The sequence below is a fragment of the Heptranchias perlo genome, chromosome 13, assembly GCF_035084215.1.
Source record: "Heptranchias perlo isolate sHepPer1 chromosome 13, sHepPer1.hap1, whole genome shotgun sequence".
NCBI lineage: Eukaryota > Metazoa > Chordata > Chondrichthyes > Hexanchiformes > Hexanchidae > Heptranchias > Heptranchias perlo.
Window position 1 is genome coordinate 39,356,879 of NC_090337.1, and position 219,320 is coordinate 39,576,198.

The following is a 219,320-nucleotide window of genomic DNA, read 5'->3' on the forward strand; positions in this document are numbered from 1 at the left end:
CCCAATTAAAAAGGTATATTATGGAGTTTGAAAAATTAGCAAGTTTTCTTTCTGCCTGATAATTGATGCTTCTGATTGTAATATGATTACAATGTAATTAAAATTTATACATGAAGCATGAAAAAAGGACATTCAAAACATCAGATAAATATGGTTGGGGTAAGCCATTCAGCTGATCATAGATCACCTGTGTAGAAAATAAAGCCTGCAGACCCCCTAACAGCTTCAATCTGTCTCTTAATGATTCTAAAGTTTTTGCTTCCACTGCCACATCCATTCCAATTGTCCACCACTCTTTGCAAGAAGAACGTCTTGATATTAGTCTTAAATTTGCATTTCAACAGTTGGAACTGGTGCCTTCCTATCCTATTGTCATGGTTTAACTTGTTGTAGCGCTCCAAATTTAGCTTCTGACTTTTGAGCTCATCGAGGTCAGGAATGGTCGTGCTGGGGAATGAAATAATTTTCATTTGAGAAATCCAGCGGCACCATCAAGCACTTTCAGGCCAGATATAGCACAGCTAGATGCAGAGTAAAGCTTGGCAACATGCTTCAAACCCAACCATTAGAATAGCATTCTCCAATGCACCAGTGCAGCACTTTTTCCATTTCCCACACCAACCATCCTTAGATCTGTCTGAATGACATAACTAAATAGTGCTAAATTAGGGGCATTTTGTTCTGTAATCCCATGGTAAGTAGCAGCTGAATTGAGACTACCCAAAATTATCACATAAGAACCTTCTAGCAAGGAGACTTTCATCCCATCAGTCTGGGCTAGATTTCACCCAGGTCCCAGGGGTGAAAAATCAGTGTGTAATTTACTAAACCATCCAGTTCCACCAGATTTAGCTTTTTTATACCAATTACCATCTTATATACCTCTGAGGCGCCTCTCAGTCAACTCCTTTCAATGCTGAACAACCCAGTTTACTCCAGTCTGTCCTTAGAACTCAGTTCCTTGATCTGAGGGATCAACCTCACGGCTCTTCTCTGTATTGCCTTCAACCAACCTGGCCATGTTAATTCTGCAAAGCATATACAATCTTACATCTATAATGGACTCCAGTAGTAGTCTTTGTAGCCCCTCCCCTCACCAACCCCACCAAAAAAAACTTAATCAGTAAAACTCAATCATTCATCCAGCCTCACATTCCAAACTGTTCATTCCTGACTGCCTACCTTCTTGGATATGTGAGGGCTGATATTCCTGCCCCCACCCAGGGCATTCTTGGTGCTCTGTTCCTGTCCAGATACAGGAGCATCGTGATTTCCTGTCCAAGGCTAATACTGTGATATTACATAGAATGTACAACACAGAAACAGGCCATTCAGCCCATCAGGTCCATGCCAGTGTTTATGCTCCAGCCAAGCCTCCTCTCATCCTTCTTCATCTCACCCCATCAACATAAGCTTGATGGGGTCCTCGGCCCAGCCATCTTCAGTTGCTTCAATGGCCTTCTGTCCATTATAAGGTCAGAAATGGGGATGTTCGCTGATGACTGCACAGTGTTCAGTTCCATTCGCAACCCCTCAAATAATGAAGCAGTCCGAGCCCACATGCAGCAAGACCTGGACAATATCCAGGCTTGGGCTGATAAGTGGCAAGTAACATTTGCGCCAGACAAGTGCCAGGCAATGACCATCTCCAACAAGAGAGAGTCTAACCACCTCCCCTTGAAATTTAACGGCATTACCATCGCCGAATCCCCCACCATCAACATCCTGGGGGTCACCATTGACAAGAAACTTAACTGGACCAGCCATATAAATACTGTGGCTACAAGAGCAGGTCAGAGGCTGGGTATTCTGCAGCGAGTGACTCCCTTCCTGACTCCCCAAAGCCTTTCCACCATCTACAAGGCACAAGTCAGGAGTGTGATGGAATACTCTCCACTTGCCTGGATGAGTGCAGCTCCAACAACACTCAAGAAGCTCAACACCATCCAGGACAAAGCAGCCCGCTTGAATGGCACCCCATCCACCACTCTAAACATTCACTCCCTTCACCACTGGCGCACAGTGGCTGCAGTGTGTACCATCCACAGGATGCACTGCAGCAACTCGCCAAGGCTTCTTCGATAGCACCTCCCAAACCTGCGACCTCTACCACCTAGAAAGACAAGAGCAGCAGGTACATGGTAACAATACCACCTGCACGTTCCCCTCCAAATCACACACCATCCCGACTTGTAAATATATCGCTGTTCCTTCATCATCGCTGGGTCAAAATCCTGGAACACCCTTCCTGACAGCACTGTGGGAGAACCTTCACCACACGGACTGCAGCAGTTCAAGAAGGCGGCTCACCACCACCTTCTCAAGGGCAATTAAGGATGGGCAATAAATGCCAGCCTCGCCAGCGCCGCCCATATCCCATGAACGAACAATTTTAAAAAAATTCCTTATTCCCTTGTGTTTATCCAGCTTCCCCTTAAACACATCTATGCTAATCGCCTCAACTACTCCTTGTGGTAGAGAGTTCCACATTCTAACCACCCTCTTTAGAGAAATTTCTCCTAAATTCCCTATTGGATTTATTAGTAATTATTATTATGACACCTAGTTCCAGTCACCCCTGCAAGTGGAAACATCTCTACGTCTACCCTATGAAACCTTTTTATAATCTTAAAGAGTTCTATTAGGTCACCCCTCAGTCTTTTTTCTAGAGAAAAGAGCCCCAGCCTATTCAATCTTTCCTGATAGGTATAACCTCTCAGTTCTGGTATCATCCTAGTAATTTTTTTTGCACCTTCTCCAGTGCCTCTATATTCTTTTATAATATGGAGACCAGAACTGTTCACAGTACTCTAAGTGTAGTCCAAACAAGGTTCTATACAAGTTTAACATAACTGCCCTGCTTTTCAATTCTATCCTTCTAGAAATGGATCCCAGTGCATTGTTTGCTTTTTTTATGGCCTTATTAACCTGTGTTACTACTTTTAGTGATTTGTACATCTGTACCCCCAGATCCCTCTGCACCTCTATCCTATTAAGACTCTTATTTTCCAAGGCATATGTGGCTTCTTTATTCTTCCTACCAAAATGTAATACCTCATATGTTTCTTATGTTCTTAAGAACATAACAGGAGCAGGAGTAGGTCACACGACCGCTCGAGCCTGCTCCGCCATTCAATCAGATCATGGCTGATCTTAGACCTCAATTCCACTTTCCTGCCCGATCCCCATATCCCTTGATTCCCCTAGAGTCCAAAAATCTATCTCAGCCTTGAATATATTCAATTACTCAGTATCCACAGCCCTTTGGGGTCGAGAATTCCAAAGATTCACAACCCTGAGTGAAGAAATTCCTCCTCATCTCAGTCTTAAATGGTTGACCCCCTTATCCTGCGACTATGCCCGCTAGTTCTAGACTCTCCAGCCATGGGAAACAATCTCTCAGTATCTACCCTGTCAAGGCCCCTCAGAATCTTATGTTTCACTGAGATCACCTCTCATTCTTCTAAATTCCAGAGAGTATAGGCCCATTCTACTCAACCTCTCTTTATAAGACAACCCTCTCATCCCAGGAATTAATCTAGTGAACCTTCGTTGCACTGCCTCTAAGGTGAGTATATCCTTCCTTAGATAAGGAGATCAAAACTATATGCAGTACTCCAGGTGAGGTCTCACCAAAGCCTTGTACAATTGTAGTAAGACTTCCTTACTCTTATACTCCAACCCCCTTGCAATAAAGGCCAACATGCCATTTGCTTTCCTAATTGCTTGCTGTACCTGCATGGTAACTTTTTGTGTTTGTCACACTTACCTATATTGCAATTCATTTGCCAATTACACACCCATTTTGCAAGTTTATTAATGTCTTCCAGTATTTTGTTGCTATCCTCCTCAGTATCCACAATGGGGGCACTCAGAACAGGCCTGCCTTCTGGCAGTGCCTTGGGGCAGCAGAAAGGGGAATAAGTTTAAGCACTGCTACAGGTTTGAGGGGGCTGTAGCTGTGCTTCAGGCCTCCAAGATCGGGGCCTTCTGGCTGCCACAAAGCATCCTGGGTGGGGGGTAAAAATGAAGAGTTAAAACTCACTTGACAAAGGCTGACCCCCTCCACTCATCAGGGGATCTGGGGGCAAGCCATAGCTCCACGAATGCCCCTGCCCTGGGGCACCCAATCCTGTACTCGTACAGGACAACGAGTTGGGAGGTTGCAAATGCCTTCTCCAACCTCATTTGCTAGGCTGCAATGGGTTTGCAGACACAGGCCCAGATCTGCCCCCCTCTCCCGAAGCCATAGAAATCCTAGAGTGATGTAAAAGAAGCAGAGCCCTAGTAAAATGGGTCTCCAACCCTTTTCCCTAACCTTTGCATCTGGGAACTCATTGTCTCAGCCAAGGAATCACTATGTTTTGCCGACCAATCATCTCTCTGTATTTGTATGTTTAGATTTTTGTCTCACTCTTTTCTGGGTATTCATCCAGTTTTTGTTAAACAGGATTAAACATTAACTGCGTTAGCTAGGAGTTTGTTCCACATTCTTCTGTTTCTGTGTAAGTTCTGATTTGCTTACCTGAATGTAGAAGAATTCATGCAATAGCAAGTTCACAGTGAATAAATAGTAGAAATTTTTAACAACTTAACTATCTGGCTATCAGATTGGCCAAATAGTCAAATGACAAATTATTTTGTACAATGTAATTAGCCAGAAGAGCAGATGTTACAAGTTTGCTACCACATGTGCAAAGAGTATGGAAGAAACAACCATATGTGAACCACTGCCCCATAAACCACCAGCTATCTAATACAAATCAAATAACTATCCATTTGCCTTCACGGTCAGCAGCACTAGCTGTATACATAGCAATTCACTTACCATGATTGTCCCTAAGCATTGGGATATATGTTTAACTGCTACGGTTTCAGCTGGTACAACCAATAGTGATGAGCATAATAGTCTGGAGACAAAAGCGTAACAAAACACTGGCAGGTGTTACGATGCTAATCAACACATAATTTAAACAAGCCACAACAATCACCAACTGAAGTGTAACACACAACCTCACCAAGGTCAAATGCTGGTACATACCATGCACGGAGACGTCTTCATTGCATCCCCTTTGACGATCATCCACCTGCTGACATCATCATCACAACATTTGTGACAATTGGCCATAAGCCTTTGAGTGTGCGACTTCACTGTTTCCACAAAGTGCAATAAGACCACAACAACAACTTGCATTTATATAGCGCCTTTAACATAGTAAAACATCCCAAGGCGCTTCACAGGAGCGATTATCAAACAAAATTTGACACCGAGCCACATAAGGCTATAGTAGGACAGATGACCAAAAGCTTTGTCAAAAGTCCACGTTCAAAACTCCACTTATTGAAAGCAAACTTAAATGAAAATTTCAGATCTACATCATAAAATACTGTAAGGTTTTGAACTCCACTCATTGAAGACTTATATAAACTGTTGTGATTTTATTACTCATAAGTTTATTTAGTTATCTTCATTTATGGAATACGATATTTAAAAACTCCCTATGCTGTATCTTTTAATTGGCAGATTGAATATTTTGAGCTGGAGTTCTTGTTTTAAAGTAGACAGCCAATCATTTAGAAGAGAGGTCAGGCAAATATATTTTTTCTGCGCTATGAATAAGAGTTTCACTGTGCATAGGTCATCTCCAGATATAAAAATCAACACTTTTGCATGTGTTACACAATTGGAGATATTGGGTACCATAGCGTGTAGAGGCATAGGTGTGATCCGCCAACTCTACTGAATTCCTCACTGGTTGACAGTGAGGCCACACATTTGTCCGCAAAGAGGGGGAAAAAAATGGAAAATTTTCTTCAAGGCACTGTCATGGAAAAGAATTGGTATAGGAGGGTAATTACCCTTTAAAAACAGTATAAAATGTGGTGTTAGGAACATAAAGGCACCATTTTTTGGCTTATATTTTAACATTATGAATACATATACAGTTCTATAGTAAATAACTATATGATCTTATTGAATGGCAGAGTAGGCTTGAGGGGCCACATGGCTCTTATTTCTCATGTTCTTATAACATTTGTTGAATGGGTAAAATGTAGTCACAACAATGCTAAGAGAGAATAATACTTTTCAAAGTATTGTACTACCATTTCTTCCAACAGGACTCTCAATTTTAACAAAAAAAAATGCATCATTTGCTTTGAAATGGTAATAATAGAATTGAAAGTTAAGCCTCATGGACATCACAAGCCCCAGAGCTATAAAAAAGAATCAAAACATTTAAAAAGGATTAGCACAGTTGGAAAGTGCTGTGTTTGTTGCTTGCCAGTTTCTCATTCAACAATGGGGAGCAAGTTATTTGTTGAATGGCTTGCCCATTGAACAGCTGAAATGCAATGATTTCCCCAAATACCTAACGTAACGCACCTAGCATTTTTTCCCATATGAAAATTGGTGATTATGTGACAGTCAATAAATAACAGTGAATTTTGCACTCCGTGGAACTCCACTTTTATTTTTGCAGCAACTTTCTATGATCAGCCAAATGGATGTTGTCCAACAGCTACAGAGTTGTTCCCTTTTAGTCCTGGCTGCTGGAAGCATTTCAGTTAGGATTGCTAACCCTCCTGGATTGCTTGGGAGTCTCCTGAAACTGAGGATCGATCTCCTGGGCACTGCTCCTAGCAGCCCAGAAGAAAAGTACTGTGTATTACCGGTTTGCATCTGCATGCCTCCATAGTCCATACTTGCAATTCCTGCCCCCACCATCCTACCGACCTCCCATTTCAAGATGCGGTCTGGAATTTCCTCGGAGCGGATACCACCCCGTCTTCATAGGTTCACCAGAAATGCGGCTTGCTGCGCTTCCGTTGAAGTTACGGCGTGGAGCAGGACCAGCCACGAAGAAAATCCCTGCCTGCTTTCTGAGAATTTCAAAGCTGTCTTTCCTACCAGCAGCCTGCGACTGGCAAGTGAAAATAAACAGTAAATTGCACAGTACGCAACGAGGTGACAGAACAAAAACAACTTGCATTTATATAACGCCTTTAACGTAGCAAAACGTGCCAAGGCACTTCACAGGTGTGTTATCAAACAAAATTTGACACCGAGCCACATAGGAGATATCAGGACATGTGACCAAAAGCTTGGTTTTAAGGAGGAGGTGGAGAGGTTTAGGGGGGGAATTCCAGAATTGAGGGCCTAGGCAGCTGAAGGCATAGCCGCCAGTGGTGGAGTGATAAAAATTGGGGATGCACAAGAAGCCAGAATTGGAAGAGTGCAGAGATCTCTGAGGGTTGTAGGAGGTTTACAGTGATAGGAAGGGGCAAGGCCTTGGAGGGATTTGAAAACAAGGATGAGAATTTTTAAAAATGAGGGATCCCGGACCAGGAGCCAGTGTAGGTCAGCGGACCCAAGGGTGATGGGTGAACGGGACTTGGTGCAAGTTAGGATACGGGCAGAGTTTTGGATGAGCTCACGTTTGTGGAGAGTTCAAGATCGGAGGCCAGCTAGGAGAGCATTGGAAGAGTCAAGTCTAGAGGTAACAAAACATGGATGAGGGTTTCAGCAGCAGATGAGGTGAGGCAGGGGTAGAGACGGGCGATGTTACGGAGGTGAAAGTAAGCGGTCTTGGTGATGGAGCAGATATGTGGTTGGAAGCTCATCGAGGTCAAATCGCCAACGTTGCGAACGACTGGTTCAGCCTCAGACAGTGGTCAGGGAGAGGGATGAAATCAATGGCTAGGGAACAGAATTTGTGGTGGGGATCGAAGACGATGGCTTCGGTCTTCCCAATGTTTAATTGGAGGAAATTCCTGCTCATCCAATACTGGATGTCAAACAAGCAATGTGACAAATCAGAGGCAGTGGTGGGGGGTGGGGGTGCAGAAACAGAAGCCAAAGGAATCCTCCTGGTATGTGTTTACTTGGTATTGCAACTTTCTGTAACTCTGAACTCAATATAGTTGGCAGATATTTTAAGTATAACGAAGTAATAAAAAACAGCCATCAGCAATGTAGGAGTATGGCTACTTTCATGGTCTCATTATATCATGATCACTGACATCAATTATTTAGGTCTTGTCAATTTTGTTTTTCAATTTCACTTTTGCTGCGAGTAGTATTGGCCTGAAATTGTTATAATTTTAGAACAGAGCAATTGTAATTTAATGGACAACCTGGGTTCACTATCAACATTATGAATAGAGTACATTTTTGGAGGGGAGGGGGTTAAATCTGTTGATGCAATGGTGATTTTCCACCTGGCATTAATAGTTAGGGTTTCCAACACACCTGGATTGTCTGGAAGTCTCCAGGAATTGAGGATTGATCTCCCAGATACTGTTTATGGTTTGCATTTGCGCCTCTGTACTTTCACTTCCTGCTGCCAATCATATCCGCCTCCCTAGCATTTGAAGCACTGCAGTTATTGCAGTCTGTCTTCTGTTGACAGGCTCCCAGCCAATCCCTGCCTCCCATTTCAAGAACTGGCCTGGAATTTCCTCATAGGTGATCCTGTCCCATCGCAGGACCGGCTGCAAGGAAATTCCCTGCCTACTTGGTGAGAATTCCAACTCTTTCCAACCAGCAAGCAAAAATAATTAAAACAACATACTGCAAATGCTGGAATTCTCAAACAAAATCAGAAAATGCTGGAAACAGCAAGTTAGGCTGCATCTGTAAAGAAAGGGAAATGTTAAAGTTGCAGGCATAGCCTGGCCTTCATCAGAACAAAGATATTACAAATAAACAGCTTATAAGGAACAGAGCAAGGGAAAGGGGGACCACATACACAAGAAAAAAAATGAGCTACTAAATTGATCGGGTGGAAAACAGGAGATGGTTGAACGTCAGAACTGATTGATTGTGTATGACAAAAGGTCATAAGAGAAATTAGAGAAATAAAAGGCATATAGGAATTCCAGAGAATGTGAACTGTTAAAGCAGGTTAGGAAAAATTTTTTTTATTCGTTCATGGGATGTGGGCGTCGCTGGCAAGGCCGGCATTTATTGCCCGTCCTTAATTGCCCTGGAGAAGGTGGTGGTGAGCTGCCTTCTTGAACTGCTACAGTCAGTGTGGTGAAGGTTCTCCCACAGTGCTGTTAGGAAGGGAGTTCCAGGATTTTGACCCAGCGACGATGAAGGAACAGCGATATATTTCCAAGTCGGGATGGTGTGTGACTTGGAGGGGAACGTGCAGGTGGTGTTGTTCCCATGTGCTTGCTGCTCTTGTCCTTTTAGGTGGTAGAGGTTGCGGGTTTGGGAGGTGCTAGCGAGTTGCTGCAGTGCATCCTGTGGATGGTGCACACTGCAGCCACTGTGCGCTGGTGGTGAAGGGAGTGAATGTTTAGGGTGGTGGATGGGGTGCGAATCAAGCGGGCTGCTTTGTCCTGGATGGTGTCGAGCTTCTTGAGTGTTGTTAGAGCTGCACTCATCCAGGCAAGTGGAGAGTATTCCATCACACTCCTGACTTGTGCCTTGTAGATGGTGGAAAGACTTTGGGGAGTCAAGAGGTGAGTCAGTCGCCGCAGAATACCCAGCCTCTGACCTGCTCTTGTAGCCAAAGTATTTATATGGCTGGTCCAGTTAAGTTTCTGGTCAATGGTGACCCCCAGGATGTTGATGGTGGGAGATTCGGCGATGGAAATGCCGTTGAATGTCAAGGGGAGGTGGTTAGACACTCTCTTGTTAGAGATGGTCATTGCCTGGCACTTGTCTGGCATGAATGTTACTTGCCACTTATCAGCCCAAGCCTGGATGTTGTCCAGGTCTTGCTGCATGCGGGCACGGTCTGCTTCATTATCTGAGGGGTTGTGAATGGAACTGAACACTGTGCAATCATTGGTGAACATCCCCATTTCTGACCATATGATGGAGGGAAGGTCATTGATGAAGCAACTGAAGATGGTTGGGCCGAGGACACTGCCCTGAGGAACTCCTGCAGCAATGTCCTGGGGCTGAGATGATTGGCCTCCAACAACCACTACCATCTTCCTTTGTGCTAGGTATGACTCCAGCCACTGGAGAGTTTGCCCCCTGATTCCCATTGACTTCAATTTTACTTGGGCTCCTTGGTGCCACACTCGGTCAAATGCTGCCTTGATGTCAAGGGCAGTCACTCTCACCTCACCTCAGGAATTCAGCTCTTTTGTCCATGTTTGGACCAAGGCTGTAATGAGGTCTGGAGCAGAGTGGTCCTGGTGGAACCCAAACTGAGTATCAGTGAGCAGGTTATTGGTGAGTAAGTGCTGCTTGATAGCACTGTCGACAACACCTTCAATCACTTTGCTGATGATTGAGAGTAGGCTGATGGTGCGGTAATTGGCCGGATTGGATTTGTCCTGCTTTTTGTGGACAGGACATACCTGGGAAATTTTCCACATTGTCGGGTAGGTGCCAGTGTTGTACTGGAACAGCTTGGCTAGAGGCGCAGCTAATTCTGGAGCACAAGTCTTCAGCACTAGAGCCGGGATGTTTTCGGGGCCCATAGACTTTGCTGTAACCAGTGCACTCAGCCGGTTCTTGATATCACGTGGAGTGAATAGAATTGGCTGAAGACTGACTTCTGTGATAGTGGGGATATCGGGAGAAGGCAAAATTGGAGGGGGGAGCATGATAACCTGGCAAAATGGAGCAGGCTCCAATGGCCCAGGAGTCTGGAGGAAGAAAAAAAAGTCAAGTCAACACCAGACTCCTGATGTTTAAACTGCAGTAAATGTCATGTGATCAAAATGTCATGTGACCAAACCTCCAGTAATACGTGCAACCAGAGTTGACAACCCTAATCCCAGTAGAAGTGGACTGTATTTTTATATCATACTTTTTGTGCAACAACATAGTTGCCTATATTAAAGCATGTAGTTAAACTCTGGTACACCTCTGCCCGCCTTATTCTGCTTTACTAGAGCGCCACTATAAAATGCATTGTACCATATATATACTTTGAACTGCTGAGTCAACATTCATCAGGCCAGTATCACAAGTTTCAGAAATGTTAGGAACATTATTCGCTCTTTTCTCCTTTCCAGCATCAGATCATTGGAGTCATATCATAGAAGGTCATGTATGACTAAACTGATTGAATTTTTTGAGGTCAACAAGGAGGGTCGATGAGGGTAGCACATTTAATGTAGTCTGTATGGATTTTTAGCAAGGCTTTTGACAAAGTCCCATGTGGCAGACTGGTCAAAAAAGTAAAAGTCCATGGGATCCAAGAGAAAGTGGCAAGTTGAATCCAAAACTGGCTCAGTGGAAGGATGATGTGGAGATGCCGGTGATGGACTGGGGTTGACAATTGTAAACAATTTTACAACACCAAGTTATAGTCCAACAAATTTATTTTAAATTTCACAAGCTTTCGGAGGCTTCCTCCTTCCTCAGGTGAACATTCACCTGAGGAAGGAGGAAGCCTCCGAAAGCTTGTGAAATTTAAAATAAATTTGTTGGACTATAACTTGGTGTTGTAAAATTGTCAGTGGAAGGAAGCAAAGGTAATGGTCGACAGGTGTTTTTGTGACTGGAAGGCTGTTTCCAGTGGGGTTCCGTAGGACTCAGTACTAGGTCCATTGCTTTTTGTAGTATATATCAATGATTTAGACTTAAACTTACAGGGCATAATTAATAAGTTTGCAGATAATACAGAAGTTGGCCATGTGGTTGATATTGAGGAAGAAAGCTGTCGACTGTAGGAGGATATCAATGGACTGGTCAGGTGGGCAGAAGAGTGGCAAATGGAATTCAATCCAGACAAATGTAAGGTAATGCATTTGGGGAGGGCAAAAAAGGCAAGGAAATAAACAATAAATGGTACGGTGCTGAGAAGTGTAGAGAAACAGAGGGACCTAGGAGTGCATGTCCACAGATCCCTGAAGGCAGCAGGGCCAGTCGATAAGGTGGTTAAAAAGGTATATGGGATACTTTCCTTTATTAGCCGAGGCATAGAATATAAGAGCAGGGAGGTTATGCTAGAACTGTATAAAACACTAGTTAGGCCACAGCTAGAGTACTGCATACCGTTCTGGTCACCACATTACAGGAAAGATGTGATTGCACCAGAGAGGGTACAAAGGAGATTTAGAAGGATGTTGCCAGGGCTGGAGAATTTTAGCTGTGAGAATTGATTGGATAGGCTGGGGTTGTTTTCTTCGGAACAGTGGAGGCTGAGGAGAGATTTAATTGAGGTGTATAAAATTATGAGGGGCCTAGATAGAGTGGACAGGAAGGACCTGTTTCCCTTAGCAGAGAGGTCAAAAACCAGGGCTCATCGATTTAATGTATTTGGTAGAAGGATTAGAGATGTTGAGAATTTTTTTCACCCAGAGGGTGGTAGGGGTCTGGAACTCACTGCCTGAAAGGGTGGTAGAGGCAGAAACCCTCAACTCATTTAAAAAATAACTGGATATGCACTTGAAGTACTGCAACCTACAAGGCTTCGGACCAAGAGCTGGAAAGTGGATTAGACTGGATGGCTCTTTTTCGGCTGGCACAGACACGATACACGATGGGCCGAATGGCCTCCTTCTGTGCCATAAATTTCTATGATTCTATGGAGTCATATCCTGAATCATCTGGGGCTAGAAATTCATTTGGGCTTGAAATTGAGCCTTGGGCCTCATTTTCATAATTTAGGTGAGCTGCCATGTCTGTCACGCCTCCGCAGGCAACTCTCCCATTTCAGATGATGATATTCGGGCTGCTTGCCTCACCAGCAGCGGCCCTCCGGTAAGTAAGGACTGGGGGCGGGGGGAGGTGGGGGTCAATGGCAGCTGTCAGGAGTGCTGTGGAGCTGGGATTTAAAAATTCCTCCTGAATTAAAAAAAAAATTACAACTTACCTTTTTGGTGGCGGCCAGTTCCTAGGCCGCATCCATGCCAGGAAAACCTGAGGAGAGCAGGCCAGGTACTGGCCTCGCTCAGGGCAGCTCACTTTCTCAGAGGGGTCCTAAAACAGACATTAGGCTCCCTCATGAACATATGCAAAGGGCCTGTGGCGGGCAGCCGCTCTGGATGGCTGAGGGCACTTTGGCTTCAGACATTTTTCAGGGGTCCTTGGGGCGTAGGAAATTGTCCAGCCAAATTGGTAATATTTGCCTCAGTGTTCTATCCGGAAAACAGTGCAACGATGATCTATTTGTACCCCCTGAAGTCTTAATCAGGAGTTGTAATAAAGATATCCACATCAATTTTATAATTCCCTTCCCCCAAGGTTCCTTAAGCATCACCCTAGCAAATACAAAATGACCACGAGCAGTTACAGATTATTACCACTACTAATATTACCATTACTACGAGCCATTAATATCCAGTAACACAAACAAAAAATGCTGAAAATGTTTAGTAGGTCCCTCAGCATCTGAAAAAGGCAGCAAGTTAACATTTCAACAGAACTGAAAAAGGTAACGAACCCTTTATAAAATTGATCGATACATGGAGGGGATGGAACGGCTACCTGCTAAATATTTGTACAAAAAGTGGCAGCTGCTGGGTTAATAGTTTGGAAATGGATTTTTTCTTAAAAAATTGTAAAAGGTGAAAAGTGCTAGATATTATACGAAGGCCATCATAGTGAATGTATTTAAGAAATAAAAGATGAGTAAAACAAATTCAAAACGGATGGGGACAAAGTAGACTATGAATAGGAGAGACAGGCAGTAAAACGGGAGACACAATGGGCCGGAATTTGCTGGAGCAGGGCATCTTGAGAGATTTTTTCCTGCACCCTTCAGCTGAAAAATTTTTTGCACCCTAACTTGCTGGATGTACGAGCTGATAATGGTGCGGTGAGGGCAACAGAGCATCTGGGACCTTAGTGAACAGTGGAACCTACAGTGTATCTCCTTAAGCAATGAAGTTTAAGGATTGAGAAATAAACAGAGGAAGGACTGAGAAGGAGGGTGAATTTGAGTCAACTCAGGTACAGAAAGAGAAGTAAAGAGAGGGAAAGAAAGATTGGATTAAGAGAAAAGAGACGTAAGGAAAAGTAAGAAAAAAAATTTACAATGACATTTTAAAAATCTCCAACAACAATTCACTACCTGAAGGAATGAGATGCCACAGTTTTAACTGTTTACTTTCTAGGCAAGAGAGGTTGAGTGGCACGGCTTTATCAATTATCATGTCATTAAAAAGGATACTTGCATTATTAATTACTAGACTTAACTTTCTGTGGTGAGTTTAATGGGTAATTAATGTGCAAATCCAGCGAGTTCTTAAAAATAACGGAGTGCAAAGGCGAGATGCTGTTTATGCGAAGCTGAAATCAAGCACTAATGCAGCGCCGCCAATAGGGGTAATAGCGATTGGGCTGCTGTCTTCTGCCGTGGCTACTCACTCTCAAAGCCCTTTGTCTCTGGAGCTCTTGTTCCTCTTCCATTATTATGCAGAACAGACTTGTACCCATTGGGAAGGCCCTTGCACTGCTTAGTCCTTCAGAACGCAGGGGCGGGCGGGGGTCCAAAAGATTTCAGGTACACCGAGACTTATAACATATTGGTTAAGTATAGTGCAGGTCTCAGTTATATAAAAAAAAAGAAACAAAAATTTGCAAGGAAATCACTATCAAATTCCAGAAATCTCAGTAAGCCAATATCAAGTGACTTCAGGCTATGCTGCACCTTAATTTTTGTGCATAAATCTATGGCAGTATAGATCTATTCATGTAAACTTGTGCAAGTTGGTCTTTTGAATGGAGGGTGGACCTACGTTAATGAGCGGCAGAGGGTTTTGGCAGACTGTTGACCTATCTAAATGAGCAGCAGAAACGATCAAGGAAATTAGCATGTAGCAATGTTTTGGGATAAAACTGGTGTAAATTGGTTACACGCAAATTATCTCTGGAAAAAAAAGGGTGCCATTCCATTCTTACAGTCGTTATGCTGAAACCTTTCAGGAAATTGTGGGCCAATGTTTAGATCAAAGAGCTTAAGAGCCTCCAGGAGGAAAATGAGATATTGGCCCAGAATTTGCTCTTAGCGGTGAATGAACTCATTAGATTTAAACTTGCCCACAAACGATCCACGGGCTCTAATATGGGAACTTCTGCTAATGGTGAGCTGCAAAAAGTGCAGCATCCTCTCCCGGGAATCTGTGAGCTGTGTGAACAGGGAAAGCATCTCTCTGTCCCCTCAACCATGATGTGGAGATGCCGGTGATGGACTGGGGTTGACAATTGTAAACAATTTTACAACACCAAGTTATAGTCCAGCAATTTTATTTTAAATTCACAAGCTTTCGGAGACTTCCTCCTTCCTCAGAGGAAGGAGGAAGTCCCCTCAACCAAGCAGCTTGAAGCATCCTTGACGAGCCACGCAGACAATGAACCAGGAAGTGCAAGGTACAACAGTTAATTCAATGTAAAATCAGTTAGAGAAAGCGAAATAGAGGGTAAGAAAGATTGAATTAAAAAACAGATAAAAGAGACAAAGTAAAAAAAGAGATTTTTAAAAAAAATTAATTAAAATTGGAAGGAATGAGAGTCCACATTTTTAGAAGTTAATTTTCAGTGTCAGAGAGGTTGTTTGGCAGTCATTAAGACTTTCCACACTTAAAAGTTAGTTTAGACTAAAAAGCCCAGCCTACCCTTTTCTGTGTAGATTAGTTTGTTTCCAGCTGGGCAGTGCAGCAACTTTGCACTGGTCCATTCATTTCACCTGCTTCCCATGCAGCTTTAAACGAGAAGGGAATCTTGTAGAGCAACTGCTGTATTTGCACGTTCGACTGCGCATGTGCGCTTACTGGAAGTTGCTCTTCCATTCGCCCTTATAACAGTGAGCGCTGTTCAGCTCTCCATTATTTTTGGAACTAATTCTGGGTAGTTATAGTTGACTTTCCAATCCTGGCACTAAAAATATGGGACCTGAGAGGAATGAGCTTCATGCTTGACAACTGTGGGGATTTCTTGAGGTCTGCCTTATATATACACTGTGAAATCCTAGCCTGAAGTGAACGTTCTGCTGGAAGTGGTCAGCAGGGAAGGGCAGAAAATAGCTTAAAGTTACAGCATAATGGCTGTAGCTGCTATTTAAAGGGAGTCCTTTACTGTTACTGGGCAGAAAATTGAAAATAGCTGAGCAACAGTGCCGAGCACTTCCATTTTCTGATTTACTTTGGAGGTGATTCTGCAAGAAATGCAGCAACAGAGGATTGTCCTGTTTGGGACCGCAGGGCACCCTCCTGACAATAGAACTTTATACTCTACTTGGCAAGAAGTAATGGACAGAGTAAATGCTGCAGCAAACATCTAAAGGACATGAGAGCAAAAAACACCTCAGGAAGTCTACCAAGGTAAGGCTAGCAGCATTTCACTACAAACAAGTGGGCAATTCTGCATGCCACAAAGAGGTTCCTCTCATCCAGTTAAACCTTGTCTGGGGGTGCATGCCAAGCCTTATGAGAACAATTCTTTCTAAGCTTCACATGTACCCAGAGCACTAGGGCATACTATTACTGCAACTTCATATTGAAACAATTGTCACATCACTATTTGGAAAGGTGAGGCCACAAACACAACCTCCCTGCATGATGTATATTCATTTACTCATATGCAAGGTGGACTTGGGTGTCACTATGTACTCTTAAAATTTCCAATTCCCAAACTTAACACTCAAAATTAAGGGGCTCCCCTGTTGAGTTTCGTCTTGCCCTGGAAGCAATTTCAACAGACTATACTTAACATCCCAGAGCCTAAAAATATAGAGCTGGAGATCTCCCCAAAGTTTAAGGGTAGTGCTTCTTCTTTCCTTCTCTATTTCTCTCCATCACACATACTATTAGCTATGGAAGCTCATATTGAAGGGGTGTCGTGCAACCAGCATTCTACCATAGGTTCCTCTTCTGTTTCCATAGGTTAACGCAAAAAAAAAACTTTACGTTCCATTGGTGTCCAAGAAGTCAGCACCTCACAGCACCCTGTCACTCACTCTGTCCATAGCAAGTACCAGCACAGATACATCAACCTTGGAAGGGATTTAGGTAGTTAGTTTGAGGACATTGCAGTGGATGATACATAGAGAATGAATTAGCAGGTTTTGGTGGCAGGGGGCGGGGAGGGGGAGAGCAGGAATCTCCTAGCTAGATTGCCAGCTCACATCCTCAGCTGCAGAATGTTGTGGACCTCATGGGAGTGTGTATGTGAAACAAAAGTTACAATCTGAGCATCAATCTTTTTTGCTGCCATTAGAGATTGTGCCAAGCACCCTGCAAGGTCTGGCAGTGACTGGAGGAGTTCATTATGTGCAGGTATGAAGTCTTGCATCAGCTGCTTAACAGAACTGCAATTCACCATGGAGCTCCAGAGGCAGCTGCAGAAGAACTCCTTGTGATACCAGATTTAAATCCAGAATATCCATCAAGAATGCATAAACTGATGACGTAGATGCCCTGGGCTCCAATCTACAACAAGGTTTCTTGTGCAGCTTCAACATGCTGAGCATTTGGATAGAGTGTGCCATTACACAGACCTTTATTGTTCTCATAGCTGCACAGAGGTTTGTACCCATGAAGATCAGTGGCCAACCTGAGCGAGTGCCCACCAGGCATAGCATAGCTGAAATGAGTGCTAATGAGACTGCTGTCACTCATGGAAGTGCAACATCCAGGCCAATCAGTGGTTCCTCAAATGACAGAATGTACAAAAAAGGAGGACCAGTCTGGCACAGCAGCATTGGACATCGTGTCACTAGTTCAAGGCTCATCTCATGAGCCAGCATAAGGAGGTACAGAGCCATCGCAATCCCAAGAAGCACCCACTAACACCAATCTATCTCATCTAATCCTGCCATAGGGGAAGCACCTAGCAGTATCATAGGATTTGAATATGGAGCACACAAAGGATACACTATCCCCAAAGTAAAAAACACTAGCTATATTCACTAATAACTTTTAGGGAATTAATTTTGAGTGCACTTTATGTCAGTTATGCGCAAGAGAGGTTTCTTCTGATGTTGCAGCATAATAGTGTTATTTGAAAGAATTGGCATCCATGGCAGCTAATTTAGATCAGAGGGAAATGTTGCTGGAGGTATATTAAGCTGCTGCATCATGCACATATAGGAAGTTAATGAATTGGATAGATGAGATACTTAGCTGGAAATCTTGTCAATGAAAGCCTGATGTGGGACTCTGGTTGCTTGCAATGATATTTCAACAGGGATAACTTCTGGCTGATTTCCACTGACTTGCTCTGCTTTTGGCTGTGGGTGCATCACCTCCGCCTGCCTCTCTGGATGACAATATTTTGTAGCATGCAGCAGACTAAGATAATCATGGAGACCCTGGTGGGACTGTGTTCAGACACACCCACCTTGTCTGGTTATATGAAGCGTGGTTCAAGATGCCTACATTGTGTTCAATAATTAACCTGATTATTTTATAGTCCATGTTGTATTTCCATGCTGCTGCTGTTAATGGTTGTCTCAATAATATCGTGAGCCAGGCTGAAGAGGGTATCCTTTGCTTCCAAGAAGGATCCTTGCTGTCTGTCTTTTGTTTCAAATAGCCTAAGCACAGAAGATTGTCTTTAAAAGTATCATGACTGCTGACTGGGAATATAATCCTGCGTTGTAGGTTACCAACATTCATGAATGGCCATGTGGATGCGATTACATGCTCGATTTTAGGGAATCCTTTGATTTGAAAAAAATCTCTTTGCCCCCTCATACTGCTATAGGATTTTCAGGGAGAAATTGATGACATTTGTCTTGCAAACAATGAATCAGTGATTTTCTTGATGTATGTTTGGATTGCAAATTGACAGATGATGCAGATGTCTCCAGTGGTAGCTTGAAATGAACTGAAGCCACAAAAGTTCAAGGGGGTGGTGATGTTCACTGCCACTGGCCATATCATCCTTGTGGTGAAGGTGCAAGTCAGATGCTACATCTTGATCAGTAGCTCCTTACTGACGAGAGCTCACAAAGGCTTCTTCAGACATTCCCAGGTAGGTGTGTTTTGGTCTACAGAGACAGCTGTATGGGTAAGGGTGGGTGTGGTCTTCTGGCTTTGATGCATACAAACCTGCTTCAACCCTTCCTTTCAACATTTTTTTCTCCTCCAAATTACAAATGACTATCCACTGGATTTCCCACATCCAGAATGTTGATTTTGGCAACAATAAATCCTTCCACAGCTCAGAAAAAAATTGGCCAAATCTAAAAATAAACTAAAACTTTCATCTTTTCCTTCCTAACCATTTTGTTTTTACTATTATGATACTGAAAAGAGTTTTATCAGTGTAATTAATATCCTTTCCTATATTCATGTTGAGGCCCAACAGTTAAAATCACAGTAGCCTCATTCTACCACAGGCTGATGGGCGGGAAATTAACTTGTGAGCATGGTTTCCCACTGGAAACCCGCAAATTAAATTCCACCCCCAGGCTTTAATTAACTTGGGATGAACTGAAAGAAAAGAAGCGGGCTGTCCTCGAGAGAAGACTTAAATCGAATACACAAAACAAGTATATACAGTCCCCATTGCTTAAAGCAAGTGCATTGGTGTTAATGTGATTAGCCTGCTATAAGCGTTGGATGGTTTTTCGTCTTTTCCAGCGACGAAGACCTTCCTCGCTAACGGATGACCGAGAGCAGTGAACGAGGCGCACACACTCGCTCTCGCACTATTCCATGCCCGTTTGTTTAAGCTTCTTCCCTTCACAGATGAGATTCTCTCCAAAGTGAACACACATTGCCCTGTGTTTAACCAAATCCCTCCGGAACTGATCACTCTGTTCATCTCCAACACTGCTGCCTCCTACATCTACTGGCTGATGAGTGAACTCTCCAACCCCGACAACGACCAAATCTAAGGCCCCGATATTTATGGGGAGGGAGTGGGGGGAAAGGAGGTGTAGCGGCCAGGATGCCCAGAAGTATGGGTTTCTTGGAGGTCCTGCCAAATTTAACGGCAGAACCTGATTTATATTTTTGGACACCATTTCCTGGCCAAAGCCAGCCAGAGAGGCTGGCTGGCTGGCTGTTGGGAAGGCCTGCAGTTGCAGACCGCAGCCAGGGAGCAGAGTGGAGGGAGGGAGGGGGGTGCTGGGGATAGATCATGGGGGTTTGATCGCGCAGAGTGGGGAATAGGTTCACTTGGCCGGGGGTTGGGTGGGGGGTGGGGGAAGAGAAGCACTCCTGCTCCTCCTGGCCTACATGCAATACTGGAAAGGAGCTTACCTGTTGGATCCGGCCGTTCTCGACTCCCTCTAGCTGCCAGGTTTCCCAAGCCCTGGGAAACCCTGCCCGCAGCCATTAAATTTAGAAGAGGTAAAATTTGAGGCAGCAGCCTCATTAAAATGTTTAAATTACAGACCCACCTCTGGAGAGCAGGTTAGTTGCCTGCCTGCCAACCCACCTCCATTAGAACCGGAAGTGGGCACACAATTGAGGCAGGATGTGGTCGGGTTTCCCGTTTTTTCATTTTAACCCCCCACCCATCCTGGGGGGTTAAAATTCCCACCTAACTTGATAAAACCCGCTGAGACTCGGAAAAAAAGACACAGAATGATCCATGGAGAGATTTACATACAAATACAGTATGGCAACGAGGTGAGAAAATCTTATTGAATTGCCCAAAATAGTCTGCGCGCATAATGTGTTATAAGTGGCGTCCTTATATTTGAATGCAGTAGAAATGGCAAATGGTTGCCCGACATAGGCAGCTTCCTGCAATGAGCGTGGAAGTGGTGGGGATTGTACTACAGAAAAATATGTGTAAGCTAAACAATCTCCTACCTGGATGAAGAAAAGTTCAAATGGAGATAAGGAAGAAAAACTTACTATAAAAGGCTACAGGTAAAGCTGGGAAGGGGTAGGGAGGAATTTAAAGCAAGTTGATACACAAAATGGGCACCAAAAATGAATAAAGGACATTAATCACACTTATAAAACTTTTCTAGAAGTGTTGACCAGGGAGGAAAAGACTGGTTCATTATCTAATTATTGTAGCACAACAAATCATCTTATGGAATATATTAAAATCTTTGAGTTAGTAAAGCAATTACCTCCACAGTCTATTGAAATCATTGGTCTGTAGAGATTCAACAGTTCCTTCCAGGTCTCCCTCAATGTTGAAATACAGCGCAGAAGTAATTTAAAAAGCACAAAATATTCCCTAGTCAGGACAGTAGAGTAGGATGTCCAAGATGCAGCCCATGAGCTCCTTTAAGCCAGTCGGATCTTTCCTTCTTTATGCACAATGCCAACTTCGACCTTTGCTCAGCTGAAGCTCTTTAAACTTCCCATGCCAAGAGAATTGAAAAAGGCTGCTCCTTAACTAGTAGATTCGTACCAATGAGGGAGAAGCCTTTCTCATCAACCAAGGAATGGTTATTATCACTCCTCCAGAACCAGTAAATATAATGGGATGCTTGAATGATCAGAAAGAATGGCCAAACTAATGGTAAATTCTGCTGAACCCCAGGAAATCATAGTGCATACTATTCTCCAAATGAAGAAAGAAATAAGATGTGAGGATTGAGCTGCTGTCAAACCCAATCATAAGCTCCCAGCCATAACTTACCAAAGGAATATGGCTTGGTCATGGCACAATGATGACCTGAATGCCAGGGCATAAGCCATGTTGGGCCAATTGAAAATTCTCTGGAGAGAAGCAGAGCCAGCCCCAGAATTTTCTCAGACTGTACAAAACCTATAACCATCCAAACCTGGAACATGGACATCCAACTTGGTGCATGGCAAGTCAACCAAAATTAGGAGGCTACAAACTATCCAGAATTGTACAACAAAGGCAGCAGATCAACTCCTATGCTTAATCTGATCAACTTATCTACTCATCGGTGGCTTACAAACAATAGAAAAAAAGACTTCCGACACTCAAGTAGAGGTACCTGCACAAGGCAAGGTTAATGTCACTGCTGACAGTGGAAGGAGGATAGAACCTGATTCAGTTGAACACTGCACCATATGTGGGCTTGTATTAGGCAGCCGACCTCAGCAACACACAAGCACAGAGAGCATTATAGCACAAAGTTAACCCCTGATATCCACACACTGTCAGCATCGACTACGAATTCTAGAATATCCGATAGAAAATGGATGTGAAAAGGTTAATATCATTAGCAAGCTCCAAGATGTTCAAACTTTGAGCAGTAGTGGCATACAGAGGCAACAGACACATGTAGTGGCTGCAGCGGAAGGAAAAAACGAATAACAGTGGAGAGTGAGCAACAGGAGGAAGTGGTGGACCATTATAGGCAGTAGAAGAGATCAGTGGACAGCAGGGAGCTGGCAGCAAAAACAGTAGAGCAAACCAGACCAGGCTGAAAAGTGAAGATAAGTGAAGAACAGACTAATTTTTGCAGAGATTTGAATTTGTATGTACATGAAGCTTGGATTTTTGCACATAGGGGGCTCCTATTTTTATGCAGTTATATGTGGCTCACTGATTATGACATGAATCTGGCCACCTACTCCAGAATGTTGGCCATCCCTGCGGTAGAGTATATGGATATGATTTTTACTTGAACTCGGGAAAAGAGCGGGACTAGATTTTCACACGGGAAACCTGGAAGTGAAGTGAGCGTGTTGAAATCTGCGATCACAACTCAATTGAAGGCAATAAATTTCACTTTCAGGTCTGACTGACAGACTGGCTGCCTGTCAGGTGGGAAAGCAGCCAGGGAGAGATCAGTGTTCTCAGGGGCTGAATGGGGGAGGTCGGGGCAAGATCAGTGTCCTCGGAGGCTGGATGGGGGGGGGGGGTGCATGGGTGATCTGGTGGGGGGGTGGGTGGGGGAAGAGGAGGTGGTGAGAACTCGGCAATCATGGGGGGGCGGGGAGGACATCGGGGGTGGGGGGGGTCCAATCGCAGCAGGTAAGCTCAATGGGCCTGGCGGAAATGCACCTCCTGGCCCACAAGCAGTGCAATAAAAGGCACTTACCCTCTCGCCTCCTTTCACCTGGCGAGATTTACAAGCCCCAGGAAAGCTGTCCTGGAGGCGTTAACTTTAAAATTAATCAGTTAAAAAAATGCTACTTAACGTCTCTTAAAAACCCTGCAATTTTGACTTCTCACCCACCCATTCATGGGGGTTAAAATTCCCCCTTATGTTTCCAGAGGATACCCTGAGGTGTTAGAATGCTGTGGTCAGGTATCACCTAGAATACTGGGTGCAATTCTTATCGTCACGCTTCAAAACACATTGGAAAGGATACATAGAGACAAATTGTAAAGGGCTGAGCTATGAGTAAAGGTTGGAGGAGCTTAAGCTTTATAGTTTAGCAACAAGGTTGTTAAGGAATCTTCAATGACAACCAACATTGCTTTTGGAAAAGGTTGGGTCTTACTGATTTGATTGAATTTTTTTTTGAAGAAGTCACCAGGTTAGGGGATGAGGGTAGCCCAGTAGACATTATCTACCTGGATTTTCAGAAAGCATTTGATAAAGCACTTCACAATAGGTAACTCCACAAGATAAAATCTTGAGCAATTAGTGGGAAACAGCTACAGTGGATTAAGAATTGGCTACATATCATTAGGCAGAAAGTTATTAATAGCTGTGGATCTGCTTGGAAAACAGTTAGCAGTGGTGTCTCACAAAGATCGGTGTTGGGGCCCTTTGCTCTTTACTATCTGTATTAATGAGCTAGATGACGATGTTGTGGAATGACCCGTAAGTTTGTGGATGATCCAAAGATTTGTGCACGTGTTAGGAGTGTAAAGGAGATTAAACAACTGCAAACAGATCTCGGATGTATTGGGGGAATGGGCTCGCATTTGGCAAATGGCACTGAACTTAGAGAAGTGCAGTATTATGCATATGGGCAAGGTCAACGCTAAGCACACTTACACCTTAAAAATGAACAGAACTGAAGCCTGCGTGGAAGAAAAAGATCTTGATATCATATTTCATAATTCTCTAAAGGTCGCCGACCAATGCCACAAAGCCATAGCTGAAGCAAATAGGGTACTGGGCTACATTCACAGTTTTATCCAGTACAAAATGAAACATACCATTTTGTCCTTGTACAAGATCTTGGTTAAGCCTCATTTAGAATACTGTGTCCAGTTTTGGTCCCCATAGTGGGTGATATTGAGGCTTTGGAAAAGATTCAGCAGAGGGCCACAAAAATGAATCAAGAGTAAAACACCTCAGCTACCCAGACAGGCTTAAGGAGCTGGGTTTGTGTACTTTAGAAAAGCATAGGCTCAGGGGCAATCTGATTGAGGTCTATAAAATAATTAAGGGACTACACGAACAAATTATTTCAGTTAGATAGGTTGGGGAAGACCAGGGGTCATGCGTATAAATTATGCAAGGGAAGAAATAGGTTAGATGTTATCTGGTTCATTTTGCAGAATAGTAGACTCATGGAAAAAGTTGCCGGCTTATGCGGTGAATGCTGATTCACTGTATAACTTCAAGAGAGCTGGACTGGTTCCTAGCTGGGGTGGAGATCGCATCATACAAGAGGTAGGTACCAAATAATACACCATGGTTAGTGCGCTCTCCTGAAATAGTTCCAATCGCCTAGGAAGATTGGAGAGGAATCTTCCAGTTTTTTTTTCCCTAATTGGTCGTTGGTTTTTGAACTAATTTTTTGCCTTTCCCAGGAGACTACATAGCACCTAGTGGGTAAGGAGTCACTTGATGTGATCCACACAGCTGTGATGCCTTATGTAACAGGCTAGATGGATCAGCTAGTCTTTTTCTGTCCTACGCTTTTGTAGGTTCCTATGTAAGGAAGTTCAAGATGGAGCTGGATGCTAGGCTGGGTGAGTGAAATACTAAAGACAAGCTTAATGGATTGAATCAAATGTTCTCGTCCTTGACTTGTTCTAATCTTTTAATTAAAAAGGCAAGCTACAGGGAGATCAGAATCATGCTTGCAGACAGAATGGAGATATTTGGCAAAGCAGGTAGCCAATCTGCCTTTGGTCTCCCGAAGACAGGTCACCATAATGTAAATAGTGCAAACAGTAATCTATATGGAGGAAGTACACATAAATCGCTGTCACTCAAAACAGGTTTGTGCCCATAGACAATGATATGGGAAGAAATGAATGGACAGACTGTATCTACTGCACGTGCAGGGGGAAACGGGTAGGCAGCATCAGCCAGAGGGAGTGATGGGAAAGCAAACAAAGGGTATCATAGTAGAAAGTGGTCCCTCGGGAAAGCAGAGAAGAAGGCAAGAACAAAAGTAACCCGGTCATTGTTGTCAGGGGAAGAGGGGGGGCGAGAGGGGAGGTGCAGGAAATGGGCTTTGATGGTCACAATCAAGTGATAAGCTTGGTATAGAAAGAAAAAGGATATTTCAAAGGCCCTGGTGTGGAAAGTGGAGCCATCAGAGCAAATGCAGTGGAGGCACAAAATCCGAAAGAGATGGAATCTTTGCAGGAAGAAACTTGGGATGAAAGATAATCCAATCAGTTGAAGAGTCCAGGAGGGGAAGACAAGAACAAAAATTTATTAGAGTTTTTTGAGCATGTAACTAGCAGAGTAGATAAAGGGGAACCAGTGGATGTAGTATATTTGGATTTTCAAAAGCCATTCAATAAGGAGCCACATAAAAGGTTGTTATGCAAGATAAGGGCTCATGGGGTTGGGGGTAATATATTAGCATGGATAGAGGATTGGCTAACGGACAGAAAGCAGAGAGTAGGGATAAATGGGTCATTTTCAGGTTGGCGGGCTGTAACTAGTGGGGTGTGCAAGGATCAGTGCTTGAGCCTCAGCTATTTACAATCTATATTAATGACTTGGATACATTACCCTCTGTCCCTTCATCTAAGTTTGCTGATGATACAAAACTGGGGGGGAAAAGTAAGCTGTGAGGAGGACACAGAGTCTGGAAAGGGATATGGACAGGTTAAGTGATTGGGCAAGAAGGTGGCAGATAGAGTATAATGTGGGGAAATGTGAAGTTATTCACTTTGGTAAGTAGAAAAACAGAATATTTTTTAAATGGTGAGAAACTATTAAATGTTGGTGTCCAGAGAGACTTGGGTGTCCTGTTACAAGAAACACGAAAAGTTAGCATGCAGGTACAGCAAGCATTTAGGAAGGCAAATGACATGTTGGCCTTTATTGCAAAGGGGTTGGAGTACAAGAGTAAGGAAGTCTTACTACAATTGTACTAGGCTTTGGTGAAATCTCACCTGGAGTACTATGTACAGTTTTGGTCTCCTTATCTAAGGAAGGATATACTTGCCTTAGAGGCAGTGCAATGAAGGTTCACTAGATTGATTCCTGGGATGAGAGGGTTGTCCTATGAGGAGAGGTTGAGTAGAATAGGCCTATACTCTCTGGAGTTATGAAGAATGAGAGGTGATCTCATTGAAACATAAAAGATTCTGAGGGGGCTTGACAGGGTAGATGCTGGGAGGTTGATTCCCTGGCTAGAGTCTAAAATTAGGGGGGGGGGGGGTCATAGTCTCAGGATAAGGGGTTTGCCATTTAAGACTGAGATGAGGAGGAATTTCTTCACTCAGGGGGCTGTGAACCTTTGGATTTCTCAACCCCAGAGGGCTGTGGATGCTGAGTCATTGAGTATATTCAAGGCCGAGATAGATAGATTTTTGGACTCTAGGGGAATCAAGGGATATGGGGATTGGGCGGGAAAGTGGAGTTGAGGTTGAAGATCAGCCATTATACTGAATGGCGGAGCAAGCTCAAGGGGCTGCATGGCCTACTGCTGCTCCTATTTCTTATGTTCTTATTTTCGTAAAGATGGTATTGTGTAAAGATGAGCAATGGGTGGAAATGGGAAGGACCATCAACACAGTCCTCCTAATTAAGGAAATAACACCAACAAAATGGCCCAGAAATTACTCACCTCTGGACGCCGTACTGCAATGGCTTCCTCTCTTTCCGCCGGCGAAGACAGGGAGCAAGTTAGTGAATGCACACATGCACACTAAAACCCGGAAATCGTGAACTTGCTCCCATTGGTTCGCTGGTGGTGTGACAGGTCTGAATTAAAGGGCCACGCCACACGACAATCAATAAAATCATTAAACATTCGTAAACTTACCCATCCGTCCAGCTGGAACGAAGATACTTTCACCACCAAAAGGTACGCTGGAAAATACCAGCTCTACACTACTTTTTAAAAGCACAATGACTGTTAATGGCTGCAAAACAACAAAAAATTAAATTTAAAAAATGCAGAATGTCATATTACTCTTTAATATTTTTTGATTTGAAAAATTAAAACCCAATTTTTTTTACTTTTAACTTCTGTAAGTTTCATTAAATTAAATCATTTGCTTGGTTTTTTAATAAGATGTTAAATTTTTATTTAAACTAACATACAGAAGTTAACTGTAAAGGAACAATTTCTACTCGTCTGCTTGTGGGCGTGACTTCTCTTCTTGACAGATTCTGTGGGTGTGGCTTCCATACCCACAGCCTCTATCGATATGAAAGGACAGGCGCTGATTTCACATCGCTGAACTTAAAAAAAAAATTGAAGAGGGAGCAGGTGGACGTCGGAGACCATGAGGTAAGTATTTTCATGGTGTTTGTCTGCAGGACGTGCAGACAGCCTTGCCATGCCAGTCGGAGCAATTTCCAGCCCATTTATATATTGGAGGAAGAGATGAGGGAGTGGGATTAAGTAGTAATGGAAGCAGCAACATTTTGCATATCCTACAAAAAGACCAGAATAGCTGGGACCTATAAGGATTTTCATAACAGACTTTCTCTAGATCAAAGATGTTGCTCAGTTGGAATAAACTGTCAATGACTAGAACAAGTTTAGCCAGACAGAGAAGGGGAAGAAGGGCTGCTTGAGGAAGAAACAGAGATTATCTTGGCAAGGAATAGAGATGTTGAAGAACTGGGCATCCATGGTGAAAGGGAAACAGTTTGGGCCAGAGAACTTGAAATTGCCAAAGCAGCAGAGTGTATGAGAAGAGTCAAAGATGTAGGTAAGTAAAGACTGGACATGGGGATGAGACACTGGAGTCAAGGCATGAGTTCAGTGGTACAGGAACAAGTTGGAATAATGGGTTTGCCAGTTCTGTTTGTGAATCTTTAAAGGAAGTTAGGAATACACAGTTCAGGGTTGAGGGACTGCAAAATTGGAGGCTATGGGGGCAGGGGAAGGTTTCTATAGATGAGGGGAGATCAGTAACAAGGGGCAGCATTTTAGCACCCGCCAACGGGTGCGTTCCTGGCAGGGGGGGCCCCGAAAATCGGGAAATCCCGGAGCGGGACCAGAGCCCACCTCGAACCCGCGCACTTCCGGGTTCCCCGCTGACGCGCCAGCGTGCGCGCGCAGCCCCCGCTGGTGGGAATCCCGCAGGCAATTAAAGCCAGCGGGGTTCCACTTGACGCTATTTATTTTGCTTGTTCAGGTCATTAACTGACCTGATCAAGGGATTATGTGTGGAGGGGTGGGATTTTAGAGCAAACTGGGACTGTTTCCCACACTGGGGGAAACACTCCTAGTTCAAATGGACCTGTTGCAGCTGTCAGCCTGTGGCAGCTGCAAAGGTCCATTTGACAGGTGGGGGGGGGGGGGGGAGGAAGAGACCCTCACCCATTGCAGGAGGCCACTCTGTCACTTGGGACAATGTTTGGCCTCCACCACCCTCCTCCTGACAATCAAAGTCACCAACTTGCACACTTACCCCGGGGTCCAGAGACATGTACCTACCTTGCGGACCCCCTCAGATGTACATCTTCCGGATGGGGGCCGCCGCAGCTGCAGTCATGACCTCCTCGGAGGGCGAACAGCATCACCAGCCTCGCCATCCACCTCTGACACGTGGAGCTCCTCAACAGAGTGCTGTGACACATCCACCTGTACAGCAGGAGGGAGGGCTACCGCAGAGAGAGATGGGTCGCAGAGGGTCCACAGACCGAGGCTCAGCTTCCTGGACCTCTCTGAGCAGCAGTGCACACGGAGGCTCAGAGTCACTCGACATGTAGTCGTGGACATCTGCAGCCTCCTTCATGCCAAGCTGCTCCTGGCTGGCCCGAGCACCATCTTCTTACCTGTCGCTGTCAAAGTTACCACTGCCCTCAACAGCTTCTCCTCCGCATCCTTCCAGGGTGCAACCGGGGACATCGCCGACGTCTCTCCGTCGTCTGCGCAAAAGAGCCCTGCAAATACACCTACACCCACTCTGCAGTGACACAATGGGTGGCATCAGTTGTGGGTCTTCATAGTGATCCTCAGGAGAGGGCATTATTGCACAAACCAGACAAGATTCGCGAAGGCATGGCAGTAGTGGTGCCAATATAATATGTAATGTGAGTTGATCAGAAATTCAATATAAGTAACAACCATGACAAACCCTCAAACACCCTTGTGCATCCCCTTCATGCTCACGACACGTTTGCCTTACGCTGCCTACTGCACATATTGTAAACAATTTTACAACACCAAGTTATAGTCCAGCAATTTTATTTTAAATTCACAAGCTTTCGGAGGCTTCCTCCTTCCTCAGGTGAACGATGTCGAAATGAAATCCTCGAAATGAAATCGCATTTATAATTCACAGAACAATGCTTGGTGATTACAGACAGTTTTTTCAACTGCCCGTTGCCAAGGCAATCAGTGTGCAGACAGACAGGTGTTACCTGCAAGTTCCCAGAATATACAAATCACCAAAAAAAACAACAAACAAAAAAAAAGAGATAGAGAGGTAGAAACATAGAAAAGACAGCAACTGACCCGTTATATTAAAAACAGATAACATTTGTTCGCTGGTGGGGTAACGTGTAGCGTGACATGAACCCAAGATCCCGGTTGAGGCCGTCCTCATGGGTGCGGAACTTGGCTATCAATTTCTGCACATATGTGATGCATGTCCTGTGGCTGCAGCACAGGTCGTGGCAGGTTGAGTGAGGCTGGCCGTGAAAGAGATGCACGAGAGGGTGAGTATGAGATAGAGCCATGAGAATGTATGAGGATTGGGTTGAGTGGTAGTGGCAGGATGAGTACTGGCGAGGTGAGTAGGTGCAGGGAAGATGAGGATGAGGTTTGAGTGGGTGTGAGGGGTGATATGACAGAGTAGTGTTGGCAGTGCTGAAGGAGATGTGGGGTGGGGGCAGTGATGTGGCAGACAGAATGTAGGGGAAAAAGTAAGTGTACTCACTTTGGCTGCCCTACTGAGGTCATTGGAGCACCTCCTGCACTGTATGCAGGTGGGCGATATGTTGGTGGTGCTGGTGACCTCCTCTGCCACCTCGAGCCAGGCCTTCCTGGTGGCAGAGGCAGGCCGCTTCCTCCCGCCCACCGGGGGGAAGATCTCTGTCCTCCCCCTCCTCCTCACCCCATGTATTGATACCTGGAGTGAGGCATCATTAGACTGGGAGCAGCCTTCCCCCTGGGCTGCTCCATGCTGTAATTTTTACTATTTGTTGCAGCATCTGTCAGTGGAGGACTGCCCCTTTAAATAGAGCTCCTCCAGCTGACAGATCTCACTGCGCATGCGCAGCCCGTCCGACGCGCAGATCAGCAGTGGGGAACCCGGAGGAGCAGGTAAGTGGATCCAATTGGGCTACGATCGCGCGGGTAGCTGACTCATTTCACCGGGCGCGTTACCCACACGCCCGATAGCCCGCCCGCCGAGAACCCGCAGCCCTGGTAACATCGGGCCCAAGGTTTGGTGTTAAGTAGTGGGGGGGGGGGGGGGGGGGGAGGGGGGAACATTCAATAGTGGGGTCACAATCCAGAGAAAGATTGGAAAAGAAGTCAGATAGCTGTCATTCAATCTAAGTAGAGGTCTATTTGCAACAGCATTAATCTTGTTAGCAGGTTTGACAATTATGCCAGGGTTGAATCTAAGAGAAGAGGTCAGAAAGTTTAGAACAAAACAGATTATGAATAAAAGGAGTAGAGTAACAGAGGACCAGTTCTCAATGAAAAGAGCAAGGCTTTTGATTAGCAGAACATATAGGAAAACATACCTCTCTTAACAGTTCAATCAATTCTCATGATGCTGAAATTTTGGATCTTATGAGAACAATTGAACTGCTTTGGAGCAAAAATTACCTTATATGAAATCAGTATATGAATACTCATTTGTATGACATTCCTTTGTCTTCTATTTTAATGGAGGTATCAATTTCATGTACCCCTGCAAGGGGTGAAATCATGCTACATCACAGCTCAAAGATCCAGGATAACCATAATTATCTGCCCAATGCCATGCTTAACCCATTATATACTTACCTCCAACACCTCCTAGCTCTGACAGGTGAGGCTGTTCTACATAGTGCCATCTGCCTCACAGCTGCGAGATGAGGCCTCTTGCCCTATGCTGTCTCTGTTCTTTCCCCTCATCCTAGTACTGCAACCTACCTCCCTACCTTCAACTTGAAACATCTTCCCTACCATATTCCTCTATATCCTGTGTTTTGAAAAGGATAAGAAATAAAACTGACTGCATAGTTAAATGAAAAGAATATATGATAATCACGGCCACTGATTTACAGTTTCCACGCAAACATGGACAATTATGGCATTTGAAGCCAAAAACTATATACTAACACTCCCACCATACTGTCTAACAAACACATAATTTGACTTATTCTGTGTTAATCAGTTGCCCTGATAATATATTGTACATTATATGGGATAAGACAACATAGTCTCCAACTTACCATGAACAAAACCGTGGAAGATCTGATAGCACATGCTATTATTCTCAGTATTGAATACACACACAAATCATCCGCCCACTTAAATTGTAGATCTTTCTGAATCATATCCTTGTTATCAGAACATCCTGTTCTCCCAAGTAACTTGGTGTATCTGCAAACATAGATATTTCATTCAAAATACATTTATCAAGGCCATTGATAAATAGTTCGAACAGCAAGGTTCCCATGAATTTTTGCTGGAACCAGTAACTGCTTGATAATTGCTGCCTAAACTGTTGCAATTTTCTACTTTTGCTAAAAGCTAGCCCCAATTTTAACCTGACCCACCTAGCAGAAACAGGGTGGGTTCGGGCAGCATGCCTGTTTTACACCCTGTCCGATTTTAGTCTCCATTGTAAGTCAATGGAGAGTAAAATGGGGGGGGGGGGGGGTCGAAAATGGGTGTCCACCTAAACCCACCGTTCCCGCCAGGCGGGTTAGGTTAAAATCAGGGCTGCTGTATAAAAGATTGGGGAATGTACGTGTTCCTACCGTATTCACTCATAAAATAGAAAGTTTGTGCCAAAAAATCCTAAAACTACTAGCACCTCGATCCAGATTAGGGTCAGACTTCAGTAAACTTTCAACTATAGACTAGCAGGAAGCATAACAATAAATTCACAAAAAAAGGTTGAAAAATGCATGGTACAATATATGACGCCTTCTGGTTCATGTGGACAAATAAGCCATATAGCAATTCCAATCTTCCAGCTAGAAAAGGCTTAAACAATAAAACTTAAAAGATCCAAAGTCTCACTCAGAAACCATAGGATAACTGGGTTCAAACAGTAAGAGGATTTCATTTGGAATCTATAGGTTCTGTGGAGATTTAGCATCCAAAGTAATAGTTTGAAGAATTCATTTACAGTCTAAAAATGCACATTTCTAAAGATGATATACTTTTTTGCAAAATGAAGTATGAAGTTTTGGAGGTAGATATTTGTACATATACACCAAGTATTGCATTGCCCTTGTCCTCCCTGGGCCTGGGCCTGACCCGCATCATCCTTGGTGCTTTTCCTCCACCCTGCCATCTCTGGAGTTTTGTCATCTGACAAGCAGTAGAGTCTCAGGTTGGAGGACATACGTGCAATGTTCTGTTTTTTGCATTTGCACCTTTGAGTCTAATTCAAAGTTGCTTCACAAAAAGATCCTTATAACCCCAGTGAGGGGAGCATTGTAAGAAAAGTGCCGCTTTTGTTAGTGTCAGATAACCTATAATTTACTGCTTTCATTGCCAAAATCAAATCCCAGAATTAAAATTATGACACTTTCCACTTGGGGGTACAATTCCTCACAAGAGAAATGAAAGACTTTGTTAAATGACAGTCCATCTTTCATTTCCACCATTTCTCCCTATTTTTTCCAATTGAAATTTTCAAATCAAATTAAGACTGTAATGAGGAAAATGCCATTCAGCTTAACAAGATATTTCCTTCCACAGACCAGGTACAGTCTGAGTTTTCATGTATTTTACTCAATCCAGTTAATCTCCTGAGGAAAGGTTTTGCAAAGTATCTCCCTATCTCCTAAAAGGTAAATTGATCAAATATCTGGCTTCTAAAAATAATTGACAATATAAGTTTAGTATGACACACAAGTGACTCCCAACTTTACTTAGCTCTTTCTTTACAGGAACAACTTCACGTGGCATTAAGCTGTCACCTTGTTCCCCAATATCTCATTGGAATTACTTGGCCTGTTTCAGGATTTTCTTCCCATGTCATTATCCCTTGGCCTATCTTAATGCAGAAATCAGCCATAATGAACTGTATTAACACTATATCATCAGGGGTGGAGAGTATGGTTATAAGAGATATGGAAGGAACAATAGCTGCATTCATCCAAGCACAGAACATAAGAAATAGGAGCAGGAGTAGGCCATACGGCCCATCAAGCTTGCTTCACCATTAGCTGATCTTCGACCTCAACTCCACTTTCCTGCCCAATCCCCATATCCCTTGATTCCCTTAAACAGTCAAAAAATCTATTGATCTCAGTTTTGAATTTACTCAACGAGTGAGCAGCCACAGCCATCTGGGTAGAGAATGCCAAAGATTCACCACTCTCAGTGAAGAAATTCCTCCTGATCTCAGTCCTAAATCGCCCACCCCTTATCCTGACGCTATGCCCCCTAGTTCTAGACTCTCCAGCCGGGGAAACAGCCTCTTCGCATCTATCCTGTCAAGCCCTCTAAGAATATTATACGTTTCAATGAGATCACCTCTCATTCTTATAAGCTCCAGAGAGTATAGGCCCATTCTTCTTAATCTCATCTCCTCTCACCCCAGGAATCATTCTAGTGAACTTCGTTGCACCGCCTCTAAGGCAAGTATATTCTCCCTTAGGTAAGGAGACCAAAACTATACACAGTACTCCAAGTGTGGTCTCACAAAAGTCCCGTACAATTGCAGTAAGACTTCCTTACTCTTGTATTCCAACCCCCTTGCAATAAAGGCCAACATACCATTTGCCTTCCTAATTACTTGCCGTTCCTGCATGTTAAATTTTGGCGTTTTGTGGACAATGACACCCAAATCCCTCTGAACACCAACATTTAATAGTTTCTCACCATTTAATAAAATATTCTATTTTTCTATTCTTCCTACCAAAGTGAATAACCTCACATTTCCCCACATTATACTCCATCTGCCACCTCTTGCCCACTCACTTAACCTGTCTATATCCCTTTGCAGACTTTGTGTCCTCCTCACAGCTTACTTTCCCACGTAGCTTTGTATCGTCAGCAAATTTGGATACATTACACTCGGTCCCTTAATCTAAGTCATTAATATAGATTGTAAATAGCGGAGGCCCAAGCACTGATCCTTGCAGCACCCCACTAGTTACAGACAGCCAACCTGAAAATAACCCGTTTATTTCTACACTCTCTTTTCTGTCCGTTAACCAGTCCTCAATCCTGATATATTACCCCCAACCCCATGAGCCGTTATCTTGTGTAACAACCTTTTATGTGGCATCTTATCGAATGCCTTTTGAAAATCCAAATACACAACATCCACTGGTTCCCCCTTATCTTCCCTGCTAGTTACGTCCTCAAAAAACCAATAGATTTGTCAAACACAATTTCCCTTTCATAAAACCATGTTGACTCTGCCTAATCATATTATAATGTTCTAAGTGCCCTGTTACCACTTCTTAATAATGGATTCCAGCATTTTCCCGACGACTGATGTCAGGCTAACTGGCCTGTAGTTCCCTGTTTTCTCCCTCCCTCCTTTCTTGAATAGCTGTGTTACATTTGCTATCTTCCAATCCACTGGGACGGTTCTAGAATCTAGGGAATTTTGGAAGATCACAACCAATGCATTCATTATCTCTGCAGCCATCTCTTTTAGAACCCTAGGATGTAGCCCATCAGGTCCAGGGGATTTATCAGCTTTTAGTCCCCTTAATTTCTCCAGTACTTTTTCTTTACTAATATTAATTACTTTAAATTCCTCACTCTCATTAGACCCTTGGTTCCTCACTATTTCTGGAATTTTTTTGTGTCTTCCACTGTGAAGACAGATACAAAATACTTGTTTAACGTCTCTGCCATTTCCTTATTCCCCATTATAATTTCTCCTGTCTCAGCCTCTAAGGGACCCACATTTACTTTCACTACTCTCTTCCTTTTTACATTCTTGTAGAAGCTCTTACAACCTGTTTTTATATTTCTTGCGCATTCTATTTTCTCCCCATCAGTTTTTTGGTCATCCTTTGTTGGTTTCTAAAACCCACCCAATGCTCAGGCTTACTACTCTTCTTGGCAACATTATAAGCCTCTTCTGTTAATCTAATACTATCCTTAACTTCTTTAGTTAGCCACGGATGGATCACGTTTCCCCTGGAGTTTTTATTTCTCAATGGAATGTATGTTTGTTGAGAAAAATGAAATATTCCTTTAAATGTTTGCCATTGCTTATCTACTGTCATACCTTTTAATCTAATTTCCCGATCTACCTTGGCTAACTCATCCCTCATACCTATGTAATTGGCTTTAAGTTTAAGACTCTAGTTTCGGACTTAAGTACGTCACTCTCAAACTCAATGTGAAATTCTATCATATTATGATCGCTCTTCTCCAGAGGATCCCTCACTATGAGATTACTAATTAACCCTGTCTCATTACACAAGACAAGATTTAAAATAGCCTGTTCCCTGGTTGGTTCCACGACTTATTGTTCTAGGAAACTGTCTCGAATGCATTCCATGAACTAGTCCGCCAAACTACCTTTGCCGATTTGATTTGTCCAGTCTATATGAAGATAAAAGTCCCCCATGATTATTGCATTACCTTTGTTACAAGCGCCTCTAATTTCTCTGTCCAACAGTATATCTACTGTTTGGGGGCCTATAGACTACTCCCACCAATATTTTCTGCCCCTTGATATTTTCTTATATCCATCCATACTGATTCTACTTCATGATCTTCCGAGACAAGATCCTTCCTCACTACAGTCCTTATGTCATCCTTTATTATCAGGGCTACACCATTTTGTCTGTCTTTTCGAAACGTCAAGTACCCTGGAATATTTAGTTCCCCAACCTTGGTCACCTTGCAACCACGCCTCTGTGATGGCTATTAGATCAAACCCATTTATCTCTGTGCCATTAATTTGTCTATCTTGTTACAAATGCTTCATGCATTCAGATAAAGTGCCTTTAATTTTAACTTTTTACCATTTTCCCCTGATTTTACCTTATTCACTGATGCACTATTATCGTTAAACTCTCTGTCCCTTCCTGTCGCACTGCTTATCTTTACTCGAATTGCTACACTGCTCTAATGCCTTGACTTTGCGCTTTAGATTTCCAAATTTCCCCTCATCTGAACCCTCAATTAGTTTATCTAGTTTAAGTTATTAATTTAATAAAGTAATAGCAAGTTAAAGTTTCCCAGCTCTTATTTTAAACCACTGCTCTTGCTTAGGGACCAAAAAAAACTAATACTCACCAACCAATCACCTACCTGCTGTCTGGTGAAATCACTCCTTCATTATTTTTGTTTTATCTCTCCGCTCTCCGACATACTCGGCCGTTGGGAGATTCCCGCACTTTCTCTCCGCCCTCTGATATACTCGGCCGCTGGGAGATCCCCGCACTCTCTCCGCTCTCCGATATACTCGGTTGCTGGGAGATTCCCAAGCTCTCTCTCCGCTCTCCGATATACTCGGCCGCTTGGGGGATTCCCGTGCTTAAAAGGTTAAAAGGGTAGAAGTGCCCAAAATTTTGAAAGGGTTTGATAAATATTGAAAGATTATTTCCACTGGTCAGTGAACTAGTAACAAAGGGGCAACAATATAGCATTCATACAAGAACAGTAAATAGGCAGGTTAGAAGAAACTGTCAGGGAAATAATTATTGGAATATGAAACTCATTATTACAAGTGTATATTGAAACAGAGCCAATCATGATATTTAAAGAATTAGATAAGTATTTGAAGAAATATATTCAAGGGTATGAAGACAGTACAGGGAAATAGGATTCGAGTAGGTATCTCTAATGTGGAGCTAGCACTGCCACAGACATGACTGACCCCATTCTTTGATTCTATTAAGCATGCACCAGTAGTGTTATACAGTCCCCACCACTTACACCGTCTACACTTAGCATAGGCAGCCGTCTGTATCGGACAAATGTCACTATCCATTACCATAAGAGTCAATTACAAAGGTGGCGCTTATAACGTGTTAAGCTCATCGACTATTTCCGGCAAATCAATAGTACTTACCAATGACTTGTCCTGCGACCTCTACCACCTTGAAGGACGAGGGCAGCGGACGCATGGGAACATGGGAATCCCCCTGCACGTTCCCCTCCAAGTCACACACCATCCTGACTTGGAACTATATCGCCTTTCCTTCATTGTCGCTGGGTCAAAATCCTGGAACTCCCTACCTAACAGCACTGTGGGAGTACCTTCATCACACAGACTGCAGCGGTTCAAGAAGGCGGCTCGCCACCATCTTCTCAAGGGCAATTAGGGATGGGCAATAAATGCTGATCTTGCCAGCGACACCTACATCCCACGAATGCATAAATTTTTTTTTTATTTAGAACACCTAAAACAACTATTATAAATAGAATAGTCATCCAAACCATACAAGTTGAACCAAACTAAATGTTGCATCCACCCAGTTAATCATGACTGAGCCAGTAGTGTTATGGCTAAAACCCAAGAAGTCTACCATGCCTGCACAATTTTTTTAAAAAACAAAACCAGAAAATTGAGAATGTGCAGCCCACTTCACTTGACCACAAATGTGGCAATCCAATTACTGGCATCTGCCCATTACCTTGGGGACTGAAATTTAAACTGGCAGTTAGTCAGAACAAAACTACAGGTTAACATGTTGACTACAGTTGTTACACTGGAGCCAGCAAAATGACATTGTACAGACAGGTCTCCAACTTTAAGGGTCAGACTACAAGTGCTTAAGGGAGCCAATTTAAAAGAAAAATGTTTCAGTGCAACATTATACCACCACTTCAGTGTTGAAAAATTCAGCACTAACCCGGCACGGTAATAAAATAGCACAGCAATCAGAAATTAATATTTTACAAAACACCAATGCATAATAACCAACGGCAAGTGAAAATGTAAAGTCAAAGAATTATGGGTCATCATTTTAGAAACACCATGAGCTAAAGTGAAATGTGAACACGTAAGAAAAGGCTTGGGACATAATTGCCACTTCATTTTTAAACTTCACATTGTCGCATTTTTAAGACTATTACCTCAGTGCTTTGGTATTAAATATTTTAGTGTTATAAATATGGAACAGTGTTTATATATTTTATTTAAAGGATGAAGGTGACATTACAGTAACAGTAATACAAAAATTAATTGTTTAATACATAAAGACTTTTTCTACAAATGTACTTTTTATTATATTCTTTTTACTTCAGCTAAAGTGACGACAAAAATTACCAGACTGCTAAAATGCAACGAGTACAAAACACACCACTTATGAAATGAAAAACTGTTAAACGAGGTGTTTCATCAGTGCAGAACTGGTGCATCTATAATGCTTCAAAATCATGTCCATTTGGATTAATATCTTCAGGATGCATGACTCTACCCATAAAAAGGATGGTACCTAGATTGGAGGGGGTAAAGGTCACTCTTAGGACATCTGGTAAATATAGTTATCCAGTTAAGTTTAAATAATTTACTCAGAATTTTTAAAATAATGCAGAGCTCTGAATTAATTCTACAGTAGTATTTTAATCCCTGGACTTTAAAAAAAAAATTATAGAAAGTCACAATTTACTTATTTTCACAATAATTTTCAGCATTTGACAGTTTAGCACTGTGCATAGTTTATAACATACAAATATTTTTCTTTAATCTGTACTACTTGACAGTGCAAAATGTGTTGTTAAGCTTTACCATATGATACATTGGTGTTAGCAGGAATTTCTTTCTCTTACCTGTCCTTCGGTTTCTGATCAGAAAGAAAAATGGATGATCAGCAATGACCTGGGGATTAAGGACCATCATTCTGCTAACTGCAATCATTTCTGCAACAGAACAAGTACAATTTAAGTAGTTCCATGCACAACTCGCTGGTCCTGCATTACTGTTTTGGCCTGGTCAGCCTGAAAAGGGGGCAACTGAGAGCTGATCTTATAGAAGTGTACAAGATAGTAAATGGCATGGAAAAGGTTAATCCAAAACATTACTTTAAATTAAACAACAGGTTCAAACTAGTAAAAGGTAACTTTAGGACCGATAGCAGGAGGTTCTTCTTCATGCGGAGAATAATCAACACTTGGATTGAACCTTAGACAGAGTCCTGGAGGTGAAAACTCTGGAATGATTTAAGAAACAACTAGATACAGCAAAGGGGAGGGAAGAATAGCATTGTTCTGGATGGGATGAATTAAGATCGGACAAATAGCCTTCCTCATCCGTAAGTATTTTGTGATCGTGAATGTATAAATGAGCAATGCTAACAATTGCAGTTATAAAGAAATATCACTAAGTTACTCTTTTCAAATATCGAGATCACTGTTTGATCATAATACACAAAGAAAGCTATTTATCTAAAACCCCATTCCAGACATCAAACAGCAACATAAAAAGTTTTTTAAAAAAGAAAATCACTAGATTATAAAAAAATAAACACACTAGTGTTCTAAGTCAGTAACATATCTTGGGTTGAGGAGATAATAAAACTATAAAAGAAAAGCTTACGCCATTTATAAGTTCATGTCGTGCCCCTGATGTGTATTGTAGCACACTACAAACTGTGTGTTATCCTATGTTTAACATTTACAAGTATATTAGCTTTTAACTTTAAGCAAAAGATTATGAACTAAGAATTTATTATATATAACCCATAGCAACTACTCAGCCAACATTAGGCCTTAGGGAGGCATTACACTTAGCATGCATTTACACAAGTGATGTCCTGCATCAAATGCTAAACTCACGTGGTGTAAATGCAAAGTTGAGGCCTGACCTGACTTCGGACCAGAGGATTGCACAGTGAGATTTCTTTTTCCAGGGAATCTCATTCTGGTTTGCTCTACTGTAAGGTGGATTCTGACTATAGATTTAAACTACATTTGCATTATAACTAGTGTCAATGAAAACCAAAACCGCTTTTCACAGATCGTGCATTATAGTGGCAAAAGGAGTAAAGCAAAATCTAAAAATCAATGAAGGTTGATGTTGCACCAAACAAGATCTCACAATCAGAGGTATAGGGTAACCTTCAAATGTTGGCATAATAATTTTGAGAATGCATGAATACTTGTCCACACTAATGTTTGATCTGGTTCTTTCAAAAATAAAAATAAATGAGTGTAAGTACACAAATAAACATCAGTATATTCTCGTCAGCTGCACAAACTCATGGCTTCAATTGGTTTAGAGGCTGCTGTAACTGGTTGTACTGGGATAAAATGGAAAGCCGGACATAAGACAGACAGCACAGGTTCTGACGCAAAACATCTTAACACACCTGGAATAACAAAATAACCTTCATACCATATGAAAATTGACCTGGCATATTCATCCTGCTTCTTCAAGTCTTGATATTTAATAAACAGTGACTAGAACAACTTGCATTTACAAAGCACTTTCAACATAGTTAATGTCCCAGGGTTCTTGAGAAAAGAAAGTGGATCCTGAGCAGTTGTAGAAGAGTTAGGGGAGGTGCCCAAAGGCACTGTCGAAGAGTTAGACTTTAAAGAGGCAAGACAGAAGGGTTTAGGGACAGAGCTCCAGTATATATGGCTAAGACAGCAGACGGCTCTGCCACTGATGGAGCAGAAGGCTCTGCCACTCTGCCACTCATTTTCACATCGTTCACCTGACGAAGGAGGAAGCCTCCGAAAGCTTGTGAATTTAAAATAAAATTGCTGGACTATAACTTGGTGTTGTAAAATTGTTTACAACTGATGGAGGAGGTGAAAGGAAGGGACTGGGGTGGCAAGGGTGGTTGCAGGAGGCTAGAGTGTTAGAAGAGCAAAGAGTACATACTAAGACATACAGCAGTGGAGTTTTGGATGAGTTGGAATGTATGCAGTGTAAGCCAAATTTTTAGTAGCAATTCACTAACTCAGCGAAATGCTGAAAACACTCCACAGTTCTGATGAAGGGTTATAACTGAAAGGAAAAAAGTTAACCTTTCTCCACAGAGCTGCCTTATCTGCTGAGTATTTGCAGCATTTTGCTGAATGAGTCAATTGCCACTATTCTATTGACCATCATCGATCCCTAGATCAATCTCGTTCAGGGGTCAGTTACCATCCTGCCATTGTCCCCATTTTGTTTAAATAGTTTACAATGTTCCTTGATAATCTCATGGCACCTGCTGTTAATGTGCAGCCCGTAATCCCTAAATTATTCCATTTCATCCTGAAAACAGTTCCAGTTACTTATGAAAATGATATTATTATTACATTAGTTTGCCAGCATGTATTTACATCCTCTATTTTCCTAATAAGCTCACCTTCATTACCAAACCCTAGAGAGGAGGCCACTCTGTCACTTTGGACAAAGTTTGGCCTGCACTGCCCTCCTCCTAACACTAAAATTCACCAACTTGGAACCTCACCTCTGGTGTACAGACACATTTACCTACCTTGCGGACCCCCTCAAACGTACATCTTCCAGATGGGGGCCGCCGTAGCTGCAGTCATGACCTCTTTAGAGGACGAACAGCATCACCGCCGTCCACCTCTGACACGTGGAGCTCCAAAACAGAGTGCTGTGACACATCCACCTGCACAGCAGGAGGGAGGGCAACCGCAGAGAGAGATGCATCGCAGAAGGCACTACCCTCGCCACAGGGTCTACAGAACGAGACCTCAGATTCCTGGACCTCTCTGAGGAACAGTGCACACAGAGGCACAGAGGCTCAGAGTCACTCGACATGTAGTCGTGGACATCTGCAGCCTCCTTGATGCCGAGCTGCTCCCGACTGGCCCGAGCACCATCTTCTTACCTGTCGCTGTCAAAGTCACCACTGCCCTCAACAACTTCTCCTCCGGATTCTTCAAGGGTGCCACCGGGGACATCGCCGGCATCTCTCAGTTGTCTGCACAAAAGAGCCCTGCAAATACACCTACACCCACTCTGCAGTGACCCAATGGGTGGCATCAGGTGTGGGTCTTCATGGTGATCCTCAGGAAAGGGAATTATTGCACAAACCAGAAAAGATTTGCTAAGACGTGGCAGTAGTGGTGATAACAAATTTTAATGTGGTTGGCAAAACAAACAAAACTAAATGAAAAACATGACATTCTGTCATACACCCTTGTGCATCCCCTTTGTGCTCACAAAACCTTCGCCTTACGTTTACAGGAACCCCTACGTGGTGCTACCCCTGTGGCTTCAGCAGAGGTAGTGGCAGGTTGCTCTTGTCCATGCCCTGACCGATGAGATGCTTTGCACGGACGCCCTCTGGGTTTCGGTGCCCGTGAGGGCCCCTCCAAAGACTGCTCCACCTGCACCTGTGCAGAGGCAGACTCGGCCACCTGGAGAGGAGGCAGCATTGCGGGTACTGGTTGAGAGGGTGGCAACGGGTGAGACGTGGAAGCGCTTTGAGTGGCATCCACACTTCCACATCCCCTTTCGCCATCATCCCTCTCCTGGGCCAGGCCCACATTACTCCTTCCACCCTGCTGGACGACAGTTTGGAGGACTTGTGTGAAGCCTTGGAAGGCCAGTTGTAAAGTATCTTTCAGCCTGTTTAAGGCGGCAGAATGTTGCTCACCCTGAATCCAAATGGCCGTTGTCAGGGCCTGAATCGACTCATTGTTGAGCCGTGCTTGAAGCTCGATGGAGGCTAGCCTTCCCTCCATCGCAGACATTCCCGCACCCACCCACGACACTATCTCAGAGATGCCTTCACGTCCGTGACAGTATTCCACTCATGCAGGAGTTGGACTCCTCCATCCTCTGCGCGATTGTGGAGAGTGCATGTGGCAACTGTTCCAGTACTTCGGCAATGTGCTGCTGGCCCTCGATGACTCTCCTTTTCGTGGCTGGCCCCCAGGGTTCAGCATCTGGGTCCGGCTGAGCAGAGCCTGGAGAAGAGTGCTCCCACCGATGCGGACTCTCCACGGCTGCCCCTGCCACCAGGGTATGCTCGTGCTCACATGTGCGTGGTGACTCACCATGTGCAACCCCAACTAACTGAGGACGGTGACCCACCGAGGTGTGTGTATCTGCGCTGGTGGATGGCTGGCTCAGATGTGACGATGCCCCCTCAGAGGCTGGCAGGTCCTCTGAGAAATGGCCCTCCGCAGTCACGGCGGTCGCAGATGGCCCTGCATGAGAGCAGAAAGCAATATTAAGCATGTGGACAGATGTTGAGGTGCTGCAGATGCCAAGTGATGTTAAGATCATTCGCTATCATGAGTGCTGAGTGTTAGATTTCTGTCACCAGTAGTTTGTGCACCCCTAGTCTCGGCGTCTGCCACGGACAGGCACTTCAGCATCTGGCTTAATTCTAATGCCTGATGCTCCGCGTCCGTTAAGGCCATCTGGTGTGGCGGGCCCCCTATGGTCCTTGCTCTCTCCCGAGCATTCTGGCATCTGTTCTCCTATCAAGGCAAAACACAGAGAGGCGTGATTGAGTGATAGTTGCATAGTGACCCACTGCATGCATTGGTGTGGGTGGGGGTGAGCCTGAGGGAGATGCATGGGAGGGTGCGTATGAGACATAGCCATGAGATTGAATGAGGATTGAGTTGTATGGTAGTGTTCGAATGGGAACTGGGGCGGTGAGTAACTGCAGGCAAGGTGAGGATGATGCTTGAGTGAATGTGAGGAGTGATGAGAGAGCGTCGTGGTGGTAGTGCAGTAGTTGTGTGGTGGTGGAGGTGATGTGGAAGATGGAATGTGGGAGAATGCGCAAGTGTGCTCACTTTGGCTGACCTGTTTAGGTCATTGAAGCGCTTCCTGCACTGGACCCAGGTTCAGGCGACAATGCTGCTGCTGCTGACCTCCTCTGCCACCTCAAGCCAGGCCTTCTTGGTGGCAGAGGCAGACCACTTCCTCCCGTCCGCTGGGAAAAACGTTTCCCTCTTCCTCCTCATCCCATCGAGCAGCACCTGGAGTAAGGAGTCTGAGAACCTTGGAGCAGCCTTGCCTCTGGCCTGCTCCATTCTATTATTTTGTTTCTTTGCTGCAGGAGGAGCATTGGAGAACTGCCCCTTTAAATAGGGCTCCTCCTGCTGACAGCCTGTGATGCGGGTGCGCAGTGCGCCCGCTGCGCAGGTCTGCAATGGGAAACCGGAAGCATGGGTAAACACCTTCAATTAGGCTGCGATCACTTGCGGAGCACCCCGATTTCGCTGGGCGCGTTACCCACGCGCCGAGTCACCCCCCCGCTGGCAACCCGCCTCCCTCCTAAGATCGGGCCCAGTGAGTTCTAGACAGCCTAGAATGACAAATTTAAGTCATAGTTTTAAGAAATATAATTTATATGGCTGCTGTCTTTGCCTCTCAATCCACATTTCCTCCTGGTGCTGGAGGGGCAGGACAATATGTACAATGGTATTAGTGGCATTAATAATGCCACTAATAGGTACACTACAAGTGAAGAAAGGGTTCAGATGGTATGAAAGTACAGAAAACTGGCAAAATGCATATTTGTAAGAATGTTTAATTTTAATCTGAGCTGAGTCTCTGATTTAAATTTGGGACCTGCGTTGGCATCTAATGTTCAGAAACTACTCAACTGCCATTATTTATAAGATTTAATGTCTATAAACATATGAATATAGAGATTCTACACTATAATATGGGACACAGAACTAATTAAAATGTGGTAAGAAACCAGAATTTTCAATATTCTTAGAACCTATGCCTTAAAATGCAAGATTTAAAATACTTATCAGCTTTACTGGAGAGCAATACCTGAGGTGGCAGCTGCTTCAGAACCTTCTTCATTCACCTCAATAAAAGATGTGTGGATAGCCTTGGAGATATACAAGTCCTTCTTTCCTGTAGTTTGGAAGAGAGAATGCAACATTTCACAAGCTAAGTAAATCACAAACACTGAGGTGCACGTGACATATTGTATTACTGGGTGCGGAAGTTGTTTTAATTAAATCTGCATATTGCTGAGGGCACATTATAGAAAATGCCAATTCAATTGAATATGGAGAAATTAAACTGTGCTATTCAACAGTGATTTGCAGAATTTACTCAGGAATGTGAAGTGGAATTACTGTTCTAGTCCACTCGCTCCCCAGAATTGACTCATTTAAATTCTCTGAAAATAGTACATTTTAAGATTTGTCACAATGCTAGTCTAAATTTCTATTTTTGAGACTCATTGGTACTGTAATATTCTTTAAAGTAGTATCAGATCTCCTGTGTCGTTGCTCACAGTGAGTCAGCAGAGTCACTGCTTTTGAACAATGCTTATGCCAGGTAGGGCGATCAGAGCCACTAATTTACAATGAGTGAATAAGTCAAATTCCATTTTTATTAAATAGTACGCTGGGCTTTTTACCAGTGTTTTAGGGATTGAATTCCATGACTGTCCATTATTCTCAGAAAACCTTAAAAAGGGATTATATAGATATCTCTATTTAGGTCTACCTACATTCTTGTGGCTCTGTGCTTTGGTTTCACTAGGAATGGTTCTTCACTTTGCCAGCACTCAGGACGATCCTGTACTAGGGCTACTAGGGTTTAATTTCATGTGGTGGAGAGCGAGGTGGGGGAAGAGAAAATTCTTCCAGCATTGGAGGGGGGAACCTGAGGTTTGGCAAAACTGAGGAGGGAGAAACCAGAAGCATGGCAGAATGCAGGGATGGAATATGGGACTTGGGTCAATGATGGATTCCTGGTGTGTGTCAGCAGGTGGGGGGGGGGGTCATGGGATGGACAGCACTGCACGAGGGTGTGGGTGTCCCTATTCTGACAGCACTGGTTTGTAACTTTCTAAGAACTAACTTTCCACAAACATTAAATTTGTTTTGTAACTGGTTCCCAGAAGTAGTTTCTGTCTTTGTCAATTTATAGCTGTTATTGTCTCTCTCTCTCTCTCTTTCTCATCTGTCAATAATTAGAATACTTACATTTTATAACAATCAAAACACTCAGGTGATAATCAGATAAAAAAGACAGGCTTTGTTTGTTTTCAAAGTCTGATTCATGTATTTTGTTTTTAAAACTCATTATGAGGAAAGCTGCAATAAGCTTGTAATCAATAGAGTTTGTAATTTCTCTCTCTCTCACACAGCCATTTTAAAAATAAATTTTACCTGAATAAAGCTTTTAAAATTTGTCCAGCTTTTCTTCAAATAATTTTGAAAAACAATGACATTTTGTTAAGAGTCTGAGAAAAAAAGCATTCTATTATTGGGGTAACTTAATGACTACTGATGCATCCTGAGAAACTATGAACACTAGACATGCTGAGACTGCAGAACCTGCTAACAGAGTCACTACTGTGGTCAAAGTTATTGGCCCAGATTTTGCTGCCAAAATAACAGTGAGTTTAATGGCACTCGCCATTATTGTGTAAATCATCCAGCAACTTGTGGCAAGGAAGAGATACCCTGTGAATTGCGAATCGCCAGAAGTTGCTGGACGAATTGCACTGCCCAGTCATTAGCTTTGCAAAAATGGCAGCTCACCCTCTACCTCCCCGTGAGTTTCAAGATTTGATGCATTTCCACATTAATTGCTAATTAAACTAGTCACAGAAAGTTAGAGCTAGTACTTAACAGCATAAGTACCTTTTTAATGACAAGATTTATGCTCCTGCAATGCCATTCAACCTCTTCGGCCCAGAAAAGGAACAATTGAAACTGTGGAGTCTCATATCTCCAGGTAGTAAATTCTTAATTTTTTTCTTACTGTCTTTTTCTCTCCATTAATTCTATCTTTCTTTCCCTCTCTTTATTTCTCTTTCTGTAGCTGATTTGACTCTAATTCGCCCTATTTCCTTCTCCGTCGTTCCTCTGTTTCTTTCTCAATCCTTAAATCTCATTGATTAAGGAGATACACTGTTGGTCCCGTCGTTCACCAAGGTCTAATATGCCCCGTTGCCCTCACCTCGCACTTCCAGCAACTTGCAGGGCATAAAATTTGAGCTGAAGGTTGAGGGAAAAAGTTTAACTAATGGGGCATGCCATGAAATGCCATGCTCCAGCAAAATCTGGCCCATCAAGTCTAAGTCTAGACTTTTAGGAGAGGGTAAGGCCTTCACATACAAACTTTAATAAAGACATTAAAGGACACAAAAGACAATTCAATTAATAAATTTTAGTGTTATTGCAAAATATGTAATTTACATTTTTTTTAAATTTAAAAACTTTTATTTTGTACATTAGAAATTTCAGTGATTCAGAAAAAGTAGCAGCCGAAAAGCTTTTTCCTATTATAAATGTTTACATGAAATGCTGACACAGGAAGATGTTTTGAGGACAGGAGTGCATGAAAATGCAAGATTTTTCATAACTAAACATATATATTTTCTGGCAGGGAATTAACAGAAAACACATCCCTGTTATCAGTGGCCGGTGGTAAAATTGTGCATCCAGTAGCATACTATTTATTTATATTAATTTTGCATGTAAAATGTCAAAATGCAAGAGGTGGAAATGTGTTGATAACACCAACTGAGGGCAATTTATCAATGAATTTTGTGAGAGCTCCTGTCTACAATTTTTAAATTTTTATGGCACATAAGAAATTGGAAGATTGTGGATTATGGTCAGATAAAACTATTTATGATAAACTAGACAAAAGTGCAATTGATGAGGCTATTTTCTTTTTTTAAAAAGTCTTCCGTATGAGATATATACACACACACACACACACACATATATATATATATATACATACAGACACACACACCTTCACACACACACATATCACATTTCACTTACGTTGCCATAGGAATGCGACAGCATTCCTCCCAAAGATTTATGCAAAAATTAGGTTATCTTCTGAACCCACAACAAATAAAAGCCAAATAACCGATTAATTCTTATGAAAGGTTACAATACAAAATCTAGCCATTCAGCCCATCAAATATATGTCAGTGTTTTTTTTCACGATCCATCGAGTCTAATCCCATTCTCCTGCTCACTCACCATATACTTTTAATATTCAACTTTTTCAAGCCACTAAATTCCCTTTCAAAAGTATTTATGGACTCTACTTTGGCAATGATATGGCAAAGAATTCCATTCTAACCACCCTCTGCATTAAGCAGTTTTTCTAACCTTTCCTTTAATTCTTTACATAAATTTGTAACCTCTTGTTACTGTCTTAATAACCAGTGGGGTGACAAAAAAATCTATCACTATTTACTTGATAATAACCCCATAATTTTGAAAAGTTTCATCAGGCCACCCTTTAACGTTCTCAGCTCTAAAAAAGGCATCAACTTCTTAAGTCTTGCTTCATAACTATAACCTCTCATTGCTGATAACATCCTAGTGAATCTATGCTGCACCTTTCCATTGCTTTTATATCCTTCTGAAAATGGACTTCTCAAAATTGTACACAATACTCCAACTATCTAACTAAGGTCTTGCACAAGTTCAACATTACATCCTTGCTTTTGTATTCTATGCCTCTAAATACAAAAGCAAGAATTTTGTTTGCCTTTTAAATGACCTTATCTAATTGCACTGGCACCTTTTATGTCCTACGTATCTGCATACCAAAGTCTCTTCCACTCCACTTAAAATCTTGCAATTTAAGGTGCATTTCTTTTCCCTATTCTTACTACAAAAATGTATTTCACACTTTTCTACACTGAGTTTCATTTATCACCTATCTTTCCATCCTGCTAGTCTTCCTGCAGTCCTTTAAAATCCTTCTCACAATTTGCCATACACCCCTCAATTAGTGTTATCAGCAGAGAGAGAGAGAGAGAGAGAGTGTGAGAGAGTAAGTGAATGTGTAAAAGGGGCGTTACTGAGTGAGAGAGAGGGAGTAAGTGAATGAATGGGTAACAGTGAGAATGAAAGTGAGGGAAAATGTGATTGAGTAAAAGACTGACTGTGAGAGATTGAGTGCGAGCTTAAATATATATGAGAGTAAAGGGCTGAGAGTGCGAGAGTGAGTGTTAAGTGGAAGAAACAGAATGAGTACGAGTCAGTATGAATGAACGTGAGGGTGTGTGTATCACAGAGAGCATGAGACAATGAGTGCGAGTCAGTGAGTGATAATAATAGTCATAATCCAAGGGTCACGTAGTAGACAGCAGCAGGCTCTGACCTCATGCTCGCCTTCTCACCCTCCCAAAGTCATGGCTGAGGTGGGAGGAGAAGACGAAATTCAGTTCTTCCGAACTACCAGTGCAATTCGATTACTCAGACATTATACAAGACTTCACTGCAGCTAAAGCACAGAAAGCTACTTTGAGTTGTCTTACTGTTCATATACTGAAATATTAGTGTTTCAAGACATCTATAATCGTTCGATGTCACTTACTCATGTTATTTATCACTTTTCATTTTGTCAACTATTTTTATATTACCTATTACAAACATGCCTTTTCACAATTGTACATGTGCAGATTTGACACCAGATTAAGTAGATAGTATTTAGTATCACTGTCTAGTAACACATAAGGGCCCCAAACCAAACCTTTGCATGGGCCTCCAGCAAGTAAAACTCCGCCCCTGCAAGAGACCAATCACTAAAATATCATGAAAAAATATTTTGCATGATAGGGTTGGTAGCCTAGTGCTTTGAATTGACCAACAGGTTTTGCTTTTGTTACTTCATATGTTCAAGCACTTTTTCAAAACTGTTCCTGGTAGAAGTGTTTTCCCTTGGGCTCCTCTAATGGCTCAGTGAATTTACATAGTGCATCACTTAGATAAAGAAACCAGTAAAGTCTCAGGTTTAATCAGTAGTCTGTGCTGAGTTAGGTAATCTCAGCCATGGCAAGGTAAGAGTGCTACAATTGGCCTTAGTGCCCATGGGGTGGGGAGAGGACATTGTTTAGATCTGTTCTATCGTACAAGACCTATTGCTATTAGACATACCAGCAACACCCAAATCTGACTAGTCAGACTTTACCTGAATGGACATGAATCTTAACTGGAACTGGAATGTTCTGTCTCACTCTCTCCCATTTTTACTTAATATTTTTCTAATTTTGATTGAGTTGTGTAATTAAGGATGCTTAATAAGATGAACAATTTTAAATATTTCTGAAGTCAATGATCATTATTGGAAACTATTCTTCCCCAAACTGAATTAACATCCCTACATCAAATATGGCGCATTTAGAGAAAACATCTACGTATACAGGTATGTTTACAAAATATTTTTAAAATGGCAGAGGATAATTTAAGATACTAGATGGACATAGGAGGCACTAAACCAGAATCCAAACAAGATATTTAGTAAAAAGTGCAAAATGCTTTAAAAGTCTCAGTTTTGCTTTATTAACTATTTTTCCGTGTGCTTGTGCGATGCAATATTATAGAGTCCAGACCAGGACAGACAAAAAAGATTTAGCGAATATGTAAGTATACATCACACTAATATAATCCCATTATTTTTGCCAGTTAAATTCACTGGGCTGAAATTTGGTGAAAGCTTGCACTTGCATGGCGCATCTATGGTGTATGCCATTATGATGGTGTAGAAATTCCAGGAAATTATGGAGTGACTTATACATTACTTATGCTACGCCATAATTTTCTGAAATTTTAGCGCCGCTCCGCTCCACAAGGATCCTTGCCGAAACAGTTAGAACAGCTCTGCTGCAATCAAAATCAATGGCGATTGCAAATTTACTTAATTAACCTTACTTTGATCGCTGCTGCCACTTAGACCGTTGCAGAATGATGCTGCTGGATTACAGGATGGTGCAAGAGGGCTCAGAATCAGTAAAGTAGCTAATCGCTCGGGTTGCCTATATCAAAAGATAACTATTTAACAGATCAGTATCTATCATAAATTTAAGCAGGCACATACGCACCAACTCTACCACGACACACTGTGGAAGGGCTTCATTTTGTATATTGAACTTAGGGGTAGAGTTTCAACTAGATTGCGCTGGCTTTTTCAGCACAATCCGGCCCAATCAGCGCAAAACATAGCGGAATTTCGATTTACACTGGGCGTAAATTACGTCCAGCGTAATTCGAGTTTCCGTGATCTTTTCCACTGGCTCAAAAATCCTTGCGCTGAAGCCGGTCCTGCTCACAAAACTGACCATGGCCCCCGATCAAAATAACGAGGAAGGGAGAATTTTTGCCAATTGCACCCGTCTGTGGCTGTTCAAGGAGGGTTTTAAAATTAAGCTTGTTTTCTTAGATGTACAGGCACTAGTAGACACGTTTTAATAGTTTTTAAATATTAAAAAATATTTAATTTACTGCGAAACTGACGAGTGTACACCAATGAAAGTAGTAAATGGTTCAGTATAGCTTTTTAAGTCATTTTCAGTGATTTAAAATTAGGTTACTCATAGGTAGCGGTCTAGACAGTTATTAAAAATGTTTATTTTTTGTGATAAACCCATTTTCAGCTGTATTAATAAAACAGCATCAGGTTACCACTCTTAAGAACATCTTAAATACATTAACGGGGATGGTGCCACAGGTCTGGAGGATTGCAAATGTTAGACCCCTGTTCAAAAAAGGGGAGAAGGATAAACCCGGCAATTACAGGCCAGTCAGCCTAACATTAGGGGTGGGGAAACTTAGAGACAATAATCTGGGACAAAATTAATTGGCACTTGGAAAAGTATGGGCTAATAAATGAAATCAGCACAGATTTGTTAAAGGGAAATAGTGTTTGACTAACTTGATTGAGTTCTTTGATGAAGTAACAGAGAGGGTTGATGAGGGTAGTGCAGTTGATGTGTATATGGACTTTCGAAAGGCATTTGATGAAGTACCACATAATAGACTTGTTAGCAAAATTGAAGCCCATGGGATTAAAGGGGCAGTGGCAGCGTGGATACAAAACTGGCTAAGGGACAGAAAGCAGAGAATAGTGGTGAACGATTGTTTTTCAGACTGGAGGGAAGTATACAATGGTGTTCCCCAGGGGTCAATATTAGGACCACTGATCTTTTTGCTATATACTAATGACCTGGATTTGGATTTAGAGGGTATAATTTCTAAGTTTGTAGACGACACAATATCCAATTAGAGAGTGAGAAGGTTGGTTCTCAAACAAGTGTACTGAGCTTGAATAAAGGAGACTATGATGGTATGAGAGCGGAATTGATCAAAGTGGACTGGGAAAATAGATTAAAGGGTAAGAGTACATGAGCAGTGGTGTTCATTTAAGGAGTTATTTTACAACTTTAAAAAAATATATATTCCACTGAGGAAAAAAGGGTGTAAAAGAAATGACAGCCATCCGTGGCTAAGTAAAGAAATTAAGGATAGTATCCGACTAAAAACAAGGACATACATGGTAGCCAAACTTAGTGGGAGGATAGAAGATTGGGAAGTCTTCAAAAGACAGCAAAAAGTAACTAAAGGATTGATTAAGAAAGGGAAGATAGATTATGAAAATAAATTAGCAAAAAATATAAAAACAGATAGCAAGAGTTTCTATAGTTATATAAAAAGAAAAAGGGTGGCTAAGGCAAACGTAGGTCCCTTAGAGGATGAAACCGGGAAATTAATGGTGGGAAACATGGAGATGGCAAAAATGCTGAACAAATATTTTGTTTCAGTCTTTACGGTAGAGGACACTAAGAATATCCCAACACTGGACAAACAGGGGGCTCTGGGGGGGGGGGGTGGGGAGGAGCTAAATACGATTAAAATCACTAAGGAATTGGTACTTAGTAAATTAATGGGACTCAAGACGGATAAATCCCCTGGACCTGATGGCTTACATCCTGGGGTCTTGAGGGAAGTGGCAGTGGAGATTGTGGATGCTTTGGTAATAATTTTCCAAAATTCTCTGGACTCGGCAAAGGTCCCGGCAGATTGGAAAACTGCTAATGTAACACCCTTATTTAAAAAGGGTAGTAGGCAGAAGGCTGGAAATTATAGACCAGTTAGCCTAACATCTGTGGTGGGTAAAATTTTGGAGTCTATTATTAAGGAGACAGTAGCGGAACATTTGGATAAACATAATTTAATAGGACAAAGTCAGCATGGCTTTACGAAGGGGAAGTCATGTCTGACAAATTTGCTTGAGTTCTTTGAGGACATAACGTACAGGGTGGATAAAGGGGAACCAGTGGACGTAGTGTATTTAGACTTCCAGAAGGCATTCGACAAGGTGCCACATAAAAGATTATTGCTCAAGATAAAGAATCACTGGATTGGGGGTAATATTCTGGCATGGGTGGAGGATTGGTTATCTAACAGGAAGCAGAGAGTTGGGATAAATGGTTCATTCTCGGACTGGCAACCAGTAGCCAGTGGTGTTCCGCAGGGGTCGGTGCTGGGTCCCCAACTCTTTACAATCTATATTAACGATTTGGAGGAGGGGACCGAGTGTAACATATCAAAGTTTGCAGATGATACAAAGATGGGAGGGAAAGTAGAGAGTGAGGAGGACATAAAAAACCTACAAGGGGATATAGACAGGCTGGGTGAGTGGGCAGAGATTTGGCAGATGCAATACAATATTGGAAAATGTGAGGTTATGCACTTTGGCAGGAAAAATCGGAGAGCAAGTTATTATCTTGATGGCAAGAGACTGGAAAGTACTGCAGTACAAAGGGATCCGGGGGTCCTAGTGCAAGAAAATCAAAAAGTTAGTATGCAGGTGATCAAGAAGGCCAACGGAATGTTGGCGTTTATTGCTAGGGGGATAGAATATAAAAACAGGGAGGTATTGCTGCAGTTATATAAGGTATTGGTGAGACCGCACCTGGAATACTGCATACAGTTTTGGTCTCCATACTTAAGAAAAGACATACTTGCTCTCAAGGCAGTACAAAGAAGGTTCACTCGGTTAATCCCAGGGATGAGGGGGCGGACATATGAGGAGAGGTTGAGTAGATTGGGACTCTACTCATTGGAGTTCAGAAGAATGAGAGGCGATCTTATTGAAACATATAAGATTGTGAAGGGGCTTGATCGGGTGGATGCTGTGAGGATGTTCCCAAGGATGGGTGAAACTAGAACTAGGGGGCATAATCTTAGAATCAGGGGCTGCTCCTTCAAAACTGAGATGAGGAGAAACTTCTTCACTCAGAGGGTGGTAGGTCTGTGGAATTTGCTGCCCCAGGAAGCTGTGGAAGCTACATCATTGAATAAATTTAAAACAGAAATAGACAGTTTCCTCGAAGTAAAGGGAATTAGGGGTTACGGGGAGCGGGCAGGAAATTGGACATGAATTTAGATTTGAGGTTAGGATCAGATCAGCCATGATCTTATTGAATGGCGGAGCAGGCTCGAGGGGCCGATTGGCCTACTCCTGCTCCTATTTCTTATGTTCTTAAAACTTGAAAATGTTATAAACAATGTGGAGTATAGTAACAGACTTCAGAAGGACATAGACTGGTGAAATGGGCAGACACATGGCAAGATGAAATTTAAACGTAGAGAAGTGTGAAGTGATGGGTAGGAAGAATGAGTGGCGGCAATATAAACAGAATGGTACAGTTTTAAAGGGGGTGCTGGAACAGAGACACCTGGGGTGCATATACACAAATCTTTGAAGGTGGCAGGACAAGTTAAGAAGGCTGTTAAACAAGCATATGGGATCCTGAGCTTTATTAATAGAGGCATAGAGTACAAAAGCAAGGAAGTTATGCTCAACCTTCATAAAACACTGGTTAAGCCTCAGCTGGAGTATTGTGTTCAATTCTGGGGCACCACACTTTAGGAAGGATGTCAAGGCCTTAGAGAGGGTGCAGAAGAGATTTACCAGAATGGTAACAGGGATGAGGGACTTCAGTTATGTGGAGAGATTGGAGAAGCTGGGGTTGTTCTCCTTAGAACAGAGAAGGTTAAGGGGAGATTTGATAGATGTGTTCAAAATCATGAATGTTTTGATAGAGTAAATAAGGAGAAACTGTTTCCAGTGGCAGAAGGGTCGGTAACCAGAGGACACAGATTTAAGGTGATTGGCAAAAGAGCCAGAGGCAATACGAGGAAACTTTTTTTTTTAAGCAGTGAGTTGTAATGATTGGGAATGCACTGCCTGAAAGAGTGGTGGAAGCAGATTCAATAGTAACTTTCAAAAGAGAAAGAGCAGGGGAATGGAACTAATTGGATAGCTCTTTCAAAAGAGCCGGCACTGGCACAATGGACTGAATGGCTTCCTCCTGCGCTACACCTACTATGATAATGAATATTTTTTATTGCAAAGAAAAAGAAAATAAATGATTACACTGTTAAGCTGCCGGATTGTGCAGATCCATGGAAGATTTTACATTTGTGATTATGTTAATGTATTTTAGTGGAAACTGGAACTAGAACACGACCGGCACAATTTGCGGCCAAATGCCGACTGCGCCCAAAGCGGAAACTCTCGGCCTTAATGTTTAATATTGACTTGACCGTAAAGGAATCCTAAAAACAAACACAGGGCTGCATTTTATAAATATATAAACTGGGACTCTTGCATAGAGTTGTGTCCCAAAGTATGTACAATCTCAAGCCACATTTCATTACCAGTTGCAATCCATGCTTAGTTCATGGTTTCACTAAATGTTAATGTAAAGATGCTAGCGGTTGGGGAGAATGCCTGGCTGTCAAAACACCTTACTAAATAACCAAGTCAAAAGGCAATAATCGTAAATAAATATTTGGAGTGAAAAACTGTTAGATAACAGATGTGACATATAGAAACTTTAAATAACCTCTTGTTGCTATTCGTGGCAGTTTGGATCTGTATTGGACATTGGCTGTGCCGTTTCTGACTCACCGCTATACTCGCTGCAGTGTAATCTAATCAGTTCTCTAGCAAACTGTGGCGTAAATTTACCACTGGAGGATTGGGTAGCACAATGGTGGGGTGGGTGGGTGGTGGGGCTTGGGAAGAAGTGTTCAGCCATGATGGTCTGGCCACCGTGGTGTGGGCAGGCTTGATGGTCCAGCTGGTCTTTTCCTGCCCATCAATTTTGTATGTTCGTAACTTATGGCGTTCATCACCAATATCGCCATTGCAGCAAATTCTGGGCCATTATTACACATACAAAAAAAAAATCAACTACCTCTTAGGAATAGCTGACTATTTGCATCTTTTAAAAAAAAATCTACAAAAATTACACTTCAATTTGGATCCATCGAGACTCACTCAAATAGATGGCTTGGTGCTGGACCAGTGCTGTGCTGACTCCAGTACAAAAGTGAAGCCAACAATGCCCAAGAAACGGCAGCCCTCTCCCTTTTCAGGTTAGTAGACTCAGAGTAAGTAGATTCCATGTGTGTATTTAGGTGAAACAAGTCTTTGATCACTGGGTGCTCCAGTTTCCTCAAACTCTGGAAGCGACTCACCGTGTGCATGAGTGAAGCATGACGCAGTGCATATTTCCCTGTAGAGCAGCAGTTGGAGCATACTGGGTGAATAGAGCAGTATAGTTTAATAATAATGTGTCACTCACAAGTGCAATGTGCATGTTAGTTGGCATTAAAAGTAAACTGCAGTGATCTGTAACTTGAATTTCTGTGTGCAAGTGCCAGATTTCCAGGTAATGACACCGTTTGCTGAACTCTTTCTTACCCAGGAGATACAACTTGACCTGATTATAAGCAGTTTTTGTACAACTCAACCATCTGAGGCTGTTCTGTTTTGCTCTTCCTAAATTCAGCCTCTTCTTGACCATGTTTCTACAGCTACCCTATTCCACGATACTGAAATAATTATGGTATATAAATCCCATGTTGTGGTGCAGGGCAAATTGCTGATAAACTTTGAAGCAAACAGATTTCCATGCAAATTTAAATTTTGTAGTATCGTACTCTAATTTATATAATCACATTCTAAATAGTTTACAGTGTAATTATATACAATGGGCAATGGATGCAATACTCAGTTTATTTCACAAATGGTAATTTATGAACAAGGCTGGTGATATAGGAATTTACCCAGGAATCATGGAGTGATTGGAGGTAAAATTGGGAAAAGCTGTACTGAATATAACAAAAAATGGTTGACTGCTGTTGAAATGCACAACTCCATCAGCAGCAAGCTCGCATAATGATTCATGGTTTTTTCTTTAAAATATGCCACCAATTTGGTTGTTCAGGTGCGCCTTTTAACATATCCTTACAAGGCCCGTTTTAAACAAGCATACTTATTGATGGAAATTTATTTTAAAAAATCTAACAAAAACTTCAAAATTTCATTGGATTACAAAAATCACAGGATGTCATGTTGTAACAAATCATGAGTGAAAAAGATGTTATTAAAAGTATTCCTCATAACTCTCCTTGGTTGTAGTTAGTTTTCCTTCACACTAAGAATTGTCTCAAGTATTAGGGTCTGTGCCGCTATGCGCTTCCCCAAGATGATTTTTGGGATCAAAAAATAATGCAGAATCACAAGGAACACTAGATGCTGGATCTGCTGTGTCCTATTTTTAGTGCTAAACAAGTGCAACATTTCTTGTAATGTTAATAATGTATTGACTTTCCACTGCTCAGTCTGGTAACACGTCACAAGAGGACTTCTAAATCATACCTGTGTTAGGAGCTCATTACTGACACCAAACAAGAGCTGGTTAGTGCCAAGTAGACTTGCAACAAGTAACAGTGAAGATTTGTTTAGTATTGAAGGAGCAAAATGTGTTGGCAGTACCTTGCAAACATATCTAATCCAAAAGGTGATTTATAATCCTACATCTTTGTATGTGATGTAGATTACTGCATTCCATAATGTCAACTGATTAATACTAATTTTGTGTCGAGAAAATACTTCTTTGCAAATTAAGCTATATGGGCTGAGAGAACAAATCCATTAGTAATGCAGTGCCTAGTCAGATTTGGGTATTGCTGGTATGACTAATAGAAACAGGTCTTGTACGATAGAACAGATCTCAACAATGTCCTCATTGCTCCAGTGCCGTCAATGACTCACTCATCCTTATAACCATGAACAAAAGGCCTACCAACATACCACATTAAAAGAAACTTTCAAATATTTGCTACCTCAGCTTGTTTTAAACTGAATTTTAGACACCAGCTAATTAACAAGACAGACTTAAAATGATGAGGCTCTTTACTTACCAGTCATCACTGAGAGGTCAGCATCAACACCAAACATTTCTGAGATCCCCAGGCCAGCCAGAGCTTCCCTCAAATCAATATTCTGCATTGCTTTAAATCTAGCAACATAATTTTACATATATGTGAAAGACTGAAACAAGAGTGAAAATAATACGGTTGGAGTTACATATAAGCATTCTTTTTTCTTGTATGTGAAATTTAAATGATACAATGTGTTGGCAGTAACTTGCAAACATATCTAATCCAGAGGGTGATTTCCAATCCTACATCTTTGTATGTGATGTAGATTACTGCATTCCATAATGTCAACTGATCAAGCTAATTGTGTGCTAAAAAAACACTTTTTTGCAAATTAAGCTATACAGCCTGAGAGAACAGATCCATTAGTAATACAGTGCCTAGTCAGATTTGGGTATTGCTGGTATGTCTAATAGCAATAGGTCTTGTATGATAGAACAGATCTAAACAATGTACTCATTGCTCCAGTGCCGTCAACTACTTACTCATCCTAATAACCATTGATGAACAAAAGGCCTACCAGCGTATTACATTAAAAGAATCGTTCAAATATTTGCTACCTCAGCTTGTTTTAAGCTGAATTTTAGACACCACTAAAAGTGGAAAGGTTCATTCTGAAGAGCTAAAAAGATTACTAATGTTTATTTTATATACAAAAGCATTTGTCAACGCTAGCGGTGCTGAAGATGCCCCCTTTATACTGCAATTTCAAAGCAATAAGCATATATCTTGTGCACACAGGGTTAGCACAAGTAGCTTTCACAACTCTGTTGTTCTGCTTCGGAACCTTCACAGATGCAAGAGCAAGGTCCACACTAGCCTGTGACGATGAAAACACAGCCAGAGTGAAGATAGCAGGTCTAATGCACTATTGGTAGCATTTTGCTGTCAGAGGCATTCTGGATACGCCCTATAGGGAAGTATTTTGGTGCCTTAATTGCTACATTTTCAAGTCAATGAGAGAAAGAAGCAGTCGTTGAACTTTTCAATTAGTTCAAAATCTTCAATTCCAGCATGGAGCTATTGCGACTACCATCATTGAATAACTCTGAATACATGTTACATTATTTTGAAATTTAACTTGCATTTTAAGAATCGGAGGTTCTTTCAGAGCTTAGTGCCTGAATGTTGTGTCTGATAATAATTTGCCAATGTATCAAAATATGCCAAAGACTTTGCCAATGTATCAAAATATGCATGTACTAAAATGTGCATTTTAAAAAATATCAATGTTATATAACATTGTGATACTGAAAATAACACTCCAATCAAAATTTCAATACAGCTATAATTTTTGCTTTTTTTTAATAACTCTAGAAGATGTCTCATAACTTCGCTCATAGTTAAGTCTGGGATCTGGAGTACAGTTTCTGATCTTTACCTACTGCAGCCCAAAAAAGGCAGTAGTTAATCTATTACCATAATACATCGCATATGCAGATAAGGTTAGATGAAGTAGGGTGGGAGGAGGCTCTTGTGGAGCATAAACACCGACACAGACTAGTTGGGCCGAATGGCCTGTTTCTGTCCTGTAAATTCTATATAACTGACATGGTGAAAATATTACATACCTTACTAATACTCAAAGATACAACATTATTTACCTACCACTTAACAAAACTTGCGTAAATTTCCCTCCAAAATCTCCTATTCTCATTTACATTGTTTATTCTTCCATTCTCAAAAGCGTCCATTTTTTTCTCAGTTATTTACATAATTAGAAAAGATTTCTTTCTCTTCCTCAATTTTCAAGGTGGAATTGCATTATAATTGTCCTCCATTTCTGAAATGAGTACTTCGGTCAGGCTGCAGACCAGAGGCCTTGCTTTGTTTGTGCAAAGTGAATTGAGAATCCAAGAAATAGAATATCTGCAGTTTAAGTTTGATGAAGAAATGTGTATAGTAATGTGCAATATATGGAGAGCTGACATAGCGTTTTAATATATATCCTATATATTAAAATTAAATCCAGAGAATTATTTCAGTGAGGAGGTCACCACATGCCAACTGAATGGATTACAACAGTCAATGCCAGCCACAACTACTACAGGGAGGCTGGAGTGGGAATGGTGCAGTGTAAAAAATGCCATCCACAGCTGCACATGGCAACAAACTATGTCATTTTCATCAGCAGAGTTTAAAGAAACAATGGTTAGATAAGAGAATTACAGAAAGAATTACATATAATAAACCACATGAGTTTTGCTTTCCTGGGTTATGATGGCATCTGAACCCCTTGGTCAGATTATTTTCTTATAATCATAGGACTTTAAATTAGTAAGACAGGGGGAGGATCTGGTGAAAATAACATAAGTCTGAAGATAAAAGAAATAGGAGAGGAGAGTAAAGGTCAGACCAAGGTAAGGAATAAGGGTAACAAAAATGGTCATAAGTTCAAAATGACTGTTAAAAATAAAGGGAGGGGAACAGTTATTAAAAACAAATTAAATTCCCTGCACAGCAATGTACACAGCATCCAAAACAAAACGGGAGAATTGGAAGCAATAATTCGTAGTGAGGAACCAGATGCAGTAGGAATAACAGAAACTTGGCGACAAAGAACAGGACTGGCAGTTAAATATTGCAGGATATAACTTATTTAGAAAAGATAGGGAAGGAAGAAGGGGGGTTGGAGTAGCTGTACTAATTAGAGACAACATAATGGCAATAGAAAAAAGGCACATAAGTAATATTAAGAAAAACAGAATCCATATGGATTGAGACAAAGGGTAAGAAGGGATCGATCACATTAATAGTTATATTCTACAGACCAACTAAAGCGGAAGGGAAGTGGAGGAAGTAATATGTAGACAAATCTATGAAATGAGTGAAAAACATTGAATAATAATCATGGGAAATATCAACTACCCCCAAATAAACTGGTAAGAAGAGGTAAGGAAAGGGGAATGGAATCATAGAATGGTTACAGCACAGAAGGCAGCCGTTCGGCCCGTCGAGCCCGTGCCGGCTCTCTGCAAGGGCAATCCAGCTAGTCCCACTCCCCCGCCCTTTCCCTGTAGCCCTGCAAATTTTTCCCTTCAAATACATATCCAATTCCCTTTTGAAAACCATGATTGAATCTGCCTCCATTTCCCTTTCAGGCAGTGCATTACCGATCATAACCACTCGCTGCATAAAAAGGTTTTACCTCATGTCGCCTTTGGTTCTTTTGCCAATTACCTTGAATCTGTGTCCTCTGGTTTTCGACCCTTCTGCCAATGGAAACAGTTTCTCTATATCTACTCTGTCTAGAACCCACATGATTTTGAACACTTCTATCAAATCTCCTCTGCTCTAAGAAGAACAATTCCAGCTTCTCCAGTCTATCCAAGTAACTGAAGTCCCTCATCCCTGGAACCATTCTAATAAATCTTTTCTGCACCTTCTCTAAGGCCTTCTCATCCATCCTAAAGTATGGTGCCCAGAATTTGCTGTGCCCTTCATTACCGGCGCACAGTGGCTTCAGTGTGTACCATCCACAGGATGCACTGCAGCAACTCGCAAAGGCTTCTTCGACAGCACCTCCCAAACCCGCGACCTCTACCACCTAGAAGGACAAGAGCAGCAGGCACATGGGAACACCACCACCTGCACGTTCCCCTCCAAGTCACACACCATCCCGACTTGGAAATATATTGCCGTTCCTTCATCGTCGCTGGGTCAAAATCCTGGAACTCTCTTCCTAACAGCACTGTGGGAGAACCTTCACCACACGGACTGCAGCAGTTCAAGAAGGCACCTCACCTCCACCTTCTCAAGGGCAATTAGGGATGGGCAATAAATACCGGCCTCGCCAGCGACGCCCACATCCCATGAATGAATAAAAAAAAATTGGACACAATACTCCAGTTGTGGCCAAACCAGTGTTTTATAAAGGTTCATCATGCCCTCCTTGCTTTTGTACTCTATGCCTCTGTTTATAAAGCTCAGAATCCCATATGCTTTTTTAAACCGCTTTCTCAACCTGCCCTGCCAGTTTTTAGTGTGCACAGGACTCCTTTCGTACGCAGTATGCGAGAAGCCCAACATGAGTGGAATCACTGCTGGATCTAGTAATGGGAAATAAACCAGAGCAGATAAGAGAAGTAAGCATAGGGGAACATCTAGGCAATAGCAATCATAACATAATAAGATTTAAAATAATGATTGAGAAATACATAAGTAAGACAAAGACCAAAGTAATAGATTGGAAAAAAGCTAATTGAGGGGATGAGAATGGAACTAAGGAAGGTAAACTGGAAGAAAAATTGACCGATAGAACAGCTGTGGGACATATTTAAAACGGTGATCAATAGAATTCAGGAGAAATATATTCCTCTTAAAAACAAGAATGAACTAGCCAATAATGAAACACCATGAATGAATAAAAAGATACGGGTAAACCTGAAACTAAAGAAAAAGGAATACTCTAAGTACACAGACAATAAAAGGAGAGGATGACAAAAGGGAATACGAAGAGGTTAAGAAAGAAGTCAAGAAAACAATTAGGAAAGCAAAGAGGAACTCCAAAATTAAATTATCAAGGAATATAAAAATAGTAAAGTATTTTACAGACACATAAATAACGAAGAAAAATCAGGATAGGGATAGGGCCACTAAGGGATGTACAAGATAAACTCTCAGGTAATTACAGAAATATTGAATTGTTACTTTGCCTCAGTATTTACCAGGGAGACTTACAAGGTGGGCATGACATTATATCTTTTTTGACCTTTTCCAATAAAGACATTTTAGATAGAAAGGGGGGAAATAATTGATAAACTAAATCAAACTTAGAAAGCATAAAACCCCTGTTCTAGATGGATTACTTCCATGCATATTAAAAGAAGTTAGGGAAGAGATAGCAGAGGCACTATTATATAAAAAAAAATTAGAAAAGGGAATAGTGCCGGAGGACTGGCAGACAGCTAATGTTATTCCTATATTTAAAAAGGGAGATAGAACAAGTCCAGGGAACTATAGACCAGTTAGCAGCTTAACGGTAGGAAGGAAAATGGAATCTTTACTCAAAGACGTAATAGAAAAACATCTAGAAAAAGAAAATATAATAAAGAGTAGTCAGCACGGATTTCAGAAGGGAAAGTCATGCTTGACCAACTTTATTGAATTCTTTGAAGAAGTAACTGAAAGGGTAGACAAGGGTGATGCAGTAGATGTAATTAATATAATTGGATATTCAAAAGGCCTTTGATAAGGTACCGCCTTGTAGGCTCATGACTAAGGTCAGAGCGTGTGGATTCAGGGGACAGGTAGCAAGCTGGCTACAAAACAGAAAAGAGATTAGGGGTGAAGGGTAGCTACTCCAACTGGCAAAAGGTGGGAAGTGGTGTACCACAGGGATCGGTGCTGGGACCACTGTTCACAATTTACATTACTGATTTAGATTCGGGAATCGGAAGTACAATTTCAAAATTTGCGAATGATACCAAATTGGGGGTGCAGATAATACAAAGGAAGAATGTGTCAAAATGCAAGACGACATTAATAAACATGCTGAATGGGTGTGTAATTAGCAAATTAATTTCAATATAGGTAAGTGTGAGGTGGTGCATTTTGGTAGAAGAATAAGGAGGCCACATACTGCTTGGATAACAAGAGTCTAAATGGGGTCGAGGAGCAAAGGGATCACAGGGTAAAGATACACAAATCATTAAAAGTAGCAACACAGGTTAATAAGGCCATAAAAAAGGCAAGTCAAGTACTGGGGTTCATTTCTAGAGGGATGGAATTGAAAAGCAGAGAAGATATGTTAAACTTGTGTATAGAACCTTGGTTAGACCACACTTGGAGTACTGTGCAAGTTCTGGTTTCCAAATTATAAAAAGGATATAGAGATATTGGAGAGGTGCAAATAAAATTCATAAGGATGATACCAGAACTGAGAGGATATACTCATCATGAAAGGCTGAGCAGGCTGGGGCTCTTCTCTACAAAAGAGAAGGCTGAGAGCTGACCTGACAGTGGTCTTTAAGATTATGAAAGGGTTTGACAAGGTGGACAGAGAAAATGTTTCCACTTGTGGGGGAGACCAAAACTAAGGGGCCATAAATATAAAATAGTCACCAGTAAATCCAATAGGGAATTCAGGAGAAACTTCTTTACCCAAAGAGTAGTAAGAATGTGGAACACGCTACCACAAGGAGTAGTTGAGGCAAATAGCATAGATGCATGTAAGGGGAAGCTAGATAAGCACATGAGAGAGAAAGGAATTGAGGGGTATACTGATAGGGTTAGATAAAGTAGGGAGGGGGGCGGCTCATATGCAGCATGAACGCCGGCATAGACCAGTTGGGCCAAATGGATTGTTTTTGTGCAGCAGATTCGATGTAACTAGATCCTTTCCCAGCTATAACACTTTCTGAAATGACTTCTATAAATATTCAAAATAATTAATTTGCAGTGGTGACATATGAAAATTAAAAATAATTTAACACATTTGGAGAGGTGGCAGATAAAAAGATTTTTTTTTAAATGATCAGTTTTATTTAAATACATATAGTTGATTTTTTGTAAGCAAACTAATGTTAGTATTAATTTCAGGTCTTCAGACACTGCTAGCATAGTAAACAATTGGTCAGAGTGTGATTATTAAAGTGAAGTGCATAACATAGCATATTCTATGCACAATGCAATACCATGTGAATGGACATTTTATGTTATAAATTGGATAGCCAGGTGAAGGATAGACTACTAGAGCCTAGTCTTCAGTTGCTTCCAAGCCTTTATTCACAGAGCTCCACACTACACCCACACCACTCCCCAGATCAGCTCGCTTATAAATGGATACGAGAGTTCTCAATTGATACGCACCACCTTAATACAATTAACACTAATTGATATAAATCACATGGATGCAATTAACATTTCACACTATTAAATGTGGCTATTCTATAATCACAAATTTTCCTTCGAAATTTAGATTTTATTTTATGATTCAAAATTACTGGCCAAACTTATTACAGACATGCAATTTTTTTTATTAGACATCACTCTCCAAACAAATAAAAATCTCTCACCTTGGCACGTACACTTCAACCTTCTGCTTCTTTACAGAGCTTGCCCACTCATTAATTAGTTGAGTTTTAATAAGTGGCTCCAAGGTAGCCAGTTGTACTTCCTGTCTTGGGAGAACTATCATCATACTCATCTTGTCACCGTCGTAAGGCATTTCTAAAACCTGGTATACTCCTCCTGCCTCATTTGAACCATCACTGAACTCACCTGAAACAAAAATAAAGTTGCATCTACATATAGTAAAATTATAAACCATAAATTAAAAACATATTAAGAGTAACTACTTGTTTTCAGCATTTTCACATTTGCTCCTCTGTGCACTGATAAGCGCTAGGGTTAAAATATCTCTGCTGTGTAGTCAATAACAGAGAACCTCAGGCCATGTGCAAGGGAGCTCACTTAAGGATTTCTGATGAGATCAAATCATGCCAAAAATAAAAAAAACACTGTTTTGAGGCACTGTAATGTGAAATATTATGGCTAAGAATCTTTCTATAAAATAATAAAACACTGAAGTTTTGCATTCCATATAATAAAGCTGCTCTGCCCTCTTTCCCATACCAAAAACAACTAGTCAAATCATACACATGTTCCACTGTTCCAAAGTCATATTGCATTAAATATTGTATATTTTTAAAAAAGGATTACAAGTGGTAACAAATTAGGGAGATTTCTATTTTATTTTATACAGCTCTGGAATGGCTAGTTAAAATGAAAACTGTCTTTCTTTACCAAATTACAAAATGAAGCTGAGAGTTGAATTATCTGTGGGACCAGGCCAGGTTGGTTGATCTGGAAATCAGACCAATTATAAAGAGGTTTGTTCTATGTTCTAATTAATTATACACTGACCTGTGGCCTTGGGCCACATACTACCCCCCAGCCCTGGAAAAGCATCCCTGAAAGCCCAGGCAACTTCGACTATTTTCACTTATACTTCTTATTTATTGGTTTGTCCTTTTTGAATTTTATTCTTAGAATTTTAAAAAAGGGTTGTCTTCAGCATTGTTGTCTCATAGATAAATAAATCTAAAACAGAACACCAAGATTGTATCCATAGCCAGAGCTATTTGCAAATTAATAGGAGCATGGATTTAAACTTTAGATGTGCCCACTACGACTCCATGACATGCACCACTGAAGCCCACAGAAACAAGAGCTTGCTGTCGTTCGTATTGTTGTGTGTATCATAGATAATTGACACCTGTGATTTCAGAATCTTTGGGACTAGATAAGTACTGGAAAATTCTTCCAGAGTTTATTTCTGGCAGGAAATTCAAACTTTGGATACAACATTGAACTTGGAAGGTCTAGAGTGACAAACCTGAATGCCTCATCCAGAAGTCTTGTCATTTATCATACTGTGTAAGAAAGGCATTTTAAAAAGAGAACATTATCCCTTTATAAACACACTCAAATCTTATTGTTTTTTAGGTTTTTCTTATATAAAGTATAGGTCGATTCAGCACCTTGCCATATCATTTGGCTTCTGTACATTAATAAACATGTAGATGAATCTGATGAAATTCATTTAGCTTCTACACATTGTTCTATTAGTGTGCTATTTTCTGTGTTTTGGGAGAACGAAAATGTGGGGGACATCTCACATGATCTCCAGTGTACTATACAGCACAATGAGCTGTTAATTAATCCTGGGCTTGTTATTCTGGATGGGGAGAAGAGAGAGTGAGAAAGAGTGAAAAATGGAACAGAGAAAGTGGGGGGGGGGGGGGGGGCAAGCGAGGAGACACAGAGAGGGGGCGAGCGACGAGACACAGAGAGGGGGCGAGCGACGAGACACAGAGAGGGGGCGAGCGACGAGACACAGAGAGGGGGCGAGCGACGAGACACAGAGAGGGGGCGAGCGACGAGACACAGAGAGGGGGCGAGCGACGAGACACAGAGAGGGGGCGAGCGACGAGACACAGAGAGGGGGCGAGCGACGAGACACAGAGAGGGGGCGAGCGACGAGACACAGAGAGGGGGCGAGCGACGAGACACAGAGAGGGGGCGAGCGACGAGACACAGAGAGGGGGCGAGCGACGAGACACAGAGAGGGGGCGAGCGACGAGACACAGAGAGGGGGCGAGCGACGAGACACAGAGAGGGGGCGAGCGACGAGACACAGAGAGGGGGCGAGCGACGAGACACAGAGAGGGGGCGAGCGACGAGACACGTTTAACTATGGCTGCAAATCTTTGCCATGTCCTAAACCAGGCAGATAGAGAAGGGAGACAGAGCGAGGGGGAGAGAGGCAACACAGAGAGGAAGAGAGAGGAGACAGAGAGACAGGCAGACAAATGGAGAGACAGAGACAAAGGGGAGAGTGAGTGTGAGAGTGGGGGGAGAGAGAAGGAATCAGACCAAGGTCTTTGTAAGTGTTAGAAGGCTTTAGAAAAAAGTTGAAGGTCTTTAGAACTTGAATGAGGGCTTTAAGAATGTAAAGTTAGGTTTACGATTAATTTGCTTAGTTTTAAGTAGTGTTCCAATAGTTAGTTCAATAGGTTAAGCTTTTGAACAGAGAAAATACAGTTTAACAGCCAACATCAAGTTAAGTATAGTAAAGTTAACTAATATTTAGGTGGAAAACATCTAAAAATGACAATTACTCACCAGAGACTCATCCTGATAGTGAAACCAGAGTATCACAGAGGAAATCAGAACTGCCCAATGTTGCAGCTGGCCTGCTACTCAAGGAAAAGTCGTATGATTTTATGCTCAGTTCACTAAGAGACAGCCTCAATATTGGAAGCTACCAGTGATGCACTGAATATAAACCAGTAACTTAAGTTTTGCCGAATCAATGCTACAAACTTGGCTAGTAAATGCAATGTTATACTGTCACTAAGCAAAATCCAGTTAAAAGTAAGATACTGCAATGCTTACGATTAAGTTTAATGTTGTGCTTCTGATGATTTATATTGTTAAATTATGTTAAATATTAGTTCACTTTTACTATAATCATTACTACTGAACTCTGGTGCTACTAATCATATTATCGCAGCTGTAGTTAACAGTGTTAGTAATGCATCTCTGTGTCTGACTTACTCTTTGATGTCTCTGGAAAGTAAGTTGTACACTGCTCACTGTTATACTGTATCCTGCTGTGGATTGAATTACGTAGGCCAGTTTGAAGTAAACCAATTTAAGCATCATGTACGAAACCCCAGGCATAAATAAATGCTAAATTCCAATCTGAATTTTCAATATGTATTGGTCAAAGGGGTTTGGGGGAGGAAGGAGCGAAAATTCACTGATATGGGTACATATTATTGATTTCTGATACAACATTTCCAAGACATTATGGGAAAAGTGCAGGATTTAGCATTCACAATTCCTACAAGTGTCACTTGAAATTTTCTTTGTAGGATTGAAATATTTATGTAATAAAATATTTGCGCCAAGTGCTGTAAGGCGAGTATTTCATTATATTAGTACCTAATCCAAATTGATGACTGCACTAGAACTTAGAAACACTTATCAAAAAAGAGGTTTCATTGCAAACTAGTTTATTACAATGTTGCACTATATAACAAGGCTGTATAGCTATATAAGGCTAAGGAAACAAAAGAACACTGTTCTCTATCAAATTTGAACCTCCGTTCCAAATGTCAGATCAGGTGAATGGAAAGGTCGATTTTAATTAACTGTAAAAAAGCTAAACATTTGCAAACCATAGTAGAAGTCTCCTTGTTGGTACATCATAGGTATCTGTATTTCACTTTCATCATCTTTGGTAAAAGGGAATGTGCGCGTATTCTCTGCTCTGAACTGAGACTTCCAGTTTCCTTTAAAGTAAATTGCGTTAATGAGGACCAGACGGGTTAAGGCATTGAAGTCCTTTGGCGATAAAATGTTTTGTATCCTGTCTGCGTAGAGAAAAGAAAATGTAAAAGTTTATCATTCCACTGAGATAAAAATCAATCTAAGAGGTAGCAGAGATACATATTACAAACCTAAACTCATTGCATACCAAGTAAAATTAATCATGAGCATGTTGTGAATTTAGCTGTAGTTAGTGCTTAACAGCAAAGATACAACGATTAAACAATTTAACTTTTGCCAACTTCCAAATGTTCTGATGAAGGGTCCACACTTGAAATGTTAACTTGTCTGCTTTCTCCACAGACGCTGACAGAAATTAATAGTTACTCATGTTTTCAAACTGAAGAGGTATAAACAGTACCATTCCCCAGGGGTATACATACACTCTCTCTCTCTTTAATATAGGGGCACAGGATCAAAATTTATAGACAATTCAAAAATTGGGAGCTACGAAGAGGACTGTAAGCAATTTCAGGAGGACATAGGTTATTGGATTGGGCAGATAGATGTCAGCTGAACTGTGAGGTAATATATTTTGGGAGGCAGGAGAGGAACAATACAATAAATTTTAAAACTTTAAAAGAGCAGAGAGACAAAGGGATACAGACACACAAATCTTGAAAAGTGGGAGGACAAGAACAAAATTGCAGAAACAACATGGGAGATCCTACTTTTATAATAGGGACAGACAGTACAAAAGCCAACAGGCAATAGTAAACCTATACAAATCAGTGATTGGATTATTGCAACCAGTTTTGGGTGCCCTATTTTAGGAAGAATTTCTATTGAGGGGGTGCAGAAGAGAGGGTTTAGGGTCTTTATTTAGAAGTGATTGAAGAAACTGGGCATCTTTCCATTAGGAAAGACAATGTTTGAGATGAGATCTAATTTATTTTATTCGTTCATGGGACGTGGGCTTCGCTGGCAAGGCCGGCATTTATTGCTCATCCCTAATTGCCCTCGAGAAGGTGGTCATGAGCCGCCTTCTTGAACCACTGCAGTCCGAGTGGTAAAGGTTCTCTCAGTGCTGTTAGGAAGGGAGTTCCAGGATTTTGACCCAGTGATGATGAAGGAACGGCAATATATTTCCAAGTCGGAATGGTGTGTGACTTGGAGGGGAACATGCAGGTGGTGTTGTTCCCATGTGCCTGCTGCACTTGTCCTTCTAGGTGGTAGAGGTCGCGGGTTTGGGAGGTGCTGTCGAAAAAGCCTTGGCGAGTTGCTGCAGTGCATCCTGTGGATGGTACACACTGCAGCCACTGTGCGCCGGTGGTGAAGGGAGTGAATGTTTACGGTGGTGGATCGGGTGCCAATCAAGTGGGCTGCTTTGTCCTGGATAGTGTCGAGCTTCTTGAGTGTTGTTGGAGCTGCACTCATCCAGGCAAGTGGAGAGTATTCCATCACACTCCTGACTTGTGCCTTGTAGATGGTGGAAAGGCTTTGGGGAGTCAGGAGGTGAGGCACTCGCTGCAGAATACCCAGCCTCTGACATGCTCTTGTAGCCATAGTATTTATATGGCTGGTCCAGTTAAGTTTTTGGTTAATGGAGACCCCCAGGATGTTGATGGTGGGGGATTCAGTGATGGTAATGCCATTGAATGTCAAGGGGAGGTGGTTAGACTCTCTCTTGTTGGAGATGGTCATTGCCTGGCACTTGTCTGGCGCGAATGTTACTTGCCACTCATGAGCCCAAGCCTGGATGTTGTCCAGGTCTTGCTGCATGCGGGCTCGGACTGCTTCATTATTTGAGGGCGTGCGAATGGAACTGAACACTGTGCAACCATCAGCGAACATCCCCATTTCTGACCTTATGATGGAGGGAAGGTCATTGATGAAGCAAATGAAGATGGTTGGGCCGAGGACATTGCCCTGAAGAACTCCTGCAGCAATGTCCTGGGGCTGAGATGATTGGCCTCCAACAACCACTACCATCTTCCTTTGTGCTCGGTATGACTCCAGCCACTGGAGAGTTTGCCCCCTGATTCCCATTGACTTCAATTTTACTAGGGCTCCTTGGTGCCACACTCGGTCAAATGCTGCCTTGATGTCAAGGGCAGTCACTCTCACCTCACCTGTGGAATTCAGCTCTTTTGTCCACGTTTGGACCAAGGCTGTAATGAGGTCTGGAGCCGAGTGGTCCTGGCAGAACCCAAACTGAGCATCGGTAAGCAGGTTATTGTTGAGTAAGTGCTGCTTGATAGCACTGTCGACAACACCTTCCATCACTTTGCTGATGATTGAGAGTAGACTGATGGGGCAGTAATTGGCCAGATTGGATTGGTCCTGCTTTTTGTGGACAGGACATACCTGGGCAATTTTCCACATTGTCGGGTAGATGCCAGTGTTGTAGCTGTACTGGAACAGCTTGGCTAGAGGCGCAGCTAGTTCTGGAGCACAAGTCTTCAGCACTACAGCTGGGATGTTGTCAGGGTCCATCGCCTTTGCTGTATCCAGTGCACTCAGCCGTTTCTTGATATCACGTGGAGTGAATCGAATTGGCTGAAGACTGGCTTCTGTGATGGTGGGGATATCGGGAGGAGGCCGAGATGGATCGTCCACTCGGCACTTCTGGCTGAAGATGGTTGCAAACGCTTCAGCCTTGTCTTTTGCACTCACGTGCTGGACTCCGCCATCATTGAGGATGGGGATGTTTGCAGAGCCTCCTCCTCCCGTTAGTTGTTTAATTGTCCACCACCATACGACTGGATGTGGCAGGACTGCAGAGCTTTGATCTGATCCGTTGGTTGTGGAATCGCTTAGCTGTCTATAGCATGTTGCTTCCGCTGTTTAGCATGCATGTAGTCCTGAGTTGTAGCTTCACCAGGTTGGCACCTCATTTTTAGGTAGGCCTGGTGCTGCTCCTGGCATGCTCTTCTACACTCCTCATTTAACCAGGGTTGATCTCTGGGCTTGTTGTTAATGGTAGTGTGAGGAATATGCCGGGCCATGAGGTTACACAGATTGTGCTGGAATACAATTCTGCTACTGCTGATGGCCCACAACACCTCATGGATGCCCAGTTTTGAGCTGCTAGATCTGTTCTGAATCTATCCCATTTAGCATGGTCGTAGTGCCACACAACACGTTTGATGGTATCCTCAGTGCGAAGACGGGACTTCGTCTCCACGAGGACTGCGGTGGTCACTCCTACCAATACTGTCATGGACAGATGCATTTGCGACAGGTAGATTGGTGAGGACGAGGTCAAGTCGGTTTTTCCCTCATGTTGTTTCGCTCACCACCTGCCGCAGGCCCAGTCTGGCAGCTATGTCCTTCAGGACTTGGCCAGCTCGGTCAGTCGTGGTGCTACCGAGCCACTCTTGGTGATGGACATTGAAGTCCCCCACCCAGAGTACATTCTGTGCCCTTGCTACCCTCAGTGCTTCCTCCAAGTGGTGTTCAACATGGAGGAGGACTGATTCATCAGCTGAGGGAGGGTGGTAGGTGGTGATCAGCAGGAGGTTTCCTTGCCCATGCCATGAGATTTCATGGGGTCCAGAGTCAATGTTGAGGACTCCCAGGGCCACTCCCTCCTGACTGTATATACTGTATCGCCACCTTTGGTGGGTCTGTCCTGCCGGTGGGACAGGACATACCCAGGGATGGTGATGGAAGAGTCTGGGACGTTGGCTGAAAGGTTTGATTCTGTGAGTATGGCTATGTCAGGCTGTTGCTTGACTGGTCTGTGGGACAGCTCTCCCAATTTTGGCACAAGTCCCCAGATGTTAGTGAGGAGGACTTTGCAGGGCCGACTGGGCTTGGTTTGCCTTTGTCGTGTAGGGCTTTACAAGGTAAGAAGTGAAAAAACCTATTCCCACTAGTCTCTGCATCAGAGGGCATAAAATTAAGATCACCGCCAAACAAAAAAAGGAGATTTTTTAATGCAGAGGGTTGTTAGGATATGGAATGCTTTCACAGAAACAATGATAGCAGAATCCATAAATCTTTGAAAAGGGAAGATGAATATTTCAAAAGAAAAATGTAAAAGGGTACTGGAAAGGCAGGAGATTGGGACTAAGTGAATATCTCTTTCTGAGAGCTAGTGCAAGTGCAATGGGCTGAACAGACTCCTTCTGTGCTGCATAATTCTGATTCTGTGCAATGTCAAAGTTCAAACGTACAGCCGACTCTATTAGCAGCATTTAACGAAATTGACAATACTTACTATTGGTTTGATTCTGCACCCACTCATTGATATGATCAGCCACAGAAAAAGGTTCGCTGAAGTCAACACTTTCAATACTGGCACTGAAATATTTTTTCAGCATTTGAAGGAACTTGTCACTTAGTTGAAATCCTTCCTGCACAAACAACGAGTTGGCAAGCTTCATTACATATTGCTGGCTGTCTGCTTTCATGGACTGTGAGAGGTCTTGCAACAAGTCAAATTCTTCACCTGAACAGAACAGAATTTATTACTTTAAAAAAAGAATATACTCTATAATAATGCTCTACAATGTTAGAACAATGCCAAATGTATGGTCTTCCTCATTTCTTAAGAGAACTTCAACCTCTATGTACAAGATGGAATTTACACGATGGAGATGGGGGCGGGGGCGGGGGCGGTGGGGAGGTGAATAGGAGAAATCACCCAGGGACAGGCTCGAAGACCTTTTCCAAAAACACCTGCTTAGTATTTAAGCAGAAGTAGCAATGAAACCTCGGGGGTAATTTTAACCCCCAAGAACAGGTGGGTTGGGGGCGGGTGGGAGGTTAAAATTACAAATTTGTGGAGCTGGACTGCATCCCAGCTCCCACTTGCCCGCTTCTAGCTTTAACTCAGGTAGGTATGGATGCGTGTGCACAATAGACACCAGGAAGCCCAGCCCCCACTTAAAGTTGGCGGGCGATACTTAAAGGGGCAATGTACCTCATTGAAATTGTTGAGGTACTTAATATTTTGTTTATTACAAAAGTTAAATGAATTTAACCATACCTGTTCGGCTTTCCTATTGCTTCCAATTCACGTCAGGTGAAAGCACGTGGGATGGACTGGATCCATGAGGTGAGTGCCTTTATTGCACTGCTTGTGGGCCTGGAGGAGCAAGAGTGCTTCATTCAGGCCCAACAAGCTCACCTGGCTGACAGGAACCTCGCGATCCGCCTCCCCCCGATGTCGTCCACGTCCCCCCACCCCTCCCCCGCACTGATATTTGCCAGTGCCGATGATCTCTCTCTCTCTCTCTGATTTGCAACACCTTTCACTCCCGACAGGCAGCCAGTCTGTCAATCTGATTGCCTGGTGTATGGGAAAGCTGGAAACACAAATACCCACCTTCAGTTGAGTTACAATTGTAGATTGCGATGCACTCAATTCGCTTCCGGGTTCCCCACGCGAATATCTACGGATGCGGAGGGTACCCAGCTCAGAGATAAAATCATGCCCCTCAAGTCTAACAAAAGGACAATGGACCACAAAAAACCAAGAGCAGTAATCCAGAAAGAATTGAGGAGTAAGCTGCAAGCAAGTTTTATGTGGCGGCTATCATCATTCCAAGAATAATAAAAATTAAATATGGAATGTAATTCAACATTCCTCATTCATTCAATCTTGTACAAATGGCAACATACCAAATGGACTGTAGAAATTGTCAATACAACACAAAAGAGCTACACAAGCATCCTTGGTTAGAGTACTGCAGTAGGCTCCTATAAGGACTGCACTTGCTGTAATAAAGATTTTTATAAGTGTACAATGGTTTGCCTTCTCTGGAAGGTTCAAGATCTACTGATTGGCTGATGAGAACTCTACCCAAGAATGCCAGTCATCCAAATGAAGATTAAGAAGCAGGTGCTATTCCTAAGGAACACTTTCTAAAAAACAGGCATTGGGTGCTCTGAGACTGCTAATTTAAGGTGAACTAATGCTGATTGATAGGCATTTTAAAACTATGAACTTAAGCAACTAGAAGCATGCATGTACAGTTCACGTTTAATACTTTTCAGCATATATTACAGACTCACTAAACAATCAATTTTTATATAAGTAGACAGTATTACCTTTCTGCATGTAGTTGTAGCCCATAACATGTTGAATTTGCTCAAGAGTTGTACCACCAGCACCAAGCTCAACCATTCCTAGAGCATTAGCAATGCTGAAAGGGGAGTAAAAAATATTTTCATCTTTCTCCATTGACCGCAAAAAGTGATAAATCTTCACAGAAAAGTCAGCAGTGATGTCATCCTGGATGCCTGCATCTACTGCTACACATTTCACAATCAGCAGGATCAGGAATCCCAGCAACGGTGTCATTTTTCTGCTAATTTTCAAGCCTATGGGAAGAGGAATTCTAAATCAGTACTACAATAACTGTAATATTGCAAAATAATCTTCCTTACAGGTAAGAAATTGCCACAATATTATACTCTGTACAACTGAGAAAGCAACCAAAGGTACAGCAGAAGAGGGAGAGGAATGTTTGACCTCAGGTAATCAAAAGACAGAGGGAAATCAAGATGGCTCTGGTATTTTTGAACAAGGACCAGCGACCCCAACAATTCTTTCCTGTTCCTCTCTTCAAGGAGGTGGTACTGGGGGGGATGGCAGAAAGAAATAAAACTTGCATTTATATAGTGCCTTATGTCTCAGAAATATCCCAAAGTGCTTCACAAACAAAAAATTAGTTTGAAGTGTTATGAAGGTACCAAAATTAAGGAGGCAACTTTGCAGGGGCTATCTGAGAGCTTGATTGGATACTTGCAGGCCTTCCACCTCCTGTAACCACATTGGAAACTCACGGTCTAACTTAGAACTTTAATACACTCTTTATATTGTTTGCTTCCAAGATGGCTACCATCTTGAAAATCTCTGTAGTATGAAGTATTCAATTCACAGGGTTGTTTGTGTCTCATACTGCTTATCATCTTCTTTAATGAGTTCTGGCCCTAGACTCAGCTGTTTTCTCTCTCCTCTTCCCCTGTCCCTCCCCCAACACACAGATCCTAAACCTTCAAGTCTAACATCTTGTCCATCAATAATTTAATATATTACTCTATCAAACAAATTATTAATTTCAGTTGCCTTCTGCAGCTTCAAGGCAGCAGGGTACGGTGTTACAATGCTCCCCATCCCTCTAAACACAGAATTCAAAATCTTTGTCCTGATTTACAAATCCCTCCCCAGCCTCACCTTACCCTACCTCTACAACCTCCTCCAGCTTTATATCCCAGTCTGTTCTCTTTGATCTGCTAACTCAGACCAGATGTGCATCCCATTCCATCATCAGTACAGAGCTTTCCAGGATTTTGACCCGGAGTCGGAAAGGAGGTGGGGGAGGTCGAATCGCGGACGGGAAACCCAGAAATATGGGTTTCCCGGACATCCTTATGAATTTGACGCAAGGACAATTTTTTTGGTCCGTTTTTCGTCTGACAGACCAGCCTGATTGACAGGCTGGTCTCAGTCGGACGGGAGCAGCGCAAGGAAGAGGACATGAAAATGTAAGTGTTCAGGTACGTCTTAGATTGTATGGATGGTGGGGGGAGGGACACACTGGGGGGGGGGGGGGAGGAGGGTCATGGAGGAGGGTGGGGATCGGGTGTCAGTCACTGAGCGGGGGGGGGGGTCCGTGATCGTTTTTTTTTGGGGGGAGGGGCGGGGGTCGCTGCAGGTAGACTTGTTGAGCCTGGGGGAAACCCTCCTGCTCCTCCGGGCCCACAAGCTGTACCAGAAAGGCACTTACCTGCAGTTTCGGGCCTTATCGCCTCCTCTCACACGGCGTGAAGGCGGCGGCCCAGGAATCCTGGCCCCCAGAGTTTGAAATTGCAAAACCTTTCAAAATGGAGACCTGCAGCCTCCTTTAAAAATTTTAGTGGCCAACCCGCCTCCTGGGAGTGGGTTGGTCGCCCACCCCTCGTCCCGCCCTGGTGAAAATCGGAAATGGGCGGGTTGGAGGCGGGTCTGAAATTGTTGCAATCATCAATGCTTCCCTCCCCCCAGTCCACCTGTTTTTCCCAGTTAAAATCCTGCACCTTGACTCTATTCTCTGGAATTTTTCCCTAAACCTTGCTACTTCTTTCCCCACCTTCAAAAGCCTCACTAAGACCATATCTTTGGTAATCTCGCCTGACTCTTACTGCCGGACAACTGTTTCGACCCCTTCACGTGTAGGGTGCCGTATAAATGCAAAGTTGTTGTTTCAACACATTAATATACAAGGACAAAAAGTTAGAAATCAATGTTGTATGGATTCATGAAGTTTGCTTGTTTTATTTATCACTCAACCAACACGACTAAACACAGATTATCTGGTCATTTATCTCATTGCTGTTTGTGGAACCTTGCTATGCACAAATTGGTTGCCACATTTGCCTATACTATAACAGTGACTACACTTCAAAAAGTATTTCATTGGCTGTGATTTGTTTCCCGTACTCCATTACTTATGTCTAACTATTTCTTTCATTACTCCTTCAGTGTCAGTTTGGTGAATGAATGTGAGCCATCTCCAGTTCATGTCGCATTACATTTAATGCTAGCCTGCTAGCCATATATCATTGCTTTCCTGCTGCAAGACATCACTGCCAACTCATTTCACAAACTAATTGCAATTACATTGGTTAGCAATACTCAGCTAGACTTCAGGAGATGCATAAATAGGGAATTTAGTTCCAGAGCCAAATAAAAGCCAAGTTATTTCTCATAATTTTGACAATAATTTTAGCTCATCAGTAATGTGAATCATTAAACAATATTTACAGATATTCCAAATTCTTCAGTCAGACGGGCTTACACTAGCACACAGCACTAAAACACTATTACGCTGCACACAAGATTTGCATTCATTATATCAGCATTCTTGGCTCATTAAAAACACTATTGCTTATATACTCAAGTGCCAAGAGTGTTGATACGACAGGTAATAAATTCACAAAGGTTGCTTAGGTACTAAGACAAAAAAAAGTTACATAAATACAAGTTAAGTGTCAGAAGTGTGCTTGGAGGGGAAAAGTAGAATTTAATCCAGTGTTTAAACATACATTCAAGCCTGAATTTTTCCAGTATTTACACTCATTCAAACTACACACTAGGCACACTGATGCTGCAAGTTTCAGAAGAAACCAAAGCCCCCGGTATATAGCAAATGTAATGTGGCATATACACATTCTAATTTACCTTCCAGTGCAAATCTTCTATCCCAAGAACTTACACTGGTTGGTACAGGTTAGTTTTGATTTAGTATATGAGTTATAGCACTGGATTCCATGTTGCCTCAACTCCAGTCCACAAAGCCAAAGCCACAAATTTGACATGAAAAGTTATACACTAAGAAGGACATTAGTGTTGTCGGCACTGATTAATTTGAGACCACCTATTAAGGTGGTCATTTTATCAAAGGGATCTTTCAATGCACTAACTCAAAATTAAACCTACACTGTTAGTGTTCTGGGATACTTGCAACACAGTGGAAAAGTACTGCTGCATGTTCTAATCTGCAGCACCTTTATTTTATATTTCCAAAACGGATGTCTGAAGATCTGTGGTAAAAATGGTACAAAACGAAACCAGGGAAGGGCTGCTTCCGAAAAAGCATTAACAAGAAGTAACAAATTAGCTACACGATAATGAAATTGGTCCATCCGCAAAACCTGTGGAAAACAGCAGCCTCTCTTGCACCTTTTATAAATACATCTCCTTAGATCAAATATCTTTCATTATGATGGCTGTTCCATCATTTAGCTAACACAAACAAGTTGCTCAGAATGCCTGGGACAGGATTTCCTCACTTAAAATGATATGGTTGAGTTTGGACTCTCGCAGTTCTCTAACCTCCCCGCCAACTGAAAACTGTCATGTCTTATTTATTTATGGAACTGCATACACAAACTGCAGCAGGCTTATTTAAAATTATGAGGCTGCGACAATGATATATTTCTCAAACGATAAAAAGCAAACTGCATGGTTAGGTCATGATTCCAGATACTTAAAGATATCATGACAGTAATTTTGGAACTACATTTTTGCAAAGCACTTCAATGCAGCACCTCCAGGTAATTACATGAAAGATCAGGATGCATCATGAATCTGATTGACTACAGCAGCTTTCCACAGCAATCAAAATGTCTTCTTCATCAGGAAAAGAGCTATTTATTATAGGTTTAAAGCTAGACAGCCATTACAGAAAGCTGTCCCTGGAACCTGTTAATTAGACTGCTAGAAAGCATTTAAGGTAATACAGCATGGTACAGCAGGGGAATAGACAACTAAATCATCTCTAACCAGACATGTATTTACTCTTTTTGTGTTTACTTTTATGTTTGTTGGTATTTCAAATCTTACCATTCTTTGAAAAACAAAATATTACTTACATTATTGTTGTGAAGCAGCTAATATTTGTATACTGCTATGAGAGAAATAGCATTTTGGAGGGAATTATGATCATCACTTGTTCTGGGGTGGGGGGGGGCTAATTAGTTCAGAGTGAGTTGTGATAACAAGACCCTCAGAGCCAGAAATAAACATACATCAAAACAAAATTATGCCACATTATCCTCTTGCGTTTGGGGGAAATTTCTGACTTTGCACTTCCAATGGGCAAGGCTTTTGCTGGCAGCACAAAGTCAAAAAATTCTGTGCACAGTTTTTATATTGCTCAGAGGGTATAATTAAAACCAATGTATCACCTAAATTCTATATCAAGGTATGATTGCTTGGATTAAATGCCACAGTTATACGAATTGGCCAAAGAAGGTTATGTTAGATCTCAATTTCTGATCCAGCTCAATCACATCCAGATTTGTACCTAAATATTGAGTTTCTCCCTACTAAGGGTTAGAGATATACATTTTGGGGTTTTGAGATTTAGTTCTAAAGTCCAGAGATTTGTGAAGTCATAGATATGACACTGGGCTACCATTCACACCCCTCATGTTTCTGTGCATTCCACTCACAATGCTGTTGATTGGATATAGCCACTCAATCTCTAATTGCAAATATGGTCAGGAAAACAAACATGTGCTCCAGCACTGCAAGAAATCAGATTCCCTCACTTGACTTCCAATTAATTGAAACAAATGAGACAATGTTTAAAAAATAAAATTTTGACTACAGCTGTACTTGATTGCATGGCCAAGACTAAGAGTTTCAACGCATCACAGGAGCAAATCCATAGCCTACTACACTGTGGCATGATGAAGCAGAAGGCCAACATGGTGCCACAATGCACTGGCCTGAAATAGGACTTGGAACTAAACGGTTCAGTTCTTAAAAAATATCCAGTGGATCATTTTTACAAATAAAATAACAGCTTGCAAGGCTAAAGCTCATTATTCCTTAAATGACTAAACACTAGAAATTCTTCAGATTATCTGCGTATGTGTTGGTTAGGGCTCAGCTGGAGTACTGCACAAAGTTCTGGGCACCCTATTATAGGAGGGGTATTAAAGTCATGGGAAGGATATAGTGAAGATTTGGTACAATGATAGCAGGAATAAGAGGTTACAGTTAGGAAGAAAGGCTTTTCTTGCTAGAAAAAGATCTATTGAAGGAACTAAAAATTATAAAAATTAAATGAGTGCAGCGGGCACAGAGTGATCAGCTTAAGAGATTGGTAAGTGTGGGAGTTCGGTGAAGTGGGGGAAGGAGGTACTGCTTTGCCTTGCTTTTCCTAACTTTTTCCACAGAGCGACGGTGGACCTGAGCAACAGAAGATAGAGAACGGGGATAAAAACAGCAGACCTGCAACAGGAGAAAACTGCAGTGTGATGTCACAGGTGAGGCAGGTAAGTGATTGGTAGTGACTGTGGGCTGAGCTTTAAGTTAACATATAGCATATAACTAAACTTTAAAAACTAAACTTAATTTAATTAATCTAATTAAATGAGGTAAACAATTTGATTAACAATAAATTAATTAATTAAATAAAATAATGGGAGAACAGGAGATGTGTTGCTGCTGCAGTATGTGGGAACTTGCAGACATTTTTGTCCAGGGCGACTACATCTGCAGTACGTGTCTGCAGCTCGAGGAACTTCGGCTCCGAGTTGAGGAGCTGGAGTCCGACTTGCGGACATTGCGAGACATCAGGGAGGGAGAAAGCTACCTGGACCTTTTGCTCCAGGAGGCAGCCACATCCCTTAGACTAAATACTTTAGAATTGATACGTGGTCAGGGACAGGAGGGTGTGACTGTGAGTGAGGCAGGTACAGGGATCCTGGAGGTAGTATTGCAGGAACCTCAGTCCCTGCGCTTGACCAATAGATTTGAGGTTCTTGCAACCCTTGTGGACAAGTGCGGGGACTGCGGGGAGGACGAGCAAACTGACCACAGCACCGTGGTACAGAAAGCCGTTCAAGCTGGGAGGGGGGGGTGGTGGGGGGAGTAAAAAGGAAAGTGGTTGTAGTAGGTGACAGTATAGATAGGGGGGTAGACACTGTTCTCTGCAGCCAGGAGCATGAATCCCGAATGCTATGTTGCCTACCCTGTGCCAGGGTTAAGGACATCTCCTCCGGGCTAGAGAAGAACTTGGAGTGGGAGGGGGAGGATCCAGTTGTCGTGGTCCACGTAGGTACCAATGACATAGGATGGACTAAGAAAAAGATTCTGCTGAAAGAGTTTGAGCATCTAGGGACTAAATTAAAAAGCAGAACCACAAAGGTAATAATCTGAGCCACAAGCAAATTGGCATCAATAGGATCAGGGAGATGAATGCATGGCTCAAAGATTGGTGTGGGAGGAGTGGGTTTCGATTCATGGGGCACTGACACCAGTACTGGGGAAAGAGAGAGCTGTTCCATTTGGACGGACTACACCTGAACCATGCTGGGACTAGAGTTCTAGCGAATCGAATAACCAGGGAGGTAGATAGGGCTTTAAACTAAATAAGGAGGGAGGGTCCCGGTGGAGAGAAATCTAGAATGCTAAAGAGAAAAGCCAAAGAAGCAGTGCAGGAAAGTGATTGGGATAAGGATAACCAGATTATGCCAGGAAGTGTCAGAGCATACAAACAAAACACAAGAAATAGGGTCCGGGTAAGAAAAAATAATAAGACAAATAAGGCCATCATACAAAAAAATGTTAAGATGTCTAAAAATGTTAAAAAGATAAATCTAAAGGCACTGTATCTGAATGCACGAAGCATTCCTAATAAGGTAGACGAATTAACAGCGCAAATAGATGTAAACGGATATCTTATACTTGCAATTACAGAGACATGGCTGCAGGGTGATCAAGGCTGGGGGCTGAATATCCAAGGGTATTCGATATTTAAGAAGGACAGGCAAAAAGGAAAAGGAGGTGGGGTGGTGTTGTTAGTAAAGGATGAAATCAGAGCAACAGTGAGAAAGGATATTGGCTCAGAAAATCAAGATGTAGAATCAGTCTGGGTGGAGTTAAGAAGCACCAAGGGGCAGAAAACACTGATTGGAGTTGTCTATAGGCCTCCAAACAGTAGTGGTAATGTAGGCGATGAGATCAAACGGGAAATTAGAGATGCATGTAACAAAGGTACTACAGTAATCATGGGTGACTTTAAACTGCATATAGACTGGCCAAACCAAATTAGCAATAATACTGTGGAGTATGAATTCCTGGAGTGTCTACGAGATTTTTTTTAGACCAGTACGTTGAGGAGCCAACCAGGGAACAGGCTATCCTAGAGTGGGTATTGTGCAATGCGAAGGGGTTAATTAATAATTTTGTTGTGCGGGGACCTTTAGGGGTGAGTGACCTTAACATGATAGAATTCTTCATTAAGATGGAAAGTGAAGTAGTCCAATCCGAAACTAGGGACCTAAATCTAAACAAAGGAAACTATGAAGGTATGAGGAGTGAGTTGGCTATGATAGATTGGGAAGCTTCATTAAAAGGCATGACGGTGGATAGGCAATGGCTAACATTTAAGGAACGAATGCATGAATTGCAACAGTTATACATTCCTTTCTGGTGCAAAAGCACAAAAGGAAAAGCGGCCCAACCATGGCTAACAAAAGAAATTAAGGATAATATTAGATCCAAAGAGGAGTCATATAAAGTTGCCAGAAAAAGTAGCAAGCCTGAGGATTGGGAGCAGTTTAGAATTCAGCAAAAAAGGACCAAGAGATTGATTAAGAGGGGAAAAATAGAGTATGAGTAAACTTGCAAGGAACAAAAAAATGGACTGTAAAAGCTTCTACAAGTATGTAAAAAGAAAGAGATTAGTGAAGATAAATGTAGGTCCTTTACAGTCAGAAACAGGAGAATTTATAATGTGGAACAGGGAAATGGCAGAGCAATTAAACAAATACTTTGGTTCTGTGTTCACAGAAGAGGACACAAATAACTTCCCAGAAATGCTAGGGAACCAAGGGACTAGTGAGAAGGAGGAATTAAAGGAAATTAGCATTAGTGAAAAAAAGTGCTGGAGAAATTAATGGGACTGAAAGCCGATAAATCCCCAGGGCCTGATAATCTGCATCCCAGAGCACTAAAAGAGGTAGCCATGGAAATAGTGGATGCATTGGTTATCATCTTCCAAAATTCTATAGATTATGGAACAGTTCCTGCAGATTGGAGGGTGGCAAATGTAACCCCACTATTTAAAAAAGGAGGAGAGAAAACAGGGAACTACAGCCTAACATCAGTAGTAGGGAAAATGCTAGAGTCTATTATAAAGGATGTGATAACAGGACACTTACAAAATATCAACAAGATTAGACAAAGTCAACATGAATTTATGAAAGGGAAATCATGTTTGACAAACCTACTGGATTTTTTTGAGGATGTAACTGGTAGAATAGATAAGGGAGAACCAGTGGATGTGGTTTATTTGGATTTTCAGAAGGCCTTTGGTAAAGTCCCACATAAGAGGTTAGTGTGCAAAATTAAAGCACATGGGATTGGGGGTAATATACTGGCATGGATTGAAAATTGGTTAACAGACAGGAAAGAGAGAGTAGGAATAAATGGGTCTTTTTCGGGGTGGCAGGCAGTGACTTGTGGGGTACCGGAGGGATCAGTGCTTGGGCCCCAGCTATTCACAATATATATCAATGATTTGGATGAGGGAACCAAATGTAATATTTCCAAGTTTGCTGACAACACAAAACTAGGTGGGATTGTGAGTTGTGAGGAGGATGCAAAGGGGCTTCAAGGCGATTTAGATAAGTTGAGTGAGTGGGCAAATACGTGGCAGATGCAGTATAACGTGGATAACTGTGAAGTTATCTACTTCGGAAGGAAAAACAGAAAGGCAGATTATTTAAATGGTGATAGATTGGGGAATGTTGATGTACAAAGGGACCTGGGTGTCCTTGTACACCAGTCACTGGAAGCAAACATGTAGGTGCAGCAAGCAGTTAGGAAGGCAAATATGGTTGGCCTTCATTGCAAGAGGATTCGAGTACAGGAGCAAGGATGTCTTACTGCAGTTATACAGGGCCTTGGTGAAACCACACCTGGAGTATTGTGTGCAGTTTTGGTCACTTTACCTAAGAAAGGATATACTTGCCATAGAGGGAGTGCAGCGAAGGTTCACCAGACTGATCCCTGGGATGGCAGGACTGTCATATGAGGAGAGATTGGGTCGACTCGGCCTGTATTCACTCGAGTTTAGAAGAATGAGAGGGGATCTCATTGAAACATAAAATTCTGACAGGGCTAGACAGACTGGATGTTACCCCTGGCTGGGGGCTCCAGAACAAGGGGTCACAGTCTCAGGGTACGGGGTAGGACATTTAGGACTGAGATGAGGAGAAATTTCTTCACTCAGAGGGTGGTGAACCTGTGGAATTCTCTATCACAGAAGGCCAAGTCACTGAATATATTTAAGAAGGAGCTAGATAGATTTCTAGACACAAAAGGCATCAAGGGGTATGGGGAGAGAGCGGGAATATGGTATTGAGATAGAGGATCAGCCATGATCATATCGAATGGCGGAGCAGGCTCGAAGGGCCGAATGGCCTACTCCTGCTCCTATTTTCTATGTTTCTAATTATGAAAGGGTGAAGAGTGAGTAATTGTTTATACTGGTTGAACAATTGTAACAAGAGGGCATAGAATTGGGATTGTCATTCGAAAAATTAGGGAATTTAGAAGATTCTTTTCACACAAAAGGGTTATTGGAACACGAATTGCTTTAGCACTACCGGCTATTGAGGCAGAGACTATAACAATTTAAAAAGGAATTGGATAACTATTTGAAAAGGAATATAAAATGATAGTGAAAAGGGAGGGAAATATGATCAAAGTAGATAGCTCTAGTTGGAAAACTAGCATCAGCAAAGGCCCAATAGGACAATTGGCCACATACTGTGCTTTAATTTCTAATGATTCTATTCTGTATTGTAAAGTCTATGATTCCACCAATTCAAGCATTGGATTAAGACGACACTGCAAATTACTCCCAACAATTTAACAAAAAATTAAACAAACAAATATCTAGGTCAGGCAGATTTATCACATTATTTTATAACTTACTTATAGCCAGCCATTATCTCATCTTATGTTATAAACCAGGATTTCTTTGAAAACTGCAGTTCTATTGCAAAAAGTGGAATTCGTGATATAGTTTCTTAATAAAATTGTTTTACATCTTCTCAAATGTGTAGATTTGTACAAAGAAAGAGAACCCTTTAGTTATTCTGCACTGAATCATACAATTTGCAACAATTCATTATTTAAATTTGAAGCATGCAGCAAGGCAATGTTTTGCTAAATACAGGCAAAAAAGGAGGCGGTTTCAGCAAAATAATAAGTAATTAAAAAGGTAACAGTTTGTATACACAAGGCCAAAGACAACAAAAGATTAAAACGTTTCATTCTCTACTCTGTACCCAGGATAAGTTACTTTTTTTTTGATATTGGCACAAATATGAAAGATGTTGAATTATATTTGAATTGGCCAGATATTCAAGGTCCTGTACCAAACAGCAACAGTGAAGAATCAGTGGCAAAAACAACAGTACTGGATGGGTGGTAAAAGATGACAACTAATAACCCAAAAGGGGTTAAGAAAAAAAAAATCATCAGCAAACCATTCAAACTTCACTCTTGTGTTTTATGCCATCTGAACCACTTGATTGGATTACTGTCGTGGGATTCACTCCCATTCAATATCCTATACACAATGAATGCACTGCTAGTCTGGTATTTTATCAGCAGTGCAATGTCAACTGAAATTGAATGAATATAACTTTCAATTAATTCTACACTTACCTTCAACTGCTGAGAATGCAAGTACTTAAAGCAAATGGGGCCAGACCAGAATGGTTACTGTGGAGTAATTTGTGCTGCCTGATTAACAGCAGCAAGACTTGCTTTAACAGATAAAACCACAAATCTATGGACTAGAATTTCCTTATGCAGAAATTACACTGAAATTTACTCTTGCAGAGGTGAATTTATGCTGAAATTTCCTGCGGAGTTCATTTGCTTACACCAGAACATTAAAAACTGGCGTAAAAGGGCAAATGCAGCGCCACCAATGGGAGTAATAGTGAGTTGGCTGCTGCCTTCTGCCATAGCGCCTTACTCTCAGAGCCTATTGCCTCTGTTGTTCCTCTTCCATTATTATACGGAACAGGGGTATGTATGGTCATTGAGAATGCCACTCCAGGTGCTTAGTCCTTTTGAAGATTGGTGGGGGTGGGGGGTGGGGCGAGTTGTGGAGGTCTGGAAAATTCTAGATGCACTGAGACTGATAGCCCTTTGGTTAAGTATAGTGCAGGTCTCAGCATGAAGAGAAAATCAAAAATAAATTGCGAAGAAAATCAGAATCAACCTCCAGAAATCTCAATTGAGCCGGTATCAGGTGATTTCATGCCGTGCTGCCCCTGAATTTTTGTTCTACACCAGTGCATTATTCAGGTCAATACAGAAAATGCAGGTGAACTGTTCTTTTGCATGGGGGTGGAGCTATGTAAATGAGTGGCAGAGGGTTTTGTCAATTTGGACAAAGCAGTGTAAACAATTGAGGAAATTTGCACACAGCAATATTTCAGTGTAAAACGGGTGTAAATCAGTTATGCATGAATTTCCTCGCCAAAAAAATGGCTCGTTACCACTCTTGTGCTGTGGTTACTCCAAAACTTTCCAGGAAATTCTGGGCCTATAAATCTCTACCATTATCAGAAAGTCAGTTACACATCTAAAATTCATCTCCTCAAACTGCTCTTCCCTGCTGATCTTTTCAATATGATGGAAAAAGGTGTGAAGATGGGATCTGATGCAATCCCATGAGTTTATATTTTTCACAGGTAATTACAAAATTACTTTTAACATATTCAACAGAAAGCAAACATTTTAAATTTAAATTAGTGTAATGCAACCCAGGATAGATGTTTGCCACAATTGTTACCCATTTGACCTGCCCCCTCACCTCCAAGTGCGAGGAGCTTGTGGACTTCTTTGTGTCATCAAGACGGAGATCATCCATTTAGTTGCTTCTGCTCTAGATCTCCCTTCCCCACCAAGCCAAACCTCCTTCAAGGGTTCCCCCCCCCATCCGAGCCCTGAACCTGTGTAATTTTCTAATTTCTCTCCTATCTTCCTCAAGTTCCTCTGAGTTCATCTTGTCCATGAGACCCATCCCCTTTTCCCTTGACTTCTTTCCCACTAAACTGCTGAGCACCCAACTTCCTTTCCTGGCCCCCATGCTAGCTGGCGTTGTAAAGTCAGTCAATGAAAATAGTGCCTCTTTTGACCACTTATATAAGAACAGCTAAACAATATTTGACATGGAAATATTTTAAGCATTTCAAGCAAGTTGTTTCCCATATAATCTCTTAAGCAAATAGGCAAAACAAAAAAACAAAAATTCAAGGTCTGGAAGGACTAGACGTCATTATAGTCTTTACGATAAGCAGCCCAAAAATTATTTCATGAATAGTTCTATACAATGCCACTATTTGAAATTATACCTTCAGAACTATTAGCTAACAAAAATCATTGTACATCAACACAACAGAAAATAAACACATTCTTGCTGTACCTTATGCACTTAGTGGAGACAGCTTATAAAAAGATGTGCGAACAACTTTTAATTTATCCTCGCCACCAATTCATTCCTCCTCCCCGGCCATCGTTTCTGGCTGAACCATACTATTCACAATCATAGCATCCTGTTCAGCCTCGAGTTGAGCTTTTGACTCCCGATACTCTCCATCACAAAGACAACCTACTTCCACCTCTAACACCTCCCGCCTTTGCCCCTACTTCAGTTTATCTGTCGCTGAAACTCTCATTCATGCCTGTATCACCTCCAGACTCTCCTGGGTGGGCTTCCATCCTTCACCTGACATAAACTTCAGCTCATCCAAAACTCGGCTGCCAGCATCCTTTTCCGCACCAAGTCCTTTTCCTCCAAACTCCCGTCCTCGCAGACCTACATTGAATCCATAGTGCCCCAATGCCTAAAATTTAAATTTTCATCCTTGTGTTTAAGTCCCTTCATTGCCTTGCCCCTTCTCATCTCTAACCTCTTCCAGCCCTAGAACACCCCTTAAAACTCTACATTCCTCTGACTCTGGCCTCTTGTGCATCCACCTCCCTTTGCCCACCATTGGTTGCTGTGCCTTCATCCATCTAGGCCCCACTATCTGGAATTCCTTCCCTAAATGCCTCCACCTATATGACCTACCTCTTTGAACAAGCTTTAGTCACCCCTCTTAGCATCTCCTCCTTTGTCTTTGTCAATTTTTGTTTGATTATGCTTCTGTGAAGCACCTTGTGACATTTTCCTACCTTAAAAGGCACCATATAAATGCAAGTTGTTGTTTTGGTCAATAAAATTATCACTTGTCTACTATTAAGTATATTGGTTCTGGATCCAGATATCCAGGGATACGTATTTCTCTCCATTTTCCCTTCAATCCAAGTACAGGGTCACTTAATCATTATGTTCTAAGTTATCATATTTTCCGTCCTAGTGTTTTCAGCCTTGGTAGTGAACTGTATTGTGGGCTTTGACACTTCTGGGTTTATTAATTACAAGAACTCAAGGCACTAAAATTGTGAAACAAAATCTCTTGCACCCAGCTAAATAACATTGATACTAATAGCACAAAAATAGTAATTTAACAAATCTAATGGAATTATTTCCAATTAAGTAGGAACAATTTCATATTGATTTAATTTTTTCATGCACACTTTTTACAAGAGCAAAATCTTATGAAATTGATATACATGTTAGCCTAATTGCATTTTAATGACCATAAGAACATAAGAAATAGGCACAGGAGTAGGCTTACGGCCCCTCGAGCCTGCTCCGTCATTCAATAAGATCATGGCTGATCTTCGACCTCAACTCCACTTTCCCGCCCGATCCGCATATCCCTTGATTCCCTTAGCGTTCAAAAGTCCATCTATCTCAGCCTTGAGCATACTCAACGACTGAGCATTCACAGCCTTCTGGGGTAGAGAATTCCAAAGATTCACAACCCTCTGAGTGAAAAAATTCCTCCTCATCTCAACCTAAATGTCCAACCCCTTATCCTGAGACTATGTCCCCTAGTTCTAGAATCTCCAGCCAGGGGAAACATCCTCTCAGCATCTACCCTGTTAAGCCCTCTTAGAATCTTATATGTTTCAATGAGATTACCTCTCATTCTTCTAAACTCCAGGGAGTATAGACCCATTCTACTCAATCTTTTCTCATAAGACAACCCTCTCATCCCGGAATCAATCTAGTGAACTTTTGTTGCACCGTTTCGAAGGCAAGTATATCCTTCTTTAGATAAAGAGACCAAAACTGTACACAGTACTCCAGGTGAGGTCTCACCAAAGCCCTGTACAAATGTAGTAAGACTTCCTTACTCTTGTACTCCAACCCCCCTTAAAGGCCAACATACCATTTGCCTTCCTAATTGCTTGCTGTACCTGCATGTTAATTTTCAGTGTTTCATGTACAAGCATGTCCAATTCCCTCCGAATACCAACATTTATTAGTTTCTCACCATTTAAAAAATATTCCGTTTTTCTACCAAAGTGAATAACCTCACATTTCCCCACATTATACTCCATCTTCCACCTTCTTGCCCACTCACTTAACCTGCCAATATCCCTTTACAGACTCTGTGGGCTCGATTTTACCAGCGGGTTCCGGGTGCGTTCCCGGCAGGGGGGGGCGTCGAAAATCACGATATCCAGGTGCGTCACCGGATCGCGCCTCGATCCCGCCCACTTCCGGGTTCCACGCTGACGTGCGGGGGTGCGTGCGCAGACCCCGCCGGTGGGAATCCCGCAGGCAATTAAAGCCAGCGGGATGCCACTTGAGTGTATTTACCTTGCTTGTTGAGGTCATTAAATGACCTGATTCAGCTGTCATAACAGGAAGTGTGGGATTTTACCTTCAACTCAGACTGTTTCACACACTGGGGGAAACAGTCTCACTCCAACCGGACGTGTTGCAGCCAGCAGCCTGTGGCAGCTGCCAAGGTGCATTCCACAGGGGGAGGGGGGGGGGGGGGGGAGCCCTCACCCACGCAGGAGGCCACCGCGTCACATAGGGCAACCCCTGCCCTCCACCACCCCCCGCCAAGCCAGAGGACAGACCGACTGAAACCGCAGCCCCAGTGCGAGGAACCACCTACCTACCCTGCACAACCCCTCAGACCAACACCTGCCAGATGGGTGGTGTGTTGACATCCTCGGAGGACGAACAGCATGACCAGTCCCAGCGGCCTCGCAGTCCACGCCGTCCGCCTCAGCAACGTAGAGCCCCCCAACACGGTGCTGTGGCACACCCACCTGCACAGCAGGAGGGAGGGCAACCGCAGAGAGAGATGCGTCGCAGGAGGCACTACCCTCCGCATAGGGTGTACAGACCGAGGCTCAGCTTCATGGACCTCTCCGAGGAGCAGTGCATACGGCGGCTCAGAGTCAATCGCCAGGTAGTCGCCGACATCTGCAGCCTCCTGAACGACGAGCTGCTCCCGGATGGACCAAGCAGCATCTTCTTACCTGTCGCCGTCAAAGTCACCACTGCCCTCAACTTCTTCGCATCCGGATCCTTCCAGGGTGCCACCGGGGACATCACCGGGGTCTATCAATCGTCTGCACACAAGTGCATAAGGCAGGTCACCGATGGGTTGTTCCGCAGGGCCTCGCACTACATCAACTTCGCCATGGACGAGCGCAGCCAGATGGAGAGGGCGGTTGGATTCCATGCCATGGCTGGCTTCCCACGGGTACAGGGTGTAATCGACTGCACCCACATCGCAATACGGGCACCTCCGCATGAGCCAGGGCTGTTCATCAATAGGAAGGGGTATCACTCCATGAACGCGCAGCTCATCTGTGACCACCACCAGAGATTCCTACACGTGTGCGCCAGATACCCCGGCAGCTGCCACGATGCCTTCGTCCTCAGGGAGTCCACCGTCCCGCCCATCTTCCACGCACCCAACGCCGGCAACGGCAGGCTCCTCGGCGACAAGGGGTATCCCCTACACACGTGGCTCATGACGCCTCTGAGGAACCCCATCACCGAGCCGGAGCGTCGGTACAATGACAGCCACACTGCTACCAGGTCTACAATTGAGCAGACCATAGGGCTGCTCAAGATGCGCTTCAGGTGCCTTGATCGTTCTGGGGGAGCGCTGCAATACACACCATTCAGAGTGGGACGAATCATAGATGTCTGCTGTGCCCTGCACAACATGGCCCAACAGAGAGGGGTGCCGCTGGAGGAGGCCCCATCCACACCCGCCACCCACATTGAGGACGGCGATGAGGACGAGGAGGAGGTGGAGGTGGAGGACGAGCCAGAGGATGATGTACGACCCATGCGCCGAACCCCGACTCACCGGGATGCTCGCCGGGCCAGGGAGGCACTCATAAGTCAACGGTTCTCCTAGAGTCAGACAGTGCGAGGCGTTCGCATCTCCTCACCTGCACATGCGAGGGGCCATACCAGCCTCCTCCACTGAAGAGTGTTGCCAGTACTCCTGCACCCACAGCAGTGTGCCCAATGGGCAGCAGCAGGTGTCCGCCGTCATGATGGGCTGCACGGAACGCACCTATTGCACAGGCCGCGGAAGAATGGACGAGAGGTGGCAGGAGTGGTGAGAACGATAGTATTTAATATGTACAAGGTGCAATACTATAAACAAAAAGTGTACAAATTAACAGACACCCTGGTGCATTCCCTTTGTGCTTATAACGCCTTTGGATTTCTTTTCCGGGTACCCCTACGTGGTGCTACCTCTGTGGCTCCAGCAGAGGTAGTGGCAGGTTGCTCTTGTTCTTACCTTGACCGGGTAGATGCTTTGGGCGGACGGCCCCTGGGTTTCGGTGCCCGTGAGGGCACCTCCACAGACTGCTCCTCCTGCACTTGTGCAGGGGCAGATTCGGCCACCTGGAGAGGAGGCACCATTGCGGGTACTGGTTGAGAGGGGGGCAACGGGTGGGACGTGGGGGCACCTTGAGAAGCGTCCCCGCTTCCATGTCCCCGGTCACCATCATCCCTCTCGTGGCCTCGGCCCACATCACCCCTTCCACCCTGCTGGACGACAGTTTGGATTGCATGTGTGAGGCCTTGCAACGCCACCCCTAGTGTATCCGTCAGCCTGTTTATGGCGGCGGAATGTTGCTCACCCTGAATCCGTACAGCCGTTGTCAGGGCCTGCACGGACTCGATGTGGAGCTGTGCGTGACGCTCGAGGGAGGCCAGCCTGTCCTCCACCGCAGACGCTCCCGCACCTACCCGCGACACTATGTCGCCGATACCCTCCTGTGCCTGCGCCACCAATGTCCGCATGCAGGAGTTGGACTCCTGCATCGCCTGCGCAATTGTGGACAATGCGCGCGGCACCTCTCCCAGTACCTCAGCAATTAGCTGGTGCCCCTCGACGACTCTCCTTTTCACTGGTGGCCCCCTGGGTTCAGCATCTGGGTCCGGCTGAGCAGAGCCTGGAGATGAGTGCTCCCACCGACGCGGACCCTCCGCGGCTGCCCCTGCCACCAGGGTCTGCTCATGCTCACACGTGCGCGGTGAATCACCAAGTGCAACCCCAACTAGTTGGCGAGGGGGATCCACCGAGGTGCGTGTCTCTGCGCTGGTGGATGGTTGGCTCATATGTGACGATGCACCCTCAGAGACTGGCATGTCCTCTGAAGAATCGCCCTCCTCAACCACAGCGCTCGCAGACGGCCCTGCAAGAGAACAGAGGGCACTATGAGGCATGTGCACAAACTTTACGGTGCGCCTGATGCCAGGTGATGATACGGTCACTCGCGATCATGAGTGTTGAGTGTCAGCTTTCCCTTACCGGCCGTTTCTGCAGCGACAGACTCGCCATCCGCAACAGAGAGGCAATGTTGCGTGCCGGCGAGGTCGAGCGCCTCCACCTCTGCATCCGTCAGATCGACCACCTGCGGCGGGCCCCCTCCGGTGTGGGCCCTTTCTCTGTTGTTCTTGCATCTCTTCTCCTGTCAAGGCAAAACACAGATGTGTGAGTGGGTGCGTATTGCATAGTGAGACGCATCAAGCATCAGTGTGGGTGGGTTGAGCGTGGGGCAGATGGATGGGAGGATGCGTGTGCCACATGCCCATCCCATTGCATGGGGATTGGGGTGTGTGGTAGTGTTCGGGTGGGGACAGGGACGGTGGGTACTTGCGGGCACGGCGAGGATGGTGAGTGAGTGGCTGTGAGGATTGCTGCGGGAGCGCTGTGGTGGCTCTGCAGGAGGGGTTGTGATCTGTTTGGCGTGATGGTGGGGACGGGTTGTGGGAGGGTGCGTTGGTGTACTCACCTTGCCGGACCTAGTGAGGTCATTGAACCGCTTGCGGCACTGCTCCCATGTCCTGGGGGTGTTGGCCCTGCTGCTCACCTCCGCCGCCACCTCTGCCCATGCCTTCCTGGTGGCGGAGCCAGGGCACTTGCGTCCGTCCGCAGGGAACAGCGTGTCCCTCCTCCTCCTCACACCCTCCAGCATCAGCTGCAGTGCGAGGTCGGAGAAGCGTGGCGCAGCCTTGCCCCTGGGTTGCGCCATCCTGTGTTGCCTCTTGATTGCAGCAGGAGGGGCTTTGGGGGACTGCCCCTTTAAGTGGAGCTCCTACATCGCGTAAACGGTAGTGCGCATGCGCAGCCCGCCGGCACGCAGCTGGGGGGCGGAGAACCCGGAAGCAGGGCTTAATGTGATCAATTATCCCGTGATCGCGCGGGGGGCGCACTCAATTAGCCGTCCGCGTTTTCCACGCTCCCGGAGGACCACCCGCTGGGAACCCGCAGGCCTGCTAAAATCGGGCCCTGTGTCTTCCTCGCAGCTTATTTTTCCACCTAGCTTTGTATCGTCAGCAAACTTAGATGCAGGGTCCAAGTGTAATGTATCCAAGTCATTAATATAGATTGTAAAGAGCTGAGGCCCAAGGACCGTTCCCTGTGGCACCCTACTAGTTACAACCATCCTAAAACAATCTTTAGATAAAAAGGTTTTCCTGCCAGTTCAGAATCTCCACACTGGGTCATAAACATTGACTGGTTTTATTACCCAAAGTATAGGTTATAGATACATGTAGACAACACAAGGCAACATAGGCATATATCAACATGTTAGTTTTGCATCTAAATAACTAAAGTTGATAGTCCTCCACTGTTGTAGTTAGCCACAGATAATTTGCATAATTAGATGGTTTCTCTCATTCAAAATATCATGCCAAGGATAATGTGATCCTGCTTTCTAAAACCCTAATCATCTGCCTACTTTCTTTAGAAAGAACAGTTATAATACAAATTTAAGTCTAATCATTTATTTTTAAATGTTTAAAATTACTTTGTGAAAATATTGACAGCAGTAGATTCAGTGGTAGAATTACTGTAATGTGTGGCATATGCATCAGGTATTAATGACAAATTATATAGCAGATAACAAGGGTACTGGTGTGACCTATGTTCCTGACTTGTCAAATAGTATATATATATTAAAAAAATCACAGATGGTACTTCTATATCAGTGTGACTAAGACCCTGGATTTTATGGTAATTCTTTTCCTCTCAGTGATACAATGTTCCAAAATGCCAAATACACTTCTTTTTCTCTACATGTCAAGCTCTCAACCTTGTTGCTAGAAGGGAGGTATCAATCCAAGGCTAGGTGATTAAGCAGAGAAAGGGAAGGAAACAAATAAAACAAAATTGCTAATGCTGCAAAGAAGTACGCAACAGCAGCACTAGCAGCAGGAATTAATGCATTGTAAAAGAGAGAAAACATGATTTCAATCATACATTGAACAAAAAGCTTGACTTATTGAATGACTAAAGCATTTCATTTCAGATATTTAAAAATCACAGTTTTATCAAGAATTTCAAAATACTCTACTGTTTTGAGGGTGAGATGGTCACAAAAAACCCCACAATTTTACAAGGGTTTTAGTAATCAGACTCCAAAGTACCTCAAGGAAAAAAAAATCCTAATTTCCAAATAACATCATGACAAGAACTCAAGCTAGTGGTAATTTTAGTTATCCTGTTATCAGAAAGGAAAATGGACAAAATAGGTTTGTTTTCAACAGTACTACAAGATTGGAATTTACTGGCATGGAATCATCTGCCAATTTTAAGATTGTTCTCACATTTGCTAGCTGAAACAGGGTAAACTCATATACTAACTCTGCATAGTACATGATTAGTCCAAATGAACCCAATTTTAGGTATTTTTCATAAACCATTAAAATATGCCAACAATTGGCAATTAATCTTACATTTTTAAAGACTTTTTCAAAATATATTTAACAACTCTTAAGTCTCTTGACTATATGGCCTGTAAGGAATTTTCTTTTAAACTAAGATAGGTTACCTTTAAACTGCAGTTCATACTTTGTTATAATGTTAAAGCTATACATCCCCATACATCAGCAATAAAAGTTTTTTTTATTCTAGCTTTCCACTTTTCATGGAAACAGCCTTGAAAAAAGTAGAAAAAATAGCATCTCTACTCATGTGCAAATATACATCGTACATAATACAATTATTTGATTTGTAGTTTTGCAGCAAGGCAAAATAATAGTGCAGTACTTGCCAATATACATATATCTTACATCAAAAATAGCTGTCACGAGGAAATTGCCCCCAATAGAAGAGTTAAGACCATATTTATATGGATGTATTTTTTCCCCTCCTTTCCTGGAGGCAATGGCTCCTTTGCTGAAAAATACATTTGCAAACCAAAATTAAGCCAGCAAATTGGAGCATTTTAATTCTCACCCATTAAAGGTAACTGCAGTGCACACAAATATAGAACTTAGTGTAGTTGTTTAATTTTTAGTAGCACAAAATTATCTATGATATTAATTATATTTAACATGCTCTTAAATAGGTGCAATTACGAGTAAATTCATTCAGTGCGTAAAAACATGCATCGGCAGTTAAGTCACTGCACTCCATGTAGAAAATTATCCTACAACAAAAATTCATAGAATGGCAAGAAATCAAATAAATGCACACAGTAATGATTTCTCCAGGCACTTTATTTTACCATACACCAATAAATATTTAATGTCTTGTAAGTTGGGACAAAGAGAAAGCATTTTTTTTGCAGCTATAGTAGGAAAATAATGTGTAATTTATTAGGTAGATATTTCGTGTACATCATTCTGGTAATGTTTTCAGACAAAGGTTTGAGATATCCTCATTTGATAACCACAACATCCAAAGTTACCAGAAAAAAAAGGTAACGGTGAAATATTGCAACGTTTCAAAACATTTCACTAACATTTCTTAGCAATGTTGACGCTTCAATTTTTTTTTAAAAAGCAGTGACTTGTCAACACGGGCGGACAGTCAGGATTTTTCATGCCGCTCACTAATCTTTGCTACTCAATTAACTAATTAATCGGATTCGCTTTTCACTTCATTCGCAAAAATGATGCAACTGGATGAATGAAATCAAGCAAGTAACATTCAAATATCAACAAGCTGGAGCTGCATCAACCTGTGGGAAAGGCAGATGCAGAGAGATGGGCTCCGCTCCACGATTAAAAGATTGATATAAATAACCTGGAATAAACCTGAGCGGTGCCAGCATACGCGCGTCTGTATATACATACACCTATAATAAAGGTACAATACATAGGTTAACTCGTTCAGTTAGACATATACATGTTCCAAGAGCGTACCACTTACAACTTTTGTTTCTAGTGTAATTTCGTTCAGCCACCACTCCTGGACCGGCGACAGATTTGAATAGACAGTGCTAAAATCAATCATAATAGGAAACAGCCATACTTGCTTTCTATGCTTAATAAGCGGTGTAAAAAACCTCACTTGTGATATGTTTTCAGCCCATCAAAGACACGCCGTGCGGGGGACACAGGTCACGCGGCTTTAATGCGCTATATTTTTGAGGTTTAGAATTATTTAACTTCAATTAGAACTCACTCGGCCGGATTAAAGGATGCAATAAATGAATGTACCTGCAGCCTTTGAGCTTTTCCTCCGTTACTGGAGCTGTTAGAAACAACCCACAGCTGCAGCCAGTGGCACAAATGTCCTGCGTCGCCCCGCCCCACGCGCGCACATCATTGGAACCCTGGGAACATCGCAGCTTTTCATTCGTTCATTCCCACGTCAATCTTTAAGGCGCGATGTGGTGACGCCGCGGACGCGACGCACTGTGGGCGTTGTAGTTTATTCTCTCCCCCGATTCTCCGCCGCAGGCGCAGTGGCAACCCGAACTACAAGTCCCAGAAACCCCCGCGCGGCGGCCGGGGCGGAATCTCCGGCACGGATTGGGTAGAATGAGGTCTTTCCGGTCGTGCTGTTGCCGACGGTAAGCTTCCTTCTTCTGGTGGTGGAGGTGAGACTGTGGGAAGAAGCGCAGTGACTGAGGGACGAAAGGCCGAGGCCTGGTTTGTTTTAAGCCCGAATGCGTGTCGGTGAGTTCCTGTCACCGTTTGTTTTGCTGGTCCCCGGGGCCTGGTCTCTGCCGCCGCTCACGTCACCTCACTCACTCGCTCGGTTGGAAGGTATCCGCCCAGCCCAGTATGGGCCGCGGAATCAGGGGCTCCGACACCTCGGGCTTCTGGGGTCGCTGCCTACGGAGAGTTGCGAGCCCGAGTGGTGCAGCCGCCCGGAAGGATGAGTTTTCAGATGAAGTGAACGTCTGACAGCGCGGTTCAGGACCTTGAGGATTTTAGGGAGCTTTAAATAGAGAATCAAGTTACGGAAGTATTTGTCTGAATTCGAGCTGCTTGGAATGAGTATGAAGTAACCTGGGTGTGGGCAACATCAACTGTTCGTGTGTGTAACCCACCAGTAGCTTTTAATGCACAGGCGATTGAAGCATTGAAATTTGCCTTTCAAACTTGTAAGTCACAAAACAAAGCTTCTGGTCCTTGGAGTTTTGAGTTTGCACATACAGTAACGTGTCGCATTAGGGTACGTGGTTTTAAAAGGATGAGTAATTATTGGCCAATGAGCCCTTGAAAACAAAATTGAGCAACGCCTTACTTCCATAATTTCAGATGCATTCATTCGTAGGTTTCTTTGACTCTTGAAAGTGAATGTTTGTGGTGTCATCCGTTTAGCAAAACGACCTGATCTACAATTTTGTGGAATTCGTTTCTCTAAGTTTCTACTGAAATACAATAGTGGACGAGTTCAGAGGAGTTTAAAAAAAATCTTGCACATTATTTGATGACTATTTGCTATGATATTCCCTGATGAGTTGGAATAATTTGTAATTTAATTTATATCCTGGGTAATTGTTCATTATCACTTGATAAATATGGTGTAATTATTTTACAACAATTTACATTTGTATAGCACCTTTTAATATCAAAATACATTCTAAGGAGCTTCACAAAAGTATAATCAAAAAATTGATGTCTGGATGAAAAAGGAAATAATCGAAGTGCTTGGTCAAAGGTGGGATTTAAGGAAGAGAGAGATGGAGGAGCTAAGGGGTGAAATTCCAGAATGTGAGACTTTGGCTGAAAGCACAAGCACCAATGGTGGGATAAATGGAAGGGGGTGTTCAAAAGGTGAAAATCAGAGGAATGGTGAATTAACAACAACAGCTTGCATTTATGTGGTGCCTTAAATGTCCCAAGAGAGGGGAGGGTGTGGTTTAGGACTGGTTGAGGTTATAGGTGGAGGGAAGGAGGGGCCATGAAGGGATTGAAACATGAGAATTTTAAATTTGAAGTATAGGGTACTGGGAACAAGTTTAGCGAGGACCAGGAATGTTGGATGAGCGGGATGTGGTGTGGGATCGGACAGGGGCAGCAGAGATCTAATGAGCTCAAGCACATGGAAGGCTGGCCGGGATTATACTGGAATAGTAGAGTCAGGAGTTGACAAAGGCATAGATGAGTGTTTCAGTGGTAGATGGGCTGAAGTAGGAGTGGAGGCAGGTCATGTTATGGAGGTGGATGTAGCCAGTCTTAGTGATGGAGAGGATAAAGCTTTGGAAGCTCTGCTTGGGGTTGAATAGGATACTGAGGTGAACAGTCTAGTTCAGCCTGCGACAGTGGTTGGGGAGGGGGAATGTAATTTGTGACAAGGATAAGGAATTTGAGGCTTCAGCTGTATACAATACCTGCTTATTGATGGCTGCTACTACATCTGCTGTCAGTATACAGCTCCCATGAATTTAAGGCTTCATTACTGCCTTGCGGCCGCTCCAGGATATTCATTACAGCCCGCACAAAATCAAAATGTATTGACCATTGGGGTTTAATGGTTTGATTTGATTTTACAGCCTTGAGATTGCAACAACGTACCTATACTTCGTACCCAACTATTCATTTGTGTATCTGATAAAGCTGTAATTAATGCTTTTACTTTGTAAGCAAGTTTAAATTTCTAACTGATGTAAATTTTATAAGACTTATTTTGTGCCCTACTCTGTAATAGGATCTACTTCAGTTCCTTTTTTTACAAGTTGGGTAAGAAACTGAAGTATGAATGATTTCTTATTGCCTCTACTGGTGATGTTGCTTTACATTTTTGTGATATTTGCAGACTAATAAATCAGCTGTTTTTCTGGGGCAGTATTGTACATGACCTTAACTTCGATATGTAGAACTAAAGAGATTTGCCAGATGGTAATCAAATGTTTTTCAAGTGAGAGTAAAGCTCTCACTTAACGCTGATTAATTTGGATGAGATTTTAAGATAGATTATATAATGTCTAGCAATATTATTTATTAGTAATGTACTGCATACTAAATTCCAATAATCTAGCAATCATACTATAGACTTATTCAGTAATACTATAATTGCAGTTTTATTTAACACATACATGAGTGTGATTACAATGAAAATACCATTGCCTCATAAGATGACTACTAACTTAACTGTCATACTGTTATCTGAATTGCCTCAATGAGATTCTCTAATTACTCTCTCCCGTTGTTCCCCTGTAAATGTACTTTAATTTTTGTTATAAATACAATCCTTAACCAAGTTAGTTCTTAAAGTTGTCCCACAAATGAATGGAACCAAATCTGTTTACAGGTTGATTGAAATGAGTTATTTTGGAACTCACTTTTGGGATAAATTTTAGATTGTGATTTATTGCTGAATACCTATTTGTTGAGTTTCATCACAAGTGGCCAATGAAGTAAAATGTTCCACATTTGTCTTTTGTATATACATTAATGGAAGAATGTGACAACTAGAATTATTTCTGCTTTCACTCATTTAAAAATTGACTTTCATGTATATAACTTGACTGCTAAAATCTATTCTCAGCAATGTGACTAAATGCTGCAATCTGTTCTATCTTGGGCTGAGACATTCATGTGAATTTAATTCTTCATTCCTTGTTATAGGTGTTTTCAAGATAAATTCTGTTCCTATTCTGGAGAGGCAGCTCATGTGACCTATTAAATCCAATCCCTCTATGATTTAATGTTTGTTGTAGATTGATTTTTTTTTTAACATTGCACATCTTTGTAAATTATTGGTGAACTGAAATGTCAGACCTATCCTATGTATTGGAAGACCATGCCAATTCATTTGTGTCTCTCTTCAGGTGTTTCATGCTGTATTCTGTGGTTTCTAATTACATCATCTTGATTTAATTTCTGTTTGTGTTGGAAAAATCCAGTTCTGTGGCGCTACATCTTTTAAAAACTTGCTATATGATCTGCATTCTCTTGATTCTTTTTTATCAGATTAGTATTTGATTTATGACACTCTGTACATGGCTTTCAGTTATGCTTTGCAAAGAAAGCTCCGTTTTAATTAAATGCAGCAAACCTGTTGATAGAATTTCAGACCTTGGTAGAAAGTCCATACACTTAATGGCATCTGAATCTCTTGAGAATGTAACGTTTACCTGCCTTCTGTCTGTCTTTGAAGGAATGAGGGTGTAAATAATTGATAACATTTTCATTAGCAGTATGCTGACTAGAACAAATATTAAGATGCATTTTCCTCATTGTTGTATGAAATAGTGACTCAGTTAAAGTGCTCAAAACACAGTGCCATTTGAAGTCTTGACTTGCTTATAAGCAAACTCATTCTTGCCCAGAAGCTTCAAAGTAGGCCCTGCAAGATTTAGGTTTTGCATTTCTCTTTCTCTTTGCCACCAATTTCTCTGTCACAACTCATCTTTTTCTCTCTTTAACTTTACTGCCCTGGCCAGTATCCTGCCTTTCTTGTTTTTCTCAAGCTGGAAACATCCAATCCGGCACATTCTTCTTCCTTCTTAAATTCCTCGCTGTGTTGAAATTCAGATTAATTTTATAATCTTTTCTCAGTACTGTACTTCAAAACAATGAAAATTCTTTCCTCCTTCAATCTTTCCCTCCCAGGCCTGGGATCACTTAGTTTTTGATAAGCATCTACTCTTTCCAACCATAGTTGTGTGCTGCACTTTAGGCCGTGGCTCCTCACTTAGGTTTTAACAATCAGAAAGTTCAAGCGAGTAATGCCCTTTTATACAATTAAATAACTTTTGAAGTTTGCAGTCAATAGCTAAAACTGTATAATTCTTGATCAGGACCCTGGGAGAACTCTCGTGCTGCTCTTCATACAATGTCATAGAATCTTTTGCATCAGCCTGAAGAGGCAGACAGAACCTTGGTTTAAAGTCTCAGCCAGAGGATGACACCTCTGACAATGCATTGCTCCCTCAGTACTGCAGTGGTGTGTTAGCTTCAGTTGGAGTGGGGCTTGAACCCATGACTTTCTGACTAAAGTGAATGCAGTCAGCTTGGCTCAGCAGTCGCACAATCAAAATGGCCATGCTTTTTTAAGGATCAAAGGACGTTGATATTAGGAATATCCCAGCATCTATTCATGAATGAGAAAGCAGGGTGCATTCAGAATATGGTTGGCTAGGAGTTTTTTGAGTAAGATGTGGATCTGAGAAATTAAGAGCTAAAGCATTTTAAAGCTGAGCCTATAAATGAGAGCATTGAAATGTTTTTAACATTAAGCACTAGATCATATAGCTAAAGTACAATAATTATTTGCTGGGATGAAATTTTATTTATTCATGCCTAAAAATTAAAAAGATTTTTATTTTGTCCCTCGCAAATACCCTTAATATATTTGATTTTCTGATCTCTCCACCTCGTATCCTGTCTTTGGCTTACTATTATATCTATCTCACCATTTGATTATACGGTGTAATAGGAGTAATACCGTCACTTTATTTTTTAACCAGTATTGTTACTTTGATTTCAAAGTAACAGTGGTGGGCATGTAAAATGTTTATACTGTCTACCTGAACTCTGTACAATAATAGACTGTTTCCTTCCCAATCTGGGTTGTGTTTAAAGAGAGCATTTTGAGCTGTGTAACTGTAGACTGAAATAATGGAGCCACATGTTTATCACTGGTTGTGGCGGCAGCAGTTTTGAGCTATTGAGAGTCGTATATTATACCAGACTGGCTTGAATTTTTTTCCAAATGCATATTGGTAACAATATATTAAAATCTAGCAAGAACATTATTAATGCTAATTTTTAGTACACTTGTACACTTACTGATATTGTAGTTCAGCATCAGTACTGTAATGTCAAAGCATACAGTAGCCTTTAAATTTGGAAGACCAAATGCATGGGGAAGAAGATGCATTTTTCAGCATTATCTGAAAAAGTTTGTAAAGCATTCATTGATCTGGGAAATCATAATGCTTAAGATGTTAGTATTTGTGAATTTCAATATTTAGCAAATTCCCTTTCCAAGATAACTTTGCATTAAAGCGTGTTTGTAGTTTTCTAATTTTTTTTTATTCGTTCATGGGATGTGGGTGTCGCTGGCGAGGCCAGCATTTGTTGCCCATCCCTAATTGCCCTTGAGAAGGTGGTGGTGAGCCGCCGCCTTGAACCGCTGCAGTCCGAGTGGTGAAGGTTCTCCCACAGTGCTGTTAGGAAGGGAGTTCCAGGATTTTGACCCAGCGATGATGAAGGAACACCACCTGCATGTTCCCCTCCAAGTCACACACCACCCCGACTTGGAGGGGAACATGCAGGTGGTGTTGTTCCCATGTGCCTGCTACTCTTGTCCTTCTAGGTGGTAGAGGTTGCGGGTTTGGGATGTGCTGTCGAAGAAGCCTTGGCGAGTTGCTGCAGTGCATCCTGTGGATGGTACACACTGCAGCCACAGTACGCCGGTGGTGAAGGGAGTAAATGTTTCGGATGGTGGATGGGGTGCCAATCAAGCGGACTGCTTTGTCCTGGATGGTGTCGAGCTTCTTGTGTTGTTGGAACTGCACTCATCCAGGCAAGTGGAGAGTATTCCATCACACTCCTGACTTATGCCTTGTAGATGGTGGAAAGGCTTTGGGGAGTCAGGAGGTGAGTCACTCGCCGCAGAATACCCAGCCTCTGACCTGCTCTTGTAGCCACAGTATTTATGTGGCTGGTCCAGTTAAGTTTCTGGTCAATGGTGACCCCCAGGATGTTGATGGTGGAGGATTTGGCGATGGTATTGCTGTTGAATGTCAAGGGGAGGTGGTTCGACTGCACGTAACATTGGAGCTGTGAGGTTTCCTGATATTTGTACAGTACAGTTTTGTATGAGTGGTTTAATAAAGCAGTTTTGTGTTTTTTTGGCAGAACATTGAAACTTACTTTTCTACAAGCTATTTAATTAAAATGATATTTATGGCTTGAGTTAACCAGGGCTTTGTACAGTATTGCATACTTTTACGTTGGTCATTCAGATTTAGTTTAAAGAATTGTGTGCCAAATGTCATAGGCAATGACGGCAGTTGTGTTACAATCCAATGATCACAACCCCAAGCCTTGAATTTCACCTGTCACCATTGTGAGCTACTTAATCAGTTTCTTTTTAAGCTGCAAGGTGAGGTGTTTCTCTGAAGGATGGGCACTGTAACTTAGGGGGAGAGGGTGGAGACGATTGTTCACTTGCAAGTTGCTTAACAGACAATTTCAGATCCCTACAGTGTAGCTGTGCATTGAGCTAATATTGTAATTTTGGCACCAGTGCAGTGAGAATGTATTTTGGAAAGAACTTGAGCATTTTGGTTTTGTTCCTTAGTGGAATTGTGTTATCAATTATATTTATCATGTTTAAATAGTAACTGGCTACGATAAACATTTTCATGTCTCTCTCCAGGCAACTTCTGTTCATACTGCCTTTGAACATAATTATAATCTGTTAGGTTCAGTGTTTCACCCATTTTGGTTGAGATAACTTAAAGTTTTGTATGTAGCTTCATCTTCTGAAACCCACCCAACTAATTCCTGATTTGTAGTTCTATGCGCTTCACTAATGCTGCTCCACAATTTGTATTCAAAATAGACCAAAACGTTCAGAGATTAATAAAAGAAAAGTAAATGTTCCATATCTCAAGGCTTAGTAGCCCATGCCAAACATTGGTTATATATCATCCAATTATTTATTCATGTATATAGTAGAACATTTTAACGCTTATTTCATATTTTCTTTTGTAGGGTAGTGACTCATTTTCTTGTACAAGGTGGGAAGAGAAGGACTGGCTTGGCAGTGAATGCTGACTCTGCCTTTGTAGCACTTTTTCAGCAATAGGGTGTGATTAACCAAGGATGACAATGGAAGAGATGAGGAATGAAGCAGAGACAACCTCCATGGTTTCCATGCCACTCTATGCAGTGATGTACCCAGTGTTTAATGAGGTGGGTGTTAGTTCAGCTGCTTTTAAGTTCCGGTAGGCCCAAAATAGTACAATGGTTTCTTTGGCTTGATTTGCAAAAGAAAAAGTATGGAGCTGTATTTGAATTATGAATATGACAATCAACAAAATACATAACCTAAAAAAGGAAAGAAATGCTTTGTAAGCTGTTTAAAATGTATTCTTTTTCTAATTTCTCATGTTTCTCTTGTATTGTGGATTAACTTTGAGTATCTGCCACTGAGGAGTTATTATCCTCAGTGTGTGTTTCAGGTAGAAGGTTTGAAGTACCTACATGGCCTATTTTGGACAAATTTAGCTAAAATTTCTCCTGCAAGTGACAGTAAAATACAAGCCAACTGTAACAGAAAAACAGAGTAACCAATTGAACAATAAGAGGTGATGCTTGGGAGATGTGCGGTGGAGTAATATGAGAAATAAGTTAAGCAAGCTTGAGTGGGGTGGTGTGAAGGCAGATAGTTACAGTTGCGAATAGTCCACTGGTATTTATTGATTCTAAAACTCTATGGTTTAATAAATGTGTGACTAACAGTTTGTCAATTTTTCATTCAAAGTAACAGCTTTTTTTCCAATATCTGGTTATAAATACTTTCTGAACAGTATACATATGCTCACCTCTTGCAGATCTAGTTCTAAGCTGGTTCTTTGAACAGTTTAAATCTTGTAAACTGTAACAACCTTAAACTTGACTAAAATCCTTGTGTTTTATTGCAGCTGGAGCGAGTTAATCTATCTGCTGCACAAACTCTTAGAGCTGCTTTTATTAAGGTGAGTTTGATTGCTGTTACAAATTTGTGCTAAGTGTTCTGCAGCCTATAATGCAGTTTCAATTGATTTACTTTTTTTTAAACTTGAAATTAACCTTACATTTTTCTTAGCTGTTTATCTCCAGTGTATAACATTTCAGACTTTTATTAGAAATTAGATAACTAACTATTTGTGAAAATGACCTAGGCCAAAAAGCCATTTCTGATCTTTTAAAGCAGCCGTAATATTTTTCCTTTTGTTTTCATGCTTATCAAGGCAATAGAACCGAGGAACATAACTTCAATTTTTTCATACAGTGCTGGTATAAAATATAGGTTAGATATAACATGGGTCAGATGCAGGGTATAGCTCCCTCTACTTTGCCTTAGTATACTTTAACAAAATCTCTGAACACTGTACACTGCCTCTTTTAATTTCTCACTTAAGTCACCCTTTTAGTTTTTTTGGCAGGTTGCCTGATTGGTGCCTATGCTGTGGACTTTCTTACAGCACAATCTGCTTAGCCCATCCACAGTGAAAATGACAATTTTGGCAGGAGTGCAACAATGGTTAATTTTTTTTTATATATGAAGGATAGGAAATACTTGAGTTTCTTTCAGGGCTCGAATGATTACGTAACCTCCTGTCTGCACCTCCAAAAATTTGCCTTGAAATTCCTCATGTCAATTTTATTTTTATAATCTCTTTTCATAATGGCATTTATCAATTGTGTATTTTCTGCAAGCTGTGGGTGTTACGGCATACAGTGTGTAATGACATCTATAAGCTGGATAGTACAGTGAATTTGCACACTGCACTGTCACCCTTGGGGAGCTTGTTCAAATCCAACTTGGATTCTGAAAATCTGCTGGATCCTAAATGAAATGCCTTTGCTATGTTGTAACAGTGACTTCAGTGTTGGGAAACTTGAGAAAACTCCTGACCTTTTGGAACCATACAAGTCAGAAGTGGTCACAACTGTAAGAGGAGGGGTGGGGCCGATTAGGGACCAAAAGGAGATCTATGCATGGAGGCAGAGGGCATGGCTGAGGGACTAAATGAGTACTTTGCATATGTCTCTACCAAGGAAGATGATGCTGCCAAAGTCACAGTGAAAGGGAGTTGAGATACTGGATCGGGTGAAAATTGATAGAGGAGGTACGAGAAAGGCTGGCTGTACTTAAAGTAGATAAGTCACCCTGTCGGGATGAGACCCATCCTAGGTTGCTGAGGGAAGTAAGGGTGGAAATTGCAGAGGTGCTGGCCATAATTTTCCAATCCTCCTTAGGGGTGGTACCAGAGGACTGGAGAATTGCAAATAGGAACAGGAGTCGGCCATTCAGCCCCTCGAGCCTGCTCCACCATTTGATAAGATCATGGCTGATCTGTGATCTAACTCCATATACCTGCCTTTGGCCCATATCCCTTAATACCTTTGGTTGGCAAAAAGCTTTCTATCTCAGATTTAAAATTAACAATTGAGCTAGCATCATTTGCCATTTGCAGAAGAGTTCCAAACTTCTACCACCCTTCGTGTGTAGAAGTGTTTTCTAATCTCACTCCTGAAAGGTCTGGCTCTAATTTTTAGACTCTACCCCCTAGTCCTAGAATCCTCAACCACCGGAAATAGTTTCTCTCTATCCACCCTATCCGTTTCCCTTAATATCTTATAAACTTCGATCAGATCACCCCTTAACCTTCGAAACTCCAGAGAATACAACCCCAATTTGTGTAATCTCTCCTCGTAGCTTAATCCTTGAAGTCCGGGTATCATTCTAGTGAACCGACGCTGCACTCCCTCCAAGGCCAGTATATCCTTCCGAAGGTGCAGTGCCCAGAACTGCTCACAGTACTCCAGGTGCGGTCTAACCAGGGTTTTGTGTAACTGCAGCATAACTTCTGCCCCCTTGTACTCTAGTCCTCTAGATATAAAGGCCAGCATTCCATTCGCCTTATTGATTATTTTCTGCACTTGTTCATAACATTTCAATGATCCACGTACCTGAACCCCTAAGTCCCTTTGGACATCCACTGTTTTTAACTTTTTACCATTTAGAAAGTACCCTGTTCTATCCTTTTTTGGTCCAAAGTGGATGACCTCACATTTGCCCACATTGAATTCCATTTGCCACAGTTTTGCCCATTCACCTAATCTATCAATATCGCTTTGTAATTTTATGTTTTCATCTACACTGCTTACAATGTCACCAATCTTTGTGTCATCGGCAAACTTAGATATGAGACTTTCTATGCCCTCATCTAAGTCGTTAATAAATATTGTGAATAATTGAGGCCCCAAGACACATCCCTGCGGGACTCCACTAGTCACATCCTGCCAATGTGAGTACCTACCCATTATCCCTACTCTCTGTCGCCTTTCGCTCAGCCAACTTCCTAACCAAATCTGTACTTTTCCCTCAATTCCATGGGCTTCTATCTTAGCTAACAGTCACTTATGTGGGACTTTATCAAATGCCTTCTGGAAGTCCATATAAGTAACATCCATTGACATTCCCCTGTCCACTACTTTAGTCACCTCTTCAAAAAATTAAATCAGGTTTGTCAGGCACGACCTACCTTTCACAAATCCATGCTGGCTCTCTCTGATTAACTGAAAATTTTCGAGGTGTTCAGTCACCCTATCCTTAATTATAGACTCCAGCATTTTCCCCACAACAGATGTTAGGCTAACTGGTCTATAATTCCCTGGTTTCCCTCTCTCTCCTTTCTTAAAAAGCAGAGTGACGTGCAATTTTCTAATCTAGAGGGACGGTTCCTAGAGAACTTTGAAAGATTATAGTTCGGGCATCTGCAATGTGCTCACCTACTTCCTTCAAAACCCTGGGATGGAAACCATCTGGCCCTGGGGATTTGTCACTCTTTAGTGCTATTATTTTCTTCACGACTGTTGTTTTACTTATTTAAATTTTATCGAGTCCCTGTCCCCGATTCAATATTAGTTTTCTTGGGATTTCTGGCATGCTATCCTCTTTTTTTTACTGTAAATACTGACGCAAAGTAATTATTCAACATGTCCGCCATTTCCCCATTGTCAATGACAATGTCCCCACTTTCCGTTTTTAAGGGGCCAAAACTGCTCCTGACCACCCTCTTTTTCCTAATATGACTATAAAAGTCCTTCGTATTGGTTTTGATGTCCCTTGCAAGTTTCTTTTCATATTCTCTCATTGTAGCTCTTACTATCTGTTTTGTGACCCTTTGTTGATCTTTATCTTTCCCATTCGCCAGGATCTGTGCCATTTTTTGCCTTTTTGTATGCCTTTTCCTTATGTCTTATACTGCCCCTTACCTCTTTAGTTGCCCATAGCTCTTTTTTTTGGCAAGTAGAGTTCTTGCCCCTCAGGGCTATAAACCGGTTCTGTATCACGTTTAATGTTTTTTTAAACATTTCCCACTGATCATCAGTCGTTTTACCCATTAACAGATTTGTCCAGTTTACTGTGGACAGCCTCTGTCTCATCCCATTGAAGTCGGCCTTACCCAAGTTTAGAATCTGAGCAGCTGATTCACTTTTTTTCCCTTTCAAACACTACCTTGAACTCTATCATGTTATGATCGCTATTGAATAGATGTTCACGCACAGTTAAGCTGTTAACTAAATCTGGTTCATTACTCAATACTAAATCTAGTATGGCTTGCCCCCTTGTTGCCTCTAGGACATACTGCTGTAGAAAACTATCCCGGACACACTCAAGAAATTCACTATCTTTCTGATAGTTGCTAATCTGCTTTTCCCAATCTATGTGAAGGTTAAAGTCCCCCATTAAGATCACTATGCCTTTGTTTCACGCTTGTCTAATCTCTGCATTTATACAATCTAGCACTTCAGAGCTGCTGCCAGGGGTCCTACACACAACTCCCACTATAGTCTTGGATCCTTTCCTACTTCTCAATTCAACTCATAAAGCCTATGTTGGCTGCTTACCACTCATTATATCATCCTTTATCATTGAAGTGATTTCATCTCTAATCACTAAGGCTACTCCTCCCCCTTCCATTTTCCCTATCTCTCCTGTGGACCTTATAACCTGGTATATTTAGTTCCCAAACCTGACCATCCTGCAGCCGTGTCTCAGTAATAGCTATCATGCCATACCCTCCAATTTGAATTTTTGCCTGTAGTTCATTTAATTTATTCCTTATACTCCGTGCGTTTGTATATAGAACTCTTAGTTGGGCCACATGCCCTAGCCTGTCCTTCAGCTTTGATGCTGGGTTAATTGCTTTACACCTTCTAGTTTTCACTTTATCTGTAGTGCCTAAAGTACACTTTCTTTCTGCTGCTCTACGCTTTTCCCTTTCACTTGTTCTTGAACAACTATTTGTATTGTATATTGCCCCTGGGTCCTCCCCTCTCTTGCTGCTTTCAACTTTACTCTCTTCTGACTCCCTGCTCAGGTTCCCATCCCCCTACCACTCTAGTTTAAACCCTCCTCAACAGCGGTAGCAAACCCCACTGCGAGGATATTAGTCCCAGATCTGTTGAGGTGCAACTCGCCCGGCTTGTACAGGTCCCACCTTCCTCCGAATCGGTCCCAATTCCTCAGGAATCTAAATCTCTCGCTCCTGCACCAACCCTCCAGCCACGCATTCACCTGGTCTATTCTCCTATTCCTATACTCACTAGCAGGTGAACAATGCTAGTTTTTCCTTACACCCTTTTCTGAATAATGTTACACCCTTGTGGTAGGGAAGCTTTTAGAAACGATAATACGGGACAAAATTAAGTCACTTGGACAAGTGTGGATTAATAAAGGAAAGCCAGCACGGATTTGTTAAAGGCAAATCATGTTTAACTAACTTGATTGAGTTTTTTGATAAGGTAACAGAGAGGGCAGTGAGGTTGATGTTGTGTATATGGACTTTCAAAAGGTTTGATAAAATGCCACATAATAGGCTTGTCAGCATAATTGAAGCCCATGGAATAAAAGGGACAGTGGCAGCATAGATACAAAATTGACAGAAAACATAGTGTAGTGGCGAACGGGTGTTTGTTGGACTGGAGGAAAGTATGCAGTGGTGTTCCCCAGGGGTTGGTACTAAGACCGCTGCTTTTTTGATGTCTATTAATGACTTGGACTTGGGTGTACAGGGTACAATTTCAAAATTTGCAGGTGACACAAAACTTGGAAGGGTAGTAAACAGCGAGGAGGATAATAATAGACTTCAAGAGGACAGAGACAGGCTGGTGGAATAGGCGGACGTATGGCAGATGAAATCTAATGCAGAGAAGTGCGAAGTGATACATTTTGGCAGGAAGAATGAGGAGAGGCAATATATACTAAATGGTACAATTCTAAAGGAGGTCCAGGAACAGAGACCTGGGGGTATATGTGCATAAATCTTTGAAGGTAGCAGGACAGGTTGAGAAAGCAGTTAAAAAAGCATTTGGGATCCTGGGCTTTATAAATAGAGGCATAGAGTATAAAAGCAAGGAAGTTAGGTTGAACCTTTATAAAACACTGATTCGGCCACAACTTCAATATTGTGTTCTATTCTGGGCTTTTAGATGGATGTGAAGGCCTTAGAGATGGTGCAAAAAAGATTTATTAGAATGGTTCCAGGGATGAGGGACATCAATTATGTGGATCAACTAGAGAAGCTGGGGTTGTTCTCCTTAGAGCAGAGAAGGTTAAGAGGAGATTTGATAGAAGTGCCCAAAATCATGAAGGGTTTAGATAAAGTAAATAAAGAGAACCTTCCCATTGGTGGAAATGTCGAGAACCAAAGGACACAGATTTAAGGTGATTGGCAAAAGAACGCAAGACGACGTGAGGAAAGCTTTTTTATGCAGCGATTGGTTATAATCTGGAATGCATTTCCTAAAAGGGTGGTGGATGCAGATTCAATCATGGCTTTCAAAAAGGAATTGGATAAATATTTGAAGGGGAAAAAATTTGCAGGGCTACGGGGAAAGAGCGGGGGAATGGGACTAACTGGATTGCTCTTGCAAAGAGCCGGCACAGGCTCAATGGGCTGAATGGCCTCTTGTGCTGTAATGATTCTATACTGTGAAGTATTGGCACATGTACACTGTAACACTAAAAAGAAATTTTATTTCTGTAAATGAACATGCTTTAACTCACAGGGAAAGTCCAACTCTGTCAAAGAAACACAACACGATACACTAGTAAGCACTAAAAACTTATGTTAAGTTGAAAAGGACAGTTCATTTGTATTTTTATTTTTACACTGGTATTAACCAATTTAAAATAAATGGCTTAATGCCTGCATAAAAATAGCACACAAAGGAATGTATTAATGCATTAGATATTCATACATGAACCTTGCTGATCAGAATTTCTACCCTGTGATGTCTGTTGCACTCAAGTAGCCATAACTTTGATGTATGTAAGTCACTGCTTTCAGAATGGGTTTCAAAGTCAAGTTTTTTTTGAAAGGGAGCAGAAAATGAGGAAGAAAAGCATCCTTTGAAACCTACTGCTTGATCATTTTTGTAGCGCTTTGTGGGAAAAGAAACAAAATTGTTGATTTACAAATGCAAAATTATTTAAGCAGAAAATTCCAGTGCGTTAAGCAACTTTCCATATGTAGAATGAGTGAACCAAGCATGAAATTTCCCTCAATTAATATAAAGGAAATTTATTTTAAAAATTGTATTCTCTATTGATTAAGGGTTGGATTAGTGTTCTTTACATTACATACATGTTTTAAACTTAATCCACACATCTGGGGCTACAAAACCTAATTGGATTTGATATCTCAAATATGTTTTTGCTGAAAGCTTCAATTTGTTTCGTCCTCATAGCAGTGGAGATGCTAAGAATTCAAAATGCTGTTAAGTAGAATTAATATACACTGGAATAAAATATCATAACATATAACTCCAGAATGAATATGAAAGACTCCCTTTTTTTTTGTTTTCCTCATCACAATTCTTATTGCTAAATGGCACCCAAATCCATCCAAGATTGGAATACTGCCTCTCTATCTGAGAGGCTCTAACAACACATTATAGTCCTGGACAAGGTTCAAGCAAAAAATTCTCCAATAGATAATCCCTACCCCACTTTCAGTATATCAACCCCTCACTCTTTCATGTGCTCAATCTCTCATGCTCTTCTGGGGGCTCTCTCACTCTCCCACATTTGTGCTCACTCTTTCTCGCGCTTGGTTTCTCTCACTTGCATAACCTTATCTTTTATTTCTATCTCAAACTGATAATCCTCTGGGCAATACTCTTATGGACTTTTCCCCTTTATTCCTCCTATGGTGCAAATATACCATTTTGCATGCTCTTTTTCCTTTGTGTGTTGAAATTAAGGCTTATCTCACTATCTCCTACAGTAGTTAATTCTTTCCCAGGCCTCAAAACTGTGGAAATCATAACCTCCCTGAGTCTTTTCTTATTTCCACAACCCTCCAGCTTTTTAAAGCTCCAGCTCTGTGCCACCTGATCATTGTTTCTTGTTTACCTCATCTTTTGTCTCTTTTTCAACCTTCAGTGTACTACACAATGGGCCTTCATCTATCACTTGGCTTTCTCCAGAAAAGTATCAACACACTCAATTGTTGCTTAGGCACAAGAGCACAAAAATGCTTTGAAATTTGCATTACTGAATGAACAATTAAATGAGCTATGGTTAGATGCTCTGTTTGAATAATTTTTGCCAAAGTCCGAATATTAAAAATGTATATAAATGGCCTTCATTTGATAGTGGTTGCCAACTATCCAAAATTCACTTGACCAACATTGATGTGGATTTGAGGGAATGTCAGCTGTGAGATTCAAACCTATAACCACCTAAGTAAAGAGGCAAATAATCTGCTTCTACACCAAATGACATAAATGGAAATGAGCCATTGCATATTGGCTATTTATTTGTAATTCAGAAGAATAGAAATCCAAGTATAACATTTCTCAGCAAATTAGTTATACTAGTTGATTTCCTATGGCGTTACACATGGTGAGCTGGAAGAAACAGTTTGTCACTATCATGTATTTGATCTGATGAAGCTGTTGACCTCCACTGCATTGTGCCATGTGTGATTCCAGCATGGCGCTTTTTGCCTGCAGTGTTCCAATGTTGTCACGCAATCTTGAAAATGTTAATGTACCCCATTGAGCAACATTATGAAATGATAGAAATAATGTTCAATATTATGTAGAATAAATAAAGGATTAAAATGATAATTTACCAAATCTGAATTATTAAAATGTTAACATAATTGATAACAATTTAATAAACATGGAAATGATAAATGAAATGTTAGAATAAAATATAGAAATGATTATAAGGTCAGAAATGGGGATGTTTGCTGATCATTGCACAGTGTTCAGTTCCATTCGCAACCCCTCAGATAATAAGTAACATTCGTGCCAGACAAGTGCCAGGCAATGACCATCTCCAACAAGAGAGTGTCTAACCACCCACCCCCCCCTTAACATTCAACGGCATTACCATCGCTGAATCCCCCACCATCAACATCCTGGGGGTCACCTTTGACCAGAAACTTAACTGGACCAGCTGCATAAATACTGAGACTATGAGAGCAGGTCAGAGGTTGGGTATTCTGTGGCGAGTGACTCCCCAAAGTCTTTCCACCATCTACAAGGCACAAGTCAGGAGTGTGATGGAATACTCTCCACTTGCCTGGATGAATGCAGCTCCAACAACACTCGAGCTCGACACCATCCAGGACAAAGCAGCCCACTTGATTGGCACCCCATCCAACACCCTAAACATTCACTCACCACCACCTTCTCAAGGGCAATTAGAGATGGGCAATAAATGCTGGCCTTTCCAGCGATGCCCACATCCCATGAATGAATAAAAAAAATTACAAGTTAATGTGTTCCAATTAATTTTTAAACCATATGTAAAATCATGATTTTAATATGTAATTTAAAGTGACTATGAATTGAAAATTCAAGATACATTAAATTTTATATATATAGATATAATATATAAATGTGATGTGTGTATATGTATATATTTAAGCATAATTTATTTAAATTAATAAATGTTAGTACAAAAACACTGGCAGAGGCCAAATGGAGCAAAAGGGGGGCCCAGGGAGCCTGATGTCATTGTAGTAAAAATAAATGCTGGAGCAAAAAAGAGGTAAAAATGCACTGAATACAAGACTGTGAGGGAAAATAATGGTGGAGAGGAGAGCCTAAAAGGCGGCAAAGACAGTTTTTCAGGTGAGATTGAACTGGAATAATTTGAAAATTAATGAAGGAAAGGAAAAGAAATAAGAAATTGGAGTAATATGAGTGAAAAATATATAGAAGAGTGTGTAAAATGGAGCAGGGAAGGACCTGCATACCTATATGCATTATATAGGAAGGAGACTTTAAGATTGGTCCCATCCTGGGACTGTGAAAACTTAACTACTGAAGCCCCATCAAATGGTAGAAGTGTGTAGCTGTACAAGTGACTGTTGTCACGGTGGTGATGCTTAAATAAGGAGTGCAGAATATATGTAGTAAATTTTCTATATATATTTTAATACAACTTCATAGCATTATTTTGAAAGTCAAAATAATTTTTTTGAGGGGGGGAAGGAGTACAACTAAACGAAAGGCTAAATCACTAACGAGGAAAGATGATGGCAGTAAACCTTCCACCTCCCCCCTCCACCCACCCCCCCCAGTGCCCCGAATCATTCTAACTGCAAAGTATAACTGAACCTGGTATTACATAATTATATGCTCTCCCCAAAATTATAATGGTTCCTAAAATAACTATTAAAAATCTGCCTACCATTTCTTTCAATTACTGAGTTATGGTGGTGCCAAATTGGTTATTTTCTCACATTTCCCAATTGAAATGCGTGGCATGCCATTCAGTGATCGTAACCTTGCTGCCAAAAGTTTATAATGTTGTCAGAGGACTAAGGTTTTGTTTTGTCTAAACAGATTTTTGTAGAGTGCTTAAAGAACATATTATCTTTTGTTTAAAATTAATGATGGATCTGATAACCAATGCCAAACCCCTGATACTGTTACTATTGTATTTACTGCCCTGATTTAGTGAGTAGCTGATCTTATTTACATTAGAGCTTTGGACTAGAGAACAGTGGACTACAGTTCAGATTTTAAAATAGGAAACCTAGGACGTATTTGCTAAATGCTATTTGTTTTTGTAGCTATAGTATGTCCAACACCGCATTTAGCGAAACAAAGCCCTATTCAGTTCTCCTGGCAAGAAAAATCTGTCTAAGTACAGTTAAGAGTTTTAGCTTTATTTGTTTCTGTACTAATTGTCTTGGGAATGACATGAAATAGACCTAGCTTCTTTGATCAACCCAATCTACCTTTGACCGAGTACGCTGCAATTTGTGAAACTTATTGTACTTCAGTTGAGGCACATAGTCTGTCATTTAGACTATGCTCCTCCGGGTTATCTGCCTTGCATGATAGGCATGTAAAACATACTTTATTTTACTTAAAAAAGGATATTAATAAGAAAGGCCATTTTGACCCGACAAGCCAATTTTTTGGACAAGCTAGGTGGATGTATCCAAACCATTTAATCTCTCTGCCTATCCCCCATTCAAAAGTAAATTGAATGAAACTTCAAATTATCTATCTGACCTTGCATCTTTGGTTGCTTTGCTTCATTTGACATTTTGAATGTTTCCAGCATTCCTTATATACTTCAAAACTATTTTGATTTGTTGCCAACAAATAGATGAAGAACACTGGTGTTAAACTTTTTTTTTCAAAAAAAGCTTATTTTGTTTTTTTTACCAACTTAGCCATGACTGAAATCAATTCTGGTCTGTGATTGATTGCTCTGCTTGAATCATTTTTGCTAAAGTCACAAAATTAAAAATATTCATGTGATGCAGTGATTCACTTAAATGCTATTCTTCATCTATTGGTTGTTAACCAATTAAAATTCACTTAACCAACATGGTGTGAATTAATGAAGTTCCTGAGCCAGCTCTGTGGTTCTAACTTATGACCATATAAGTTGACAGGCAAATGATCTGCTACTAGATAGTGAAATAAATGGAAGACATTTTTCCATTCTGCATAAAATATTTAGAAAGGAAGACTTGTATAAAAAGCTTACTGCATGTAAAACTGTTTAATATGGTGCTATTACTCATGGATGATATTTATAACTAAATATCAAACTTTGTGTCTGTTGTGCCTGTCATAAGATGTTTTCTGTAATTTGCTTGGTCGGAGATCATCCATGGCCTATTTGAAAATAATTGCCCATTCGATATGATATAAAATTAGAGCTAAAACAATATTTCATTAGATGGTATATTGTACATGTTCAAAAAGCACTTTTTGAATTGATGAAATTCTTTCAATTTAGGCTGAAAAAGAAAATCCTGGTCTCACTCAGGACATCATAACAAAAATTCTGGAAAAAAAGAGTGTGGAAGTTAATTTCACTGAATCACTACTGCGCATGGCCAGCGATGATGTTGAAGGTATGACTAACTAACTGTTCTCGTGTAGACTGAACGCACAAGGAATTAGAAATACCTTGTGGTTAAAAAATGTCATTTTATATGATAACGTTTTTTTTTTCACTTAAATACTCGCATGCCTACATCTTCCATACAGTGCCCCTTGAATCTGTCAAGCTTCAGTCTTTTTTGGAGGTTGGAACATCAAATTTGGTTATTTCATTGATGCACCAGAAGATTTTAGCCTTCTCATCTTTAGTCTCTAATATGTAAAAGTAATTTACAGCTACATCACGCAGTGCAATCAAGAGTAATGCGAAGTTAAGCAGCCTGACTTGTCAAGCTGCATCTGGTTCTTGTGTTACTGAATGCCAGATTGTAATGGTCTAACAGGGCAAATTGTAATGGTCTAACATTCTTTTAAGAGCTGGTATCTGATGTAAGCATTCTAACTTGAGATTTGATGTATGCGGAGGAGAGATTTGTACAAAAGAAATCTTTCTTGAGTGTATTCTAGTTTAAGAATAATTCATGAATGACCATTATAAGTGTTGTGCAACTTGTAAGGACTGAAGTTTAAAAATAAGTTATCCATTTGTGGCAGACTTAGTTATCTGATACTAGAGTCAGACAGGCTCGCAGTAATCCAGGACACTTAATGATTGACCAGCCAGCCAGGCTCACTCCTGAAAACTGAACAGGCGGAGATGTTGCAAGGAGTTGGAATTATTCCCACTAAGCTCTAGATAACCATGTAAGCCAATATCCCTATGAATAAGGAGGTCCTATCTGAACAAGCAGTGGGAAACTTAACAGTGCTCTGTTTTGGTCGGATTCATGGTTTCCGCAGGTTAAATTCCAGCTGTATCTGTGCTCAATTGGGAATCCTTAAGACTTGCCTCTGGGAAACCTGCGCTTAAGCTCTCTAAGTTAATTAAGTGGGATATGTCCATTTGGAAGAGTGTGTACATAAACCTTACTTGTGTGGATTTCTTAGTAGCTTGGTTTGGAGACTCTTAAACTTTATGATGGGTTTCCGAGCATGTCAGACACAAGCTGACCCAAACAGTGATGAGAATATGATGGTATCCTCCAACTCTTCACTGGACCTACAGGTAGCCCATGCTGAAGGATTCTGAAGCAAGATTTTACTTATGGATTAAGCCCCAATTTGTCATCCGGCTAGAATACCAGCATTTGTCAATTTATTGGGCCGGAAATTGCTTCTGAAATAAGTGAGCCTAACTACGCTCACTGTTACTAGTGGCAAAATCGAAGAGCAAGTTCCAGCGACTACACATGCGCAGTCAAACGCGGAAATCCAGAACGTGCTCCTCTTGGTTCACCGGTGATCTGTTAGCTTCAGGTGAAAGGGACTTTGTTTGGAATCAATGGACCAGTGCCAACTTGCTGCACTTCCCCACAGGAAACAAACTAATCTTGCCACAAAACAGGTATGCTGAGTTTTTTAGATCTAAACTAAGTTTTAACAGCATGGTGAGTATTAATGACTGCCAAATAATCCCTCTGGCATTAAAAAATCCACTTTTTAAAATGTGGAGTCTCATTATTTCTGAATTGTAATTTTTGGACATTTAAAAAGAAAAATGTTAAAATTAAAAAACTTCAATTTTTAAAAAACTTTTTCTTTGTCTCTTTTATCAGAGTCTTTTATTCTTACCCTCTCTTTATTTCGCATTCTCTATCTCACTTTATTGTACATTTACTAACCTTGTCCTGGTTGTTAGTTTGCGCGGTTTGTGAATGAACTGCACTTCCTGGTTCTCACAGCGTGGTTTGCTTCATGCTGATTGTTTGAGGGGCCTTCGAGATCCTTTCACCACTCTCACAGCCCAGGAAAGAATGCTGGAGTTTTTTGAACTTGGACGACAAGGAAGTTGCTGTCCAAAAGAATGCAGTAACTTAGTGGGCAACTTTAAATCTAATGTGCGGTGACCACTGCTGGTTCGCCGCTTGGAGCAATTTCTGGCCCATTAAGTTAGACATGTTGAAATATACATCACGTGATATTAGTGGCTTTTTTTAAAAGTGCATAAGTGTAATAGTTGGAAGAAACCCCATGGAAATTATAGGTGCTTATCTATAGTGCATTAAGGGTTAGAGGTTAAATTATTTTCACTCAGAACAGCTCTACTCATTTCAATTGGTTCCATAATTTTGGAATAGTCTTGGAATTGATTTACTGATGCCAGATCCTGGAAAGCACTTTGCAGCAGCACCCAGCCAATAGAGTAGGGCTGTTCTGGGTTGATTCCTCATCCAGTCTAAAGTTGCAGCACCCAATAAAATGAATGGAACTCCTCTAATGTAGGTGGCATTTATTTTAAGTTCAGATTTACTTTGCAATGTACCTCTACATTGCAGGCTGAAAATGCCACAAGAAATAAAATTGCAGTGTATAATGGTGTAATTCCATCATAGGAAAAGTGTTAATGCTGTGGTTTGCTTCAGACTTTGATCACTTTCAGCAAAATTTGAGTATTTTTAAATTATTTAGTCTGAGTAGTGGAAAAGAAGAAAATGAACAATCTGAGGTTGGCCTCAGTTTTGAGTATAATTTTTTTTAAATTCTGCACTCATCAGATTGCAACACAATTTCATTGTGACTGAAGTGCTTAGGAAGTTAAAATTGTCCCATTAATAAGTGCATCTTATCTTCAACTGTAGTAACATAAGTAGGGTGAGCATGGACGAACCTGATGATCTTTCCTCTCCTGTCTTTTTGTAAGTAATTTTTTTAAATTGCACAAAAATCTAACGTGTATTTCAAGTTTAGTTACATACTGTGGGATAATGGCATAACTTTTGCCTGAAGTTTAAATTGGATTGCATTATAAAGCAATAATTTACAAAACTGTTTCAATTTGTTATAGGAAAGATTGATCTAGAACTTGTTGGGACTGAGTTTTAAGGGACTGACCGACAATGGTCTTTCACCTCTGCGATATGGATTCAAATCTATCATAATCTGGAAAGATGAAAGTGTCTGTGGGCCTGGGTCCATAATAGAAAACTCACTAATTTAGTGCTTTTTGGCATTGTATTGTCAATCTAACTGAGGCCAGTGGATGGCTAGTATGGGAAATGGAAACACTTCACACTGGTAGCAAAGCTCATCCAAAATTCCGCTGCTCATATCCTAACTCGCACCAAGTCCTATTCACCCATCACCCATTTGCTCACTAACCGACATTGGCTCCCAGTCCAGCATTTCCAGCTCCAGTGTTTTCAGATCTGCAGATTGTCTGCTTTTATCTGAAGCTAGCTTCTAGAATTCTTAGATATTTTTGGGTTCTAGAAAGAACATAAGAAATAGGGGCAGGAGTAGGCCATGTGGCCCCTCGAGCCTGCTCCCCCATTCTGTCAGATCGTGACTGATCTTCAACCTCAACTCCACTTTCCCGCCCGATCCCCATATCCCTTGATTCCCTTAGAGTCCAAAAGTCTATCCATCTCAGCCGTGAATATACTCAGAGTATCCACAGCCCTCTGGGGTAGAGAATTCCAAATATTCACAACCATCTGCGTGAAGAAATTCCTCCTCCTCTCAGTCTTGAATGGCCGACCCCCTATCCTATGACTGTGCCCCCTAGTTCTAGACTCTCTAGCCAGGGGATACAATCTCTCAGCATCTATCCTATCATGCCCCCTCATAATCTTATGTTTCAATGAGATCACCTCTCATTCTTCTAAACTCCAGAGAGAATAGGCCCATTCTACTCAACCTCCCTTCATAGGACAGCCCTCTCATCCCAGGATTTAATCTAGTGAACCTTCGTTGTACTGCCTCCAAGGCAAGTATATCTAGCAGGTACAACTAACCCTAGTTTCCTATTGCCATAAGTCTGTTTGAACTATTTGAGTGGCTGATCTTGATTGTCGATTACCACCGTTTCTTCCTGTAACTTTACAATCCCATTGACACCTAATGAGGAACATTTTGCCCATTGACACCTAATGAGGAACATTTTGACATCAAAACCTCAATTGGAATGCCTTTGAATAGTCCCAGTCTTTAACACTTAAAATTCAGGTTTAAGTTCAAAAGGTACTTTTATATTGCTCTTGTGTCATTGGCTCCTGGTGTGTGGGCTTTGCACTCTCAGCAGGAACAGCAAGCTAACTTTGCCAAATTCATTTTGGCTGGCAGCTGGGAAAAAATGTTTTTTTTTACTGGGTATTCCCAGCTGCTGACCCTAATTGAATATGGCAAGTTTACTTTAGTGTTACTACCAATGATCGCGTGAGATACAGGTACTGGCAGCCAACAGCGCTACCATGACACTAAGCAAAATCTAAGAGTAGCTTCAGTGTACCATGATTCAGCATGAACATTAATATAATTATTATCCTAATTAGAGTATTTCTCCTGCATTGTGCTGAAGATGTCTCATTGAGAGATCTCTGAAAAGACGAGAGTATGTTTGAGGATATCTAAATGAAATTTTTTTTTTTAAAAGTGATTTTGCTTAACGTAAGTTGTTTCACTTTCTCATTAACATATCGTTTTGTATTTGTAGAGTACATGATTGACAGGCAAGAACCGGAATTCCGGGAGCTAAATGAAAAGGCACGAGCACTGAAACACATTCTCAGCAAAATTCCTGATGAGATCAATGATAGGGTCCGATTCCTTCAGACAATCAAGTACGCATTGTGAATCTGTCAAACTGAACAACAAAAGTTCTATCTGTGCCCGTACTGGGTGTATTGTATTACCTTCATTTCCCAAAAAATGTGTTAACATTGATTATTTTTTCTTTTGAAAATCTGTATCCAGTAAACATAGCAAACAATGTTGGACACAACAATGAAACTTTTTTCAGCATTATAAAATAGTAAAAGAATGGTTAGGGAGTAAGTTAAAACTTTGAAAGTTAAGTGTATTGGAATAATTATTTTAATAAGAGCATCTTAGACTGCAAGAGGTATTTGATAAGTTCATTAGACTGAAGAGTAACACATCTGGGCAGATGGCATATATCTTAGGAGACTTGGGAGGAAATTTGTGGGGCACTTGCTTTAATCATGAAAGCAGTTCCACAGGATTGAAAGAAAGCAAATTCAATGCTTGCGTTTAAAAAGGGAACAAATTTGATCAGCCAATAGCATAATGTCAACTGTTGGGAAAATAATGGAAACTAGATTGTAGCAATGGCTTGGTAAGTAACAGCTAGTTCGAGTGGGAAAGGTTATGTTTGACAAACCTACTTGTTTGATGTTATCAGAGAATTTGACTTGTGTCATTTGTTTGCAATTCCAGAAGACTTTTGACGGGGTCCAACACAAGTGAATCCATCAAAGAATATGATATTGCTTTAAAAAATTGCATTTAAAAAAAAAAACCTTTTGCCATTATAAATTTTGATGACCACGTTTATAATTTAAACTGCCTGTGTAAATTAAATGCCCTACGGTGGTGGTGCTGTAGCACCTCTGTTTTACATCTTCCAGCTTCTCATCTGTAAGAAAGAAAAAAGACTTGCATTTATATAGCGCCTTTCACGATCTCGGGACTCCCAAAGCACTTTGCAGCCAGTGAAGTACGTTCAAAGTATAGCCACTGTTGTAATGTAGGAAACCTGGCAACCAAATTTGCGCACAACAAGGTCCCACAAACAGTAATGAAATAAATGGCCAGATAATCTGTTTTTGGTGGTGTTGGTTGAGGGATAAATGTTGGCCAGGACATAGGGAGAACTCCCCTGCTCTTCTTCAAATAGTGGCATTGGACGTTTTAAGTCCACCTGTGAAGGCAGGCGGGGCCTCGGTTTAACATCTCATCCAAAAAATGGCGCCTCCAACAGTGCAGCGCTCTCTGAAGTGCCAGCCTAGATTATGTGCTCAAGTCTATGGAGTGGGACTTGAACCCACAACCTTCTGACTCAGAGGTGAGTGTGCTACCACTGAGCCAAGGCTGACCTTTATGTGCTGCTGAGAAATTTGTATGTCCTAACTAACTTCAGAGTGGAAAAATTTAGGAGGTGAAGGCACGGTTGATGAGCAGTTTTAAGGAGGCTTTTGAAATCTGGAAAGAAAGCAGATTGATATAGGAGGAGAGTTTCCAAGGGAGCAGGAAACAAGGAATTAACCTAGTCCTAAAAAGCATACAATGTAGATGAACCAGCATGATGCCAGAGATGGGAAACAATATTTGAGGAGAGAATTGAGATACTGGAACTATTACCACTGGAGCAGAGAAGGCTATGAGGACATTTAATAGAAGTTTCTCAAATTTTGAAGGATTTTAATAGAACAAAGAGAGACAGACTAATTCCTCTAGATGAGTCAATGACGAGGGTTAAGCAATTTAAAATTATCATTGCATGAGAAGTTAGGATAAATTTCTTTATCCAGAAAATTGTTGGGGCATGAAATACTTTACCACAAGGAGTATTAGTGGCAGAGACCACTCTGTCTTTTAAAGGAAAATTGGATGAATATTTGAAACAGAGGAAGATTCAGGGCTATGGGGGAGAGTGCAGGGCAGTGGTATTAGCTCTGAAGTGCTCTAGCAAAGAGCTGGCACAGAAACGATGGGCTAAGATGCCTCCATTGCTGAAGTTTTTGTGGCTCTGAACCATTTTGTCAGTTTGGCTCAGTGGTAGCACTCCTCTGAATCAGAAGGTTGTGATGAAGCACCACTCTAGGACTCAACTACATATTTAGGTTGATGCTAAAGTACAGTACTTGAGCAAGTTCTGCATTATCCAAGATACTATTTTTTAGATGAAACATTAAATCTCTTCTGCCTGTTCAGGTGGACGTAAAAGATCCCATGGCAGTTTTTTGAATTAGAGCAGGGATTTTTCCCAGTCTCATGGGCAACATTCATTCCTAAAAGGAGACTGCCAGAACAGATTAACTAGTCCTTCTTACTGTGTGCAAAGTGATAGCTGCATTCGTCTATAAAACAACAGCGCCTACACTTCAAAAGTAATTAATTGGCAGTGAAGCACTTTGGGTGCTCTGAGGATGTAAAAGGTGCAATATAAATGAAAGTTCTATTAATCTGAGCAGCAGAGGATGTGTTTCTTTAACTGGAGGCAATCAATGAGGTACTATGGGCCAGGAAACAGTGAATCTTGAAGTAAATGCACTGTGCATTGGGAACAAATGGAGCTTGGGCATAATGGGGTGATAGACGTGTGTAAGATTCAGCGTGACTACAAAATCAGGCTACAGGGTTCTAGATGAGCTGTTATATTTAAAGGGAAGATGCCAGTGATGAATACATGGGATGGACTTCCAGATACAGTAGTGGTTTAGAACATAAACAGTCAAGGATAAAAGGGACATCTGGCCCATCAAGCTACTATTCTAACTCATACAAACTAAACATCCAACAGCATTTTGAATACTCCAATCATCAAGAACCAATTGGATGCTGTAATTAGACAATGAGTGGCCTCCCTCATCCTTAATTATCTAGTGATCTTGTGAAGTCAAGTTCAGTGCACAGGCTAGAATCTTAGAAAAACATTCTTTACTTAAGATGATAAACATTTGGAATAATCTAGATAAAGTAGTACAGCCACGACCACTATTTGTAAATTTTAATAAATTGGCTTCTGAATGCTCAAAAATGAGTGGAAAAAATGGTGTATAAATCACATGAAAAAGGTTACAGTTAGCGCAAGACAAGGCTGTTAAAAGGACATGTAAACCTATGAACAGAATTTTAATTGCAGAGGAATTGAAACATGGCATCAACTAGATTTGTTAATTTCTATTGAATCTGCTTTTGTTCTACAGGGATATTGCCAGTGCAATAAAAGAACTTCTTGACACTGTGAACAACGTTTTCAAAAAATATCAGTACCAGAACCGCAGAGTAAGTACTACAGAAAGGATCCCATGAAAACCTACAGCATAAGTGTTGCCAGTTACCAATTGATGATATTGATATAGGGTGGCGTGCGGGGCGGGGGGGGCGTTGCTGCTGTATGATCAGAACTGACATATTGTTGGCATGGAATAGAAAGAGCTTTACATCTCTACTAGTACTTGATGCTGACAAAGTAGAAAAGTGTTCCATTCCCCAGAGCTTTCATTCCTCGCCCGATCTGGTATGTAAATCACATTTTTGTCCGTGTTTTTGCGATTTCTGTATAAGGGAGTGATTTGTATACCAGTTGCCAATTTTATGTTATAAATTAAGACTACGTTGTGCAAACAATATAAATAAATATATCCACAAGAGACGAACTAGTTGGCTTATGAAGGCACAAATGAGCTGCATTAGTGTTCTAAACGGAGATGCATTTCTCTGTATAGATACTAGCCACAGCTTTTTAACTACAACTACATATCTGAATGAAATCTAGGAAATGCTCAAGCCTTCCAGTTTAATAATTTAAAAAAGCTACACTTAGTGGTTACAGCCGAGAATTTTTTTTGTGAAATAAATGATTTATTTTGATTCCAGTTGTTGCATTTGCCTTTTGCTAAACACCGAAGTTATGTAGAACACTCTGGTTTATGGTTCTTCTCTAGGCACATTTCGTAATTACACTAACTTTTGTTCTCTTCTCCCACTTATTGAATATTGCCACTGATCTGCTCTGCCTGGAGGCAGTGTGTCCTGGACTGATGGTTCTTCATCAGCCAGCAGGAGGTGTGATTTCAAGCAGGGGACATTGGTCATTGGTCATTGTTAGTACCTGGAAATGGAATGCCTTGTTTGTATTACATTTGGTTAACAGTAAACACTGAGTAAAAGGTAACCTTTATGTCCAGATAGTTTCTGCCAGGTGTAGACTGTTTGCAGAACCACTCCAGTAATCTTTAAATTGGATAAATTGTATAATCACCATATGAGGATATGATGTCTAGGTATTCTATGTTGATTGGCACCTTCTGAAAGGTATATTGACTATGCAGGGTACATCAGTTGTAGAAATGGTGTATCTTATATGCAGTGATGAATGTAAAAGTTTTACACCACGTTATATATTTTAAACTTGACAGAGAATCCAAATATTTAATTAAGGAAGTAATGAAGTAGAATAAAAGATTGGGTAGTACTACACCCCATAATATACAATATTGAAATCTTTCAATTTGCAATTCTGAAAAAGCATTTTTTTTAAATCCGCGGTCAACGTAGTTCAAAATGATGGTACGCTGTGTATGAATATGCTTGTTGAGAAATACGGGTATGAGCCATGAAACTAGTTGTTTGTTGTTTGGAAGATTTGTACACTCTTTACTCTTCCTGATAACTAGTTCCCCTGTCCATTCCACAACAACATTTCCGCATCCAGTTCCCAGACATCTCAAAGTAGCTTTTGAAGCAGATGCTATCAGTTGCACGAGAGCAATGAAAATTGCTATGTTCTCTTGGGGGAGATATCCCACATCCTACAATTCTATGACAGTTTGTTGCTATACCATCAGGGCTCCCATCCTTTTTTGTTCTAATTCGCATTGAGCAATGTAACTATAAAAATAATTATCTGTATATTAAATAACCACTGCACCATTTTTGTCCGATGCTAACATTTTTTTTATTCTGAATACCTCTGCACTTTTTTTTGCATTTTGAATTCTAACTTGTGTTTTAAGTAACTGCTGTTAGTTTTTCCATTATCATACTGCTATAAGGACTATTGGGTTCATGTATTTTTTTTAATCTGTGACCGGAGGAAGTAATTTTATTGAAAATTTTATAAAAATAGTTGATATCCTATATATAGATTCACCAATGAGAATGTATATTTGGATGGCTAAGCTTTAAATGTAAAGATTTTTTTTAACTACTGGTATATAAATTCAAAATTTGGATTAAGATATACTGTGTTTCACTTTTAGGCACTTGAACACCAAAAGAAAGAATTTGTCAAATACTCCAAAAGCTTCAGTGATACTTTAAAAACCTACTTCAAAGATGGAAAGTAAGTATTGCAGTAACATGAACCATTTTTGAGTTGCTTTTGTATGAATTATTATCTTACAAACAAAGCTAATAGTATAAGCATAATGTAAATTTAGAGTTTGTAGCTGCCACAATAGTATTAAATTTAAGTCAAACTTTGAATAATGGGTGATGGTATAATTGGGTAAAATGATAGAAGAAATAACCTTTCCTTCCCATTGTGAGACAGGAAGCATTGAGGTCTGGATGTCTTTAAAAGGATTGACATTTGTGCTTTTCAAAAAGATTAGTTTCAGTGTAAACAATATCTTTTTAATTGCGATGTTATCTGTATGTGACTATTAACTTAGAAATGGTTCACCACATTTTATACTTGCTCATGTTTCGAATTGTGGTGTGTTCCATTCAGTATTTTGTGTGAAATATTCTTTTTTTAAAAAAAAACTTCCCTTGAATTCACACTACATTTGGGTTTACTTTGTGTAATTAGAGTTGAATGAATAAATATATATTTTGAAACCCTGTATCTTGCATTTAAGTTGTAACTAGGACAAAATTCTAGATTGAAACATTCATTTGTTTTTAAACAGGGCAATTAATGTGTTCATGAGCGCCAACCGGCTAATCCACCAAACCAACTTGATACTGCAGACCTTCAAAACTGTTGCTTAGAAACTCCATTTGTGAAGCTTTTTAATTTTCAATCTTAAAAGGTTGACCTTTAAATGTAAATTTAAATAGTTACGACTGTATAAATTAACACATCCATTTCAGGACTTGAAGATGTTGAACAAAATAATTGTCAACTTGCACCATATTTTTGTAAAACATTGTAGCTAATCATGATTTCTCATTAAGAAATATTACATAACTTTTGCTATTACTATTGTATCCAAAACGAAGCCAAAAGAATTTGCGCCTTAACATATCGTAATGTAACATTCCTTTGTGTAAATATTGGTGTTCTGTTTCTGATGTTAACTTGCTGGCAAAAAGGCAAGTTATGTATTTAACATGATTAGTGGCAAATAAATAGTTTACAATCTCTGATTTATTTTGTCTCCTTTTAGTTGCAATTCATAATGGGGAGAGGGGGGAAGAGAAGCTAGGATTTAACAAAATGTGATCAAATTTTCATGTTGCAGTGGGACTTTCAATTTGCAAATAGGTGTTGGTTATATATTCATCTCTTGTCTGATGTAATTTCTCTTTGGGTGCCTGCACAACGTGTAATTTCTACTTGTGATTCAAAAGGGATCAATAACCACAGCATAAATCTGTTTCATATTAAGATATCCTATGTTACTTTATTGCCTTTTGATTAAAGTGTGTCTCAATTTCTGTAACACTCCAGCAGCCATAGCATTTTATAAATATATACTATTTAAACATATTTAGCTTCCCAGATTTTTTTACGTAACTTTATGTAGTTGACTATTGGTGCGTAAAACAGTTATGTGGCCTTTTTCCCCAATATTTGTAATAAGTACATTTTTCAGCAGTTCGATTTGTATCTTTCGCTCACTCTCTGATGGTGAAGGGCTATGACACTGTGTGGGGAACTGTGTCACCTTCAACCTTTTTACTAAACAGACACTTGTTTAATATAAAAGTCCTCTGTGATGTGATGGCATTATGTGAGGATCGTCTGTGAGTGAGTCACTTCTGTGCTATAATCCGTGCCGGTGTAAGCCACAATATGAAAGTGAAAGGACTAAGTCGAGTGTCTCAGATGCATAAATGTGAACTCATCTGCTTAGAAGAATTTACTTGCAGTTGCTTTAAACCATTCTTGTTCAGCTTTGGCACTTACATACATATAAGCCTGCTGTGTTTTACTCTGAGTATTATATAAGCATTAAATTATTTTTGGCTGAATATCCTGAATCACATTTTTTTTAAAATTAATTTTCGGGATGTGGGTGTCGCTGGAAAGGCCAGCATTTATTGCCCATCCCTAGTTGCCATTAAGAAGGTGATGGTGGGCTGCCTGCTTGAACCGCTGCAGTCCTTGAGGTGAAGGTACTCCCACAGTGCAATTCGGTAAGGAGTTCCAAGACTTTTACCCAGTCACAAGGAATGGCAATATATATCCAAGTCAGGATGATTGTGTGACTTGCAGGGGAACTTGGAGGTAATGGTGTTTCCATGTAGCTGCTGCCCTTGTCCTTCTAACTGGTGGAGGTTGCGATTTGGGAGGTGCTGCGGAAGAAGCCTTGGTGAGTTGCTTGCTGCAATGCATCCTGCAGAAAGTACACACTGCAGTCACGGTACTCCGATGGTGGAAGGGGTGGATGTTTATGGCAGTGGATAGCAAGTCGATCAAGCAGACTGCTTTTTCTTGGATAGTGTCAAGCTACTGAAAAGTAATACTTTGTTTAAATTACAATCTCAATTTTCAGAGGGACTGTCCTCTTTCTTTCCTTCCCCCATTTCCCATAATCATAGATCGCACCCTCGTCAAAAATTTCTAAATCCATAACTGCAAAAATTGTACTTTTGTGTGATTGGTTCTTTCCCCATCTATAAAATAGCTACTGGATTTAGCTACAGTTGAAGTTGTAAGTTCATGTCTCACTGCATTCCCATTGTAACTACTTTTCGCCATTTATCGCGCTGTTTGTGGGATCTTGATGTGCCAAATTGGTTGCTAGTTTGCCTACATAACTACAGCGACCACCCTGCAAAAAGTACTTCAGCATTCAGCAGTGAAATGCTTTCAGGCTTCAGACGAAAAGGAAAGGTGCTGCCACAAATAGAAGATATTTTTTAAAAATCCATGCATGGAGTTGGCAAAATATTCTCACAGCTCTTTAATATTGGAAACAATTCGGACAACAGTGTGTCCCGCCCTGCTCTGTGATTGACGGAGCCCGTTGCTCGGTTACCGTCGACATCGAACTCTTTTGGAAGGCGAAGCACGAGAGGAGACGGACCGCACTCCGGTTTCAGACGGTTCCGCTTTCTGTGGCCGCGTGTTTTTTTATTGAGTGAGTAAATTGTAAACGTTTTGCTTTGATGCTTAATGTTTAGCGAGCATCTGCAAATATGTGATCTCATCGCACACATCATCGAACTGAACCCCCCCTCCCCTTTTCCATGTCTTAACATTTTTTCTAAAGCTTTACGATGTCCGTTAAATATTCTGTTAAATGGTTATGTTGTTTTTCACTTTTTCAGTGTCTTAACAGGAATTATAGGAACAACCCGGAACTTGGAATTGTTTTGGATGCCGTTTAGCGGCCGGTTCGCCACCTACAGTTTGATTTTATAGCACATATAAGCAGGGTACAATTTACATTTAAGCATTAAGCATCTTGGTGGGTTGAGCCCCGGAAAATTTGACTTTCCACCCCGCATTTATTGTCCAGAACCTCTGTACACTAAGTTTCATGCAAATTAATACAGTAGCGAATATTTAATATCCCTTATAATCTTACTGCAGTATTTCAAAAAACGATTGCCCAATGTTTGTCAATGTTATGCATCAGTAAAAGTTTCACCAGACGCCTATGAAGTGCATACAGTTTATTTTGTGCAAACTGGCTTGGGTCATACAGCAGTTTTTTTTCCAGTATAATTTTATTTTAACATTTATATGTTTGGTGTAGGTGTGTGTTTTCTTTAGCCAAAATGTACTCTTCTGTGTCAGTGTGTTCATCAGGAGCCTCTATGCTAAGAAATTGAATTGTTTTCCAGTTTAGGCATCAAATGTTAACATCAAACTAAATCAAGTTTAGCAAAACCAGATGCACATTAAAGCTCCTGATACCCTGCCCAACAATGTGCCTGAACCCCAACATCAGAAAAATACTTATACATTTCAACTCGTGTGTCAGCTTGTTGGCCTTTCACTAGAAAAGTCAGGTTTTTTCCACTGGGCTTGGAGATTGTCAGACGAGTCACAATGTTTGGAGAGTCAGACTGAAGGCTATTAGAACTGATTAGATCAGCTAGAGTGGGACTAGAAGAGGTCAGAAACAGACTAGTTACAGGATGGGACAGGAAGCTATCATTTTGAAGTTACTTTCTGGTACTGTAGGTTACCCACCAGCTTGTGGCAGAAATGTTTTAAGATGTCACAATCGCAGGTGTATTTATTCAGTGGTTGTCCCTAAAATCATTACATATCAGCTGAAAAAAAATAATTTCCTCAAAGAAACTTTCTGGGATTTGGCCTTATGTGAATGTTTATTTTCTTCGAAACTGGGTTAAGCAGGATGTACCATGGTGTGAATGCATTAACTGTATTTTTGTAAGCATTCTTCCCCCTGCACTTGCAGAAGTACGAGGTTGAAAACAAAAGAAAGTGATGATGAGTTTTGCTTAATTTAAAGTTACACTGCGTTTCCCATATTTAGGTTCTTAATATGGGCTACTATTGCAATGTAGGGCTATTTGTGTGTAAGTTGCAGTTGTAACTGAAAACTGTTTGTTTGCTTATGCATGGAGGAGGTCCCTTTGTTGCTGTGCAGGGATGAGAACCAGTATTGTCCATTAGAGTGGCTAACATCCATGGGGAAAAATGAGGATTAATACTAATAATCAGTAACAGTAGAGTGGAGGCAGTCACTCTGGTGTACCTGAGATCATAAAATTTAGTACCCATGGCTGTTCCTGCAAATAACATTTTTGGGTGTTCTTAGTTTATTTTAAAAGATTGCAGTGTGTCATAATTTTTATACCCAGTTTTACAATAGTGGTTGCATTTGTATGATATTCCTCTGTGTCTTATTTTAATGAAAACATTAACCAGTTTATTTTAAATTGGGTAATGCTTCTGTTAAAATAGCTGGCGAAGAAATGTCACATGAATGTGGTCAGCTTTTATCTGCTATTATCGTTGATAGTAATCCCTAACCACATGTTTGAATGTTTTAGGAACAGCAGATGTTCAGAAAGGTTCATAGTACCATAGGTACAGCACAGGAGGAGGCCATTCGGCCCACCGTGCCTGTGCCGGCTCTTTGAAAGAGCTGTCCAACTTGTCCCATAGCCCTGTAATTTTTTTCCCTTTTAAGTATTTATCTAATTCCCTTTTGAAAGTTACTATTGAATCTGCTTCCACCACCCTTTCAGGCAGTGCATTCCAGACCATTACAACTCGCTGCGTTAAAAAAAAAGTTTCCTCATGTTGCTTCTGGCTCTTTTGCTGATCACCTTAAATCTGTATCCTCTGGTTACTGACCCTTCTGCCACTGTAAACAGTTTCTCCTTATTTACTCATCAAAACAGTTCATGATTTTGAACACCTCTATCAAATCTCCCCTTAACCTTCTCTGTTCTCAGGAGGACAACCCCAGCTTCTCCAATCTCTCAACATAACTGAAGTCCCTCAAGTCTGGCACCATTCTAGTAAATCTCTTCTGCATCCCCTCTAAGGCCTTGACATCCTTCCTAATATGTGGTGCCCAGAATTGAACACAATACTCCAACTGAGGCCTGAGGTTGATCAGCATCTAAAAGAGGAAAAGACAGGTTCATGTTTAGGAGCAAAGGACTAGGTGTAGGCCATTTGAACCTACGTTTCTTCCATACTTACTAAGACTGACCACCAAGGTAGTCCTCATAGGCCATATTAATACCTTCTTCCCTGAAAAGAGGCCTGGAGAACTGCAAATTCAGAGATATCTGGAGCACAGGATACAGGAGATAGTATACTGACTAAAATTACACTAACCTAGCAACAGTAAGCAAGACCTGATAAAGGTCAGAGGTGAATTGAACAGACAGTTGTCAAGAACGGAAAAGCTGTTTTGATACACCAGGACAAAAACTTACGAGAAGGGGAATATTCTAGAAAAACTAGCATGCACCCTGTAACAAGTGAAGAACAGAACAGTTGCATCAATGAGAAAATCAAAGGTAAAACTACCCTCCAGCTGTGCTGTGATTAACAGGGAATTTGCAGACTTTTATGCCTCACTGTACACCTGACTACTTAGGCACCCCACAGGAAACAATCCACCATCTTGCCAAATTCCACTTTCCCAATTTATGCAGGAGGAAGTGGTATCAATAAACTCCACAACCTCAAACAAGTATATTCCAATGGGAGTTCAAAACATCCAAACCAAGGAAGCCCTATGGGCTTGACAGCTATCCAGCTGAGTTTTCAAGGCTTAAACTTCTAAAATTCTTTGTGACATTGAAGAGGTGAGTAACTTTTCAGTAGTACATTAGTGCACAAAAAGACAAAAAACACACCACCTCATCCAATGGACTCATAATCCTGCTGAACCCATGCTGAAAAAAATTAGCCAAGATTTCTGGCTATCAGACTGGCTGCAGCTGTCCATGGTTTAGCTAGTGCTGAACAAAAGGTCTTTATATGGGGCCATAGCACTAGTGCTCATACCCTAATACTCCCATGGGCACTGAGTGGAATTTCCTCACTGTATTCATGTGAAGGATTAAAATGCTTTACTTAAATTCCAGATCCATCATATTCACCAATTGCCTTGACTGCCCTGATTTCCCCTTTCTCTAAGGGCCCAGAAAAGGATACCCTGATCTCCCCTTTTTACCCCAATATGAAACACAACAAAAAGCTCAGACACCCATAGAGTAAAGAAGGAAGGAGCTAATCTCAAAATATCACTGTTTGCTGATATTTTACTTCATATAAGTAACCTTTCTGCCTGAATTCCATAATATATACTCCAAATTAATGAGGAATTCAACCAAGTTTTAGGATTGCAGAACATGCCCATAGGTATTTGTAAATCCTGCTGTTTTGTGTGGTCAACATCTGTTTTGAAATACTTAGATAGGAGCAACTCACTGACCTGTAGAATTGAAATCCTGCCATTACCCTTCCTAGCCAGCATACACCTACCTGGACAGATAAAACATCTTCCTTATTACTCCTTGGAAGGACAAGCACAATAAAAATCCATGTACTCATCTGCCTTCTGTAAATGTTTAGGATGCTACCAGCCCTAATCCAGCAATTCTAAGACTTCAACAGACACATGCCCAGGTTCCTAAGAGCACTGTTGCACGTGTTCTGGTCATACCCTCTCATTCAACCATTCTGGGCAGCAGTCAAGGAGGTCATAGAGAGTTTTACAGGCCACACAATCTCTGCAATCCAGACCTATGCCTGCTGAGCACACCCACTGATGGGTGAGCCTTTCTTGCAACACAGCGAGAGTAACTAATTGCTAGCTGCAAGAAGATACATTCCCACATTGTGGTGAAAGTCAACCTTCCCTACAACAACAAACTTGGGCAAAGTATCTGTCGGACGTATGCCTGTTGGAATGGATATTGTATGGAATCTGCTTGCCAATCACAAGTTACCAGGTTGTTTGGCCTTTCCCAAGGAGGTCAGAGTGGGGCCACAAGCCCAATGAGTCTGTCATCTCCTGTAATCTCGTGTCAAAACCATACAGTAATTTCACAAAACATTTGTTTGTATTCTTAAGTAAAATCTTTGAAAAATCAAGAAAATGCAATTTGAAGACAGAAACCAGGATCAGTCAAAAATCACAACATGCATTTTATGAAGGTAACATGCTGTCTGTTTTTCTGTTAGAAGCCCTCCACTGACGAACATTGAAGTCTTGAAGGATGTCATCTCAGTTGCTAGTAGAGTCTAACAAAACAGAAAATGAGCTAGAGTCCAGAACACTTGATTCAAATTCTGATAAAATGGAAACAAGGGAAACATCAAAAAAGGTTCTGGATCAGTTAGAAAACCGACTCAATGTCAAAGATATAATGAAAATACAGGAGGTTTTAATGGTAGGTTTTCACAGTTATAAGTACACATTGGCATTCAAGGTTAATATTCCACCTTATTATCAACAGGAATGTTTAATGGTTATATACGTGCCCAAAACAACTAGTCAGTGCTGTATGAAATGGTGTTCATTTTTGTATCATGTATGTTTGGAAGGAGCAAAGTAACGGGGTGGAAATTGCTTGGAGTGGCGAACCATCCCTGCTCACCCACTCCATAGATTTATACTAACCCACTAAGTTACTGGGGTCTTTGTTTAGGGCACTTTCTCTAATAGGAAGTGGAAAAGAGCCAAGCGCCAGTTCAAAGAAAGCCAGGACCCTGGGAGAAGCGAGAGGATCGATCTCTCCCCTCAATCAATCAAATCGCAGCATTTTTGACAGTCTGCGTTAACACTAGGCTTGATACGTTAAACCAGGAGGTAAAAGGTACAATATTAAAATCAATGTAAAAACAGTTATAGACAGTGAAAAAGAGGGTAAGAAATAATTGAATATAATAAGAGACAGAAGGGAAAAGTAATAAAAAAAAGTTGTAATTTTTTTAATACATTTTTTTTATATAGTGACCAAAAACTATTAAAATAAGGAGTAATGAGACTCCACATTTTTAGAAGTTAATTTTTAGTTGTTTGGCACTCATTAAGACTAACTGCGCTGCTAAAACTTAGTTTAGACCTGGTATTTTTAAGCGTACCTGTTTTGTGGCGTAATTAATTACTTTCCGTCTGGGCCGATAAGCAAGTTTGCACTTTTTCAATGATTTCTCTGATTGCAGCGTGCGATGTCCCTTTAATTTGATGCTGTCATATCGCTGGCGAACCACTAGGAGCAAGTTCACGATTTCCACGTTTTAGTGCGCATGTGCAAACGCCAGAACTTGCTTTTCCATTTTGCCACTAATAACTGTGCGCTGTTGAGTTTTGTTATTTCGCGAGCGATTTCTGCCCCAAAATGATGGATCGGATCATGGCACAGACAACAACTGATTCCATTTATGTAAAGCCTTTAATCTAAAAAAGTCCAAGGTGGAAATGAACACTGAACCAGGTAAAAAGAGATTAAATGGGCCTCATAAGCTTATTCAAAGATGGGTTTTAAGGAGACAGGCAGGGACTTTCAGATGGTGGAATGCATGTGGCTGAAGGCGCTGCCACTGATGGTGAGGGGATGGAAGGGAGTGATGCACAAAAGACCAGAGACACAGGAATGGAGTGTTTGGGGGGGTGGGGGGTGGGGAGGGGGTATAGGGCTGGAAGAAAATAGTATAAGCTAATAATTTGTAAGTGATAGTCCAAAAATTTCTATTTTTGTGACTCTTAAATTTTAAACTTAAATATATTTTAAAAGCCTACTGGCAGATCCAGGTTCTTGGGCTGGCCATTTTTTAACGGTTTTCAGCCCACGTACAGTGACACTGATGCAAATGCTAATATTCCAATAATAAATCTCTCAAATGTTAGTAGCTTTATTACTGTACTGTTAACCCTACTCTACTAAAAGACACTTAATTTTTTTAAGGTTTCTATTTAAAATGTTGTCAGTGCTTTTTATTGCTTTGTCACTCTTCCCATTCTATCTTCATTACACTGCTCCATTTTTATTTTAACTACTTTTACCTAATTTCTAACTAATATATCCCATATTAATTATTTTATACTTAGTATTTTTTTCTGTATTCCTACCTTCCATTTTGGAGGTGGGTCTCTGATTGGAACAATCACACTCTGGCAAAAAAAGAGGTTGATTTCTTCAGTTAATCCAGAGCCAGAACTCCACAGATTGGTATAAAAATAATTGCATTAATATAACAAGTATTAGAAATTGGCATAGAAAATCCTGAAATGTATGAAAAGAAACTTGCAAGGGATATCAAAACCAATATGAAGAACTTTTATAGTTATATTAGGAAAAAGAGGGTGGTCAGGAGCAGTGTTGGCCCCTTAAAAACTGGAAGTGGGGATATTGTCAGAAATGGCGGACATGTTGAATAATTACTTTGCGTCAGTATTTACGGTAGAAAAAGAGGATAGCATGCCAGAAATCCCAAGAAAACTAATATTGAATCAGGGACAGGGACTCAATAAAATTAACATAAGTAAAACAACAGTAATGAAGAAAATAATAGCACTAAAGAGTGACAAATCCCCAGGATCAGATGGTTTCCATCCCATGGTTTTAAAGTAGGTGAGCACATTGCAGATGCCCTAACTATAAGCTTTCAAAGTTCTCTAGATTCAGGAACTGTCCCTCTAGATTGGAAAATTGCATATGTCACTCCGCTTTTTAAGAAAGGAGAGAGAGAGAGAGAAACCAGGGAATTATAGACCAGTTAGCCTAACATCTGTTGTGGGGAAAATGTTGGAGTCTATAATTAAGGATAGGGTGACTGAACACCTCGAGAATTTTCAGTTAATCAGAGAGCCAGCATAGATTTGTGAAAGGTAGGTCGTGCCTGACAAACCTGATTGAATTTTTTGAAGAGGTGACTAAAGTAGTGGACAGGGGAATGTCAATGGATGTTATTTATATGGACTTCCAAAAGGCATTTGATAAAGTCCCACATAAGAGACTGTTAGCTAAGATAGAAGCCCATGGAATCGAGGGAAAAGTATTGACTTGGTTAGGAAGTTGGCTGAGCGAAAGGTGACAGAGAGTAGGGATAATGAGTAGGTACTCACATTGGCGGGATGTGACTAGTGGAGTCCCGCAGGGACCTGTCTTGGGGCCTCAATTATTCACAATATTTATTAACGACTTAGATGAGGGCATAGAAAGTCTCATATCTAAGTTTGCTGATGACACCAAGATTGGTGGCATTGTAAGCAGTGTAGATGAAAACATAAAATTACAAAGGGATATTGATAGATTAGATGAATGGGCAAAACTGTGGCAAATGGAATTCAATGTAGACAAATGTGAGGTCATCCACTTTGGATCAAAAAAGGATAGAACAGGGTACTTTCGAAATGGTAAAAAGTTAAAAACACTGGATATCCAAAGGGACCTAGGGACCTAGGGGTTCAGGTACATAGATCATTGAAGTGTCATGAACAGGTGCAGAAAATAATCAATAAGGCTAATGGAATGCTGGCCTTTATATCTAGAGGACTAGAGTACAAGGGGGCAGAAGTTATGCTGCAGCTATACAAAACCCTGGTTAGACCGCACCTGGAGTACTGTGAGCAGTTCTGGGCACCGCACCTTCGGAAGGACATATTGGCCTTGGAGGGAGTGCAGCGTAGGTTTACTAGAATGATGCCCGCACTTCAAGGGTTAAGTTACGAGGAGAGATTACACAAATTGGGGTTGCATTCTCTCGAGTTTTGAAGGTTAAGGGGTGATCTGATCGAAGTTTATAAGATATTAAGGGGAACAGATAGGGTGGATAGAGAGAAACTATTTCCGCTGGTTGGGGATTCTAGGAGTAGGGGGCACAGTCTAAAAATTAGAGCCAGACCTTTCAGGAGTGAGATTAGAAAACATTTCTGCACACAAAGGGTGGTAGAAGTTTGGAACTCTTCCGTAAACAGCAATTGATGCTAGCTCAATTGCTAAATTTAAATCTGCGATAGTTAGCTTTTTGGCAACCAAAGGTATTAAGGGATATGGGCCAAAGGCAGGTATATGGAGTTAGATCACAGATCAGCCATGATCTTATCAAATGGCAGAGCAGGCACGAGGGGCTGAATGGCCTACTCCTGTTCCTATATTCCTGTGACTGTGATATAGGCAATGATAGCAACCAATCTGCCCCTGCAATAGTCCACAAACAGCAATGAAAAGAATGCAGGTATTTTGGTGGTTTCGGTTGAGGAAGGAATGTCGGCCGGGATGCCCCAAAACTCCCTGCTGTCCTTGAACTGCTACAGTGGGGATTTTTTACATCCCCCTGAATAGGTAGATGGGATTTAGGATTAACATTTTATCTGAAGTATGACACATCCAATAATGCAGCACTCTTGCAGTATTGTACTGGGGTGTCACCTTGGATAATATGCTTAAATCTAATGGGGCACTCAAACCTAAACCTTCTAATCCAGAGATTAGAGTGAGACCAGCTGAACAAAGCTGACACAATTGGACTAGAAGTCCCCAACCTGAAAGCAAATATCAAGTATGGTTAGATTAAATCCTGTTTAAGATAAATTATTTCTTTGGTAAAAAACTGTTTCCATCCATGTATTAAAATGAGTTCTTGTTAATATTGAATTCTAAACCAATGCTTTAGTAATGCAGTTTTAGCCTGTGGTCATTTGAGGTCAAATTCTATTCCTCTATATATAATAAGGCTCATCAGATCACTCTGTTAATAAAGTGGGCTGTGCTGAAAACCAAATTTTCAACATTTAGTTGCAATATTAATAAATAAAACATATATCAATAAAAATGTTAAAGATATAACTTAGCCTTCGACTCCCAGTTCACACTAACTGAATTCATTTAAAGCTTGTGTACTACTCATTAACTTACTAGCAGTCTAATACTTTGAAACTGCCCTGCAATAATTAATGAATGCTTAGCGTTAACTTAAAATAACCCAGGTAAATGACTGTATGTATGGATTTTATTTGCATCAACAAAATGTCTATACTCTGTTTCCTCTTTTAGCCACCAAATTTTAAAGAATTTGTGCCGGTTAATAGGAAGAACTTTATTGACAATATGTTCACAGCTCTTGGATATGGTGTGGAAGAGGAGTATGGAGACTTGTTTGACAGAATTGATGTAACACGGGATGGTTTTGTTGATTGGGACAAAGTGACAACATTCATGCTGTTAGAACTTTATGAGAAAGAAGAGCGGGTGAAGTCATCACTTGTTCCTCAGTGGAAAGATATTAAATTTCTTCCATCACACCATAAGGAACCTATTCAAAGTATGGTCTATCTGAAGAATTCACATTGCTACCTGAGTTTGAGTAAAGAAGGTTGGATGAACGTCTGGGGTGAGAATTTAAAGCTGCAGCAAATATTACGAGTTGCCACCGATTCTGTAAGATTGCGGGACCTCTGGGTAACAAGTATGATCTCCTTGGAAAATGTAAACAAGGTAGGATTTCACATCTGAAATACTGTGCTACTTACGAATCAGTTCAGGGAAAAGGATGTCACAAAGTACTTTTTCAGTACATGTGCATAGCAGGATCCAGTTGGCTGTTACTTCTTCTCACTTTGGCATTTCTGGTTTAACAGTCAGGCTAAAACAAAGCATCAATTCCTGGACTATTCCATGGAGCCCTAATCAAAGTGACAAATGACGTCCACTGTGACTGTGACAGTGGTGCACTATCCCTCCTCATCCTTCTTTATGTCTTTGCAGCCTTTGACAAGGATGACCATGTCATCCTCCTCCAACATCTCTCCTCCATTGTCCAGCTGAGTGGGACTTCCTCGCGTGGCTCCACTCTTGCCTATCTAGTCATAGCTAGAGAGTCACCTGCAATGGCTTCTCCTTCCGCCCCTCACACCATTACCTTTGGAGTCCCTCAAGGATCTACTCTTGGCTCTCTCTTATTTCTCATCGATACGCTGCCCCTCAGCGATAGCATCCGAAGACATGGGCCAGGATTTTGACCCGGAGTCGGGAAGGCGGCGGGGGGGTCGAATTGCAGACGGGAAACCCGGAAGTATGGGTTTCCTGGACACCCTTACGATTTTGACGTAAAGACATCTTTTATTTTTTTTTTGTCAGTTTGCTGTCCGACAGGCCAGCCTGATTGACAGGCTGGTCTCGTTTGGACAGGAGCAGGGCAAGAAAGAGGACGTCTTCAGGTAAGTGCTCAGGTAAGTCTTAGATTGTATGGATGGAGGGGCATGGGTGGGCGGGGGGCATCAGGGTCACAGCGGGGGGGGCGGCAGTCATCGGAGGGCAGTCACCGGGGAGTCAGTCATGGGTGGGGAGGGGGTCGGGATCGGGGGGGTCATTGTGGGGGTCTGCGATCGTTGTGGGGGGGGTTGCTGCAGGTAGGCTTGTTGGGCCTGGGTGAAGCACTCTTGATCCTCCGAGCCGGCAAGCTGTGCCAAAAAGGCACTTACCTGCAGTTTCGGGCCTTCCCACCTCCTCTCACATGGCAAGAAGGAGAAGGCCTGGGAATCCCGGCCCCCAGGGGTTGAAATGACAAAACCTTTCAAAATTGAGGCCCGCAGCCTCGTTAGAAGGTTTTAGTGACCAACCCACCTCCTGAGAGTGGGTTGGTTGTCAGCCCTGGAAATGGGCGGGTTGGGTACGTGTCTGAAATTGTTGCAATTTTCAATGCCCCCCTCCGCCCCCAACCCACTCGTTTTTCCCAGTTAAAATCCTGCCCATGGTGTCAGGTTCCACATGTACGCTGACGGCGCCCTGCTCTACATCACCACCATTCTGCAACAACCTCTCCACTGCCTCTGTGTTGTTACACTGCTTGTCCGACATCCGGTCCTGGATGAGCCGCAATTTTTTCCAATTAAATATTGGGAAGACCAAAGCTATTGTCTTTGGTCCCCTGCCACAAATTCCGTTTCCTTGCCACCAATTCCATTCCCCCTCCCTGGCCACTGTCTGAGGCTGAACCAGACTGTTTGCAACTCCGGCGTCCTATTTGACCCCGAGCTGAGCTTCTGACCCCATATCTTCTTCATCACAAAGACCATCTACTTCCACCACTGTAACATCACCTGTCTCCGCCGTTGCCTGAGCTCATCTGCTGCTGAAACCCTCATCCATGCTTTTGTATCCTCCAGAGTTGACTATTCTAATGCTGTTTTAGTTGACCTCCCATCTTCCACTCTCCATAAACTTGAGCTCATCCAAAATTCTGCTGTCCGTAACCGAACCCACACTAAGCCCCGCCCACCCATCATTGTGCTCACTGACCTACATTGCTCAATTTCTCCACTTTTTAAACACCCTCCTTAAAACCTACCTCTTTGACCAAGCTTTCTGTCACCCAATCCTAATATCTCCTTCTTTGGCTCGATGTCAATTTTTGTGTGATTATGTTCCTGTGAAGCGCCTTTGGACGTTTTCCTATGTTAATGGCGCTTTATAAATGCAAGTTGTTGTTGAGCTTCTCAGAACGCACCTGAAAGCTGCAGTATTGATTTGTCACTTTGGTAAAATGTAGGATTTAAAAATCAGAGCTTAGTGGGATGCAGAATCATAGAATTTTACAACTCAGAAGGAGGCTACACAACCCTTTGCGTCTGTGCTAGCTTTTTGAAAGAGTTATTGTCTTAGTTCTATGCCCCTGCTCTTTCCCGATATAATCAACGTCCTTAAAACTAAAAACTATTAAGGAAATTGCTTCCACCACTGCTTCTGGTATTGCATTCCATGTCCTAATAAGTCTCTGTCTAACAAAAATTCTCCTATCCTCTCCCCACGTTTTTTGGTGGTGGTCTTAAATGTATGTCCTCGATATTTACTGACAAAGTAGTTTTGCCCTATTTACCATAACAAAACTTTTCATAAACCTCCCTATCTTTATAACCTCCTCCAGCCCTGTAGCCCTCCTAGATCTCTGCGTTCCTCCATTTCTTGCCTTTTGCGCATCCCCATTTTAATTGCTCCACCATTGGCCATGCCTTCACCTGCCTAGGTCCAAAGCTCTGGAATTCCCTCCTTAAACCTTTCACCTCTCTACCTCTTTCTCCTCCTTTAAGACGCACCTTAAAACCTATCTCTTTGACCAAGCTTTTCGTCACCTGGCCTAATACCTCCTTATGTGGCTCGGTGTCAGATTTTGTTTAATAACGCTCTTGTGAAGTGCCGTGGGAAGTTTTACTACGTTAAAGGAGCTATATAAATGCAAGTTGTTGTTGTTGATGAACACATTTATCAAATTTTCTCTTAAACCTCTCTGTTCTAATAAGAAAAGCCCCACATTCTCCAATCTTTCTACATAACTAAAGCCTCTCCTCTCTTGTGTCATTCTATTGAATCTCTTCTGTACCCTCTCCATTGCCTTGCTATCCACTGTAAAGTAGGGCACCCAAAACTTGATACAATATTCTAGCTGCGACTTAACCAGTGACATTTTTTTAATATCTAGGTTTAGCACTACCTCATTTTGTTTTTGCATTCGATGCCCTATTTAAAAAGCCGTATTTTTTTTTTGCAGCTTTGACATCTTGTGCTCCCACTTTTAAAGGTTTGTGCGTCTGAACGCCAAAGTACCTCTGCTCCCCCAAGCCTTGGAGAATGACTGAAAAGTTCACAATTCTAAAAGATATTTTGTTCGGTTTTGAAATTATACAGTTTGAGAGTACTAATGTCAAAACAACTCAAACACTATCCTTTTAATGACAAAAGAGTGAAAACTGATATTCTAAGATTTCCATTTCAGTTATTACATAGAAATAGAGAGAGAATGAACACGCAGGTAGTCAGGAAATACAAAATCAGGTATATCTAATCTCTTAATCAAAATTCACACACTTGTTATATGGTTGATATTTTGTGGAATTACAAAATGCATTTTTTCCGATACTGGAAAGACCTCAACATTATTTTTTCTGAGTATATACAACATGAGCCATTGACTGTGTGCATTTATAGATTAAGCAATTGCTTTTAAATCAGTATGCCACTTTCAACTATCTCTGTTCATGGTACTCTTGCCTCTGAGTCAGAAGGCCATGGGTTCAAGCCCCACTCTGGGATTTGAGCACATAATCTGGGCTGACGTGTTAGTACAGTACTGAGGGAGTGCTGTCTTTCAGATCTGATGATAAATCAAATCTCCATCTGTTCATTCAGGATAATGTAAAAGTTCCCCTGGTGCTATTCACATTTGAGCTGGAAGTTTTCCTGGTGTCTTGATCAACATTCATCTCATTTGCTGTTTGCGGGACTTGGCTATGTGCAATTGGCTTCTGTGTTTGCCCACATAATAAAAGTAACTGCACTTCAAAAGTTTTTCATTGATTGTCAAACACTTGGGTGCTATAAAAATGCAAGTTCTTTTAAAAACAGAAGTACAATCATTTACACTAGTTCCAGTTGTAACGTAATTATTCAACTCTGTTACATTTTGAAAATCTGTTGCATGCTACAAATAAAAGGTATTTTATATGTTCTTTTTAAGGTGGCTGTTGCATTTACCAGTAAGGAGATTTGCTTCTATGACCTTAGTTCCAAAGAAGAATTTTCCTGTCAGTATAAACTTCATGGATTATCCAACACTCCGATTTGTATCCACTATTGGTATAACCCAGAAGATGGAAATGAAGCAGTTCTCACCTTTGGTGATGTTTGTGGAGAGGTAAATTGCGCTAATCACAAATTATTCCAGGGATCTGCATTATTTTAATCATAATGATCAATTAATTTAATTCAGCTATTTAATACTGTGTAAACATTTCTACATTAATCAGATAATTTTTGTTTGTGATGGCTCTTGGTGGGACCATGTTTACTTCCGATTGGATTTCATTAATGCAAAATAAATATTCCTCCATAAGGTCACACCAATACAAAATTCAGTAGCAAGAAGTTCCACCAAGCCAACTTTGGTGATGCTACACTTCAGGCTGTTCTCACATTAGTACATATGAGATTCCTATCTCTATTTTTATATAATTCTTTGGGGTAATTGTTCTCGTACCTCTGGTTTAGGTTTTCTGCTTATTAGTTTCTGTTTCTTCATTGCCAGTGATCGCTCTTTCCTATCCATCATTTGTTCAGTTCGCACCGTTTGCAGCTTTTCCTTTTCAGCATAAATGCAACTTGTTTTTTGTATCAGCAAGGTGGAGAAACTACAGTATATCTATGGTTTCAAGTCAAAAATTTGAGGAAAATTTAAATCTTTGCAAATGGTGTGAGACTGCCTTGAGAAGAAATAGTCTTAACGAATCTGAACCACTCATTTTTAATGATAGTAAACAGCAGACAGGACAGCCATCCCTTCATCATTAAGGTTAAAGATTTTACCTGCATTCTTATGCTGGTGCGTGGAGCTTGGCGCATATGTGCCTGAGTACAGAATGGTGCAAAGCCAACAGTATATCCCAGAACTGCCAGCCTGCAGCACTTTAAAGATAATACCAGTGTTAAGACAGTACCTGTTGGTGTAAAGCAGCCATTATTCTCTTTGATAATTATATTACCCTTGCAATGTAATTCTGTTTACTCTCCCATCTTTATCCTTTCTCAAGTTCATTCTCTCCTATTTTTCTATGATCATCAACTTATTGCCTGAATGACTTAAAATTATTTACAAGATTTACAAAATTTTAAAATGAGTAAATCCCTGCTACCATACGTGGGTACCTTCTAATAATGAGCAATTGGAAATATGGTTCTGTAAATAATTGATTTTAAAGCTTAGCAACTTAACAGCACTGTTATACTTAAAACCATTTCCCTCACTTTCTGTAGTATTCCACTTTTTTTTACATGGCTTACAATTGGTTTGATTCATGTTTTGCTTTTAAACACTAATGATACTGATTCACATTAAAAACATGTTTTTCAGTGTGCTTCCTACAGCACCTATTTGGTATTTAATTAACCTAAATACGTCAGTTATATTTCATTGCATTTTCAGCTTGATGTCAATGTGACATATGTGGTATAATTCCGGTGAATGGCTATCCAAATAAAATCTAGGCAAGTGATATGCAATCACCTCAAGGATGTAATCTCACAGTGCTTTAGCTTTGCATCACCTGTTATATACAATTGGTGTAAAGCACATTTTACAGAATTTTTAGGAAGTCCAAATATCTACCTGGGAATTTTTAAGTTTCATTTTTCGTAAGAACATAAGAAATAGGAACAGCAGTGGGTCATACAGCCCCTTGAGCCTGCTCTGCCATTCAACAAGATCATGGCTGATCTTCCAACTCAACTCCACTTTCCTGCCCCATTCCCATATCCCTTGATTCCCCCAGTGTCCAAAAATCTATTGATCTCAGCCTTGAACATATTCAATGACTCAGCGTCCACAGCCCTCTGGGTTAGAGAATTCCAAAGATTCACAGCCCTCTGAGTGAAGAAATTCCTCCTCATCTTAGTCTTAAATGAGTCTTAAACCCCTTATCCTGAGACTATGCCCTCTAGTTCTAGACTCTCCAGCCATGGGAAACAACCTCTGAGCATCGACCCTGTCAAGCCCCCTCAGAATCTTGTATGTTTCAATAAGATCACCTCTCATTCTTATAAGCTCCAGAGAGTATAGGCCCATTCTACTCAATCTCTCCTCATAGGACAACCCTGTCATCCCAGGAATCAATCTAGTGAACCTTTGTTGCACCACCTCTAAGGCAAGTATATCCTTCCTTAGAGAAGACGACCAAAACTGTACACAGTACTCCAGGTGTGGTCTGATCTTTTAAGTGTTATCAAAGAGTCAATTGTCCTGTTACCTCTTTGTTAATGTTAAAATTTAGCCAGTCTTTAGGTACCAGGGAGCAGAGCTCTGTCTATATGCATGTTCCATGTATGCTCAAAGCTCCATTTTACTGGCTACAAACTGATGCAAAGCCTGCAGTATAAGCTGGGTCTGCTGCCCTACATTGTTTTCAGTAGATACCATTCTCAAATTGTAGCATAACTGTGTCCAAATATATTATGGTCACTGGAAAACAAAGGAATACCTAACTTAATCCATGATTGAAAAAGCCTAAATGAATCCTCAGCAATTAAGTGATGTAGTTTATGCAAGTTTTCATCATAAGTGGAATAAAAGGAATGCCCATCATGTATTTAGTTTATACAATCAATGTAAGGATATACAAGAATCTTTTTATTTTTGTTAATTTAGTTTCAGTGGGGTTTATTAGAAGTTCAGGAAGCTCTGTAACAAACTGTTGTTTCAAGGTTGGAGTACAAGAGTAAGGAAGTCTTACTACAGTTGTACAGGGCTTTATACATATACAGACACCTGGAGTACTGCATACAGTTTTGGTCTCTTTATCTAAGGAAGGATATACCTGCCTTGGAGGCGGTGCAACGAAGGTTCACTAGATTAATTCGTGGGATGAGAGGGTTGTCTTATGAAGAGAGGTTGAGTAGAATGGGCCTATACTCTCGAGTTTAGAAGAATGAGAGGTGATCTCATTGAAACGTATAAGATTATGCGGGGCTTGACAGGATAGATGCTGAGAGATTGTTTCCCCTGACTAGAGAGTCTAGAACTAGGGGGCATAGTTGCAGGATAAGGGGGTCACCATTCAAGACGAGATGAGGAGGAATTTCTTCACACAGAGAGTTGTGAATCTTTGGAATTCTCTACCCCATAGGGCTGTGGATGCTGAGTAATTGAATATATTCAAGCCTGAGATGGATAGATTTTTGGACTCGATGGGAATCAACGGGATCGGGCGGGAAAGTGGAGTTGAGCGCGAAGATCAGTCATGAACTTACAGGCAGAGCAGGCTTGAGGGGTCATGTGGCCTACGCCTGCTCCTATTTCTTATGTCATTGAACCATCACTGTTACCTCTCGAATGATTGTTGTCTTGATGTTCTCTATACCAAATATTACAACTTTCAGCAGTGTTGTTCTGTAACATGTATAATGCAATTTCTTTTTTCTTGCAGGTCAATGCTATTTGCTTTACTACAGCTTTAATTTCACTTTTTGAGAGACCAACCAGTTCAACAGATGAGCAAGAGACAACCGTAGCTATTACTTGGCAAGAGCTGGTTAAAGGAAATCACAAGTGCTGCTTCACTTTACAGCACAAAGAACATAATAACGAATGGGTCAGACAAGGTACATAGTCTATATATCTTTACGTGTATTTAATAACCCCCTTGCCTCGTGGATAGCTGAAGCACTTCTGTTGCAGCTGATGTGTTTTATGCAGCTGCATTCATGTATCTAAAGTGAATATTAATGAGGCTTAGTGATTCATTGTCCTTTTTGTTTCTGGCATCTGGGTCTGAATCAAGTTCAGACTGATGGTTCCTTTTTCTGTCTGTATTAAAGATTCAATGTGAAATAAATAGCGGCAATCAAGACCTGATGTTAAATTAGGTTTGATGCGGTCACAGTAATGGTTGGTATGAGAAATGAAAATAAACACAATGTCACAATATGTAGTGACCTTCTGAGGCTAGTGTTGGGACACATTTTAGAGGGTATTTTTATTTGTATTTAGCTTATGTTTTGCTGGCCTGGAAGTGCCTGATGCTGACACTGGGGAATAAAACATAAAAAGGTGTTTCATTCCCCAGAACTCACATTGATAATCACCAAACATATAGGCCTAGATTGTGCTGTTGAAATAATGGTGAGACTAATGGCGCTCACCTTTATTTATGTGCAAATGGTACAGCAACTTCAGGCAAGGGGCAGATGCATGGTTAAACTCAAATTCTACTACGCAAATACAGCAACTTCACACCGTTCAATGCATTTCAATGGTGAGCAGATAGCGAGATGCCGTTTTCATAAAGCTAATGGCGGAGCGGTGCAACTCGGACAGCAACTTTTGGATATTTCAGTTTAACTGTGCATCTGCCCCTTGCCTGAAGCTGCTGTACCATTTGCGTATAAATAATGGTTGCGTCCAATGCCGCCGCTATGGTGGCAGTAGCACATTCTGGTTTTGCCACCGACATAATGTGGGAGGAGAGTGCTTACCTAACCCTTTGTCTGGAACGTGTAATTTGATCCAGTCTGCTGTAGAGTTAATTCAAACAGAAAATGCTGGAAATACTCAGCAAGTCAGGCAGCATCTGTGGAGAAAGAAACAAAGTTAATGTTTCAGCTCGATGACCCTTCGTCAGTTCTGATGAAGGGTCATCGACCTGAATCATTAACTCTATTTCTTTCTCCACAGATGCTGCCTGACTTGCTGAGTATTTCCAGCATTTTCTGTTTTTATTTCAGATTTCCAGCATCCGCTTTTGCTTTTTCATTTTGTTTTGGCACAGTAACTCGTTCTCTGGAATGTGTAATTTGATGCCGTTATTGTCAGGCAGGCTACAGAGTTCAGACAATGCACAGTGCTAACACTACTGATTTCAGAGAACAGACAGTGGGTAACACTACCGAGTTCAGAGAACGCACTGCGCTGACGCTACCGAGTTCAGAGAACGCACGGCGCTGGCGATGCCGAGTTCAGATAGGAAGGTATGAGGCCATGGAGGGATTTCAGCAAGAGGATGAGAATTTTAATATCAAGTTGTTGGTGGACCGGGAGCCAATGTAGGTCAGTGAGCGCAGGGGTGATGGGTGAACAAGACTTGCTGCGAGTTAGAATACAGGCAGCAGAGTTTTGGATGAGCAGAAGTATATTGGGGGTGGAAGATGGGAGGCTGGCCAGGAGAGCATTGGTCGTCAAGTTTGATGGTAACAAAGGCATCGATCAGGGTTTCAGCAGCAGAGAAGCTGAGGCAGGGATGGAGACACACGATGTTACGGAGGTGGAATTAGGCGGTCTTGGTGATGGAGCAGATATGTGGTTGGATGCTTAGCTCAGTGTCAAATAGGATGCCATGGTTGTGAAAAGCCTGGTTCAGCCTCAGACAGTGGCCGGGGGGAGGGATGGAGTCAGTGGCTAGGGAATGGAATTTGTGGCAGGGACTGAAGGCAACGGCTTCCCAGTAATTAGTTGGAGAAAATTTTTGCTCATCCAGTGCTGGATGTCTGACAAGGAGAGTGACAAATGAGAGACAATGGAGGGGGTCGAGGGTAGTGGTGGTGAGGTAGAGCTGGGTGTCGTTAGTGTACATGTGGAACCTGACGTTGTGTTTTCGGATGATGTCGCCGAGGGGCAGCATGTCGATGAGAAATAGGAGGGGGCCAAGGATAGCTCCTTCGGGGACACCAGAGGTAACTGTGGGATTGGGAAGCGAAGCAATTGCAGGTGATTCTCTGGCTACGACTGAACAGATAAGAATGGAACCAGGCGAGCGCAGTCGCACCCAGCTGGACGACGATGGTGCTGTCAACCGTGTCAAAGGCTGCAGACAGGTCGAGAAGGATGAGGAGTGATAGTTCACCATGGTCACAGTCACAGGATGGCGTTTGTGACTTTGATAAGGGCCGTTTCGGATCTGTGGCGGGGCGGAAACCTGATTGGAGGGATTCAAACATGCAGGAAAGATGGACACAGATTTGGGAGGCGACAACACATTCAAGGACTTGAGAAGAAAGGAAGGTTGGAGATGGGGTGGTGGTTTGCAAGGACAGAGGGAGCAAGGGTGGGATTTTTGAGGAGGGGGGTGATAACGGCAGATTTAAAGGGGAGGGGGAAAGTACCTGAGGAGAAGGAACAGTTAACAATATCAGCTAACATGGGGGCCAGGAGTGGAAGTTAGGTGGCCAGCAGTTTGGTGGAATAGGGTCAAGGGAGCAGGAAGTGCGCGTGGTCAAGGTGAGCTTGGAGAGGGCATGAGGGAGATAGGAGAGAAACTAGAGAAAGATCCAAGTTGAGGGCTAGGGCAGGAGGGGACCATGGGGGAGGTTTGGTTTGGTGGGCTGGGGGAAGGGAGGGAAGCAGCACAAGTAGACGAACAGATGGTCTCCGTCTTATTGACAAAGTAGTCCATGAGCTCCTCGCATTTGTTATTGGAGGTGAGGTGGAGGAGGCAGGGGAGAGGGGTTTAAGAAGACGGTTAGTAGTGGAGAAGAAAAGCCGGGTGTTATCTGTGTTCCAGGGTGATCCTGGAATAGTGAGCAGTTTTGGCAGCGACCCAGTAGTGCTTTATGCTGTCCAGCCAGATCTGGCGATAGGAACATAGGAATATAGGAACATGGGTAGGCCTTTCAGCCCCTCGAGCCTGCTCCGCCATTTGATAAGATCATGGCTGATCTGTGATCTAACTCCATATACCTGCCTTTGGCCCATATCCCTTAATACTTTTGGTTGCCAAAAAGCTATCTATCTCAGATTTAAATTTAGCAATTGAGATAGTATCAATGGCTAAACCAGTTGTCCACCATAAATGTTCAAGTCTGCGTCCCTTGGACTTAAGGGAGCAGAGATGAGGGCCGTACTAGGGGGAACGACCGGGGTGAGAGTAAAGGTTTTAATGGGGACAAGGGCATCAAAGGTGGAGGTGAGGGAGAGATTGAGCAGATCGGTAACTGCAGAAATGTTGTGGTGAATAGAGATTCTACAGTTGGGAATTTGAAAGTGCAGTTGCAAGTGACTTGGGGGAGATTTTTTTCCAGGGGCGGTCACTAAAGGAAGTGGGGTTGGGAGGGGGAAGTGGGGTTGGGAGAGGGATACAAGGAAGTGATTAGAGATGGCTTTATCCGCGATTGAAACAATAGGATTAGAGTGGCCACATGAGATGGCAAGGTCGAGGTGGGTGGCCGTGAATATGGGTAGGGGAGTTTATATGGTGGGAGAGATTAAGGGAGGATAAGAGGGAAGAGAACTCAGGAGAGAGAGCATTATGAATTGAGATGGGGGTTGAAGTCACCGAGGATGAGAAGTCGCTCGGCGCAGAGGCTGAGGGAGGAAAGCAGTGAAGACATCTCGATGAGAAACTTGGTGTGGTACTTGGGTGGGCGGTAGAGATCGAGGATTTTAAAGAAGTGAGGGGTGGAACAAGGTGAGATGCTCACCAAGGTGATATAATGGACGGGCAGCTGAGACCCATTACCTGCAATTCCTGCACCACATGGGAACTTTAGGACGCTTCGTGTGTCCTGGAGTGTCACGTATGCAGGAAATGCTTCCAGTTGCTCGAGCTCAAGCTTAGGGTTTCTGAGCTTGAGGTATGGCTGGAGTCACTGCAGAGCATAAGGGAGGCTGAAGGTTTCCAGGATCATACATTCCAGGAGGTGGCCACCCCGCAGCTATAGAGAGTTCAGGATAGCAAGTGGGTGGCCATCCGAAAGGGTAGGAAGAGGCAGGCATTGCAGGGTGTGTGGCATTCTCAAACTGGCACTGAATACCAGTGAAGGTGATGACACCTCGAAGGAGTGCAGTCCTGAGCATGGTACCATGGGGCAAAGGACTGCACGGGGCGGGGGGTGGTGCACAGTGAAGTGTAGAAATGCAGTAGTCATAGGGGATTTTGCCTGCTAATCTTTGCCTGCCATGCGGGGGGCTGTAGCCATTTCTCTGTGAGGCTAAATTTGACAAATCCACAGCATTGACTATTTTACATAATTTGAGCTGCAAGGTTGGTTTAGTGAGGCCGCATTTCATTCAACGTGAACGGGTGAGGGTGACATAATTGGAAGTGACGTCACTAGCGGAACTGTAGCTTTTTAGCATGCGCTGAGAGTAACGTCATCGGGTGGCCCGGCACATACGCGGGAGGACGTCACAGGTTGATCGAAAACCGGAAGTATCCACACTGTCACTAATCACCATCAAACTAAACACTCTGGGAGAGAGCTGCAGTGACTGATGGGGAATTGTGTGCGGACCATGGATTGTTTTCAGGTTTATTGGGTAGAAAGTGGGGGCGGGTCACTTTTTAACATTACAAAGTGAATAGTGGCACTGCGTCCGATGACATCACTTGCCGCGCATGCGCCGGGCTTTCCGAGAAATCAACTTGCTGCCATTCATGCTCAACACCATGATCCAGGTCTAACGGGGAGGGGGAGAACGTGATCCATCTCCCCTTCTGGATCACGTTCTCCCTCTCTTACACCCCCCCGCCCCCCCCCCCCCCAGACTTTGACCTGGATCACATTCTCTCCACTCCCCCTGCTCTGCTCCCTCTGGGATCCCCCCTTCCCCTGCTGCTTCTGCTTTCCCTGTTCCCCCCTCTTATTCTCATGCTGCTTCTGCCCCCCCACTTCTCCTTCCCCTGCGCTGCTTCTCCCCTTCCTCCTGTTTCCAGAGCTGCTTCTGCTGCCCCCATTGCCCTGCTTCCCCCCTTCCCTCTGCTTCTTCTCGCCCCTTCCTCCGGACTCTGCTTCCTGCGCTTCCCCCTGCTTCTCCCCTTCCTCCGGGCTCTGCTCTCCTGGTCTCCCCCCTTATGACTATCTGCATCGGCTACATTTTTGGTGCTCGGTCCGGTCTACACTTCTAGTGAACGGGCAGCAAGGGCAGTTGGTGACCTACGCCTTTGCATAGGTCGCACCTCGCCTCAGTGCCTCCCGCATCACGTACTCCTGCACCTTGGAGTGTGCCAGTCGGTTACACTTGGTCATGGGCAGCTCCTTCAGCTGGAAGACCAGCATGTTTCGGGCGGACTAAAGGGCCTCCTTCACAGAGTTGATGGTCTTCTAGCCGCAGGTAATATCTGCCTCTGTGTACGTCCCGGGGAACAGTCCGTAGAGCACAGCGTCCTGTGTTACCAAACTGTTTGGGATGAACCGGGACAGATGCCAACACATCTCTCTCCACACCCTCTGCGCAAAGGGCAGCCTATAAGGAGGTGGAAGACAGTCTCCTCCCCGCCACAGCCTCGAGGGCAGCTTGCGATGGCGCTGAGGTTCCGTGTGTGTTGGAAGGAGCCTTTCTCACCACTATCCAGGCTACATCCTGGTGCCTGTTGATCAGTTCCGGCGGCGAGACGTTCTGCCAAATGGCATCAACTGTCTAGTCGGGGACGAAACTGATTTGAGTCCACCCTCTCAGTTCCTTGCAGGACTCTCAGAACGTTTCGAGTCAACCAGTGTCTGATGGCCTTATGGTCGAAGGGGTTCCTCCTCAAGAACTTCTCCACCTGGGACAGGTGGTGGGATACGGTCCAGCTGGATGGGACGTCCTGCGTCTGCTCGGCCAGTGTGGCTAGATCTACCAGATAGGTAGAAACTCAGCAAGTAGTGACACTTGGTGTTTGCGTACTGGAGCTCTACACACATCCTGAGGCAGCCACACACAAAAGTAGCCATCAGGATCAGAGCGACATTGGGGGCACTCTTCCCCCGCTTTTGTCTGGGGGCTTGTACGTGGTGACCTTGCAGATGTGTTCTACCTTGAACCTGCAGACAAATTGGAAGATAGCTCGGGTGATTGTGTCAGCGGAGCTGTGGGGAATGGGCCAGACCCTGGCCACGGAGATGTCCACTGGTTGGACTGTACTAGAAGTAGAAGTATTGAATGTAGATGTATGCTGGAGGACTGGAGAATGGTCGATGCATTACCCCCTTTCAAAAAGGGTGACTGAGCTAAGATATTTAATAACAACCCTTCCACCTTATTTGAATGACATTGTTGGATCTGCATTCCGGCGGGTGCAGGCCAAGCTCCAACCGTCTGCCACCTAGGAAGCTCCAAAAAATCCCAGGGCATCGTAATGGTTCTCCTTCCCTTCCCCTTTTGCCTCATTTTCATATCTAGGGATTGGATATTCCCTTGGGAGAAAAGGCAGGAAAATTGTCCCCCATTGCTCATTAGAATGCAAGAAAAAATCTTTGTCTGAGCATCCATTAATTTGGAGACATAACTATTATGCAATTGCCATATGGGTATTATCCAACTCTAAGAATTAGACTTTCTTTCCTGTTACTTAATGAATATAAAATTAAATCTCGATTGCTTTCTTCCTTCAGTGAGTTACTGTTCTAATTTGGAGGCTTTCATTTCCTGTGCTACAACTAACTTCAATACAGTAGTCTTGGGCTGGAAAGAAAAGGAATCAGCCACACTTAAAACCACTTCTTTCCATGTTAGCGAAGGTGTTAATGCCTTTGATTACCATCCTGGACTCAACTTAATTGGTAAGTGAACTCATGTTTTTCTGCTGAGGTTTAGATGCTAACTCATGGGTGATATGAGAGGGAAAATCAAACTATTCCTTGACTGCTGTCATACATCTTGTGGTGCCCCATTTTAGAGCAGCATTGGGAGAGCATTGGGAGCAATTTGAACTGTTATTTTATATATCTTAAATATTAGAAAATATTGCTTGAATAGAAGTAATTTTTCAATAAGCTTCATTAAAAGTTTTAATAATTTCTTCAATTCAGCTGGGTTTTTGAAGGCCAATGTTACATCAAGTTTCTATAGCATTCTATTAGCTCAGCTCCTCTACATTGTATTATCACAGTGGTCTCAGTATGGAGTAATAGGATGTGGGGCTTGTGCGTGTAATGCACTATATGGTGAGTTTCTGATCTTTGTCAGGAGTATTTGGCAAGGCAAGGCTCTTATCACAGGGAAAGAGAAAGAAGGAAAATTACTCATTAATGTATATTTTTCACTCAGGTTCACATGATTTGTAGGCGGAAATTGGGTGAACCTGAGTGGAAAATTTGCATTGCATGAGCATCTCGAAGAAAGAAAAATGGGGCAGAAAGCTCCCGCCTGAAACAGATGGTTTTAGTTTGCATCTCCAGTCTATGGTAATCTCATTCACGACTGTAATAAGGTTGCTGCGGTGACCTTGGCTAAGAAAAATCCTCCAGGATTTCTGGTCCTGATTATTATCTGGTGACCTCGTTTGGAAAATGCTCTTGAAGGTAAAAGGGGTTTGGCTGCAATTTTCTCAACAATCAAATAGCTTGTTAGCACTCACTTATATGTGAAGAATACCATGGTTATGGTATTAGTGGCTGCAAACATGACTTACGGTCTTTAGATGGAGGGAAAACTATTGGGTAGTTTTAAAATTGAATAATAGTTATTTTTCAAAAATGAAATGTGAGATTTGTAGAAAAATAGTCATGATCAGATTTAAGCTGTCACTTAACATATTGTGAGGTGTAACATCATAGTTGCCAGTGACATCAGGAAATATTTCAAATGATTTACAAAATTGTGTTGGGTTTGTAAACAAATGAACTAGCTTTACTTAGGGCTTCTTCATGAGACTGTCCTTTAAATAAGTACTGATGGGTTTCACAATACAGTATTAATGAGCAATAATCTGAGTTATTCTGCAGCATTATAGACTGTAGATCTTATGATAAATACATTTTTTTCCAATAGCTTCTGCAGGTGTAGATCATCAGGTCTATCTCTGGAACCCTTATGTCATGTCTAAACCCAATGGAGTTTTACGAGGTCATATTGCTAGCGTAATTGCAGTTCAGTTTAGTATTACACGAAGACTACTCTTCAGTTTTTCAAAGGACAAGGTGAGAGTAATTTACTTTTAATTTAACTTGTATATATTTATTAAATAAAAAGTAATATACTGCGGCTGCTTCAGGCTTGCAGACAAAATCTTCAAAAATTTCCTTTGTTCTAATGATTTTAAATATTAATAGAAATCTATGCAATACTGAAACCAAGAGTAAAACCAAAGTGTAATACTATGAACCAGAATGGGCATGACTAGTTTGTGACAGTTGTTCATTTTCACACTAATTGTTCAGTTCAAACATAACTAAACATTGTCAGTTGTGAATTTTATGCATCAGCTTGAATAACTGTGTGAAACCATTCTAGGTTTTACGTATTTGGGACATGCACCATCAGCTCTGTGTCCAGCGGCTTGCTGGCATATTTCCAAAGTGCCTGGAATTCCAAACAATTCTGTATTTTAATGAACCGTTTGGTCAACTCTTCACAACTTTCAACAATCAATTGACGTTGCTGGAGATGAAGCAAGAGATTGGCAAATGTGTGACAAGTCATGAAAAACCAGTTACCTGTGTGCTTTATAATTCTCTTTTCAAACAGGTGAGTGAAAGTAGGAACAGGACAGTATTACTTTTTGATAATGCTTCAGGGCAGCAATGGTGTAAGATACTTTTCCAAACAAGAGAGTATACTTAAATTATCTCTAAGACCAAACTTTTTAATGGCAACATTTTTGCGTGTGTAAAATCATTATTGTTAACTGCTTAAGCTGTGACAAAGATCAAATACCACACATGCATACACATATATATATATATATATATATATATATATACACACACACAAGTGTATCTCTAGTGGTATTATTCACAGGAAATCAGAGGATACAGTTTTTCATAAATAGGTGTATGTGATGTGACTTTGGTAATAAATCGGGATAAGTTTGGGAAGAGGTGGTAATCTAAGTCAGGGGCCATAAAGATGGTTGATGCAAAATTTTACACTGGCACAGTAATGGGTAGCCTGCGTTTGGGGCAGAACAGAAGAAGCTTTACTCTGTGTTTGGCTCTGGGTAATGTGGAAGTGCTTGATACTGACACTAAATGCATAAAATGAATAAGTATTGCATTCCACATCATATCCTACATAGATGAGTACAAAAATTCACTGGATTCACCAAAAATAAATGTGGAATACTGTAAAAGAATCCAAGTTTAAAAAAAACTTCTATCTAATTTGAAATTTCTACATTTCTGAGTAATACTACTCTCCCTCTCAACTGTGCTTAATTCTCTATAAAGTCCAATTCTGCACAAAACCTGAATACAGTTCCCCATATCTGGGGATGCTCCTCTAGCACCTCTCTTGCAATCCTGGACAGCATACAGGGAAAAAAATTCACAACTCTAGCCACCAATTTCTCTCTTCTATATTAATGTTTCTTTTTTCTCTCAATTAATCGATAATATAATGGTCAGTGTTCCTTTAAAGTTTCCTGTCTAATTCTTTATAAGCAGCAAATATGCCATTTTACCTGCTATCGATCTTCCCTGCATCTTTCCTATATCGCACAGCATCCTACTGTCACTGGTTTTCTAGGATCTCAAAACGGTGGAACATCTTACCTTCTCAGTTTAATCTTCCTTCTACAATTTTCAGGCTTTTAAAATCCAGCTTGGTATCACTTAATCACCACTTCCTGATCTACCTGTCTTCTCTTTTATCTTTTACAACTGAGGTGATGCTGCACTATGGGCTTTGGTCCTTTATCTTGGTAGCTCATTTTTAAAAAAAAAATGTGAATATTATATGTGAGACAATGTCCTTTACTTGCAGGTTATCAGTTCAGACATTGGGTCCACTGTTATAGTCTGGATGATTGAAACTGGTCAAAAAATAAAACAATTTACTGGGTGCCATGGCAATTCTGAGATCACTACAATGGCACTAGATGCCACTGAGACCAGGTTTTTCACTGGAAGTGTTGATGGAACAGTGAAGGTAAGGTTTACTGTATATTAGCTTATCAATTACAATTGTTAATAGTGTGAGGTTATGTTGTTCAGTTATATAAAAAAAAACCTGCAATTTAACAACTTTTGTTTAGTGCAAGATGGCATGTGCTCCAATGATCAAATAACAGTGCAACCAGTTAAATGATAGCTGCAACGATCATATGCACCACTTATCCACATAGCACATGTTAGCACAGTACATTGGTTTGCTGAACAATATCTTTTCTAGTTCCATCATGAATTTTCTCTCTAACTCCCAACTCTCATCTCAGGCCCTGCATCCATCATGACATCTCTGCTGCTGTTGACTTACTAGCTCATTCACTTGCCACCATCTCGTTTGCATCCCCCGTCCCTTCATCCCACCATCCACGGCAGACCTTACAGTCACCTCGGCCCTATTCTCAGGTCTTGCCTAACTAAGTCCTTCCACCTCTGTACTTCTCTGTCCTCCTTTAAACCTGCTCAAAACTTTTTGGCATAGTCTTCAATCACCTCTCCTAATCCCTCTCCTATGGCGTGCCATCCATTTTTCTTAATTTCTCTGTAAAGCACCTTGAGATGCTGTGTACATTTAAAAGTATTACATGAATGTAAGTTGTCATTGTCGTTATGTTCTAGCAAAGACAGACTAAGCATATACATTTTGGGTGTGCATTTTTTATCAAAATGATGAATTCTGATAAAGGGTACACACTCAATCTCATAACCTGTCTTTTTCTCTTTACAACTACTGACTGACCTTAGTATTTTCAGCAATTTCTGATTTTATTTCAGATTTCTGGCTTTTCCTTTTTATTTTAACTGAACTTTTAATGCATAACATTAAATCTAATTGACCTAAAGAAATCATTGGAGTTTCAAAAAAGAATACTGACTGTGTCCTTATATTTCAAAAGATCAGGTAATAAATCCATATAATATTTTATTCATGAGATTGTAATCCTTGAAGTTGTACCTTTTTTATTGTCAGATTTGGGATTTCAATGGGCATTGCCATCATAAGTTGAATGCAGGAAGGGACCAAGCAGCTGATATCTCCCAGATCCTGATACTAAAAAGGACTATTCTGATATTAGGTTGGGAAAGGTATGTTATGGTCAAACGGTAAGGCAAAATCAATAAAAAACATAAATGATTTGCTAGAAACCAGTATATTTTTCTGCTTCTTTAAGACTTTTGTACATAGCTTTTGAGTTAGTAAGTTTTTTTTTAAAACAGTTTTGTATTTTCTGTTGGCTTCATATTTTACAGCACAGTCCATTGTTAATGTCTATAACAAAATAGCCTATTTTCACTATGTCACTTGAGCTTGGTTACCTTTCTTAGATTCCTGAGACTTTCAAGACCATTATTCTCTTCAAAGACAGCACACACCCTATGACCCAATTAACTCTGTCTGTAGGCTACAGTGTTCACAGGCACATACACTGCTCCCAGGAATTTGCCAATATTTTTGTTGCCAGCCACTATAAAGTGAATCTTTCCTTCCAAATTTCCTTTCTGACTATAGCCTATACTTGGTGTTTGGCAGTATAGCTAGGATTGAGAACTTGTGACTGTGGGTAATAACTTGTGTATTTCTGTGTATGTCACTCTGTGGCGTGGTATAGTGGAGCACCAAAGTTTGTATTTCTGAGCCACACTTGATAGCTCTTTACTGGTATAATTTCAATGACAGACACAGCTTTTCCACTTTTGTTAGAGACATGTCATTAGAAAACCTTAAATGGTAACTTTCAAATTTGTAGTTTCACTCCAGAGAGAAAAACCAGGAAATTATAGACCTGTTAGTCTAACATTGTTGTGGGGAGGTTGGAGTTGTGCCCCTACTGAAACCGCCCTTTTCATAGTCATAAATGACATCCTATGTGACTGTGACTGTGATAAACTATCCCTCCTTATCCTTCTCGACCTGTCTGCAGCCTTTGACATGGTTGACCACACCATCCTCCTCCAATGCCTCTCCTCTGTCGTCCAGCTGGGTGGGACTGCATTCTCCTGGTTCCATTCTTATCTATCCAGTCATAGCCAGAGAATCACCTGCAATGGCTTCTCTTCCCCCTCTGGCACCATTACCTCTGGAGTCTCCCAAGGATCTATCTTTGGCCCCCTCCTATTTCTCATCTATATGCTGCCCCTCGGCGACATCATCCAAAAACACGTCAGATTCCACATGTTCGCTGACGACACCCAGCTCTATCTCACCACCACCTTTCTTGACCCCTCCACTCTCTCTCAATACTAAATATTGGGAAAACTGAAGCCATTGTCTTTGGTCCCCGCCGCAAACTCCTTTCCTTAGCCACCGACTCCATCCCTCTCCCTGCCCACTGTCTGAGGCTGAACCAGACCATTTGCAACTTGGCCTCTTATTTGACCCTAAGATGAGCTTCCGACCGCATATCCACTCCACCGTCAAGACCGCCTACTTCCACCTCCATAATATCGCCCATCTCCACCCCTGCCTCAGCTCATCTGCTGAAACCCTCATCCACGTCTTTGTTACCTCTAGACTCGACTATTCCAATGCTCGCCTGGGTGGCCTGCCATCTTCCACCCTCCATAAACTTGAGCTCATCCAAATCGCTGCAGCCTGTATCCTAACTCGCACCAAGTTCCATTCTCCCAACACCCTTGTGCTCGCTGACCTACATTGGCTCCCAGTCCGGAAATGCCTCGATTTTAAAAATTCTCATCCTTGTTTTCAAATCCCTCCATGGCTTCGCCCCTCCTAGATCTCTGTGCTTCTCCAATTCTTGCCTGTTGCGTATCCCTGATTTTAATCACACCATCGTTGGCAGCCGTGCCTTCAGCTGCCTAGGCCCTAAGCTCTGGAATTCCCTCCCTAAACCTCTCCACCTCTCTACGTCTCTCTCCTCCTTTAAGACGCTCCTTAAAACCTACCTCTTTGACCAAGCTTTTGGTCACCTGTCCTAATACCTCCTATGTGGCTCGGTGTCAGATTTTGTTTGATAATCGCTCCTGTGAATAACCTTGGGACACTTTACTACGTTAAAGATGCTATATAAATGCAAGTTGTTGTTGAAATTATTGGAATCTATAGTTAAGGATAAAGTGACTGAGCACTTAGAGAAATTTGAGCTGATTAGAGAGAGTCAACCTGGATTTATAAAGGATAGGCCATGTCTAACAAACCTAATTGAATTTTTGAGGAAGTAAAGTAGTGGACAGAGGAATGTCTATAGTTTATATAGACTTCCAGAAGGCATTTGATACGATTCCACGTAAGAGACTTTTAGCTAAAATTAAAGCTCATGGATTTGAAGGCAAATTATTGACTTGGTTAGGAGATTGGTCAGGTGGTAGAAGACACAGTGTAGGGATAATGGGTATATACTTGAATTTGAAGGACGTGACTAGTGGTGTCCCACAAGGATCTGTGCTCGGGCCTCAACTATTCATTATATTTATTAATGACTTAGATAACATAATAGAGAACCATATATCCAGGTTTGCTGATGACACAAAGACAGGTGGCGTAGTAAGTGGTGTAGATGGGAGCATAAAATTACAGAGACATTGATAGATTAAGTGAGTAGACAAAACTGTGGAAGATGGATTTCAATGCAAATAAGTGTGAGCATCCGTTTTGGACTGAAAAAGGATGGATACAAGTACTTTTTAAATGGTGAAAAGCTAGGAATAATGGAGGTTCAAAGAGATTTAGGGGTCCGTGTACACAGATCACTAAAATGTAGTGGTCAGGTACAAAAAATAATCAAAAAGGCTATTGGAATGTTAGCCTTTATATGTGTAGGGCTAGAATATAAAGGGGGGAAGTAAAGTAGGAGCACTGTGTACAGTTCTGGGCACCGTACCTTAGGATATATTGGCCTTGGAAGGAATGCAGCACAGATTCACAGAATGTTACCAGGGCTCCAAGGGTTAAATTATGGGAGATTACATAAACTAGGCTTGTATTCCCTGGAATATAGAAGATCATGGGGTCATTTGATTGAGGTTTTTAGGATTTTGAAAGGAATTAATAGGGTAGATAGAAAAACATTTTCTGCTGTGTCTAGGACAAGGAGTCTAAGACAAGGGGACATAACTTCAAAATCAGAGCTAGACCATTCAGGAGAGAAGTTAGGAAACATTTCTTCACACACAGGATAGTAGAAGTGTGGAACACTCTCTCCCACAAAAAGCAGTAGATGCAAGCTCAATTAATAATTTTAAATCTGAGATTAATAGATTTTTGCTAGCCAATGGTATTAAGAGATATGGAGCCAAGGCGGGTAAATGGAGTTAGAGTACAAATCAGCCATCATCTCGTTGAATGATGGAACAGGCTCGACAGGCTGAATGGCCTACTCCTGTTCCAATTTTCCATCATGTTAATATTTATTTTTTTCTTCCAGAATAATTACTGTCTTCAGAATGGATACTCTCACTGAATTCTTTGTTCAACCCTCAGAATGGAAGGGTAAAGCACAGCACCATGATGACATTCTATATGCAGCATTCTTACCAGCTCAAACCCTTGTAACAGGTTTACTATTTCATTACATTTTATGTATAGAAATAAGTTTAAACTGATTTTTCAACTCTTCCAATTCATGGGATTAGACACAGTCTACACATTTGAAATAAAATTGTCAAATAGTTCTAGTTGCTATTTGAATTAGATCTGGTAAATTAGTGAACATTTAAGTCATTTGTTCTTACCATAACTTCAGATACAGATGTAATGGAAACATTTTTTCTCAGCAGAAACACAAAAGTTTTCTGTGTTTGTGTATATATGCAGATGTTATGTGACATTCCACTGTGTTTATTACATCTTCCTCTTGGTTTATCTTTTCATCATCATCATTGCCTCAAAAGGCTGTGGATGCTGGGTCAATTGAAATTTTCAAGACCGAGATTGATAGATTTTTTTGTTAGGTAAAGGTATCAAGAAATATGGATCAATGGAGTTGAGGTGTAAATCAGCCATGATCTAAATGAATAGTGGAACAGGCTCACGTTGCTGAATGGCTTTATCCTGTTCCTATGTTTCTATGTTCCTATGTTCAGCCTGCTTCTCAGATACAATTCTGTGCACTGTAAGTACACTGAATTCGTAAGGGAAAATTGTACTTGCTTACAATGTATACAATATTCAAATCTTAAAAAAGACGATATAATTCCTTGCCAATATGCTACAAGAATACTTTTTTTCCTATTGCCTTTTCTATCATCTGGTGAAAGTTGAATTGATAGTTAGGCTGATGCCACTTTTTATATGAAAGCAGAACACAATGTGTGTTTCATCCAATATTTCATGAAGGAATCAGTATTTAATATCTGAATGTAATTTCTACAGGCAGTTATGATGGGGAGATTGTAGTATGGAATAATAATTCTGAAAATGCATCATGTAGATTTCACCCATGTTTCAAGAGAACTCTGAAGTCTAAATCAGGTAAATTTAATATTTTCTATCTAATTCATGTTTGCAGTATAATTTCTGCCCCGAGTAATGCTATGTTTTTCTTTAGTTTAACATACTGAGAGACGTCACTTCAAATAATATTCCTATATTTTACAGACACATTAAATCCTAGAAAAGGATATTGTGGCCTAAATTTTCCTCAGCAATGGCTTTGCTGCTGGAACTGTTTTGGTGCGGGCTTTCTGCCCACCCGATTGTACGGACTCTGGTAAATTTCCCGAGGTCAGCCTCATCGGTAATTTCCAGGCAGGCTTCAGGTGATACGCCTGCCTGTGATGTGGAGCCAGTGTTGGGATGGATTGGACACCAAAGGCCTGCAACTGCAGAGGGGGACAACCGGCTGTGGGGTTGTATAAGAAAATGAGCCTTTTGAAGCTGAAATATAAATTTCTGAGGTGGACGGAGTAAATAATTAGACCCAAGATCAGTTCCACTCTCTGCGGGGGGGGGGGGGGGGGGAGGGGGGTGGTGATGATGATGATGATTTAAGCCTTAATAAAAAAAAAACTATTACCGCCTTATCAACACTGGAAAACAATAACATGCAAGCGTTACTTTCATTATGCATTATTATGGCGACATGATGGAAAAGGTGCTATATGGCACAGTCCATCATTCCTGCCTACTTTGCATATATCCATCCATATTTGGCTAGGTTTATTCAACATCTGCCTTCACTTCTGGCAGAAAATCTTGCAATCGAAACAGCTCCCTGGCTGATCTCTTGCCCCGCCACTCTAGCACCACTTGAAATCAGGTGGCAACAATGTGAAAAATCCATTAAACATGCCTCGCTATAGAGTTATTCACAATCTAAAACAGAAAAGCTTGAAATTTAATACGGAATTATTAATTTGTAATAAACAGAACTCCAGATAACATTCAAATTATATGTTTCTACTTTCAAAAAAATATTCATGTTCAACTTAACTGTTTCTTTTCTGGAATTTTAACTTCTACAGTATATTGAAGTAAAATAAGTTAACAGATTTTTAACTTTTTGTACTGTTGTTAATAAATATGAGCTCTGTTTCCCTGATTTATATATATTTTTAAAATCATTGCAGACAATCAACTATATCAACACCAAGATTCTCGAGCTATAGATAATTCTTCTACAGTTTCAAACATACATGCATTGTTTAATCCTGGCAGTGACGATAATGAATGTAGCTACGTGGTTACAAGGATATTCTTCTTAGAGGGCAGAAAGAATGTTTTTACTACGGGTAAGAAAGTACAGTTACTCAAGTGTGTAGGCTGTTGCTGTATTTATGCATGTGTTATCTGCCTTTGTTACTTTTGATTGCTCCATGTTTCAGTCAATATGCATGTTTATAAAGCACAGTAGTTTAATTTATTTGGAACAACATTGCCACTTATATGGGAAAATTATATAAAAAACAAAATTAGTTTATTTAAAGGACCATTCCTTCCTGCATTTTTCAAAAAATACGCAGACAATAAATATTATATGATCATCATCATTTTCTAGGCTTTACAGGACCAGGACTGAAGATGTGACAGCTCATTTTTTAAAAAAAGTACACCTTTACTATACAAGTAATTTACAAATTTGCCATTTTGCAAGTATTTCCTTACCCAATGGAAAATGGATGTGCATAAACAAAAGGTGTACCTAATCCACAGGCACTTCTGTGTCAGCAGTGCTTTGGGTGTGAAAATGTCATTGAAGGTTAGCTTATTGCATCCATCTTATCCCAATCAGTCAAAAGACTAGGATAGTTCAGCCCATAGATATTTTAAGAGTGCTTTTAATACTGCTTCTTATCTGATTTGTCCAGAGAGCATATTCGAACAAGGGAAAGGGATCCTTGGACAGTTGCCATCTCCATCCTGGGACAACTTGGCCATAACTGCCAAATTTGTCTAGTTGATGAAGTTGACTAAGAGCCAATTTCAGGTGTTAGTTGAGAGTCCAGCGCATTCACGTTGTAGTTATTTGCCTTCAGTATGATTTTTGTTTTTATTAGTAGCAGATGCTATAGTGAGTTTAGTAATGTCATTCTATGTACAAAATTTGCTTCCAATTTACTGCAATGGCAATTTTATTGGCAAGCAATCAATTTATGAAGCTCTCCTCCTTTAAGTAAGATATTAATTATTACCTAATCTATGCTCTATGTATTTCTGTAATATTTTATAATCAGCATTTGCACTGCCTAGAAAAACATTATTGAAAAATAAAAAAATCTGAGTTTTGAAAATTGTAATCAGCATTTAGTACTCATGTTGATTAACCTCTCAATATTGAGAAAATCAAGTTTAAGTAAATGACCACTTTCCATTTGCCACTCAATGAATTAAAAACTTAAAAGTAGTCTTAAATTAAAATGTTCAATTGCAGGAAAATATTTTAGAGCCTGCCGTACCAATGATTCAGAAACAGCTCTGAAGTGGCTTTAGAAAATAAGTGCATCTTAGAAGATGTCTTCATTTATCATAAGTTAACTGTTTCATCCGTACTTTGAAAATTTATAAAGGGCTTACCATGTGAGATGGCGTGGCTCTGGTTGTGTATTTATTTAGAATTGCAATTGGGAGTGATTTCCTTATAAAAAGTAAAGTTTTTTGGGCTGTGTTTTAAATTTCAGATGGTGCAAACCTTGTGGTTTGTGGTGGTTCTGGGATGGTTCGCTTTTGGGATACCTTTAGAAGCCTTCTGCTGGCTGAGTTTGAGGCACATGCTGATGTAGTGTCCATTATTATGACAGTTGATAAAAAAAGTGACTACCTTATTACAGGGGATGTGAATGGATGTATTAAAGTTTGGAACATAAAGGTAAAGGACCTTTTTTTGCTTGAGTTTATGTACACTTTTTATTTCTGTGATCATCAGTTTCCAAAAAAAGTTTACTTGTGATGATCTGGAAGCTATGAAAATTAGTGGAAACACATGTTAAATCTTGGATTCAAATTACAAAAAAACTGAATTTCATGGTATGTGTTAATTACATAATTATTTCTACCAGTGTATAACATTCAGAATTGAGCTCTACTTCTGTTCACTGCTTAGACTTCTGCTTCAGACCAGCTGAATTTTATTGTATCAGATCTGAAGGGCGATTCCACAATCCAGCACTCCCAGGGAGCACATCATAAGAAATTGCAAGCAGATCTTATGATTTTTCCATCCATTGTGGATGGAGGATCACAGGCTGCATGCTCATGATTTTCTGAGAGCAGCGGATTGTGGAATTACCCCTCTGAATTCTGACTCTCCAAAACTGGAATTTTTTCTAATTAGGTTTGAATCCTCATTTCAGTTTCTGGCTTTGAAAAAGAGCTTTGGTTTTATAATCTGAGCACTGATGCCACTGTAACAAATGATTTTCCAGTGGGAATATATAGTCAAGAATTGAGCAACATTTTTACCATATTAATTTGAACATGACAGTAAAGTGATTGAATTAATTATTTAATGCATTTTTTCTGCTAAGATTCCAGCGTGTTACGTGCTAAAACAGAAGAAACAAAGACCTGGATCTTGTTCCTAAATAAGCTCAAGGTCCACCATAAAAGACACAGGAACTCACATTGTAAATATTATTACATAATACAAAAGCAAACACAAGCTAACAGAAACAGATTGTTTGTTCATAAATTTGTGGATTTAATGTTAAAATGGACACTGACCTGCAATTTACAGCCCATTTGCTATCTGAACTTAATTTATTGTTTAGTATGTAACTTCATTCTCCGATCTCACTTCAATCGAATTCATTTGTTTATGACATTCCCTCCCACAACCAGCAAACATTGATACAATTTTATTATTGTTTCCTGTTTACAGGCAGATGAACATGGTTTCACCCACAGAATAACATTAATCTCACCTAGAATAGAACATTGATGTTATTTGTTCAGCTGTTGCGAGGAACTAAACTGCACATTATGCTTCTGTTTGTTTTTGATTAGGATTACTGCTTATGTTCCAGTGACATTGTCATCACTCAACCTCCACCAATGGTGGTAGCAATACAACCTCATATAGATTGCATCAGTCACCTTGAGACGTGTGTGCAGGATGGCCATTTGCTTATTCTTTCTGCATCTGCTGACTGCAGTATTGTTTTAAGTGACGTTTCTGGATCGGTGATTGGTGTATTTGGACAGGTACAGATAAGCTTCCTTTTTTTTTAATTGAATTATCAAGTTGGTTGCATGTATGCAGGTTAAGAAACTTATGCTGTGCCATGATCTTTGTTGCACTAGTTTCAATGTACAATGTTGCTAGTATGGGATTTTAGTGGCTTAATCAGGATTACCTCCAAAATTTGATCTTACGTTGTTTTGCTTCTAACTGGGCAGTAGTTTCCTCAGTTTTTCCTTTAAAAAATAATGAAACTGAGGCAGCCTCCTGGATTGCCATTCTGCTTATACCAATTGCGAGAGCTAACTGCCCCAACAGCTTTTCTCAGGTTAATAAGCAGTACTGTTTGCAAGGATTTGAGTGTGCATGCTCCCCCCTTGTACTGCCGTCTAAATACTATCAATAGAACAGCAGGTATACAGAAACAGCTGCATTTGAGGAACCAAAAGGTCTGCAATGCCTAAGTTTCTTTAGTACTCTGGAGTTAAATTCAGAGATTCAATTGCTGCCAACTGGCAATGTGCACCTCTACCGTTTTGCAACAACCATTTAAATCAAAGTAATATTAAATACTTTTGTTTACTCAATAGATAGTGTGAATTAGAAAGTTAAATACAGTTCATAAATTGTTCTAATCTACTTCTATTTTATAACATTTAGTAATAGAAATAAACAAAATAATTTTTGCATCCACTATGTTTTAAACACATGCATAACTTAAACAATATAAAGGATTTAGTTGTTTTAAAGGATTTTTTTAAATATTTGCGTCTATAATGGAAAAAAGATTGATGTCTTGCAGTAACATTCATTTTCCAGTAATGCACATCAAAATACTGATGCAAAGTCTGGCCATTGGTGTGAACTTTATTGTCATCTCAGCCCCAGGACATTGCTGCAGGAGTTCCTCAAGGCAGTGTCCCAGGCCCAGCCATCTTCAGCTGCTTCATCAATGACCTTCCCTCCATCATAAGGTCAGAAATGGGGATGTTCGCTGATGATTACACAGTGTTCAGTTCCATTCGCAACCCCTCAGATAATGAAGCAGTCCGAGACCGCATGCAGCAAGACCTGGACAACATCCAGACTTGGGCTGATAAGTGGCAGGTAACATTCACGCCAGACAAGTGCCAGGCAATGACCATCTCGAACAAATGTAAGGAGCCTTACAACACCAGGTTATAGTCCAACAGCTTTATTTGAAATCACAAGCTTTCGGAGCTTTCCTCCTTCGTCAGGTGACTCACCTGACGAAGGAGAAAAGCTCCGAAAGCTTGTGATTTCAAATAAAGCTGTTGGACTATAACCTGGTGTTGTAAGGCTCCTTACATTTGTCCACCCCAGTCCATCACTGGCATCTCCACATCACATCTCCAACAAGAGAGAGTCTAACCACCTCCCCTTGACATTCAAGGGCATTACCATCGCCGAATCCCCCACCATAACATCCTGGGGGTCACCATTGACCAGCAACTTAACTGGACCAGCCATATAAATACTGTGGCTACAAGAGCAGGTCAGAGGCTGGGTATTCTGCGGCGAGTGCCTCACCTCCTGACTCCCCAAAGCCTTTCCACCATCTACAAGGCACAAGTCAGGAGTGTGATGGAATACTCTCCACTTGCCTGGATGAGTGCAGCTCCAACAACACTCAAGAAGCTCGACACCATCTAGGACAAAGCAGCCCGCTTGATTGGCACCCCATCCACCACCCTAAACATTCACTCCCTTCACCACCAGCGCACAGTGGCTGCAGTGTGTACCATCCACAGGATGCACTGCAGCAACTCGCCAAGGCTTCTTCGACAGCACCTCCCAAACCCGCGACCTCTACCACCTAGAAGGACAAGAGCAGCAGGTACATGGGAACAACACCACCTGCACGTTCCCCTCCAAGTCACACACAATCCCGACTTGGAAATATATCGCCGTTCCTTCATCATCGCTTGGTCAAAATCCTGGAACGCACTTCTTAACAGCACTGTGGGAGAACCTTCACCACATGGACTGCAGCGGTTCAAGGCGGCGGCTCACCTCCACCTTCTCAAGAGCAATTAGGGATCGGCAATAAATGCTGGCCTCACCAGTGACGTCCACATCCCATGAATGAATAAAAAAAAATCTGCATGTGTTAAAAGTTATGTACTTTCTATTGTAATTTATAGCAGATATTGGGCATAATTTTCCCATAAATTTCCTGTAATAGTTTTATTCTTTAAGTCCATTCTTCATTGTCCTTGGCTACATTTTATGTTTTTTTTGAAGTAGCATTTTTATCACGCAGATAAAATTACTGGCCACTGCACCTAGGTATCTTCTTAGAGGCGATTGAAGAAAATCCCTCCACAATGATATTAATAAATTATACTTTTTAAAAAAAAAAATTCTTCCACAAAGGGGAGAATTCACATTTTTAGTAGGTTACTGAAGCCGTGAGGAAAATTAGATCAATTATCTCATTAACTACTAGCTGTAGATTGGTAATATACCAAATCACTTCATCTTGTTAAAGAAAATAATTCATGCTCTTTCGTAACATAACTAATTTGAAACACTGAATTCAGGATGAACATTGGCGAATTGGTGAGTGTTCACCTCCCTCTATAATAAAGATATCACCCAAAGAGGAGAAGACTGTAGGTCAGAAGCATGTGAAAAATGAAGACTGTCTGGCAATTTCCAAACATAGTATCCCCGTTACTGAGCAGAACATTGATCCAGATAGCAGGTAAATCTATTCGAACAAAGCACTGGTTGGAGAGAGAATTAATACAGATAGCATAATATATCTGCTGTATTTAGGTTTGTGTTTGCTTATTGCCACGTTCATAATTAAGTTGGATTTTGGATGGCTTTCTATTATCTAAGTTAATGTTAAATATTCAGGAACCATCTTTGATCCAAAGTCTCTTGGTAATTTAAACATACTCAAATCCAGATTGTTTGTATTAAAATCGATTTGTTTTTGCCTTCAGAAACTAATTAAGTTGGAAATTAGAATCTGAAGTGATAGTTCAAGCAAAACTGTACAACTTCTTTTATTTATAACATTAGCACCTGAAGACAGGAAGTATAACAGGATGATGACACAACATAGATATTTAACCAAACCATATTGAAAGTTATACTGCATTTTAATGGTTTTTATTCATGAACTACCAATGACATTCTTAATCTTCATCTGTCATATAGTAAACATTTTTGATGCAGGAAATATGAATATTCACTGAAAGAGAAGATAAACGTTCTTAAATAGATAACTGTTTTAAAATGAGTTGCAGAAATATGTAAATGTTGGGAAAATGTGTAGTTTCTAAACATATGTCTTAACATTTTTGTATCTCAAGTATCATTGACATTTATCTTTTAGAGTGAATGTATGGAAAAGTACAGTTTTAGGCAAACAGTATAAAGAAAGCAGAATCTACAGAAGACCAAGGCCCCAACTGTGTACTTGGGGCAAAATACAAAACCCTATTGGTAAGAGTAACCTCTCTACACATAAACTTATACTTTCATATATTGCATTACATATGAGCTGATCTATTAGGATTTCTTTTAGGTTTTTAAAAAAAAAATTAGCTGGTAATTCACAACCAAAACAATATTGTTGAGAAAAGAAACCTCCTGTAAAGTGAATTTATAGCAGTGACCCTATGGAAAAGTACAAATGACCAAATTAAGAACTTAGAGTTATTAAAAATACAATTAGTTATTTCAAATGAATATGGAAATTTTGCAGTTTATTAAACCTAATTTAAAATGTGACTCTCAGAATATTCTGATTAATGGTAACACTTATAATTGTCTGAAAACATTTGGCCAGGATACAGCCTATAAAGCTGGAAGTTGCAGCTACTTTCACATTTAAATGTATTTTGATCTGTTCTCCAGTTGAACAAAGTATAAAAAAGTTTAAATCAAACTCGTAATTAATTACTTTAAAATTAGACCATTGACTAGTTCAGATTTCACTGGCTCACTTAAGAATTTTAATGGATAGCTATTTATATATAAGATTACAAAGTCATTCATAGAATATTAATCAGTTTATTACATCAACAAATTATACCATTGTGTAACTTTGCGCAATATTAGGTATCCCTCAGCCTTTTCTTTTCTAGAGAAAAGAGCCCCAACCTGTTCAGTCTTTCCTGATAGTTATAACCTCGCAGTTCTGGTATCATTCTTGTAAATCTTTTTTGCATCTTACATAGAATTATATAGAATGTACAGCGTAGAAACAGGCCATTCGGCCTAACAAGTCCATGCCGGTGTTTATGCTCCACACGGGTCTCCTTCCTCCCTACTTCATCTAACCCTATCAGTACATCCTTCTATTCCTTTCTCCCTCATTCATGTGTTGATCTGGCTTCCCCTTAAATGCATCTCTGTTAGTCGCCTCAACTATTCCTTATGGTAGAGAGTTCCACATTCTAAACACACTATGGGTAAAGAAGTTTCTCCTGAATTCCCTATTGGATTTATTAGTGACTATCTTATATTTATGGCCCCTAATTCTGGTCTCCCCTGCAAGTGGAAACATCTTCTCTACGTCTACCCTATCAAACCCTTTCATAATCTTAAAGACCTCTATCAGGTCACCCCTAAGTCTTCTCTTTTCTAGAGAAAAGAGCCCCAGCCTGCTCAATCTTCCTGATAGGTATAACCTCTCAGTTCTGGTATCATCCTAGTAAATCTTTTTTGCACCTTCTCCAGTGCCTCTATATCCTTTTTATAGTAAAGTTCACAGTACTCCAAATGTGGTCTAACCAAGGTTCTATACAAGTTTAACATAACTTCTCTGTTTTTCAATTCTATCCCTCTAGAAATGAACCCTAGTGCTTGGTTTGCATTTTTTTTGGCTTTATTAACCTGCATCGCTTCTTTTAGTGATTTGTGTATCTGTACTCCCAGTATTATCCAAGCAGTATGTGGCCCTCTTATTCTTCCTACCAAAATGGAATAGCTCACACTTAACTGTATTGAAATTCATTTGCCAATTACACGCCCATTCTGCAAGTGTATTAATGTCTTCCTGTATTTTGTCACAGTCCTCCTTGGTATTAACTATACCCCCCCCCCCCCCACCAATTTGGTGTCAACTGCAAATTTTGAAACTTCTGATTCCCGAGTCCAAATTGTTAATATAAATGATGAACAACAGTGGTCCCAGCACCGATCCTTGTGGAACACCACTACCCACCTATTACCAGTCTGAGTAACTACCTTTAACCCCTACTCTCTGTTTTCTGTTTTGCAGCCAGCTTGCTATTCATTCTGCTATTTGTTCCCTGACTCCAAATACTCTGGCCTTAGTCAGGAGTCTATTATGCAGTGCCTTATTGAAGGCCTTTTGAAAATCCAAATATATTACATCTACTGCATTACCATTGTATACTCTTTCTGTTACTTCTTCAAAGAATTCAATAAGGTTGGTCAAGCATGACTTTCCCTTTTGAAATCCTTGCTGACTTTTCTTATATTTTCAGTTTCTAGATGTTTTTCTATTACATCTTTGAGTAAGAATTCCATTATGTTTCCTACCACGGACTAAGCTAATTGGCCTGTAGTTCTCTGGGCTGGTTCTATCTCCCTTTTTTAATTATAGGAATCACATTAGCTGTCCACCAGTCCTCTGGCCCCCTTTTCTAATGAATTTTTATATTTATGTAATAGCGCCTCTGCTATCTCTTCCCTAACTTCTTGTAATATGTGCAGATGCAATCCATTCGGACCAGGGGTTTTATCCTCTCTAAGTTTGATTAGTTTATCAATTATCTCCCCCCTTTTTGATCTCTTTTAATGTCATGCCCACCTTGTTAGTCTCCCTGGTAAATACTGAGGCAAAGTAATTATTTAATATTTCTGCCATTTCGCTGTCATTACCTGTGAGTTTATCTTGTGCATCCCTTAGTGGCCCTATCCCTATCCTGATTCTTCTTCCGTTATTTATGTGTCTGTAGAATACTTTACTATTTATTTTTATATTCCTTGATAATTTAATTTTGTAGTTTCTCTTTGTCTTCCTAATTTTTTTAAAACTTCTTTCCTAACCTTTTCGAATTCTCTTTGTCATCCTCTCCTTTATTGTCTTTGTATCCAGTGTATGCCTTTTTCTTTAGTTTCAGTTTTGCCCTTATTTCTTTATTCATCCATGGTGTATCATTACTGGCTAGTTTGTTTTTGCTTTTTAGTGGGATATATTTCTCCCGGACACTCTTGATCACTCTTTTAAATGTTTCCACAGTGTCCTAATATCCGTTTTGTAATATGAAGACCAGAACTGTACACTGTACTGCAAGTGTGGTCTAACCGAGGTTCTATACAAGTTTAACATAACTTCCCTGCTTTTCAATTCCATTCCTCTAGAAATAAACCCATGTTTTGTTTGCATTTTTTATGGCCTTGTCATTTTGCTTTGCTACTTTTAATGATTTGTGAATGTGTACCCCTGGATCCCTTTGCTCCTCTACCCCATTTAGACTCTTTGTACACTGGCACATGTACATTTTATGCAATTCAACAGAATTTTAGTTTGATGCTGTGTAGCTGCAGATTCTCCTCAAAATAGAATTTAACTCATCACTAATTCTAATTCTGACTAGGTTAGAGTATATACTGACGTGCAACAAATTTGTTAACTTTGATTTCCTATTTGTTTCTCGAATTCTTATTGTTTTGCTAATATCTGAATAGCAGAATTATATTTAAAGAAAATTCTGCTTAAAATTAATTTCTGTACTAATGTATAAACACAGAAACTGAAAAATGTTTGCTTTGTTATATTTTTATGCTAAAAGGTATTTGGTTATGTTTTTACTTGTGGATTGGCTTGACAGGAGCATTTAGTTCCCTACATGTGGAAGACTTAGAGAAAATTATTGATGTGCCGAAACCAGATTTTCTGCAGAACCCTCATAAATACTTCAATGAAAAAATTGAAGAGGATGATAATGAAAAGCTGATATTCCCTCCATTGTCTGAAAGTAAGCAGTTAAATCTTTTATAGCATTTTTAACTGAGTTTCAAATATGGGGCAGAAGTATGAATTTCAGCAAGACCAAAAGTTCATCACTAAGCACGTAAATGACAAAATTCATACCTTAAGTTTCAGGAATAAGGGACTGAGAAAATGTAACTGTTAATGAAACAGTAACAGTAGTTCATCTCTAGCTTTTGGTTTGATAAAGCTAGTGTTGGTGCAAATTTAACTGAACACAATATTTAAATCAAAATATAGTCTCAAATCTATTCACATAATTTGCAGTCTTGCATCTAGTGCACGTCGCATCTTAAATGTGTACGGCAAACCATAAATCATCTCTCATACTTTAAATATGTATGCATTGTTGTTCTGATTGGCTTAAGTGACCACTATCTGTTAATTAAACATGTTGATTTGATCAAATATCTGATTGTCACTGAATAGGTAAGAAAAGCTAGCAGTACCAATCAATCAAATCACACAAAAAAAAATCAGTTGTTTCAACTGTCATTGCTGTCCTATCGCATTATATACCTCTAACAGTTACATTTATAACTTAATAAGTATATTAAAAATGACATTCTTTAAACAAAATCACCAAAGCTTACCCTGGAATATTAGAGCTCCCTACACCAACCAATTAATTAAATAGACTGTCAGTTCTCTGCCCCTAAAATGTTACTAGTCCCTTGTTTCCCTGAGTGCTGGAAGGCCCCAGCCCCCCTCCCCCTCCCAAGTGCTGCTTGGCCCGGCCACACTCCTCCTCACTGAAGTGCTGCCAGCTCGCAGCCCCTTCAGAGCACTCGGGCCCAGCCCAAGAACTCCCATCCCCCATACTACTGCCACAAGAATGGCTATCACTTTTCTAAATTTCCCTGCAGTAGGCCTACAGGAAGAGCAAAGGCAAAATGGTAATATAAAATGATTCTTCAATTTAAAAACAAATCCTACATTTTTAAAAGTTGATTGGGAACTGACAAGCTGAGATGCTCAGTCAGGTTAACATGTTTAGAAGCACAGCAGGAAAGGTCATAGTTTTGCAACGGATCAGGAGACCCACAAAACATAGGTCTCTGTTGCTGTTAGTACTGTGGAGATTGGTAAGTTTATATTTACTAATGCAGTTGACTATGCAAGATCCATGTTGGAAGCGATGGAACTGGATGTAAAAGTGCCTTAAATGTACTCCTCTGTAATGTACTGGGGAATCAAATGTAGGTAGTTAAATTTTAGAAACCATGTTTAGTCACAGTTTCAGCCAGCATACTGAAATTATAACATTTTTGCACTCAATTTTTGTTGAGTGCAAAAAATAACTAAGTAAAATTTCTCATTACAAATGTGCAGTGCTGCTGCCTGCTGTCAGTTTTTCCGTTTTCTGTACGCTCTGTAATACTCAGCAAAAAAGAGTGAAAAGTTTTCGGTAGATCATAATGAGAACTTTGACCACTATTTTTCATACTGAGCAGAAAATTAAAACCGTTGTCATTTTTTGACTTACTTTTTTGGTGCTTATGTTGGTGAACAATATTAGTGCAAGATAATGGAACACTTTCTATTTCAGACACCTAAACCCTGATTATTACCTAATTCGCCCGGTAGGAACAAGATGGGTTCAGGTCAGAGGCCTGTTTTACACCCCACATGATTTTACGCTCTATTGACTTCAAAGGAGCATAAAATTGGGCAGGGTGTAAGATGGGCATCCGACCCAAACCTGCTCCATTCTCGCCAGGCAAAATTAAAATTGGGGCTCTAGTGTCCGCATCAAGTACTTTAAATAAATCATTTACATTGATCTAAACACATGGCTGTTTATTGTTCTTCATAGTTATGATTAAAAGTGCTGGGGAATGGAACATTGAAGGGCTAAAATTCTACTAAAATGTCACACAACTTTGGAAAGGTTATAAAGTCTTAGACTGTCCACTTGCTCATATCTTTCAGGAAGCCTTGTTAAAACATTTTCTGCTTTAAAAGTGATAGAGGTGGCAGACCTTTTGTGTCGATATAACATCATGAATGGTGACTGAGAGCTGAGTAAGAATGTCAGCAGAAAGGAGCTTCATATCATTGTAATAAACATTCTATCTTTTTCACTACATTAACAGCACTAAAAGCAGCTTTTGATGAGAAAAGTCTATTTCCTAAAGAAATACTGGATCGTGAACACAAAACAAAGCTATTGGATGAACAGAATTTGAATGTAAGAAAAACTGCAGTAAACAAGAAAGCCTTAAGAGTAAAGCCCAGGTAGGTAATCTTTATACTATAATACACTTGAAACTCATTAAGACTTGATAGGTTAAGTTGAAAATTAATTTGTAAATACACAAGCACTTTGATATGTACTCAGACATCTGAGTTGCACATCATTTACAGAACCAAAGAATTCTGAAGGTGTTGTGAACTATGAGAAATACGTGAGCAGTTCATAAAGTCATTTGAATTCTGACCTTTGTACACCTGAAGTCATTGCTGTTTAAATTTTATTTATAATACATACATCATATTTATTTTTTACTAACAGCTTTGACACCTAATTTGTAACTTAACAAAACACATGCCTTCTTCAAGCAAATGAGCCTCACAACTTACCATCAGTCTGTATATATGACATTTATTATTGGAATAATAACATGATACCAGTCAATCCCCCATGACGTTGCACATGCGGGGACATAATATTAACTTTGGGTGATGGTGTAAAGTGGGCAATATCGAATAAGCCACCCATTATATACCACGGCCAACTTTCCTTTTCATTGAAGTCAATGGAAGGGAAAATTGTGCAGGGTGTAAAATGGGCGGCCAAATCAATATCGGCCATTTTACACTATCGTCCAAAGTTTAAAATTACCCCCAGGGAGTCAAGACAAAGTGCATTATTCAGACAAGGTTAGTGTGGGGGATAACTTAACTTTAAAAAAAAATTCTCAGGATGTGGGCATCGCTGGCAAGACCGGCATTTATTGCCCTTCAGAAGGTGGTGGTGAGCCGCCTTCTTGAACCACTGCAGTCCGCGTGGTGAAGGTGCTCTCACAGTGCTGTTAGGTAAGGAGTTCCAGGATTTTGAGCCAATGACAATGAAGGAACGGCAGACTATGTCGACAGCCAGGGAAAGGGGAGAAGGCAGTTGGGAGGGGGTGAGGGAGAAGAAGGAAAGGGGAGGGAAGGGAAAGGGGAGATTAGGATGGAGGAAGGGAAATGGGGAAAAGGGAAGGGGAAGGTTCAAGGGGAGGGGGACTGGGGAAGGGAATGGGGAGAGGAATGGGAGCAGGGTCAGGGAAACAGGGTCTGGAAAGCTGCCTGAGGTGGGGAAGAGAGAAGCTGTTAGCAGGGGTGGAGAGGAGGGGTTGTAAAATATCTTTTGGGGGTGCGAGTTCCTGTAAACCGTGGAGTGGATTGCAGAGGCTAGTTATACATTTCGAGGCGGGGCAGCAAAGAAATCTAAGCGGTCAGCATAAAAAACATGAGACCTCCGCTCCTGGGCCAACTGTCCTGCCTCCCCCGTGAGCCAGCGTAAGAAAAGGTCAAAGGCCTGCACTCCTGGATTTATAGTATATTCACATAGGAAAGATGAGAGTGGCCAGAAAGGCAGAATGTTATGCATAGAGGGGAGGAAAATAAGGGTATTAATATGGAGGTGAGATCAAAGTTGCAGATGGAAGAGAAAGTTCTGCATAGACAGCTCTGCAGAGACACCCAGTGGCCAGAATCTACAATTGTATACAGGCTGTCATCACCACCCAAAATTCTGATGATTTGGTAGAGCCCCAAAACCGGCAGATCTATCTGGAGGTGGGGGAATTTGAGGAGGAGAGAGGATCTGCCCATTTTACACCCCATTTAAGTTCTACCCTAAATTCTACCAGAAGCGAGGGAGGGTAGATGCACTCACCCCGACTAAGGTGCAGCCACGCAAAGAATGGGTTTAGATAAGGATGACATCATTAGTCCTGAATTTTATCAGTTTCGCCCTAAGAACCACACTTCTACCTTATGCCACTATAAAACATGAATAACTTAGAATGGCAACTTTAAAGGCTGATACTGGAATCTTAAAAATGAATTGTTGTGTTTCATTGTGCTGTTAGATAGACTCATAATTTTAATTTAGATTTTGCTTTTGTCAATAAGTTGCATTTTATTTTGGAAGCTTCTAGCTTCACTTGGAAGCCTCCCTCAAGACAATGTTTTGTTTAGGAAATGTCTCTAAAACATAATGTTAGGCTGCAGTGTGGGGCTTCCCAATGGGAATTTCCCTCTTTGTGATGTATATGTTGTAGGAAAAAGAACAGTATAGAACCCAGGAGGCCAAACTTATTTAGCAGCACCACAGGAGATCCAGACCCTCCTGCAGATACTCAGCCATCAGGGTGTATAGACCCAGATAATCTTGTTCGATTATCTCCCTGGAGCTCTGTGTAAGGTGGTTGTTGTAAACAATTTTACAACACCAAGTTATAGTCCAGCAATTTTATTTTAAATTCACAAGCTTTCGGAGGCTTCCCCCTTCGTCAGGTGAACGATGTGAAATCACCTGACGAAGGGGGAAGCCTCCGAAAGCTTGTGAATTTAAAATAAAATTGCTGGACTATAACTTGGTGTTGTAAAATTATTTACAATTGTCAACCCCAGTCCATCACTGGCATCTCCACATCATAAGGTGGTTGTGATTCACCCCTGAAGCCCCGAGAGAGCTCCGCATCATCTTACAGGAAGATCAGCAAACTTCCTCGAGAAACAGAGCAGTGCTTACTGTGGCTCACATAATCACTGCTGCACTTAATTTCTTATCCACTGGCTAAGTCCAAGGGACAACAGGCAACTTCAGCTAGGGTCAGTCAGTTTGCTTTCCATTCTTGCATAGAGAAGTAATTATTGGCCTGAATGTCAAGTCAGCCTAGTTCATTTAATTTGACCCAGGAGCAAGACAATTGAGTGAATGGAGTATTCATTTTTATTGGACCATTGGGTTTCCATAAATGCTTGGAGCTATTGATTGTACTCATGTGGCCATTCAGGCTAATGTTGTCAATCCACACCATTATGCCAACTGAAAGGAATTTCACTCCCTTATGCCCAGTCAATCTGTATCAGATTTCTGCACATCAGTGCCCAATGTGCAGTGATCTGCCATGACTCACAAATTCTTCAGCAGTCCAGTGTCCCTGCACTCTTTTCAGAATGAAGAGAAAGGCACCAGCTGGCTTCTTGCAGACAATGGGTATCCAATACTGCTGTGGTTTCTAACACCATTTGGGACTACCAGTGAAGCAGAGGAACTCCACAACAGGACTCATATCCACACTTGAAATAAAATTGAACAGGCCATTAGCATGCTGAAAGGAAGACTCTGGTAGCTACATTGGTCCGGCGACTCCCTCCAATGTGCTCCTAATGTTGTCTCATGGATTGTGGTGGCCTGCTGCATCTTCCACAATTTAACTCTTCAAAAAAGCCTGGAAGTTAAGATTTCAGAGGAGGGGACAGTCAGAAATGAAATCCTCTGAAACAGAGGAACTTGGACATGAGGTGGATGCAGCAGGGTTGGGGGGTGGGGAGAGAAGAGGAGAGCTGTGAGACAAGCTCATCAGAGATTGCAATAGGGGCTTTCAGTGTACTTTGAAATGGAATGTTGCGCCACACCTACCATTTTTAAAATATAACAGATACAGATATAATGACAAATTTGAGAGTTATTGTCTAGTCTTGTGTGCTTTCTCTTTAGCACATGGTTGGAAGAAGGGGGGAACAGTCTAGATTAAATAACTCTCCAAAGTTATCATTTGTGGCATTCTGTGGTAAGGGACATGTCCCATCCGTGTTTTAATTTCCCCTACCCTCTCCATCTGAGATTGAGCATTCTGGTACTATAATCTGACTAAGATTGTGAGAAACTGAGGTCAGATAAATTCAAATGGGTTAAAGCTTGCAATCCTCTGATTTGAAGACTTAATTTCTAGGAACTTAACAGCACACAATCTCCTAATTATTTTTCAAACTTGACAAACATCAAAGACAGCCTGTTCAGAGCATCTAATAAATATCTTCTTGAGATGAAAAACTGCAAATGCTAGAAATCTGAAAAAATATTGGAAACATAGCAAATCAGTCAACATCTGTGGAAAGAACACGACTTGGACTGTGTTCTTCATAAATACTGAAAAATAAAAGGTGAATAAGCAGAAAATCTGTTCTCTCCATAGATGCTGACTGAGCTGCAGTGTGTTTTCTGTTTTTGTTCCACATTAATAGCAGACAGAAATAATTATAAAGTAGAAATTAATTTTAATATATTTTAGTTTGTGTAATATTCAATGCAAGTTATTTATTCTACTTCTGTGTGGGATATGTATAGCTCACTAGAGGTACTGCTGTTATTCATTCCATTAAGTGAGGACTAATGAATGTTATAGTCAATGATTTGCAATTAAATACTTTCTCACTTTCTCTTTCAGTTTTTTCTTTCAATCCCCTATCCTTGTTGTAAAGTAACATAATTATATATATTTTTCTGCCACTTCTAATATATTTCCCTCAATACCACACACTGTTCCCAAACCTGCTTCCAAGCAATTACTAATGCCACTCTTGAGCTAATTGCTGGGCTGTAATTGCTTACCTCTGAGAGACAGAGATTCTAATTGCTAACACCTATGTGAGAGGGAGAAGCAGAAAGATCGCCCTTTCTCATTATAATTTGATTTCAAACAAAGCCTTTTAGTGGGGAACGGATAGGAAAGGGAGGATGGGTTGAGGAGGGAAACAGGTGATGGGCCCTCTGGCATCTCACTGGCCACCATTAAGCAAGACGAATAGCACAGGACATCGAATGAGAAGTGCTGAGGACTGTAAGCTGCAATTTCTCCACACCTGACACAGAAATATGTGGTCTATAATTCTCAGCAATTCTCTACCAAACTATTCCACACTCCTACCCAAGAATAAAGAAGCAGAATGGGACAGAAATGGAATGAAAAAATAAGTTAGGAAGTAAAAGAGAAAGAGAAGCAGAAGAAGAGGTTAGGATCAGATCAGCCATGATCTTATTGAATGGCGGAGCAGGCTCGAGGGGCCGATTGGCCTACTCCTGCTCCTATTTCTTATGTTCTTATGTAAGAGGGAAACAGAGAAATAGCAACAGGAAGATAACAAAGACAGATAAGAGAGAAACCATATCCTCCGACTTGACATGTGTAATGCAATGTAAGGCCCACTCATATAAAACTTTTGCATTTCGAAGTGCCACACTTTGTTACAGATGTAATCTTGAAAAATGGCGAAAGAAAGCTAGTCATTTCATGATGGGTTCTTCTGACCTGGAGCCCGAAATTTGCAAGCAGCTAACTGCCCTTTAGTTGACTCTGAAGTTCCCAAGCGGCTGTAAATTTACCCATTTGTACCACTTCTCCCCAGCAAGTGTTTAAACAGTAGCTTGAAAGGAACATGCCATGTTAAACGCAGCACCATTCTAGCAGCTAAACGCAACTCTGCTCAAGATCACCACAAGCAATGCTATGGGAGATCAGATAATGTTTTAAATAAGACTAAAGAATGCATCAGATGTGTTTAGCAATTTGGGGAGTGTAAAGATTTACTGTGCTAAAAAAAATTAATTAGTAAAAATTAATTCATACCACTGCTACAGTCACTGGAAAGTTAAATTGAAATCTGCTTCTTCACAACAGACTGCCACAGGAGACAACTGCAGGGATCAGACTGGGAAAACAATTTAACATTTCTCTCCAGAAATAGACAGATGCATTTACAAAGCAGAAGAATTTAAAGAAACCAATTTCTTGAAGCTCCAAACATTGCACGTATAAAACAAAAGATGTTGAATTAATTGAATTAATTGAAATATGCTTTAAAAAAGCTGTATAAGTGTAATTGTAATTTATGTAAAAAGCAGTATTGTTATTTTCTGTTTGACTATCACACAGGATTAGCAATGGATCCTGATACTGAATTACCACTCACTTTCTTAATGTAATAATTAGCAGTGAAAGGAAAATGGAATTTTAAAAATGTGTTGCTTGCTATTTGAGCTTTGTATACCATATTTAATAGAATATATTCTAGGCAGAGATCAGTCTACTTGAAGAAGTAACATGTCTATTTTACTACTTGTGTAATTTCACTCTAGCCTTCCCACTCAAAAAAAATCATCTTTGTGCAGGTATTGCAAAAGTTACAGATGATCTGTGGAGGTTTTGAGGACTTCTTTGGATTGACAGTTTAAAAAATACATATTTAAAGAATAGCAGTTGTGTTATCTTCAGTGATATGTGTGGCAGAAAGGAACCCTGCTGCTGCAATCCTGGGAAATTCCACTGTTACTATATATTACAGAGCAGTTTAAATCTCACTCAGAATTACTGATGTTCTCCTTGATACAATTATTGTGCAGTTGGAATATCCAATCAAATGCTTATGGAAACTTGACATTGGAATTGTAATCCTTTTCAGTCATTAGAACAGCACTGTCTTAGGAGTTGGATTAAGTTCTAAAGTTTAATCAAGTAGATCTCACGTGTGGTAAAGAAATCTTAGAACTGTTTATGCATGCCAGATGTAACATGAAATGGAGTATTACATTTTGCTTGTAGAATATTGTTTGGAACTTTGCTATAGAAAATAATAAAAGCTGGATATTGCCTTTTGATACTATATTTTTGGGGATTGCTACAGGTCCATTGTTTAAATGTTTCTTATGTTATCATTTGAAGCATTGTGCACAGTGGATGTTGAAACTCTATTGCTATATGCTAGAAAGTGGTCTTTAGGTTTACACATGACAGTCATCACATGCTGATGGGGAGATACTGAGCAGAGGCCAGGTGCTTCCCTGTAAAGAAAGAGTTAATACTGGAAATGTATGCAGTACCATTTTTGTACAACTCTGAATGGCTGGTTTCAGAGCAGTATTGATGGAATCCTGGGAGCAGGTCCCCATCCTCTCTGTAAACTGTAGACAGTATGGTGCCATGGACCCAGAAATGGGAAGGAGAGAAAAAGAGGCAATTTCTCTCTGACAAACACACAAATTATACATACATACTGTTAACCAGTATGTCAAGTTAATGTTGCTCCTACATATTTGTTATAGCATTTTTTATTTCTGTAAAATCAATATTTTTGCAGTTATGATTACTTTAAAAGCTTACTAACAACAAGGACATGTATTTTTGTAACACAGATTATATCCCATTTTTAGATTGAATTTTGTTATAAATTATAGCCGGCATTTATTTTTAGATCAGAAAATCTTCCCCTTTAGGACTTCCTGATTTAAAACATAATTGCCTGTCCACCCAATGTATTGCATGCTGCATTTTCCAGTGAAGATAAAGACCAGTTTTTGGAAACCTGTGGTGGCGACCAGTGCACACCTTGTTAGATTTATGAAAATTATGTTAAAGGGGCCCATGCCAGATTTCTAATTGTTCTTGCTTGCTCCTCACCCGTAACACAGCATTCATGATATAAAACAACCACATGTTTGTTTGGCTGGCTTGGTTCATAGAATCATAAAAATTTACGGCACAGAAGGAGGCCATTCAGCCCATCGTGTCTTGTGCCGGCCGATAAAGAGCTGTCCAGCCTAATCCCACTTTCCAGCTCTTAGTCCGTAGCCTTGTAGGTTTCGGCACTTCAAGTGCACATCCAAGCACCTTTTAAATGCATTGAGGGTTTCTGCCTCTACCACCCTTTCAGGCAGTGAGCTTCAGACCCCTACCACCCTCTGGGTGAAAAAAAATTTCCTCAGCTCCCCTCTAATCCTTCTACCAATTAGTTTAAATCTATGTCCCTTGGTTATTAACCCCCCTGCTAAGGGAAATAGGTTCTCCCTATCCACTCTATCTAGGCCTCTCATAATTTTACACACCTAAATTAAATCTCCCCTCAGCCTCCTTTGTTCCAAAGAAAACAACATAAGCCAAACCATCCTTTCCTCATAGCTAAAATTCTCCAGTCCTGGCAACATCCTCGTAAATCTTCTCTGTACCCTCTCTAGTGCAATCGTATCTTTCCTGTAATGTGGTGACCAGAACTGTACGCAATACTCAAGCTGTGGCCTAACTAGTGTTTTATACAGTTCAAGCATAACCTCCCTGCTCTTACACTCTATGCCTTGGCTAATAAAGGAAAATATCCCTCATGCCCTCTTAACCACCTTATCTACCTGCCCTGCTACCTTCAGGGATCTGTGGACATGCACTCCAAGGTCCCTCTGTTCCTCTACACACCTCAGATTATTCTGAATGTCGCTTGTAAAGTACATTTGTTTTTTTACCAAAAACATTGTTTATTCTCATTAATTTCTCATTAATTTCTGTTGCTGTGGAGAGCATATATTTTGAATTTCAAGACTTCTAGTTTCCGTTCCTTTTCCGATATTAAATCATTCACTCAGCAAAAGCATTTGCAGCAAACAAAGTTCTCAGGATGAGAATTCCTGTGGGGGTTCAAACAAAACTATAGAATTTAAATGAGGACGATAACTTCATAAGGGACGATAAAGGCAGGTGAAATTACATAATGGCCATTGTTTACCCACCAAAGTTCAAAATGCATGTTATTATTCAAGGACACACAATAGTGTTACCAAATTACTATCACAATAGCTTAGTAGATTTACTGAACATCATAATGATCTTGGATCAAAATTGCTTCCAAAATGTTTACAATATTGATTTTAAAAAAACAAAAGCAAAATACTGCGGATGCTGGAAATCTGAAACAAAAACAAAATGCTGGAAATACTCAACAGGTCAAGTCAAATTTGTGAAGAAAGAATCAGTTAACATTTCAGGTTGATGACCCCTCGTCGGAACTGGAAGAAGTTGAAGATTAAACAGTTTTTAAGCAAGTACACAGCCAGGGAAAGGGGGAGGGGGAAGGAACAAAAGGGGAGGTCTATGATAGAGTGGAGGGCAAGAGTGATAAAATGACAAAAGGGATGATGTTGCAAGGCAAGGAGGATGGTAATGGGACAAGAAACAATAGATGGGTCTAGAAGAGCTGAAGAGCTGTAAATGGGAACATAAGAACCATTACCTGCACCTGCAGTTGGAAAAAATAGGAGCAGTGGTTATGATCTGAAGTTATTGAAATCAATGTTGCGTCCAGAAGGTTGTAAAGTGCCTAATCGAAAGATGAGTTGCTGTTCATCGAGCTTCTGTTGAGTTTCATTGGAACTGTGTAAGAGGCTGAGGACAGAGAGATCAGAGTGGGAATGGGACAGGGAATTAAAATGGCAAGCAACTGGCAGATCGGGGTCACGCTTGCGGACTGAGCAGAGGTGTTCAGCAAAGTGATCACCCAATCTGCATTTGGTCTCCCCATTGTAGAGGAGACCGCATTGTGAGAGTGAATACAGTATAATAAATTGAAAGAAGTACAAGAAAATTGCCGTTTCAACTGGAAGGAGTGTTTGGGGCACTGGACGGTGGGAAGGGAGGAGGTGAAAGGGCAGGTGTTGCATCTCCTGCGCTCGCACGGGAAGGTGCCGTGGGGAGGAGAACGGATGTTGGGGTGATGGAAGAGGGACCAGGGTGTCGTGGAGGGAGCAGTCCCTTCGGAATGCTGAAAGGGGATGGGAGGGGAAGACGTGTTTGGCGGTGGTATCGTGCTGGACCTGGCAGAAATGGCGGAGGATGATGCATTGAATGCGGAGGCTGGTAGAGTGGGAGGTGAGGACAAGTGGGACCCTATTATGGTTCTGGGAGGGTGGGGAAGGGATGACGGCAGAAGTGCAGGAAATGGGACGGACACTTCCTCCAAATAAAAGGTGTCGCTATGGGAACCTGTATGGGTCCTAGCTATGCCTGCCTTTTTGTAGGAAACGTGGAAAGTTCTTTGTTCCAGTCCTACTCAGGCCCCCTCCCTCACCTCTTTTTCTGGAACATTGACAACTCTATTGGTGCCGTTTCCTGCTCTTGCCCCGAGCTGGAAAATTTCATCAACTTTGCTTCTAATTTCTACCCTTCCCTTGCCTTCATGTGGTCTATCTCTGACTCTTTTCCCTTCCTCGACTTATCTATCCCCATTTCTGGGGATAGGCTGTCAACCTATATCTACCATATGCCCACTGACTCTCACAGCTACCTTGATTACACTTCTTGCCACCTCGCTTCTTGTAAGGACTCTATTCCATTCTCCCATTTCTCCGTGTCCATCGCATCTGTTCTGATGATACCATCTTCCACACCAGTGCTTCCGATATGTCTTCCTTTTTCCTCAACCGAGGATTCCCCTCCACTGTAGTTGATAGGGTCCTCAACCATGTTCATCCCATTTCCCACACTTTTGCCCTCACCCCTTCACCTCCCTCCCAGAACCATGATAGAGTCCCCCTTGTCCTCACCTTGCACCCCACCAGCCTCCACATTCAACACATCATCCTCCGCCATTTCCGCCTCCTCCAGCGTGATGCCACCACCAAACACATCTTCCCCTCCCCTCCCCTCCCCTTTCAGCATTCCGAAGCGACTGTTCCCTCCGCGACACCCTGGTCCACTCTTCCATCACCCCCAACACCCGCTCTTCTCCCCACGGAGCCTTCCCATGCGAGCACAGCAGATGCAACACCTGCCCTTTCACCTCCTCCCTTCCCACCGTCCAGGGCCCCAAACACTCCTTCCAGTTGAAACAGCAATTTACTTGTACTTCTTTCAATTTAGTATATTGTATTTGCTGCTCAAAATGTGGACTCTTCTACACTAGGGAGACCAAAGGCAGATTGGGTGATTGCTTTGCTGAACACCTCTGCTTAGTCCGCAAGTGTGACCCTGACTCGCTGGTCGCTTGTCATTTTAATTCCCCATCCCACTCCCATGCTGACCTCTCTATCCTCGGCCTCTTACACTGTTCCAATGAAGCTCGAGGAACAGCAACTCATCTTTCGTTTGGGCACTTTACAACCTTCTGGACTCAACACTGATTTTAATAACTTCAGATCATAACCACTGCTCCCATTTTTTCAGACAGCAGGTACTGGTAATGGTTCTTATGTTCCCATTTACAGCTCCTCTAGACCCTTCTTTTGTTTCTTGTCCCATTACCACCCTCCTTACCTTGCACCATCATCTCTTTTATCATTTCATCACTCCTGCCCTCCACCCTATCAGAGACCTTCCCTTTTGTTCCTTCCTCCCCCCCCCCCCCCCCCCCACCCCCTTCCCTGGCTCTGAACTTGCTTAAAAATTGTTTAATCTTCAACTTCCAGTTCTGACGCAGGGTTATCGACCTGAAACGTTAACTCTGTTTCTTTCTCCACAGATGCTGCCTCACATGCTGAGTATTTCCAGCATTTTCTGTTTTTATATACAATATTGATTTGAATGTTTAATGTACAACATCACAATTTTGCAGTATGCGTAGATGTGACAGCAAAAAGTATCAGTTTTAAAAGAGTATTACTTGTGCACCAAATAGCATTTTCATCTTAGTCTATGACAAAATGTCCTCGTTTCTTTCTAGGTCACCTGTTATTGACAAAAATAATTCTGCTGTTATCATTGTGTATGCCCTTGAAATCATTCAAGCGTCAGTTACTCAGGGTTTAATACATTACCAACATTAGACATTACTGACAACTACACTGCTAATGACCACCTGGTGGATTATAATATGAAAACGAGTCATGCTATTTATGTTGGTGAAAGGTTTTTGGAAAACTTGGACAGAGCGTTTTTAAAGAACTCAATAATTATGAGTTTGTACACATGTATGTATAAAATACTTTTGTATTGGAGAGTTTTGTAATATACATAGTGCAATGTTATAAAATTAATGGCTAGATATTTTACAGTTTAACAAAATTCAGATGTGTCACTGAATTTAGAGTTGTGTAACAAATTTGTAAAGCACGTTCAGCTCCACTTCTGCTCAGTGTGAAGTGGATCTATAAATACCTGAAATAAAAACAAAATGCAGTGCAGTCAGCATTGTAAAAAGAAAAGACAGGTTATGACGTTTCAGATGTGTATTCTTCATCAGAAGCAGTATAGTATTTCTCAATTGAATTACTATTTTCTCAAATAAAATTCTTATTAGTTCTATCTAATTCTTATGTAATTTTTATCTCTCAGAATTGATCTGGCCATATAAATTTAAAATATACAGTCATCAGTAGTTGTTATCCGACAAGAAGTAATGTTTTATTATTAGAAGAGATTCTTTGTGAAGACAATATCTTACACAGTCACTCATCCTCTGATTGAACCATTACGCATTGTAACTCTTAGATGAAAAAAGAAAAAAAGTTTTTAAATCCTGTTCACTATTGATTTAAGGGATTAATTCTTAAAATGACGTTTAAAAGTGCATTTCTTGTTTCCTCCACAGTCATGAGAAAGCTGCTGTTTAGTGGTCTCCTGTTGCTCTTTGAAGAGATGCTGATTTGCAGCTCTGACTCTCTTCCTAGTGATATTACTGTGGGATTTGCAGTTGATCTCTACCATGCCATTCGTTCAGTGCAGAAGAACCAAAATCTTATTTGTTCACCAATGTCTATCAGTCTGGGCTTAGGGATGATAGAATTGGGTGCAAGAGGGACCACTTTGCAACAGTTGAGAAAAGGTCTACATTTTGATAAAGCACAAGAAGGTAGGTAAAACTTTACACAAACTTGTTAAAGTGATCTAGATATAAATGGATTTGCAATTGTACAAACAGTTGTTTTCCTGTTTGCCTATATATTAGCCAATGTTTTATATATATATATATATATATATATATATAAAAATCATTGGCTTATAACCATTTATTTTTAAACTACATCTGCTGAATTCTAAAGGATTGTGATTCTGATTTTAGGGAAGGAATTTTCTATGATGAAAAAGCAATCCAAAATCATCTCTACTGATAGTAAGAAATACAAGCTGAAACTTGCCAATGCAATTTACATTCAGGATGGATACCGCCTGAGTGAACAATACCTCCACAGCAACCGGGAATTCTTTGATAATGCTGTAAGAAAAGTGAATTTTCTAGATTCCATATCTGCTGCCAACATTATCAATACATGGGTAGCTAATCATACAAATGGTAAGTGTTGGTATAATGTACACTCATTTCCTTCTAATAGCATTATTTTATCTAACAAAGTAGGTGGGTCATTCCAACTTATGCTAAAGAGGATGCTGCAATCTATCTACACCCAAGAAAGCATGTCTTGTTCTGAATAACTCATACAAAAGCATTAAACAGCATTTGAAAGTAATCTTTCAAACCTATACGAGAACATCCAGAAGGTATGTGACTGTAAAGCGAATGTCTAAAAATAGCCTATAATAAAGTAGAAAGAGATATAGTCCCAATTTTAACTCGCAGCAAGCGTGGAACTGGCAGAATGAGTGTCAGGCTCATGTGGCTCACCAACATAAAGCCCGGAACATTGTTACAGGGCTTCCAAGACCGAATTGGTCTTGTGACGACATCAACCAGTAGCACCTGAGACACTGTGCCCAACATCAGTGGGCTACAAGTAGTGGCCGTGGATGTTGCTGTCTCTCTGGAGAGTGGCAGTGAACCTGCTTCCTTGATGTCCTCTCCAGTGCCTTCACATGAGGGAGCTTCAGGCGTGGGCCCAGCCTCTCTTGGCACTGCAAGCTGGCTGCCAGAAGCTGGTCCCTCTGGGAAAGCAGCTACCCTGAGATGGACTTGGTCTTAGGTCTCTAAGTCTCCAAGAGAACCATTGCAACCACCCGCTGCTCCAGCTCATCTCACTCATGGAGCACTTTGTAGGAGTAGTCAATTAGGAACTAAGTTAACTAGCAGAAGGGTAGTCACAGTGTCAAGAAGTAGATGTACATTTCCACATCGTTCACCTGAGGAAGGAGGTAGCCTCCGAAAGCTTGTGAATTTAAAATAAAATTGCTGGACTATAACTTGGTGTTGTAAAATTGTTTACAATTGTCAACCCCAGTCCATCACCGGCATCTCCACATCAAGAAGTAGATGCAGATGGGAAGAATTGATTTTGTTGCCACTTCCGAGTGAATGTTGTTTAAAGTAAGGGCAGCTTGATCAATTAAAGTTGTGAGTTCATTTCTGTGTATGCTTTCAACTTTTGGAATTGGGTAATGGCTGGGGAAGTGTAGACTTCTGACTTACAGAGGGCCTTAGCAGAAATCTTGGAAAGTGAGGGACTTTAAGTGAGAGTGTGGTGGGTGGGGGGGTTTGTGTGTACATGTGTGTTAGAGGATAGAACAGGCAGTTGTGAAATGATTTTTGGTGAGTCACCCTTAATTTATTGAAAGTTTTATGCTATCAGTTATACTGCCCTTGCTCTGGCAGCTGGCCGCTGTCTCCGATTCCACTTCCTCTCCTTCTCATGCATCCTCCTCGAGCTGTGGGAATGCCTAAGTAAGACCATTTTGGTCTATAGATCAAGTATTTACATATAGATAAGACATACCTTTGGTGATGCCTGATTCTAAGAGCCTCCAACCTAGTCTCTTCCGTTTCTTCATTCTCCTCTTCATAATATCAAAATAAAGGAATTACCATTGAGAAATCCCATACCTGGTGTGCAAAGCAGAACTTTGAGCAGAACTCAGTGAAAAATAGCAGCAAAAGTCCTGATTCAACCCCAAAGTACTAAAAAAAAATACTGCATCGGTAAAGGACTACAAACCTTCAGTAGCAGCACAAAAAATGGCCTCCTTAATGTGGTATCCACCTCGGGGATATCTTGCAGCTCTGCTGCCACTGATTTAGTGACCCTATTTAAATGTGGTAGTGTGGGATTCTGGCGGGCCTCTTGGGAGGGGAATGCAGGTACAGTTTTTTGTGGTGGATTTGAGATGATAGCCTTTATGAACTCTGTTTATTGTCCCAAAATGGGCGGTAATTCAGAGGAGAATCCAAACCAAAGACTTACAAAGCACAGATGGTCACAGTTGAATTTTGTCCAGGTTAAGGTGTAACTTAATTTGTTTTAAGATTGTTATTCTGTTAAAATTTCCATGTGTTTAATATTTATACTCAAATAGACCCTCCTCCTGAAAAACGCACGTACCCACACACTCTTAAACAGCCTCTTGTTTATCCCTGCATTGAAAAATAATTATCAAGAATAAAAATGGAAATTTTAAAGACCCAGGAACATCTGTTTGCTTCCCACAGACAGAGTAAATGTGTAATCATGAAAGGTTGTAAATAAAGTTATCTTATGGCAGTAGGAACAGTTATTCTATTCCCACAGTCTGCAATGCGTTTGGTAATAATCTGCTCCAATTGAAAAGTCAGAATAAATGTTGAAAAATGCTTAAGAAAAATCATATTATCAAAATGTAACTATAGTAGAAAGAAATAACATTTTACCACCCAGTGGCTTTAATGGAAATTTTAAAATAACAGTGATCTAGTCAAGTATTATTATTATTTCACTACATTAGCTAGTTTGCACGCAGTTATTCTAAAACTAATAGATTATTGTTTTTCCATTAAATACCCTTTCAAACATAGTGACACACTGGTAATTTACTGGCCTACATAACAGATGGTCATACAATAAAAGCAAAATATTGCAGATGCTGGAGATTTGAAATAAAACTAGAAAATGCTGAAAACATTCAGCAGGTCAGACACCATCTGATGCTTGAAATAACAGATAGTTCTGTTGTTTTAAGATGCAGAGGAAAGTCTGTTTTACAATTAACATAATCTATATATGTAAATTCGTTTTTTATACATCAGAGAGATCTGGAGGTATATGTGCACAAATCATTGAAGGTGGCAGGGCAGGTTGAGAAAGTGGATAAAAAAGCATACGGGATCCTGGGCTTTATAAATAGAGGCGTAGAGTACAAAAGTATGCAAGTCATGATAAACCATTATAAAACACTGGTTCGACCACAGCTAGAGTATTGTGTCCGGTTCTGGGCACCGCACTTCAGGAAAGATGTGAAGGCCTTAGAGAGGGTGCAGAAGAGATTTACGAGAATGATTCCAGGGATGAGGGACTTTAGTTAAGTGGATAGATTGGAGAAACTGGGGTTGTTCTCCATGGAACAGAGACAGTTGCGAGAAGATTTGATAGAGGTATTCAAAATCATGAAGGATCTAGACAGAGTAGATAGAGAGAAACTGTTCCCATTGGCGGAAAGGTCAAGAACCAGAGGACACAGATTTAAGATGATTGGCAAAAGAACCAAAGGTGACATGAGGAAAAACTTTTTTACACAGCGAGTGATTTGGATCTAGAATGCAGTGCCCGAGGGGGTGGATAAGTGCTTGAAAGGAAAAAATTTGCAGGGCTACGGGGAAAGGGCGGGGCAGTGGGACTAGCTGGATTGCTCTTCCATAGAGCCGGCGCGGACTCGATGAGCCGAATGGCCTCCTTCCGTGCTGTAACCTTTCTATGACTCTAATTGGCAGAACAGGGTGCAGCCAGACACAATTGTGGAATCTTATTACTTAGAATACTGGGAATGGAGAAGTTGTAAAATTAATTTCTCTCAATGGAATTTCCCAGCTCTGTAGAAAGTCAGTTAATTTTGTGTTCACACTCTAACAACCCAGGGAGATGTCCTGGAAACAGAATTTTTCTTTGTGTATTGAACTAAAATGTGATTACCCTTTTGGAAGACCATGAATTCAGATATTCTACAAAAGGACTGGTTGTAAAAAATGTTTCTCTTCAGCTTCAGTGTTCTCCATTCAGCTGTGGATATATTCGTTTTTCTTCTACATTGTTGTATTAGGGCGACAGGTCTTATTATGTACTGTAATGTGTGTGCAGTACCACCAAGTAGTATATGTGTATTTCTAGTCCAGAAACTTTATATAACGCATGCATTTTCCTTTATAGTTTTTTAAAATTCGTTCATGGCATGTGGGCGTTGCTGGCGAGGCCAGCATTTATTGCCCATCCCTAATTGCCCTTGAGAAGGTGGTGGTGAGCCGCCTTCTTGAACGGCTGCATTCCGTGTGGTGAAGGTTCTCCCACAGTGCTGTTAGGAAGAGAGTTTCAGGATTTTGACCCAGCAACGATGAAGGAACGGCGATATATTTCCAAGTCGGGATTGTGTGTGACTTGGAGGGGAACATGCAGGTGGTGTTGTTCCCATGTGCCTGCTGCACTTGTCCTTCTAGGTGGTAAAGGTCGCGGGTTTTGGAGGTGCTGTCGAAGAAGCCTTGGCGAGATGCTGCAGTGCATCCTGTGGACAGTACACACTGCAGCCACGGTGCGCCGGTGGTGAAGGGAGTGAATGTTTAGGGTGGTGGATGGGGTGCCAATCAAGCGGGCTGCTTTGTCCTGGATGTCGAGGTTCTTGAGTGTTGTTGGAGCTGCACTCGTCCAGGCAAGTGGAGAGTATTCCATCACACTCCTGACTTGTGCCTTGTAGATGGTGGAAAGGCTTTGCGGAGTCAGGAAGTGAGTCACTCGCCGCAGAACACCCGGCCTCTGACCTGCTCTTGTAGCCACAGTATTTATATGGCTGGTCCAGTTAAGTTTCTGGTCAATGGTGACCCCCAGGATGTTGGTGGGGGATTCGGCGATGGTAATGCCGTTGAATGTCAAGGGGAGGTGGTTAGACTCTCGTTGGAGATGGTCATTGCCTGGCACTTGTCTGGCGCGAATGTTACTTGCCACTTATCAGCCCAAGCCTGGATGTTGTCCAGGTCTTGCTGCATGCGGGCTCGGACTGATTCATTATTTGAGGGGTTGCGAATGGAACTGAACACTGTGCAATCATCAGCGAACGTCCCCATTTCTGCCCTTATGATGGAGGGAAGGTCATTGATGAAGCAGCTGAAGATGGTTGGGCCTAGGACACTGCCCTGAGGAACTCCTACAGCAATGTGCTGGGGCTGAGATGATTGGCCTCCAACAACCACTACCATCTTCCTTTGTGCTCGGTATGACTCCAACCACTGGAGAGTTTTCCCCCTGATTCCCATTGACTTCAATTTTACTAGGGCTCCTTGGTGCCACATTCAGTCAAATGCTGCCTTGATGTCAAGGGCAGTCACTCTCACCTCACCTCTGGAATTCAGCTCTTTTGTCCATGTTTGGACCAAGGCTGTAATGAGGTCTGGAGTCAAGTGGTCCTGGCGGAACCCAAACTGAGCATCGGTGAGCAGGTTATTGGTGAGTAAGTGTCGCTTGATAGCACTGTTGACGACACCTTCCATCACTTTGCTGATGATTGAGAGTAGACTGATGGGGTGGTAATTGGCCGGATTGGATTTGTCCTCCTTTTTGTGGACTGGACATACCTGAGCAATTTTCCACATTGTCGGATGGATGCCAGTGTTCTGGCTGTACTGGAACAGTTTGGCTAAAGGCACGGCTAGTTCTGGAGCACAAGTCTTCAGCACTACAGCCGGGATATTGTCGGGGCCCATAGCCTTTGCTGTATCCAGTGCACTCAGCCGTTTCTTGATGTCATGTGGAGTGAATAGAATTGGCTGAAGACTGGCTTCTGTGATGGTGGGGATATCGGGAGGAGGCCGAGATGGATCATCCACTCGGCACTTCTGGCTGAAGATGGTTGCAAACGCTTCAGCCTTGTCTTTTGCACTCACGTGCTGGACTCCGCCATCATTGAGGATGGGGATGTTTACGGAGCCTCCTTCTTCCGTTAGTTGTTTAATTGTCCACCACCATTCATGACTGGATGTGACAGGACTGCAGAGCTTTGATCTGATCCGTTGGACGATTTCTGGGGTTATTTCATTATATGCAGAGGATGAATTTTCTTTAGGAACCATCTTCTGCAGACTTCACGGATTGTGGACAGCAGTCTACATTCATGAAAGCATAGGATGAAAGAATTTTACATAAAATGTCTGCTGTCACAGTGCCTCTAACCAACAGTGCTAAAGCACAGAACAAGGCAATATGAAGTGATGGAGAGACAGGCATCTCCCATTATAACATTTAAGACAGGATCAATTCAGTCGAATATGTCTGTAATTTCTCTTCAATTTTCAAAGTCTTGAATGAACCCTCAGCGTTCTTATAATTGTTGGCCTATTTGACACCTCCCCAATCCCCAATGAATGATTAACAAAAAACATTCTGAAATCAGTTTCAGAAGTAAATAGTGAAAAATATATTTTGAACACAAGATTGTGAGAAATGTGACAAAAATGTTAAATGGAACAATTTGTTGCGTTAGTATTGGAAGTTCAGTTGGCAAATTTATGGCTGCAAGTACCTTGGAGTTGTCGAGCCATCACAACCAATGTTTGCAATTACAAAAGAAAGCAACTCTTATTTAAATGCATTCCTTTCTTTAAAACTTAGCAATACCAACAGCAGTAACTTGCATTTAGGAACATAGGAATTGCTAGAGGAAAAAGGACAAGGTCCATCTAGTTTACTTTCTATTATCCTGGTACAATGATAATGGAGCTGTTGGTTAATCATAGCAACCACTCTCTATCAATTAGTCCACAACCGACCCAGAGTGAGGGGCTGCACTGGAGGATGGACCATAGGAACGGAAACTTCGAGTGGGTATGTAGGGTTGGAGAAGTTTACAGAGGTAGACAGGAATGAGGTCATGAAGAGATTTAAACATGAGGATGAGAATTTTAAATTGGAGGCATTGGAGCACTGGGAGCCAATGTAGATCAGTGAGAACAGGGGTGATAAGTGAATGCAACTTGGCATGGGATAGGATATGGGTGGCAGTGTTTGGATCAGCTGAGGTTCATGGAGGATGGATGATGGGAGGCCGGCAGAGATGGAATAGTCAAGTCTGAAGATGACAATGACGTTGTTGAAGGTTTCATCAGAAGATAAGCTGAGATAGAGATGGGTGACATTGTGGAGGTGAAAGTATACGATCTTTGTGATGGAGTGGATACGGGGTCACTAGCTCAGCTTGAGTCCAATAAGGACACCGAGGTTGCAAACAATTTGGTTCACTATTCAGGAAGGGGGATGAAATCTGTGACAACGGTACAGGGTTTTTGGTGGGGGCTGAAGATGATGGCTTTGACCTTCCCAATGTTCAGCTGGAGAAACCTGTAAAATTTAGTGTCATCATAAAATGTGATTAAAATCTTAAATTGTTTTTAAAACAACATGCTGCCTAGATACGTTATTTATTTTCAGGTAAAGTCAAAAACTTGGTTTCAAGCCAATCTTTCAGCCCTCTCACAAAGCTAGTTTTAGTGAATGCCATTTACTTCAAGGGAACATGGAAACATAAATTCAATTCAGAGAACACCAGACTGATGGAGTTTATCAAGCAAGATGGCTCTGTTGTTGAGATAGCAATGATGCACCAACAGGTGACAAGCAGATTTGGTAAGTGTTTTCAAAAAATACAGATTTTATCAAAATTAGTTATCTGAAATAAGAGACCTTGTGGTTTGACTTTATTCCTTTGTGTCGCTATTAAATATGAACATACAAAAAGATGGACAGAAAAAGACCAGCTGATCCATCGAGCCTATCCCATTCAGTCATGTTGCACCTAAGCATTATGACTCTTAATGTTTCTCAACTACCAGAAACCATGTAATCTCCCGGGAGAGGCAAAAAACTGATTTTTAAAAACCCTTGGCCAATTCATGGAAAAAGTAATCTTCTACAATCCCTGAAGGCAAAAAACAATGAGTTCCAGGAGATAACAATGACTACAAGGTGCTTCACCCAACATCCCACTTAGCTTTTGTGTGCAGCAATATCAACCTCCTCTAGGAACTCGCCCAGCTCCCTTTTGAACATTTGCAGCGAATCTGCATTCACTGAACGAGCCAGGTCATGAACCTTTAGAGACTTATGTACTTTAACAACTCAACAGACTTTAATTCTGTACTAAACATGGCATACACATGCTTGGCATTAGCTCTACCTACATGCATAACACTACATTTATTTACATTAAATGTCATCTGCCAAACCCGGGCCAATTCCTTCATTATGTCTAGATCTGATGTATTTTTTTTCTCAAGGGTTCTGATACTGGCACAAATCTTTGTGTGATCTGTGAAGTTGAAGATGATACCCCTAGCACCTTTACTTATTGAATAAAATGGTGGTCATGTACCAAATAAATCATATTTAGTGTCATGATAAGAATTGTTGTTGATGTCTCATCATATAGTGATCATAAAATCTTGTCTTCATGTTTTGTACATTTGTGGCTCAGCATTTTAATGAAGTGATATAAGCAATAATATAATTATGAGTGTTATATACTGTCTTAAGAATTATTTTTCTATTCCTATTTTTGTGTTACAAGGTCCATGAGTGTAACCTATGATTACCCAGCCCAATAAACCCAGCTCCCTTTTTGGAAATAATTGTTTTCCATTTGTCATTTTTTAACTACATATCTGAGATGGGAGCTTACCATGTTTGGAATCACTATAACATGGCCTGATTTTCTTGATGGTTTTCTGATGAAACTGGAACTTTCAGGGATTGCTAGTTTAAAAAAAGTTACAAATTTACTACTAACTATTGTTAGCATCTTTTATCCAAATTGGCAAATGGTACAGCAATTTCAGGCGAGGGGCAGTTAAATGCGGAAATCCAAAAGTTGCTGTCTGAGTTGCGCCACTCTATTAGCTTCGTGAAAATGGCATCTCGCTGTCTGCCTCACCATTGAAATTGATCGAATGGCATGAAGTTGCTGTATTTGCATGGTGGATACAAACTAAACTTGCCACAGAAAGTTAAGTCTTGTCATTTCAAGTCTAAATAGCCTTTTAACGATGTGATAAATGTTAATTACTGTCAATCGATTTCTCTGGCACTGAAAATTAACCCTTATAAATGTGGAGTCTCATTACTTCAAGTATTAATTGTTGGAGATTTTAAAAATGTCAAATTCTAAATTAATTTTTTTAACTTTTCTGTCTTTTTTCTCTCTATTAATCCAATCTTTCTTTCCCTCTCTATCTCTTTTTCTGTACCTGCACCCACTCTAATTTACACTTGCACTGTACATTTCACAATCCTTCAATCTGATTGTTTAAGGAGATACACAGTTGCTTGCCCTGTTCACTCAGGTCCCAGATGCCCTGATTTCCTCACTGTGCCATTATCAGCTCGTACTTTCATCAACTTGTCACTCAAAAAATTTAAAAGCGTAAACATGCAAGGGCAAGTCTAACTAACGGTAGATGCCCTGCTACAGCAAATTATGGCCTGATATTTTAGTTGCTATAGGTAACATGAACATGGCTTGAGTAGGTGACAATAGATAATCTATAATAGTGAGGCTGTTTAAAACATACATGGAATGCACCATTTTACTTGTAAAGTACATATCTGGAGAAACATCGCATATGAAATTCTTTAACTGATAAAACGTAGCACAAACAACGTCTTTTAAGGATAGTTTGGAGTGAGTCCTTTTCTAAAGTGGGGTACTGAAATACTATAAAGGATTCCTAATTTTACAACTATCTTCATATACTCGTATATAATAGTCATTATTTGTGGATCCCTGGTTAATTAACTATATCAAATCTATTATAATGCTGCGTTGGCTTTTGAATCTATGATTATGGTAGCATTCTAGTAATTTCCAATTATATATAATATTATTCATAAATTGCCTCGTTGCAGGCTATTTTTCAGCTGGTGAGATGAGTTACCAGGTTTTAGAAGTACCTTACAGTGGAGACGAGGCCAGCATAATCCTTGCACTTCCAGCAGAAGGAACTGATTTAGCAGAGTTGGAAAAACTTATTACACCACAAATCATCCAAAATTGGCTTTCCACATTGACAGAAGAAGACATTGAGATTAACCTTCCAAGGTTGGTTAGCAAAACAGAGTGCTACTGTTCTTCATTTCTATTGGCATTGTTACAGCAGTAACATCTCATTCTTTGTTGTCAATCCTGATGGAATTTTCCCAGTTTTGTAGGAAAAAAGTAGATAGTAAGAGGTGAAAAATTGCAGAAAATCATACATAGGATATCTTATATATAATATATAGATAATATAATGAATATATTTTGCATGGCTGCTTGTTTGTTTGTTGCCATGGAGATCATGGAAAGGCAATCAGAAAATGTTTGCACAGCCCCAGAATATACTGTGGGCTCTATTCTAGTGAGTTTGCAACTGGAACTTTGTATAGAAGTGATTTTCATATTTATTCTGAATTATATGTATGTGTGCTGATGAGATTCAGTCTCCCACCGAATACCTAAGCTGCAGTGATATTCAAAAACAGGCTTTGTTAAACAGCTCAATGTATCAGTTTGCTTCTCCACAGAAGCGGTAATCATAAGAGGTTTCTTTATAAAATCCTCCCAATGGTTCACCAAGTTGAGCCTCACAGGCCAGGAAGGTCCCAGGTTTGATTGGACGGTTTGTGCTGAGTTAGGTTTAAGCCAGGGCAGCAGTTGACCGCAGTGCCTTTGGGTTAAGGAGGCAAACATCAGTCAGGGTTCTCGCACTTGATTTCTATCCTGTGACTCCTGATGGAAGTGCATGTGTGAGGACATCAGAGAAGAACAGGATCAAGCTTGGGTGTGATGCCTGTGCAGCTAAATAACCTATCAACACTCTAAATCAAATAAGTTTCCTTTATTTGGTAGATGAATCATCAGCAAATTTCTTAGGAATGACAATACTTGGAGGTAAGAACAAAAAGTATTTTTGAGTATTAGCGATCAAGTGTGAGAGTGAATCTCATAAGCGTATGATTCAAAATAAAAATGCGAATCACTTCTTGGTTTCCTGTATTCATTACAAAATCTACTCAATTTATGGGAGCAAACATCCAATTTCTTGACACAAAGGTAGCAGTTCCTTTTGCAAGCTCACTAGAATAGAGCCCATAGACCATTCTGATTGTACAAACATTTTCTGATTGGCTTTTCATGATCTCCATGGCAACAAGCAGAGAGGTAGTCATAAAAAATGTATTGATGCATATATTTTTAAGATATCCTACGTATGCTTTTCTGCAATTTCATTAGAAAGTAATAGAAAGTGCTGGAAATACAAGACAAGATCTGAAACTTTAACCTGTCTCTTTCTTTCAGCTGCTGGTGGATAGTTTCAACATTTTCTGTTTTATACTGGTACACTTCAGATCTTTTAACAACTTGCTCTACCTATTTAGAACTCCTGTGGGTTTAGTTAGTGCAATTATCAGTGTCTTTTTTGTTTTAAGAAATCATACAGAATTACCATTTATTTTAATGCCTCATTTTTGTATATTTTAACATTGGGGGGAGTTTTTACTTGAAGATTGAAAGCTGATGACATCAGGGAAAATTATGTTAAAAGAACATCTATTGTAAATTAAGAACAGTGAGTGGCCTCGGGATTCTAAAGATACTGCAACAGTAGGTGGTGCTGTCAACTAATCATTGTGTGATAAATCAAAAGCAAAGAGGCACCACCCATTTGGTGCCCTGATTAAATCCAGGAATTTGTGCTTCAAACTAGGGAGTGGTAGTGACTCAAAGGAAACCTCAATTAAAAACAGATAATCTTTTAAATCAGCTTAAGTGAGCACAATTTCACAGGACCCCATCGTAAAGAAAAAGCCAAAGCCTAAAAACTCACAAGAAATACGAGTCAGTCATATATGGACAGCTGCACACAGAGAAAGTAATGAAAAGTGTTGCAACCCAATAGTGTTTCCATTGCCCACCTTCTAACCCTGCTTGATCTGAAAAAATCAAATTGGTCCTGACCACCCGTGTGCAACAGCAGAGGAAATCAATTAGTGTTTCATGTAATTCTCTTGTGTTTTGCATATTTAAGTCATGAAACTCTAGTTTGAATCATGGAATGATATAGCATGGAAGGAGGCCATTTGGCTCATGGTGCCTGTGCCAGCTCTTTGAAAGAGTTTTCCAATTAGTCCCACTCCCTTGCTGTTTCCCCAGAGCCCTGTAAATGTTTTCCCTTCATTTATTTATCCAATTCCCTTTTGAAACATACTATTGAATTTGCTTCCACCACCTTTTCTAGGCAGTGCATTCCCGATCACAACAACTTGCTGTGTAAATTTGTTTTTCCTCATGTCACCTCTGGTTCTTTTGCCAATCACCTTATATCTGTGTACTCTGGTTACCGAACCTTCTGCCACTGGAAACAGTTTTTCCTTACTTTACCAAAACCATTCAGGATTTGGAACACCTCTATCAAATCTCTCCTTAACCTCCTCAGCTTCTCCAGTCTCCACGTAACTGAAGTCCCTCATCCCTGGTACCATTCTGGTAAATCACTTCTGTACCCTCTCTAATGCATTGACATCCTTCCTAAAGTGTGATGCCCAGAATTGAACACAATACTCCAGCTGAGGCCTAACCAGTATTTTATAAAGGTCGAGCATAACTTCCTTGCTTTTGTAATCTATGCCTCTATTAATAAATCCAAGGATCCTGTATGCTCTTAACAGCCTTCTCACCTTGTCCTGCCACCTTCAAAGGTTTGTGTACATACATCCCCAGTTCTCTCTGTTCCTGCACCTCCTTTAAAATTGTACTATTTCTATGTAATTGTACCATTTAAAATATATCCCTGTTAGGAGGAAAGACTCCACAAAAAGGGTGAACCAACCATGGCTAACTAAGGAAGTAAAGGGTGGTATCAGGTTAAAAGAAAAAGCATACAACATGGCAACAATTACTGGTAAGCCCGAAGATTGGAAAACTTTAAAAACCAGCAAAAGATGACTAAAAGAATAATACAGAGGGAGAAAATAAATTGAGAGTAAACTAGCAAGAAATATAAAAACTGACATTAAAAGCTTCTACAAGTATATAAAAAAGATGAGGGTAGCTAAAGTAAACATTGGTCCCTTAGAGGATGAGACTGGGGAAATAATAATGGAAAACAAGGAAATGGCAGAGGAATTCACAGTAGAAGACACTAATAATATACCAATGATAGTAGAAAATCAAGGGGCAAAGCGGAGGGAGGAACTAAAAACAATCACTATCACTAGAGAAAAAGTACTAGGTAAACTAATGGGTCCAAAGGCTGACAAGTCCCCTGGACCTGATGGCTTGCATCCCAGGGTCTTAAAGGAAGTGGCTACAGAGATAGTGGATGCATTGGTTGTAATCTTCCAGAATTCACTAGATTCTGGAAAGGTCCCAGCAGATTGGAAAACCGCAAACGTAACATCCCTATTCAAGAAGGAAGTGAGACAGAAAGCAGGTAACTATAGACCAGTTAGCCTAACATCTGTCATTGGGAAAATGCTAGAATCCAGTATTAAGGAAGTAGTAGCAGGACATTTGGAGAGTCATAATACAATCAAGGAGAGTCAACATGGTTTTATGAAGGGGAAATCGTGTCTGACAAATTTATTAGAGTTCTTTGAGGAAGTAACAGGCAGGGTGGATAAAGGGGAACCAATGGATGCAGTATATTTGGATTTCCAAAAGGCATTCAATAAGGTGTCACATAAAAGATTACTGCACAAGATAAGAGCTCATGGTGTTGTGGATAATATACTCGCATGGATAGAGGATTGGCTAACTAACAGAAAACAAAGAGTCGGGATAAAAGGGTCATTTTCAAAATGGCAATCTGTAACTAGTGGGGTGCCGCAGGGATCTGTGCTGGGGCCTCAACTATTTACAATATTTATCAGTGACTTGGATGAAGAAACAGAGTGTCTTGTGGCCAAATTTTCTGATGATACAAAGATAGGTGGAAAAGCAAGTTGTGATGAGGACACAAAGGGCCCGATTTTAGCACCCGCTACCGGGTGCGTTCTCGGCGGGGGGCCCCGAAAATCCAGAAATCCAGGTGCGGGACCGGATCGCGCCTCGATCCCGCCCACTTCCGGGTTCCGCACTGATGTGCGGGGGTGCGTGCGCAGCCCCCGCTGGTGGGAATCCCGCTGGCTTTAATTGCCTGCCACTTGAGTGTATTTACTTTGCTTGTTCAGGTCATTAACTGACCTGATTAAGGGACTGTGTGTGATTTTGGATAAACATGGGACTGTTTCACACACTGGGGGAAACACTCCCAGTTGAAATGGACGTGTTGCAGCCGTCAGCCTGTGGCAGCTGCAAAGGTCCATTTGACAGGTGGGTGGGTGGGGGGGAGACCCTCAGCCATTGCAGGAGGCCGCTCTGTCACTTGGTACAAAGTTTGGCCTCCACCACCCTCCTCCTGATGGTCGAGGTCACCAACCTGCACACTTACCCCGGGGTCCGGAGACATGTACCTACCTTGCGGACCCCCTCAGATGTACATCTTGCAGATGTGGGCCGCCGTAGCTGCAGTCATGACCTCCTCGGAGGGCGAACAGCATCACCAGCCTCGCCATCCACGCCGTCCACCTCTGACACGTGGAGCTCCACAACAGAGTGCTGTGACACATCCACCTGTACAGCAGGAGGGAGGGCTACCGCAGAGAGAGATGCGTCGCAGAGGGCACTACCCTCGCCCACACGTTCCACAGACCGAGGCTCAGCCTCCTGGACCTCCCTGAGCAGCAGTGCACACGGAGGCTCAGAGTCAGTCGACATGTAGCCGTGGACATCTGCAGCCTCTTTCATGCCGAGCTGCTCCTGGCTGGCCCGTGCACCATCTTCCTACCTGTCGCTGTCAAAGTCACCACTGCCCTCCCGAACTTCTGCTCCACAGCCTTCCAGGCTGCAACCGGGAACATCCCCGATGTCTCTCAGTCGTCTGCGCAGAAGAGCCCTGCAAATACACCTACACCCACTCTGCAGTGACACACTGGGTGGCATCAGTGGTGGGTCCTCATAGGGATACCCAGGAGCGGGCATTATTGCACAAACCGGACAGGATTCACGAAGACATGGCAGTAGTGGTGCCAATATAATGTGTGATGTGAGTTCTTTAATTCAATAGAAGTAAGAACCATGACAAACCCTCAAACACCCTTGTGCATCCCCTTCATGCTCACGACACGTTTGCCTTACGCTGCCTACTGCACATATGTGATGCATGCCCTGTGGCTGCAGCACAGGTGGTGGCAGTTTGAGTGAGGCTGACTGTGAAAGAGATGCACGAGAGGGTGAGTATGAGTTAGAGCCATGAGATTGTATGAGGATTGGGTTGCGTGGTAGTGGCGGGGTGAGTACTCGCGAGGTGAGTAGGTGCAGGTAAGATGAGGATGAGGTTTGCGTGGGTACGAGGGGTCATGTGACAGAGTAGTGTTGGCAGTGCTGAAGGAGATGTGGGGTGGGGGCAGTGTTGTGGCGGACGGAGTGTAGGGGAAAGACTGCGTGTTCTCACTGTGGCTGACCTACTGAGGTCATTGGAGCGCCTCCTGCACTGTATGCAGGTGGGCGATGTGTTGGTGGTGCAGGTGACCCCCTCTGCCACCTGGAGCCAGGCCTTCCTGGTGGCGGCGGCAGGCCGCTTCCTCCCACCCACCGGGTAGAAGATCTCTGTCCTCCCCCTCCTCCTCACCCCATCTAATGATACCTGGGGTGAGGCATCATTAAACTGGGAGCAGCCTTCTCCCTGGGCTGCTCCATGCTGTAATTTTTGCTGTTTGTGGCAGCATCTGTCAGTGGAGGACTGCCCCTTTAAATAGAGCGCCTCCAGCTGACAGATCTTACTGCGCATGCGCAGCCCGCCCGACGCGCAGATCAGCGTCGGGGAACCCGGAGGAGCAGGTAAGTGGCTCCAATTAGTGTGTTGCCTGCTACGATCGCGCGGGCAACCCACTAATTAAACGCGCCCGCTGGCCTGCCCGCCGAGAACCCGCACCCCTGGTAAAATCGGGCCCAAAGTGTCTGCAAAGGGATATTGACAGGTTAAGGAAATGTGCAAAAATTTGGCAGATATAATGTGGGAAAATGTGGTGAAGTCATCGATTTTGGGAGGAAAAATAAAAAAGCAAAATATTATTTGAATGGAGAAATACTACAAAATGCTGCGGTACAGAGGGAACTGGGTGTTCTCGTACATGAAACACAAAAAGTCAACATACAGGTGCAGCAGGTAATCCAGAAGGTAAAAGGAATATTGGCCTTTATTTCTAAGGGGATGGAGTATAAAAGCAGGGAAGTCATGCTACAACTGGACAGGGTGCTGGTGAGACTGCACCTGGAGTACTGCGTACAGTTCTGGTGCCCTTTTTTAAGGAAGGACATACTTGCATTGGAGGCAGTTCAGAGAAGGTTCACTAGGTTGATTCCGGGTATGGAAGAGTTGTCTTATGAGGAAAGATTGAACAGGTTGGGTCTATACTCATTGGAGTTTAGAAGAATGAGAGGAGATCTTATTGAAACATACAAGATTCTGAGGGGACTCGATAGGGTAGACGCTGAGAGGATGTTACCCCTCATGGGGGAATCTAAAACTAGGGGGCATAGTCTCAGAATAAGGGGTCGCCCATTTAAGATGGAAATGAAGAGGAATTTCTTCTCCCAGAGGGTCGTGAATCTTTGGAATTCTTTACCCCAAAAAGCTGTGGAGGCTAAGTCATTGAATACATTCAAGGCTGAGTTAGACAAATTTTTGATCAGCAAGGGAGTCAAAGGATATGGGGAAAGGGCAGGAAAGTGGAGTTGAGGTAAAAATCGGATCAGCCATGATCTCATTGAATGGTGGAGCAGGCTCGAGGGGCCGAATGGCCTACTCCTGCTCCTGTCTCTTATGTCCTTATGGTCATTTCGTTTATATTGCCTCTCCTCATTCTTCCTATCAAAATGTATCACTTCACACTTCTCGCGTTAAATTTCAGTCTATGTTCTCCTGAAGCCTGTTACTATCCTCCTCATAGTTTACTACATCTGTGTTTCGTGTCATCTGCAAGCTTTGAAATTATGCTCTCTATACCCAAATCCAGGTCATTCATATATATCAAAAATACCCGACCCCTGGGGAACACCATTGTATCCTTCCCTCCAGTCTGAAAAACAACCATTCACCACTACTCTCTGCTTTCTCTCCCTTCGCCAATTTCGTAGCCACACTGCCACTGTCCCTTTAATCACATGGGCTTTAATTTTGCTAACAAGTCTATTACGTGCCATTTTATCAAACGCCTTTTGAAAGTCCATATACACAACATCAACCACACTACCCTCATCAACTTTCTCTGTTACTTCATCAAAGAACTCAATCAAGTTAGTCAAACACAATTTGCCGTTAACAAATTTGTGCTGACTTTCATTTTTTAGCCCATACATTTCCAAGTGCCAATTAATTTTATCCCAAATTATTGTCTCTTAAAGCTTCCCCACCACTGACGTTAGGCTCCTTGGCCTGTAATTGCCAGATTTATCCTTCTCCCCTTCCTTGAACAGGTGTATAAGATTTGCAATCCTCCAGTCCTCTGGCATCACCCCATATCTAAAGAGGATTGGAAGGTTGTGGCCAGAGTCTCTGCAATTTCCACCCTTACTTCCCTCAGTAACCGAAGATGCATCCCATCTGGACAGGGTGACTTTTCTTCTTTGAGTACTGCCAACCTTTTAAGTACCTCCTCCTTTTCGATTTTTATCCTATCCAATATCGCTACGACCTCCTCCTTTATTGCTACATTGGCAGTATCCCCTTCTCTAGATAAGACAAATGCAAAGTACTCATTTAATACCTCAGCCATGCCCTCTGCCTCCACAAAAAGATTTCCTTTTTGGTCCCTAATCGGCCCCTCCATTTCTTTGACTACCCTTTTACTATTTATTTGTTTATAAAAGACTTTTGGATTCCGTTTTATGTTAGCCGCTGATCTATTCTCATACCCTCTCTTTGCCCCTCTTATTCTCTTTTTTTAGATGATCTCTGGACTTCCTGTATTCTGCTTGGTTCTCCACTGTATTATGAACTTTACATTTGTCATGAGCCTCATTTTTCTGTTCCATTTTAATCTCTATGGCCATGATTTTGACCCCAAGCCAGGAAGGGGATGGGGGGGTCAAATTAGAAGGGAAACCTAGAAGTACAGGTTTCCCGGATGACCTTACGATTTTGATGTTAGGGCGTTTTTTTTTGTCGATCTGTTGTCCAACTGGCTGGCCTGATTGACAGGCTGGTCTCAGTCGGACGGGAGAGCAGCCAGGGAGAGGACGTGTTCAGGTAAATCTTCGATTGTATGGATGGGGGGGGGTCATATGGGGGCATGGGGCACTGGGCATGGGGGAACCAGTGAGCCAGGGGGACATGGGGCACTGGTGGGCATTGGGATTGGGGGTTGGGCTCGGGGGTCATTGCGGGGGTCCGCGAGAGTTGGGGGGGGATCGGGAGATCACGTGGGTGTCCGCAATAGTTGGGGGGGATTGGGGGTCATCGTGGGCGTCCGTGATCGTGGTGGGGGGGGAGAATTGGGGGGTCATCGTGGGGGTCCGCAATCGCTGGGAGGATCGGGGGTCATCGCAGGGTTCCACGATCGATTGGTCGGAGATTGGGGAGGGGTGTCCATGATCTGGGGAGGGGTCTGCAATCGTTGTGGGGGGGGGATTGGAGGTCATTGCGGAGGTCCGCGATCGATTGGGGGAGGTCGGATATTGGGGGGGGGGGGGGGGAGATCGGGGGTCATCATGGGGGTCCACGATCGATCGGGGGGCGGGGTCCGTGATCATTTGTGGGGGGGTGCGGAGATCGTTGGGGGTTCATTGCAAGTAGGCTTGTCGGGCCTGGGGGAAGCACTTCTCCTCTCACAAGGCGTGAAGGAGAAGGCCCGGGAATCCCAGCTCCCAGGGGTTGAAATTGCAAAGTCTGCAAAATGGAGGCCCGCAGCTTCTTGAAAGGTTTTAGTGACCAATCCGCCTCCTGGGTCTGAAATGGTTGCGATTTTGAATGCCCATGCCCCCGCCCCCAACCCACCTGTTTTTCAATGTTAAAATCGTGCCCCATATCTTTAGTCATTCAGGGAGCTCCAGTTTTGGATGCTATTCCTTCCCCCTAATGGGAATGTGTCTTCTTTGTACCTATTAGTTTAGTACAGAAATGAGTTTCATGCTGAAAAAAAAATGTGCCATGAAAGTGCTTTTGCCTGATGCATAAAAAAATTAACAAAGAAATGATCTTGCAATAGATCCCTCTCGTTCAGCCGGGAAACTGCTCTCAAAGGGGAGCGTAGGCTGGAGATAAGAATACAAAGTTGTAGCCCTGATTCTGCGAGTGTGGCTCCCTGCTGGGAGAGCAGGATCATGGAATAAGCCCTAATATAAAAAGAACTGCACCACCCATGCTCAATTGTTCAACTGAACTGACATTTTGCGTGGTTTGCTTTAGACTAAGGTGTTAATGGTCTGCTTTCTCATTATAACATTTATAGGTTTAAAATACAACAGAAATTAGATTTGAAAGAACCATTTAGAGTCCTCAATATCACAGAAATATTTGAAAATGGAAGTGACCTTTCTGGAATCACAGGTATGAATATGAGGGATACTTTTGCATTCCCAACTAAAAAATCACCAGGACTGGATTCTGAGGTTAATGTGCATATCAGAATGGATCACAATATCTGGCAAGCCCAGCTCATGAATATCATTTAATAAAGCTCCCTATGTCACCTGTGGCTTGCATAAGGTATGTGATTATGTGGGGGGGCGGGACTGTGCGAAGTTAAATGAGCAAGCAATCCTTAGTGTTGCTTAAAATTAAAAGTATGCAGCCAATTAAAGAGAATTTGCTGTTTATGGGGATAAAAATATTGGAGTCTTTTCAAAGGAGCCGTGCCTGCCAGGAGCAGGTGTTGGGAATTCATGGGCATGGTCCCCACGATTTTCCATCTATTAAAATGAATGGACTGAAAATTATGGGGAATGTGAGTGCAATTTCCTGTTATTTGCTCCTGGAGATGAAGCCTTGAACTGGGAACATGATTTTGTAAAATTATCCTTGATGTGTAAATGCTAATATGTGATTGTCTTAACATGCTGTCTGTGACAATTTTGCAGTTAATTTCATGTGTGAAATTCTGTTATAAATTACTTTGATAAAACACTCCATATCCTTTTTAGATAGACAGATAGGAGTCTTAATATTTTTTGGAAAAGTAATTACCTTTTGGGGCAACTTTTTTAATCCCCACATTAGTTAACTGAATTCTGCATAGCAAATTGGACTCTGGGGTTTTTATGCGAGGATATTTTCTTTCTTTGAATGTTTAGGTACTCCCTGTACCAAATGCTGTTCCCTCCCTAGCTAGGCAACCTATTCTTAGGCCTCTCCCTATGCCATTATGCAACTGGCCATTAGGAGATAAAGGCTTACCCTTATTCATCCATTATTGTGCTTCTGTTTGTGGGGTAATACCCACCAGTATAGGGAATTACATGTGAGAATCTACACTCTACCATTTGGTGCCACAGAGCAGTGCATTGGCACACTAACAGCTCTGCTATTTTGTTTATAAAATGACAAGTTATTGGTGAACAAGTGAATATTAACTAATTAAGAGATTATGAATATCAGAAAATTGATAACTAAATAAGTGCAAACATGAACAATAGAATGACTATCAAAACTACTGAAGAATAGTTAATATTCTATTAAAATTAATTGTTTAAAACTAAATGTTATAATTGCACATTTCAATAGATTCACCTGACCTGCACATTTCTGAAGCAGTCCATCAAGCATTTATTGAAATAAATGAAGAAGGGAGTGAAGCAGCAGCTTCAACAGGTATATTATTACTTTATCAAATCTGAATCAATTTCCTATTTAGTACATGTGTTTCAGTTTGTTTTCTTCAGTGCTTTTCAACAAAATGAAAACCTGTCTGTGGACAATGATTTAACAAATAGAAGATGAACGCTGTTGACTTGTCAAGATGGATTTTGAAAGGACTTTATTTCAAATTAGCTATTTTCAGTTGATTAGGGCTTTCTTATGTATACAACTTAAATAGATAAATTGCAACATAAATTAAAGAAAACTTTTCATAAAACATCCTAGAATGATTCATTTTGAAATAAATAAAATAAGGAAAGAAAGAACTTGTAATTATATTGCACCTTTCATGATCTCAGGATATCCCAAAATGCTTCACAACCAATGAAGTATTTTTGAAGTGTAGTCACTGTTGTAATGTAGGGAAACGTGGCAGCTAATTTGCACACAGAAAAGTTCCACAAATAGGAATGACATTAGTTGAGGCATAAATGTTGGCTAGGACATCATAGAACTGGCCTACTCTTCCTTGAATAGTGTGATGGAACCTTTTACGTCCACCTGAGCAGGCAGATGAGGCCTCGGTTTAACATCTTACTTGAAAGACGGCACCTCTAACAGTGCAGCACTCCCTCAGTACTGGACTGAAGTGTCAGCCTGGATTATGTGTTCATGCCTTGAGTGGGGTTTGAATTCACAACTTTCTGACGCAGGCAAGATTGCTACCACTAAGCCAAAGCTGATACCTATGGTTGTATTAATAAGAAGGAGGAAAAAAAAAATGAATGCAGTCTTAGTGCAAAATAAAATGCATTTTAGATTTTTTTATTATGGTTTCCAAAACTACATGCAAAATGTGGTAGTACTGAAATAAATCTCTTGACATTGGATGTTTTCATGCAGGTATGACAGCAGCAATCATGAGCCTTCCTCGACATCAATTTATGGCTAATCGTCCATTTGTGTTTCTTATATGGAGCAACTTGACAGGTAATGTTCCTTTGATTTAATTTGTTTATTCACATCATTTATTGGAACATTTTTGAAAGCTTAATGACCTTTTATTAAACAATGCAATTTGATTTCCACTCTCCCCCAAAATTATAAGTACTTACAATCATGAAACTAGTTTTTGTTTTGTAACAATCTGGAGCAAAGCAATAAATATTGAATTAAATGATCCTGAATAAACATATATACTATAATACTTTCGTTTTATTATTTTCCGAATATAAACTTTTGTTGAAGTGACCTTGGTTTTGACTAACAGATCTGTATTTCTAAAACAACCACAAGTCACGCCATCAACAAATCTTCCGAAGAGCTGCTTTCTCAGATGCGTTTTTGAAGATGTCAAAAGAACTTGAAATACATAAATACAATATAGCAGATACCACCCACCATTTCTAGTACACATATTACTAACATAGTCTTTTGATTCCATGTATTATTCAGTTCTTAAGACTTTTATATTATGTATTTGTGCTTTAATTGAAAATTCAGAACAAGAAGTCTTTAATTTACTTTTCAAGAATGACAAAATAGTTGAAGTAACCTTTTTTTAAAAAAAAACATGATCACTTCAGCTCAGACTAATAGGTGTGAATTCTGTAAAATCTAGCCAGTTGTCAGTGGTAATAGGTATTCCACCATTTTCTTTGCCTCAACTTGACATTTTTTGATTTTCAGGTTCAGTTTTATTTGTGGGAAGAGTAATGGACCCTGAGATGATGAATTCCTATGGGAGAGATAAAGAGGCACTGTAAAGTAAAATAAAAACAATGTTACCAAAACTAATACCATTGAATTTGTTTTTCTTATGTTTATTCAATCGTCAAACAAAAAAAATCCTAGTTCTACTGACACACCTTAAACACAAACGAAACTGGAACTGTTTGAGAATGGAGTAACTGCTCCATGAACTTACCAGAAATCCAAGTCACATAAACAAACAAACAGAGCATTCCACCTTTAATTGCAGGATTAGGAAGGTTAGAATCATAGAATGGTTGCAACTCAGAAGGAGGCCAATCGGCCTGTCGAGTCCATGCCGGCTCTCTGCAACAGCAATCCAGTTAGTCCCACTCCCCCACCCTATCCCTGTAGCCCTGCAGTTTTTTCCATTCAAGTACTTATCCAGCTCCCTTTTGAAGGCCATGATTGAATCTGCCACCACCACCCTTTCAGGCAGTGCATTCCAGATCCTAACCACTTGCTGCGTAAAAAGATTTTTCCTCATTTCACCTTTGATTCTTTTGCCAATCACCTTAAATCTGTGTCCTCTGGTTCTCGACCCTTCCGCCAATAGGATCAGTTTCTCTCTCCTCTGTTTAGACCCCTCATGATTTTGTACACCGCTATCAAATCACCACTCAACCTTTTCTGCTCTAAGGAAAACAACCCCAGCTTCTCCAGTCTATCCACGTAACTAAATTCCCTCATCCCTGGAATGATTCTAGTAAATCTTTTCTGCACCCTCTCTAAGGCCTTCACATCCTTCCTAAAGTGCGGTGCCCAGAATTGGACACAAAACTCCAGTTGTGGCCGAACCAGTGTTTTATAAAGGTTCATCATAATCTCCTTGCTTTTGTGCTCTATGCCTCTAATTATAAAGCCCAGGATCCCGTATGCTTTTTTAACCGCTTTCTCAACCTGTCCTGCCACCTTCAACAACCTGTGCACATATACCCCCAGGTCTCTCTGTTCCTGCACACCCTTTAGAATTGTACCATTTAGTTTATATTGCCTCTCCTCCTCGTCCTTCCTGCCAAAATGTATCACTTCGCACTTCTCTGTGTTAAATTTCATCTGCCACGTGTCCGCCCATTCCACCAGCCTATCTATGTCCTTTTGAAGTCTAGCACTATCCTCCTCACTGTTCACTACACTTCCAAATTTTGTGTCATCTGCAAATTTTGAAATTGTGCCCTGTACACTCAAGTCCAAGTCATTAATATATATCAAGAAAACCAGTGGTCCTAGTACCGACCCCTGGGGAACACCACTGTATACCTTCCTCCAGTCCAAAAAACAACCGCTCACCGTTACTCTCTGATTTCTGTCTCTTAGCCAATTTCATATCCATGCTGCCACTGCCCCTTTTATTCCATGGGCTTCAACTTTGCTGACAAGCCTATATGTCACTTTATCAAATGCTGTTTGGAAGTCCATATACACAACATCAACTGCATTGCACCCATCAACCCTCTCTGTCACCTCATTAAAAAATTCAATCAAGTTAGTTAAACACGATTTGCCTTTAACAAATCCATACTGGCTTTCCTTAATTAATCCTTACTTGTCCAAGTGACTGTTAATTTTGTCCCGGATTATCGTTTCTAAAACCTTCCCCACCACCGAGGTTAAACTGACTGGCTTGTAGTTGCTGGGTTTATCCTTACACCCTTTTTTGAACAAGGGTGTAACACTTGCAATTCTCCAGTCCTCTGGCACTACCCCCGTATCAAAGGATGATTGGAAGATTATGGCCAGTACCTCCGCAATTTCCACCCTTACTTTCCTCCGCAACCTAGGATGCATCCCATCCGGACACGGTGACTTATCTACTTTAAGCACAGCCAGCCTTTCTAGTACCTCCTTTTTATCAATTTTTTTTTAGCCCATCCAGTGTCTGAACTACCTCCTCTTTTACTGTAACTTTGGCAGCATCTTCTTCCTTGGTTAAAGTCAGATGCAAAGTACTCATTTAGCACCTTGGCCATGCCCTCTGCCTCCATGTGTAGATCTCCTTTTTGGTCCCTAATCGGCCCCACCCCTCCTCTTACTAACCGTTTGCTATTTAAATGCCTATAGAAGACTTTTGGATTCCCTTTTATGTTAATTGCCAGTCTATTCTCATACTCTCTCTTTGCCCCTCTTATTTCCTTTTAAATGTTCCCTCTGAACTTTCTATATTCAGCCTGGCATCTGTCAAAAGCCTGCTTTTTCTGCTTCATCTTCTCTTTTCGTCATCCAGGGAGCTCTGGCTTTGGTTGCCCTACCTTTCCACCTCATGGGAATGTACCTAGACTGTACCCAAACCATCTCCTCTTTAAAGGCTGCCCATTGTTCAATTACAGTTTTACCTGCCAATCTTTGATTCCAATTTACCTGGGCCAGATCCATTCTCAATCCACTCTAGAGGGCTCCTGGTCCTTTTCCATAGCTAATCTAAACCTTATGATACTATGAACACTGTTCCCTAAATGTTCCCCTACTGACACTTGACCCACTTCTTTTCCCAGAACCAGATCTAGCAATGCCTCCTTCCTCGTTGGGTCAGGAACATACTGATCAAGGACGTTCTCCTGAACACACCAGAACTTCTTCCCCCTCTTTGCCCTTTACACTATTGCTATCCCAGTCTATATTAGGATAATTGAAGTCCTCCATTATCACTACTCTATAGTTCTTGCACCTTGCTGTAATTTCCCTGCAGATTTGTTGCTCTATATCCTTCCCACTAGTTATACAGAAAAGCCTATAGAATACACCCCATAGTGTAATGGCACCTCTATTATTTCTTAACTCTAATCAAATAGATTCTGTCCTTGACCCCTCCAGGACATCCTCTCTCTCCAGCACTGCAATATTCTCCTTAATCAATATTGCCAACAACGCCCCCCCCCTTTCTTTCCTTCCCTTCCTTCCCTCTCTTTCCTGAACATCCTGTATCCAGGAGTATTTAGTACCCACTCCTGCCCTTTTTTGAGCCAAGTCTCTGTTATCGCCATAACATCATTTTCCCATGTGGCTATTTGCGCCTGCAACTCACCAGCCTTATTTACCACACTTCGTGCATTTACACACATGCACTGTAAACCTATCTTAGACCTTCTTGTATTCTCTCTAAGTCTGATCCCACCTAATACTGTACTATTTCTTACTCTAGTGTTATCTGTCTCTCCCAATCCTTTGTGTACCCTGTTTCTCCTTTCCAATGCTACATCCTGGTGCCCATCCTCCTGCCAAGTTAGTTTAAACCCTCCCCCACAGCACTAGTGAACCTACCCGCGAGGTCATTGGTCCCAGCTCTGTTGAGGTGCAACCCGTCCAGCCTGTACAGGTTCCACTTGCCCCAGAACCGGTCGCAATACCCCAGAAATCTAAAGCCCTCCCTGCACCATCTCTCCAGCCACGCATTCATCTGCTCTATCCTCCTATTTCTGTACTCACTAGCACATGTCACCGGGAGTAATCTGGAGATTACTACCTTTGAGGTCCTGCTTATTTATCTCTTTCCTAGCTCCCTAAAATCTGCCTGCAGAACCTCAGGGTTCCTCCTTTGGTATAACAAAAATGAAAATTCAATCTGTCTTTTGTAATATAAATTATGATCCAAGAAAGATTTAATCCTTAAACCTTATTTAGCATATCAATTTAATTCATAAATCAAAATGTGTACATATTAGCATAATTTCACAGCACATGCTTGAACCAATTTCATTTCAATTTTTATAATGAGGGTTTTACTTTTAATGTGACAACCAAAATGTATTGTTTAAGATTAGTGAAAGATTCTTAGTTTTGTTTGGGGAGGGAGTGAGGGGAAAACTCTGGTGATCAGTTCTGTATAATCAACTGAATAGTGAGCCAGACAAAAGAAAGAAACAATATTTTGAATATTGCCTATTCATTCCTGTTTAGCATCCTCAAAATATGGCTCAACAATGTACATGTTGCTGCTTTTTTTGTAAAGCAATACTCAATCATAAGAATAGAATAACCTGAATACAGTTGCAACTCGTAATCATGATTCTACTATAACGTAAAAATGACTCTCACCCAAGATGGGATCAGATTGTGTTTTACATAAATATCATACTCTTGTTCACATTTTTTCTTCCATCCATGATAAATCTGTATTTATTTATTTATTCACCACCAGATCTTCCGTGACATTGCTCACGGTAAGTTGAAGCATATGTTCTTTCTTATCTGTCTTTTTCAACTTCATGTTGGTGTTTGTCTCCACGTCTCTCTCTCTTTCTGTTTTTCACTCAGTGATGTTCTGCTTCTTGCTCTCTTTTCTGCCCATGTGTTCTGTTTTTTTACTTTTTTGGTTCTATTTCTGTCACCTTCTGTATTTGTGTCTTTCCTGTCATTTTCTTACTTGCTTTTGGTTGAAGGTGCCAAGGCATTAAAATTTGAATGAGGCAGCAAGTCTTTTACAAGATCCGAAATGGAGATAGCCATAAAGACACAATCTTTTGTAGCACTGGGGCCAAATGGAGCCCTAAACCAAAGGGGGCTAAAGCAGTGCAGCTGGTCGGGTTTGAGGCCAGAGGGACGCATAAAAATTGGAGACTAGAGAAGGCGTCATTTGAGGGCAGTGGGAGAGCTTTTGCAACATTGGCGATGGAGGGAGCCAAAAACACCAGGGCTGAAAAGGGAGAGTGTGAAGCAGAAACCGGGCAGGAGAAAGCACGGTCTAATAGGGTAGCAGTGAGACATAAACAGGCAGGAGAAAATGGGGCTCAAGGGTAGAAGTCTTGGATGAGCCAACATTTCCACCAGCTAAACATTCGTTAGACTGATGTCATTGTCTTCAGCATCAGCTTTGAACTCCATACCCTTGCCACCGACTCCAGATCTCTCCCTGGCTACTGTCTGAGGCTGAATTAGACTGTTTGTAACCTTGGTGAACCTCCTGATCGACCCCAAGCTGAGCTTTTGATCTCATAGCCTATCAGAAAGACTACCTACTTCCACCTCGTAACATGGCTCACTTCCTTCCCTGCCTAAGCCCATCTACTGCTGAAACCCTCATTCATGCCTTTGTCACCTCCAGACTCAATTACTCCAATGCTTTTCTGTAATCCCCCTCCATAAACTTCAGGTCGTCCAAAGTACTGCTGTCTATATCCAATCCCAGTCATGCTCACCAACTTACAGTAGCTCCCGGTCCCCCAACTTCTTAAATTTAAAATTCTCATCCTTACATTTAAATCTTCCATGAGCTTCGCCCCTTCCTGTCACCATAACCTCCTCCGCCCATATAAACCCTCTCAACTCTGCACTCTCCGTTCCTCTGACTCTGGCCTCTTCGCATTTTTGTTTCACCATTGGCAGTTGTGAGGTCCCACTCTCTGAAATTCCCACCCTATACCCTGCTGCTTTTCACCTCCACAACAACAACTTTCATTTATATTGCGTCTTTAACATAGTAAAACTTCTCAAAACGCTTCACAGGACTGTTATAAAACAACTTTGATACCGAGCCACATAAACAGATATTTGGCCAAGCTTTTGGTCACCTGTCCTAAGAGGTTTTAAATAACATCTTAAAGGAAGAGAGGCAGGAAGATTTAGGGAGTTGAATTCCAAAACTTAGGGCCTAGGTAGCTGAAGGCACAGCCGCCAATGTTGGGGCGATGGAAATCAGGGATGCGCAAGAGACCAGAATTGGAGGAGTGCAGAGATCTCAGAGGGTTGTAGGGCTGGAAGAGGTTACAGAGATAGGGAGGAGCGAGGCTATGGAGGGAATTGAACACAATGATGAGAACTTTAAATTCGAGGCGTTGCCAGACTGGGAGCAAATGTAGGTCAGTAAGCACAGGAATGATGGGTGAACAGGACTTGGTACGAGTTAGGATACGGGCATCAGATTTTTGGATGAGCTGAGGTTTACGGAGGATGGAAGGTGAGAGGCCAGCCAGGAGAGCATTGGAATCATTGTGTCTGGAGGTAACAAAGGCATGGATGAGGGTTTCAGCAGCCAATGGGCTGAGACGGGCATTGGCCAGCTATATTACAGAAGTGTAGTGAACAGTGAGGAGGATTATGATAGACTTCAAGAGGATATAGACAAGCTGGTGGCATGGGCGGACGTGTGGCAGATGAAATTTAACGCAGAAAAATGCGAGGTAATACATTTCAGTAGGAAGAATGAGAAGAGGCAATATAAACTAAAGGGCACAATTCTAAAAGGGGTATAGGAACAGAGAGATGTGGGGGAATATGTACACAAATCATTGAAGGTGGCAGGGCAGGTTGAGAAAGCGGTTAAAAAAGCATATAGGATCTTGGGCTTTATAAATAGAGGCATAGAGTACAAAAGCAAGGAAGTCATGATGAACCTTCATAAAACATTGGTTCGGCCACAGCTGGAGTATTGTGTCTAGTTCTGGGCACCGCACTTTAGGAAGGATGTGAAAGCCTTAGAGAGGGCGCAGAAGAGATTTACTAGAAAGATTCCAGGTATGAGGGACTTTAGCTACGTGGATAGGTTGGAGAATCTGGGGTTGTTCTCCTTGGAACGGAGAAGGTTGAGAGGAGATTTGATAGAGGTATTCAAAATCATGAAGTGTCTAGACAGAGTAGATGGAGAGAAACTGTTCCCAATGGCAGAAGGGTTAAGAACCAGAGGACATAGATTTAAAGTGATTGGCAAAAGAACCAAAGGTGACACGAGGAAAAAGTTTTTTACGCAGCGAGTGGTTAGGATCTGGAATGCACTGCCAGAGGGGGTGGTTGAGGCAGATTCAATCATGGCCTTCAAAAGGGAACTGCGTAAGTATTGAAAGAAAAAAACTTGCACAGCTACGGTGATAGGGTAGGGGAGTGGGACGAGCTGGATTGCTCTTGCATAGAGCAGGCACGGACTCGATGGGCGGAATGGCCTCCTTCCGTGCTGTAACCTTTCTATGATTCTATGAGGTGGAATTAGGTGGTCTTGGTGATGGAGAGGATATGCAGTCGTAAACTCAGCTCAGGGTCAAATAGGATGCCGAGTTTGCGAACAGTCTGGTTCAGCCTCATCCAATGGCCAGGGAGAGGGTTGGAGTCGGTGGCTAGGGCACAGAGTTTGTGGCAGGGACTGAAGACAATGGCTTCAGTCTTTCCAATATTTAACTCTCCTCCTTTAAGACCCTTGTGAAAACCCACCTCTTTGACCAAGCTTTTAGTTACCCCTCTAAATATCTCCTTCTTTGACTTGGTGTCTATTCTCCTTACACCTCTGTGAAGTACCTTAGGACATTTTCCTATGTTAAACGCACTATATAAATGCAAACTTTTGTTGTTGAACCAGGCAGGTCTGTAGTTCTTCAGGGCACTGTTGATGATTGACCAACCAGCTCAGCTCACCAATGGAACTTGGAGAAGTCGACCTGTGATTGGAAGCCAGGATCTTCCCATTTGGCCCCAGTTAACACTGCAAGCTAATGTCCCAAAAAGTAGAGTGATTCTAGGAAGACAAGTAGTGGGAAGCAGCTCTGGCAATCTGTGGAGTTTTAGCCGATAAAACTGCTGCAGAATTGGTGGTCCGTTGGTTCTGACAATCAGTCTCTAAGCTCTCTGGAGTTGGGTAAGTGAGATGTGTTCCTAAGGGGAGAGAATGTGCACTCCATATTGGTCAAAACAGAAACTATAACAGGTGGGTGTAGATTTCTCAGCGGCTTGATTTAACGATTAATTAGTTTTTAATCGTAAATCGTACTCCTGGGCTGATCATAAAGACAAATGTAT

The 219,320-nt window shown here is 41.4% G+C and overlaps 4 protein-coding genes across 6 annotated transcripts; 3 read left to right on the forward strand and 1 right to left on the reverse strand.

Annotated features, from left to right (window-relative positions):
* Positions 1–37,626: 37,626 nt before the first annotated feature.
* serpini1 (serpin peptidase inhibitor, clade I (neuroserpin), member 1) lies at positions 37,627–97,477 on the reverse strand. 2 transcript variants are annotated; one of them, XM_067995356.1, is made up of 9 exons: positions 97,374–97,477; positions 75,049–75,321; positions 73,214–73,444; positions 68,898–69,092; positions 65,226–65,430; positions 58,192–58,289; positions 44,963–45,049; positions 39,016–39,105; positions 37,627–38,681 (listed from the first exon to the last, which is right to left on the reverse strand). In XM_067995356.1, the coding sequence occupies exons 2-9, from the start codon at positions 75,299–75,301 to the stop codon at positions 38,605–38,607; spliced, it is 1,236 nt and encodes a 411-aa protein (XP_067851457.1). In that variant the 5' UTR covers positions 75,302–75,321; positions 97,374–97,477; the 3' UTR covers positions 37,627–38,604. The 2 variants fall into 2 exon arrangements, with proteins under 2 accessions (XP_067851457.1, XP_067851458.1); XM_067995357.1 differs by lacking the exon at positions 97,374–97,477 and adding an exon at positions 97,225–97,317.
* A 158-nt stretch (positions 97,478–97,635) lies between these two features.
* On the forward strand, positions 97,636–128,171 carry pdcd10a (programmed cell death 10a). Of its 2 annotated transcripts, none has more exons than XM_067995359.1 (8): positions 97,636–97,729; positions 104,838–105,038; positions 105,770–105,823; positions 117,127–117,244; positions 121,765–121,891; positions 125,000–125,078; positions 127,058–127,140; positions 127,712–128,171. In XM_067995359.1, the coding sequence occupies exons 2-8, from the start codon at positions 104,949–104,951 to the stop codon at positions 127,791–127,793; spliced, it is 633 nt and encodes a 210-aa protein (XP_067851460.1). In that variant the 5' UTR covers positions 97,636–97,729; positions 104,838–104,948; the 3' UTR covers positions 127,794–128,171. The 2 variants fall into 2 exon arrangements, with proteins under 2 accessions (XP_067851460.1, XP_067851459.1); XM_067995358.1 differs by lacking the exon at positions 97,636–97,729 and adding an exon at positions 97,736–97,835.
* A 1,844-nt stretch (positions 128,172–130,015) lies between these two features.
* On the forward strand, positions 130,016–182,975 carry LOC137331064 (cilia- and flagella-associated protein 337-like). The gene is made up of 20 exons (XM_067994667.1): positions 130,016–130,111; positions 134,662–134,870; positions 139,479–139,919; positions 143,935–144,111; positions 147,392–147,566; positions 154,272–154,439; positions 155,650–155,798; positions 156,112–156,345; positions 157,582–157,746; positions 158,734–158,849; positions 162,146–162,276; positions 163,093–163,191; positions 164,289–164,450; positions 165,837–166,024; positions 167,161–167,358; positions 169,900–170,063; positions 170,706–170,815; positions 174,178–174,324; positions 176,435–176,576; positions 182,018–182,975. Exons 2-20 carry the CDS (start codon positions 134,697–134,699, stop codon positions 182,082–182,084), a joined length of 3,207 nt encoding a protein of 1,068 aa, XP_067850768.1. The 5' UTR covers positions 130,016–130,111; positions 134,662–134,696; the 3' UTR covers positions 182,085–182,975.
* Positions 182,976–185,928: 2,953 nt separating this feature from the next.
* Positions 185,929–211,636, forward strand: LOC137331131 (serpin I2-like). The gene is made up of 10 exons (XM_067994735.1): positions 185,929–186,035; positions 187,880–188,061; positions 188,682–188,942; positions 189,153–189,383; positions 196,414–196,608; positions 198,883–199,075; positions 208,507–208,604; positions 209,778–209,864; positions 210,756–210,842; positions 211,542–211,636. The coding sequence occupies exons 1-10, from the start codon at positions 185,929–185,931 to the stop codon at positions 211,616–211,618; spliced, it is 1,518 nt and encodes a 505-aa protein (XP_067850836.1). The 3' UTR covers positions 211,619–211,636.
* Positions 211,637–219,320: the final 7,684 nt, after the last annotated feature.

Excerpts from the sequence above, each read along its gene's own strand:
- LOC137331131 (XM_067994735.1), top strand. The coding sequence starts at position 185,929 with ATGGGAGGGGAAGACGTGTTTGGCGGTGGTATCGTGCTGGACCTGGCA. Across the intron at positions 188,943-189,152 it reads TTTTGATAAAGCACAAGAAG|GGAAGGAATTTTCTATGATG; the intron begins GTAGGTAAAACT and ends TTCTGATTTTAG. Across the intron at positions 189,384-196,413 it reads GGTAGCTAATCATACAAATG|GTAAAGTCAAAAACTTGGTT; the intron begins GTAAGTGTTGGT and ends ATTTATTTTCAG.
- serpini1 (XM_067995356.1), bottom strand. The coding sequence starts at position 75,301 with ATGACACCGTTGCTGGGATTCCTGATCCTGCTGATTGTGAAATGTGTA. Across the intron at positions 65,431-68,897 it reads ACAAGGAGACTTCTACTATG|GTGAGTTCAGTGATGGTTCA; the intron begins GTTTGCAAATGT and ends TTTTTGTTTCAG. Across the intron at positions 38,682-39,015 it reads GATCAGAAACCGAAGGACAG|GTACCATCCTTTTTATGGGT; the intron begins GTAAGAGAAAGA and ends CCTCCAATCTAG.
- LOC137331064 (XM_067994667.1), top strand. The coding sequence starts at position 134,697 with ATGTCATCTCAGTTGCTAGTAGAGTCTAACAAAACAGAAAATGAGCTA. Across the intron at positions 162,277-163,092 it reads AGCTCAAACCCTTGTAACAG|GCAGTTATGATGGGGAGATT; the intron begins GTTTACTATTTC and ends TAATTTCTACAG. Across the intron at positions 163,192-164,288 it reads AACTCTGAAGTCTAAATCAG|ACAATCAACTATATCAACAC; the intron begins GTAAATTTAATA and ends AAATCATTGCAG.
- pdcd10a (XM_067995359.1), top strand. The coding sequence starts at position 104,949 with ATGACAATGGAAGAGATGAGGAATGAAGCAGAGACAACCTCCATGGTT. Across the intron at positions 105,824-117,126 it reads TTAGAGCTGCTTTTATTAAG|GCTGAAAAAGAAAATCCTGG; the intron begins GTGAGTTTGATT and ends CTTTCAATTTAG. Across the intron at positions 125,079-127,057 it reads ATCAGTACCAGAACCGCAGA|GCACTTGAACACCAAAAGAA; the intron begins GTAAGTACTACA and ends TTTCACTTTTAG.